The sequence below is a fragment of the Struthio camelus genome, chromosome 13, assembly GCF_040807025.1.
Source record: "Struthio camelus isolate bStrCam1 chromosome 13, bStrCam1.hap1, whole genome shotgun sequence".
Classification (NCBI taxonomy): domain Eukaryota; kingdom Metazoa; phylum Chordata; class Aves; order Struthioniformes; family Struthionidae; genus Struthio; species Struthio camelus.
Genome location: NC_090954.1, coordinates 839,510 through 1,127,867, shown reverse-complemented (window position 1 = coordinate 1,127,867; position 288,358 = coordinate 839,510). Strand labels below are relative to the sequence as shown.

General features: G+C 41.4%; 6 protein-coding genes across 16 annotated transcripts; 2 read left to right on the top strand and 4 right to left on the bottom strand.

The window, feature by feature from the left end:
- Positions 1-99,541: 99,541 nt before the first annotated feature.
- PRELID2 (PRELI domain containing 2) lies at positions 99,542-114,666 on the bottom strand. Its single transcript, XM_068960102.1, is given in 6 exon segments — positions 99,542-100,145; positions 100,599-100,661; positions 105,885-105,990; positions 112,216-112,376; positions 114,209-114,282; positions 114,579-114,666. Coding segments are annotated over 5 exon segments (483 nt in total). The 3' UTR covers positions 99,542-100,145; positions 100,599-100,607.
- Positions 114,667-124,378: 9,712 nt separating this feature from the next.
- On the bottom strand, positions 124,379-172,301 carry GRXCR2 (glutaredoxin and cysteine rich domain containing 2). 3 transcript variants are annotated; one of them, XM_068959694.1, is made up of 8 exons: positions 168,155-172,301; positions 167,431-167,503; positions 157,036-157,189; positions 138,873-138,961; positions 132,644-132,735; positions 131,228-131,723; positions 127,898-128,113; positions 124,379-126,044 (listed from the first exon to the last, which is right to left on the bottom strand). In XM_068959694.1, exons 6-8 carry the CDS (start codon positions 131,570-131,572, stop codon positions 125,865-125,867), a joined length of 741 nt encoding a protein of 246 aa, XP_068815795.1. In that variant the 5' UTR covers positions 131,573-131,723; positions 132,644-132,735; positions 138,873-138,961; positions 157,036-157,189; positions 167,431-167,503; positions 168,155-172,301; the 3' UTR covers positions 124,379-125,864. The 3 variants fall into 3 exon arrangements, with proteins under 3 accessions (XP_068815795.1, XP_068815796.1, XP_068815794.1); XM_068959695.1 differs by lacking the exon at positions 157,036-157,189 and having other exon boundaries at positions 132,644-132,730; XM_068959693.1 differs by lacking the exons at positions 132,644-132,735; positions 157,036-157,189; positions 167,431-167,503; positions 168,155-172,301 and having other exon boundaries at positions 138,873-139,146.
- Positions 146,212-211,210, top strand: SH3RF2 (SH3 domain containing ring finger 2). 5 transcript variants are annotated; one of them, XM_009678667.2, is made up of 10 exons: positions 146,212-148,521; positions 149,173-149,670; positions 172,233-172,502; positions 175,360-175,455; positions 177,349-177,675; positions 191,601-191,695; positions 193,345-193,515; positions 196,428-196,657; positions 201,283-201,650; positions 202,698-211,210. In XM_009678667.2, exons 2-10 carry the CDS (start codon positions 149,245-149,247, stop codon positions 202,998-203,000), a joined length of 2,286 nt encoding a protein of 761 aa, XP_009676962.2. In that variant the 5' UTR covers positions 146,212-148,521; positions 149,173-149,244; the 3' UTR covers positions 203,001-211,210. The 5 variants fall into 5 exon arrangements, with proteins under 5 accessions (XP_009676962.2, XP_009676977.2, XP_009676969.2 ...); XM_009678682.2 differs by having other exon boundaries at positions 146,212-148,562; XM_009678674.2 differs by having other exon boundaries at positions 146,212-148,895.
- A 354-nt stretch (positions 211,211-211,564) lies between these two features.
- On the bottom strand, positions 211,565-220,620 carry PLAC8L1 (PLAC8 like 1). The gene is made up of 4 exons (XM_009678646.2): positions 220,386-220,620; positions 217,411-217,541; positions 213,461-213,597; positions 211,565-212,557 (listed from the first exon to the last, which is right to left on the bottom strand). Exons 1-4 carry the CDS (start codon positions 220,412-220,414, stop codon positions 212,390-212,392), a joined length of 465 nt encoding a protein of 154 aa, XP_009676941.2. The 5' UTR covers positions 220,415-220,620; the 3' UTR covers positions 211,565-212,389.
- A 3,691-nt stretch (positions 220,621-224,311) lies between these two features.
- LARS1 (leucyl-tRNA synthetase 1) lies at positions 224,312-258,516 on the bottom strand. 3 transcript variants are annotated; one of them, XM_068959846.1, is made up of 32 exons: positions 258,410-258,516; positions 256,738-256,856; positions 253,422-253,509; positions 252,669-252,749; positions 252,045-252,185; positions 250,794-250,955; positions 249,879-249,991; positions 249,410-249,473; positions 248,802-248,869; positions 248,215-248,440; positions 246,970-247,057; positions 246,791-246,867; positions 246,084-246,137; positions 244,977-245,117; positions 244,251-244,328; positions 243,160-243,245; positions 243,003-243,068; positions 242,825-242,907; positions 241,991-242,129; positions 239,525-239,734; positions 238,081-238,138; positions 237,509-237,572; positions 236,682-236,865; positions 236,326-236,416; positions 235,275-235,415; positions 234,541-234,681; positions 234,310-234,420; positions 232,800-232,910; positions 230,857-230,961; positions 228,953-229,048; positions 227,467-227,599; positions 224,312-224,605 (listed from the first exon to the last, which is right to left on the bottom strand). In XM_068959846.1, the coding sequence occupies exons 1-32, from the start codon at positions 258,413-258,415 to the stop codon at positions 224,400-224,402; spliced, it is 3,531 nt and encodes a 1,176-aa protein (XP_068815947.1). In that variant the 5' UTR covers positions 258,416-258,516; the 3' UTR covers positions 224,312-224,399. The 3 variants fall into 3 exon arrangements, with proteins under 3 accessions (XP_068815947.1, XP_068815948.1, XP_068815949.1); XM_068959847.1 differs by lacking the exon at positions 258,410-258,516 and adding an exon at positions 257,943-258,235; XM_068959848.1 differs by lacking the exon at positions 258,410-258,516 and adding an exon at positions 254,251-254,363 and having other exon boundaries at positions 253,422-253,504.
- Positions 258,517-259,376: 860 nt separating this feature from the next.
- Positions 259,377-284,621, top strand: RBM27 (RNA binding motif protein 27). 3 transcript variants are annotated; one of them, XM_068959642.1, is made up of 21 exons: positions 259,377-259,576; positions 262,626-262,744; positions 263,595-263,719; positions 265,349-265,440; positions 266,034-266,227; positions 266,988-267,248; positions 267,829-268,062; positions 269,677-269,811; positions 271,878-272,027; positions 273,908-274,055; positions 274,328-274,481; positions 275,561-275,824; positions 275,967-276,095; positions 276,976-277,098; positions 277,723-277,797; positions 277,904-278,068; positions 278,585-278,689; positions 278,810-279,001; positions 280,048-280,134; positions 280,592-280,702; positions 281,333-284,621. In XM_068959642.1, the coding sequence occupies exons 1-21, from the start codon at positions 259,518-259,520 to the stop codon at positions 281,417-281,419; spliced, it is 3,009 nt and encodes a 1,002-aa protein (XP_068815743.1). In that variant the 5' UTR covers positions 259,377-259,517; the 3' UTR covers positions 281,420-284,621. The 3 variants fall into 3 exon arrangements, with proteins under 3 accessions (XP_068815743.1, XP_068815741.1, XP_068815742.1); XM_068959640.1 differs by having other exon boundaries at positions 259,384-259,576; positions 266,991-267,248; XM_068959641.1 differs by lacking the exon at positions 271,878-272,027 and having other exon boundaries at positions 259,384-259,576.
- Positions 284,622-288,358: the final 3,737 nt, after the last annotated feature.

The following is a 288,358-nucleotide window of genomic DNA, read 5'->3' as shown; positions in this document are numbered from 1 at the left end:
ATGTGACTTTACTCTTCGTGGTGCCTACGCTGGGATATGTATGACCATATTCAGTTGTATTGAATATTGAATGCAGATATTTTGTTGGAAACATAGCTGAGAAATATAGAAATGTTAGAATGTAGATATTCTGTAGAAAATGTGCGGAACTTCCCAGATGTGCTCTGCAATGTGCTCGAGAAAGAGACACAATGGGAGAGTGAGTCTCACTCACTCTCATGGGGACCAATTCAGGGAGCAGAAATTTATAGGTCCGGAGAGCTTGGGACTCTGTAAGTTCCCCTAGACCCGAGAATCTTGCTGGCACACTTGCCTGTCAAAACACAAATTAATATTACAGATAACAACCCTCAAAAAAAGCATTTCTGAAGTGAATCTTTTAAAGACAGAAGATCAGCTATGAAGAACAAAATGCCCGCAAGGTTGGCAATGTGTCAGACAGTTCTTATTTGACATTACCTTAACTATATAGCTGCAATCGAGTGCATGTAGTTTGAATACTAATATGAGGCAATCATTACACAGAGGCACAAAAATTTGCTTCCTCAAAACCCAAGTGAAGCTTGGAGCACATCAACCAGAAATGTCAAAGTCATGAATAAAATGAAGGGAAAAAAAGAAGGTTATCTTGAGGTAATTGTAGGTTTTTAATGAAAGGAGTCATATTAGACTCAAAGGCATGTCACATCACACAGATATGTAAATAATACTGACAGATTAATGCTGAATCCACAAAAGAAATCAGACTCGTTCATTCAGAAGCTTTTAACATGCAGATGTGGATAAACATTTGGTATATCATCCTTGTACCAAACTAAAGTGCAGATGTTACAGTGAGACTCAGGGTTTACCTTGCAAGGACACCACTGACCTTTATGGCATTGTAATCTTTCAGTAAATAACTCACAGTTACCCTGAGTAAAAAGACTGAATTGGTGGTCAGCAAGAGTTTTACCACTAAGCACAAATGGTAGCAGGATAAACCTCACAAATTCAGCCTTGATCAGTGGGCAAGGAAAGATGTGCACTAATGTTTGCACAGAGGAAGCACAAAAAAATCTTAATCACAGAATTGTCGAGGTTGGAAGGGACCTCTGGAGATCATCTAGTCCAACTCCCCTGCTCCAGCAGGGTCCTCTAGAGCATATTGCCCAGGGTCGCATCCAGATGGGTTTTGAATATCTCCAGGGAAGGAGACTCCACTACCTCTCTGGGCAACCTGGTCCAATGCTCTGTCACCCTCACAGTGAAGAATTTTTTTCTCAGGTTCAGATGGAACTGCCTGTGGTTCACTTTCTGCCTGTTGCCTCTTATCCTGTTGCTGGGCACTACGGAGAAGAGACTGGCCCCATCCTCTCGACAACCCCCTCCCTCCCCCCCCCACCCAGATACTTGGACACATTGATGAGATCCCCTCTTAGTCTTCTCTTCTCCAGGCTGAACAGGCCCAGCTCTCGCAGCCTTTCTTCAGAGGAGAGGTGCTCCAGTCCCCTCATCATTTTTGTAGCCCTCTGCTGGACTCTCTCCAGCAGTGCCATGTCTCTCTTGTACTGGGGAGACCAGCACTGGTCACAGTACTCCAGGTGAGGCCTCAGCAGGGCTGAGGAGAGGGGCAGGATCACCTCCCTCCACCTGCTGGCAACACTCTGCCTAATGCACCCCAGGAGACCATTGGCCTTCCTGACCACAAGGGCACACTGCTGGCTCATGCTTCACTTGTTGTCCACCAGCACTCCCAGGTCCTTCTCGGCAGAGCTACTTTCCAGCAGGTCAACCCCCAGCCTGTCCTGGTGCATGGGATTATTCCTGCCTAGGTGCAGGACCCTGCACTTGCCTATGTTAAACTTCCGGAGGTTCCTCTCCGCTCAACTCTCCAGCCTGCCCAGGACCCTCTGAATGGCAGCCAGGACCCTCTTCTGGTGTATCACCCGCTCCTCCCCATTTAGTATCATCAGCAAACTTGCGGAGGGTGCACTCTGTCCCTTCTTCCAGGTCATCGATGAATATATTGAACAAAACTGGACCTAGGACTGACCCCTGGGGGACACCGCTAGCTACAGGATCCTTGCCTGGAATTTATTTAGGGTGCTTAATACAAACAAATAATAGAGGTATTTGTTTCCTTCATCGATGCCTGGATTTCTCCATTAAGACAAATCTTAGCTCTCAAGTCTCTCGTGCCTGGAAACGTAAACATATTCATCTGTAGGAACTGCCCTTCTAACCTGGTGCATAAAGAAATCTCTGGAGCAGATGGACAGACATAATAACGACATCTGACAGCCAACAACAAAATTAATAAGGTGTCAGTCCCACAGAAAAAACACGCACTATGAGATATGCATTTTAAACTTAAGAAAAAAAAAACAAACGCACTCAAAACTCTATTATTTGAGCTGCTACATTTGTTTTGCGTCTCTTTCCTCTCTTCCCATTTTCCTGCTACTCTGCCCTTCCAGTTTCTAATGAGATTTTAATCCATCTGTCCAAATTTGAGAAACAAATGCTAAATGTACAACCTCAGGGCTGCAACAAAATCAGAATTTTTTAATCAGATGCATCTCTTATTTGGCATATAAAAATAAAACATTTACCTTTCCATTCTTAACTGCACATACTTGTTTCCTACTAACTAATTCCCTGCATAAATTCAGCAATAACTCAAGAACTCTGCCCTCAAGCTGTGGTGGTGCCTTCCCATCTACTCCAAGAACATGCATCAAAATTTTATAAAACTGTAAAATATGCTACCTCTGGCTCCAGTCTAGTTTTATTTTCCCTCTTTGAACACGCATGTAGTTTGACTCCATCTTATCCTAACACTCAACAATCAATAATGGGAAAGACCAGGAGAGCTTACTAGCCAGGCTTGGCAGGGGCGAGGGGAAAAGGGAGAAGGGGAAAAGGAAAGATGCTGCTGCTTTTATGTGTAAAGCACTTTTCACAAACAGCACTGCTGCTGGAGGAACTTCCTTTTCGCAGTCTTTACCACTATGCAGCTCTATTCTTTTCCCTTTCTGAGAGAAAAAGAAAAAACAACCCTCTGAACAAAAACTTCCCCTTCTCGCCATACTGTCATTTCCCATTCCCTGCCTTCAGTGCCAGAATTCACCACCCTTTCTTTCACTCATTAAACAGCTTCTCCTCCTGAGTTCAAATCCCATTTTACAGCACTCATTTTGCTCAAGGACTTCTAGTAATAATCCACCACATACACATTATTACAAAACTGAAACCTGCACTGCTGGAGGTTTGCACTCTATCACAGTTGGCAGTGTCAACTTCTGCCTAAAATCAATGGGAATTTGGTTGGATGAATTCTCTCACTTGAGTAAGTAAGCGTTTGCACGCTGAAGGCTTTAAGCAGGAGGCTTTCCCCACCGAGGGCATGAGTACAAACCCTCCCCTCCGCAGCCTGGCTTTGAAAACAGCAAGGTAGGGGAGATCACCCGAGGGGGCGAGGACTCCCAGCATTGCCCCCGAAGATGGCTCAGCCATGCCCTAGCTGTCTTCCTTTTACACCGCGCAGGGCAAGGGACGATCAGTAAAAGGAACTGAACGCTACCTTCCAGACTGGCGAGCAGGACTGGGGCTTTGGGCAGCCAGTTACAGAGCCGCAGAGTACAGGCCTGTAGATGTTCTTTATTCACAGTCTTGCTGCCCATAAGCATGATAATCAATTATTGAATAATAATTAACTTGGCACTAGAAAGGGATTTCAAGAAGGAAAGGGACTGGCTGCAACCAGCTGCCTGCCAGGTGTGAGAGAGAAGTTTCGCAGGCGACAGCGCCTGCATCCAGCAGGCCTCCCCACGCACTACCGCGATCACAACTCTGCTCGCCCACCCAAAGCCAGCGCCTGCTGCTGAACAGGCAGCTGGGAAAGCAGCGCTCGGCGGGGTGTGCAAATCCAGCGCGCGGCTCGTTCGAGTCAGGCCTCTGCGTCACGCAGACCTACAGAAGACCTCGCCACATGGGCTCCTCACAGCGAGCTCTCAAACTTAACGCTTTCTTGGGCTCCCATTCTGCAACATGCAGCACGTGGGCAGCCTGCTCCCTCCTAGAGAGCCCAGACCCAGCTTAATTTGTACACGGAAAGGTGTCCAAAAGTAAATTAATTTTTGACTTTGTTGTCCCCTCTGAGAGTTAGGCAAGGGAAACAGAGGAAGGCAGACGGCAAGGAGACAGGCTAACAGGCCAGAACACGGGTGGCAGATCCAAGTGCTCCGCGGGTTTGTGTTTTCTAGAATTACTTTCACTGACTTTAATTAAGCTCTCCCCAGACTCACCAGCTTGGAGGGATTACAGGAAAAGAGAGCATGCCAAAGACCTCGCTTACCAATAGCTTTCTCTATAAGCTTTTACAATTCTGTAATTGAATTCACATACAAATGCAACACAATTGTGCTATATGAAAAGCCACACTGACCTACTTTCAAACCAATTTATATGTACCCCATGGATATTTTAAGCCACTTTATAAACAGGATGTCTTTTTTGTCTATGTTAAAAAAATGTGATAATTATTGGCAGAATCCTGCGAAAGAGCTCTGTAATTGAGAAATTTTGTACAAAGTTTACTTACACGAAATTATTATCTTGCATTTCTACGTAATTTTAATCATTTGCTATTACTATGTAGGTAGTGTTTTTGTTTTTTGTTTTTAATTTTAGTAGCAGCAACAAAGGCTAACCGTCAGGCTCTGCGGAGCCTCCGCGAGGCCAGAGCAGCCCGGCTGTTTACTCTCGGCGCTCCCGGCACTAGCTCCTCGCTGTGACGATAAATGGCTCAGCCTGCGCCCCGGCTCTGCCCGGCACAGTGGGGCGCGTGCGGCCGAGGGGAACTGCACAAGAAGGTAAGGCAGAAAGGCTCTGCAGAGCTATCTCCCCGTGCCAAGCAGTTGACTACATCCTCCTAAAAATAGCTGCGTAAATAGTCTCCAACTCAAAGTCACCAGAGTTGGAAGGGCTTTTCTAGTCATTTTTAGTGGTTTATTTTCACAGCGCTAAGGGCTGGAGCTTTGGAGCTGCATGTGAATCTTAGCTTCTCTTTTTTTTTTCTTTTTTAATGAAGTATGCAGCCTTGTTAGCCGAAAAAACAGACAACCCTCTTCTTCCCCTGCTAAATGCATTCTTTTCAAAACATGCGTGAAGTGTACGTATGAGTCTCCTAATTTTGAAAGTCTTGACATGTAGTATTTGAATAATTTAATTTGGTAATGGTATTTTTCTCTGTGGCCATGGACAAAGGTATTAGCATACTCTGAAGGAAGGCTGCAGCTACTCCGAATGGGCCGCAGCCTGCCTGTGTAACTAGGAAAGAGTTAATAAGCACAGCTAGTAAGAAAATGTTCAAGTGGTTTTACAGAAAACAATGCCAGTATGATGAAACTTCAACTCCTTACAAAATTGTAGTTTTTGATTAAATTACCTACTAAGAAATTCTACCCAGCACACCCCAGAAACCAAACTGAAGAAAATATACATTTTGGGAGAAAAAAGGATCAAATGTTCACTTTGAACCTGTGTTTTCCTCTTTCCACTTTTATGTTCCTTTCATAATTTCACACTATTTCATGACACCAGGAGAAATCACGTAAACCGAGCCCGCTCTGCTTGGCAGCCCCGGCAGGTGCCGGCACAGCATGGCAGCCCTGGGACCCGCTGCCCCAGGAAAGCTTGGGGCACTCAAGAGAGAGCAGGTGATGCTCATCACCGTTTCCTGCTACAGGTTTCATTACAGCGACAAACAAGGAGGCATCACAACAACCAACCAAAACAAAAGGAGCTCTTAATCTCCCTGCCCACATCCCCATTTGTGACCGTTCGCATCCCATAGAGGAGCACGCTGCTAGGGACAGGGCAGAGCTGCGGGCCACGATCAACCAAGTCACCTCCCAGCTGGGGGGACAATCACCCCATGTCGCTCTGCACCGTCTCTGCTAAACACTCCTCAGGCTGCTCTGCCTGCTCGCTGCTCCTTGGGCTTGATGAAATATCCAGCTCCCACTTAAAGCAGTTTCAGCAAATTCTGGCCCTTTTAAAGCCATTTTCAAGCTGCCAAATGTAACTTCTTTCCATTTCTCCTCCTGGCTGGGGCATCCACAGCGCGCCAGGGGAGGCCACGTGGCCATGTCAGGCTCCTGCTTACCATCTAGCCCTTAATCAAGCAAGCCGTCTTTAAAAAGGAGAAAGAACTGAGAACTTATATTTCACATTCAGTCTCAAGACCAGGGCACTCTAGCAATGGACCCTGGTCAGCCTCTGTAAATATCCTTTTCCAATACCTCCTGCTATCTGATAATGTGCAGAGTGAGAGAGAGGAACAAAAAAATGGAAAGGGGAGTTCAAAAAAAGGAGCATTTAAAAAAGGGGGGGGGGGAGGGGACTAAAAGGAGAGGAAGGGGAAAATTCATACCATTCTTATTTAGGAACATAAATGCTCAGAGCTTGGCCAAACCCCGCGAGCACCGCAGGAGGGCGCGGAGGGCCGAGCCGGGGGCCCGGGGCGAGCCGACGGCTGCTGCAGACCCTGTAAGGTGGCCTCCTCGCCCCCGGCCCCGTCCTCCTGCGGGCACCGCAGCACGAGCCAGCAAAGCCAGACCACGGGGGCTTGCACACAGCAGTGTGACTGTTCTGCAGCGCCCCGCAGTTTGCTACCTACTTTGTAAATATAAGTTAAGAGCTTCATTCTGTGCTTAAATTTGCAAACCTGCCTACAGCACTGGAGCTCTATGACAACAGTAGATAAGGTCCATTTGGTAACAAATGAAAATCACTCACTCACCGACCCTCCCTCTTTCCTTCCCACCTAAGCTTCATTATTACATTAAAAACATTATAAATTGTTGTTTTTTTTAATTGTCTGTCTAAAACAATTCAAAGCAAATCACAATTCTCATACCAGATGAATAAATAAAATATGAGACATGAAATAATTTTAAAGAACCCAAGAAATAAGCTGTCTGTAAGTAACTCACAATGGAGGAAATGCAATATATTTAGTTCCTAGAAGGCTAAACTTGCAAAGTAATTCCTATATGCAGATACATGTTTTGGAGGCTTTTGTTAGATGTGTACATTGGTCCTTCCAAAACAACAGAATGGCTAAGCAAATAGAGAGAGAGAAAAAAAAAAAAAAAGAGTTTCCTCTGCAGGTTTTATTTTTTGCTCCACTTCACAAGCAATAACTGTAATATGATAAGGATTTGCAAAACAAACGGAAAGCTGCACATTGCTTATGTTTGGAAGCTTTTAAGCATGAAAATCCATTTCAGGGCCTATCTCCCTACTCACCAAGATAAACCCGTTCTAGGCATGCTGCATAAATCTCCTACCACAAACAGAAACAACCTCCAAATTTGTTATTTTTTGGCACCAGTTAAAGCTCAGAGTGTGGGACCTGAGCAGCCCATGTAAATGCAGTCTGCATTTACACAACTTCTCCTCAGAGTTCAAAGAGAACAAGAAGGGTTATTGCCTTATAGAGAGTATCCAGCGAAGATGTTCGCACTGACCAGCCTCTCCTAGTAGGACACAACGAAGACAGTTTTCATCCATACGCTTCTATTCTGCTCCTTTAAAGGTTAAAAATTTTTTAGCTGGGTATGGCCTGCTGAGGTAAGACTGAGACTGGGGCTGGGGCTAGGGCTGGGTTGAGCACAGCTTGCAGCTGGAACCAGGACGGGAACTAGCCAGGGCCAAACCACAAAAGGTGGGATGCATCCTGCGCCCTCCGGTGCAGCCAAGGACCAGGGCTGAGCTCACAACTCGGCACGAGAAGGGGCAGAGCGCCAGGTGATTATTGCTCAATCTGGTAATGTAATGTTGTAATTTTAGCCTCAGTTTTCAGCCAAAATGAAAAATACTTTGTCGTAAGTAGAAACGTTTTGGCAAAGATATTTAATTTTCCAAGTGGTTGGGTTTTTCACTAGGCCAGGAAAATCCCCCCCCAAAAAAAATCATAAAAACTCTTATTCCATCAGAAACCAGACTTTCAGTAATCAGTGCTGATGGGAAATTTACAAGCAACAGCAGTTTTTAGTATTTTGTTGAGTATTTTTTCTTCAGGAACATACGCTATGTCACAGATACATATGCTTTAAAAATAATTACAAATAGTATTTTTCGTTATTTTCCCAACACTCTTCACTGATGAGCAGAAGTACTACACTTCTTCATTAATATGGCAAAACATTCTTCTCTGAGCGTTTAAAACTACTCCATCTTACACGACGCTGAAAACACACGTTCTTCATTCATTGTTGTCTTGGGATGGGAGGTACCTTAAGGTTAGTGACAGACTGAGAAGTACCAGAAATAATGATGCCTGAGATCAATTGTTTGTTTCCAGGGTTCGCTAAGGGATAAGGTGATTATCCGCCTTCCCAACTGCACAAAGAAAAAGCTTCATTTCAAACAGACATTACTATGCCAGGATTTACAGAAATAATGTAGCATACTTTCTTTTGGGATAGCATCATGCTCCATAAATTACGGATAGCAAACACTATTAAATTTTGTCCTTATCAAATACCACATATCTAGCAGATACTAGACACAGACTATTCCTAGGTGCTTAGACACCCCACGCGGTGATAGGCACAGTACAAGAAAGAAAACCGAATGAGAAAATAAGTCATAGTAAATAAGAATCGCTTTTTCCCAAAGTAATAGGTGGTTCTCCTGATGAGCAGATGCAGTTTGCACAGACCTTATCAATTTCTGTAGCAGTTTTCCCTATTGGACTTTCTTTTCCCCTTTCTTCTTTCTCTGAATTTAAGCAAGTCATGATACAATCTATTATCGTCCCCAAAAAGCTGACAAAAAACTAAAATTAAATGGAACAGTGCCTACTTGCCACATCACACTATTCATGCGGTATTGAAACACATTTTATTGCAAATAAAGCGTTTTCCCCTAACAAGCACAGCAGCTATTTGAGGCTGAATTTAGATATTATGAAAGAGATTCCACTCTAGGAGATTCTGATTCTTCACTCTGTACGTGCAACACACCCAGTGACCAAAGTGCTCCAGTATCACTTACAACCGCTTTAAAGAGATGTGCCAACGCCAAGTCGACGACGCGCTGCTTCGCTGCAAGGGCGAGCGGCCGGCGGGAGCACCCTTGCTCAGGCATGGGGACGCTGCGCGCCTGCCAGCACAGCCACACGATGAACTGTCTGCCTGGCTAAGGCTTTCCATTTTCAAGCTTTTTGTCTGTTAATTATTTACCTTAATATCTTATGTGTTCCTGTCTCAGGCAAAAAGTATCTGTCATTTTGTTTTGACAGATACTGTGAGACTGGGACAGCTGCAAAATACATTTTCTCTAGGAGATGTTTGCATCACTTTCATGTGGAAAAACAGCTTCTATGAAAAAGCTGTAAAACAGAGCAGAGAGCTCGTGCGGCGGCTCCATCAGTCAGCTCGATCGCCTGAACCCTGCTGCCACGGCAGACCATCACCTAACGCTTTTGCCTTCTCAGAACAGATTCAGATGCCTTCCCTCGCTCCTTCTGAGCAGAGTCCGCTCTGGAGTGTCGGAGTCACGAAGCCCTGAACAAGCACCTGGAGGATGGAGTCACCGGAGATCGCTGACATCAACAAGCGCTGTCAGCACTCCCCACCCGGCGCTGCCCTCGGCGCCTTGGCCGAGCTGGGCACAGAAACCGGCCCCGGGCAGATGCCCATTTTGCTAACGGCGGCATTGCTGGGGAGCGCTGTCGTTGGCCGCTCTTACTGCCCGTCACCAACGTACTGCCGCCAACGGGCCGCGGTCCCGGCCACCCCCCACTCTGAGCATCTCTGCGGAGGCTCCCGTCAGCGCCCAGCACCATGGCTGGGATTGCTGCGGTGCGGACTGACGCCCATCCTCTCCCCCGCACCTAGCAGACGTCATCTACGAAACGCAGTGCTTATCACCGCTGCCAGCTGCGTTTATGTGGACGTGGGTGGAAACATGCAGCTTCTCAGCAGCGCAGCCCTTTGCGCACAATGTCCACAGACTGTTACTCGTTTCGTCCATCCTCTCCTGAGCTCAAACCGCAGCCATCACCCTTTGGCCTGTGCAGTTTCTGCCCAGGCCACCGAGGTTCACATGGAGCCTGTGCTGCCGGCTTCGTGCCACAGCGCAGCTAGGCGTGAGCTTGTGGGACGGGCTCGACGTGACTGATACAGCCCTGGCTGGCAAAGCACACGTCAGTAAGCGCTTTGGCTTAAGTGCTTTGCTGGGTGAGTGCAATGCAATCTCTGCTTCATCCAAGAGAAGAAATACGTTCTCTTTTACAGACTAAGGAACTGAGGTGCAGCCGGTATAGGGAAGGAACAGGGCCTGTGCGACTCCACTCACCGCCCGGGAGCCACATCTAGCACCTGAGCGAGCCTGGGACATTTCCATTGCGGTCCAAAGTTAGATCAAAGCTCAGTAACCAACTACTGTTCCCTGGTGTGGTGCAGTGAGGCAGCAGAGTTGCACGTTCTCTCTTCTTTCCTGTAATTTCAGTAAACTGACCCCAAGTGGTGTAAAGCTGTCCTTAAAAAAAAAAAAAAAAGCTATTTCATTTTCCTTTTGAAATTTTTGTTAAGAAATGCATTCTTTTTCCAAATTTCAATTTATAATTTCAAATAAAGTTTTCCAAATGGAACTTTTCTGCTTTGCACACAGGAAATGCCTAGGTTTAGTTCTTATGCCCAGTTAAAACCAAAGGTTGCAGCACAGTGCCACATTTCTTCCAAGGTGAATCTCTTGCGCTATAGATTTTTGCAAACGCTTCTGGTTTTGGCAGAATTTGGTCAGCTCCAGCAACGCACAAAGGATGTACCGTCAGTGCCTCCAGCGCGTAACCTTGCAGCATTGCACAGCACAGTCTAAAAGGTCAGTGACCTGCCAGTACTGGAATTTTCGAGGCTAAAGCAACATTAGCAAATATTTGTAAAATTTCTCTGTCATCGACAAGACTTTTTAGCTAAGCATACTCTGAGGGAATAATGCTGTTCCTTTCTGCCCAAGAAACCATATTCATTTAGACATTAACCTCAACATCTAACAAATTGCTTTTTCTGATACAGCTTTCTAAAAAGCTAGATAAATTTTATATTATTAAAAAGTAAAGGAGACCAGACAAAAACGTAGAGGGAAAATCCATTCAGAGTCACTAAACAAAATACTTAGCTGAAAACAAAACTAGCTGAAAATAGTCAGAGGCTGGAAGAGTATTCGGGGTAATATCAGAGACTCGCTTTGCTGCCGAGCGCCCTGCTAGCTGGCCGGCTCCAGCGGCTAGCACATCCCCGTGCTCGCGCGGGAAGGGCGCCCGTGGCCTCGCACGGCAGCGCACCCGCGTTTCCGCACACCCTCAGCCCCTGCGCGGGGGGACTCCGAGCAAGAGCAGGCACCGTCGGCTCGCCTGACCTGTGATGCGCACCTCGCTTTCCTAGGGCTGCCAAGGAGGTCGCTGTGGTTAGAGCAAGACCCAAGTCACGTGCCTCTGAATGCAAATTTATCGCTGAAATACATACTGAGTCAGAGGAAGAGGAGAATAAAGCTGTTTGCCTGACAAAAACATAGAATTTTAATTTCAGAGCAATAAAGCTCCAAAGGAGAAAGAAGTAATTTTGTTAACATAAAATTACCCCTTTCACTCATAGTCTTTACAGTTTTTTTAAAAAGCATATTGCTCTGTCTCTGCCCTGCCAATTTTCAGCGCTCTCTCTGTATTTTTAATAGGTCTAAACTAATTAAATTAATTTCCCAGAATAATAACCTCCCAGGGACGTACAGCTAGATAATCCTTAACTCCTCATGAAGTTAGTTTCCTGTGGGGTAGCGGAGCAATTACAACCCATTAGTCATCCATCCTATGAGGAGAAGACGGGGTTTCACATCGATTGTTTTTCCAAGAGCACTGTAAGGGAAAGCAGGAGTGTGTGGGTGCACACACTAATAAAAACTTTAAGGGGAGATAGCATCAAATGAGACACCCGGTGTGCACGGATGTACATAGCTCTTCAATCTCAAATTTGCAAGGGGCAAATCCCCTTTCCCGAGACAGGGACGCTGAAGGTGCTGACTTTGGTGGAGCTGGTGCGGTGCTGCTAAAGGAGCCAGGCTGGGGGGTCACTGCCATCCGTCCTGCATCGGTGCTCGGCCAGAGATGGGTCCCCGCAGCCTGCTGGGCCAGGGGCACCCCAGCCCTCATCCCTGAAAGCCACTAGCACAGCTCCTGCAGGTCACAAATGCAGTGAGAGCTGCTGAAACCGGGTGGGCAATTCTATCACCACGATACCAAATGAGTATTCCAGCTTATACATCTAATCAGAGCATGGCACAAGGGAAGAGACTTTTGAGTTTCCTTGGGAAACTCATCAAACCCTCAGAGAGACTGGTCAAAGCAACAGCTGATCATTGCCCATAACAAAATGCTGCTGTAGACTCCTGCTACCAGCCTTGTTCTGCAAGTCACACAGCAGCTAACACCCTGCAAGTCTCTGTATTAATACAAGTAAAACAGTTAACGTTACGCAGTCACAACATAAGTATATTATATATGCACACGTGGCATATACATACACTTTTTTCAGCCTTCTTTTCAGGTGGAGCAGGGTGGAGCAACTTAAATAAAAACAAATTAGGCAGAAACGTACCTTTTCTGGATATACAACACACTGACAACAACAGCAGAAGCTAAATGGTTTTCACCTGAGTGAAAGAAAGACATTGACTGTATTTGCTGAAACAGAAGTTCAAAAATATTGATCCAGACACCTGGAAAACTTAGCATGCCCCCGTGAAACTTCAAACCGTAACAGAGATACAACCTAGGCCCTCCAGACAATGGTACTAGTGCTCTTAATATAGTATAACCCTCTTTCAAATTTTGGTCCTTACACTAAGTGGTGAATCTAAAACCTGTGCAAACTCGTTCTTGAGAGTATGAGCAATAACAAGCCCTCTGCTCTATCTCCAGCTCAGTTAGACAGAGGAAACATCAAGGTCTGTTTAACCAGATGCAAGTCAGGTTTCCCATGACAAAAATACATTCAGAGAAACACTTGCTCTGGGACTGTAGCACATGCTGCCAGTAACTTAGTGACATTCAGAGAGCATAGAACAGAAAACAAAGTGTATTTGAAATAAAACAGTCATTTGGCTCATCTTTGCTAATTTTATTTCCTGCTCTGATGTCCAGCTATCTTCAAAATTTACATCTGCAGACTTGATTGGAGTCTTTCATGTTCTATATGTTGCATATATTACAGGGCAATCAATTTGACACTTCTAATGCCAACAAATGGCTAGAAAATTGGCCCCTTGTGAATAATAGCCTAGCAGCATTTACATGTAATTATTTTGCCCAGGAATTTAATTTGCTAGACATAAAAGTTATGCTGAATGAAAGAGCACTGGATAACGATCTTTAAGCTCAGGAAACAGACAGCTATTACTATAGGCACTGAAAAACGTGCCACTCTTTTCAAGCCATAAAGCAAATTCCCTGTGGCTAAGAGCATTTCTGCAACAAATTTAGATAATGATTTATGATGAATGGCACTACTTACGTTGCAAAAGCTCTAAGCATGCAAATTCATCAGTTGCCACATCGCCATTTTTACAGTTACGTTCAGTTACCCAAGTATTCGTGTTAACCTGTGTGCACCAAGACACGTTGAGGAGGTGCCGTCCCGAATGCCGCTCCGCAATGCTGCAGCGTGGACCTTGAAGGGCAAAGCAGATGGCCCAGGCACAGGAGGAACAACAGGAGGACAAGGCTTAAGATGCCATGGTGGAGGGGGCCAGCAGGGTGTTTCCAAGTGACGGATCCACACTAGAACCATAAACAACCACAGCAGTGACAACAAAATGAAGATTTTGGTCTGCTATTAGTGCAAGTAGATGTAAGCTATAATGCTTTTTACCACATTAAGGCAATCTCTTTAGCTATTATTGGTGAGGGGGACAGGAAAGTGCATTGCTTTCAACAATACACATTTTCCAAAGCTCCTGCTTTTAAAAAGTATCTTTCAATTTACTGGAGCACAGGAGTACAGAGCAGTGGCTTTTTTTTTCTTTCCTTTTTTTTTTTTTTCTTTTATTAAAGTGTAGTAAGTTTCCAGTGTGAGCCATTTTTTTCCAAGCAACTATCTAGGTTTTTCTGGCAACTGCATTGGACCCTACCTTAAATATAACTACTATTAGGAAAGAAGAAATAAAACAAAACGCAGTGAGATAAAACAAAACAAGACAAAACAAAACACAAGGAATCTAGCACAGGGAACAGGCATACAACGCTAATACTGTAGCTGGGAAGAATACAGAATATGTTTCACCAAATGTGAAATCTAGTACCGGGCTCAGCCCAAAATCAATTTTTTTTTTTTTTTAAAGTCCTTCAAATATGAAAATTCTGGAAATTTTTAAAATTTTCAGTCATTGGACTACATTGATATTATAGTCCAATGTATCCTATCATTTCCAAACAAAACAAGCCGATCTGCCAGACCTCCCTCAGCAATACTAACTAATACTGATCCTGCCACAGCCACGACCCAGAGAAGGATTCTGCAGGTGCCTCCATGTCAGTTGGTCCAAAGCATGTGACAACACTGAGCTGAGCCGCACAGGAAGTTACCGCATCCTTAGTCCCTCTTCAGGCCATGCCTTAATCTTGTCCCATAACTCATCACTCATAGTTTTAAAACACACGAAAAAGCACCATTTTCCTCAGCATATATGCATATTTAGAGGCACATTCTGGCACATCAAGCAGACTGTACTGCAAGTAAACTGCTAAATGAAGACTTTTAAGAACCGATAACAGAACTACAGTAAATCCTTAAATCACAGGAAATCAGCCAACAGAGTTATACATAACTCTTTAAAAAAAAAAAAAAAAAAAGCCTATTTCAGGCCATAGGAACATATAATAATCTGAAATAGATAATTTGCAGTAAGACAAAGAAAGACTTGTCAGTTTTGTGAGTCATGCCTACAGCAGCATTCAAATGTGGTTTTATTTTTTATATTTATTTGCACTAGGTAGTTTTAAGAAGAGGAAACTCTAAAAGCATTGTAGGAATAGCTGATACACATACAGGTACACGCATGCAAACCTGTGGCAGGGCAGAGGCAGACACATAACTGAAGGAAGATGCAACAAAAATTGCAAGTCAAATTGCACTTTCCTCAGGTGCCAGCTTACAGCCAGGACCGCTTTACCCAGGGCAGCTACCGCAGGGCGCGTGCTAAGAGCAAGCAGCAGCTCCATGCACCGCTCCCCCCGTCCGTGCCAGGGCAGCCCGTTAGAGACAGGTGAATGACTTTGGTACGAACCCTTTAAGCCAAATCTGAGTGACAATTTCCAAAGTTTTAAGGCTAAACAGCATATTTAAATGTCTTACCTGTACTTAAGGCTGGGATTGACACAAAATTTCTGGATCACGAGTAGTGCATTAGTGCCCAGTGACCAAGCAGAACTTGTTAAACTCCAGGCCATCATTTCCAGACTGATATCTACCTCTACTTAATAACTGAGCAACATAGTCTCCTCTCAGTACCTGATCTGCCCAAAGCAATTATCTTTGCATGACAATAAGCACTGGCTGCAGTTAAAGTAGACAGCACAAGAGAAATTTAATGTAGTTTCCATCTTGATTTATTCCAGACGAAGTTCTTACATAACTTTGAAATTTTATGGGGTTAATCTAGGCAGAAATTTCTTGTTCCTTATCCTTTATACTCCTTTTTTTTAAATTTAAAGTTAAACGTTGATCATGTCCCTGCTGAAATAGATTCAGCAACTATTCTAGTCATCAGGGAAAAGTAATCAATGGAGCATAATGTGAGTTGCCAGATAATCATATTTCAGTTCTGAACCAGTTCTAAAGAAGCAAAATACCTGGAGGAGCCAACGCAGTGGTGAGCACTGTGCTGTCTACTTTTCTGGTTGAACGCATGTTCGTTATCACAGAGGCAAGGAAAAGCCTGGAGCAGCTGGGGACTGGCATGGAAAGTTATTTTCACTAAGCAGTATCAACCAAGGAGATAGCCATATCTGAAATGCTTTTCATCTACCAGGAAACCTAGAATTTGGAGTAACTGTGTTACCTCATTAGTTTTTCCTGTTTTTGGAACAGATCACGGGGTTTTGCTTGGTCACTCTGGACTTTCATAAGCTATGTGGATTTTTATTTATCTACTTCACCGCTTCAATACTTCCCTTAATTGTCTGCATAAGGGGGTTTACTATTCCCCTCAATGTTTATATAACATTCAGTCAGTCAATGTGTCACATTTTGATACTAGTAATGAATTTGAATCTGATTCTAATGTTTCATCCTATATACGTAGTTTCTGCCTGGTCTGATACTTTTTTGAGGAAAATCAAATCTAGAAAATTTTACTGTTAATGAAGGGAAATCATGAACGACTGGTTAGTGCTGGGCTGGGTGATAACCATATTAGCTACTTATATGTGATATGAACAACCGAGAAATAGGATAAGATAAAGGTCATCCTTGAAAACTCCATGAAAGCTAGGCACTGGACATCCATCTTATTAGCTGGTGACCAAGAGAAGACAAACTCATAGAGCTAATAGGAGGGTAACTTGGGGGAGGGAGGGTGAGATATGAACTTCATGGTGAGAAGAAGGGCAAGTGAGGAATTGCAAAACATTGAATTTTGATGGGTAGCTAGACCAAGAATGCTACGGATAAGAGCAGGAGCTGGCTGTGCTTGCTCTAGTTCAGAAATCATGTAAAACTAATCAGCTGACAATGGTATTCATATTATTTCATATAAAATAAAAGTCTGTTGAAAGTCAGAGTATGAGCTTGGACACTCTATTGATGTGTCTAAGTGGCTTCCTCTAATTTGAGTTTACTCAGATATTACTAGCTAAATACCTGGGTAGAGGAAGCTCAGACTGGTCTGCACCTGCTCACAAGCCATGTCCACAGTGATACTGAGCTCAGAGACCAATTTTGGTTTATGAGGCAAAACTTTATACAAGAACTTATAAAAGAACTCAGGCTCAGGGTGAAGCAGTAAAAGCTACGTTTCTTGGGATGTTGTTCAAAATAATATTTTCATATATCATATATATTTTCAAAATCATATTCTTTCATTTTGGAGCTTTCATTTCAACTGTATTTTCTTTTCAAAATCAGAGCAATTTCCATGGAAGCCTCATTGCTCTGGCCTTCAGCCCCCTGCACAGTGCCTGTCCCCCAGCACTCCTCCTCCGCCATGACTCCGACAAGACTGTCGGAGAGAGACTTTATGACAGAGTTAAGACAGCCTTCAGCAAGGTGATTTTAATAGGTAAAAAAATCATCCTTGGATCTCCTTAATTTATTCTTTATCCATCCTTTTACCTCTCCAGCTCCTTGCTTTAGTAATATGAATGGCAAAACTCAACACCACAGGGTCAGGATTTCACCCTTAATTGCTTAAAATAGGAGGTTGATACCGTTAGGGTTTCTAGAGAGTCAGTGGAAAAGAATAAACTAATATAGAGAGTGACAAGGAGCAAATGGCTAATTTAGATATTCTAAATCACCTTAAGTTGCAGTACCTTGACAGGCTGGCCAAGATAATTAGCACCCTAACTTTGTCACATCGTTTAACTTTAACTAGCCACCTACTTTAACCTTATCGGCTCCCTACCATGAACTCCATCCCTGCAAGGTGTGGAAACTGCCTTGATTATCCAGTCTTTTCTTCCAGGAAAGATTTCTTTCTTTTGACAGGAAAAAGTCAGTGAAGATCAGAGAGTCTGCATGAAAAATAGTGAAGAACATGTATACATTTCTAGTAGCTATCAGATCCTGAAATGAGAACTGTTTTAATAAATTATCTTTTCAGGTTTTGAACAGGGACACTTTTCTATCCAGAACAAATTTTAGTTAGAAGAGGTTGTTCTAGTTAAACTGAGCTTAGCAAAGTACTTCTTCTAAAGCCCTACAAAACACAGTAGAAAGATACAAATAATGACAAATATGGGATTATGCACAGTGTGGAAAAAGAGGACACTAGCAGGTATTCATTTAGTAAGAATGTATCAAGTTCTGTGAGATCTTAAAACTCCCAACTTGATCAAAAGGACTGAAACATGAAGAACCCTGTTACAAGGTATCAGAAAAGACAGCTTAATGCCCTTCTTGATCTTGATGTCCTTATCTTGGAAATCTTGCCAAGTACATTGCATAGCCAAAGCCAACAACTTCAGAAGAGTTGTGAATCCCCATCAGTTCTTAGTCAGCAAAAGCCAGATAGAAAAGTCCCTCAAACCATCAGAGGAAGTGAAAGACAAACTCTTTATAGGTATTTTAAGTATTTCTCTACAGTAGGCTACCTAATTCATCATTCGCTCTTTATCTCTGCAGATACATGACGGGTTCATTATCTCCTTAACTAAGGAAGAGCCTCTCTAGATAGTTTTTTTCCATACTGTAGATTGTGAATTCCATATTACATTGCTTATTTGCAACTGATCCAAATAAGTAACAAGGCCCAGTTTCAAGTGACTAGCTGTATGAAGGACAACTCCTACTGTAATTGCTCGTGTGTCAGAACATGAAGTTCTGTTCCTACGAACACACACACACACCCCCCCACACACCCTTAAAATAGCTGATGTTCATTCTTAGAGCACCTCACTGCTGATGGGTTTCTGGAAATTTCAGATATGAAAGAAAAACAGCTTTAAAAATTCATTTTAAAACAGAATGAACAACTGCAGAAATTCCCCCCCTCCCAAATTCATATTTTTGATAGCATAAGCATATTTTACGATTTGTAGCCCTCCTCATTATTCAAAATAATAAAGAATATATAAGCTAATCTGTATGCCCTTGAGAAATCAATGCTATGGACATCGATCATGTTACAGAAGATATTAAACTTTGAGTTGTTTGATAGAACAATATCCTGTATGTTGGCAGATTTGTGGAAATATTTGGCTAGTAAAGAGGGGACTTTCAGGCAATCAAGGCCTCTGAACAAATCATTCTAAACCATTTACTTGTTTTTTCAAGCAAAATTTTTTGTATAAGAGGGAATGTATACATATTTTGACTCTCACCATGCTTACTTCCAGATGTGGAATACTGGACAAATGTGTGACTGTCCTATTTTATTCTCAGAAGGAATTTGAGTAGAATTTTCAAAGCATTCAGAAGCAGCCTACTTCTTGAAGTAAAAACAGACATCCTACTGAAATCAACAGAATGTTTAGTTGAATGTTTAGCATTGCATAGTTCTGCAAATTCAGCGCCACTTTTCTGCAAGTGATAGAGACTATGAAAAAAATCCTTTAACATGGTCAGAAACACTTTCTAATGAACATATTCTAATATGTTCTATTCCCTACCTCAACTCCTTGTTAATTTTTCTTCAGATATATTAAACTATAAAAGTCTCTTAAAAATAACTGCCCATTAGCTACACACAGAACAGCTTCAGAGAGCAGTCCTGCTCTCTGAGCTCTCTTGATAGGAGAGCTACAAGGGATTTTACAACTCCAGTAATCTCTTGTGGAAAACCTCCTACTCGCTGCAAGCTGTAAAGAGACAAACAAAAAAAAGAATATTAAATCCCTTGTAGCTCTCCTATCAAGATGCACATGTTTTAAGCTTAACCAGATAAAACTATGCTATTCTTAATATGTTTTCAGAGCTTTGCTTAAATAATATAGGAAAATGTAGGGATATCATACACCAAGGGAGGATAGAAAACAGTCTTGTTCAAGTATTTTGGTTATTAACATAATCAAAGAACAAAAATATTTCAATCAGAATGGAAACACTTCATACTTCAATAGTGATGAAAAATCATGAAAATTAAAAAAATTCACTTTTAAGAGTAACTAAATCTGGGCAGACGATCAGTGAAGAAATGCATGAGCAATTACACAAAAGACAGTTTTGCTCAAGGCCTCGGCTCTGCCCGCGACTCGAAAGGCAGCGCTTCGGCCACGCGACACCCCTGCGGCCGGCGTTCGGCAGCTGGCTCAGGATGCCACCAGCGGTGAGCGCTGCTGTCGGCGGCAGCGCCGGTTCCTTCCCACCTGCCAGGCTAACCCAGCAGCCATAAAACACAACAGAAACAATAAAGAGGTATTTTAATTGCTATCCAACCATCTTTTTATTTCCAATATATTATCCTGTGAATTTTATACAGCATATTACAAGAGATTATTGAGGCAATTAGGTCTTATGCAAATTATTCAGTGAACCATTTATTCAATTAATTTTAACTTCTTTTCCTTCTTTAATTACCCATGAATAGAATTTGATTGCTGTGGATGCACATCACTAATTTTTTCAGTGAATATTTCACCTGAGATTACTTCTCAGGTGAGTTGCTCACAACCAGTTCTTTTTAACTATAAGTTACCTGTGGCACGTGGCCCCTCGCAATATCACCTAGGAGTATTTCTCCCCTGGACTGGCGGAGTGGAGCTTTTACAAGTAAAAGGAGGAAAACAGTGATGTCCCAACAGTGTGACAGCTGTGCTTTAAAGTATTTGGAATAGAATATAATTCACATAAAAAAAAACATAGTGAAGTACATGTGTCAGTAAAACAATTTTATGTTCTTTATTTAATCAAATAATTACGAATACATGTTAAACCATATTCATTGATCTCTACTTCTGCCTGCTTTGCCCTCTAATCATACATTATATAGACTCAAAGTGAATTTTTCCAAAAAAAGTTTCCTGCTTGCTTCAAATATTCCTCTTGAGGACATACACATAATTGTGAATACATTGATTGCGGTCTGTTATCATCACTAGACAAATGCCTGTGACTTTTGCTAATGTATGTAAATCAAACTGTTATTTGCAAGTTGAAGGTCACTCAAACTAAACTACAAAGTGCCATGCGGAGTCAGTGTTCTTGGCTCCCACTTGTTTAATTCTCTCATTTTGCAGCAGCAGAGCTATGCACGATGCTCACTTGTATGCACACAGACACACAGGCATTAACCTGGTGACGCATTTTTTTAAATACAATACTGAAGTACGCAAGCTACACAGCATGGAAAATGCTCCCTTTCCTTTTACAACGTACAGGACTCCACAGCAATTATAACTACAGAGCTGCTCTTTTCAAGGAGAATACTCTGCTACCTCAACTAAAAAATGCTTTTTTATCCGTAGGTTGGAGTGACTTGTTATCTTTTTATAGCATGTGCAGCCAGGTTTTATAGGTGTAATGCCAGCCAACAGGTTGGTTCCTGGAGTCTCAAAAGTTAAAGCCCTGTACAAACGCTTCTGTCATGTTTTGTTACATCATCTCCTTTAAGGGAGGTGTCACAGCTGCTCTAAGAGTTTGCCACTACAGAGTATATATCTTATAGCAGATGAAAGCTAATTAGAAAATAGATTGATACTGAGAGAACAGAAGGCTCATTATCCAGAGAAAGAAATAAAAAGTTGGTGAGTTAAACATGTTTTGTCCTCCCACTGCTTCTGCTTCAGCATCTGCTTTTAAAGTTGTCCTATATCTGAGCTGTGGAGATCATCAGAGGCTCAGAACTAGGATAACAAGTGCAGTATGTTTGCTCCAGATGACTGCAAAATAAATAATTTGTCATTCTGAGCTTGAGGCAACGAGAGAGCCAGAAGCTGCCGCTTGCTGCAGGGGAGCTGGCAGTTTGCGCTCCCTTCTCCAGCCCCCGCGTCGGGGGGCCTGTCCCACGCAGAAGGCCTCTCGGGGGACCGCAACGCAACCAACACGGTCTCACCCTCTGCATGGGAAAGGTGTATACGCTGTGGCGGTAAATATCTGCACATTCACAAACAGGATAACGATTATGTGAAAAGATAAGTCAAAGATACTTCTCGTGAGCTGACCGAAGCTCGAGCTACTTTTATGCCAAAGACTATAAAGCATGAAATTTTCTATGCCAGGATGACTTTTTTTTTTTTCTTTTTTCATTTTTGTTTAAGTAACAGTGTGGTTATTTCCAAAATGAGTTTAGGTTTTTTAAAAAAAAAAAAAAAACCACAGTAAAAAAGTGTCCATGTTAAAAAGAGTTTCTTTCCTTGAGAAGCTCTAGCAGCCATGCTTTGGAGCAGAGAATTGAAATACTAGCTTCCATGAAACTAGTTATGGGCTTTTAGGTATTAGTTAATGGGCTAAATCAGTCTCCACGAAAAATTACTGCCATTTGAATTTATCACAAGCCTTTGGCAACATAAGCATGCTTAGCAGAGGCAGAGATACATTTATTAATTCTTGTAATTGTTGCCTAAGGCAACCTTAATTCTGCCTTACCTCAGGCATTTGATTTTGCAATGTAACTAATGTAATAATTCTTCATGGAACATGCATGCAGCTATGCCCAGTGATGACCAGAGACATTGTAGTCTCCAGGTAGATTTTGTATTGCCACAAGACATTCGTTAGTGGCCTGTTAGGGTCTTTATAGACCCAGTTTCTTAATGCTTTCCTCTGGGTCCCATCGCCCACGGCGGCACAGGGCGGGCTGGCGGCCCCCTCTGCAGTAGGTTGCAGGGGGAGCTGGGAACACCCACTCGGCACCGCCTGCGGCTGCTTGAAGGCATAAATCAGGATTCCCAGCTTCCTATTTCCTAATCTCACGGTGCCAGGAAAATAATATGGTCTCGAGAGATAGCGGGATGTCGCAGGGCGACGCTCGCTGCCTTCTGCGTGCAGCCAGTCGCTGCTTCTTCAGGAAATGGATGTTATCATCTCATTAATGCAGGGCCAGAGAAATTCGCTCAGACCGCTGTCTCTGTATTTATAGCCTGAGGGTACCTGTTTGCCACAGAAGTTATTTACCACTGAAATTCTGTGGTGATGGGGTGGGTGACATTAAAAAAGAAAATTAAAAAAAATTAAAAAAACGAAGTGCCCCTTGAAGATGACGACTATAACTGGCAGCCAGCTAAAGCTTCTGGGGAGGGGAGAGAGTCCTAACACTTGGCAATAAAAGGAATTTTTAGAAGTTCATGGATATTTTCAGGGAAAAAAATGAATATTGATACTAAGTATTGAGATAAACAGCTATGCTGCATTTAAAGGGATGCTCTATTTATTCTACAGATTTTTAATTATAAAATCAATGAAGAGTTAATGATTTTAAGCATTACTTTAGCTCACTGGGAGTTCCAAAATAACTTTTTTTAGTCTGTGGCATAAATTCATAAGTTGCTCAGTTTGACCAATTTGTCAAGACAATTTCCATTAGTAAACATGAATATTTAATGAAGGGGAAAACTGGCATAAGCAACTTCACTTAAGTGACTAATGACTTACTGGAAAACAAGTAAGATACATTAATATGCCACTTCATTAACTATCTGCAGAGCATAACAAACGAAATGTCTAAGTAAAACACTCCTTTACTCTGCCTATCTTTATTTACCTGTATTACCTTTATTTACCTATCTTTATTTACCTGTGTATCTACCAGTGCCATGGCATACAGAGATCAGTAGCTCAACTCTAAAATTAACACTCTAATATTTTTCTACTTTAAACTAATTACTGCTTCTTATTTACTCATGGCCTTCATAGGAAAATTTAAAAGCACTGTCACCTCTCTCTTTCATTGCTAAATTAGCCAGATTTTGTGTGTTTAAAGATAATTATAACGGCCTTTGACTATAAAGCACTTCTCATTCCTCTCCTTCCATATATGTTAAAGTACTGCAAAGCCTGGAGATGGGAACTTAAAACTGCAGGAAATGCTGGATGCAGAGGGAGCAGATTAAGGCATGAGACTCGCCAGGCCCCCCCAGCACGCCTCGCCTGCATGGACAACAGGGCACCTGCTCAGAGCCGGACCGGGGGGCCACGCTCACCAGACGGCGCGGATTCACGCAGCTTGCAAAACCAGCCGTCCTTCCCGACGGTTTGAAACTGCAATAGCTACTCACAGCAGCTAGCAAGTATCTTTCTGCTTTCCAACAGTTCTTTGCAGACATTCCAGTATGAAAGTAACATCAGAATCAGCCTTACTAAACACACCACAGGGCATTTAGAGAAAAGTACTAGCAGAAACAGAAATGCGGGCACTGAACCAGGATTGTCTAATGATATAGCTCTGTATAAGAGGAGATCAGCAGCAAATTATATCATACTTTCTGCATGTGTTGCCTGCCCTTGCCATACAGGAGAATTAGGCAGGCAGTAGGCTGCAGTCTCTGACCGCCTGGTTGTCGACCATGAATTAAACTGACACGACATCAAAGATGCTTCGACTTTCCCACTTACTTTTTCTCGTGTTGTTGGATGGACTATGCTGCTATGCCTCAGCCTTTTAATATTACAGAAAATCTAGCTTTCCTTCAGTCCACAAGGTTTCTCTCTGCCCAGGCTTCCAAATGATAAGAGGTTTGTTCTTTACACAAAGTGAGCTGATACAAAAACTTTTGACTCTGCAAGATCTGATGAGATTTTGTCTCTCTTCAGAAAGGGGTTTGATTTTAGGTTCCCCCCCAATCTCAGACAGCAATTCCAGCAGTGCATGCCACAAGAGAGATAATCCTATCCATCTGCATGGCATGTGTAAAAAGTCAAAACTTTGATTAACCATTATCCATTCTAGAAGAAAGTCAAATTTTCTCCAACAGGAGCTCTCTCCCCAGCTGACCTCCCTTTGCCACAAACTGCTTTTGACAGGCGCTCACAATTACTAAAGTGAAAAGCTGTTTCCTCTAGTCACTATCTCTGTAAAATATATTGACTCTTTTAATTGCATGCTTAGGATTTTTCCAAAGGCTTTACTCGTGCATATAGGCAATAATTCAAGCTCAGAGGCAAGGGATCGTGCGACAGAGCAAAAGCAGCACGCAGTGAAATGGAAAACAAACTGCCAGGGAGCACAGCAGGAGCAGGAAGGGCTCCGGCAGCAACCCTGCACTAGTTCCCCAGGGGAAGATCCCTCTTGTGGGTCCCAGCTGAAGTTCACAAGAGAGGGATCTGTTTTCCACGTTGTCACTGAAACTTCCGAATTGCATTTCGAAGGCCGCCAGCTAACACGGTCACATATGACTGGTGTTTCCATAAGGGCGCAAGCCAGCAGGGCTGACTGGACTAAGGACCTGGGAATCTAAATGCTTGCCTCGTGTTGCCAACTTCACCTCTTGGCAGGGTGATTCACAGTGCAGGTGTGGAGGAGCGGTACTAACCACTCAGCATCTCCCCTTCCCTTTCTGTAAGCACAGGTTTCCTCCCTGGTGGTGCAGGTTTGCACTGAGACACTGCTGAAGTTCCTTGGCAGTCAGCAGACACAGAGGGATCAGCACAGCTTTGTGTTGATGTGCACCAAGTTAATGCAATACTTAAAACAGTATACCATCCACAGTGCCAGGGACATTAAATACGGGCATGATGGCTCACAAACTTAAGAAATTCTCGGGTCTCGCATGGGCTTTCACAGCACTCAGTGATGCAGGCAGCAGATAAACACTAGCTAGCACTGTAGTAGATACTGTTAACAGACACTAAACCCACAGTCACTGCAACGCACCAGAACCAAAGGCTTTTGTTTAGCTGCAAATGTAGAAGACCATCAAAATATCCTGGCTGATGAAAACTGCAACTAGTTTTTGTCTCAGGCACAAAGAGCAGGGAAACCATCAATGCTGCTTTATCTCTTTTTCTGCTGTGCGCTAGAAAGCACCAGTGAAGTTGCTCTAGGGGAAAGCAAAAACCAACTTACTAGTATAATAGAAATAGTATAATACTATTCTCTGTAGTTCTCTGGCATTACAGCACCTCAGCTCCAGAGACTCAGAGCATTGTCAACTGACTAACAGTCATACCATACTTCTTGGCACTATCCCCGACAAGAAACCTGCTCTTATTAGGGTCAGAAAGAATCCACTGCTCGTCTGTCCACGTCCTGGGAAAACCCTGTAAGGATAGGCAGTAACAGCATCATCCCTCAGGACGTCCGGCACCTTTCATCAGCTAAGGCTGCACAGCAACTCCCTGCTGCTGTTTGCTCACAATGATCCAAACATGCATCTCGGGGACAAAATCTTCTGAATTTGGTCTCGGCTCAAATAGTTCTTTTTCATGTTTGTTTAAAGCATAAACAAAATCCTGTCAGATAGTCTGCAGTTCAGCAGAATAGCACTTTTCCTCACAGTCAGAAAAGAACTGGAATCTCTCTTCTCTTCCAAGGCTATGGCAAAAATCATTGGATCCTCCCATTTGAAGCTCAGCGCTGGCACAATCTCTGCTAGGTGCCTAGTTTTGATACAGAGACTTAGCTTGTTGTTTAAAGGCATGAGTTCACCTTTAAAAAGTTTGTTCAGAACCAAATTTATCTTTCATTAACCTTTGGGGGGGGGTGGAGGGGGGATATGAGGTCTTCCCCCCACACACACACACACCTCACCTTCGTTAACATGAGGTTAATCAGAAATTACTAGAATTAACAAAGCAGAGAGAATACATTAGAAAGAATATCAAACCACTAGATTCCTTCAATTCTCACCTTCTAAATACAGAAACAGAAAAACAAGCCCACTCTCCTCTTCTTTTGTACTGCAGTGAAACGATGAGACAGAGCAGACAGAACACAAACACTCATCCAATGTCTTGATTTTGCCACGCACGTGCAGAAGTACTCTCCAGGAGCACCTCCAAGCCTACCTGCTGGAAAGTCAGAAATAAATTCCGTGACTTTTACAGCCCCATCTGGCAAATCAGTGTGTCCTTGGCTTCATGAGAGGTGGTGAACCTAGAAAAAGCTAACCTGTGCCTACATTCCCCACCAATATTTGGAAACATCTGAGGATAACTGTTTTACTAGAAGACTGAATGCAGGAAAGGCATCAATCAATCCATTCTACATCGGAAGGAAGAGATAACTGCTATTAACTAGCACTCCCTGAAGATGAAACCTTTTTAATTTAAAAAATTGCCCAACTGAACTAGAAATCATAACAGATAATCTCTCTGTTGAGGATTTTTTGTGTAGTAATACAATGACATCAAAAGCATGCTAGCCTACCCAATTTTATGTGAATTTGACATGGATTTACTCATGGCACAGTTTGTCTGAAGTCTGCAACAAGACACCTTTATGCTCTCTCACCTCAAAGCATCCTTCTTCCATATTTCAAGGTGGATTAGAGAAAAAAAAAGAAAAAAAAAAGCAAGCAAAATAAACCAAGAAAGAAAAAATGAACAACTAAAAAACTATTAAAAACTATTCCTCTGAAAAGCACAAAGTAAAAGGTGGGTTATTTTCCTTACACTGCCTACGGTCTCCCGGGTTTATGAATGCCTCATGTCTCCAGTTAACTACTAATTGGCCTGAAAATATATTTATTTATCCAAGCATAAGTCAGTATTAGTCATACTGAAGTCGACAGCACAGAAAACAGAGGCAACTCTACATTCCGTATGCTTATTCCTTAGGCCTTTTCCTGATCCCAGCACACACTATTTACAGGCAGTGATGCTCCCAAGACAGCATCACAGCTGCCTGCCCCACTTTTACCAAGATGGTTCCTCACCTGAATCTCCCAACTATTATGTTTTCAGACCTTGTATTAATAAAGTTAGTTAACATTAACACTGTATTAATGTTTGTAATTTTTTTTTTGCCAAATCCGTTTTCCCTCCTTGAACATTCAGGATCTGATAGGTGCTGGCCCCATTCTCTTCAATCATCTGATCTCTCTGCAGATCTCAGCAAATTTCTTTTCTTCTACTTCATGACTTTTTTATTTCTTCTGCTCTACAGCTGGTTTCTATCCTTAAAAACCTCCCACACTGCACAGGTCCTGACAAATTTTCTGAGATGTTATCCAAAGATGCTTCCCCTCTTTCTGAGCTTATCCCCTCACACATTAATTTAGGAATCAAAGTCAAATCTCATCCCCTCCCACTCAGGGATCCAAGCTACTCCCTCTGGAATACGGTCCCTGCCATACTGCACCGAGACAGGCGCCCCTTTGGAGCAGCTCACGTTACAAACCACATAGCCTATTTTGAACACCAAATCACGACAACAATTAAGTATTCTGTCTAGAAACACGGCTGCACTCGAATATCAACATTTCTGTACAGCAAAGTAGATGGGAAAATCTTTTTCTTGCTACGTTGTAGGTACTGTTACTTTCAATTAACACACTCCTCCTTAGTAGCAGTATCCACGCAGATCAGTCTAGCCCCTGATCCAGTACTATCAGTCATTTATGAAACCTGGTGATAATACTTAATTATGAGTCATCAGGAAAAAGAAAATTTGTAAAGCATTTTAAGTCTCAGTATAGGTACAGCAACACTATCTTTGGAATAAAACATTAGATGGGATTGGCATCTTGGATGCCAAGAGCCAGGAACAAACTAAAGAGTAAAGTACAAGGAACATTATGAAACATCAGAGCTATAAACTTTGATGGGCTTTCTGAAGAACTTTTGAAAGACAGCAGAACTGGTTCGAGCTTTCTTAGCCTTTAAAGAGGACTGTGAGGCAAAAGTTTTCATACAGAGTTGTGCTCCAGGGATCTTCAACAGGTGTTTAGTGAACACATTGTTAAAAACATCTTGCTAAAACCTTTTTATTTCCAAATACTCAGGTCTGACGATCTTTTCTGGAAATGCTTCTGTCCCATTAATTGTCTACGCACCAGCAGAAAAACAATAGGGCCTCGGTTCTCCTAACAGGAAAAGCAAACTCCCCAACACCAGACTACCTGATCCTGCCTGAGGCCCTTTTAAAATACCGGAAAAATAGGCACACACAAAAACGTTCCCTAATTATATGGGGAAGATGAAAGTGAAGAACAACTTTTCCCATGTTGTTTTACTAAGACTCGTAGCCATATTACCTAGCGATCCTGTGCCCTGTGTAATATTTTCTTCCTCAGCACTCAGCATAGAAAGGATTTTTATCTATGTACTTTACACTAATGGGATCAACTTAAACCTTTCACCCTCCTGAAGGCACTACAGCTAGTAGTAAGGAGAAAGCATATACAGCCGTCCATGTATTTACAGAATAAAAACAAAACTATTTCCTCCCACTGTCAAACCAACTCTTGACAATTTCTCCTATTTAAATTAATTTAAGGAAAAGGAGATTTTTTTTTTCCACCCACAATTGAACAGAAACAGAGCTAAGCAGATGAGCTCAAGTGGCCTGCAGACAAAGACAGCTCAGAGAGGGCGAAATGCCCTTGAAGGCCCGCACAGACCTCACTTTTGGGCTCCATTTTTGCCAACCGAGAACAAAGCTAACACCTCCCTGCGTGGCTTCGTTCACTGTGGCAGCAGCCTCGTGACACCCCCACCCAGGCGCCAGCCTCTCTGGACAGTTTGGTGGCAGCCAGGGAGTATAGAAAGATGTGGAAGCAGAACAGCTTCCCTGTAGCATACAGTCACCTGGTCTGAGTCTCCACAGGTCACCAAAATCATTAATCTTCTGAGAGAAATGTGGGTCAGGTTAGGATTGCATCTGCGTGAGTGAGCAGGAGTGGCAGCCACCCTCCCGGGGTTAAGAAGGGCTCACTGTCATACCCAGGTCTCCTTCAGAGAGTAATTTCATTCCTCATCATAAACTTGCAGCTAGAAGTCAAAAAGGGAAAAAGAAAAAATCCCAAATCCCACATTTTCAGGCTGGAAACGGGCTGGCTCTGCTCAACAATCAGCATGGGCAAGGGCACGCAAAGCCACCAGTGAATGATTAAACAGTGTACATAGGAAGAAATCTTGGCCTCTAAGTCAATGCTGTTCACTTCAGTGCAGCCAGAAAAATCACTCATAAAGGGTAGACTTCCCTGAATTTCACTAAGTTATTTTTTTCTACTAACTGAGACATCAGTATAAAAAAAATATGTTGGGCAAGCCACCAAAAAATGGCAGTCATTCTTATGTAGCGCTTGATGTTTTTCAACAGCTAGAAGATGGACTCCTGTCTGGAAGTGTCCCTCTGCCTGCTGGCAGAGAGGGTCCTGTCCTAAGCTTGAACACTGCTTAGCCTTTTCTTAATTAACTTAATAAGTTGTCTCTACCACTCACAGTCAGAAAGTGCTGGAGACAGAGTACAAAGGAGGTGAAACGCAAGTGCCTTTTGCCATAGGGTAGACTACCTGTGGCACTATTTACAATTGCAAGCATGTCCTAGTGGAGGCTTCACTTTCAGGTGACTTTGGGAGAGCTATAAGGGACGCAAACAGAAAAGTAAAGACAGTACAAACTGATGATCTGCTTATCTATGTGAGTGTCTTTTCAATCTTCAATTTTAATTCGTAGTTTTCTCAAGCTCTGCAGAGCAAAGAAAATAATCTTCCATGGAAGAAACATGCAGTGATATATTGTAGGATAAGTAGAGGATTTTGTTCTGAGAGCGCTCACACCACCCCTGTATTTCAATATAAGCTAGGGATTTGGCTTGCACACCTCCTGCCCATCTCTAATCATCCTCCTAAAAATATGTGCCACGTAATGTACAGCTTTGTACCTCTTTAACAGTATAGCTCCTCTGAAATGCAGGGAAGCCAACGGAAAGAGCTGAGAGAGAACATAATCACACTGCTGCTGTTCACATCTGCTGTCTGTCCATAGGCAAACTTTCAGCTTCAGTAAAACTCCTTGTAGGGAGACGGAGCTGCTCAGCAGAGGGAGATTTTGCTGGCGCAGGGCCCTACCCAACTCTGGGAGCAGGGGGTGCTCTGCAGCTCCCCGCCTAGCCTGCCCCAGGGGCATAGGGTTTGTGCATCAGCAGATATGCAAGGTCCATGCAAGCATCACACAGGCAGGAAGAAGAAATTAATTGACTTAAGGGCTCGAGTAGCTGTTTCCCGTCAAATGAAGTTAACATGCTTATTAGAAATTGTACAGCTGTTTTTACCAAACAGTCAGAAGTTTGCAACGTGTAGTTTCTGTTTTCATAAGGGTGTTGGAAACTAAGGACTATCTACAAATATTTCTTCTGTTTTTACAGCATGCATCATGTTTCTCAGGTACACGCAACATGAACCTCAAAGTGGCATCTTTCATTTTTAGATCTTACATTGCTGCAATGGAGCGGACCCCTGGCTAGCGGCACACTGCGGGTTCTGCCCAGCCCTCGTCACAGCTGGAACATGCTAAGTGAGCACTGCAGAAATTGTAAACACTGGGTACTCGCTTGTAAATCCACTGTGTACTAGCTAACACTGTACTTGAAAACCCCTACCATTCAAAAATAACATGTTGGTACAAACCCAGACTCCCTATTTTTTAGTCTTTGATCACCAGAGGTTTAAATGGTATCTTGTGGAAATATTAGTTAACCAAACTTCAAATAAATTCAACTCTTTTGTTATTGATCTTTGTTACCAGGAACTAGGGACCTATTTTTGATCTTCAGATCTTCAGCCTAGAGAGAAATCAACTAATCTCATGTTCAAAGGGAAGGGAGGGCAAAAATCATTTTAATTTCCCTGCTTTTGGGCAGAAATTTTAGTGAAGTGTAGAAGAATAGCCAAGGGGAGGCTAGCCAGTCCTTTAAAACACTGCTCTGAATGCAAAATTAGAGAGGACAGAGCAAAGCTGAGCGCCTCTGCCTCTGCTTCTCAGCCGATAAGCAAATGCATGAAAGAAACCCCCGCGTAAGGCTGCTGTTGGAATTGCATCCCTCAAGTTTCAGCGAAGACAGCGCAGAATAAAACCACAATACCCAATCCTAGCAGCATAACGAAGCTGAGCAAGCAGGGAATCAGGAGCACTTGTAACGTGTGGCGTGGCTCGCACCCGTGAACGTGCGGTTAAACAACAACTTGCAGACGTCCAGTTTGGCGACGGTCCCAAAGAGTGAGCGGTTTATTCCAGAACTTTGTGCTCCCACCTCTTACACCTTCCTCATCAATGCTCATTTTTTACCCCTCTGTCACGCCCCACCACCTCCCAGAAGAACCCCCAAGGAAAGCTGGCCCGATCCCCACAGCACCTGAGTCCTCCCCAGCATCCCAGGCGTCAGCTTCCAGCTTTCGAGTACAGCCACCCCGCAACAGCGATTTCGGCACACAACTCAGCCCCAGCTTTCTGCCCTCTTTCCCCCAAAGAGCTGGCAGCCTGCAAATGAGGCCATTCTCACACCTGCACTGTAACCTTGGCAATGCCACTCGCTCCTGCAGCTCCACCGTGTACAAACACAAACCTCTGCTCCCAGAAGGTGACCAGATGAAAGGCCTGAGAATTCCTAAAGCCTGAACAGAATTTCCCTTGAAGCCGTGACCCTACAGACCCAGGCACTAGTTATAACAGCACCTTTTCACTTTCACATAGTTTCACCGAAGGGCTGCAAAGCACTTTTATCAACCTAATGAATTCTAACTTTGCTCCTCTGAGATAATTGAGAAACATGCCTATTTTACTAGTGCAAGAAATAAGAAGCTGAGAAATATAATGGCTCACCCAAGACCGCTCTGTGGTGTACCTGAGGACCTTGTGCAGAACCACTGGCTCTCCAACCATGCTGCCCATTGTACTGCTCTGGTTATGCAGATATGTTCCACAGTTAATCCACAAGTGTTTAAACCTTGGGTCAGCCTGGAAGAACGTGCTACTTCTCAGAACCATTATCAAGGTCTAGATTAATAAACCCAATTGCAGTGTATTTTTTCAAAATCAGTTTATGCACCTTTCATAGCAAAATGGCTATGAGAGAGAAGGATGACAGGGAAGAAAAGCAGAAAAAAATGCATTCTCAGAACAACGCTCAGAGGGCAAGACTGTGTCCCAGTTCTGATTTCATAGCAGAGTATCTTTCCTATTATACATCACACGGTCTTCATAGCCTGGGGTCACTGATTTCTTAATAAACAAGCTCTTCTGGTAAAAGAGGCAGAGCGAGACTTGGGCAAAACACTTCAATCATGAACAGCGTATATACATGTAGAGCCACAACAAACCCGAATAAAACCAGGGGTCCGGACAGCAGCATGCTTATGGATAGATGGGTGGAGCAAAGATAACAACAAAACATCTAGTCTAAGACATGAAAACTCTATTTATAGTTTCTGAGAGTACAGAGAGAGGGAAAGGGGGAGAGAGAGCATGCACAATCACTGAACTCACTGTTGAAATTAGCCACTTCTGCAGATGAGCAATGCAGCCAACTGAAGCTGCTGCTTTCCATTTTTTCATTAAAAAAGTGCTCCTTCTCTTGGGAGAGTGGAGCAAGGAGAGAGATTTGGGGCTGGAGTACTGATAAATACTCCTGGATTTCTGCAAGGTATGGACAGCCTCACTCAGTGTTTTTATAAGAGGCACGCACGGATGGACATCAGTGAATCAGTGTGCCTACAGCACAGTTAGCAGTCACCTTGTGCCTGCCTCCTACAGTAGTCATTCGTGCAGCTGCAATATTATAAACGTGTTTCCTGAACCTGCTTACCATGAATGCCCTGGAGACAACTGAATTAGCAGAAATGTAGGCTGCTGTTGTCATACTGTAAGTAGTTCAGGAAGGAGTTGCCTGACTGCATTTCCCCAGTGAACTCTTCACATCTACCTAAGCCGATTGATTTTCAGTCAGTTATCTGTGGGATGAGTTCGGATTCTGCAGCCTCAGGTATATGGAAAGAGCGTACAAGTTAATTCACTAACTAAAGAGTGATCCATTCGCAGTCTGAAACACAATGCATGAAAATGAAGACTAAGTGGATCTTATTCTGCTTATTAAAATTGTTTTTAAAGAGGTACGCTCTATCTGCAGACTCAGATATATGAGTGATTGCTGGGCATCAAGCACAACAGTCACAGTGAAACTAAGAAAGCTGGAAACAAAATAAAAGGAAACAAGGACGCAGATGGAAAATGACTGAAGTGCCTAGGGAGCAGAAGGAAGAAAGAAAAAAAATTCAAGTAGAAAAGATTGATGATTTTTAGAATTATTTACCCAACTCTACCCAAAGGTGGGTTAAATACAGAATGTAAACTAGAAGATGCAAGTCAGAATAGGCAAGCCTGTTCAAGACAATGCTTACTGTTTCACATCACATCGTGTAAACACCTCAGCTCTGCACCTTGTGATACTTCCAGTTTTATTTCCTTGGGTTAGTAAGATATCATCTGCTCTACAAAAACATGCAGTTAGAAGTTTAGTACAAAATTCAATATAAATGAGCACAGGGCAGTTACTGTTCTCAAGTGATTTAAGGAGTTGCAATGTTTACAGATACAACTATCTCTAACAAGAAAGAGCTGCTGGGTAGTAGTAGGGAAGAATTATCTATTTTGAGAGAAAGGATTACAGACAGTGACTCAGTCACTGCCACAGTATTCCTCGAAGGTGGGCTTGGATTTGATCACCCACCATCTCCCCAGTATATTTGATTTTCATTTTCTCTAGTCTCCATCAAAAGCGAGTAATGAACCATATGCATTAATTCCATGAGTATATTTATCTTGGGTAAGGCTACTAACACACATTTTCAGTGTAATCAAGGCTTTTCGCTGCCATTTTCAGTGGTCACCTTTCCAAATTGGAAAGGTGCATTTTGCCCCTTCAATCAAGCACAGAGGATGGAAACTCATACTCTAAAAGAGCACCAGCGTCTCCAGCGTGGGGAGTGCAGTCAATCTGGGAAGAGGAGTTTTGAAACTACCTCCTGAATAAATTACAAATCAATAAACTCACACGTTGGGCGTAAATCTGATGCAAACACATGGAGAACCTAAGAAAGGGATCAAATACTAAATTTCACAGGCTTTACTAACATAGGATTCTTTCCTCAGTAGACAACCTGAGGATGCAAAAACTTCAGTTCCCTGCCCACATAGGTTAGGTAAACATCTGCAGCTCATACAACACGCTTTGTGAATCTGATGGAAATGGGGCAAGTGTAGGTTTATCGTTTCTAGCAGCTCTGTCTATATAAACCTATCACTACACTGCCTTTGGAATCTCAAATATTCACATTTGTTTTGATCATGTCTGGTTTGGGTTAAAGCAGATTTCAAAAAAACCATTCTGCCTCTGGAGGGTGCATCCCTTGGGAGGTGCAGTTCTTACGGACCACACACTCAGAGCCCAGCGGCCATCCATGTTTGTTAGGAACACAAACCTTCACGTGAACAGTCTCTGTGAGAGAAGGGCTGATGAGCTGGGGACAGCGAGGTGGACCCAGCCCTGCAGACCCAGCAGGATCCACAACAGGGACCTGCAAACAGGTCATGCTAACACTGCAGAGGCTTTTCAATTTTCAAATGAAATGCTAATTCTCTCAAGCAGCATCTTAATTTAAAAGATGCTGTGTCATTTCTTTTAATTGAGGGTGTGTCCCCCAGCACCCTCTCTTGCCACAGTCACCACCTTTGTGCACTGTCCAAAGCATGTAGTTTCCCAGAGGTCCCCGGTCTCAACATCAAATTTTGATTCTGACAGACATGGAGGAATAATTCTAGCTGTAGCATATCGCCTTTAGATTATATGTGATGAGGGCAACCTGACTTGGAAAAATGAACCTGTCCAACCAAGCTGCTCGTATCTGCATTTATAAAAGGGTTAACTGAAACATCCAGAATAGTATGCATCCATATTTCAGCTTTACGCTAAAGCCTTTTCTTTTATTTAATAATCAGTTATTAGCTAAGAAAACTTGTGGCTGTCTCAGGGTTTTTACACTGCTACCATCATGCTTTCTTCCAAGCATAGTCCCCACAAAATCAACAGAAAATAGCTGAGTCCTTAAAACTTTCCATAGTTTCTCCTGCAGTTCTCTGAGATCTAGACTATTTGGAGTAGTTATTTTAGATATAATTTTATTATTAAGCAACGATAAATTTTTTTTAAAAAAACCCTATTCTTGGTTAGAGAGTAAATTGCTGCTCTTTTTTGTATCTTTCATTCTGAATTTCATTTTTTCACTACATTCTTTTTCTGGAGCTATCACTTACAGAAATGATATAAGCAGGGTGCTTGGGCAATGGCTTTGCAGTACAGGGATTTTATTTGGAAGGGTATAAAACCCTAAGAATTAATAAAACATTCAAGCCTGCCCAAGGCAAAGCATGTGCAGGATAAGAGGGTCACCTCCTGAATGGATTATAAATACATACTGTGCATCAAGTTTCTCCAAAGTCCCTTCTCCCACTCCACCTCCTTTTTAACACAAAATAAACTAAAATACAAAAATAGCTTTGAGCACAGTTGGAATTTTAATCTAGTAATGGAAGAGCTGCAGACTGCTGCTCTGCTTACGATTTAGCCAGCTGCACTACAGATTAGAAAACGCTCACTACTTCTGGGCTGGCAGGCGCCTTATCACCGTGTCTTTGTCTGCTTCACTGAGATGCGCCTTTCCCACGGACTGCTAGAGCAGGTGTGAAGCAAGTTTATAACAGCAGCTGTGAGGAGCAGGGGGAGAAGTGAATGAGTCTTGTGGGATGGAAAGCAGGACTATAATAATAATATCACCAGAAAACAGATGCTGGAAATTCTGAAGTTATTTCGTCACAGCAACAACCAGATCCAAATCCAAACCAGTATGGCAAGGACCTGTATTTGCACTGAAGGGCAGGCATGAGAAAATACTGGAATTTATTGCACAAATATACACACATATTTACTACTATTTGGTAGGCACAAGTAAAGCTTTCACTCCCGTTAATCTGCATAATAAACATCTTCACTAATTATGCAGTGTCCTTACGCTAATCATCTGCCCAAGGCCATCATATTTTATGTGGATTCCTGTTAGATCTCGTAAACTAAAATATATTGGATCCAATACTTGGATGAAAAGCCTTCTTAGAATACACCCTGGTGCTAAAAAAAAAAATGTAATTGGCTGCAATTCTTCTTTCTAAATGGGTAGAATAACAACTAATTGCCAGATGACTCCATCCCTTTGGTACTGTCCATTCATTGTCTTTAAAGATCCTATGATAAAGCCATCGTTTTTTTCTCATTTTTCTCCATTAGGATGCCTATCACTGCTATCTACCCAAATTCCAGTCCCCCGTGCACTTTGTCCTGCCTACCCACACTCCTGCCCGAGGACACCTTCTAACAGTGCTGACAATTTCTCATCTAGAAACGACCACATTTCAGGATTCTTTGTTCTTCTGTGCTTTTTATGTACGTCGAGAGAGAATTACTGCAGAAGATAGAAAAGATGAAGATAAAAATGCCTCAATAGCGACTCAAAGTTATTGTGCATAGGCACTAATAAGACTGCTACCAAAGAAGGCTTCACATACAACATCTCTTCCCTCCTTTGCTCCATTTTCCGCAGTGCTGCTCAGCCCTGTGCCGCTGTCTGGAGCGGCACACCCCAGGATGTCGCTCGTGCAGCACTGCTGGTCATTTGCTCTGCCCTAGGTCCGGTCACGCACGCAGAGCGCTGGCCGCTGCTCTCTTCTCACAGCGAGGCAGTGGGACTGCAGCTCCCATTCCCACAGTGCCCCAGTTTATGGTGCTGTCCGTCTGGCAGAGCATCTCTGTGCTTGCAGCTGGATGGGACCAGGAGTGAGGGAAAACAGTTGCACAGGACAGAGGTGGTGCCAATAGCTTTACAGCATCCTGCTTCCAAAGTTGAGTGGGAACACGGGGATTGCCATGCAGAAGCCCACCAGCAGGCCACTAAACTACACGTTCTGCCAAGGTTTACTCACAAAAGATGCAAGAGGCACTCGCATAAAAATCACCTCCTCATAGGGAATGGTGGTTCTTAACCCCCTCTGCAGAGGGAAGATATGTGGCTTGAACTGAGATATTTTTATCCCTTACAGCACCTTTGACAGTGATAATTAACAAGAACATTCAGAGTAAGGATTCAGCTATTCAGAAATCAAATCCTTTTCTGTATTCGCTGAATAAGGTCAAGTCTAGCTACGTGAAGATATGCGTTATATCTTCAGGCAGAGCATGGTCAACATAAGCAACTACTTTAAGCCTAAAGTTCATCCTGGCTAACTCTCTTCTTCAGAGAGGCCCTGAGCACCAGCTGGTCCACAGCAATTGCCTGTCTGCCGGTCCGTACTCCACAGCACGTGCAAAATGCCATACCTCTCTTTCAAGGAGAGATAAATAACTTGAAATTACCTTTCATGCTGCAGAGGGGAAAAGTCTGCGTATGGTTCATTACCGGAGAGCAGCTGACACAATATATTGTACCATACAGCTCCTGTACAGCGTCCTGTGCTGCGTGCAGGGACTGAGCCCAGGCTAGTGTGCTGGTTGAAACCAGGGAGGGGCAAGTAGCTAGGAGGTACAGGAGGAGTCATACAACCAACAGGCACACTTGTGGCCATAGCTTTTTTTTTTTTTTTTTGGTAAAGCATGGGACATAACTATAAATCTTTAGACAACGCATAATTTATAGCCAGCCTGGTGCACAGCGTAACAAGGGAAGTCATTAAAATAGATGAATGGTGTAGATCAGATTTTTGCATAATTTTTTACATTCAGACTCTAACTCAGCTTCAAGTATACCATCAAGTCTGGACCAGTTTCTGTCCTTCCATACAATCCTTACTGTAAGGTGATGTGGCCACTGCTCGTTATGTAAATTGTAGCCTCGTTGCTGTCTTCTGCCTGCCCCGTCTTGGCTATCCTCCTCTTGTCATCCTCTTCCACCTGTAAGCAATCTAGAGCAGAGACCGGCGTTGTAAGCGTCTGTACTGCGTGGTGCAGTCATATTCGATGCTACCAGACACTACCACAAGCCAAGAATAATAAATGGTACAAAAAATCAATGGATACTGAACTCAATTAACACTTCAAAATGTCTGAATGTCCTGTGCAACTCTAATTCCAAGGTACAGCAAACTCCAGTTTCTCTGACAAAGCTACAGGAACAGGGCACACTGTAGGAAACAAACCCATTAGCACAAGAGAGTATTTCACCAGAGCAGTACCATTAATGAAATAATGAGGGGAGGGGGAGGGAATGGCAACAGCCAAGTCACTTCCACACAAAGAGCTGCACCAGATCGCCAGCAAAACTTTCACACCTGATACACCAAGTAGCTAACATACAGACAGGTTCTTAAAATCCAGACGCCCTTCCCCTGTCACTCTTCTCAGCTGCCCTGGAGCAATCATTTATTTCAAGACTATTAACTTTCTTTTCATGGCAGCAGCCCCATACAATTCTGAATCTCTGTGCAAGTGTTTCTTTATTAGTGAAATTAAACATCAGAGACACAGGCTGTCAGGATAAATTGATACAGTAAGCTCTTCTTTAGCCAGAGCCTGATAATCACGTGCAAAACTTAAAACAAGATTTGTAAGGCTTTATTAAAAAGCTCAGCTACTTTTCAATTCCCAGGCTCTGATCCAATGAAGTTGAAACTAGTATTCTATTAAAATTAATTGAAAGTGCTGAACCGTTTCATGATGAATTCATTTCATACTTAAAATATACATCAAAATAACAGGACTGGAATGACCTCTGGCCATATATATGTCTGTGTATACATATAAATTACCAAATTTACCATGGAAATATATGAAATAAAATGATTCTGTCATCAACATCTAGAGCAATGGCTTTAGCAACCTAATACACCTCAAAATTTAATATGAAATTTTCAGAGTATAGAGGCAGAATTTGGTTTTGTAATGCTGACCATCTGCAAAAATTAAGCTGGCATGCAAAAGTTAGCTACAGCAGTAACACCATAAAGCCATTACCTTTCTGTTGTCACCAGGTCACAGAAGGGGGGGAAGTGGGCACTAACATCGAGGCAATAATTAACCTTCCTAGTTCATTGCAAATTTCCTTGTGCCTGATCCAAAGCATTCAGCTAAAGACCAATATTACATAAGCACTTCACTGCATATCATTACTGCTCTTCTCTGGACCCAAGAGACTTCATATGTTTGGGCAATTAATATTATAAAGATTTTATAAATGTGGAACTTAAACATATAGTTCAACTATACAGAAAGCAACAAATACGAATTGTAGGCACTTTAGAGGTTTGTGCTGGCATTTCATATATAGAAAGAAAAAGGAGCCCAGAGTCTTTCAGCGCTTTGCTCAAACACTCTCCTTGAGGGTTCCCACACATATCAATTGACATATTCAGGATTGCTTCCCATTGGAAGCAGGTTCATTAGGGACATAATTCCCCAGAAACACTCATTAGAGTGAGGAAGGTTCAGAGATCAGGCTATAGATGTTACTGTTGCTCACTCACTGAAACTCCGAAGATGATCTGCATTCTTCACAAGTACTGGGAGAAGTTCAGAAACTGACCTCTGAGTATTATTACTGCTCTGCTATAAAAAAAGACTCAACCTTTAACAAAATACAAAGTCAAAGGCAGACTAGAAGGGAATGCTGCAAGAGGAGAGGAGGAGCAGATCCCAAGAAGAGAGGGAGGAGGACAGCATGGCTGAGGTGCCGTGGATAACCAAGGAGAAAGATCATGTGTCTGGGGAATTATTAAACAACTATACCTAATTAAGTGTGGAAACGGGCCTCATGCTGCTTCAGGGTTCGCCTGCAACAGGAGGCCTTCTGGTTTTGCCTATCAGAGCAAATTCTTCCCCCAAATCCAGTACTGTCATAAAAATCGTCGCAACTCCAAAACCCAGCTTACAGGAGACATTACACAGCCTCAGCCTAGACATGGTTTGAGGCACAAGTCCTTGAGGGCTGCCTGCACATGGTATTCAATTTGGATATGCCACGTCTGTGAGACAGAGCATCCTACACTGCCCTATTTCATTGCTGCCGCCCAACAGGTCTACGCACACCTTTGGCAGTAGGTGCAAACACCTCTGAGGCTCCTACGCGGAGCCAGGGAGGGAATGCACTGGCAAGCCCCATCCTTCCTCCTCCCGCCACGTCTACTGGACATGGCACGCTGAGATATACCACCTGCGATAACACCCCCGGAGCAAGGTCCCTGGGACATGCAGGGCAGCTGAGGTGGCAGCCAGCCAACTGGCCAGATCTGTCTTCTCCAGGTCCCCCAGAAGCATTTCCCTCACATGTTAATGACCTGTCATTAACAGTAAGCTCCCTGATGCTTAATGCCTGGCCCAGCTGTCTGCACAGACCACAACTTTATCAGCACACACGCAGACCTGCACATTACTTAGTCAAGTTAGGTCTACCCAGAGAGACCTTTCCGGCTCCCAGGCTTATTATGGTATCAGTGTTATGCACTCCATCTAAAAAGCCTAACTTCACCATCTGCAAGTTCCTTCACTCTCCTTGGCAATTTATTTGCCAAGTTTTCAATGAAATACATCAGAAATTCTGCAGAGATTTTTCTTCCTTCTTGCTCACAAATACAGAAATCAACCCCGCTTCTTGGAAGGTTCTAGTCTGGATCCAGTCCAGCCTAATAATCAAAGTTAATTGAAAGGCTTCACTTCATTTCAGATACCCTTCCAAGAACCCCTTATTGGTGCTAAGCTCAGAAATTCCTATCCTCCTGTGCCTCGTGGCCAGAAGTTAGGGGCACTCAATGGCAAGCCAGACCCTCAGCTGGTTCTTATCTGTTCAGACCACTGTAGTCAGGGGATCTGTGCTATATACACCAGCAAAGGATGCATGAGGCTACTGTAAAAGAGTTTATCCCTCATTTCTGCAAGAAACTAGAGTGACTCTGTAACAGCTTGATTAAACTGCAGTGGCGTTAATGATATGCATGCCAAGGCTAAAGGTAAAAGAGAGACTGCTAAGACTGTGACAAAAGAAATAACATTGATTTCTTTCAACAAAGGGCCATGGTGCTTCTCAAACATATGGTACGGAGGTGTATAAATAACACCAAGATATTCTCTGTGGATGGCTGTTGTATGAAGTCTTTTACTTACGCACACACTGAAAAGGAAGTAAATACTTGTAGCAAGGACAATACAGCCAGTGCTACCCTCTGGGGAGGCCACAGGCATCTCCTTCCAGTGCAGGAGCAAGACTGGAAGTGCTGTGTTCTGCCAGGGGAGAGGGAGCTTCTCCTTTCCCCAGATATGAAAAATGTCTTAACCAGAACAATCTAGCATTTAAAGGTTACATACTGTTAACACTTCCCAAATCTGAACTGTTAAAATACAAGTTGAAAAGTAAAAGGCAGTGTCTCAAGATGGTTAAACAGCCATAAAATAGAGAATGCAGTTGAGAACAAAGATCCATAAAGCTATACAAAAGTTTCTTTTCTCTAGTGTAAAATCTAACAGGAAAATATCCCATCATTATAAAACCTCTCAAAGATTAGAACATAACGTAACTTAGGTAGAACTAAAATTCACTTTCTTCCCTACACAGCCTGGCAAGCTTATTCACAAAAGCTTACACTGCCCCTCTGTAAGGGGCCAACAAAATAGAGGTTAAGTGGCGTGTGCCAATGTTAATGATTTCTGCAGAACCTCAGTTTCCACCCAGACAATAGAAACACCAAACAAAATGCAGACATGGCTTGTAGCAATGGCTCCACATCAATATTTGCTAACTGTAGCAAATAATATTTATTTTTGCAGGGAGCAAACGTGTTCATGACATTAAAAGCCTGGATACTTGTGTGTCATGATTCATTCTTCCTCCATTGCACCTGCAATATTTGGACTTTTATCAAAAACTATGCTTTTCTAGGAGTTTGGAAGAGAGACACTTTCTCTTTTCCCCTTGGAAAGCCATATTATTCCCTCCCCCCTCTCAAAAAGAAAAGATTAATCAAAGTAGCATTGATTTTCCATTCTCTATGTTAGCTTCTATTTGATCTGAAAGTTTAATAAACTCTTTTTGGCATACAAAGAAATATTGTGAGTTAAATTCAGATGACAGTTTACAAGCAGCATCTTTCTTAATTATAATCGAAATGCTTGCATAGGGAAATATTAGCGTCAGCACGTAATTTCAGTATTAGAGAAAAGTCCATGGGAATAAGAGTAGAATAGGCTATCTTGACTGCAAGTTTGCCAGTCCACTCATCCGTCAGTGCTTCCTGCACCGATGTGGAAATGCCATCATTACATGGAGCCCAAGGAAAAGAAAAGTGTTTTGCATTTAACAAGCTGCCTTCTAAGACTAGGCATTTCCTGTCATCTGAGATTTCACATTTTTCACTTTCTCTGCCAAGGCCCAATAATAACACTAATGAGAGAACAATACATCAAGTCTTGTGTGTCTTCATTACAGTTTCCTTCAGCTTCCTCCTTCCACTCTCTCTCTGTGTTATCACTGGAAGCCCTTACAGTTAATCAGTGCAGTTAATCATTAAGCATTTGTTCCAACATACAAAAAGAATTCAAAATTTATACTTTGTTATAATACACAAGTACTACTAAGTTAAGGTTTTGACCTGAACACATTTAAAATAAAAAGAAATCCTATCAGAAAAGTAATAAACACAATATATACCTAAATGTGTTCTGTAATTAAACACCACCTTAAAAATTTGAGAATTGCAATTCCATATACATTTTTGATTCATTTGCAGTGAAAACAAATATTTTTTAATTTGCAGCCTCTTTTGTAGCGCTCTAACTGTGTTTTGGAAAGCAAGCACAAAAGATACAGGAAGGCAGTGTAGCCAAAGTTGGATTTTGAACGTGAATGTACTTTTGGGAGCAATTTTCCCACATAGCATTGAGAGGCTTACTTTGCTATTAATTTGGGGATGTATCTTATTATGTTTTTATACACATATGTCATTGACCAACAAACTACAGTATTTAAGGTTCTCATCTGAAGTTACCGCTATACTGACATCTGGTATGCCGAATCCAAAATCCTTTGCATATACCACAGAGAACTGTTCTGGAGCTCCCCTATGATGCAAGCAAAAATGCTATCAGGACACCATACATGTTTAAATTACATGCAATTATGTGGCCCACAGAACCCCTATAAATAGAATCCGATTCATGCAGCAAGTCATGAAAATCATCTCCAAATGCTTGAACCGTGATGAAAACTACATAAGGAGGTTAGTGTTTTGATCAGACTCTTCTCTGTGTTAAGGTTAACGCATGCACGTAAATCAGTTTCTGGAATTGGAGGTTTATTCTCCTAGGTGGGGTTTGCATGCGATGATTAGCCTCCGTTTTAGTAGTCTTCTTTTGCTTTACAAATGTCCTGCTTCCCTTATTTATGAGCCCCTTCACTTTTCCACATTATAAACGGACTCAAACCTTTCTTACTTGCCACCCTGCACTATCCTCTCATCTTCATGAAAGTTTTTGAAGCTTTGTAGAGGATATGTAAGATGAATATTGTGATCTCACCTTTTTATACTTACTGAATATTTAAAGGTTTTTAGCTCCCTTAAAAATAAATCTTTTCCATTTGGAAGGACAGAGGGCTACTGTTTCCATAACAACCACTTCTCAGAAAATTTTCCTTTGGTAAATATAGTAGAATTAACTCATGGTTTTAATGTTTAATCACATTATGTTAGACATGTACAAAAATGGCAAACTTTAGTTCACTTTGCTTCTCAATCATATGTCTCATTGACCAAAATATAGCTGCTTTGAAACAAACAGAAGATGGTAAAAGAACAACACCTGCAAATTCATTCATTATAGTGTTTCGAAAGCTGATGAGCAGCAATGGGAAAGAAATAAGATTGAAAATTGCTGATGTATCTTTGATCACTGCAATTTTTACAAGGACGCAAAAAGTCACGTTGGATAAAATCTTGGGAGTACTAAAGCAATGATCTAGGAAATAATGCAAACAGGGATTCTCCAGTTGGTCTTAGGTGCAGAGAAACTAGAATAGAAGGCTACCAGCCAAAGCTCAGGGTCCGATTTCCTCCAGTTTGAGCATGAGAGAGAGCAGACAGTTTTACTGGCCTTGCGCTCCACGCTGCAGTGCACCTAGGCTAGCAACCCACGCCACCCACGTTCCCTTTTTAGGAGGCTTATAAAACATTTGTGCCCATTTCACCACAGGTAAATGAAATACTCTCACCTCTTCAGTCATTCTTTCAACAAAGTGTTTTACTCAATACTCGCAGCACCTAAACTGAAATTCGCACAATGCTGCAGAGCCGTGGAGTTTGGGAAGACATCACCTAACTTCTGAACCATGGAGCTCACATGCATTCAAAGCACTGACTTTGCAATGGCCTGAAAAAATAAGGATATGAGGGAAAGATGAATGCTATTGCCTCTACTGTTCACGGTTTCCACCATACAGTTGTTGCCCAGTATTCCACATTTGTTATAACAAAACAGGTTTTGATAAGGTTATTTTAAAAGCAATACAGTTCATTTCTAATGTTTCTTTGTCTTTATTCATTCACTCCTCTGCATAGTCCAATAAACAATTTGTTGCCAGAAATGCCTACGTAGAAGGAAAACATTTACTACAAATTACCTGTAGAAACACATGCCAAATTCCTCATACATACCAAAATCCAACTGAGATTTATATTTTTCCACTCCAGAAATGGAAGATCATGTAACTTAGTAATCAGATCAAAACTGCTCAGATTTCACATTAGTTTCCTACATATGAATGAACTATGAAATTGGGATTCTCAGTCTGAAAGTTTTCAGACAAATCCAAGTAAATCGTTTTACCAAGTACAGTTAAAAACACAAAATCGATTTTAAGATGCTTTTTGTACTTGCTTTAAACATATTAGACTTTTGTGCATTTCTGTCCATCTTTAATAAGAAGAGCTCAGCACAAACTGTAGTACATGAATTAGGTAGAACATATTTATTATATGCAAATACATTTATGTGGGTATTTTAAAAAATTCACTGCCATGCTATTTTGACTGCTGTTTTTCTATTGCAAAAAAGCTCTTGGCTTCAGACTCAGAAAAAATGAAAAAAGCATATCTCTCTTTACCAAGTAGAAACAGCATTGTATTATGATCTGAGAAGAAAGAATATTACAATTCATCTTTTTTTTTTTTTTAACCTCTGAAGATAGTAAATATGAAGATCTGATTTGCAAGCTCAAATATAAAGTAGCTTTTCAGAAGCTCTTGGCAAGGAAAACATTTTATAAAGGCATTTCCTCTCCAAGATGGCTCACGGCACTCCTTACAGAACCTAAGATACAATTCACGTTGTACCAGAACATCACTGAACATTATCCTGGGTCACTCAACTTGAGTTGGGCCTGGATATTTTAATCTATACATACAGAGAAGTCTTTACTGCTGCATTATCATATAAAAGGGAGCAGAGAAAAAAAGAAATCAAGAGGTAGGTACCAAAACACTCAATGAAAGAAAAGCAGTAAGGTAATTAGGCTCTCTAATGTTAAAAGCTATAGAAATATTGCTGTGGCAAACACTGATAAACCATATAATAAGATTAAAGGATATACCCAACATGTTGAAAGCAGCCAAAATGCAGAATAAAAACCATTATAAAAGGAGTTTACTTCATGCTGCTTCTAGAGTGCATCACTGAAGACTAACCAACACTCTTCCTGTTAAATACTATTAAACTTTGGTAAAACAGAACCTGTTCTTACTCTTATAGAGTGATTGCTTTATGAAACATAACTCATGCAACTGAAGACAGGTATTCTCATAGAGTTTTCCACCCAAAGGGATCCTGCCAGAAAGCTTACTTTGTTATCAACATGTCTGCATGCTCCTCTGAAGCCACTCTACCTCTGGAAGACACCAAAGTGCGCAGTGGGGATTTTGTTGGCAGGGAAGCAGGACCCTGAGGAGCACAGGACCTTGTGCATCTCCTTTGAGGTAACACAGCAGCTATCAATTTTTCAGCATTTAAATTAGCTTATACACCTCTGTATAGCATCACCACATGTTGTTTAGACATATCATTATTGTTATTTCATCCGGGACCAAGAAGCTGAAATTAAATTATATCCATTTGGAAACACCTATGCATTTGGCTCCCCTTGAACACGTGGACAAGTTCTCCTGAGGCCATCAGGTTTCAGGAGCTTTCTGTTTTCCCTGAAAAGTTGAGTCTCCCGTTTGACATCCTGTTTGCCTTCCAGAGCTATGCCCATCCATCCCTTCTTCCCAAATAGACGATTCTCAGCACTGACACAGGAAAATAGCCTACATTCAAGCTCGCACAGCTTAGACTGTTTCAATAAACATCAGCCTTACTCTCACAACTGAATCTGAATCCTTGGGACTTCAGACAACTCCCGAAATTGCTGTTGACTTATGTTTTTCTTCCCTCACCTCCTTCAAAGGTACTCCCAAATTATAACTTATCACATCACACATTTTATTCCAGACTTGACTTTTTCATAACATTGTGTGATCACCTCATACCTGTGCCCTGAACTAATGAATCCTTTATCCTTCACACCTAAATTTACCAAAGATCACTTCAAAATCTTGTTCGTTTAGTTAAATTGTAGTTTTATTTATTTAATGTAGGGTTTTTTTTTTTAAGTTTTATATTCTCTCATTGCCATTTCCTAATTCATACCCCAACGACATAAAATCTCCTGATACCAAAAGGAGTGTTGTGTTTAATTTACATCAGACACTCACAGAAACTTCTGCCATTCAAAGTTCACTCGTGATAATGACAATGGACACATAGCCCTGCCGAGGAGAAGGGACGAGCTCTGCCTCCTCTCCCTGATCCCTGCTCAAGGTCCCTTTGGAGCGTTACAATTTATGTTACTTTCCTGCATATAACCCTTTTTTCTTGAATCATTCTGACAACTGCACTTCTGTCTAGGCCACACATCGAAAGTCAACAATCTCAGAAGATGCAAGAGAAACGAATGCTGTCAAAATGCTGCCAGCTGCTGAGCATCTATGGTGGTCCTGGTGGCATCCCAGCTTACCTGACCAGTCTGCAGGTAGGTGGAAAAAATCTATTCTGAGAATTATGTGAAGATAAAAACCTATTCTTTTCACTGCAGTGGCACCTACAGCTTCACCTTCTAAACGTTAAGTGCACTTTCCGTATCAAAGGCAAGAGGTCGATTTCGGCTGCATTTGGCGCACTAAGGGCTTTTTTCTCCTAACAAGCAGTGCAAAGAGGATTCAGAGGATAGCTTAATCAAGGAAATACCAATACAATAGGCTCCCTTAGTGAATGCTTCCTGTGCGTAGTGATACCTCATGGCATCTGCAATGTAATAAGCAGTAGAAAGAGGTGTTCAAGCTAAGAGAAAGGTAGACTGCTGAATTTAGATTTACCATAAAATAAAACAAACCTCAGCACAGTAGACTAGCAGGAAAAAAAAGCCACATCAGAAATTACATGTTATTTCATGCCTCTGAATGCTGACATACTCATCAGCCAGCACTAGTTTTTCAGTCTATGTTTAAATATCGATGCATACAATATTTTTCTGACACTTAAGTACCTTAAAACACTTCTTGGTAATTATGAACAAGAAAAATACCATACAAGGAAAGCATCTAGCTTTTCAAGAGGATTCAAGTTAGCGTGAACACGGTCTGAGCAGCCGTTCAAAGCCTTGGGTTCCAGCACCAGGGTGAAATAAATACCTGCTCCAGTGGAGAGGCCAGCACCAGTCCAGCAACACATAGCAACATCCCGCTCCAAACCTCTAGCCACTCCAGGGTGCAGTCATTTCAGCAGCGTAAGCATGCAAGACCTTTCCTTTTCCCCTTCAAATGTGGCAATCACGTTTGAATTTCTTGCTAACTGAGAGGAGCGTAAATTGAGAGGCCTATGCAAAAGGCAATGGAACATGTTCTACCCTTGGTCCCATCTCACTACATCTCATTGAATAGTTCCTCCAAGTTTCCCTCCTCAAAAAATAATTTATACATAAGGCCCTTGAAAGACCCAAAACTTGGGCTCTATAGCCACTCTCCCTAACACCTGCATCGCAGCACAAAAGACAGCTAAGATTTTACCTACATATGAGATTATAGTTGAATTACATGAGATGCATTCACGTTATGACTTGTTTTAGTCTAAGGTTTTAGCAGCAAAAAGCTAAGGAAATGGCAACAATCTAATTAATGTCAGAAACAACCACAAAACCATTCCTCTAATTCAGTCAGTGCTCTAGGGAAGCTAATATCAAATATGCCCCTAAAAAAATTAGGCAGGGACACCTAGGTCAAAGGAAGGAAACTTGATCTGTTCTGGGAAAAAACACAAAACACTTAAGGACTAAGCATCAGAGCCATTAAGGAGTTACAATAAAAGCATTTTTGAAAAGCCATCAGTGTAACAATTCCCTGGAACAGGTCAGGTGGCACCAGAACTTCTCATAAGGTGACATTTGGGGAAAAAGGAAAGAGTTGATGATGGGAGTGTGAATTTCTACAAAATCAACAAAGCCGTATCTCTTGGAAAGTGCTACCATCCCACGAGAAACTAAATTTCTCCCAATTTTCATAACAGCAGATGCAAATTAAGAACATTAAAACGTGTGTGAAGAGTTTGATTTATCAAGGGTCTGGAAAGTAGTGGATAACAGTGACTCAGAAACATAGTAAAGCAGCTGTCGCAACCTTGGCTCAAACCATCTACGAGCTTTCTAATGCCATTATTAAGTAGCTTAGCAACGTGATGTCACAGGGATCAAAAATGCATCATGTAATTGATGATTGTACACCAATAATACATCAAAGCAGCAGGGATAAGGAACGTTTCACAGCAGGGTTCACCCCTAGACTTCACAAACATTTAGGGATCCACATCAACGATGAGCACACTATAACACTCTAGGAATATTCTTAAAACTATTTAATCAAAAGGAAGAAGTACAACTTTATACAAATACAAATGCACTAATAGCAAGGACAACAACACGTCCATCGACCTGACAGCTTCATTAACTGTTATGTTGCATATCTAACCTCTACTGAGACAGTTTTGCATGAGAAGGTCTTAAATTTTACTAATTTCATTGTATGCTTGCTATTCCAGGCTAAATTTATTATCTCTTCAACTACAAATCCAGCTGAATGAGATGGCTTGCAGATTTTTTGTTTTATTTTGAGAGAAAAACCAGCTGCAGTGTTCTGTATTTGCATTTTGCGTTTTCTGTTGCACACAAATTGCTTCCTAGGAATGCTATCATTTCCAGCAATACCCATGGACAAAGTCATATCAAGATAACACGCTGGGGTTGTGAATGCCTACGAAGCACTACTTCAATTGAAATGCATGTTGTGTTTGACTGAACAGAGATGAGACATCTTTAGTTTAGAAAATCATTCAATACTATTGTGCATGACCACTGGCTAACAAATGTAATGACCAGCTGGCTATGATATCTTCCAGTTATACACACGTAAACAGGTATGTGCTTAAATTAAACTCAAAAATGATTATTGCATAATAGAGAAGGTATGTAAAAAATGCAGATGATATCATGCTGCATTAAGCAGTTAGTTATACTTCTGGCAACAATTTCTTGCACAGGAGCCTTGGAATGCTTGACATGAAACAGAATGATCCAGTAAGAGAAGAGATTCTGCCTTACGAATCCTCTTTTTTCCCCTCTCCTTTTTCCGCTCTCCCCTTATTTGTTCTCCTTCATGGGACGACAAGTATATACGCACAGCTAACCTTCTTATTAGTTAAATATTTCCTTGGGGAAGTCTAAAATCCTTCAGTCATGACCGGTATGTATACTTTCTAATGCAGTTGATGGGTTTTGCCTTAAGAGATGCTGAGGGCTAAAATGAGCTCAAGGAGTATATTACTTAGAAATCCTCCTTTGCTTCACAAGCACAGGCTTAAAAGATGTTTTAGAGAGCTCAGCAGCCTTAACCCTCTCATTGCTAAGAAGGGGTAGGTTCACTGTGAGGTTCTCATTGGCATAATGGTGTACTGTACAACACAAATACTGTATATTAGTATTTTTAAGGGTTTCTAAATTTGTGCTCTGAGTTAATTTGGTTTGCTAAGCCACAAACATAGCACTAAGCAAAAGCTGGTTGATAACCTATGTTTCAAATACGTTAGGGATACAATTTCCAGGTCTACTTATTTCAAACAAATGAAGAAAATATGAGGCAGTGAGGCTTGAAGGCTTTCCACATCTTGAATTGCGATGGGAATACAGCCATTCTTTTGAAAAGCGGCTTGATGCTGCTCAAAAACTTCAAAATATAGTTTATTTAGAAACTAGCCTGTTACACATATCTGCTGTATTTTCCTTTCATTGCTTTTCATTATAATGATTACTTTGCCTGAAAACAGAAGACTAGCCTCAGCCTTGGGATTCTGCATGAAGAAATAGGTGTAATATGTATTAACACATTTTTAAATATCTGTGTGAACCAAGTGAAGATGAAGCATGGTGATTAAAGATTCAGAAGCTGGTATGGTTTAGCTCTAAACTGGTGAGTTGCTACATGAGAAGTGAAAGTAGGTCTGAAGTTGATTTCCTGGGAAATTCATTCATTCATAGTATTTCATAGGGCATTCCATCCATTTTTGTGCCTGTGTGAACACATGGGAATCTCTCTAGTTAGAGGCTGTGGAAAGCAAAGTGATACCACATGCAAAGGCACCTTTTCAGTAAGGAAGCTTCAGGTAAGGGAAAAAAAAAAGTATCAATGATTTATCAAATGTAGACAGGGTCAAGACCTTACTGTATTTGCCCTCAATATAAAACAGGGAGTTATTTTCTAAGGTTGATAAATGCACTGATGCCATCACTTGGTCTTTAGTTGTACATACTCAAATTTAATGGTTCTGTTTACCTAAGGATTTTACACCTGAGTCACATATAAAACAATAAAAGCTAGTTATATCTAGAAAGGAACAGGAAGGTAACAGATACTTAAGGTGATCTCCAAGTTTGTCCTATAACATTGGGAATAGAAGGTAGATGAATTGGTGACAGGTCTGTATACCATGGGAACAAAGGTTTTTTCCAGTCTGACTACCTAAGAAACCTTGAGCTCTTATGTATGTTACAGAATATATAATTGGGGGGGGGGGGGAAGGGAGGGGGAAGGGAGGGGAATGGATATATAACGTAATTAGGGTCAATTATGCAAGAAGCTATTTTAGTTTTGCGATCTCTTATGTAGATCAATTCAAGGTCCAAGATATGGTGGGAACATAATGTTACCAAAGACAGTGTCTAATATCATCAAAAGAACACCCTCTCAACCCTTTTAAGAAGGGATCAGAATTGGTTTCCTTCACAATTAATTGCACTGGGCTGTGATCTTATTTCTAACCCATTTGGGAGGAAAAATGTTGAGAAGAATGAAGGTATCTTTGACCTTCATCATCTTAGAAGGATGGAGATAGTGCAGCTGTCCGTTTCCTGTTCCATCCTAATTTCCATGGCATTGCACTGCTCATTTGGGAAACATGAAAAATAGGGCTGAGTCAATTCCTCTGAGTTATTCCTGAAGAGTTAGACTCTTGGTAAGATAGAAGGTGATTGAAATTCTATGGCTCCACTCTAAGTTACTGAAAAGAGAAAATTGTCAGCTGCACAGTACTGAATACAGTACAGGATCTTGGCAGAACACATTAGAGCCCATTATTTTGTTTCAATTATTTATTGTGCATTTTTAACCCTTAGAGTTCACACCAGAGATGCTGCTCCACAGTTAGAATTCACATCAGTGCACACATGGAAAACCACCACTGCACCACAGCATCTCTCTCCTGACAGTCGTTCTACCTGTTCAATAGCACTAACTTCAAGATGAAGTGAAATACAGTGATGTTCTTCAAAAATCAAGACTGTAGCAGAGAAACTATGCAAGTTTGGGGAATTCAGTCCCTTACAGACATTATGGCACTTGCTACGTTACCGTTGAAACCCCTCATGGAAACAGATTATGACATGATTTCAGATTATTTCACATCTTACACTCAGTTCATAGCTATCAGGTAAAGTATGGAAGGGATGGGGTGGGGCAGGAGGATTCAGATTACATGAATCCTGGTTTCAGACTACAACCTACATTTGGAAAAAAGCTTTCAAAAAACCCACAAATTCTGGAGGATAGTAACAGGAGAGAGAATATCATTCCAGGATGAGATCAAAGGGCTAGGACCTGGGATGGGTCTGCTGTTCAGCTCATTTTCTGGGCAATGGGTGACAGATGATGTTATTACACCCAAACGATCCCTCACCCAAGTAGACTCGGGCTACTGGTTTCACACTTCTACTCGACAGCACTGTGCAGGTCAACCTATCTACTATCTCAGCTCGTAGAACAGTTTGAGCCTAACATGATAGGGATCTAATCATTTGGGTATTTACTAAGGTCATTAAACGTAACAGCAAAAATCTTCCCAGATTCAGCAGAAAGAGCATGAACATGTGTGCACACATGCGTAAGCAGGTACCTCAGTGAGAAGGCTCTAGCACCCAGTAGGTTTCATTACATTATTGTGCAACTGCATCATATGTGGTGCAATGTCTTAAGCAATTGTTCACTTTTTGGAATCAAAATAACCTACTGATTATTTCCAGAATTCTGAGTCAGATTAGGCTGGCTTAATCTTTATACAGAAAGACTACAAAATTCTGATGGTTATTGTCATTCAGCTCTACTCACTATCCCTTTTGTTATCCTTGAAGCTTCATTTTCCCCCCTGCATCTCATGGTCCTTTAATAATTACTCCCAACGTTTTAAAATCTTAAAGGATTTTGTTTTCCTATGAACAGTTTCTGTTCTTATAGCCAGGATTTCAAACCTAAACATGTAGTTTTGTGTGCTGTTGAAAACACCCCACTGTATGTTAACTTCATTTTAATGTATTTTCAGGCTTTGCCTTGTTCCTGAGGATGAATCAGGAAATCTGAAGTGCTACAATAGAAAGCAAGTGAAATTATTTTAAATTAACACTTGCTCCATGGATCTGTGTTCCTCCAACTAGTTTCAATTAAAAAATTAGTAGATATGTAGTAAGGGAGAAAAAAACACTAGCTTTTTATAGCACTAGTTTTTCAGGCCAGAAGAGTCTATGGTAAGGCATCAACCTAGGATCTGGGAAGCCTGTAGTCAAGTCTAGCTCTGCTACACTCTTCTGCAAGCCTGCGTAACTCACTTTGCCTCTCCATGCCTCAGCTTTCCCCTGCAAGACGGAGATGATGGATACCACTCTGCAGGCATGCTGTGGAACTTTCTGCTAAAGCCAAAACGAGGAGCCACAGAAATAGTAAATAAAATAAAAAAGGCCAGCGTCTGTTTAGATTAATAGTGGCTTATGAGAAATGCAAAGAAGTCAATCAGCAGCAGTTTGACCACTATATTAAATTTCATCTGATATGCCATATCTACCACTCTTCTTCCTCTTCCTCCAAGACTGGCAGTATCCTCAAAATATTAATCTATACTAGGGGAAGTATTTACAGCTATCCAGCCAGCTATAACAGAACAAAACTATCTATCAGAAAGTAGAGGTGGCAGCAATATATTTTGTCAAGTTTCCAACATATGTGAAGTCCACAGGAATTTGAAACATGTGGTGTTTGTTCTCTTTAAATGAACGTGAACGTGGAGACCTGATCCTGCCTCTGATCTTGACTCTCACACAGTCATTTCACGATTAGGGCCCTGCTGCTCATCAGCTCTAGTGATCGTGACCTCACTTAATAAGGGAAGATATTTTGCAAGCTACCCACACACCCACATAGAGAAATCAAGACTCTTCTACTGGAAAGAATTCAAGTTTCATCTATCATACTCTTCTTGTAGGGCTGATGAGTGGGAGAGCACCTAATCGTCGTCTTCCCTCAAGCTAGTCAGTCAATCAGCTTCCCGTGAGCTGGCCAAATACCTGTACAGCTGGAAAAATGAAGTGTTGTTGTCAGATATATGAAACCTCATATAAATTTTAAATAGCCATTGCCAATTATGACAAATATATAAACCTCTCCCCCACTGTCTGTGAAAGCCTTGATCTGCAGCAGTCCGAGCTTTGCTTTTTCCAGCCCAGCTTGCCTGAGCCAGCTTTCTCCTCTCTCATTTTCTGAGCCTTTATCAGAACTGCCTGCACTGTGCTTCATCCCCTAAGGCTGGAAGGCTGTCTGGTGCCACGGCAGCTGGATCCCTCCTAGAAACCACTGAGCAATTTGGCGTCCTCTGGCTTTGACTTCACCTTTGGGAAAATCCTGCATGGGAGGGAACAAGTTGGGACAGAGCTGCTAAAATCCAGGAACAGGAAACTGGCATTGCTTTTGGAACACCCCAGGGATCCAAAGCTACCCATGCCACAGGAAGTTTCAAACACTACAGGAATTAGCAGGTCAGCAGGAAAACAGGGATAGATTTCATCTATCTAGAAGTTCAAACTTTCAGCTAGAACTCATGGAAGATGACTGGGTGTTGATAAATTCAGACCCAGCCTAATTTGTAATTAAATGTAGATAAGGCCAATAATTCATAAAACAGGTTTTGTGAAAGATCCCTAATATTCTTCAGGAAAGTGAATGCCATGTCCATGAAAGGAATGGTCAGATAAACAATGAAAGATGCACTTCCATTAAAAAAAAAAAACAAAAAAACCAAACACTAACCAATTTTGATTTGGAAAGTACAATACATAAAGACAGCTTAACCAAACAAAAGGATTTTAACTTTTTAGTTATCTATGCATCTTTCAAAACTATGCTCTGTTCCCAAGATTCCCTTTAGGCCTCCTTTTGCCATGATAGCAGCTGCTTTTCTTGGATCCAGACTTATTCTGGATCAGGAATAAAGGGGAAAAAAAAAATCCTTCAAGTAAAACCATCCTTTCCGTAAGTAATAATAGATATTTATACTGCATCAGAGGAAAAACTAGGAATTTTCAATCACTCACGTGAAGCTGCCGGTTCTGTATAAAAGTGGTAAATAATAGGTTTAATCATGAAGGCAAGTACCTGACAAGCTCCCACATGTGTGGAATAGGAATAAATCTAGCATCTTGTTTGGAGAATAGAAATTATCCTGCTTTTCCAATCAGCCAGCTTCCTGACATGCTAGTTTGGCAACTACCTCCACTATCAGATTCCTTTTGGAGGAGAGTGATCAATAAATTACAACCTGGAAATAAGATAAACTTTCTAATATATTTTCCATAGGGAAAAATCTGAAGTAATCCTGCCAAAGTACATAAGACAAACAACTACTACAACCCATTGTAGCAACTGGATTTTTGAGGTTTTCACATTATATTGTTAACACATTCTGTCTGCAGCTCTCCTATTCCCCATACAGGCACTTACTGTTTATTCAAGTAAAGCCTCAGTCTGACCTTGAAGACTGCAGGCAAAAGTGAACAGTTATGTAACTAGTGACAGCTAAAATTAAACAAATATTACAGAGCTAGAACGAAGACATGCATCACAAAAAAAAAAAAAAGGAAAGGTCTTCAGCCGAACAGGAATTTGAAACTGCCTCCGTCCTCAGGTAGGGTCTATTGTTGACTCTACTTATTAGCAATTATAAATATCAATATTATTAACAGCATTGGAATTAGAACACAATTTACTCTCATATTGGGCTACCCACATTTCATTCAGATAAACACAAGTTAATATTAAAACACCAAGAATCAAGCTTAGACAGATGGGATAACTAAAACTGCTAGATCGTGATGACTATATTTGTTTAAATCTGATTTTGCAAGGGCTGAACTACGACATGATTTATCATCCATAACCATAAAAAGATAACACTGTGAAAATAAACGTATTAGAGATTCTTTCTGAGGGAGGTGGAGGTGTTGCATTTTGTAAGTCAGCAGTTTTCTCAAAGAATATAAGATCCTGTTTACTACCATTGTGCTTTTACAGCACTCGCCTCACTAGTCTGACTCATAAATAATTATGAAGCCTTGGGAATACCAACTTTATTGCAGCCAGCTGGTTTTATTTATGAGCAATACAGGCAGCCAGTCTCTGTGTGCACGCTGACACCAGCTTATCTCTAGGAGGAGGCACCAGGGTCACTGGGAAAGCAAAGGTGCAAGGCGTTACACCACCCAGGAGGAAGCAGTTACCAACTCACCTGGCACATGCTTTGCCACTGCCACCAGAAATCCACATGGCATTTTGCAATGAAACCGTTTAGTACTTACACTTGCGCACACACACACACAGAGTGATAGAGGGAGGGCGGAAACTCTCTCCAAGGGAGGCGAGCTGCGCTACCCAGCTGACATCAAACAACATCTCTCCTAGTCACGTCCCATGCAATGAATCACAGCACAGATGACTGGGGGGAGGAGGGGAAGGCAACAGCAAAACAAAAAACCAAACAACAACAAAAAACACCATGCACCACAGCTGTTGATTAGGAGTAGCGGCCCCCATTCAAAGCTATGTGCTGACATTCCTGCAAACAGGGAAAGCATGCTGAAGTTGCTGTAAGAAAGGTTACTAAATGAAGCAGAGTGTGTTAATAATGGAAATCGATTCTAGCATCTGGAAACACTTTGGGTTTTTTGTTTTTTTTTTTTTTTTTTTAATATTTGAAGTTTCTGCTCTACAAGTGCGAGCAGGCCTCAGTTGCATAGCCCAGTCCATCCATGTCAAGGTGCTTTCAGACCAGGGCTATGGTCCAGCGCACATACCTGAAACACACCTATATTAACTCCAGAAAAAGACAACCCTCCCAGGGGCTTAAGCAACACATACATTATATCCTGGAATTCATCTCCTGAAAAAATACAAGGCAATGGAAAAAGGCACCTTGAATAATCGCTTTTTTCCCCAGATATGAAGCAGTCTGCGGGCTGAGGTCTAGAAGCAACTGGCCGGCACGATTGCCAGGTGGTAGCACCCAAGCAGGGCTGGGGGCCAGGACAATTCCCAGCCTCCCAGGTGGCACCACTTCAACCCTGCAGCAGCCCCTGCTCCAGGGCTAAGGCAGCTGCCCTGGGGCCTCTCACCTCTGCCCTGTCGAAATGCTTCATGCTTCAGTCCTTTTTTACAACTCTTAGCTATGGTAGCAACTGTTTCAAGACTTACAGTCACATGAATAAAAGATGCATACAATCTTTAATCAGTCATTTATCCTTTTCCAAGCTTGCAATTCTCCAAATGTGATGTCTCTGAACCAGCCCTTCCACCCAGATGAGAAATTCAGACAGACACTTTACACATTTAATAGTAAGATGCCAAAACCCGAACATTACAGCCAAAGTGGTGTGCCTTTTTGTTACAGGGTCTCGAATTTGTCTGGGTTTTACCTTCCTGCTCGTAACCATCATTTGACATCTACTGGGCTTTTGCTATGTCTCTGAAGCGTGATTATACATGACAAAGCGGATTAGGATGTTTAACTTGGTTAATTCAGCATGGGTAGAGAAAGACAGTGAATGGCCAGCAATAAGGACCTAATTGCACAAAAAAGAAAAATTATACCCTAGGGAAGCTTTACAGACCAGTAGGGGAAACAGTCACACAGCTGAATGGGCTTGCTTTTTTCTTTTTTCAGCCTGGAAAAAAGATGCATATATCACACTAATGTTTTCCACCTGCACACCTGTCTTCGTTGAAGTATGGACAGTCCCAAGAAAGGGCTTCCATTTTAATAGCTATATCAAGTTTTCCTTCTTATAGATAAAGATAGATCATTGTACTTTGAGGAACAAACTGAGGAGCCTATTGCTGCAACAGAAAGGCCAGAATCATTTGTTTACTCCATCACTGCAAAACATGCAAAACAGCGTAGATGCAGTGCATTATGCTACAAAGTCCTGGCAGCACACAAAGCGGGTAAAGTATGTTTTACAACTCTTTTCTATTACCCAAACAGCAACTAGACCAACTAGACCACATTCAGCACAGGGCAAAATATGTAGGGTTTAAGGAGTTTTTTTTTGTTTGCTTGTTTTTGAGCCGATACCATCATTCCAGTCCCTGGGTGAGTATATACCTTTCTCACATCTACTGGCTGATAAAGGTTGCTGACTTTACAGAAATGTTGTTCCTAGGATCCTTCCAAAAGGATCATGCCCTAAGAGGCTGTAGTGCTTTAGGAATAATTTTGTCTTCACTTTCAAATGACCAGTTTGGGGTCTCTAACCATCTCCACAAAACATCACTATTAATTAATGAACTTAAGAGCTTTCAGTCTTCTGATAAACACAAGGAGTTTGTCCTGACTAAAGTGTTTGACTAGCTTCAAAACCTTAGTCTTCAATGGCTTCCACTTTGCAAGTCCATTATTGTTGCAGGGAAGAAACCTCAGCTCTCTTCAGCTTATGTATATTCAGCCTAATAGTCTATTTCCAATGTGTGCTTACCATTTTATCATTATTGCAAGATACTGAATTGAATCTAACCTGGTATCATCTTGAAGAGTAACAGATGGAGTAGTCACAGCCAAGGGCTAGAATTCCTTTTACTGCCCACTTCATATTACATAAACACTTGCGTGGCTGGGCTAATTTCCAGAAGTGCCTTCAAAAACTGCAACTTGCGTGATGCCTGGTTTGATCATCTACGTCGCTATAGTAGAGCTCACCCTTGACGTTACAAACAGTGAATATTTTAATCCCAGGTAAGTCAACTAACATTTAGCTACTAGTAAAGAGCTAATAGCTATTTTCAAGTCTGCTCTGTGGTTTTCACTCCTCAGTTGACCTGACAATCAATATATTCACCAGGCTGCCTGTATCTTTCATTAGCTGCACTGGATAATAAAGATGCCCCTTCTTCAAAAAAAGATCGGAAGATGGCTTTGCAAAAACTAATGGAATTTCATATTACAGCAGTATCATGAGCAACAGATCATATTTCCAACATCTAGCTTGCTTTTGAAGTATCTATTTCTCTGAAATATTCTTATATTTTGTTAAAATGCTGGCCTGGGAGTGCACGGACTGTTTATTTTCTTTTCTCACATTGAGAATATCCTGGGTACTGCAAACAAACCTGGGGCTTATTTATCCTGCTGTCCTGTACTGCATAGTACTCCTTTGTGACAAATTCTAGACAACGTGGATTTCACCACACACATTTCTTATTTGTGGCTTATCTATGTGGTTAGGTCTACATTGCCACTCTGCAAAGAATGAAAGATGCAAGGAACTATATAGCAGAGAACAGCAACCTTATTCCAGAGTCTGTATATCCCGAGATCTTTGCTACAGAAATTTTTTTCTCTGGAAGTCACCATGCTGCCAATCACTATACAGCCACACCATGATTTTTCTGCATAAAAAAGTTGCAATGTCCTCATTGAAGCTTTTGGCAGTCCTCTTTCTTACAGCCTTACTCATATCCGAGCTGCTTTGTGAACAAAGCCAGACGGGAATCCGTTTTCCTCTCATATCAACTGAGAGCTGGAACCTGCATTCCACCCACCCCAGCCGATTCTCATTAATGCCATGTTATTCACACTGAGGTTCCAGACTTTCTCTTATCCTCACCTGTTCGCTCTTAACAAAAAGACTAAACTAGCCTATATGATCTTGCCAGAAAAAAGCCTGCTCTGAAGGGCCATCAGATTTAAGAGCAGAAAATGTGTTCTTAAATTGAAAGATTGATCGTAACTTTAGTCAATTGCTTTGTTTGCAGGTAGAGTGTCATCCTGATATTTCCAAATGACTGGGGTGGGGGGGGGGAGGGGAGAGAAGACATTCACAAACTCATATTCATTCAAAATGAAAGAACAGAAATTGTAGCTCTTCAAACTATACAGGGTATTTCTTGCAATATTCTGAAGAGTGGCATATGGATAGATGAAATAGACTTTAACAAAAGTTGTTTTAAACCTCTGGTTTGTGAATGATGGCATAAATATTCATGAGGAGTTCAATGAACTGTATAGCGTACCCTGAACATCAGCAGAACTAATTGTGTCAGTAATTAAGGGTGTGTTTTATTGCACCTACATCTGAGAAACTTCACTCGTACTGATCACGCTGTATAGGATGCTGCTGCCTGCATAAGATGCAGCAGCCACATGGCAACAAGAACCATCAGAGATTTTTATATTCATCATCACTGGCACACATTGAACTGGGTAGGCCCAACACTACTGAAATTAGTAATACTGTAAAAGATATTCCTGGAGTTTCCATGCAGTTGTATTCATTTGAAAGTCATCTAAATGGAATACTGCATTTCAGAGCATAAATCAGTCCTGAAATACTTCAAATACATCACTGAGTATCTGGGTTCTCTGCCCGGCAAGAAAGGCTGTCCATGAAGAAGCATTAGCTTACACCTACTCAGTCATGTAAACTTACTTCAAGCCACACAACTGGATGATAGGTAAACATTATTCCAGGAGCTGGTCCAAAGTTTAATGACATTATTGTTCAAATTTACAAAGGAGAGAAAGGCTTCCCAGAAAAATGCAAGTGGGAACTTGTGACCCACGAGCTACCCAGAAATCAAAGGTATTTTATAAGCATGACTACTTGAAAAATAATTTTTAGAAAGAATCAGTTAAGTCCTTAGTATTTTTTCATTCAAGAACAAAAATTCAAAATTATCCCAGGATCGTGACACCTGCAGAACAATGCCAAGCAGAGCAAAAAAAAAAAAAAAAAAGACTGCCATACTTCACATGTGCAGTTCTGATTTCAGATGTGATTGATTGCTCAGCTTCAGCTGCTGCAAACAATCTGGCAGCTTTGCAGAAAGATTATGGAAGTCAGTTCAGAAATATCTCAGGTCACTCAGCCAAAACTGAACAACCTTTCCAAAATGGAGGGGCAGGTTACAGTGGCCACTAGTAGCAGGGCCCTGTGATGTATTAAAACAGGAGCTCAGTCCACAATAGAATAATCAACTAATAGCCACAAAATATAATCAGCTTTATACATAAGAAGAAAATACAGATGTAATAGAAGCAATTCCAAGAAATAAAGATCAGCAGTACTTTTTTAGGGCCTTGCTAAAGCTAAGATAATCTTTTGCTGCTTTTTTAAATATTGTGAATAGTTTTGTGCCATAACTGCACTGGTCCACTTTTAACAATAGAAGATAGAAAGGCTCTTATTCAAAAGTTGGTATTTACTTAATGAATGCAGTCCCCAAGGCTTCCAGTTGTTTGTGCCCAGGAGAAGGCTACGAGGAAACCCTTATCTGCACAAGATTCTAAAGACATAAAGGAACGCACATTTAAACAATAAATCACAACAGAAGGGACCAAGATTGGCTTCCAAGGAGGAAATGAGCCTAATTTCTACTGGGAAAACGTTAACATTCAGGCTGCTTAATTGAAATGAAGAGATACCCTCCTGATCTTCTCCATCTAAACTACTGACATTCTGCCTCAAAAACATGTATTCTTGGGGGCTGCTGACATATTCTTAGAGGCACATCAACTTGTGCAATGTGAATGACACTCAGAGAGAATGAGCTTTTCTGTAAATGACATACCAAAGACTTCAGCGGAGCAACACTTTAAACCCTGTGTAGGTTACCATCACCTCTCGCCAACTCCCCTGCTGCCGCCATTAGTGCAGTCACACGCTTTCCTGCAGCAGCCCCATCCAGCACCACTCCAAGCGCTGGGCAAATCGTGGCAGACAGGGTGGTAGCGGGAACACACCATGCCAGGGCCCACAACCTGCCTGCTGCCATGCACAGAGCCTGCCCCAGAGCACAGCCCCTGTTCAGCTCACGCAGGCTCAGGGCTGGATATCCTCACTGTGGCCAGTGGCCCCAACTCTTCCTCATGCCCTGAGGCAAGTTCCTTGTCACCAGTCACAATTTCCGATTACTGATTTCTCAGTACCTGGGTCCTGCCCACAGCATGCAACACCTGGCAGACGTGGCACAAGCGTGCAGCATACCTCCTGCTGTTTGGAAGAGTGAGTAGGAGAGCAATCCTTTTTGGTACCTATCCCACATGGCTGAGCTTCTATTTCTTTCTCACAGTACACACGTGATTTAGGCACGTTTGCTTTTAGTTTTAGGTTAATGCAAATTCACAGGAAGATTCATCTAAAATGACCTAACAGCTACTTAGAGTGCTAAACACTCCGTTCCGCTCTGGCAGAACAATTAGTATATTTTCATTGGGTTCTTTCATCCTAAACGTTGGGGGCGTAATTTTTACTTGGTATTGAATTAACCTCTTCCCTACCTCTTCCTTTGCCAATACACCCTTTGCTCAGCAAGCAGCATCCGTACAGAGGCATTTCCTTTTCATCCTGTACAATCTCAAAAACACAAGCACGAGTTTGAGGGAACAGTGGCAGTGTGACTGCAGCTGGAGGGGTTCACACCCAGGGTGCACGTGGACAGTTTGCATTGCAAACAACGCTCACCAGCACACAGAAATCCTCTGGATGACAGCGGAAGAGACAATGCACAAGAACGGGGATGCAGTGAAACCCAAGTCCTTTTTGGAAATGGCAGAAATTCTGCACAAGATTGAGGAGTTTTTTTCCATCTGAATAGACCATTCTGAAAGCCTGGTCTTGACTTCAGAGTTGTGTGGGGTTTCTTGTCCTCCCCTCTACCCCCCCCACCCCAAAATGGAGGTCTTGTCCCCCCTCTCCCCATTGACTTTTAAAGGGGCACAGTCTCCCAGGTGCTTACATCACCTGTGAGAACTGACTTCAGTAACCAAGATTTGGGGCTTTAAGAAAGTTACACTGTTTTTAGTGTCCTGCAACAGAGGGTCTGAATGACTGCAGCTGCAATGGTGTTCAGTCAACAACAAAAAACACTGAGGCTGGTGGCCCAGTACTGAACGCCAAAGTTAGAAAATACTGGGCTATGTCTTGAATCGAGGTTCAAGGTAAACTTGTTCTTTGCTATTCACTCTATTGCTACACTGCACTATAATTGAACAACTGATATCTAAGTTTGAATAATGTAATGTATGTTTTATTCTTGAGGAAAAAATTCTGATGCACTTAAGTTAAAATTTGGTGCATTTCCACAGTATACACTAAAATGTCTTTAACGGTCAGTTAGTTCATAGAAATCTTTGAATTGTTACCGTTTTAATTATCATGTCATTCATGATTTACACGTAATCAGAATTCAGAGGCAGCTCAGTGGGTCCTTAATAAAAATCCTGAATCCTCCCACTTCACATTAAGAGCGCTATTCAAAAATTATACACTCGTGCCACATAAATTCAAACCTTCTATTGTTAAAAATCACTACTCCCCTGTGAAGCAGCAGACAGCATAAGAGAATCAGAAATTGCTGAAGAGTTGAAAATTTAGATTCCAGGCACTTGCAAATAATTAATATAGAGCCCACAACTTGTTCCTTAGTCCAAGCCCTCATCCTAAGTATTTACTGACATTGTCAAAGGAGCTTTTTCTCCTATTTCTTGTAAAAATCATAAATTCAAATTCCAAAGTTTATTTCTATCATTTTATCATGACAGGCAGCATTACACAGATAGCCAAGATTACCTAGTGGGGAACATACCAGGCAGTGTTAGCTTAGGCCCTGCTCCTGCCACTGACTGGACACTGTTGCTTTGGCTGTTCGCTGCACCCTTAGCTGCTACACTGGCATGCCAGATACTGGATTCATAGGCAATAATTTGCGAGACAAGGATTTTCTACGAGATTGTTATTTTGGCAGCACAAAACGAAACTGTAACAGTACCTTTTTGTTCATCTGCAAATCCTGTAGCAGGAAATACACATCCAATGCTCTTGGCAAATTCATTCTGAATTTGACAGAATGCAGCTATGTAATTTCTGAAGCCTATAACACATCACCACTCTGACAGGAGCTTGGAACTACCTCAACTGACTATCAGCAATGATCTTAATAGTGCACCACTAAAGGTGCCTGACAGCTTAGGAAGGAGGTTTTCTCTAATCCTATAGCCCATCCAAACATGCCCCAATGGTGTAACAGGTAAATTCACTTGTGTGAGGTCAGGTGACCTCACTTAATGTGGCCCCATTCTTTGGGAGACTTTTCTGTCAGTGTGTCTCTATCATGGTTAACATATTGCATTGAGGTCTAAAAAGCCTAACAAAAAGAAATCCCCTGGGGGAGATAGATGCCTGTAGATACAAGCCATCCAGAGAAGAGCAGATCATCCCACAGAAACAGCTTCTAACCTCAAGATTATAGAGACATTCTGGTCCAAGAGATCATACATGTCCTGTAGATCATATATGAAGTAGCTGGAGAACATGGATCATACTGGACATTGGAAGGGGAATGATGAAATGCCAAAGACTAAGAGGTGATGAGTTGTCTATCACATAGAAAAAAATTCAGGTCCTGGTTTCTTGATTTTACTGAAAAAGGAAAGAATACCCACGAGGATCTGGCAGGTTTCTGTATTACAATTCAATTGGAATTGTTTCCTTCTCTGCCCCCTGTCCTGTCATTTGCAAGACAGGAACAAGAATAAAGTGGAGCATAGTAAGGTGAGAGCACAGACGGCATCAGGTCTCCACTGTCAAGCCCCACGCTCCAAGTAGTGAGCTGTGGTGGTTCTCTTGCCTTTTCACCAGCAAATACTTTGCTTGCGAACACTTAGTTAAGCTAAAACCATTATCATATGTTGTTACTTTTAAAGTACTTACATGAACCTGGAAGTACACTACTGATATATCAGACTTTCTATGGGCTTTGAGGCATGATAAAAGTCTCACCCTGCAAAAAGTTGTTTATCAATCTACGCTCTAGAGAAGCTTCATAAAAATCACACACCGCATGTGTCCAAAAGTAGCAGCTTGACCATCTGCAGATCTTCAGAGATAAAAAGACAATTTGAAAACAAAGTTGCAACATCTCTTGCCATATGGATCGCAGTCAAATCTCTTTCTCTCCCACCCCCGACATGGTAGCCCTACACCTCAGCAGGAGATGCCACACAATCAGAAAAGACACACATTGTATGCAAGCAACTGCTATTATGTATGCTGTTCAGTATCCTGCCTATCATGAACATACATGAGATCGGCAGCTTAACACTTCTCAAGCTCTAAAGTGATGAAGTTTACATTAAGCTGTTCAATTCAATCAGAAAACATCTGATTGTGTGTTGTTTGTGGTGGTGTTTGCTTGTGCTCTCTTCCCTCTCTGCTCCTTATTGCCTCTTTCAGAGCAACTATGTCCTACAGCACAGGCAAGAGATTAGAAACATGACTAAAGCCTGTGCATGCCGTAATCAGCACATCATAATGCCCAAATCAAGCTACAACAGTTTTCATGCTACCATATAAAATAACCAGTCTACGCCCTAGTTGCAAAAGGTCAAACATAAAACACAGGGGGGAAAACAAACAAACAACTAAAAACACAAGCCCAGATCTATATGTTTCTGTGCAAATGCTAGGAATTTAAAGAAAAAAATACAATGAATTCATGCTGTTAACAGCCGGGTTATTTTTGGGTTGCTGCTTTTGTGTAAAGATCTAGTAGGACCTAAAGAGACTCAAACAGTGATGACAAGAATGAGCAAAGCAGCAGCAGAGCTCCAGTAAGAGTTCCAATGAAGCAGGATTCCTGGGCCTACAAGAGACCACAGAAGGACTGATATGATGCAGCTACATCAAATCATGATCACAGAGACAGTAGATGAGGAATTCATTGGTCATCATTTCTTGTAATGCAAGAATAAGGGGGCATCAAATGAAGTGACAAGTAGGAAGTTAAAATAACAGAAGGTGATACTTTCAATATAATGCAGATATAAATTGCAAAAAAGTGATGACAAATTTATAGAAACGATGTACATCAAGGGCTAATAAGCACAACAACTCAGAAAAAATCCCAGCCTAGCACAGGAAGGCTGTTGCTCTGGACTCGCTTTGTTCCAGCGTGGTTTGGAAAGCGGTCCAGTGGGAGGGTGCCAGCCAGACGACAGCTCTGACACCATCGCCATTCCTTTCAGGACACAGGTGAAAGCATCAATGGTTGATAAGGAAATACAGAAAGGTAACCCTTATCTTTTACACTACTACTACTACTCGGTCCAATTCCACACGAAAAGAGATGAGAAAATCTTTGTCAGCAGTTTTACAGGTATAGCAGTGACAGATACGCCACAAATATTAGGATCAGAGCAGAAAACAAGATTTTTAAAGATCAGTGTTTGCCTATACCATGACAGGAAACACAGATGGAGTTTTATTAGTTTCTAGAACGTTAGAAGACTGACTGGACACAGAATCAAACCAGGAGCCAGCTGTTCTGGGGCCACCAATTAAAAAAAAAAAAGATTTTCAGAAAAGGGGACAGAAAGAGAAAAGAAATTGATCAGATCACAAAGCAGATGGCCAAAAAAGAAAAATCAGAGGATATTTGTATAGATATATTCTAATTAGTACTTTGTATTCACTTAATGGGCATAAGAAGTTGCCGACTGATGTTGTTTCGTCTCCCTAGGAAACAAATATTTTCTTCTATGTTTAAACAGAGCCGATACTGATACGGCTATTCGTATTTAACAGCATCATCAACTTCCATATGCCAATGCATGAAAAGACATTTCCTGCTTCTGCATCAGCCTTGCTAATTGAAAACATTTACAGAAAGTTTACACCAAACCTGTTTTCTACTGGAAATGTTACTGTATTAAACCTCTTTTAAATAACTGATTGACAACGTTTCATTAAACACTGTAAAAAACTGTCAAAACAGAGCTTTTTAGTATTAATTTTCCATTCCCAAGTTTATGTTATTACTTTTTAATAACAAAGATCCAGCATGTAAAGAAAATTTTTATTGATCTTGGAATTTCAGAATTAAAATGCTGAAATCAAGTCAAATGTTGAAAATTCAGATTTCTGACCTTATTTGAGACCCTTTTTTGGAAGGGCATGTGCGACAGTAGTAAATACAACCAGAACTTGTAATTACAACACCTTCTTCCTCCCACTGTTTGGTATCACCTCTCTTTCCACTGCTCTCCTTGCCTGCACCCTGGCCCACGTGGGAGGTCCTTGCACCATGTAGAGTCCACCTACTTTTAGACTTCCTATACATCATTATACAGCAGCTGAGACTTAAAGCCAGAGATTATTCTCATTTTTAAAAACAAGCTTGACCCTGTCAGATGTCCACTAGATTTTGAGCTGCCATAAAAACAAAAATGCAAAAAATAGTGAACCGTACTGACAACAGCTAATACCAACAGATATCACACGGTATCTCCCACTTTTTAACTGAAGAAAAGCCAGTTATAAAGAATACCTCAGTCCCAATCCTGCTCCCCAAGTCACGCAAGTAGACAATTCTGGTCACAGAGAACCCCATGGATTTAATTCAGGCTTATTCTGTAATGAAGACAAATGGCTTGTCTTCAGTTACAGCTTTGCATTAAAAAAAAATTCAACATGTTACTTTAAGACTGACTTCAAGATGTGCCCTTTACTTAACCAGTGTAATCAAAAGACATCTTTTTTAAGAGATTACTTTCACAAATTAAAAGATCATTTGAAATATAAACCTTCCTTTCCACATCACAAGAACAAGGTAAAAAGAAATCACATTCTGTTCCCTGCCAGTAATTGCACAAGGGCTCAATATTAACTTGGTCAATGAAATTCAATCAGCTGATCATCACAGGTAACACAAAACATAGCAGGTAGTTCTTTCTGGGGACATTTTCTTCTAAGTGAAGCAAAGGAACATTTATTTAATGTACATTCTTTGCTCACAAACTTCAAGCTCACTCTGAAACTGCATACTTAATGGAATTTTGAACGATCACCCACTACTGTTGAAACTAACCCCCAGATTACAGACTTGCTTTGACAAAGCCTGTTCTTACAGGGTAAACTATGATCACCAGTCACTGACTAGGGATTTTATGGAAGGAATTCACGATTTTCTGGGCCCTCAGTTACACTGATTTAAAAAAAAAAAAAAAAAAAAAGAAAGAAACTTACAATAAAGGAAAAAAAAAGTAATAATTTCAGAGTAATTGGTTCTTCCTAAAAACCAAAATAAGTTTAAAGCAACAAAAAGTGTAAAAGAATCATAAGATGAGACAGCAAGAAAAGATACTTTACACTTACTCTACAGGTCCTGCATAGAATTTGTTCTTGGTTCTGGACAGAGTAAGAAAGTTAGCGAATTTCAGTCTAATCTGCCAGAAGATGTCAACCCTGCATGGTTTCACTTACTAGTCAGAACAACATCCTTCCAAGCGAGGAAGGATCATTTGGCACCGATTCCACTAAAAATAAGAGACGGCAAATACAGGAGCAATGCCATGGTACAAAAGGTGGTTCTCTAAAAAAAAGGGTGCAGGATGGCCACACTGGAGGAAATCCTCCAGATGTGCCTTCAACTGCAGCTACTGTCAGAAGTTAATGGCAATGGTGAGCACCCAGCAAAGATAGGATAGAATACCAGTGTCACCACAGCACCCCTTGCACACCCTTGTTACCACGGTTTGCTTTTATTATTGTTGACTCTAATACATTACAAGCAGCTAACATTGAAACCAAAGGGAACAGCAGAGATAGCTACTTGCTTAGCACTTGCTTAGCACTTGCTTGTGACCCTGAACTCCATTTACCCTGTATTTGTCTCTGCCTGTCTCCAAGAGAAAAGGGAAAAGGATCTGTTCTTGGCAGCAGCATCCACTTTAAACAGAGTTTCACGACCTTCTCAATATGACTTACACTTCAGATAACATCTTACAATGCTGGGTACCACTGGAATAGGCAGTCCCCGCTGCAGCTGAGGAACACAAAGGGTCTGATTTTCACTGGGGTCCCAATTTAGCTGTCACCTTTTCACATACACAGTCAATCAGCTGCACTGCTTTGCAAACGAGAGGCTCAGCAGCAATCCCAGTGCAGTGCCCAGTGTCTCTGCATCAGCAGTGCATCCTGCATCCCCTCAGGGTGCTCTGAGCTGAGCTAGAGGCCAGAGCATGAAAAATCAGAGCCTTCAACATGAAGCTCTTAGGCCATGCAGCAATAGGATTAGAGATTAAAATACGATTCAGAAGCTACCAACCACTCCTATCACAGTCAACTAAAAAATACACAATTAAAACTTCTGTTCTTTCCAGTGCAGCCAACAGCTGAGATTTCTATCATAGGTTTTGCAACACAGGTACTTTTCATAAGGTGCAATTTGAGGGTTCTTAGGGTTAAGTGAGAATCACAGACACTAGGTTTATCTTCCTTGCAGAGTAAAGCTTGAAAGAGGAGCTAGACAAAACCCATAAGCTCAAAAACTACAATACAAGTCAGAGACTCCCATAACACTAGTCTCTGCACACAGAGCTGGGCTAAGGAGGCTAGAGTCATGGCTTTTGAACACATGGTATTAGCAGTGCATCTCCTCTGATACAAAAGAGGAGTTGATCCGGGCATCTCAGTGGCTAGGGAACCCAGGAACACCAGTAGAGTCAGTTAGAGCCAGGCAGCATCAGGTGAAAAGTAAATTGAGGGAAGAAAACAAAACAAATATTAAACAAACAAAGCCAAATGCCATACAACAGACAAAGCAGTAACTTCTGGCCTTAATCATGTTAGATAGAAGCAAAATGCGTATCTGTGTGCTTTTTTGGGGATTTTGTGGCAAGTACTGATCAGAAAATATAGCAGCACATCGCTGATCAAGAATCTTGCCTTTTTTTTTTTAAATGAAGAAATCACTTGCTAAGACAACAGCTACGTTTTCTTTCTTCTCACTAGCAGTACAAAATACCAGTCGTTTCTAATGTATTTACATGAGTGTCACATAAAAATGAAACAATTCTGCATAAGGTTTGTTTTTTGGGGCGTGGGGCAACATTAGTTCAGCCTGGTTTTCTTTCAGGATGCCATTCACCATCAGCTTAACAGCTTGGAGACTCACTCTCAAAGATAACTATGGCTGTACATTTCATATTTACAGTCAGTTTTGCCAGTTGTGTGTTAAATATTCTGCTGGGAGGCAGCAAAGGGTCAAGTTGGATTTGATCTTTTTCAAATCTTTCTTTGTTCTACTTTAGTTTATCTACAGTTCCAGTAAAACTGAAATCCCAAATAACAGAGCAAAAGTGATTTTTCAGTGACATCTAAAAAAAGGCATTTCAAATCATCCCCAGCAAATCCTGCAGCCTTCTCCAGCTAACAAAGGTGCTGGACAACATACAGTTGGGAAGCTATCCACCACTAAAATCAGAAAACCTCGCTGCTCCTGCTCCTAATTTCTCAAGTAAAAAAAATCATGCACAAGTGCACTCCATTGTCATCAAATCAGAACTTAGCCTCATCTCCCAGGAACTAATGTCATTGGGTTTTGGTCTCATTTCATTAAGTGAGAAGTGCTTCTTCCTGTCAATATGATAGGAAGAAGAAGTTCTCAAACATCATTTGTCTGGAAAAAAAAAAAAAAGGCTAAATAGCAATACAGTTATAGTGTTCTGAATGCAGCAGTTAAGTAATCATTCCTCACAGCAAGCTGAGAAGTGGATAAATAATTATCTGTTTTACAGCTGGAAGAAACAGATACTGAGGCTAAGGGACACGCTCAACACCAAAGAGTAGAACAATTGGTAAAACTGAGCTTAGCACTGGCTCAGATTTATTTGCAACTCTTATTTCTGCTCAATTCTTGAGACTATGCTCCATGTCAATGCTAAGCCCTCACCTCAGGCATACTAGCCTAGTTCATGAACTATGACTGTTAAATATTTGATTCAGCTTCAGGGGAAAGACTGTGGCTTCAAGTAACATTTTTTTTCCTTTTAAATCTCTCCTGTAACTTGATTTGCTTCCGCATTGCCTTAGACTGATCCCCATAGAGCTTATCTGGTGCAGCATCTAACAGTGGAGGCGACTCATGCCATCAGCATTGAACTGCTATCAGTTATAAATACTTGCTCTATTAAAAGGTCTGGATCTTCTACCATTAAAATCACTGAAAAAACTACAGTCTTACTGTCAGCAGTATCAGACTACTCTGGCTAATTTCACTTGAATCTAAAGTTCACACAAAAAAAAAAGCTATGTGCAATTTTGAGTGGTGAAGGTCCTTTTTGATCCAGAAGGTGTTGCTTTACTCTTAATAGAATAGAGGATTTGACCCAGGCACAGTCCTTTTAGCACCTATTTTGAAGGAAACTTGTCAATATCTTACAGATTGACTGTAAACCACCTATCCATACTACTTTTGAGTTAACAACAATTTCCTCTGCCATAAAAAAAAAAGCAGCAAATTTGGATCAGCATCTGATATTTTATATATTAAAAATATCAATCTCATGATATTATAATCATCATTTGTATCTTTCAAGATGGAATATTAGTTTGGTATCCTATTGCATTACTCCCATGTAGTAGATTTACATTCTTCCTATACTTTGAATAAGTCACTATTCTCTACTAATTGTTCAAAATTTGCCTTTTGTTCACAACTCCTCCTTGCAGACAGACAGATGAGATGATCCCTCTACTTCAATGATCAATGTAAACGAAGCAGAATTTTGTTATCAAGCAAGAACACTCTTTTTTCCCCCCCATTTGTTGAGTTTTTAACTTTTTGATCTTCCAGGATATCAGAATACTAGTACTATGTTGACATAATATGAACTATGTGACCAGACAGGTGTCTTTTTCCATTGTCAGAACGCATCTACAACATATTAAGTATTACTGCTTTAATTAACATGTTATTTTGCTTATGCTTTTTATAGCAGGGAGTTAATGAACCTTGAATTATGAACAAAACGCAGATGAGAAACTAGAGTTACAACATTCTTATTTAAGCTACAGTAGATACCTGCCTAGCATTTCTCTGGCCCAGACTTCCTTTATAAACATACACCATACATTACCCAGCCTCTTTGTCTCCCAAAAATCTAGCAGGTGGGACTTACAGTTTTACTCTTTTTCTTTCCTGTTGTCTTAGCTTTGATGGGAATACAGCCCCAGATTTCACAGTATTTTCCAAAATGACAACCAGGTGCAGACAGAACTACACAGCTGTAGCTTTAGTTCAGCATTAAGAGCTGAGTAGATCCCAATGTGCTCTGTATAATCAATATCTGATGAGATCTATGTCCTTTCTCCAAGAGACCACACAATTGCAATTCTTTTTATGAAAGAAAATAGAAACGGTTTTAGGGGGAGAAGAAAAGAATTCATTGTTATAGGCCACAAGGTGAAATTCTCATACAGGGTATTAATTCCAAATAAAAGTATAGGTTAGAAAAAAAATACTCTGATATGAATCTTCACAGATGATTTGCATGGAATTGTGACAGTCTTCACTGCAGATGGTCGTACTGAGGGTCCCTCTAACAGACTCAAGCTGTGGCAAGACAAGTACCTGAGATTCCCAAGGGCTTAAGTACCACTGAGGCTTGGGCTTCTCTTCAAAAAAAAAACTCGTTATGGGTCTTATTGCAGGGAAAGGGAAATGAATCTTGATAATGAGAGAGAAAATGGCTAACACTACACACACAAGCAAAAGGTACAATGCGTTGCTTCTGCCATCTGGAGGCATTTCATAAAAACATCAAGTGATTTCATCTACTAGAGAGCTGTCAGATTCAGCCAAACTCAAGTTGGAGTTCCAGAAGTATTGCTTTTCCCTTCCTGCCCTCAACTTGTGAAAACAGTGCAATGTGAGGCATAGACAGCCTGTTAGCACTGAGCTCTGACAGCTTGTTATAGTCAAAATTTTTTCCATTATATTCCTGTCAAGTTCTTCTCTGTTCTAGACTCTTTCCCCCAACCCCCTAAAGGGATAACAGTAAAGAGACACCTTAAAACTCTTGTTCTAGAGGCTTTCTATGCTTGGCATTAGAGTTAGCATTGGGGGATACTTCAGTATTAATACAAAGCACAGTTGATTTTCAGAAATCAAAACAGAGGGTTATTCGTTGCTACACCCATAAGCTGAATTTCCATGAATTTACATGATATTTTTTTTCAGCTTTAGCACTGATGCATGCCTACAACTTTATTGCTGTTTTAATTTGGTACAATTATCAGCACAATCTCTATGGCAACTAAATGTAAGCCTATAAATCCATAAACCTATTAATCCTATAAAACTATAGGTAAATCCCCAAATTATTTTCCTACCCTTTCAGTTTGGAAGGTTTCAGACAAAGTTTGCAGGGATGAGGTATACATGCAGGCTCATGAAACAGGGAGACATATTGTGGCAAGTCTTCAACAACTGTAATATCTCTGCAAGGAACGGCTTTAAATCTGGTTTGGACTCCAAATTTGAGTGTTAGAACAAAAAGGAGGCAGCGACTATACTCCAAAGTAGAGAAGCATTTCTCCCCAGTGCATGGGAGTATGCATGTTTTCAGTACACGTCAAACTCCAGGTAGGCATTCAGTCACTTCGTTAACTGAAGCACTGCCCTCCTGGCTGAAAATCACACCTGTAAGCACAAGAAATATGAACATTACTAAAGAATTTGCAGGAAGAGAGAGTATTTTACCACCGTAACTGATGATATTACTCACTTCCCTGCACATACATCTTGAAATAAAGATTGTAATTCTTGTACCCACGCCACACACTATGTTATCTGGACCCACAATCTCAAAACAGCAAAGCAATAGAAGTTGCATCCACTGAAGCTAAAGGTAGGTAGAGCTGCTGAACTTCATGTAAATACATTGATTTTTTCCTTCCTCCAGATGGTGCAATTCAGAAAAATTGTTTTTAAATTATGCCTTGCAGAAAAGCTAAGAACTGCAGCTAATAACAGGCATATTTCAGGTGAGCACTGACCTCCTTTCCTCCCCATCAAGCTAAAGCATCCAAAGTACTGCAAGCACTTTGTATAAATTACCTGCAGCCTATGAACTTAAACAGGAGGCACTCTAATTGGAATTACATAACTGCAACCTTTTACCTATTGCTCATTTATGTTTCCAGCAGTATTCAGAGATGGCTACGGAAAACAACTCAGATTTATTTGGCTTTAAAAGGTTAAAAAAAATAAAAAAATTGTACTGAACAGTGCAATTACTGAGTGCACCTACAAAATATTAAGTTCACTGCCAAACCCAACATATATCTACTTTAAAGTGGCCCACAGATTTCAACAAGCAACGTGAAAACAACAATAGCTAGATGCCAAAAGCTAGTTCCCAATGACTGCCTTTCAGGGGCAGATGTCACTGAAGCACAGTAAAGCCTGTGAGCGCTGTGCCTGCAGCATCATCTCCATCTGGAGGGTTGACAGCACCAACACGGTAATCTAGAGGGGAACATGCCAAACAGAGCTATTTAATAAGTCATTAGTTAAGAGCTGGGACTCCTATTACCAGTAGTTAGTTTAAATCTGACAGATGAAAAACCTGGTAAGGCTCCACAGAGCTAAAACAGTTTTGATCTGTGAAGGAATAGGAGATGGTCTCCTTTGGAATTTTAAATTGAAAAAAACTGCATCAACATTTTCTTGTTGTGAAACACTGAAGCATCTGTTCTGTCCTTTCCCACCAAAATTAATGGAAAGACTCCAAGTACTCCAGCAGAAGTTGGAATATAACTTTCCATAGCAAAACAAAGACAACAGTGATGTTGCAGACTTTTTTCCCTAGCAATCCATTCCCTCCCTGGATTAACGTCAGGTCAGCCAGTGTAACCGTTATCACTGTTTCCCTACAAAAAGCCACTTGCAGGATACTTTACTCTCTGAGGGCTTTGAAGTGGACCATAAATTTTGGGTTCAGTCTTGCTTCTGATTTTTATGCACCAGGTAGAAACATTAAATTTCGGCTAACTGAAATTTTTCCATTAAAGTGCATCACTTCTATGCAAAATGTTGCCATTCTGCTAGAAAATAAGAACTCAAATCCTCTTTTTTTGTCTCTATAACTGCAGGTCTCCCAGAAGACACAGAAAAATGCCATGGGTGATAAGGAAAACCTCAGTATCCCAACAAGTCCAAGAATTTTACATGCACACAGTGACAACAGGGCACAGGGAGAGAAAAAAGAAGCTAAAAAAAATAAAACAACAACAACCACCACCCTTGTCTTTCATCAGCGGAGTCAACAGATTTCAAGAGCTGCCATCCAAGATCACGGAGAAGCCAAGGTGACCTGGACATAGCTGACACAAGCAGCCAGGCAGGGCACTGCCCCGCTGGTGCTGTAGAGATGAGAGATTTCAGTCCCTTCTGCCCCAGAAAGCTGTCACCCTTGGACAAATCACCATGCAGGGGTGACCTCAGTCAGACAGACAGCACTTACAGTGACAAGGAGTAAAGCACCCACTGGTTATCAGCGACCTAGTCTGCAAATTGCTTTGGGATCTTGCTTGAGGAAAAGCAAATATTTTGGTTATTATACAGGGAAAAAACTTTTAAAAAAATTTTTTTTCCCCACTATCTCATACAGCTCTTTATGTTGCTTGGAAGCATGATGAAACTAACCAATTTCCACTCAAAATCAGCACTTTCAAAATAAAGGTAAAGGCTTCTCTCAGTAAAACATCCAACATCCACATCCAGCATAGTAATGTTCCAGATGAATACTATCCTGCACAATTTATCATTATTCTTGCTTAGAAAATATTGCCAGCACTGCTAAATATACCTCAGACAATGACCATATTTCCTCCTCCTCTATAAATATTGTAAGGGTAACCCTTGGATGGAAGGAATCACATTATTGTGGCATTTAAATTTCTTTCCTGATGGAAACTTAAAAAAAAAAAAAAAACAGAACATGTCATCAATTAACCTTGTTGTTTTATTGTTAAATAGGAATAAATTGGATAGAGAAGGGGAATAGTCAAAGCAGGAAGCTCCAAGTTTGCATTATACCATTCATCCATTGAATGCTTTTGCCTGTAATTTTGTCCTGTGATAAGTAGCTTATATCTGGATTAATAACACTTAGAAGCAGAAAATAGTTTTTCTCTCCCATAAAAACAGTTGTAATTATAAGTTGTATCACATACAGAGTGCAAGGGGACTCCAGATCCTGTACTTGCTCTCATCTCCACACACCACTGTCAAAACCTCTATTCTCTTGGCAGTTACGGAATTTGCAAAGGACATGAGAAATCCCCGTTTCACTCGGAGTAGCCACATTCAGGCCAGAGACCAAAACATGGACCATCTGCACTCCAGCAAGTTCCCTCCTATCCAGGCTGCCACTTCTTTTCAGGGGGACTCTCTCTGGTCGCAACCATCGTAACTGAGACTGTTCCAGTTACAACAGGTCTGCGAGTTTTTCTGAAAAGTTTTGGTTATGACAAACCAGGAACATGCATGTTGTCTTTTTTCTAAAAACTCTCTACTAGACCTATTAATGATAAAGCAATATACTTTGTAGATGCAATTTTTTTTGTATGGAAATTTATTTCTTCTTTCAGTGAGGCACAGAGACAACTTTACAGAGAAAATAATGAATTTCCTGTATATTCCTGGCTACTTTTCAGATAAGTTCATACTCAGATTTTTGTACAAATATAAGTCTGTCCTTGTATGTCCATCTCCTCTCAGAAAACCGGACCACATATTTAAGCTTTGCCTCATATCCAGAAACTTAATAAGTCTAGTCTCTACCAGAAGAGAAGGAGGAACGACTTCTAAAATTACAGGACCTGTAATAAAAACATCCTTCCAGCAAGCATCTCCACAGCACCAGACTTAGGAGCCAGCATAGGGCTGAACTCACTTGAAAGCAAAACTTCAGCTGCAAATTCACCACCTGTTTTGTTTCTTGTAAAGAAAGACAGAAGCTAATGGGCCAACCTCAAAACAATTAAGTCTTAACTTTTTGGCTATTTTCCCAGGACTTAAAAAAAAAAGAAAAGAAAAGGAAAAAAAGAGCTGTAAAGTAGGTCACTGTACAATATGGAATTTCCCACTTATTTGCACCTATTAGCAGAAAGCATAACACTGTTTGGAGAAGGATTTACACCGAGTTAAAAAACGGGCTCAGGCTTGTCACAGGTGTCCAGAAATTCCCTTAGAGCTGCTCCTGGCTCTCCATGGGCTCGAGAAGCAGCTTTCCCAGGTCCTGGAGCACCTGAACATAACCAACGCATTATTATTACGTGTTACATTTTTGGGAGGTCTTCTTGCTAGACCCCACCCAAAGAAAACCCCTCCATAATATTCCCAAGCATAACCAGTGCATTCCATCTAACACAAGCTGACACTTTTATAATTATTTGAATAATGAGCTGGTAACATGCTGTCCCAGTTCTTAGGCCAGGCAGCAAAACTGAGGAACAGCCACAGAGCGTGCACACGCGTGACAGAGAGGGCTTCTTCTCCAGCCTCAAGGAAGCGTTCAGAGACCCGCGTTTCATTGTGTCTGGTATATTTGAGATACGGCCCCAAACCTCAAGCTGAATCTAAAATCTGATCAACCAAATCATAAGGTCGTTAATGCAGCTTCCTAGAGAACAAGCTAGGTAATTAATTTACCTTGGTTTGTTGGCTGTGAATGGGCCACACAGGATATCATTGCCTGGTTTGTTATTTCAGGATTGTTATTCGCAGACGATCTAAGAGCCGTGAACGGTTCAAGTAAGGCACTCCAAATACCCTAAATTAAATCTTAGTTTTAGGGGGCAAGTTTGCATTAACTACACTGGTGGTTTTGTACAGGGCTTCTGTGGTCAGATACGCATCTTTTGCGGGGTGATATTTCAGGTACAGATATTTACACTTGAAGTCAAAATTCACTTTCTAACAATATTCTCCAATATTTATTTAGAATGAACTGCTTTTGCAAGAACCCTGGCAGTAAACTCAGGAAAAATGAACACAAGGTGCAAACCCGCCTCCTCATCCCTTTCCTCAGACTTCCACCAGGTACATTCACCATCAAACTTGACTTCCTCTCTACAGTTACTTCCATACCCCAGCACATTTTCCAACTTCTTTTTGTCTGACAGCAGCAAAGATCACATAAGTCTCACAAAATTAAATTCCAGTATCTTTACAGAGCTATCCTGAGAAACCATCAACTTCTATTGTTGCACAATGGGGTTCTAAGTACCGTAATTATTAAATGGTGTCAAGACAGTGAAGGCTTATTTATCATGCTTCTTTTAAATGTAAACTTTAAGGCTGTAGACAGTCACTGAGATTTGATACATGCAGACTTTTTTAAAGTAAAAATATTTGCTTTTATGTAGTAGCATATTTTAAGAATAAGAGAAATGAGATAGGGTTGACTGAAAAAACATCGATTTCTCATTTTAAAAATTAGGCTGTATGACCTCATTTTCTGTAAACTTGAACTTCGTTAGGTAGAACAAGTAGAACATTTATCTGTCAAAACTTTATGTGAACGCCACTTCAAGTGTAAACATAACCAGGAAGCCTCTACACTGATCTCACAAACTTAAGAAAAAAATAGCAGACAAGATAAGCTAACATGGATCCAAAAGGTACCAAATACAGTCCAGCAAGAAACAGTCAGTAGAAGGAACACTGAAGTGAAACAGTAACATCACAAGAGACAGCTGACACCTTAGCCAAGAAACGGGAATAAAACTGTAATACCCTATACATATCATGAAGGATGAAGTTATGTATCATTATGTCTATTCTCATGAATTTGAATGTATATTACAATGGGAAATACAGCTACCTCCAACAAAGTAGTTTTTGGGGATTGGAGTTCATAAGCATATCATAAAAAGCCATTCAAATAAAACGTACTTAAGGAACTCGAGTGCTACATCTCCACGTTATATTTGCACTCTTCATCTAGGTCCAATGCAAAAAGTCTAGCTGTCTGGTTCTCCCATTTCATACTTCTGACATAAAAGTGACATAAAATTGGATACAATCCAAGAGAACAACTCTCTTTTCTGTAGAAATATTGTTCCAATCCACCAACAACCAACACTGCAAGAAATATTACAAGAAAGGAAGCTGGCTCTGGCAAGGGAATTGACAAGATGGTTTGTAATAGGTATTTCTCATCTCTGAGGTCTATGATTTCAAAACTAACCTTTATACCATATTTAACATACACACATTTTTAATCCTCCTTTTGGATTTATAAGCAAAGAAAACCTACTGAAAATCCAAATGGGGTATTATATTTCTGAAACATTACATTCTTCATTATTTCTACTTTACTTCCCTGTACCCCACATACCTAAAATAATATTAGGTTCATATTGGAAGTAATATCCCAAAAAGAAAATGATTTATTCATCCAAAAGAAGAAAAATAAAAGGAGCTAGGACATTCAGTCCTGTTTTGGTAGCTTGCTTTCTAGAACAAACGTCCCAAGGGGAGACATGGGAGCCCTATCCTCAGCACGGCAGAGTTAGATGAGGTGCCCTTCCCCTGCAGGCAGGCCTCCCATCGGCATGTACAGCCAGCACTCTGCACCTAGGCAACAGGCAGCCCCGATGAGGGGAAAACCTGCTACTTCCGATGCATGCAGAGATAGAAACCGGGTGCAGGGGCCTTGGTCCATGCAGGCCCACAGACATGAGGCCCTCTGGCTTCCCCAAGGTGCAACACTCCACTCCCTTCTGTGCACCACCCTCCTCTGTACTCAGCCCCCTCAGCATAAGCCATACACCAGCTCTTCAAGCAACTCAAAAATATTTATCAAAAAATCTGCTCTACAGACTCCAGAAGGTGTTAAGCCCTCATGTGGATGAAAAATAAAGCTATAATGACATGTGATATGTCAGGCATCCACACCAGCTCCCAGGGATTCAGATCACAAATGCACCTGTGAGAGAGGTAACAGAAATTTCACTAAATCTGAGGGTATTTTGGAATGAAGTTGGGCACCTCCAAGAAATAAATCCTTTTACATGGTGTCTTGAGGATTACTTTTTTCCTTTTCCAAAACTTGTTCTCTTTCTGGAGCTATAATGAGTCACAGCTGTAGCGTTCCTCCCATTCCCAAATAAACTAAGGAGGGAGAAATTTGTTAACAAGTTGTGAGTGGGTTCTTTTGGGGGGAGGGGGGTGTTTGTTTTTTGTTTGGTTGGGTTTTTTTTTTATAGCCCCTTTTCCAGTAAGATTTTTTTCCTAAGGAATTCTCTGCTCTGAATAAAAGCTCAGTATGACACTTCCAGTACTCAGAGCAGCAGCTCCTGTAAGTTAACATTCTCTCCACTTATCTACATAGGAAGGATAAGTCTTGTTATTTATTTATAGCATGTACTGCCCACAATATTGAAAGAATTTAAAACCGTATAAAAGACAACTTGATCCTTACCACAAAGAGTTGACCCTCTATAAACTGAAAAGGATACCACACGCAAGCAAAATTATTGAATTGAGGAACAACTATCCATTTGTTTAGTTTAGGTATTGGCAGCTTTTTCTTTGTTATTGGGGCATATCAGTTTGGAAGGGCAAAGACAATGCAGGAAATAAATATAAGCAACCAAATGACAACTCTTGCATCTAATTCTGCATCTGGCCTTCACTTACCCAGGTGAGTGCCCTAATCATGAATCACTGTCTGCCTTGCCCTGGTCCTTCAGATAAGATTTATTGTCCTTTGTCTGAACATAGAGGCAAAGGATGACAAAATCAGCCCTATTGAAGAAGCCACTTGTTGTATTCAGGGTTCAATTCACTGAGGTCAATGCTTTATCTCATGTATGCTTCATCTAAATAGGGCATATCACAAAATATCCCATAACCCTATGATGCTGCTGTTTTCAGGCACTGCACTGAACTAACCCGCATCAGTGCTCTAACCAGCTGCATATTAAATAACGCATATAAGCAAATGCCAGTGGTGTCCTATCAACTATGTATTTGTGTGAAAGGTGCCATTATTCTAAAGAACAAAACAGTGCTGGTGTGACGCCTTGATCTGATACCCTGACAGGGCCCAAGAAATTGTCTGCAGACACACTGGTGGGAACCATCTCCTGATGGCTGAGATTAAGCTAGAGGGCCAAGTACCATACTGGGGGATTTAAGTGGAATATAGGCACTTACGTTATTTTGTGGTTCTACCCCTAAATAATCCCCCACTAATCATCCTCTAATCTCTTCTCAAAGAGAACTCTTAATATCTAGATTTATGACCCTGCTTTTTTATTTTATAGGAAAACGCTAGCAGTTTTTTTTTTTTTTTAATAAAACAGCAAAGACATACGCTAGATTAGGTCAAAGATCAAAGAAAAATAAATAAATAACTGGATAAAATCCGCAATTTTTTTTTGCTGCTGTGCTTTTGAATACCATTGTGGTACTCTCTCCCCTGTCAATCAAACTCAGCTGCTGTAGTAGAAAGAACTTATCTGTATTTAAACACACTTTTCAGCCTTGTAGAAGAGTTTTAGTCAAGCTGGGTTATTATTAATTACTACTTTCATTTACTTTAAAGTTCCTCATTCAAAGGGCAACTTGTGCATTTCTGCACTTCCCGCAGAGAAAAGCGATTGTAGCCTCATTGTTGATAGATAAAGGGGAACTTATGGGGCTTTCAGAATAAAATGTATTATGTTTACTTGTTTATGAGATTTATTCTAGTATTTTGTTTATTTACACTGCACTGACTCAGAACCTTCATAGCCATTACACAACAGCTTTCATCTGACCAGTTCTAAATATTTAAAATATTCTTTCAGAAACGTTAAGAAGACAAAAGCCAAATAGAGGAAAGGAAAATAAACTTTCATAATGAACCTCATACAGAAAGTTGATTTATATAATTTTAAATAGGATCTGATTTTCCCTCATCTTCAGAATAACATTTGTCTTTATAATATGTATTAATTAGTACATATCAGGCATATGCATATACTTTTGTTAAAATCAGTCATGACAGGATTCATAACAACTATGAATTGTGCACATAAATAAAGAACTTTAAAGTGGAAGTTAATTGGACTCCAGCTTTTAAAGAGCTGGTAGTTGTCCTCATAGATTTGTGGGACATACTTTTCTCAGGACTATCATAATCTACATTTACAACGGTCAGAGATGTAACACTATTATTTTTTCTGTTCCTTTCTCCTTCTTCTGGATGGAGGAAGAGAACAACACTTCAAGCACAAGATTCACCCCAGCAGAAAAATGCATGTGTATTGCTGTGTGTTGCACAGGGCAACAAGAGCAACAGGATGAAAAGAGCATGAGTAAGATTGTAAGAAGCACTCAGAGCCTCTACACAGACAGGTAACTCAATTTCCATAACACATCAAGGGTCTGGTAAACACAAAGAACAGTATGTTTAACAAGAATAGTTCGTCACAAAAATTTGGGCATCTCCTTCAATAAGGAAACTCTTTAGACAGAGACTTAATCTTACCTGAAAAGTGGGTCAGAAACTGCAGGGAACACCTAGGAGGCCCAGGGAGAGCTCTGCTCCGGAGCACTCCTCCATCAACACTGAGAGGCCAGGGCAGCCGAGGCACTGGCAGAGCCACCTGCTGCCTATCAGCAGGCAGGTGGCAATTAGCAGCAGTCCTGGTGCCACCCACACCCACCTGCTGCTCCTGCCCAGGGCCCAGCAGCACCAGCTGTGCTCAGGAAAGCCCAGGTTACAGCCTAGAGGCAGTTTAAATACATCACTGCTAAGAGAGAGGACTAAATATAGTCTTAGGGCAGCCAAGGCAATGGTGCTCCCACGTGTTTTTATCTTAGATATCAGCATTGCTATAGCCCTTACTCAATTCACTTATGCAGCAAGTACTTTACTGGCAAGTTCAAGGACCAGATTTCTCTAAGGAAACCACTTGGTCACTCATCTTTCAGCATGAAAGAAGCCACCAGCCAAATAAAAGTCAGCAGGGCTTCATCACAAAAGGTAAATGCAAAGGTCCTGTGAGCATCCCTGTCGCTGAGCAGTGGGTCTGCCCCAGGAAGGCTGTATCACGTCCCTCAGACCAGTGTTGAACTTAGGGTAACCAGAACCGAAGATAAGAATGGGCACAATTTCCTTTCTTCTTCCCTGCTATTCATGCACTGGACAGTATCACTGCCTAGTAGCTTAGTAACTTATCCCTTCTCCTTCTTACCAGTGCTTGTGGACAATTATTTTGGTGGCTAACTTCTAAACTCATCTCTATTTGTGATAAACAACTGCCTTGAACCAGTTGCAGAAACTACAATCACACAAATACATACAAATGTTTTTTAAGTGAGATTCATTACAGTTTGATCAATTTTCTGTGCATAAATATTTGCAGAAGTTCTTTAACTTCTTTCTCTCTCCAAGTTGTATCTTTCTGATCAAGTGCCCAGAAAGCCAGATTTTTATTTCTATTAACTCTGAAGAAAACGTTGCAAGCTTTAAAAAAAAAAAGCCTGTAACAATGTGAAAAATATTAGCACAGCATGCATTTCAAATAGAAATGAACATGTACCTGTCATTACATGTACACTGTACCCTATCATGCTAAGAATGAAAAGTTTCATATGAGATACCATATTAAATTTCCATTTGGCCCCAAAGACATAAGCAGTTGGGTCACGAGGATGTTTGCATCGACTTGGACTCACAGCAAACCTAAGATTTCAAAGCTGTGACACACAGCCTGTTCCATAACTCTTGGTTACATCAGTCTGTGAATTATGTCGGGAAAAGGCAGGATTTCTGGAAGAATGACAATTTGAAGGCAAAAACTGGAAAACGCGTGTGCCTTTTCCCCCAGCTTTTCTAACACTGTTCTTGCCTAAGAATGAAGCAGAGCTGTTATTAGAAAGCTTCACCAGCATGACTCTAATATGCATTACACTTGTTCAGTTTGTTTGAGGCTGGAACAAGGTTGCACATTGAAGAGTCCACTGACTGCTTATTCTAAATCTCAAAAACATTTTCTGTTAGCAAACAGCAGGAACCAAAGGAAAAAAATTAACATTTAGTCCAATGATCAAAAATAGCTTTTCCATCTCCTTGTAAACGCTTCCCCCTCCCCAGCCCATAACATACAAAGATAGCCGGAAGTTGATTGCATGCTATAGAATAACGTAATTGTAACGTTTCTTTAAACCATGAGAAAGAGCTTAATATTACCTATCCACAAAGGAATTCTGCTTCTGACAATAGCCAAAATACTCCTGGAAGGGGGCAGGGCACAGATGCTGCAGCCAAACACCCATGCACAATGTACCCGGGACCAGCAGGAGTCCTGCTGATGGTAGTGACATCCCAATTCGGATAGCTAGCAATTACTAAATAGAAGGAAATGGGAGGCATTAGACTGCCTAGAGCCTTTTATATGTGTCACTGTAGTTGACATAAAAATATTTGAAATGTATGCTCAAATTCACCATGAACCACACGGAACACCAATTTGCAACTGCCAGTCAGAGGATTTTACTGTTCCAAAAATAAGAGGTAGCCTTTACACACAATAGATCCTGAGATCCCAGAGAAAAAATATTTGTGCTAAAAGAGAAAAAGGAAAGGACAATATTTTGGGTTGTCTTCACTGATTTTCAGAAGTTATCCCAAGGCATCCAACATAGAAAAGTGTCTAGTAACATCTGTGATATTTCAGATTCTTAGCTTCTTTTCTTCGTCCTTCCCTGCTAGCAATTGCTGGGGATAGCGTACAGAGCCCAAATAATAAGCCTAACGTTACATAAAAATATAAATCAGGAAGAGTGTTTGTTCAGCTTTTAACAAGAAATAACAATATTAAAAAAAAAACCTTTTCTATAAAAGTACATTTTGTTCAATGTCCTGTTTTTGTAAGACTACACCATAATAGAACTGAATCATCTCATGGCATTATACCATGATTCCATCTAATTTTCCTAATATCTACACCCCCCATCTGTTCCATCATTGCAGGACAAATTGTCACCCTGAGAGGGAAGGACAAAAAAGAAATGCAATAGCTACAGATTATTATAATGTAAACTTAAAATTCATCTTGTTATTTACATGAAGCAACAAGCAATAGCATGGAATAGCCAGAGGAACGATGCAATTTTACAAATGGTTAAGTTTATGGAGAAATTAGGACCAGTTCTTTAAACCATGAAAGTATTACTAATGATGAACAGCAAGGACAGCAATTTTCTAGATCGGCTAGTGGGCGGGGCGCCACAAGAAGTCTAGGAGAGCGTTGCCAGAAGCTCCTTGAACAGCAAGAGCAGAAGGACAGCCCAGTGGCATGTTCGCAGAAACAGTTATCTATTCTTTCAAGGAAATGTGCCACGCTACCATGGACCATTATCAGCAGACAAGGGCTGAGGCAAATGGAAGAAACTGAGTACCAGAGTACCATGTAAAGGAGGGTCAAAGAAAAGCAGATGGGCCGGCAGAGACAGCTCGGTGCCACATCTCTGCGGGTGCGGGCTTCCCCAGCTGCCCCCTCCTCACCCCCAGCAAAGCCAGCCACCGTCCCACCCACCCTCACAGCTGGACAGGCAAGCGGCTGCTCCTTGCTTTTCATGGTAACTATGTGTAGGTGATGGGGTCAAGGCCCTTTTTTATGCAGGGAGGGTATTTCTTCCACGAAGTCTTAGGTGAAATTTAAGAATATTAAAGCAGGTTAATACCTGTAGTGAAATATTTCTCTCTTGCTGCTTTATGAGGTGTCAAGGAAAAGCGCTTCTCTCTTTGAGTGGTTTCCTACAGCTGTTACAAGGCTTACATACACGAAAACATGCCTTTAACAACCACTCAGCGTATGCCATTTTTTGTAGGAAAAACAACTAGACTGTTGATTACAGTAATACAATGTGCAGAAAATGGGACTACTGGTCCCCCCCATTCCAGCTATTTCTGTTGTTCTTTGATATCTCAGCTTTGTCTCATTGCCTCCCTTTGTTTCAGCAGAGTAGAAGCATTGTTTTTCATCTCTCACCACTGCTGAAGACTTTCAGGGGGTCCGCTCTGTACATTAGAAGCATGGGGAAGCATTCCCACAGTGAATAGCAGGGTTCCCTGCAAACTGTCAAATTCAGTCTTATCCCTGGAAAAAAAGGTAGTAGGATTTGTCCAAGATGCATTTTTGCTCCTTGTTGGTAAATTGTTGGTAATGTTACTTACAGTCAACTTCCTGGTTGGGTACAGAGAACAGCTTTAGGAAATTACCTGCACAAATATAGCCCCAGAATAATAAGTATTCCTGTCTTGATTTTGATTTCTGCTTGTTCTCCCTAACAGCTTTTTTTGGTATAACCATATCCAGTCATGCAGAATAATAACTAGCTGGAAAGATGAGGTATAAACATTGGTCACAAATAACCACAAGGGCTATCAGGGGAACATAAGGTATGCATGTTCGATTGCCGCTGGGATATTTACCCGTACGTTCTGGTGTCCACACTTCAGAGAGGGCTGAGAAACTGGGGACGGTTCAGAGGAGGGCTGTCAGTATGAAGAAAGAATTGGAAAACATGGCTTGCACTCAAGGACATCAATTTCTTCAGCTATCAGAACAGGCTAAAAAATGACTTGATCATCATCTGTAAGTACCTTCAAACCAAAATTTGACCATGGTGAGCCCTTCAGTCAGTTGGACAAAGGTCTAGCAAGAGCCAGAGATTCAAAAGTTAAGTTAAACCTTTTACAACAGCAAGGGTAGCTCACTGTTGGAGCATCTATGGGAGTGTGGTTGATTCTTCAGCACCAGACACTTCAAATCAACTGTTTTTTTAAATAAAATATACTTTCTAATGCAACCCTGAACTTGAGGCAGGAATCGATTAACAGATGTACTTGGCCTGTTATGCAGAAAGTCAGTCAGATGTTCACAACAAGTCTCTCTTGCTGCAGTCAAAGCATCTGCAAACCTCAAAGCTAGACACAGACGAAATTTTTGGTTTTTTTTTTTTTTTTTTAAATGTAGTCCTGTTGGTCATCTCTTCTTAGCATTTATACTGCTCTGGCTACTCTAGCTTAAAATACACTGATTTTTTTTCTTGCTTCTTACTAATAAAATCAATATTGCCTAGGTCTCCAAGTCACTCACCTCTAGTCAATCTATGCCATCTTTAAACAACTTAGCAATTTAACACAAAATGCTGCCCAAGATATACAGCAAAAATCCCATGCACTAGATTAGGCTGCTGATGCTGCTGTCAGTCGGCCTCCATGCTCTGGACCAAAGGATGAATTGTGTGACAATGCTGTGCCTGGGGTACTCAAGTGAAAGATCAATTCACTTTCCTAATGTCCTAAAGTGATATTTAATCCTGCGCTCCTGGGAACCATTTTGTTTTTCATCTTGTAACGGAGCACAACTAGCACCATCTTTCCAGCTGTCCAGGCTCCCTGGAAATGAATCAGCCAAGTCAGGAAATGCAGGTTAAGTGTTCCTGCCTCTGAAGCAGGGGACTAGATTTGTCCTTTCTATTCTCTTTAATTTTTGAAGCAAACAATTCATCCCCACTGCTATGCTAGTCACCTTGTGCTGCCTATTAATCTACCAATAACCTCAGGGAGGGCTGCAAACCCAGCAGCAGGATTTTTCTGCAGCTTGTGGCATTAGTCAGTTCCACGTGTGACACGCTAACACAGATGGGCAAAGATCACCCGCTGCCTTGGAAGGTTAAAAGCTTTTCCATTAGCAACTTTGTTGCATGCATTTTGTAAAAAGATAAGGCATTATAAGAAAATGAAGCCTAGTCATTCACCTCTGCAAATAATTCAGGGATGATAATGAGAATATATCAATCAAGACAGAGCAATTGTATTGCAAGGTCTTTCCAAGCAGTATCAATGGGAAAAGCATATAAAATCCTGGCACTTTAATGACTTCTCTGCATTGCAAAAGAGCAAGTCTGTCAAAGAGAGTCCAGTCTCTTTCTCTTGGCTGCAGAAATAGGATGTTTAAAACAAATCAGAATCAAAACAAAAGGAAGTGAAAAATAGGTTGGAAGGAATTCTGCAATGTAGGACGAGAAAAAGAAATCAGAGAATAGATCACTGAAAGAGACAGAAAGCGTGCTCAGGTGCTGATTCCATATTTCACAGGAACATTGTCTTTTAATAATCACAAAAATAATTACCTATGTCCGGTCCGAGAGAAAGAGACTCAGACAGAAACTGTCAAAATTGTCCAATATAAAAGTTGAGAAAGCTTTTGCAAGGATGGGAGCCTGTTCCTTCTGAAAGTACCAGGGAAGATTCTTCACATCAAGAGAGCAAAAATGTGTGAAACACTGGTGTGAATGTGTTTCTCTCCCACCTGGAGCAGCAACAGAGTGTTAGGCCCAGCTGTGGTGCTCCTTGAAAGGATGAAACTGAAAGGTACCATCCATTTGCTTAAGAAAGCTGGAGGTGTAAATGGAGTGGCACTTTTCAGCCCCTGGGTGCCAGGAGGTCTTAGAGCTGGGTCGTAAAATCATCCCTATCAACAGTACAAGATCAAGAGCTTCATTGCTAACGGGAGAGGGTGCCACCACAGAGCAAATAAGACCGCACAGTTTCTGTATTCAGAAGACCATGGAAATTACTCACACAGCTGGTGAGCTTACACTTAATGGTACCAGGATTTTTTTCTATATACGTGTCACTCAATCAGACTGCAAAAACAAATGCAATCCTTTGGGAAGCAAAATACCAAGGAGTGAACAACCATCCCTTTGCTAGGTTTGCTCCTAAAAAAATTCAGATTAAGCAACAGTACAGAGAGCTTTCAGCTCCCTCAGCCTTTTCCTTCTACTTTTTCCATAAGCAAGACTTCCTGTAAGTCTTGGTTTTAGTTACATGCCATGTTTTAATGACATTCAGAAGATACATAATTGACCTTGACAGTTTTCATACAAACACAATGTAAACTTGATTTTGAGGCCAGAGCAGGCTCTTTGACTACATTTCCTCTAGAAGGAAAGCTCAACATAAATACACACATGGCAAAGTTAATTAGGAGTTTGGTTCATAACACACACAACTGCAAAACTAAATGTCTGCAGCTTTGTGCACGCTCTTGAGCGTCTGTTTTTCTGTAAATGCTAAGCAAGGACTTGTCACATAACGGAGAAGGAGGAGACTCTCTCCAGCACATTTAATACTGCCTCTGGAGCCCGCACCAATAAGCAAGCCCAGCAGCACTTCCAGACGCGTCTAGCACTGACCTCCAACCAATGTCAAGTGATAGGTTTTTGTTCTTAAAATTCACTATTAGCTTTTATGTACATAAACACTTTTTCAAACCTGGCTTTGTTTAGCACCAAACTATGGCCAGAGGTATATCATCTGTGAAGGCAAATTTTCAGTGTGCAAGTCCTCATGCATGTCATGGGCATGACACCTTCAGTGTATATGCACCATCATGTGAGAAAGCTGCCTGGTATGGTCACGTATTCAAGTCAGCAGAAAGAAGCAGTGTGAGCGACGCTAATTCTCTGGGCAAAAGCTGGCAACTGTGTGCATGGAAAAGTGGTCAGTACCTTTAAGGAATAAAACATTTGATTCTCGCACAAAGCAAAGAGCCATTTCCTGACATTTGGAACACTTTATATTTCACATGCCTGGCATCTGGCAGTTAAAAAAAAAAAAGTGGAAATTTACTGTCTCTTTCCCACAAAGACACTATTAGTGACCTAAGATTACAGTGATGTCCCTTCAACTGTCAGAAAAATTTAAAACACTTTCTGTTTACAAGGCAACAGAAAATGTGACAATTTTTTCAATGCGATACTCTAAAATACATCCTGCCTCTTGATAGCAATGTTCCTTTTCAGAGGCCTCTCCTAAATTTACCATGGGAGCAAATTAAATTATTTTCTCTTTGAACACATCCAATCACGGGTATGCTTTATTTCCTTCTCAAACATAATGAAACTTTTTCTAGAAGGAAAATACTTTCCATCGTATATTCAGCACTTTTAAAAAATGATTTCTAAAAAATACAAAAGATCAGTTCCCCAAGTCCTTTTTTTTCTGGACACTTTGTTTCTTCAGCTAAGACAAAATAAAACATAATAGCATTGGATGGATTCAGAGAGTTCATTATTGAATTGGTCTCTTGTCTGCTCATTGCTTTTGCTTCTCTGGATCTGCTGTTTTAGGCTCCTAGCCAAAACAAACTTTCTAGTCTGCCACTAACGTGAGCAGTTCATTCACTGAAAAAAGCAAAGCTTCCGGTAAATTCAGTAAAAGGATTTTGACTAGCTAAAGAACCATGAGGCAAGACACTGAGAAATATCGAATGACCATAAAAGTTTTAAAAAATTGAAAATGCGACTTCATTACCTGCTTAACTGTCTGTCACAAAATAGGTCGAGCAGAGAGGAGCAATGGGGACATGCAGCCAGGCACTGACGGCTTGCTTTCCCTACATCACAAGAGATATTTGAACCCAAACTTACCAGGTCATAAAGTGTGCTGTAATAGTGGTCCTCAATATTGCACTTTCCTGTTGGATACATTCTACTTTGTACAAAAATATTTACTTCCATGTCACAGATGAAAATATCCGTTACTATTGAGCCTAAGGGAGATTTCTAAAACACCTCAGTAGAAGATATACTCTCCATTTGGAAAGGAGTCTCTACATTTTCTTCTTTCAGATCAAGTTTTAAGAAATCAGCTACTTTGTCATCTTATGTGTATGTTTTATTGATATTTTACAGTGACAATCTGAAAACAGAACGATATGTAGTAAAACAGCAAGCATATTACAAGCATCAGATTGTAAGCACTAATTTCTGAGACTTACTGGAAGTTTATGCCATTTTACACCAGTGTGACTGAAATCAGCCTGTTGCACAGGTGCTGAATCCTGTATTTGATGAGCACACTCATGGTACGCTCTCCTTATTGCATTTCCTTCTTCGGCTGTTGACTTCTAGCACTTTTTGCCTCTTGTACTAAACAGGATTCACTAAAACAGCTTTAAGTACCTGTCATGTTCAAAACAGTTTCATGGTTTAAGGTGCTGTTGAAACACAGAGCATGAGAGTACATGATCTTCAACTCTAATGGAGAATTTGCCTAAGAAAAGAAAGATTTCAGGATTTGGCTGTGTGCAATTGTGGCTCTCTCATGATGCAAATTAATCACTATGCTGTATGAACTGCTGAGCACAATAGGCACTTTAATCATTAAACATGGCAAGCATTTACTGAACTCACAATATTAGAATCTTGCCCATCTTTTGTCTTTAAAAAAGGTGCTTTGTGTAACACAGGAAAAATGCAATCAGTATTAAATAAGAAACTCCAGTCTGCTGATACCTAATTAGCAGACAGTAGAATTAAAGAACCACTAAAGGTGATTAATCGCCCTATGATATTATAAATGCTAAGGCCAAAATATTCACTATTTTAGGATGAGCATGCAAAAATCGTGAACTCTGTTAAAATCAGAAGAATAACTTTTGCGGCAGCTGCACGTCTGGTTAGTTTACAGGGCTATCCCAACAGCAACGTGGACGGCATGCTCTGCAGGCAAGGCAGTCTTGGTAGGAGAGGGCACATGAGCGGTGCGGATCCACGCAGGCCAGTCTCCCCCTGAGATGGGACTGTCAGCACTGCTGAACAGGAGAAACTAGTGGGTGGGCGCAAAGGATTTGCTTCAGTTTTAATTTGGTGTTAAATATTTTTGGCTTAGTGAGGCTGAAAGTTTTAGTCTCAACTCCATTCCCTGAAGGGCACGAGCTCTTCCAGCTGTAAAGGTAACTAGAAATCCAGTTTTCCCCAAGGCCCCATTATAACTCCAAATAAGGTAACTGATTAATATTAAAATACTTAAGTGTTCTAAATCTTGCCACTCTTACTGACATGTTTGTATCATTAGTAAGGCAAATCTGAAACAAAATTCACAAAACAAGAAATAACAAGAAACAGTAGAAAATAATACACGCCTAAAAACTGGGAACATAGCTTTAAAACCCTGGTTTCAGATTGCTGCAAAACTATCAGGAATTTAATTAATTTGTATACTTCAGAGCTGTCAGCCTGTCAGGATGAAAACGAGCGTTGGGTCTGGGGAGGGCAAACTTCCAGATTTGTTTTACTGTAAACAGCAAAACTGCTATTATACCAGCTAACCGGGAATGGTAAACACTGAGTGAATAATAACAGCAATAATAGCGCTCAGCCCTTGGACAGCGCTTTTTATTATCCCTGTGTCAAACAAAGCTGCCACCAGACTGATGTCTTAATTCTCCCTGATGTTCCTTCCCTCCTGTTTTCTCTTATTCCCTTTTTACACCCCACTCCTTTTCTAAGCTGCATGATACCATGTGCCAACCTTGTTTCTTGCAGAGGAATTTTCTATAACTCTCATTTCTCACCCCAGACAGTGGGAGGGCAGAGCATCTGGCCAAGCCCCTCATCACCCCCATGACAGGGGATGTTTCAAGGCCACTTACAGGGCCGAGCACCACGGGAAGGGGCCACCCGGGGTGCAGCGAAGGCAGGCTCTGCCCCACGGAGTTTGGGGCAGCCATGCAATCTCCAAAATATAGCAATTTCTTTTTTTACACCAACCTGATTTTTTCCTATTTTGATTTTTAATTCAGGGTTTCTCTACAGACAGGTCTCACAACATTAATACTCTGCAGCTTGCTGCGTTATGTTATTTTAATTAATTATTTGATATCTAGCAAAAAGCTGTGGGGTTTTTGTTCAGCGTTTTCTTCCCCCCAGGGAAAACCAACTATCTCCAACCCAAAAGAAAGCCTTCGCTGGTCTGGGCGCTGCTGGCTCTGCTGGGTAACCAGGGTCACAGGGTCCTCCAGCAGGAGCAAACATCGGGAGCACACAAACCGGGTTTCATTTTCAAAAACAAACCAAAGCTACCCATTACATTCCGACACTGGTTTTGTTGCAATTAAACATTTACAGCAGAAACCTGTTCCCAGTGAAATTATTTTCCTCAGAGCCAACTGTTCGGTTTCCTCCTGTAATAAAACGCGTGCCATTCCTCTGGATGAGCAGAGCTGCGCATATGTCACAGAAAGAAAGGGGACGAAAACTTACACGGGCTTTACAGCGTTTGTGCTGATTCCTCCAAGTCTCAGCCGGGAGCCAGCGCGTGATATTTAAGACACCTGTGCGCGTTTACAGTAAACAGACTGGAAAACGCGAACCACGCGGCCCAGGGGAGGCGGGAACCGCAGCCGCCTTCAGCCGGCCTCGCAGGCACCCGCGCCGCTGCGGGCGGGAAACGGGAGGCGGCGGCGTGAGGGGACCCCGTGAGGAGGGGGCGCGAGGGGGGGAGCCCGCGAGGGGACCCCGTGAGGAGGGGGCGCGGGAGGGGGATCTCGTGAGGGAGGAGGCAGCCCGCGAGGGGACCCCGTGAGGAGGGGGCGCGAGGGGGGGACCCCGCGAGGGGACCCCGTGAGGAGGGGGCGCGGGAGGGGGCGCTCGTGAGGGGACCCCGTGAGGAGGGGGCGCGAGGGGGGGAGCCCGCGAGGGGACCCCGTGAGGAGGGGGCGCGGGAGGGGGATCTCGTGAGGGAGGAGGCAGCCCGCGAGGGGACCCCGTGAGGAGGGGGCGCGAGGGGGGGACCCCGCGAGGGGACCCCGTGAGGAGGGGGCGCGGGAGGGGGCGCTCGTGAGGGGACCCCGTGAGGAGGGGGCGCGAGGGGGCCGCGGCAGGAGGCAGCGCGGGAGGGGACCCCGTGAGGAGGGGGCGCGGCAGGAGGGGGCGCGAGGGGGGGATCTCGTGAGGGAGGAGGCAGCCCGCGAGGGGACCCCGTGAGGAGGGGGCGCGAGGGGGGGAGCTCGTGAGGGAGGAGGCAGCCCGCGAGGGGACCCCGTGAGGAGGGGGCGCGAGGGGAGGAGCTCGTGAGGGAGGAGGCAGCCCGCGAGGGGACCCCGTGAGGAGGGGGCGCGAGGGGGGGAGCTCGTGAGGGAGGAGGCAGCCCGCGAGGGGACCCCGTGAGGAGGGGGCGCGAGGGGAGGAGCTCGTGAGGGAGGAGGCAGCCCGCGAGGGGACCCCGTGAGGAGGGGGCGCGAGGGGGGGAGCTCGTGAGGGAGGAAGCAGCCCGCGAGGGGACCCCGTGAGGAGGGGGCGCGAGGGGGGGAGCTCGTGAGGGAGGAAGCAGCCCGCGAGGGGACCCCGTGAGGAGGGGGCGCGGCAGGGGCGCGGCAAGAGGCAGCCCGCGAGGGGACCCCGTGAGGAGGGGGCGCGGGAGGCGGCAGCCCGCGGGGGGAGCGCGCGAGGCGGGGGAGCCCTTGAGGGAGGAGGCAGCGCGCGAGGGGAGCGGCGGGCCCGTCCGGAGGCCCCGCGGCCGGCACAGCTGCCCGCCGGCTCCCCGCCGGGGCAGGGCGGGTACGAGGCGCCAGGCAGCGCCCGCGACTTTGAGCCCCGGCGCAGCTTTTCCTCGCAGTTTTTCTGCCGCGCGTCCGGTCTCTCCCTTCCCACCCTGCTGGCCCGAGCTCCGGCCCCGCCGCAGTCCGGCCGCCCGAGCAAGGGCCCGCGGCCCCCTTCGTGTCGCTTCTCCCACGCGATTTGGGAGGATTTCCCAGGATTTGTGAACCTACAGGCTATGTTCAGGAGCCTGAAATAAAAGTGATGGTTTGTTGAAAGTTACAGCCCTGAGTCACATGAGAGGGGCGGGAAAGTTTACCTCAGTCAGACAGATCACAGGTGGAAAAAATTGAAAACTGTCAATAAACATAGCACATCATGATAAACATTTGTTATGGGCATGAAGTGGATTCATCCTGAAATTTTTCTGAAAGAGCTGTATAAAAGTTGAGGCGCCACAGTAGGATGAAAACCAGCAAGATGACAAACGTTTTGAGGTAAACAAGATGGATACACTGACTCTTTTTATAAATATTTTGTAAACAAAGAAATGAATTCCAGCTGACATCTGGCATACAACATTCATCTTTCAGAGGTAAGAGTCAGATATTAGACAAAGACGACTTTTTAATGGAAATGGTGATAGGTTAGCCTTAATGCAACACCACAACACAATAATTGAGTGAAATACTGATTCTCTCAATTTTTAAATTTAACTTTGTTACTTCAACATTTTCAGACCACATTTATGTAGCAGTTACCTGCATATATTTTTAGCGTACACAGAATCAACCAACTGCACATATGTAGTTATTCAGTTCCATAAAACAATTTAGAGGGGGGAAAAAAAGGATTGCCTTTCCTTTTATCATCCTGTTATTTAGAAAATAGCCTAACAGAAATGCTCTGAGATAGCAATTTCTGAGGGCCCAATGTTGTCAAAAGTCCCACTGTTCAGATCCCAGAAAAAAATATTGCAAATCAAATCATTATTTAAACCATTATGGTTACAGCTGGCCAAAATTCTGGACATTTGAAAAATTACATGAAAAGTATAAAAAGTCAGCTGTTTTCCTTTTTCAGCAGTTTCAATTTTAGTATTCTCTTTATACCCAGAGACTAAAATTGTACTTCTGAAGTTAGCAATCAGCATAACAAGACACATTGTCTTAAAGACAGACTGAAAGGGGACAATATCCAGTCAGTTAGTTCTCTATAGTTATCTGGAATTATCTATCTTTATCTTGGTATGGCAATATAAGTCACGAGAAACATACAGATACACATATAACACACACAAAAAAGCAAGCTGAAGAAAATAGATGGATGAAATTAATCGCCCAACAGGATTAAAACGTATTTTAACTAATAATACAACGTTTTCAGCTCTCACTTCCAAATGCTCTGGTAGCCGTTGCCCCCATTACGCTGTCGATTCAGTGTAACATAGGAATTGCCATCCCTTGCTCCTGAAGCATGAGCTGTTAGAATACAGAAAATGGATTTTTTTTTGATCATTCACTACAAGCAATAATAGGCTGAATGTGACCTTTTATTTCATCCCATTCCCATCTCTATAGTAAGCAACTTCCCTGAGGAAGTTGTCCATCACGTCCTCCGTTTCCTGTCAAAGTCACTTTGCGGAGTCCTATGGGACTCTGTCAGTCATGCTGACAAGAACTACTTCGATGTCCCAGTGGCCGATGATTTTGCTCAGAGAAAATGCAGAAATACCTTTCAGTAGCAGGATGACTTCAGCTTCAACAAGGCAACCAGCACTTGCAAAGATCTTTAGTACAGGAACTACTACCCTCGTACCAAAATTCGGTGATATGGGAAGAAATAAAAATGTTAGTCCTAAAATTGCACATAGCAATTCAAATAAGAGTAATTTGATAATTTCCTCAGGCACACAAAGCAGTAACTCAAGAAGAATACATATGCTAATGAGTGTATTTAGCCTTGGTCATTACAATCCATAAATATTTACTGTTCGGCATTCAGAGTCCAGATTCATGAGAATCAGTTAAAAAACAAAAGAAAAAAGATGACGGAAAATACCGTGCCCCACTGTGCCAATATAAAATACAGTCATTTTCTAAGGACTCTGTCATGCTTCCTCATCACGATGTATTTTCCCATAGGTAAATCTGTGCAGTACCAGCCATGTAAGCAAAGGTATGTGGATTTACACTACAGGAGAATTGGTCCCTGGCTGCAGTTAGTAAACTGGGTTGTTTATTAGTACACCCTCATTTAACGTTAGAATAGGATAGTTCAGACCATTAACTAATGACATAAGCAGGTCCATAGCATTCAGGTATAGCAAAACAAAGAGTCCACAATGTTTACATCACATTTGAGAAAATAAAATACAACCCATCTTGAAAAATAAGAATCTCATCATTTTGCTGTCTGACAATCAACTAATTGGTTCAAGCGTCCAGAAAAAGAAAAACATGTTTAGACACAGGCCATTCTAATTCTTTTATTTTATAAAAGATACAAAATGAGTATGGTGTGCTACTGCAGAATGGGGATGCCATTTAGTAAATGTACTCCACCCTCGCACTTTGTATTTTAGCTTGTGATCACGGAACCTTTGGACAATTCCATGATGGCACATTAGTACAATATTCAGTTTTTGTGGTCTGGGAAGACGACAGGCAGAGCTATCCAACAATTAACATACATACAAAACATAAGGCAGCAACATCTCCTCCCATGCCCTGATAGACTGGCAATAAGTCTCCAGGTCAATATAAATGGCTTTGCTGCCAGATTCATGGCTCTATTTCATTTACTAAGGTAACAGTGGATGTGCCTAGCAAACATATAAAGGTGATTACTACCTTTTGTAAGCAGTTAGCCAGCTGAAACACGCGAACAAACGCATTAGAAAAAAGGACTCCTACTGCTCACGTTAATTAACTAATTAACTAATTTTCATCTCAGAGCAAAGCTCAAACTCAACATAATTAAGAAATGATTAATTGTATTTGCAAATAGTTTGTCCCTCAACTTACCAGGCTCCTGGACTTAAAGCTTCAGCTCAATGTTTTATTTATGGTTTATTTCAATTTCAGGTAGTAAACCTATATGCTGCATTCCAGCACTTCCCCACCCATCCTAAGAAGTTAACACAGCTGAACTGTTTTGAAAAGCCAGTCACTCATTTCAGGCCCAACAAGAGACAGAACGATTGAGACTCAGTAATCTTGGCCTATGCAATAACAATCATCTGCTTCTTGTACAGTGAACAATGAGGTATATTCAAGTAGCCTGTCTCCTCAGTCAGACAGAAACATTGTAAACATGGGACATCTTATGAGTGTTAAGATTCATCTGATTCCTGCTTAGATATTGTTTCTCTATCTGGTCCACTTTAAACTTTAATACAGTTTTCTTCTACCAGAGCTACACAGTTGTCCTATCTGAGCTTCCAAATAACTACTGCTGCATTTTTCACAATGCTGCTTGCATCAGACCAATTTTAAAAACTGGATCATCTCAGGGGAAAAGCAGTGCCAGAAGGGGGAAGTCTGAACTCAACTCTCAGATAAGCTCAGTAGCAATAAGCTACTAAAGGAGCTAATCTAGCCTCACAAATTTCTTATCACATGGACTTTTTCTCTCCACTTCCTAGCATGAATCATCCTTTAAGTTTTTTTTTTTTTTTTTGCTACTGTGTTTAAATTATTCATTCATGAATTTGTCTCCTGCAAGATTATGCAAGGATAGAACTAAAATATTATCCAGTTAAGATCAGAAGTCTCTCTGAAGAATAGAAATAGTATGAAAACCTGTAGTACATTATTCCAAAATTCAGAAAGCACACAGAACAATTACAATTTACAGAGTTAAGCATAGCAAACCACCAGTATTACAGTCAAATTCATTAGCACTTTTTTTTTTTAGTACAAGTGCTTGTCCTTTTATATATCATTTTCCAGCTGAAATGAGTGGGATGAATCTTTACACTTGGGCATGACATTATATTTCTGTCATGTAAAATACTGGCTGTGCAACTTGTAAGTCAAGCTTCACTTTTTAGATGCATGTTTTAGTCTTAACCTTTTTAAGCAACTTAATTTTTTTTTTCTTCAGGTAAAAAGTTTCTTGCCATTTCTCCAGCCCATAGGGTTGGAAAGGACTTCATTGACTAGTTCAATTAGCCAGTAAGAATAGCATTTCCTTCATTCTACAGAAACTTTATTTCACCTTTTGTCCAATTCCACTAGCAACGGTGATTCAAGTCTCTTCCCTAAATCAAACAACATTCTCATTAAAACTGAACATAATGTCATCTTTGCTTTTAAAGCCCTTGCACTACGGCATTAAATACAGAAGTCCACTGGCATTTGACAGGAGAGTACAGATTTGTTGAAACTTTTCCTCTCAAAATCTTCCATAGTGAAAACAATTATGCTTATACGCATTTTATAAGTACTTACTTGCACCTTTTAACACTATTATTTCAGTGGCTCTGTTTGTAGAGTGTGATAGTATTCAGCCTCAATAAGGGTATCAAAACTGTTTTGTGGTTATCTGAATTTTAAAATAAATAGTTTAAAATAAAACTATCCTGTTACAGTGTGTAGCAAAAGGAGAAAAAGTGTATGAGATTCTGTTTGTTGAGAACTTTATCAATTCCCCTACAGCTTTCCTTTTCTGTTCAGAAGCGAAAGAAAAGAAACAACTGAATAATTCAGTTGTTTCAACTGAATTGAAAATAAGCACTTAAATATATGCACTTTAAAACTTGTATTGAGGAATGTCTTTACAACCAAAAATAATCATGCTGGCATGAGTATAATAACCAGACATTTCTAACACAGCAATCAGGACTGAAATAATTAACTTTGTTGACCCTAACTGAGAATAGTAAAGCTACTCAGCTACTGAAGTTGACCTTCATTTTTGTAGGACAAAATCTCTATGCCGCAAAATTAAGCTGTGAAATAAACAAAACCCAGGTATGCTTGCATCTCCCTTGATTAGATGCAAAGCAACTGGTTGACTTGAGAAGGGTCTCTTCGTAGCAACAAGGACTATTTTTGGTTTGTGGCTCTATTTTCCCTTACTGAATTCTTAGTCTCTAGAGATTACATCACCAATTCAAAGGAAGACGCTATTTCCAAGGTTACATCTGTTTCTCCATGATTTACACATTCTCTTAAGTAGTATGATTCCTTAATCTTATGTAAAAGATTTGCAGTCTATAGCCACCTTTTCTTCTAACTGTGCATATTAAATCCTCTTTCCTCAGTAAGATGGTACCAGTGAAGTTTGGATAATATCAGTTGAAATTCTGATGGCAATAAAGATATACTGTGCCAGTGAAACGCCAGATAGATACATTTTCGCCTGTAAAAGCAGAGAAAACAGGTTTTAGAAGGGCGTTTATTAGGAGGTAAATCAATAGCTATTTGGTCTTGCTCTGAAGCTACTTTAAGAGTTGACCGAATCTTCCTTCCATAGATAACCCTTGGAGATACTATTTTTCAGTAAGAAATCTTTAGATAGAACTAACATCTTATTTTACTAAGTGACTATCATGCTCATGATATATTAATAGAGGACAGGATAAAAGACATCACTCAAGAAGTCTTAATCAACATACTATTTAGAAACTCTGGAGTAGTGTTAAGCCTAATGGTACAGTAGTTTTTTTTTTTTTTTGAAAATTGCATAAAGGTTGCATGCTTTTTGTAACACAAGAAAAAAGTTTATTTGTAAAACCACAAAGTGTATAACGTGCAATAGATATTACAAACTCAGAACAATTCTTCCTTATCTATAGTTGGATGTTGTACTCACAATCGTTCATTAGAATGACTGCCCACACTGCTCCTGAAGAACTGTCTCCATTATTTTAATGCCCTGAAAAAGGCACAAATAAATGCAGTTTTATACACAACTTCAGTATTTCATACATTAGAAAGAACATCCACACAACATACCAGTAAAGTCTCTTAAAAAAATAAGCATTTTATGATCCAGTCCTAACTCATTATAGTTCTCCCTACTGCCTGGAAGCCACGGAGAGTGCTTTTATGGCACAGATATTTCAGAAGGGAACCTGGAGAGACTGCTACAGTTTGCAGGCAGAGCTCTGTTCCATGTTATGACAGAGCACCCGATTTGGTCACAGGTTTTGTTCTAGTTCTACCACCAGTTTGTTTGGACCAAGCCACCTCTCCTTGCACCTGGATAGAGAGATACCATCACTTGAATTCTTTATAAGCAATTTGGTTTCTGAGGATGAAAGCTCTGCATAAAAGCCAGTTACAATTATTTCTAATGAAGTAAAGGAACGCTGAACAAAGTCAAAAATATCCTAAGAAATACCAGGAGTGTATTTCTTCTCCAGAAGAGAAGAACTACAAAATAATAAGCTGCTATTAAAGCAAAATAAAGGATGAATCTAGATTCCCCCCCACACACACTGCAGATTAGTCCCAGTTTCTAGAAGATGAACTAGTTATCAGCTAGCAACAGCTGTTCAAGTGCAAACTACCAAACTATTTACAACAGAGCAGCCATTTAAAAAATTGGGGGAAGCTTGGTTCGTGCCAACAGTTCTTCTCATACCAGGGCTAGAAACTGCTCCAGAGCAAGTCATATGCAAGTCTGACAGCAGAAATGGGGTTTAATCTTCAGATCAAACAGAGTCTTGGGACTATAAGCAATATGCTGTTTATTCAAACTTTTATCATTAATAATCAAATGCTCTCTTGACTCAAATCAAGTCACCCCCTTGGACAGTTAACATGTCATAGTTGATTACGCATAACTTTTCATCAAGTTCTTCACAAATGGAAGAGAACAGACGAACTTTAGTATCTGCCCTGTCTGATAATCAGTATAGGTTGCTGTAGCTTGGGATTTGTTCTAGTACAAGCTGAGCTGTGGAACAAAGAGGAAAAGCAAAACGCTCTGAAGATACTTGCACTTGGCTTCTGGAATAATGGGAGTAAATACTCACACTAGAGTATTTGTCTTTTCATTACATCCTGACAGTCAGTACTACTATCTGTATTTTCTGAGCAGAGAACTGGAACAACGGAGAAAGAATGGTGATAACTTCTCTAGAAGGAAAAGCCCCAAAAATACTAAAAACTGCTTAACAGTTCGGTTGGTAAATGCAAAGTGAGTAACTCGAGGTCAAGCCCCAGGCAATGTACACAGCCTGTAATTTCTCTAAAAAGATTAGCAGGCCAAGAAAAAGGCTGTCATCCTGTATATAATCAGACTTACCACAGTGTGCAAAAGCTACAAACTTTGTCTCCACTTAATCTCATTGTGAGTTATTTAATTCACATTAGTTAGCTCAATTTAGAGCATCTCTCTCTTGCATCACTTGCCCAAGTTCTTTCTAAAGCAAGGAGCTCCCTTTTCACCAGCATCCTAGAGATATTCATAAACTCTGAACAAAGCCTTTATTTAACAAAATGATCAGCCAAAAATTTTTTCTCCTGAAGCAACATAAAGCTGCATTTCATTCTTGACAGTTTCTAAGTATTATTTTTTCTCTCTTGAAATGAATTCAAGTTGAAGGTTCGCTGCAAAGTGAGAGAGAAAGTTTAGTATTTAGTGAAAAGCAGAAAACATTGTCACTGTAGACAACAAAATCTAATCTATCCATTCCCTGTCCCCTGGTTTTTGGCTCTGTCTGGGTACTGAAACTGTAATCATTTGCCAAATCATACTGTTAATCTTTGGTCTGATCTTGTGGACATTCAACTGACAGAAGCTTGGAGTTTAGCTATAACTTGTGTGGGCTAAGACTTATCCTAGTATGTTCTCTGTTTAACGGGATAAAAGAAAAAGGATTTCTCAGTTTGAGTCACCATGAGGGGGAAAAAAAACCCCAAACGTTAACTTTAACAAATAGTTCAGGAGAACTTCTTTTCGCAACTGTACATAAAAATTGGATGAGGTATTTTATATCTCTAAGAAATAGTTCATCTTTCATGGCTACTCTTTGGAGAAAGCAGTAAGCCAACTACCTTGGTCTATCAGTCTGAATCAAACATGGCACTGTTAACAGAATAAAGCACTAATCGACCTAAGTGAAGACTCAGAGGTTTGCCCAGGGAATTTAAAAATGTTATTTACTGAATCAGTTATATTTGCAGTGTGACAACTGTTTTTCTTTTTTCCTCCTCATAGCACTGCAGACTTTTAGGCAAAATGGTGTTGAAGAAGAAAAGGGAAATGAGGAGGGGAAGCTACTAAATAAAAATACAGAAGGGCAAGTGCAAGTCATTACTCGGCATCTTTTCAGTGAGAAACAACTAAATCAAAGACTAATCAATGTATTTCTTTCAACTAAAGTTCAAACACTTAAATCTCAGCGCCAGGAGATCAGGCTTACAAGAGCTAAATTTACACTAGTGCAATGATACACTTGAAATGCAGAACAAACATTGCCTACCCATTAAACTCTCCACCTTTACAGATATAACGTAAAAGACTCTCTGATTGACAAGCCATAGAATAGTTTTATTTTTCAAAGGTGGAGGTATTCTGCTACTGTAAGAAGCTATCTTGCTGAAAGTGTCTATATATTTCTGTACATATCTGTGTAGTACCCGACAGTACTCAAATGTGCAGGAGCCATACGGATTCCTAGTTCAGGAGTGTGTGTTCACTGGTAATTCCGTCTCTACTGAGTGCCAGCTTGTCCCCTCACATTACTACCTCCTACTTTTTACTTGTATCTTTATCTCACCTGAGCCTCTCTGAACACATGGATGGAGAAGTGCTCTCCTGACAGGATTCAGGAGATAAAGTAGGAATAATGGTTAAGCTTTGAAAGTCTTAACAGCCTTACTTTTTCCAACCGCTAATCATACCAGGCACAAGTAAAACATGCCTTTTTGATAAATGGTTAAGAAGAATGCAAATCAGGTTCTGGACAATGATTAAGCATTAACGAATCATTGTGAATGAATGAAGTATAATGAGTTCTATGATTCCTTCTCCAAAACAGGAAAAAAAAAGCCATTCATCAAAAGGATAAAGTGACTGTCCTTAGTGAGAGATTGAAGATGATCTTGAGATTTCTGCCACGTGCCATTCAGTTAGCCCTATGCAATGGACAATTCTGTATGAATAAATCTTCCATTTAGCCCTAACTTTGGGAACGCAGTAAACCAACCGTAATGGAAGCTTGTAGAACATTTATGAAGCATTGTCATTCATCCAACATACATTATTTTAAATCTTTCAAATATCATCTTTATATTACTGTTTAAACATATTTGGGTAAAACGTGCCTCTCAAAACTACTCTATGGCTAAGCCACAAAAGAAACCCCAATCCAGAGGCTTAAAAGAAATCAAACGCATAGATTCCTGCTAGCTGAGGAAGACTGTTTTTCACACAGGGCAAAAAACAAACAAACAAACAAAACCCACAAACAGGTAAGTCTGCATATATGTATGTCAGATCTGTTTTGTTTGGACATTTCTTCACAGATCAGCAGACATAGCCAAAATTATTAAAAGATTTCTAATGAGGCATTGTACAGACACTGTGAACTAGTTTGTTTTATCTGCTATCTCTGCACTGTCATAAGCCTACAAGATGCATAGGGTTTCATTGCTCCGTAATGACTGCTTGCAGTAGCATAGCTGTCTACTCTTTTTTTTTTTTTTTTAAAGCAGCAACAAATGGATCTTATAGTTTATCAAGAATAAATCCTCATGATGTGGTTTGAAATACATGGCCATCTGCAACTCATGGGGCACAGATTCCAAAATCAGATTCTACAGCAGGAATGAGAGATTGTGACTGTCAACTGCCCCTTGGAAGTGGAGAGTCTCAGAATGATGTTCCAGAAAGGATTTAGAGTGCTGCCCAAACTCTACACTTGAATACCCACTGACTTCAATGGGAGAAAAGATAGGACACTACTAAGGATACACACAAAACAAAACAAACAAAAAACCCAAAACCCAATTATCTTTAAAAATATTGAGCACTTGGACACCATGAATAATTAAAAAATGGCATAAGACATGATTTGAACCACGGACTTTTAAGTTCATCTGAAAACTAAAGTTCTCCATTAGATACTAAAAATGATAAGCAATGGTAAATGCAGGCTCATTATAGTATTGCATTAGGTAAGATTCATGATCCCAGCTGTGAAAATGCCATCTTTTCAGGGACATACACTTTCATTCATCTGATAAACAAGATACACACTGAAAACAAAAACCCCCAAAGCCCTCATTTATCTTATCATCAAAACTCTTATCATCTACTTAAGTATTGCTTACAGTGATTTCTCTTGTCCTTTTCAGCAGAGGTAAATTTTAAAAAGCCCGCAAGGAACAACCTGAACCCCCAAACCTCTCCAAGGCACAAACTTCCAGAAAAGAAGAGCTCCACATAACTTCATGTCCTGATGAATGCTTCAGGAGGCATTGTTGTTAAACCTAGTTTATCAATGTGACATGACTTACAGAACCTAAAGGCCTTTGAACACTAATTCGTTTGGGATACACTACTAGATAACTGGATAGCTTTCATCCTCTTTCATAATTCTTATTGAAAGACAGAATTATTGAAGTATACAGAACTATTACGGGGAGATTGACTGCAGCTATTGTAAATGTATCAAGCAGCCAAAAAAATCTAACATTGGAGAAAAATGTGTGGCATGATATAAATTCACGTTGACTACTTTTGACTATTTCAGTGTAAAGGTGGTACAGAAATGCAAATTATTGTTACACTATTAGCTGGTAAAATGGGACATTAGGAAGAAAAACCATTTCAATGCCATGGGGAAATCAGCAATAAGAATGAATTACAGAAATTGATGCAGTCATATCTACTGTGTTTTAAAAACATATTTGCAATAAAACTATTACCATAATAAACCATAATTACTGTAAAAACTAAATCAATTTTTGTTCTGTTTATTCTCTGTCAACAAAAGAAAAGATCTTTTTTTTTTTCCCAACAGTTAAAAGATTTAACGAATCAAGATCTAAGGCACCAATTTAATTTTAAGTCCAGATGATCTGGCAATTTAAAAAGATTTAGAATATAATCCTAGGAAGAAATCCAAGGAAAAAGTAAACCTACCTTCTTCACACCTTATTTTAGAAATGATTGAGCAAAAGCCTCCAATACACAATTGAACAAACCTGCCCCTGTAACTGATACTCTGCCTTTTTGTGTGAAGTCTGTCCTACAGAAGAGGAAAATAGCACCATTTTATTTCTCTGTCTACTTATTAAACATTTAAATGTAAACTCTACTTTATAAAGTTATTATTTTGATATCCGAGTAGGCTGTTAATCTGTGACATTCATATACTTTGTATGACAGTCTCAAAACCAAATTAAGGATTCATGCTCCAGCAAAAAATATTACAGGATAAGTACAACTTTAGAAGAACACATTTAATATGGAAAAAACACCATTATCAACAGCTCACTCTCCAAATGGAAAGATGTATTAAATGGAGTTCCACAGGGATTTACCATCAGTCCAGCGCTAGTCAGTATCTTCTTAAAAGTCTGGATAGTGGAATAAGGTGCACGCTGCAGCTTTCATTTGCAGACGAACGCAAAGGGAAGGGATGAGGATCGTGCTGAAGACGTGCTAAGAACCCAACATGATCTTAGCAAATTCAGTCTGAAGGGACAAGATTCAGTAACCGCCAGTGCCGTTTGTTCCAGTTAGCCAAGAGCAAAGACTGTTTGGGAGGGTAAACTGTCAACCACTACAGAATTCTACATAAAGGGAGCTGGGATTTGTTGAGGCTTCCAAGCTCAAAAGCTATTCAGTACTGTCATGCTGTTGAGAAAAAGACAAATGTACTAAGATGTAGAACTAGCAGTGCAACAGAAGGATGTGCAACAATCCTCCTCCTGTAATCAGCACTGCTGAAGGTTCAGTTGGACACTGCTTCAAGGAAGATGTGAGCTCCCTGGAAAAGCCTGAAGAGCTCTGCAACAAAAACAGAAGTCTAGAAAACATCACATGTGAGGCAAGATTGAATCAGCAAGGTAGTTTAGCCTAAAGATGATAGAAGGAACACAACTACAATCTTCAAATGCTAAAACATTACTGCAGAAACAGTAAGCTAAATTTGTATAGTTTATATAAGAGTCCTCAGGAAATCCTTTCACTCAAGTTAGATAGGGACAGTGATAACAGCGAGAAGAGATCTGATGTGAATGACTTCCCACTGTTAGCACTGAAGCATATATGTCATCCTTCCACCACCAGTACCCACAGCAGGCCATGACTATTTATCTCTAGCAATGCAATTCTGTAAGAAGAAAAACGTGTGGCATTCAAGTGAAAGATATGGAAAACAAGAGAAGTCCCCTCCCCAACCACAAAATGGATGTCAGCAGTAAATATCCACCATTAAACTTAGCTACTCTGGTTGGGATTTATTTTGCTGTTTCACCATTCTAAGAGACAAAAAAGGGAGGCTCAAGGAAAATATTGATCTCTGATTGATTTTCGTAGCACACAGCTGGCAAGGCTGCATCATTACAACACAGTCACAGGGAGAAGTCTATTAATGAGATCCAACTACTAAATTATTGACTAGTTAAGTACGGCAAATTTTGCCTAATTGTTTTCGTGACAGGAGTTTAATTAAAGTGTCTTCGGTATAAAAGTCTAGCAACATTCTTCTTCAGATAGTGTCAAGGAGAGTTTCCAAAGCCTGCATGGCTTTCAAAACTAAATTAAAAGTCACATTAAGTGCAAGGCCCTTCAATAGAGAGAGCTTTTGTACAGGAGACTTTTTTTTTCCCCCCATTTCCTTATCTCTGGTTTAAGACATTTTTGACCACTACTCATGCACTGTATGCTTTTCTTAGGGAGACATTTTCTAAGCGTGTCCCCACTACACAAAGGAAGAAAGACTACTTCAGATCTCTCAGGCTTGTATGTATAAAGGAAAGTGCTCAGCAGTAAAGGAAATCTGGAGACAGCTATGGAGTACAAAAATGAAACAGCAAAGACAATTCTACTGCAGGGAAACTAGTCAAATCAAAACAAAGAGGGATGACAAATGGCACTGGAGACAAAACTCAAGCCATATGGGATTTTCCATTGCTGAAAGATAGGTATAACTTGCCTAGATACATGGAAATATGCCAGTATGTAACTTCTATGTAAGTGCAGCAAACAACAGCAGGAGTTTTGCTACTGACTCTTCCCTATGATTTGGCAGCATGTGCAGAAAATTCTTCCCAATGTCTTTTCCTTTACAGTCAGTGCAGAAATTGCCCAGCTCAGCTGAGCTATTCAGTATATTGTATGGAAAGCAAGATCACCCTTACAGTATGTAAAGCAATTTCATAGGCTAAGTGTATGCAAATTAGTCTAGAACTTCTCATCAATCCAAGCATGTGCACATGCAACTACAGGAAAAGGCTGATGAGATTCAGACTGGTCTGATACATCAGTAGTGAAAATTCAGACCCCAACAGCTCTTTCAGCTCCTCCTTCCAGTGTGAATAGCCCATGTGGAGTGCTACAGGTATTCCAGGTTAGTCCAAGTGCAATACTACAACAGCAGCCCCAGTACCAGCACGAGCTGATCGCTCTCTGCAGACAAATACTGTTCAGGTCGGGACTCTGCACAGCTTGTGGTATCGTACTGGCTAGGGCCCAGGTAGGGTAAGGCCCAGCATGGAGGCCACCAAGCCCGAAGATCTGCTCGCTAGCAGAATGCACATAGCCTGCTCTTAAGGCAATTTTTCATTCCACCATTCAGCTTTATCATGTTTTGTTTCAGGAACATCAGGATAGCCACGCTTGAACAAACAAACCAACCAACCCTTTTGTCCTGTCAGAAATGGCATACACCAGATGCATCAAAATAAAAGGGAGAAAAACGTACTTAACTAATTATCTAAAACTGTAACATAGGAGAAAGGTCTTCCTCAACCTAGCTGCTCACCAGCTTATTAAAGCTTGACAATCCATACAATTTTTGTTATGTTTGCACTGCAAATGTATACAGCTACACAACATTTACAAAGAGAAAGAGCAGGGTGACAGCATTTGTGTTTTAGTCCCTTTTAATTTTAACAGGTTATGGAAGTGCAGCTTTCAATACCCTGTTTACCTTTACAGCGGCTAGTGAGCTAAAGAAAAAAATCATGGCTTTGATGGTAAATGAAGACTGACAGTCTTAAAGAAAAAAAAAAAAGAAAAACCTCAAGAAAAAAGCTAGTTCATACTATATTTCACTACAAAAATGGAGTTGCAGAGATTTTTTTTTTAGCATGAAGAATACAAAAGCAAAGCCTGACCTTTGTGTTGAACCGAGTACTTTGAATTACATCCAGTAATTAACTTTATAACATATCATCCATCTGAAGTCAGGGTAATTCATATTAGCAATACAGTTCACATTTTAATAGTGAAGGTAATTAGCCACTGAAACAACTTTACTAAGGTAAAGGTTATTAAATAACTGGCTTTTTTTTTCTTTTTTCTTTTTTTAATCAGCATGATTTGATGTTTGTCTAAAACAGGAATTAATTCAAGGAAACCCCATAAAAACTGTCATGAAAGAGGTCAGCCAAGACAATAACATAGGTACTTTCTGGCCTCGTAACATACAGATATACTTCATCATGCCTTTTCAATGACTTATAATTTATGTCTGGTAATACTTGTTTGCTACTAGATACTTTCCAGTCACTTATAGCCTCTGTTTGGAAGCACCCACAATAATTCACTTTGAAAGAATATGTAGCACTTGGCATCACTGCATTCATACTTATTTGAGACAAAATAACTGTCTAATTTTGAGTGGAAGCACTACGCTGTGGTTAAACGCACTGGTTGGAACATCAGTTCAATTCCCTCAGTTCCATTAAAGACATCAGGAAGGTCTCAGACATCCTCCCTTCCATGAGCTGCAGTTCTCTATCTGAAAAAAAAAAAACGAAAAACGACATAACTCCCAACCTCAAATTCGGTAAAATAATTCATACACTATGCATGAGGTTCTACTTAACGTAAGCCACTGGTCCCAGCAGGGACTGGATTCCTCGTACAGTCCAGCATATTGGTCTGAATTCCTACAGCATATTTCCTACAGCATATTGGTCTAAATTCACAGCAGCTGTGCTCAAGTCAGCAGTTTTAGATAGTTGTAACTTCATCTGACATGCACAGAAATATTCTGGATCCCCATCAGCACCATCAGTATCAAAATGTGGCATCCAACCACTAGCACCTAGGGAGCTATGTATGAAGAGAAACAGTCTTGCAGCCATCCAAAACAGTAATTCTCTCTCTAACCCCTCTGGCAAAAGATCTGTTTGAAGAGTCACTGAATTAATCCAAATGCTGTGGGCTGTAACGCACTTCAGGGAACGCCCAGTAAGGTTGTCTATAGCCCAGTTTGAATCATCCAAGCCTCACAAACTTCTCTGAGCTACCAACTCTCTTCTCTGTTCAAAGGATGCTCGTGCCTGTCTATGTCCGCTGCTGAACTGGTTATGTACGCTGAAAGTGCCAGGGGGACGCAAAGGCAGTCAACCTGCTGGAAGAGCTGATCAAGTTGCAAGCCAGCAAAACGTCACTCTGCTTTCATTCACCAGTATCCTTAATGCTATGTTAAAGCTAATTAAGCAAACAAATATTCCACTACAACATGCGCACGGTGTCTGGCTGACAGGCAGAGTTTTGACTTTCTCTTCACACTGTTGGTACCCTGAAAAGTTTCATGAAGTTGCTATTGAAATCTACCCAGCAGTGCTTAGTAAGGGAAAAACAAAAACACCGTTTACAGGAGGTTTCTGTCTTTTCTCAAGTTATTCTGTCTCATAATGTTGCTCTCTCTTTAGGGGCATAACGTGTAATTTTGCCACTAATCAGGATCACTTGATCTCCTCATTGTATGTTTTCTTATTTCTCTCCAGTGCAATCGTACATCATTCACGTTAAAGTCCTTTGCATAATTCCTGCATCTATTCACATGTAAATGTCACTACATGTGTACTACATAAAGCTGAAACTTTCTTGCAAGACCTACTTATGTCAGCTAGCATTTGTTAAATAAGATCATAACATTCCTGAAGAGGTGACAGCAGTATTCATAGGTAAACCCATGTTTGGTTGAATCTAACTCTCTGGGGTAGCAAAGCTGAGGTCCATGGGATACTACAGGTATACAGTACAGCTGCTAACCTTCACTCCAGAGGCACTGTTATCCCCGGCAGGCAAGGGAAAGCTAGTTTAAGCAAGCCTGCTGAGGCTGCAATTGCATAACTATCGGCAGTCCAGATACACCTTTAATTTAAACCGCTTCTCCACCTTCCCGATTGCTACAGTATGCTTTAAGGCAAGAGTGAGAAGTAGTCACTACAGAGGTTAGACAGCTCTCCTGCTCAAGTCTCAAGAAGAACCATGCTGAGGACAGTCTCTTTTCTAAACTGAAACTGAAGAGCCTTGAAAATAGAGCTTGAGAGACTGACTAGTTGTAGTTAGGGTTTCTACACCGAAAGAACCAACATCTACACTTGCAGTAAAATTCTGACGTGAGGGAAATTTTTTTTTATCTTCCCCAGAGGAAGACTTAGGTGAAGCGCTAAGCTTCCACTCTCAGAAGCCTCAGTAAGGCCTCAACGTGAGTTTAGAGGATCCCAGCAAACTTCTGAAACAAAATGGTTTAAAAAGCAGGAAAAACATGTCCTCCGACAGCTAAATCCCAGCATGGGGCTTTCAAGAATGCCTAAACCACAAGGAACTGAATTTTGTCTAAATTTTTTTTTTTCTTAAAACATCCTTAGAGCTTTCAGAAGTAACAGGGACTTTACCAAACAACCCTGACATGCTTCCCAGGGAACATGACAAGGCAAAAGTAATGACTAATTACAATGGACATCAGAGCAAAGTAAGAATTAATAGGAATCTACATTCATCTCTGCATGAGCATGAATGTCTATGTTCCCAGGAAAAGTGCTAAGATAGCTTATATCTTTGGGGTGACAGTGGGCCAAACACCAGAAAAAGAAAATCGTTTGGGAGCATATATGGTCCATACCAATGACTGGCAAGCAGGAGTTAGCCAGCAATTTTATGCTACTGGACAGGCATCTGTTGGCAGACACAAGGAAAAAAATGATAGCTCTGGCTATGTCTACTGTGCAGGAACAGGAGGCTAGCGTTCTATGACCGCAGAGCAGCACAGAGAGAAAATTAATTTTGGGCAATAATTTGTGCTCTAGCCAGAGAACCTAAGCTACAGGGCATCTATAGTTGCTGGTTTAAATGCTGTCAAGATATACCCAAGAAATCATCATTCAGACCCCTCTCTTTCCAAGCATTCAAATGCAACAGAACACATTTTTTCAGGGCTATGAGGCAGCAGGAGCCAACCTGAGTAGGCGTATATACACTTCTATATTCACAGACCAGCACTCACCAATTTGGATTTTCCAAGCTCTGCCTGAAGACAGAGTCCTCACTTACAGACACATACTGTGTCCACGTAACACAATGAGTTTTCATAAACATATTTCTTTTCTGCATATCAAGCCAAGATTCCTCTTCTAAGTAGATGTCAGGCACTTTTAAGACAGTGACCTGGCAAGTAGAAGAATTATAGCTTTGAAAGAAACTATTTTGAGAGTAGAAGCACTTCTCAATATTTTGAATATATTACTAGCCTCAGATGATAAAACCAAGGATCAAGGAAGAGAGCATGTCGCCTATGTTTAGCCCCTGAAGAGAACGGTAAATTTCAACAGCAGCTACTAAATCCCATGCAAATGGTCGGAGATTTACAGAAATTGCTCAGTCCCCAGCCAGACTTCCAAGATTACTAAATGCTAAGTTATGTGAATCCCTTCATGTTTCCTGTCGTGCTGTTGATGGCCTATTTAAAACAAGGAAGGATAACAGAACCCATTTACAAAGTTACATGCAAAACACAGCCAAAAACCACCACCAGAAACAAAGGTGCAACAAAAGCTTTCACCTTCGCACCATCCTGTTACGAGGCTTTCACCCAATCTAAAGGTTACAAAACACTCAAGGTGCTATGGACCTTACAGTGACCTGTCCCCAGCTGCCTGCAGTCACAAGGCTACATAATCTGCCTTTATTCATAACAAATCCAACACACTTGGTAAAACGGATTACAAAGCCATAGCCAAAACACTGACTGTAACTCCCTTCTTAAGTTCCTGCGCTGAAAGAAATCTCCCTCAGCCAGGCCTTCTACTTTTAGAGCCCACTTGTCAAACTAAGTGACTTTTATCTAGCGTATGTGGGCTAATGAAGGGATGAAAATCTCACCATTAGTTTATTTTACACTCTGCATATATAGGACAATGATATGTTCTCTTTGGTGGATGAGGCTCGAAAAAGAAAAACAAATGTTTAGAAGCATAAACATACAGTATCTTGAGTACAAGGAAAAAAGGTACATATTGTTTTTTAAGCATACAAGCTGTAAAATAATACAGTTATTGAACCATGCATGAATATAAATATACTTTTCTGTACATAGACTTATGCAAGATGTTCGACAAGAAAGGCATAATAAATTAAGGCCAATTCTCATCGCACAACAAATGTCTTTACAACGTAAAGGAAGGACTGCCACAGAAAGAGATACAGCAGATAAACAATAACGGGTTGCACATCACAGTGTCTTACATTTTCTACAGCCTTTAAGGATTCCTTCCTTATCTTTTCTATAAGGATACTATGCTGTATTTAGGTTGCAATGTGCTTTGGGCACATTAATAATTATTTTTATTCTCTTTGAATTCATTTGCAGAATGTTTTTGTAAAAGATTACAACCCAACGTGTTCAGAAGTCATGGATCAGACATCCAAAATAAGTGAGATCAGCTCAGAAATAATTGCCCAGTATATATTATTAGCCTTCTTTTTTCTGAGACTTTATAGGCGTTTTCTTCCACTGAGAGCCAGGAGATTGGGCTTTTATAAAAATACCATCAACCGTACAAAAATCGTGAGAGATGACAACAACAAGATTACTATATTGGAGTGGGGGGAAATGCCTGAATTTTCACTGCAGCCTGTTCTCAGCAGGCACGGGGCTGGACCCCAGCACCACACGCCACGCTGATGGCAATGGACCGCGGCACCTCGGGACGCCTCGGAGGGCAGGAGGGCTCACGCCTCCAGCCCTGCCCCGTGCTCCCGCTTGGGCACAGCTCTAGGAAGCAGCATTTGGCTGCAGACAGTGCTAGGGCAGCCGTCCTCGGCTCTTCCAGGGAAAGGCAACAGGCTGGCTGGACTCCACAGCGCGATCTGGCCCATGGGCTGCCAGCTGGCAAGCCCTGCTTGAAATGGCAATTAGATACACCTTTCACGTACCATTTCCCCAACACCCATGTGTTGGTTTGACAGTGGCATAACATACTACTTTTCTAGGTAGTTACCTTTCTTAAGATTTCAGGAATTACATTCTGACATGTTGCAATTCTCCTCCAGTAAACAATCCCTGTAGACAAATCTGATGATAAAAAGAAATCAGAAGGGAAGACTATTACTATTTCTCAAAATAAAATATTTGGAGGACTTAGCAAAGAGACCAAACGTGCAAGCAGAAACGCTGGCAAATGAACACTACATTATGATTTTTCTTAAAGTATAACCCAGTATTTCTGCTCCTTTGCCAGAGAGAAGGCTATAAACAAGATGCTACAGGCATTTTGCACTGTGCCTCAGGAGGAGGGTATCTGCATCCATCACTACTATCCAGCCCCCCTTATCCACCCCAGAACAGATGGTGTGATACAAATATTTTACTGGCATTTACACTAGTACTTATGAGTAGCAAAGTACTGCATGCAGAGCCAATCTCAGCCCTCACAGAAGCGAGCATGTCGAAGCCCATGCTGAGTCTGGCATGTGCTACCGAGGCACCCTGCTCTCTCTGCTACTGGCTGCACAAAGACTAGGGCGAGGGAAAAAGCAGAGGCTCCTGAGCTACCAGACTGACATACAGGCTCAGATTTTGTTTTATTTCCATCTACACCCCAGTTTATATTCTCAAGCACATTCTCTGGGCAAACATACTGCATAGGAGATTTACAGAAGAGTCCTGTCTCATTACACATTTATTTTTGTATTGAATTGGACACAGTGACAAGGACAAAACTATCTATTAGGAAGTAAATTATAGTTATTTAGTATCGCCAGAAATGGCTGTCTTTTAGAATCACTTTGCATTTTAATATTTAATGACTCAGATCAGGAGCAGAAACCTCAGAACGCTCTCAAATGAGAAGCCAACTGGCAGGCAGCCCACGTTGAAGACTTCCCAGAGATAAGAGTACCTTCCCAAACAGTTGTATTTGGTAGGATCTGTGAAATGAAAACTTTATGGGGTTCCGTTTTCAGAACTCTCACAACACATCACATCAGTAGTAATATGAAGTATCTCCATGCAATGTAGAGGAGAGAAAGCATTCTCCAGGAAGAGTGGTTTACTGCATTTGAAAAAAATTGCAGTGGCAGTCCTAATGTTCTGTTCTCTTAAAACTCAAGGCAAGCTCAATAACAACTTGCTTAGAAAGAGAGCATAACCCTGGAATTAAGAGCCACCATCACACCTAAGCTGCAAGACAGAATACAACTCTAAATGTACGACAAAGAGCATTGACAAGCATTTGGTCCAGCAGCTCTTATCTCATCCCAAATGAGAATCTGACTTCAGTTCCAGTGTTTGGAAATAGCATGGCTATTTCCACACAAAGTTTTGTGGTATCTGCTTCCCATATGGCAGCATAACTGTTTAATACATATTCTCCATAGGTATGTTGCTTTAAGTGCCTAACTGCAAATATTTCTTAATTGCAAACTCGGCAACTGGAAAACAAAAATCCATGCAGTAGCACTATCCTGATGTGACTGATGCGCTCTCACTTGAGCAGATATTTTTTCCTGTCAGTATCATGAGTGACTGGCAAGTGGTGAAATGCAATTTTCAGTATTTCAGGCATTCTAATTGAGAAAGCAACAGACTGAGGATCTGTGTTCACTTTCTGACTGTTAGCATCCCACCAGGCAGCTGGGCAAGTCACTGAGTCCTGCAACTATTTCCTCATCTGTAAAGTGGAAACAGTAATATATCCCTCCTTCAGCAGGGATCATGAAACTGCAGTAGTGAAACGTCTGTGGAGTGCCTGATGCTTGATCCATAGCTCACTACAGTTAATTCCAGAGGCCTTAAGCCTGATCCTTAGAGCACCGCAGAAAGGAATTGTCACAGAAGTGCGAAGAAAATGTACAACAAAAGAAAATACTACAGAGAAACTAGGCAAGTCATATCTAAGAAGCTCAGAATAAGCTGAAAATTCAAATACTTAACACAATTAAATCCTTTTTGGGAGAAGGTTTAACATTTTCTTGGTCCTGCCTGTACAACATCCGGCATGCAGGAACCCCATCCATGTGCCATTCAGTGCCCACCTTCCATTGAAGCACAAGCACTAAATGTCATCAATAATCTTAATCATCTTTTTAAGAACAGTGAGCCAGCTTACCTGTTTTCTCTTACGCTGTTTCTCCATGGGACTAGGATACTGGGATAAAAATGTGAAGTGTAAACGTTACCACTTGTCTACGTGGGTAAAAGAAAATTGCTAACAGTCACTGATAAAGCCAAAAGCATAGCTTTTCATAGCTTCTCTCAACAGGTAAGAGCTGCTTTATATTAGCAATCTTCATATTAGCTAAAAGGAAGAATTTAAAATGTTTTATTGAATATTCAACTCTAGTTTATAGCATTAACATTAGTTCAGCTATTGAAAAAAAATCAAAAACAAACAAAACCCACAATAGTGCTAGAGAAAAACTGCTTGAAGGGGAGATTTTAGCTCCTCTGCAACATATAGACACCTTCCAATAGAAATAAAGTGAGATATAAACTCTTGACCTGTATCATATTTTTCAACTCAGAGCTAACCACAGCTTGCAGCAGTTTGACAGCTCCAAATTCAGTCGTGCTGCACTTTGCAAAGGCGAATGGCATCCCAAGTTTCTGCAGCAAGCTACTTGGAAGTGCTGCTAAGCATGTTTACCATACAACCTGTTTCCTGAGGCAAAAAGCAGGAAAGATACTGTACAGCGTCACCTGAATGCGGAATATTTCATGTAACATTTCACTCTCCTGCAACAGTTTCTAGAAGAATTTGACAATAAGATGTTATTTACAATCACAGCACACAAGTCCATTTTGGCAAGTGAGCCTCCTGTCCTGCTCCGGAGGAGGCTGCCTTGCGGCAAGAACGAGGGACTTTCTGCTGCCTGTCCCTACTACAGGTAACCTCCTTTTACTTAAGCTGTACAGACTAGTTTCTTTCAAGGCTGAAAGAAAGAGAGCACAGAAGGGAGATCTGAGCTCCCCAGTCCCCCACCACACATGAACTATGCAGAAATGGTATAGGTTGCCTGTAGGACAATAACCTGTCCTGTGAGAAATACACGTACAAGAGCAGGACTGCTAAGGATATATAGGCTGTTTTGGAACTCACAGAGCTCCTCAGGCTAGAGACGAGATAGAGAAGGCTACAAGACTATATTGCACATTACAAAAAGCAAGCAAGATCACAAGAATTCTGTTCACAAGAATTATGAAATCTAAAATTTAAAGCACAAGATAATTTACCAGACTTGAAAAATACTCAAGTTACTGCAACCTCTGTGCTAATACAAGTGCTGGATTGAAGAAATACTGACCACCAGAAAGAGATTAACATTATGCAAAAATATGAAGCATGAGCAAAGATGGGAAAATTGCATTTTAAGACTAAATAGGTTTAGGTAGTGCAATTATTATGTGCAATAATAGGTGCTCTAAAATTCTAATTTAAAAGAAAACTTGAGTTCTGAGCTAAAAAGACCTATAATTCCAGAATAACCTGTTCTATAATCCAGCTCTACTATTTGTCTTCCTGCAGAATAAAAGTTGATTAGAAAAAACCGCAAGGTTTTCAAGTCCTATTCTAGGCAGAAATTGGAGGCTTCTCTACAACACGCTGCTTTGAAATGGTAGTAGTGGTATAATTACATTATCAATGTAACTTACACTCTGTAAGGCCCAATCGTGTGAAACAAAGAGCCATTTACATAAATCTTTCACTAAATAGCAGGCTCTATTACCCAAGTATTTAAACAGAAATAGACTCAATTTCCTACACAGCAGAGTAAAAGAAATAAGAGTCTACAAGCAGACAGAATGGCTAAGAGAGTCCAACAGTCACAAAAATAGGCTTTCCAGCCGACCGCAGCCTCCCTGCAAGGTTTTCATTCCCTGAGGACGTTAAAGCTAACAGCAGCACAGAACAAAGAGATCTCTGCCTGGGTATTATTTCAGCCCTGCAGTAACTCAATGCTCAAAAAAATTCCTCCCCAGCACTACAGGCACAGAAGTCCCATCCCTGTTCTGAAAGACTGCCATTAGCCTCAGGGCTTCTGCCCTGCCCTTGTAGCATCCCTGCCCCAGAGAGCAAACGCAAACTGCCCGGCAGTCACCTCTTCCGCTCGGCACTGCCCCAGCAAGGTCCGTGCATTGCAATTACTTTCAGAAGTTAAACGTGACGCAGACTCCAGCAGCCTCTTTCCTAGCTCCTTCTTTTGCGTCCGCCCACGCGACAGAGCGAGGACTTCCAAAACTCCGAAAAGCCTGGAGATGCAAGTGCAAATGCCTTTGAAGGCTCATGGCTTGACCAAACGTGTGCACTAACTTCTGACATACTCTTGGGCAGCACAACCACACTAGCAAGAACCTGACAGAGGACAAAGTCGGTCATTGACCTAATGAAGCTATAAATTTTTATATACATCTTAGGAGGGGTATTCCTGAAGTATCAAACAAACGAGAATTAGCCTGACATGTTTGTTAAGCATGACAAGTTTCTAACCATTTCCTACAATCAGAAGTGTCCAACAAACCCAATCACGGACACCCCTACTTCCTGCAGTTTTAACCCGTGATTGCATCCGAAGGTCAAGGCTTCCCTCACGCACCATTCAGGGGCAAACACAATCGCTGGCCACACACTGAAGAACGCACCTGAACCAGGAGACAAAAGACATGGGGCTGTGCAAACAGGAGATGGGCTGCAGACCTGGGAGCTGTTAAGATAAAGCTAAATCCCCTCAGTCCCCTCTACCTGACTGGCCCTGAAAGGGCACCTGCTGTTATTCTGTGGCATATCGATCGCTACGAATGAACTGCTTGAAAATAAGAGCAGCAACTGCCGCTGATCGGGGCGCTAAATAGCTGCTTACTTTCTTGGTTTTACGCTAGTGGGACGAGCACACCAACAAATGTCACGCTCAGAGCTTCCAGGGCGGAAACGATACCCTCAAAGCACGCAAGCCAATTCCAGCATCTCCAGCATCACCTGGAAAGCAGGGAATGCCATCTTGTGGCCAAGGCTAGGAGCGCGCTGCCCCTCCCTCCGCGCTGCCAGCGGGGCCCCAGCGAGGCACAGAGGACACCTGGAGCACCGGGGGCTGCGACCGCGCGGCCCCCCAGCCGGAACCGAGCCCGAGGGCAGACACGGGCAGCATCGCCGCTGGCATCGCAGCCACAGCTCAAAACGCAACACCAGCGCAGGCCAAGACACGTGCCTTTCTTAAACAGTCCCACTAAGAGGATACAAACACAACAATCTCCGTATTTTGGAGATGAGTGAGAAGAGGTGACCTCTTCCCTCCACTTCTTTTGTACTGGTGCAACTACCATCTCTCTTTCTGCCTAAGGATAATCTTCACTCCTCGTTTTTGTAAATACTTCTCAGACTGCAGCTGAAGTGTTATCTAGATCCCAAAGTGTATCTGGGGAAAGTATAACCCAAAATGCTAATTTTTCCTCAAAAAATAAATAATTACCCAGATAAAGTGTGAGCACTTCTTTTAATTAAATAGTTCAAATGAGATCCTGTAATAAATTTCTTTCCAGAGTGATTCGTTTATTTTAAAACCATTTGCCCCTCCATCATTCCTGAAAGAGCTCTGACAAATTACTAACAGTAGAAACCACGAAACTGATTTTGCCTTTAAGCTATCAATATCTTTGAAATGACTTTTCCCTACCCTGACCGATGGTCGCGTTTCATGAAGATGTCAGCGTCCGTTTAACAAATGCAGAGCTACCGACATGGTATTAGTGAACGGCAGTTCAGAACCACGAGACTCTGATATCCCAAAAGTCATTCAGCATTTGCGGTGCACTGGGATACCCAAGACCTTGCAATGGTCATTACCTCCTCTGAAACGGAGGCACTCCATTCCCTACATGCAAAAACCTCGCAATTAAAACTATAAAGAGTAATTCTCGTGCCCTTACTCCGTCTTCCTGCAAACATATTGTTTTCTACAAATAACAACAAAATGAAGTGCTTCCATTAGTCATTATTCTGAATCCAGGGAATTAAGGCCCTACCTACCTTTCTTAACTGGAATGCACAAGATTATTTATCAAAAGAAGCAGTTTCTAACCATAGTGATATTTCTTTTAAGTTATTTGAGGGCAATAACAAGGCTCTAAAAGTGGTGCCATGTTTAGCAGCGGAGAGAAATCACTGCAGGTTACACATAATGATTTGTACAAGAATGAAATATTTCAAAGCAATGAAGGGCTGATTATACATGCAAAATCAAACGGAGCCCACATAAATCAAAATGACAGCTTTAGAGTCTTGCAAAAAAAATAATATTTAGATCCATAAATATTCTGATTCTTTTTTCTTTTTAATTCAAAGGAAATGAAACAGTGACACTACAAAATCAGCTAAACCTTTCCAAATTCCTCCACTTGATTATTGGGCTGGAAGGATGGTAGTTGTGAATAAATGTAAATTTTAAAAAAGAGAGTCTAGCAGATCCACTGCAGAGATTACTTTCCATGATTTAAAAAAATATAAAAATAAAAAAAAACAATACATACATAATGCTTTCACATACAGATACATTTATTTTAAACACAAATCAATTTGTCAAACTTGAACTAAATGTTTGACTTACAGGTCATTGGCTGGCTTTAAAATGAGATCTGCACAAACCTGAAGGCCGCTGCAGCAGAAATAACTGTCTAATGCAGCACTTAGGTGCTCCCGTGCATGGGGCAAGACCCGACTTGGCTCAGCACTGTACACAGGCACAACAAATCAGCCTTTCCCGCCATCTGACACAGCATTTCCATCTGGGTGACCGAGCACAGGAACCCCTGTGCAGCGAAAGGGTGACAGCCCAGCACTGTATAAAAGAAGTTAATGCTGCAACTTCCAGTGGGATTTTTCTCACTTATTTTGAGGATGTCTGCAGCATATACTCAATGGAAAGAAACGGGCCCTTCTAGGCCACCATTCGCCTGCCCTACTGAATACATCTGTTAGGATGAACCATGCTCTGCTGGTGTCTGTATTAATTGTGGAGGGAGCTAGATAGACAGACATCTACATAAGATCATGACTTCAATCCTGGGATTGGCTCTAACCATTTTCGACTGATAAAGCCAATTGCACCCACTACTGTTGCTCTATTCATTACGTCCCCCAAACTAAACTGCCTACGTAAATGATAAACTTTAATAAATACTGTAGTAATAACTATAGTCTATACTCAAGGAACTCTGCTTTTTTCGGGAGAGTCCTGCAATGCTTCTTGCTCTAGGATTTGGATCACATTTCTTTGGAGCCACATGGTAAAGGTAGGATATTTTCTAGCACGCTTTTGAACTGACATATAACAGTACCATATCCATCAGCATCTTCTGTAGAAGGCTGTCCACCTGATTAGCAACAATTTGCTACTGATTCCACTCAATGAAAGCAGAGGACTTATTTCTGCAAGAGCAGCACATTTTTACAGAAGCAGGATGAAATTCTGCAGCACAGTGCAGTAATTTTTTAAACCTAACATATGAAGTGCGTAAGAGGGATGAGAAGGTTAAAAAAAATACTGAGTCTTTGTATAGATTGAAAGTAGTTTCTGTGATCAAATGTGAGAGCTCATAAGCAGAGGTCAATACATGAAACAACAATACATGGCATTTCTGTGACCCAGCGGATGACTTGGCACAAACACACCTTGAAAAACCCCAAACGTTTTGGTTTTGGTCTTGGTCTCCTCTGAAAGCAAGTTTAGTTACACCTTCCCACCCTGTTTTGCAACATAACAACCTTCAATGGTTCAACTTGCAAAATCATGACAGAAAGAACAAGAGCACGAACACTAAAGTCAATTTTAACTATGGGACTTTTGAATAGCAGTGCCAACTATTTCTTCAATCATATGAAATTTTTGGTTAGAAGCAGGTAATGCACTTTGCTGGCACATATAAAAGAGGATTATTTTAACCTTTCTGCTCTGCGCTTCCAGCTATCATAACTAGGGTCACTATTCACCTCCAATTGCCCTTCTTAATTCATACAGAAGTACGCTACAGAATACAATTTCTAGTTGTATTTTTCCTCTTGTGCAAATCTTTTGCAATAAAAGGCACCAGCTGCTTCTCCTCTGACCTCTAATGGCCAAATGCTTAAGCAAATCAACAAAAGGCGGCCCCTGCCTTCTCTTTTCCACATTTGTTCAGAGCTTTCAAATTAATATTTCAAAGCACATCCATTAGTTAGCCATAGCGTGGCAGTCTACAGTGTGGGGTTAGTAAATACGACTGCCTGAGGTTGCCAAATACACGGATCACAACTTCTGCAACAGGGAAAAGCAAAAAACGGGGGATTTTTTTGTTGGTTAAAAAAAAAAAAGAAAAAAAGAAACACACACATACACCAAATGCATTTTTGCAGGGTCCTCTTCTGGGCCAAGAAAAAAACAGCTGCAGAAAATTAACAGAAGCAGAAGAGACACAGAAAAACTGCACGCTAAGCATTTTTGTCTGTATTAGCTGCTCAAAGCTCTGGCACTCCAGCTTGTGAGAAAAAGATGGAGATTTTTTTTCCCCCTTGTAAAAGAATTTAACATGCAAAACATCTCTGATTCCCAGTGCAGGCCACGGCATTACCACCGCGATTAAATTCCATTTTGAACTGAGCCACCACGCATCAGGAAAAAATATATAGTTACCAAAGAAAAAAAAAAAACACCTTGCCACACCTTTTCGGGAACTCATTCATCATATCGATCATTTTCTCACGGAAAGGACATTCAAGACGAGAAGCTAACCCCGCAGAGATCATTTGCGAAAGGCCTGTGACTTCAGCAAGCCCATCGTCGCCTTCACAGGCTTCAAGCAAGCAGGGGAAACGCGCGTTACTTCTCGGCTGAGGCGCAACACGTTGTCCTCGGCTCCTGCCCCAAGCCACGAACTGACGCAGCCCGTAAGGATCCGGTGATTTCTCACACGGGTTTCCTGAGGCACGCTCTGCCCCGGGCCCCCCGCGGCAAGGGGGCCAGCGGGGGCACAGGAGACCCGACAGAGCCGGGCGGGGGCCGCAGGCCCAGTTCACCCCAGTTAGCGTCGGCTGACCGCTCCTCGCCGCCTTCCGGGCCACGGCAGGCGGCTTCGCCTCTCTTCAGCCCCCGGCGCCGGCTCTGCGACAGCAAGACCCCTGCCAGCGGCTGCCGAGGCCGCCCCAGCCCCCTGCCCAAGGCGGGAGCCGCCGGCGCGCCCGAGCCCGCTGCCCAAGGCTGGGCGCAGCCCAGGCCAACACCTGGCTGCGCTGCGCTGCGCGACCCGACCCGACCCGACCCGTCCCGACCCGACGCGACGCGACCCGTCCTGTCCCGACCCGACCCGACCCGTCCCGACCCGATCCGTCCCGACCCGACCCGACCCGACCCGTCCTGTCCCGACCCGTCCCGATCCGTCCCGACCCGACCCGACCCGACCCGTCCCGACCCGACGCGACGCGACGCGACGCGACCCGTCCCGTCCTGACCCGTCCCGACCCGACCCGTCCCGACCCGACGCGACCCGACCCGACCCGTCCCGTCCCGTCCTATCCCGACCCGTCCCGTCCCGTCCCGACCCGCCGCACAACACCCGCAGCCCAGCCCCTCCGCGACCCCTCGGTCCCTCTCCCTCGTCCCCGCCCCGCCCCTCGGTCTCGCCCCCGGGTCTCGCCCCGCCCCCTCGGTCTCGCCCCGCCTCCTCTGTCCCGCCCCCGGGTCTCGCCCCGCCCCTCGGTCTCGCCCCGCCTCCTCTGTCCCGCCCCCGGGTCTCGCCCCGCCCCTCGGTCTCGCCCCGCCTCCTCTGTCCCGCCCCCGGGTCTCGCCCCGCCCCTCGGTCTCGCCCCGCCCCTCGGCCCCGCCCCCCCGGCGCGGCTGCCTCCCACGCGCGCTCGGCCGCGGGTGGCGGCGTCGCCGCGTTACCAGAATACCTGAATCCGTCTGAAAGGGGGAAAGCGCCGATCCGCCGCGCAGACGTCAGCGGACCGCCGGGCACCGCGGCGGCCGGGCCTTTAACCAAACAAGGCAGAACGCGCCCCAGAACCAGCTGCAGCCGGCGCGGCCGGACTCGCTGACGCGGGCAGCGGGCGCCGGAGAAACGCGGTAACTGGCAGAATGAACAGGGGCTTTTAACTTGTATTTGCGTCTGGTTTTATTGTAAACATTCAACTTTCAGGCGATAATTCTGCCCCGTTGCCTTTTGTTTCTCTTTAGCTGGCAAACCGTCAAACGAGGGCAGCCACGCGGGCGGCAGCCCCGGCCGCCAGGTCTCGCCGGCCCGCGGGACCGCCGCCGCTCGCCCTGCTGCACCCTGCTCTGGCGGAGCAAGGAAACCCGGTACCTGCCCGAGCCTCATGCGCTTTGGGGGAAAATAAATCTTCCGTGCCCACCGAAGGATTCCCGAAGGAAACACGTGGAAGCCTGAGGGCTAAAACGGCATTATTTCTCATCCTTTCAGTATCTCTGAGAAACCTTATAACCTACAGTAGCAAAATAGAAACTTGGCCATAAATCCGGGCTTGCAAGCTCAGCACGAAGAACATGTGAGCAGCCTCTTAACTCATCCGAGTCTCAGAGGCGATGCGCAAGTTAAGGCTGCATTAACATTACTCGTGAATATAACATGTAATAAGTCAAGGCTTTGGGGGGAAAAAAAAAAAGTTTCCCCGCTTGCCTCCACCTCTGGAAGGCCCTGTGCGCTGCACCACCAGCAGCAGCCTGCTAAGGACTCAGCATCGTTCCTTTATCAAAGCTAACTGCAGTTTACATTTTGCAAATTACAACGCGGGATCAATATCAAGCGAGAGAAGTCCCGCGCGCCGCCCGGCCGAGCCTGAAAAGGGCTGAGCGTTGTAGCGGGGAATTTCCGCTCAGCGCTTCCTCATAATAAAGCTAAAGCTTTTGTCAACTTCTATTTATAATAATTAACTATTGTAAAAAATTATTTTTATAGCTCCTAATTTTGGAAACGTCTTCGGTTTCCTTCCCTAAATCAGACCCCCAAAGAGGCATTGTGTCTGTTACAGCAGATGTAGAAATCAGCAAAATCTTCAGGAAATGCTTGTGCCACTGCAGGGCAAGTACAGAGTTATTTTTAGTACACGGTGTAATTTTGAAGCGTTCAGCAAGTTAAACCCCAGAGGTGGCATTGCTCTAGCACTATGCTGTTGTCACACAAACATACTTCACACCCTGACAAGTCCCTGACGTGCCCAAACTACACCTACCTCTGCTATCGGTTGTTATTTCGTTACGGGAGCGCCTGGCGGCTCAGGACCTCGGGCACCAAGCGTCTCACTGCAGCGCAGTCCCGGCCCCAGGAAATTTAGACCGAGCTCCAGCGACATCGACACAAGTGCTCAGCTTTTGCATACAGATAGCTTCCTTCAGCTTCAGGGGAAGTGTTCCCCGGTGCAGTGCTGAATACGGCACGTGTTTGTGAAACAGGGGGTCTGCGCTAGTTAGACAGTTAAAGCGATGTGTGCAACGGCCGGAAAGAGCAGTTAGCAGCAGAGGTGCAACGCTCACATCTATGCTCGGGGACGACAGTGCGTCCTTCCCATCTCCTAAAAGCTTGCCGTTATAACAAGGCTGCTTGAAGACTAAATAATTCAGTTTTCAGCGAAATATTGATGCGGTACTTGTAGCTTGCTGAAGGGATGGTAGATCTGATTATGCAGCACAGATCTGGCAGGGCTGCAGGCCGCTTTCATTGCAAGCAGGACATCGGAGAGCCCTGTAGGACTCTCTAAATCTGTTCGCCAGCATTGAAAACTTGCTTCCATGGCACAGCGAGCAAGGAGCAGAGCCTGATCCTTTACACTGGGAACAACTGCGTTCAGCCTCTCCTTTCTGAAACAAAAAGATTATGCAAAAATCCATTACTTGATATCAGACATCAAAGTCAGTAATGCACTTGAAAGAGGGAAATTCCGTCCTCCAGTCTTTAAAGTAATTGTTGCTCCTGACGTACTCCTCTGCCAAGAATATTTTGCGCTCTACAGCCAAATCTTCAAGGAAAAGGCTCCCATGTATCTGGGGACAGCTTGTGGATACCTCTGCAAGATGAGATGAGCTAACGTGACTGGGATTGTAACACAAGACATTAAGATTCAGCCTTTCTTCTCCTGCATGGGTTTGTGTAGCTCCACTCACGCTCCTGTCCTTTCTTAAGACATCCGTCCTCTCAGCTCTCTATCTTCATTAGAGCCATGCTTCATTTGTTCGTGCACCTCTCCTCTCCCTCACCGACCCCCTATCTTGCACGCACGCAACTCCTTTCAAGCTACCCTTTGTGCCTGCAACTCCCTCCAAGGGTGCCCAGCACCCTATTTCAAATCCCATCTTAAAATTCACGGCTTCCATGGAGCCCAGAAGTGATTAAATATCCTCCATCAGGTATGTCACTGCACAGGTTCATTCTTTTGATGTCAAATTCAGTGGTTTGCATCATTCCTGTACAGTGGTTCTACTTTACATAGCATTATAGAACTAGGCTGAAACTAAGTTATGTAGAGTTGGTGCCCAAAATGCTTCATATTGATGCCTACTTATTAATTTGATAGTCTAAAGTAATTGATTTACCTCAGAGGTAACCACATTCCTGTGCTTTGGGTGTCCTTAAATGGGTGTTTATAGTACCAGTCTATATAAAGTCCACAATTATTCTTTAAAAAAATCACGATCTTGGGACCCTCAGATTTTGCATTTTATTCCTAAACATCAAGTGGAACAGATGTACTTTGCTGAGCTCTTATAAGGTTAACAAGTTACTCTAAAACATTGCCTTATAGGAGCTGTTGCCCTTCTCCAAAGTGTGCTCTTCCAGCGGGGGCAAGTGGATGAAGGCAATGAATCACCTTATGGACATCCTTCTCTACATATATACCCCCAAAAGCTAGCAGTACTTTTTGATGGCTCAGGTGCCTGCCAGTAGGTAGGATGAATCTGGGCTTTTATGATGAAAACCTGTTTCTGAAAATCAAGTTTATATCAAAAGTTACACAAAACAAAGGCCAAAATCACTGCTCTCTTTTCCAGGGTTGTTTCAGTTTTCATGGTGTCTTTACACAAGTGAGCCATAAGCAAGATTTGTGTTTGCAGAACATCTAAGATAACCTGCAGTAAGCACAGGAGGGCACTTTCAGATCTGCAAAACAGCAACGCTCCATAGTTGCCCTGTACAGCAACATTATGTTCTGTGGGATCAAATTATGGTCAGACTAATTGGTATTCTGACCAAGACAGACTAACCCATGAGAAAACAAGTGGAAGAAGTAATCTTATTCAGGTGATCTTAAAGTTTTAGCCCCAGGCCCTCTCAACCGCACAGCAGCTGTGCTTAGCCTGGTCAGGTTGGAGAGACCTCAGACCTGCTCTCTAATTCCACTGGGAGACAGGACTGAAGGATGGACCTATGCCAAAATACATTAACAGTGTAAAAACCGCTAAGGGGAAAAAAGAACTAGGAGACACGAGTATGCCGGAAATGGAACAGTGTCCCCAGTGTGCAGACAGCACACTGCAATGTTGATTAATTATCTCCCAAGTTGAAAGAGGAGCAAAACTGATGCTTTATTCCAACTTCAGTGTAAGTGTCAAATACAGACATAGATGGGGCTTGGATGGGAAAGCTCAGCAACCTGACCAGGCCTCTAAGACCCAAGAGCCTTGGGGAGAAACCACTGGGTTCCATTTTCTCTTACCTGCACATACTGGTTGCAGGCAACCTTTTTTTCCACATCTTTTCTGTGTCCATCACTAAACTTTTCTTTCCTTTCCCGGTATTTGAAGGCCCAGTCATTTATTCCCTCAGTCTGGATGATTCTTCTCATGAGCTCTTTCTGGTCCATTGGTGCCCGGATGATTTTCAGGTTATTAGTGTAGATGATGATCTTGCCAAAATCTAGAATTGGGGAAGTCTATAGAAGGACCTTATGAGTATCTTGCCTTTATAAAAACACTCTACAAACTCTGCTGATCCCTGGACTTCACAAGGGATATGTGCTCTGCTTGGTCACCTGCTGGGCTGGCTCTGCAGCACAAGCCAACAGGCCACGGGAGGTCAGAGCACGAGTGGAACGCTGGTGGGAAGGTGGCCACACTGGTCCATGAGGTCAGACTCAGACTTTGGATCTAATGTTTTAAGTCTTGCTTTAATATTATGCTCTGGATGGGGAAAACTTTCGGGATGTAAATTCTCACTTCAGCCCCCTATGGAAGAAAAAAAATCCTCAATTCCAAGAACAGGGGAGTTTCCAGTGCACTGGAAATTGACCTACGTTTCTCTGAAGATTAACCAGTTTGTGTAACATTTTTTTCCAGGGTTTTATCCAGAAATAGGGACTCCAAACGATGGTGACCTTCTGCAGCATTTGATTGGGTTTTTCACATTAAAAAGAGTATGAGAAAACAGTTTGGGTTATTCATCTAAATGAAGGTGAGCATTTAGAGGGTCATGCAGGAATAACTCAGGTCCTCACCAGTATGCTCTCTCCTAAGAAATGAGCGTTCTAAAACTGAGGTCTGTTCATGAGCTCCCTTGCACACTAGCTCCATTGTTTGCTTATACAACTGTTGCCCTGTCCACTTCTATCTTCATCACATTTTCTTATCAAAAGGCAGATGATAGAAAGCAGGATAAGTATGATCTCATCATTAGAGAGCAAGGCTGGCCAAGGTCCTCCAGGCCCACTGAGCACCCGCAGCTTCAACTGATGTTATAATTCGTGCTACTGAATGAGCTGGCATCCACGTAGCTGTTCTGCAAACAAGGCCTTTCCATTACTTTGGGTTAGTCAAAATTTTTTTTCCCTGTCCAAAAGCAGGAAAACCTCTTTTCTTTGCAATTTAATGCTTGCAAAGTGGTCAGAGAGAGATATATATACACATATGTGTGTATATATGTACACATACACATACATATACATATATAAATTCTGTTCCTAACAGTGAGAAGCCAGTCTAAAACAGCCAAGGAGACACCCGAATTTGCATTATTTTCTAATGATTTTAAAATTAATCTTGGTCTGGTCAAACACCTTTCTGAAAGCAACATTTTGCTCTCCTGTCCTTTCCCTTTATTTCTGAACTAAGTATCATGTGGCAGCTACCATAGCCTATTGCTTTACACACTGTTCATATTTCACTCTGTGCAAGTATCTGTGTCAAAAAGCAACGCAAAAGGAGGTGCTCTATTCTAAGAAAATACCACATCAGACTTGCATCAGCTGATATAAATTGGCTGACGGCTCCCCTGGCAGTTTGGCATCTGCTTCTCTGTATCAGTAGAAGCAGGGGAAAGAAAGCAGGTGAGCACAAATCCTTCCCATTTGCAGAAGACTTTTTTTTTTTTTAAGCCTCATATTTGTTACACAGACATGGCGCTTCCAAATACCAAATGGATGTTGATACAAAACAGAACTGGTATTGGATGGGGTGGTTACTCAAAGTAGTTATGGTTAGGGAAATGAGGGACTAGAGGTGAGCATTACCCAAGAATGCAGAACAAATTAATGGCATAGACAAGAGCACCTGAGTGTTCTGTTGTTGGGCAAATATTCATTGTGGCTTGGTATTTTCAATTAAACCAGATGTCCATTGCATCAACTAAATATACTTCAGCTATCAGCAATCTGGGATTCCTACATGCAACTCTGATTAGCACCAAGAACTAATAGACTTTTAAGGTGGAAGTAAAGTGTTCAACCAAAGCCATAAGAAGTATTTTATATTTTTTCAAGAGCTTCTTCAGACTCTTTGGTTGTGGAAGTGCCAAAGTGACTGTTCAAGAGGCATTCCCCATTTATTCAAAGATGAGAACATATAACAATATAACTGTATTTGTACTGCAGCTGTTGATGTACTTGAATAAACTCAAATTTCTCTCTAGGGATATTCTTAATTCTTAACCTTTCTGCTACCAACCGGTGCAAAGAAACCAGTCACTGTAGGCCTGGGAGGATGTGTGTTAGTGTTTGCTGGACAATGGACTGACTTGTTCTTTGGAAAAAAAAAAAACAAACTGCTCATTGCTACTAATCTGACCTGGATTTGAATGAGCTGACTACTGGAGAAAGGCTTTATATATAGATCAATTCAACAAGCTAACTAGCTTGCATGGTCTTCCTTTTTACTTTTTTTCCTGAGCAGACTCACCTTGAATTCTACAAATCTGCTGATTGCATCAATATAATGCATGCCATTTAGAGTCTGTGAACTTATAAGTGTAATGTGGCTATGTTATTAATAGCGCTCATACATCATCATTATATAAGTTATTGTTTAGTTCATACATGTAGATTGGATAAAATCAAATAGCTGTAGGATGCACTTCTAACTTGGCAAGGTAAGAATCTGAACATAATCCCTGTATATTAATCAATTGAACATATATTACACATACACATGCATTTTTGTCGTAGCTAAAGAGGCACTACTATAGCAGTGGCATTAATTATTTGGTAGTAAAATGTCCAGTGAAACTAAGCTGGGAATTTCAAAGTAGCTGAAGGGTAACTCTGACTTTCTGCAGGATGTAAACGTCTCACTCTGAGGTTCACTGGTATGCTGCCCGTGGCACTAACCTTTTCACCAGCTCAAGTCACGCAACTTTCACATTAAAGACAGTTAACTAAAATAATATCCACCTTACGTTTGGCTGTTAGAAATCCTAATACATCTATATGTATAAATATTGATATACATGGAATTGCTATATATTATTCTATAAAATGCAGACATACAGAGCTGACCCAGCAGGGAGAGAAAGTGAAGCACAGATAACAGATGCTGTTCATTTGCTGACCACCCTTTTGCAAAACATGCAGATCCTGCAACTTGCAGAATAAGCAAAACAGAATTTGTGGCAAAAAGGCTGAATATTTACAGACACATTTTTAAAAGACTGGATTGGCAGAACTGAGCTGCATCTGAATGAAGTCCCAGTCTGAGATTCCAGTTGCCATATTATTGTAAATGGTCTATCGTCTAGTCTGAAGCTGGTTTCCAAAGAGTTTAGGCTGGATGTTACTTACCCTACAATGACTTTCACTTGACTGGTAGTCATTGAAGAGAGGAGAGTTACTTGTGAGATTGTATTTCTGATCCTCTTTGAATATACTGATCCTTTGAGCAGTCAGCTTGGCTGGTGAGGAAAACCTGTGTTCTGGTGTTTCCCCAGCCCCACAGAAACGGTCCTCTGGCTCAAAACTGTGGCGAATAAAACGCCGAGAGCACTCTTTCGCTGGAGGTTCAAGTTCCTGGCCATCTTCATAGACTTGTTTTAGCACTCGACCACTGTAGGCTGAGGATATTTTGAACCTCACTTTGCGGGGTCTTCCCTCATGCCTTTGATTGAGTTTCTTCTGATGCTCATCCATTGCTATGATTTCAAGTTGCAGCTCCTGGAAATCAACTCAGCAAGGAGAGCTTTGGGTCCAAAAGAAAACTCTCTACAGTTTCCCCCAACCATGCAATGTATAATTCAAGATTTCTAGCGGTCCCTCTCATCTTACGGCAAAGGTGACACCACTGTATTAAATATTGATAGATATTCACAAAGAGAAAACACTTATAGTGATGAAATATAAGGCAAATTTTACTGAACTTTACTGAATGGTGGACAGGTTGGCTTACAAAATGAGAAAAGGAGTTAACTTGGGGAGGATAGGATTAAATTTGGAAATTCTGCCCATCCTATGAAGCCATGGAAATGCTTCTGCTATATACTGTGATAAGAACTATCCCAAATACACCATCCCAGCAGCTTTTCAGTTTTCTGACAAGCTGAAAAGTTAAAAAGACAAGTTCAGAGAAAAAGCAATCCAACTTCACAAACAGCAAATGTGAATAATTCCTCTCCTATTCTTACTCTGAAGCCCTGAGAGTACAAAGCTCCATTTCATTTTAATCCAAATGTGTTTCTCTACAGGTTGGTGGAGATCTAATTAAGATTTTCTGTCTCCTCAGCTTTCAATCCTTATTTGTAATTCCTGCTGGCTTTCAGGGCCCTTTGACCATTCTGGTTTTGCTTTTCTATTTTTAAAAGGCAGTCACCTATTGAGACACACAGGAGGCCCAATCCGCTGCTTTTTTACAGCCCCTTACACATATACAAGGAAGGTGGAAAATACAGCTGCTCTGATTCGGCCATTTTATTTTTTTTACAGGAGGCAAGGTGCAAAGCAGAAGGGGTAAGGCCCCAAGAACCCAGATTTTCCTTGGAAAAGAACAGTCTTCAGGGCTGCGCACATCTCCATTTTGTGTGACAGCTCCTCAAGATACTGGTTCCTGATAGACAACCTAGTTTAGTGTCTAACTGAACCTCTTCTAATTCCTTGACACTCATGCTGCCCTCAGTCCATACTGCAGTTAACCATGACCCAAGTTTCTTACTTTCCTATGGTAAAGCGCTGCTTTAAGATCTCTGCCAATTACCCAGAAACTGATACCTTGCTGGCAGGTACTTTCTTGCTCTGTTAGAGTAGATGTTCGCTCTTCCCGTTCCCAGCTGTACGTATACTTTGGGCTTTTATTCTCTGCTCTCAAATGGAAAGAAATAATATATTTATGAGAAGCATACTTAGCACAAAATGCATCAGCAGAGTAACTGTCGTCTGTCTTTTAAAGATATTGTAATACCTATTTATATCAAGTACACACAGCAATAGTTACAATCTGTCTTCTTCTGGGCTCCCGTATTTCAGTAAACTCCTTCCGCAATTAAATGTGGTTTCCTTGTGCGGGGCTTAAGCTAAGCTTTCTGCCTACATCCTGCTCAGACTATCTTAGTATAATTTAAAAATAGAGCTTTTAAAGCTAAATATTCTCAATAGTTTCATTTATTATGCTTATTAAAATGATTCATTCACAACGTACTAGGAAGAGGGCTCAGAGGCGTGCATATTAATGAAATATGAAGCATCCACTTGGTGCTGGAAGAAAACCTTGTTCAGTATAGGCCTTCCAACCAACATAACAGTCTTTATGCGTTGAAAATGATTTCTACTGTGACAGATGCTGCTCTTGCAGGTTCCTTGGGCCGCTGGAAGCCTCATCATAGCTACATTTAAGAGACGCATGTTCTGCCCACAGAACATCGCGCACACATGGATGGGTAAACATACACAGCCCCGGGTGGGCTCTCTTCATTTCCAAAACACTTTATAACGTCCATCTTCATGTCAGCCTCCCATCCAATCTCAACTAGGAAAATCTCACATTATATGAGAACAACTTTAATTTGTATTAATAAATCTCAGTTCTTCCAGTATTCACCCAAAAAGTTTGATCCGCCCCTTTCCCTCCTATGCACTGTCCGAGTCAGTCCTCAGCATTGCTGCTTTTTCCAAGGTGCACTAGTGATCCTAATTTGACACAAATCATACTTTATTAGATCCCTTTAATCAAAAGAAAACAAACTCCAGTTAAGGTAATCAAACAGGAAACAAAGTTCAAAGCAGCAATGAGAGGACCGGGCGCGAGCACCACTGCAACAACCTGCATGTGCAAGACGAGCAAAGTGACTTCCAGTACTCGCAGAGGCTGCCAGAGCGCAACAAACCCACCATGGCCCTATATAACGTTCCTGTTGGAATGACCCCATCTGCTGCAGTCGTATCAGCCGGGTTTTCTGTTTATGCAGACAGCTTGTGGCAGATTACACAACCTCTGCATTTAGGGTGAAATTCAGGCTTCCACAGAAGTGGAAACAAGATCCTTCAGCCTCGCGTTCCCCATTTAAACCTAAGGCTGGCGCACAGCGGCTGCTCTTCAGGTTGGCTGCAAAGGAATTCCTCACTCCGCCACGCACTTATTTTCCTGTACAGAGAAGTCTTGTAAAGAAAAGATTTTTAAACAGCCTTCTTGTGTTTCTTAGCTGTTTCAAACAACTCAGGCCAACCGCTCTGAACTGAATGCTCCAACCGGGGGACCTTCCGGGCAGCCCTTTCCCCAGCCCCAGGGGCGTTCGCCGCCGGCAGGCGGCCCAAACCCGAGCGCTGGGGGGCCGGGGGCGGCGGGCTGCCTGCTGGAAGCCCCGCTCTGCCCGCGCGCCCCAGCGCCGCTTGCTTTCCCACAGCTACCGCAAGCCTTACTTAAAATACAACAGTTTTGCGTACAACAGTGAAATCCTTAAGTTTCATAATCGAGATCATCACAGCACAATGTTTCACGGTAGACTTTCCACTGTGTTTTAAAGATATCTGTCTTTCGAACGTGAAGGCTTTTCTTCCCCCTTCTGTCCGTGCCAGGAAATACCGAACGGCGCTAGCGGCGCTGCAGAGCAGAGCGAGAGACAGCCCTTGCCCTAAGGAACGCAACACGCCGTTTTAGAGCTATTGCAGTAAAGCAGGGTACGCGCGAACTAGGACAGAGAACAACCATAGCGAACAGGACTTATTCTTCGACAACGTGTTTCCACCTGCAGGTTTTGTTGAGAATTGTTTTGTTGCTCCTTCTTGGGAAAGTACAGGAGAAGTCATAGGCAGTAAAGAGGGACACGGGGAAGCGTTACTGTTTCAGCTGCAGGACTTCCCGAAAGCTTCAGTCCTGGCCCATGGCTCACGTTAAGCGCTCGCAGCATCTTCAGGCAAGCTCTATGGGTGACTACCGGGAAAAGACAAAAAGGGGCCCGAGCCAGCGCCAGAGGCCCCAGAGAAGGGCTGGATGGTTGGGGATAAGGAGCCACGTCAGATCCGAAGGGAGCAGAGAAGCAAGGCAGAGCTTGAAAGCGAGGTCGCAAGTATTAAACTTGTTTCAGTGTGGGAGCAGCAAGTGGAAAGGTTCAGGCCAGCAGTCACAGATCTGATGGATTTAAAGGGGTTGGAGGGGGCTGTGCGTGTGCTGAAGAGGCCAGGAAATAAAAGCAAGAGAGAAAAGACAGTGCATGAAGACATAAACGGAGCTATTTGCTGCTAAACTAAGAAAAAGGTTAAATTTTTGAAGTGTGCTGGGGAAAGAAAAACCTCACTAGCATTTGGACACCTCTTGGATGTATGAAGAGAAAGAAGGGAAGGAATCACCGACTAGTTGTGAGACTCGATGGTGGGAAGATAGTGGCATTAGCACCATAAAGGCGGTGGTGAATACGAGGAAATACCAAACACGCCACGTTAACCGCAACTGACTGCTGGCAAAAGGAGGCTTTCCTCCTTTTCTGCAGCTCTTCTGCGTTTCTCTGCAGCAGGGGGCAACCTGTCCCCAGCTACAGCGAGGAGGGGGCCGGGCAGGGCTGGCACCAGCTCTCCGCCGGGACCCCCAGCCCGGCCCGACTCCCGCGCCCTTCCTGCGGCGGGCTGCGATGCCGAATGCCCCCGCCATAAATCAGGAACATCCTTAAGTTTTGGCCCTTGCTGCTTTTTCTGAAAGGCTCTTACAGACTCTTGTTCCTCGGATGACTAGAAATCTTCTAATTCCCAGCCTGAATTTATTCGCAGCCAACTGCTGCTCGCTTGCTCCTGCGCCAGTACTGCCCTTTAGCTTAAATACCTCCTCGCCGCTGACAGTTTTACCTCCTGACGCTCTTACAGAGAGCAGTCGCAACCTTCGCCTTGCTGAGTTAAGCAAATCCAGCTCTTTAATTTCTTCCCGCAGAGCGGACGCTACGTTCCCGTCAGCCTCCAGCCCTTCCCAGATCCTGCTCCACTTTCAATTTGTTCCTCTACGGCGGTGCGCTGGAACCGCACCGGCGTCCTGTGCCGCTAGCCTGCCCCTGCGGGGATTTCATCCCCCCGGCCGACGGTTGCGATCCCGCTACGCCCCCCTGTAAGGGCAGCACTGGAATTTTCCTTCGTTTCGTTTCTTTTTCACCTTAAGGAGAGCTCACGACGACAGCCTCCTTCCCCTCCGCCCCGGGCAGGGTGCGGGGTCCCCGCCTCAGTTTCCCAAGCCGGGTGCACTGGCTCAGGCTTTGGGTCAAGTTGCTCAGAAAGCAGAAAAACAAACCGCATAAGAAGGGGCAGAGCCAGAACCCCAGCACACAGACAGGAGTTTTGTCCAAGCCAAAGCTGTTCTTCACCGCTTTGGAAGTTATTCACCTGTTGGCTTTTCAGCCTCATCTTCCAGCCCCCTTCTGCCACTCTCCGTTTTCCACTACGCTGCAGAATCACCTCCCAAGCCTGACTCAACTATCATGAGATGCCAGATACCTTCCCACAGCCTGGGGACAGGTCCGGCCAGCCTCGCGCCCCGGGGCTGCCAGCAGTCCTCGTCCCTGCGCCCCAGCCCTCGCCGCTGCCACCGCGCCGGGGACGCCCCCTTGGCCCCCGACCGCTGCGCCCGTCCCGCCTGCCTGCGCTCGGGCTTCCGCCGCTCGCCGTAAAAGGTGGATTTTGAACACGTCGTCGCAGAGAGGAGCGTAACCCGCGAGCACCAAGGACCCGCCACCGCCCGCGCAGAGCAGCTCGTCTTCGCGCGCCTTTATTAACCCGACTCCTGAAACTAACCTAGAGAGCTCCCTTTACCCCGGAAAAATGATATCCTCATATTTCTGATCTCCTGGAATGAGAGGGTGAGAGGAGAAATTGAGAGAAAAATCACGTCCCGCGCAAGCAGGGGGCAGCTCGCGCAGACCGAGGGGGTCACTGGCAGCGCTCCCCAGCCCAGGAGGGCCGGCCACCGGCCACCGGGCTGGCACCTCGTGGGTCTGGAGCAGGAGGCTTGTTCTTCAAACAGGAGGAGACATTTTACCCACCGTTCCCCACAGCGAATTTATTCACAATCGCTGGCAGAAAACAGATGCAACAGACACGAACCGAGGGGTGGGACCAGCGTAAGCAGCAGGGTAATTAATTACCCAGCAACAGGGCTTCAGAATCATGGAAAACATGACAGAATTTGCTCAGCCTTGGGCATGGACGTCAGCGCCGGTGGTCAGACCCGGCGGCAGGAGGCCCCTCTCCCCGTCGCTAGGCGGGTAAAGGCGAGCGACCGCGGCCGCCCCGCGCAGCCTCCGCGCCCCGCAAAGCGGACGGCACGCCGGGGCGGGGGTCAGCTGCAGACCACGGCTACCAGTACAAGAGACCGGCAAATCCACTGCCGCCGGACGTGCTGCCAGGCAGACGACGGCCGCTTTCGCTCTCTGCCAGAAAGAGAGAAGAAAGGGAAAGTCCCTGAAGCCGCAGGCAGGTCGCTTCACTCCTGCTGCAGAGCACAGGGACAAGCACGGGTCTTGCAAATCAAAGGCAGCGGACGCAGGTGATCACCTCCCAGGTGTCCCCACCCAGCGCACACCTCCAGCTTCCGCCGCCAAAGAGCCCCTGCTGCTTCGGTGACGATCTGTGGGGTGCAGCCCGACGCTCCCACGTTCCTCTCAGGGGCTTTTCTTAGTTTTGGGAAGTAGAATAGCTCTGCTCAGTAACTAGTCTGAATAATCAAACATGCCCATCACAAGCTGACGGGCATGGACCTCAACAGGCAAACAAGTGCTGTTCACTCACAACCAGCCCCCCAATCAATTTATTTAAGCGTCTCTGATCCTTAACATCCAAACTTCATGTTTATGCTTGTTACAACAAGGGCTGAAGTCTATTCTCAATACACTCGTTAGGCCTAATGCAAGAATGAATACACAGATACTGCGGTAAACAGTAGTAGCTCTGTGCAACTAGGAGCTAAAGAAAGCCTAATTTCATATGGATTTAGCTCATGGTTAGATTCTCAGATGCTTGTTAAGGTGCAAAGGTCCTCTCTGGTTTGGAGCACTTTTAACATCTCTCTTCTGTGGTCGTTCTTGTGGGCCTAATTAGATCTGAAATAATGTTTGAAGTCCTCTTGCATCATCTCCCTTCACTGAGGCACTAGCCGAGTCTCGAGACCTTCTTTTGTGCCCAGCCTCCTATTTTCACAAAAGTCATAGGATACTTAAAGCGCTGGATGGTTCTACGCCTCGCTAAACTGGATTCACAAGTTATGAGGGTGCATAGTCAGATATAGACCTATACATGTATTTCTATACACACATGCATAAACACGGTGATTTCATAAGGCTCCACTTTCCTGAGAAACCGGGCTAAGGGTGTCTGAGCTTTGCTGGCTCCTTTCTTCCGCTGCACACAAGGTAGGACCTGCAGAGCATTCCTGCAGACTGAAGTCAGTGGGAGGGGAGGACACACGGCTCCTCCAGGAGTGGCTTGTAGGTTCCCTGATGAAAGCCAGCGTACTCAGCACCCACCTTAGCCTTAGAGACTGTTACAAGGGCAGTTAAGAGAAGAGACTTAAGTATAGCATAAAACTTTGAAGTGACAGAGAAACAAAAGCCAGGAAAAAGTTATTTAAAGAGGGAAATTCCCAGAGGTTGAATTTTACCTAAGGAAGTTAACCTCCCTGGGCTCCCTCCTGAGGCTGCTCTAGAGAGGAACGCAGGACAGAACATCATGAAACTTCATTTAGAAAAATACACGTGCACTAGATGGACAACCGAGAATGGTAACAACAGCCAAGGAATGAAAGAAAACATTGCCTCACCATTAGCATTTCCAGAAACATATGACAGTTGCAGTGTACAAACAGGAGCCATGGAAGGGAAAAGGGCACTTCTTGGCTCCTCATGTTAGAGGCATGCCTATAAGTAACACTAGTCTGCAAGGCGATTGAACTACAGTTTGCAGACACCTGTAGTCATAGCAAGTGGTCCGCAATGTTGTACAACACTCTGCCACAAGGACTCAGCTCCCACTATACCTTTCCATCATGCTCTTCTGCTGGGCTCATGAGCAAACTTGCATCCTCTTCTCCAGACTTGCCCCCACGAGTAGCACTGCACACAGCAACTATTAGAAAAACAAACTCAGATTATCAGTCCCCAAATCACTAAGTAATCAAAAGAAAACAAAGCAAATAACTGAACCAACTGCTTCTTAATCTGGTAAAAAAAGAGATATATTTGCAACAGATTTCTTTCCTGTGCAGTCTGCTAAGGACTTTCACTGCCACACTTCCCTTCTGTATCACAACTTTCCACTTCACAGCTAGAGCTGAACTTTCTGATCAGCAATGTTTATAACCTCATTTGCTTCACTAAGTAAGCTATGGGGCATGCTATGGGCCGTGACAGTCGCTATGTTTCTATTGGCTAGACGCACCTGGGAACAGTAAAAGGTGATGTATCGTTGCAAACAATGTTATTTGCATCTGCGTTTAATTAGGTAACTGAAGCCTGACGTTTTCTGAGGTCAGACCTGTGTGAAGAGCAGCTGAGAAGTGCTCAAAGCAACTTTCAAAGGCCTATTAGGCTGCTTCTCAGGTCTATTGCTATTTGAAAACCTTTATTTCTTCTAGTCTTAAAAAAGGAAAATTACATCGCTGCAGATTCAGCCCTTGTTGGGCAAATCCCAGTGAATAGGATTTAGTGAATTAAGATTTAGTGCTTGGTGTTTTGTGATTCTTCACTGTACTTTACAGGAAAAAAAAAAAGATGAATGTTCCAGAAAAGAGAGAGAGACAAAGCCATAGCAGAAGGAATAAGGAAAAGAGGCTGGCAAGCAGAAACCTCCTCACCCCGGCTAGCAGGCAGCACCTAGCTTTGGTTTCAGTGCGGCTAGCACACTGTCTGCTGAAGGGGCCACAGGTTTAGAGACATGATCACACGAAAGGTTTAGCAAAGCTGGAGGCCAGAGCAGCAGTAAGTTGGCAGTTCAGCGCTGGAAGGAAAGGAGGTGATGAACTGAGCTGGAGATGTTTGGCCTGGGTTAGATTCAGGCTCTGTGCACAGAGTACAGCTCATTGCCTGGGTTGAAAGGTGACTGCAGGCCAGAGCCGCCATCTTAAGTAAATGGTGCTTAAGATCCAAACTGCAATTTTTTGAACAGAGGCTATCCTGTGTCCTTCAATCTCCAGGAAGAAACTCCAACCACCAGAACCACCAGACCATGAAGCAGCCTGCTGAAAAGGCTCTTTTCTCCTTCTCTTGTGGCTCTATCTCTCATGCAGAAGGCATTCGGGTTTCCTGTCCGAGGTGGGGTGGCAGTGTGACCCATAGCCTGGCTGTGGCATAGTTCAGAGGGGGTGAGCTGCAGGTTGATGGTTTGCGCCTGCATCCTGCTCTCAGCGTTTCTGATGGCTGAACATCATAACGTGCCCTCCTGCAGGTCTTGTGGACTGCCTTGCTCTAACCTTCCTGTATGCTGCGTGAAGGACCTAGATGCCTAATCACAATGTCCTAGAGTGCACCCTTGAGACCAGATGTTGAAGCTCAGACCTTGCAGCTGCTAACTTGTAGAAGCCAAAGCCTATTTTAGGTCTGGCCCAAAATCTCACGAGCCTGATGTCAACTTTAATCACCTCCATTCCCTTCTTTGGCTGCAGCTGCAGCCTTTGGTATGGAGGAACACACCATGCAGCCACGGGAGGAAGAGGGGCTTGCTATAATTTATAGGCCCCCACATTAAGCTGCTCAAAGGAAAGCTCCTAGTGCCAAGATGTCCACCTTCCTGCTTGTGTTTTCAGGTGCTCTAGCCTGAATGTCCCTGCCTTGAAATCACGTGCGTTCCCTGGCTTTGAACCCCCTGGCCACAGCAGGAGCCCATGGTAGACAGCCCGGTGCCGGCAGCATTTCCTCGGTGGTCACACAGTGCCCTTGCACAGACAGACAGATGACAACACAAATGAAGTCACGCTCGGCACCTGAACAGAACCGCTCTCGCAGAACGCGACAGAAGAAAACACAGCTCGTTATCGTCGCACCTTGCTCCTTAATTTTAGGAGCGGAAAGGTGAACACTGCTGAAAGCAGGGGTCCTTCCCTTATGCAAAGAAAGGAGCCAAGAAGGCAGAAACCCAACAGCTCCAGCAGCCAGGGGCAGCCCAGCCCAGGCCCCTGAGACCTGACCCAGGCCCCCTCGCTGCTGCCCAGCCCAGCTCTTCCACATGCTATTCTTAATGCCACTTCAACAAATGCATAACATTCTGTCTTGGGGGGGCGGGGAAAAAAATTGTATCTGAATTTCATTTTAAAATACTTTTCTATTTCTGGATAGGCACCACACTGCTCCAGTTACTTCAGAATTGGCTGAAGTCTTTATGTTATCCGAGTTCCCGACAGTAAGACTGTAAAAGGCTATTATGTGTAAAATACAAAATTTGAGTGACTGTAAGATTAATGAAGAGCTATCTAAAGCACACACTATTCTTACATAGGTGCAGAAGTCTTCACAATGTTTGGCTTTTATCCAGCAGTTGATACATACCTCACTAAAGAGGCTGCTATTATACATAAATACATACCGTACAGCTCTTAGGTTAGATCAAGGTATGATCCTCAACTTCTCTTAGCAAATACGATGGGTGGTGCTGAATGGTTGTGTTTAACTCCGTCACAATTAACCAAGCCACATCAGTGCTGCGCAGTAGCATGGCTACCTGAGATGCCATGGGATGCCATGATGTGGAAGGGGGTGGAAGCACTGCACAGCCTCTCCAGGACCAAGCTTTGCCAGAGCGTGCAGAAACCCACTGCTGTGCAGGGCCTGCCAATGCCCTGCACGCTCGCAGGCAGGCTCTGATGAATTTTGTGATGGTGCTTGGCATCGCTACGGTCGCCAAGTGAATGACCCTTTGCCAGAGGTGCCTCTCCACCAGGTGCACCTGGCAAACACGCAACGGAAGGGACAGGAGCCCATCCGCTAGCTGCCAAGTCCACTGGTGGGGATTAGTTCTCCCTGGCGACAAAGATGTGGTTGTGCAAGGGTGCAGGATGGTGAATCATGGACCCTGCAGAGTGGAGAGGTGTTCCCCTGCCTTGGTGGCCAGAGCCTGGCTCAGCTGGGCGTGCAGACTGCAGTGGATGCAACCGCAGCAGCTCTCTGCAAGACAGTCGCCCTCTCTGTCAAAGAGATCCCACCACAGGCCCAGGCCGTGGCAGCTCTGCTGTGCTGGAAGATGCTTTGGAGGATTAGGGACACCATTAGTTTTGTCAGTGACAAGGTTGGCTGCAGAACCAGAGTTCACCCTCTGTGAACAGGGACAACATCTACCAGACAGGGATGTTCACAGCAGCACCACAAATAATAGAGTTAAAACCAAAAATGTCTGCGACGTTGTGCTTACTCTTTGCCTGTCTCTCATTGCTGTAAAGCAAGGCCATCAGAGCCAAGGAGGCAGCTGGTCCCCCATTTGACTGCCAGTATTACAACAGGCAGTAGATGGCTGAATATTGGTTTGCGAGTTGGAGAATTTCAGGGAGACTTTTGCTCTGGTCATTCCAGGTGCCTGTGCTATGCACATCCCCGCAGATTCACATTGGCCTGATTATGTTTTACAGCAAGTGTAATGTATTTACTAAATGTGAAGGCTTTTCTAAATTAGTATTAGACCGTATGTACAATATCCATCACTGCAGCTATGTATAGTTGGTTGCCTTGGCCACATTTCAGCCCCAAATGACGCATTGCTCTAGTGGAAGGTGAGCAGCCCCGAAAGCGAACCTGAATGCTGCGGTTTGGGGCTGCGAGGCAGCTGCACACACGGACACCTCGCTCCCCGCGCTCTCAACCTGCTGGAATTTTGGAGGCACAGGTAGGATCTGCCGTTTGCTTCCCTTCAGCGGCAACAACAATAGCTCGAGTGTGTGTTGTGTTTGTGGGTGGGTAGGAGGACAAGCTGCTAGTTTTAAATCTATAATTTGTAGCAGCTTGTAAGTGGCACCCCCTCTCCCTGCCCTCCAGCATCTAAAAAAAGCATAAAAGGTCCCTTATTTCCCTGGAGGAGGAGGAGTGTGGCATCCATTTGCGATATTCTGTTTAACAGAAGGCTTTTTATAAACTCCCCATTGAAGTGCTGTCATGCATTTGCCCTCTGCCAGCTCTATCTTTTAACATACAAACTTTTAACATGTGGCAGTCATGTGCTTTTAATCACAGCTCAGTGCAGAGCCCCACAGTGTCACGGTGGAGCTCACAGTGAGGTGTGGGGTGCGACATTTGTTCCCTAACAACCCAGGGTTGGCTGCCCTGACTTTTTGGGTTGGATGATGGGCCAAAGGACAAAAATGAGGAACATTCCTTCAGGAGGGAACTCCAAAACTCAAGAGGTAAGAGGAAACAGAGGGAGAAGCTCCTTTCGTTTGCTCAAACCACTTGGCCTGTATTGTCATGTCAAGTGGAGCACTCAAAGGAATCCAGAAATGACAGCGTTTCCACCATTCCTGCTCCAAAGGGAACTTCTCAAATGTTCATCATTAGCCTGGTATAGGTTTTTCTGTCCTGCTGGAGAGCAATATTGTAGAGTTTGACTTAAGTGCAGACAACATGGAGCATCCTGAGGGGGTGCAATAGTCACACTAGTGTGACTCCCAGAAGAGTAAAGATAGAGATGCTCTAATGTCTGTAGAGTTCCAGCCAGAATGCTGGAAGACGGCAGAGCACAGCGGCAGTGTTCCTTCTGGTGGTCAAGAGGAAAATCTGTTTTGTTGTGAGAGAATGGACAGCTTAAATTACCACTTTGGCTGTACGACCCAATTGTTTGCAACAGCAGGATTTTCACTAACTGTTTTCCCATGGTCAATTGTCCCTCAACATAGAAAGTGTATTATATATATGAAATGAGTGAAGCTTCCTATTTCTTATAACAATCTCTTATCTTTTATTAACTCTGTCCAGGTAGCTATAGGAAGAGCAAGCAAATTAGTTTTAGTATTATAAAAACGCCTCACAATATGTAAGGTCGTGAGCATAGCAAAGCTGTAAACAGAGGTTATTTGATGTAAATGCTCTTCCAGAGTTTGCTGCTGGTTGCTTTTATGACCTTGAAAAGTCACTCTACCTCTGTTCCCCCCCCCCCTTTAAAAGGGAGTAATTCTATCCACCTTTATGAAGTTCTTTGTGATCTTTAGCTATTAAGTACATAGGCTTGTTTATACGTTAGTGTATCATAACCACAAGAACTGGAAAGAGTCAACAATGTCAAAATACATCAAATTCAAAACTGATACAAGGAAATCAAACAGCGTAATTATGCTTTGGCGCTCCCAGCCACAAGCTGTTACCTAAAGCCAAAAGATAAACTGCATGCACCCAGGTACATGCAGAAATCTCAGATTTTCTCTGATAGAAACTAAGCAAAGAAAGGTTTAAAGCAATGTGGTGGGATGGAGTAAGGGGCTCACATGACAATTGCCTTGACAGCCTTGAGAAAACAGACCTAATGCTTCTTGCAGTGACATATCTCACTAAGTTTCAAAAGTCAGCAGCAAGCAACTCAGCTGTAAACCTTCCTTCTTTTCTGAAATGACACAGTTCACTTCAAATTTTGCACTGTTTGCTGATAACAGCAAGCCTTTTTCCTTGGAGGAGCGAGTGGACAAGTTCCTACAAAGCTGGGCACGTTCAGCCTGTCCGCAATAGTTGACGCTTGTCTGGGCGGACAGAAACTCTCACTAGACAATGCAGCTCCTGAGGAGACAATGGGGACAAAGTATATTTGCTGTTTGGTTTGGAATTTATTTGAGCTGTTTTCTGAAAGAGTGAGCTGAGGCGATGGGTGAAAGGCCAAAGGACCCTGCTTCTCTGCAGATAAATGAATATACATCCGCTTCTTGCTGGAGTAAGGACAGGCATACCAAGCAGAATGACTATTTCTGCTTTAAATGTTGTTTCCCCAATTTCCAGCTTCATGATAAACCACTTTGATTAAAACACTTTAGGAATATGTATTTCATGGGCTTCATTCCTTCAGTACAAGGCAACCATTTGTAAGTTGAAGCCTCACGTAGACATGCAGAATGAGGCTGGAAGCAGGCCACGTGTGGCCATGCCTAGGTAGGGAGTTTCGCCCACAACAGCACGCCGTGCTTGCAGGAGGAGCAGCAGCATTCAGCATCCTACCAGGCTAAGCACACTGCTGGACCCAGCCTTCGAGTTAATTACAACATAAGCATCAGAGACATTTTTAAATGAAAGGGAAGGACTAGCAGCTTCTAGCTCTGTCTTTATTTGTTAATTCCCAATTATGAGACCCATTGCAAAGGGAGAGGCGGTGGCAGATAACACAGTCCAATGGGATGGTCTGAGCATTAAGTGGGGAACCAGGAAAGCCTCACATGCTAATCCCAAATTGGACGTTGATTTGCTATGTGGCCTCATCTCCTGAATTTCCCCATGTATAAAATGGGGCTGTTACTTAGCCTGAGGGGTGCTCCACAGATGAATTAGCATTTGGAAAATGCTTTGAGGATTTAAAGTGTTATATAAATGCTAAGTGTTAGCATCGTCCTTTTTTTTATATTGCACTAGAACCCAGAGACTCCAATCAAGATCAGAGCCTCACTGTACAAGGCAATTTAGAAAAAGGGTAGGTAGAAAAAGTCCCTGTTCCCCGCTTCAGAGAATTCACAATCTATATATATAGCAGATATAAGGTGGGCTAGAATTACTATCAAATTCAGGGGGAAAAGGTTGTCCAAACTTTTAGCATATAGTGACATTCTCAGGCAATGAAAACCACTGCATGCTTCCAACCACAAAACATTTCGCTGAAGAGAATTAAGAAGTCTGCACAGGCCCTCAGCACCCCGAACGCTTCTGAGTCATGCAGTCCGGTCTTTGAGAAGCTGCGCTCTCAGAGTGCCTCGACCCCGAGGCAGCGAGCGCACTCAGCACCTGCTGACCTGCACCCCGGTTCAGCGGCGCTCAGAAGGGACCGTGTGAAGCGTTTGAGCGAAAGGAGCTTGATTTGGCTTAGTAATTTGCTGTGGACTACAGAACTATATGCTTTAAAATATAGATAATTCTTTCATGTGCGCATTCAATCCTGTCCATTGTTCTTACAGTACGACTAAACCAGATTAGGAGTTACTTAAGGTTTACGAAAAATTTTAAAAGTACTTACAAAATAAATTTGATCATATATTAGCATTAATTGATATACATAAAAACAACTCATCGAATTAATTTCCTATTATTTCTCAATTATGAGATCTTTCATAATTTTATTTCACTTCTAAGCAGACAAAAATACAACATGTAAGTATTAATCACAGAATGGAAATAGGGAAGAGAATGCGAAAAAGAAAAAACCCTCAAAAACTTTGGTGTCAGTATACTTTATGCCAAACACTGTATTTAAAAATGCCACTACATTAGATGATGTTATTTTCAACATTGTTCATTAAAAAGTTTGCACTCAGTTGGCCAAGCACAAATCAACATATGACAGACTACAAAGAAATACCAAAGTAAATAGAAACCTGAGATGAAACAGAACGGAGTAATTGTTTTTTGCATTATCCTGAAGACATCTGTCAACGTTTTAATTTAGCCAAATAGCCACCATTTAAAAAAAAGAAAATACAACTTCTTTGTTTCAACAAAACCACATTGTGCAGGGAAAAAAGTTTTCAAAAAAACATATTAACCAGCTCCACTAAGTACGTCTGAAAACAGTCCTTCCAAAAAAAAAAAAGGCGGCAAGTACGTCCTTTGTGCAGAAAACCAGATGATTGCATTATCCATAAAAGGAACAAACAGAAATACTTCATTTAGATTTAGAATCTTTTCCTCTCACTTGGAATATTTGTAGTACTTGTATGTTGTAAACATGCAATTGAGCTATGGTAGAGGTTGCGAGGAAAAACTATCTTGGCTCTTCCCTACATCTACTTATCGCTCTTGTTAGGCAATACATCAGTATGTATGAGCAAAGACAGACATCTAGATAGGAATGCAGCTGATAAAGTGAGAGACATTATACCAGCAATGCACATTACAAGATACTGCGAGATTCCTCTATGACCTTCCCATTCCATTTCCAGACAATCTGTTTCATTGTGTCTCCAAATTAGGAAGCCCTTATTGTTCTGCAAGGCCTTATTGAGCAGAAGCAGCGACGTGTTCATTTCAAAGGCATATGCTATTATTGTATAGGGTAGTGAGCAGCCACCATTCTCTCAGAAAAGAGGTGGCAGGGACAGCAACGAGCCTCTCAGATGAACGGTGAATACCTTATATGCTAAAACCGCACAGATTTAAATATGCACATGGATCCCAGCCTGCACGGAGAGGACTCACGGTAAAATAACAGCAATAGCAGAAGTCCACGGACTCACTGTCATTTCAGACTCGAAATACTGTTGGAAAAGTAAAGATGGATGTGAATAGCTGCCATGGAAAATAAATCTCATAAAAATCCACACGCACCCTGCAATACCTGGGCCGTGAAAACCCATGGCAGGCTGAAATGGGAGTAGTTCTGTCCCTTTTGAGGTGAGCAAGCATGTGCGAATACTGTTTGTCGTGGTGAGACCTGGCTGTATTTGGCACAGAATTGTAACCATCACACCTCAGCACAAAACAGGCTAGCTAAAAAGTGGGTACCGGCCTGGAAGCTCCTGGGACCAGCTGCTCCATCCCCCCGCGATGATGCTGATACTCTCACACCGTGTTAGCCTCAGCCTTGCTAACAAACGCAAGATTTTTTTCTTCCTCTTGTCTTACGTAGCTGTTGTTGCTTAGTCAAGCATTGACAAGAACGAAGCTTTCAAAGCGGCCTCTCCCTTTACCAAGAAATAGGCTCGGTCGCGTGCAGAAAGGTGAGCTACTACAGTCCAGCCTCACGCGTGCTACGCAGATCCCGGTAACCCCACCAGGTCAGAACAACAGATCAGGACCGGGAACTCTGAGCAGCAGTTCCTGGGAGCCAGTCAAACAGCGAAAGGGTGAACAGGGCTGTGCAAGTAAGTTGATCTTGCTCAGTGAGTAATATATGTAGTTGAAGTTTTCAGTAGAGCTGCAACCTGGGTAGAGAGGGAGCTGTTATCTCCCGAGCTGCGCACAGCTCATCTGTCGCAGCAAGGTCACAAGCGCACGGTTAGTGGTACTTGCAAGAACTGGCAGCGTGTTCTGGCTTCTTTTCACACTGACATTTTCAGAGGCAAGCTTAATAAATGAATGCTCCGTTATGCTGCTCCTAAGACCTGCTCATTGGCGGCGGGGGGGGGGGGGGGTTGGGGGTGTCTCAGTGCATATCACCTGGGATTTCTAGGCAAAGTACCCTAGAACATCTTTGTGTTTAATGTGGGCAAATGTGCCACGCTGTTTTCAGAAGGGAGGCGTCAGTGAGGTCAACATTTGTTTTAACACTGGAATGGAAAATATTTCTGGTAAACAGGCTCTCATTAGATTGCACAAGCACACAGACGAAAACGCAGAAACACTGAGTCTTGTCTGTGTGCTAAGGAAGTATACTGTTTTCACAAGTCATGACTTGAATCCAGAAGTTGTATATGTTTCAATTTAAACCAGCTTGCAGTTCTTAAAGGAGCTAAACAGGTTGAGTGACTTCACATTGTGGGAGGAATAATCTTCCTGGGTTGCTTTAGAGACTTAAGGCAGCCCAACCAGGTGAGGATGTCACTGCAGATCTCCTAATGCCTCTCTCCCAGGTAAAAAAGGATAGTATTTGTGTTTAAATGACTTTTTATAGAACTGCTGTCAAAACTGGTAGATAGAAAGCTTAATTAGGACTGATCTTAAAAATGAGACAATGTGTAGGTGTATGAGGGACTGTGTGCAACAAACGGCTGCTTTAAACTAGAGCTGAGAGTAAACAGGTTCAATCTGATGTTTATCAGAGCATCTTATCTCCTGAGCTGCTAAAATTTTTACTGTACTGTCAATTATGTTCTACACAACAGAGAGAATTAAAGAAAACTTTGCTTACAGCATGAGTAAGAAGGAACATACCTGTCCTGTTTCAGTCATCTCTGCTTTGGAAGGTAGGCATGAATCAGGTTACCTCATCAGAGCTACAGTTATTTATCTGCCCCAGCGAACAGAACCTGGGTCTCTTCTGCATCTGGCATGAGTCTGAACACAGTTCTTCTTGCTAGTACTGAATCATAAATGACTCACTTCAAACTTGGATGTGAGCGCAAAGTATACATTTGCAAATTGGCTCGTGAGGCACTGCTTTGCAATGTAGGTGGGATATATTACATACTGTAGCAGTCAAGTTCTACTCTTTTTTTTCCTCCTCCCTTTTCCTTCATGCAGGATGGTTCTCTGAGCCTAGGATTTTGGTGTCATTTTCGAGGTGCAGAAAGAAGTCTCAGCCTGCTCTGGTGAATGTATCATGTGGATGTCTCTGGCTCTGCTTGTGACGAGAATTCTTCGCTAAAGATGGATGATTTAGCTTTACTTGACCTGTTGGAGTGTCCTGTGTGCTTTGAAAAGCTAGACGCCACAGCTAAGGTGCTACCATGCCAGCATACTTTCTGCAAGCCATGTCTGCAGAGGATCCTGAAATCCCAGAAGGAACTCAGGTGCCCGGAGTGCAGGACTCTAGTCCTCTGCAGTATCGAACAGTTACCGTCCAACTTGCTCCTAATTCGTTTACTGGATGGTGTCAGATGTGGACAGAACGTTACGAGGTTTGGTTCGATCCAAAGATCTGGGGTCCTGTCCTCCCCTGCCTCCATCAGGAGAGTCCCGAGAGGTTTACAACTTAATCAATATAGGCTGGCACCAAATCCCAGGATCCACATGGAAGGGGTAAGGAGAGTCCACGTTTTTTACCATTTCCATAAACACAGAAAATTATATTATTGTATGCCAAGAACTATGAAACTTTGATTTTATTAATTTTGCAGAGATGTTTTAAGTAAGAGAGCTCGTTCGTTTGTTTGCCAATCTGGCTGTTATTTCCCTGTGATAATTTGACTATTTCGAGTTTGTCACAACATAATTGCACTGACTTTCAAGCTTATTCAAAAACAACTTTCCTTTTCCTTACAAAACCTTCACAGCAGCTGTGGAGTTTTCAGGTGCTTCCTGACGATCAGGGGAGGCATTTTAGATGCTGCAACTTTCAGGCAATATACTGATTTTTGGTTGACAGGAATTAAGTCAGTAAGTGCAAAGCTGTAAATGTTAGAGGTGGAGAAGGGTATTTCACTTCTCTGAGCCTCAGTTTCCCCATCCTTTAAAAAGGAGGGAGAGGACATAATGACACTTAAATCCTTGGCAAAACACTTTGAGATTAACTAATGAAAAATTTGAGACTTGAGTTCCTAGTCATTTTATCTAGGGACTGATGTACTAGGTTAATTTTAAAATTCTAAGTTGTTTCTGTCATTTTCTGTAAGAGTACTAAAGCTTTTCTTAACTAATTAAGTCATGTTATTAGACCTTTTAAAGCAGCTTGACTCAGTGAATTTGGGGTGAGATTGACTCATGGTTTCATTTTACTTGTATTATATTCCTGGAATTCCACTTCTTCCATCTGAAGTATTCTTTGTGTAAAGTCTCTACAAAGCTTTTTTTTCATAATAGTCAAACGTGTAACTCAAATGATTGTTAACTCTCAGAGCTTTTTTCAGAACTGCAGAGATATAAACCTACAGACAAATATTTGCCAGCATAATATAAATGTACATATGTGCATGTGTTGTTGTACAGAAGTACCCACAGTAAAGCGTACTGTACCTTGAGTACAATCCGGTGTATGTATCCTGAGGAATCTTTGTGGGGTTGATAAGTCATCTTGGATGTATCACACACAAAAAAAATCTATCTTTGGAGCTCAGGTCTCAGGTTTTCCCATTAGAAAATGTGGCAGTGTGGCTCTGAAATATATGAACTAGCGTCCCTTCTAGTGTGGGCAGCAACGGCAAGCGCAGGGAATTTTTTTTTTTCTGTCCATGCCTCAGTTCCAGTCCAGTCTTGGTGGCGCTCAGTAAGAACAATGGTGTTATTTTTATTCCTGTTGCAGCCCTTACCAAGATCCTCTGCTCCTCTCATTTTCATATACTGATTTTTTTTTAGGGCAGGGCAGAAGCACAGTAAGGCTCTAGGCAACACAGGTAGGCTTGTGCCCTTCGTGCTGCGCATGACTGCCTCTGCAGTAAGAGAAGCTCAGAGATCCCAGGATCTCTTTTGTTGGGCAAAAGGGGAAGATATCTGCTGACCTGCAGCTCCTGCTGAGGAGACCTGCCTGACTCGGTAGCTTATGAGTACATAGGGTTATGTCTCCCTGTGCGTTAAGGGAGTGCACAGGCCAGATAAGAAGTATGAGAAAGCCGGCCTGGAAGATGTCATCCAGCTCTCTTGCATGCATCTGTGCGGCCAGAAATTATGTTTTAACTTAGATGAAACTTTGCTCAATCCCCAAAGGCACTGAGCAATGTTCTTTAGGTAGTATTCGGGGAGTAGGGGAAGATGGGAGACACAGCACAATAAGGGAACAACCTCCTGTTCACATTATCATTTCAAGTGAGAAATGACGGTGGGGGGCAGCAGGGTGGGTTACAGGTTAGCTAGCACCACAGACTGGAGATATCCATCCACAGAGTAGCAGCAGATGAGTAGTGGCTGCACAAATTTCCCTCGACAACAGCCCATACACGTTTCTCATCCAGAAAATGCCATGTGGCCCTTCAGCCTCCATTACCAGCTGACCTGTGCCCCCTTCATTAAGGTCTCCAGCTCCTGTGATAAGCAGTGCCATGGCCAATTAGGCATCTTTCTGATATAAAAGAGCTCTCCACTAGGAGCTAGAATAGTTGCTAATGCGGTTCATACAAGGTAGGGATCATCACACAGCAACATTCAGTCACTATTGCTATGGACCGCATTCAAGGGTTGTAATTTTCCCAGGTGGCTCCCCCAAGCCCAAGATAAAAAGCACAAATGCGCTCATCTTTTTTCCTTCTCCCTCACACATTTCACATTTCTCTTATTAGTTCTCAGGACGGGTAGAAACTTGTTATTGATATTATATATTGGTGAAATTTATCCCCAAAACATTTTAAGATCAAACTCTTGAGAATCAGCAGAAATAGTGAGGACAGAGCTCTCAACAGCAGGACTGTGATTCTCCAGAGCAGCTCTGTCTAGCTTTAGTGAGTAACACTGAGATAGTCCTTTAACTTCCTATGCCTGTGTGACAAAAGGATATAGAAGTTCATTACACTGAAATGCTCTTAGACTTAATTAGTTAATTAATTATAAAACACTCTGAAATCCTCAGCTGCAAGGTGAAGAATGCTACAGGTTAGTCACATTTTGGTTTTGCTGGTTTTAAATACATACAGAATGGACCACACATTATTTTAGCTGCTCCACTGGGATATTAAGGCAGATGTACCCTTCATTGAACTGATACCTGGTAATACGCAGCTCTTGATCTGGGAGTAGCAAGGAGTCATCTTGGAAACGCTTGCGGTATAAAGATTCAAGGAAGTAATAAGCGATGGCTTGTCTTTCCTCACAACGTGGAGTCCTTGAATTTAAGTGTTTTTAATCACTGAAGTAATCTGGATAAGCAGAGGCCTCCAAACAATTTGGACTTAAGAGTAGATACTTTTGTTGCAAACAAAAGAACAAAATGGTACTAGATTTTCAGCAAATAAGTAGGGAGGGTGGTTTCGTGGTCACTGCACTTACAAGCGCTGGGGGCATCTGAAGAGCACCCTCCACCTCTCCGTCAGACTGGCTGCGAGAAGCAGCTGAAACACCACAAACAGCGCTCGGGCTGGCTCCAGAAAAACTGTGGCTGGCTGACCTCCCACGGGAGGGTCTCTTAAGAAGTTAACGTTGGCAGATATTCATAACATATCTTAAGATTTTACAGGACATTAAAGGATCCTTTACTAAAACCCACTGATATCTTTCCATGCGCTTAAGACCTTCAAAGTCCAAAACCCTACTGTTATTATCATTTAACAAGCACAAAGACATCTTCCAAAACAGCAGTCTGGTCTTACAGGTATTTTTAGATATCTTTTGTAGCAAAGTAAGTTTAAGATTCTGACATGATAGCTCTTTCTTCTCACTTCCTCTTCAAGGCTTTGATAGCGTTCGTGAAATGACCCGATTACCAAAAAATTCCAAAACGGGGAAAAAAAGTGTTCAATGATAAGTAGTAAAATCTGCTGGCCAGATGCAGAGAGGACTCTTGAGTTTCTTAATTTCAGCCTAATTGTTTGCACTCAAATGATGCGTTTTAGTGATTCAAGTAATTGCCTTTCCTCTGTTAGAGATGTCTGAAAAACAGCTATTAGTTCCTGTGCAAAAGAATAACCCATTGCTAGAGGAAACGTGGGACTACTTTTCATTTCTGAAACTTCCCATTTGATGCAAAATAACGCATGCGGTACCAACAGCCATTTTGCAAACATTATGTAGAACTCCTAAGCAGTATTATTAACGTTCAACCTTCCCCACCCAGTCTCTATCCTCGCATAGCTGTATGCACCGGGAGACAAACCCACGCACCCACAAGCCCACTCTGTCGTTTCGTCTGCTCCCCAACACCTCCCCGGTCCTATTCCAATCTTTTATCTTTCCCCGCTGTGCAGACAGCACATTCCTGCAGCGCAGTAAACAGCTCTCTCCCCGTTCTCAGCAAGCAAGCCGCTGGATCTGAGAGCAGCGTTCGGCATGTGGCAAAACTGAAGGAATTAACCTCATCACTGCTTTTGCAGTGGGGTGCATATTATCTTGAAGGGGATTTTATTTTTTTTCCCCAGCTCCAAGTGCACATAGTCTTTGAGACAGTAGCTTTTGGGGGGGCACAGAATTCATTATTTAGTCTAAAGCACTGCGCTCTGTGGACTTGACCCAAAGCACTCTGAAACTGACGGAAAGGCCCCAACTGGAATGAATGGCCTTTAGAGACAATCCTTCATTTCATGCTACAAATATCTACTTTTTTTCCAAGAAAAAAACTGTCAGAACAACTGCCAGTCCTGCTCCACCACAGTTAACACCACCACAGTTGCTTCCTTGCGTGCACTTAAATGCAGTACCCGTCTACAACTGCATTAGAGGGTGATGTGATCTCCAGCGAAAGACTGCCCCTATTTGCATAGAATACTAATTATCATTAATACTATATACTACAACATACTACAAAGCAAATGAAATTTTAGAATATGCACCACGCTGCACTGTAGCCAGATATATCATCAGAGGTAGGATACAAGACATGTTTTGTTTTCAGCGAAGAAGTTAGTCTATAAATAAATTTCCTGTACTCCATGGAACAGAGAAAATCACAAGTCTGACCGAAGTCTTGCCTCTCAGCAGAGATGCTTTCTTGCCAGCTTGCTGCTCTTCATCCTCATGAGCTTGGGAGCATCCATGAAGCCAAAAAATAAAACAAATCTCACTGTCATCAAGCAAGCCAAGAGTTCATATGATTCCAAGTGTAGCGTGCAAGCAGGAGCCAGTGCTAAATTAATATTATCAGTAATATAAGCTATAGGCTGCAGTCAGGAATTTCACAGAGACAGTCCTAAAAAACTTAGGGAATATTTTAATTACAGCCCATCCTAAATTATTTCTTACCTGGTAGCATTTCAATTACCTCTGAATGTACTTCCTACTTACTAATATAGGATGGGTGCATTCTGGTTGTGTATATATGGACAGAGCAGTGTATAGCCAGGATATAGCTGTACATGTACAAAACAGTATCTGAAGGACACGGAGGAAGTGCAGCCACTTAAAAAGAATTGCACAAAGACAAATTAGCGCTGCCCATTAAACTATTCCAGAGAAGTCTCCCCAGGTTTTAAGATCTTTAAAGTCTATGCAGAGAGGACAAGACGTTGGATTTTTCAAGATCTCCACGTAACACACTGTCTGGAATTCAAGAATAAAAGGGTTTGCTAGGAGGTGAATGCGTAAATAATTTACATGAAATCCTTTGATCTCTTAAGAATCTCCCCTAGCATGTGCAAGATGTGGTTACTTTTTACTTTAAAGTATCCTTCTTATCTGGCTTCAGCCCTAGTATAAACTACACATGATTTTGCCATTGGTGAGAAGAACAGAAACATGCTGTGTGCTAAAGTGTACATAAAACTCCCATACCTCCCTGATGAGCAGCAGCCCGAAACTGTATCCTACACACAGTTATTATCTGTCCAGGCCACTAAACAGCTATTCGGATGAGGACCTTTGTAATGGAACAAATACAGGGGCAAAGTGAGCCAGAGGAGAAAAACTCAGAGTATGAAAGTTTGCCCTCGGAAAACACAAAACATACCAATTAAACTGTGACTTATGCTATTTTCTCTTTGCATGAACTGAGTGCTGGAACATCCCCCTCCAGCATTTTATGGGAGATAGACAGATACCTCCTCTATTGGGATAAAAATACGCTACACTCCAACGTCGCCACCTTCACATAGACATCTATAAATAGTGACTGTGCCTTGATATTTTCTTCTCCTCCAGAAACATCTCCAACTCCTCTCTCAATTTGACAAACAGGATTTAGACTGCTGGATCTTTCTGAAATCTTTTTCAAAGAGACCTTCATGTTTGCACCTAGCAGGAGCAAACACGTTTTCTGACCCACTCGCTGTGCAACATCCCTGGCAAAGAAACAGTTCTGGTGCAGTCGCAGTGATGACTGAATGACACGAGTCACATCAGGCTTGGGCTGGACAAGTGCTGAGCATACATTGCAAACAAGGGGTCTGCTACAAATACACATTCACTCTGGCTTAGGAGGTGGCACAGGCTCCTTTTCCTCCGAAAGGGGGAAAGCAAGCTCCTTTTGCCTAGCAGCTGCTACAGGCAATGGCTTATGCACCAGGCTGTTGCACTACTGAGCACATACCATGTCCAGCTGATCCAGCAGCTGTGGACAGAATGGGTTTCTTTTGCTAAAAATTTTGTGTGGCCTTGCAACCCTCTGGGAAAAAAGGATTTACCCCAATTCTCCTCCACAACTACATCCTATCAGGATTTGCCGCATTCTAAAAAACAAGCTAAGCGTGCTTTGACCAATTGTTTCCCCACTGCCAGCTTGCACCTTCTACAGATTTATCACTGTATGCATTTTTCCTCTTTCACATATTGTATCTTATTAGCACATATTGTATCTTATTATCAATATTAGCATATTGTATCTACTGTAAGGAGACAGTCGGTCCCTTCAACAGTGAGTCTCTGACAATATGCACCCCAAAAGTGCAGCAGATTCAGCAACACAGAAACAAGAAGCTTTATCATAGCTATAAACATTGCTGCAGCCATTGAAAACCAGTTGGTGTTGCACCCAACATGGTATCAAGCCCGTTGTTCGTTTTTATTCAAGAGGGGAGTAAGGCAAAACTTCAGCCTCACAGTTAGGGAATGAGGATTATTTCAGGTTCCTTGTGAAAAAGCTTGAAAATAAAACTGAGTTTTGATTAGGAAGAAGGATGGAACACCCAATTTCACTTAAAGCTTGAGGAGCCCCTTTGATATCCAAGTCAGCAGGGATGAAGTGATAGGTGATTTTTGCACAGAGCGTTGCAATGGGTGTGTAATAGTCTTACAACGTTTAAAATCTGTGCTACGGTTACCAGCAAACCCTCCTCTGTGTTCTCAAGGGGTGAACAAGACTCCTAACTAGTGAACCTGTCAAATAGCAGCAGGCATAACAATTCCTTGGTTGACCTCATTATTGGTAGTTTGGAAATCCTGCAGTGGTATTTATCTTTCTTTGTCACAGATCAGCTCACAGTTGGTTCCCTACGAATTGCACAAAAGTTGACTACTATTATTAATGACTATTTCCCAGCCGTTTACTGCTGTCCAGAAGCTTCCTTACGAACTCTTGCTGTTTAGCATTAGAGTAATTCTGACATGGCTCTACATGACAGGAGCAGCAAGATTCCTCTCCAAGTGAATCAGGAATACAAATGGAAAAGGGCTGGTCTAAGGTGATACTGCGTGGCAAGAAAACGCAAAACGACCTCCACTGTTAAATATCAGGAGCCAGTTTCCCTGGTTTTACAAAATTAGGTACTGAAGTGCAAACACATAAAAGTGTTTTAATTTGTTACCAAGGCAATGAGTCAGACTCAGATGGCAAGTCAAGAATAGAATAACAGGATTTCTGCCGTGTAGTATGCTCACCTTTTAAACATTGCGGTCAGTGAGGAGGCTGAAAGTCTGAGACTCTTCTTCCTCTCTCTGCTGAACTTTCCCCGCCGGTAGCTAGCCCCCACTAGCCATCATCTTGAGGACCATGAAGCTCCAGTCACTTGGACTGATTTTGTAATTTTCATTTCTGAAGGGAGGGAGCAGGAAAAAGGCATATTCATGCTATTTTTCTAGTAGTCAAACTCCATTTAGCATCAGGACTCCGCTGTGCAAGACACTGTACAAACGAATAAAGAAACATGCTTTTTTTTTTAAAAAAAAAAAAAAAAAGCACTTTTCCTCAGGAGCTTGTAAAGTGGATATTTGAGCTTACCGCTTCCCTTGATTTGGGGAACCTCCATTTTGTTTTGATGCCAGAATGGGGGACGCAATTTAGGGTTCTGTTTTAAAAAGAGATAAATATTTATCCTTTAGAAATCAGATCAACTTAAGAGGCTTTATTTTGGGTCCCAGACAACTGACGTATCCAGAATTTCTTATTAGCTTTGCAGAGAAGAAAAAACAAGACTGTTGGGAAAAAACATGTTTGCTTGGATCTTGTGTAACGCAGTTCTAGAATCTGTCTCATTTAGGAAACAGAAATACAGAAAAGAGAAGAGCGGCTTTTTTTTCTTACTCCAGGTCTGGATAAGAGTAAATACGCACAAGACCTTGTAGACAATGAGCTCTCTAGTCTGGAAGTAGTGTTGACACAAGGCCCAGTAGATCATCAGTTTCATTATGATTATTAATTCACCATCAAAAAGCCTGCTAAGTGCAGGCTACAGGGTAATGGAAAGACGTACCCTCATTAAGCACTTGCCTGAAACAATATGAAACCAAAATCTCAGGTTGTAGGGAAAACAGAAGATTCAAGGTTCTGTCAGTTTTTAGCAGTGGTAAGAATGTGGAACAAAGACACCAGCATTTTGCAGGCTTGCTAACTTCATGCTAAGCAGGTGGAGCAGTGGTTCAGGCCACAGTGCTCCACTCCCTCCACCAGGACAGCTAGGACTTGGAAAGTGTCCGTCACCTCTAGCTCTTGTGTCCCTTCAAGCAAGTGAACGCTGTTATTCCTGACATTTGGTAGCACCAGGTGATAGGAGAAGTTAATGCATTTCCCTTTTTCTAGCAAAAGGAGAGTAGTGAAATAGCAGGAACAGAGAATGAGGCTCATGTCTAGAAAGGGAAGTAGAATACAGATTTCCCATTTGTATTTTAAATAGCCATTACTAAGAACTGCAATTCTGAAGCACAAAGCATCATGACTGGGCATGCTGGGGGCTGACACATTTTGTTTTCAATGCAGCTTAAAACCATGACACACAATTTAACCACCATCCCAGATTGCTGACTGCAGCAGAGACTAAAAAATCTGATAGCAATAACCATGAATGGCAGAGGTGTAAAACGTTTAATGCAGACACTGCAGCTCAGACACACCTGCTGTAGATCCCACCGACAGCAAACTTTATTGCGCCCCTCATGAGCTGGTTCCTCACGACAGACAATCTTTTCCCCGATAACCTCTTCTCCCTTTCCTCCTCAAGAAAAGATGACTTCTTAGGCCTGTCCCTGATCAGCCTTTGCCTAATAATGCTGTCCGCATGAAGGAATATGCATTTGTGAAATTAAGCCAAGTCCAGGTGTAATTCTTGCATTGCATGCGTCTTGGCACTAATTCTGCCGACCCAAAAATCTCTCCCTGTGGTTTCACACAAAGTAATGCCTAATATGGCATTGCCCTCATCTGGAGCTATTGTGAAGCATTACTGAGAAAGAGCTGATGCGTTCCACCTCGGGGATGGGTGCACTTCAGTAATGAGTCATGCGGTTTCTGGATGTAGAATTCTCTGAGCTTCTTTGTGATAAAAGCTGCTCTGTATTTTCTTTAATTATTTTTCCCATTTTCCATTTCACTTCTGGAGCACAGAACCAGAACGACAATAGGCAAAGTTCGGAAGTGACGTAAGTTTTGATGTGGTTGCATATCAAAAGCATATTAGTTCAAAGATTATATAAGTGCTCCCATTTACCACTGATGTCACACCATAAGCAACCATGGAGGTGCACAAATGTAGCAACAGAGAAACTAGCCCTATAATCCTCAGTGACAGGCTCTAATACAAGTTTTTTCATAATCTTTTAGTTGCTTTTCATCTCCTTACTCTGTAAATTACACCCACTTACACCTGTAACTTAAGACAATGTTTTCCATATTCAGTTAAATCCATATAACTTACAACTCCAAGTTCCCCATGGGTGAGCACCTGCTCACACAAGGGTTCAGTGTGGCTCATTAGCTTTAGCCCCAAGCAGCTTTAGCCTTATGTCTCAGAGGACTGAAAAGGAAATAAGGCAGATTTGGTGAGCTCTATTATGGCACATGAACAGGAGGACTGGCTTTGTTCTCCGTGGTGCACAAACAGTTTGTTTGTGCTTGGAAGATGCTAGCAATCCTCCTTAGGGGAGAAATAATGCAGAAACCACCCAACTGTCTGAATCCTCAGAATATAATTATACGAAAAGATGGAAATGACAAGTTCACTTTTGATGGTTTTGTTCTATGTGACAAGGCTGAAGTTATCTGCTCTGTTGAAAAGCAGAAAAACAGAATTGTAATGGCAATTAATTTACATTCAAATAGCTCTTTTCATCCAACCGGATCCTAAAGAGCCCTAAAACCTGTGCTAACTGATCACACAAAGGAAACGGATGTAGGACTCATTTGTCCCATCTAAAATGCAGTCAATCTTTAGCATAATGTTGAGGGATGCTTGCAAAAAGTTAATAACCAAAACGGAGGGTAGTTTCTACAGATTACCTTTCTTTGCAAAAAAGCCAGTATTTCTTTTGGAGTTAACATGTAAATAATAACCAGCTCTCCATATACAGTAATTAAATCACTATTCATCATGAATACGGCCTGGATATTGTTCTCAGATCTGCTATGGACTTCCTGTTTGCCTTTGGGCATGTCATTTAAACTCTCCCTGCCAATATTCCCCAAACATAAAGCAGGGATAATATTTCCTGCACCCCACCCCTCATCTGTGCTGTGTTTTTTAGATTACTGACTCTTCAGGGCAAGAGCTGCTTGTTACGAAGTTTGTACAGCGCCTGGCACAGTAGTAACCTCAGCGGTGGCCTCCAGGTAATTCCATAATCTAAATGACAGCAGTGACAGCTGGCTGTCTAGCTCCTGTCATTGAGATCTGTTAGGCTACATGGCTGGGTCAGAGCACAAGCTTTCCATTTCCTGCATGTGTCATACACTCTGGATATTTCCATTTGTGCAGTGAAACAGCCTGTCACATGCACTGCCACGGTCCCCGCAGAGAAAATCACATATACATACGCACACACGATAGATATACAGGCTTAAACAGCCACTCTTGTAGCTCTGGATTGTTAACATAAATAAAGGCTTTGAGAGAAGAGGCCAGTTGTTCTTGTGACAGGGATTCCTAAGCCATCAAAGGAACTACAAACAGATCACTAACAGCTGGCAAACACTTGCTTTTAGTATCGCTGCTAAATATCATGCAGACCAAATATTAGTTACATGCAAACTAATCTTAAGCAAAATTCTTTTGCTCCGTTGCACCTCTTTTCAGGTCAGAGCACAGGCTCCTCTTCACTACAGGGAGTGCTCTGTTCCCTGATGCTCTTGGTCACCCAGGCAAAAGTAGGGAGCAAACGTGCTCTAACGCTTCTACAATGAGCCTTATACATCTCTATTGCTCAGCTGTGGTATCTTAAGCAATGAAACGTGCTTCCTCCTATTACATATCACCTCTTTGGGCCTTTCAGGAATTCTTTAAATATAAGGAGAACTGTTAAGTAGGAAGAGCTTCCTCCATCCCTTGGTATTGTTATTACTTCTTTAATCCTCAGTGGCTTGGTGGGGGGGCGGAACTCTACACCTCAGTAGAGTTTAATATTTAAACTGTACTTGGACTCATGCTTACCAGGTGGTAGTATGGTGAAGCCATATGCCAGCATGGTGAAATTAGAGGCACGCAGGATCCAATTTCACATGTTTCCCTTAAAAATGAGTCTTAACAGCTCCCAGCTCCCAGCATTCCTAAGCTGCAGTGTTCAGCACAGCTGGATTTTGGTTGCCTCTAACTGATGCCAGAAAAGCTCCAAATGGCTCCAAGGAATTAGAGGCTCCAAAATAAAAAACAATCAAAAAACACTTGCAACTGAACCCAAAGTGTCTAGTGGGAGTGTCTTCCATCAAACTGGAAGACATCCAGCACTGGATTACTTTTCTTCCTGGCAATGATTAGCACCATCCTAGAAATAAATTGTTCTTCTCAAGAAGGCTCTTATGTGTTATAGAAATCATGTATCTACAGAAATATCACTGCCTCTGCACAGCATGGATATTTAACTCTTTTGCACAAATAATACAGCGCTGGAACAGACTGCAGAGTTGCAGGCATAGCATGGGACTGTGTCACCTTCCATTTTGGCTCAGGACCATCCACTAAAGAATGACCATGTCTCCATTCTGCAGCATCTCTGCTTCTCAATGTCCTGCCAAAATTTTAGGTGACACATCTGGGGCTGGCCTTGCTTTTCACAGCTCATTACAATGTTCCAGTTCTATTTCTGGTCGACTGTTTTCTTTCCAGCCTGACGATGACTGCAGCCTGATTCCTAAACACTCAGCGCAGAACAGTTCTGTGAGCGCTACTAAGATTTCAGCCCTTTAGAAGCCAGCAGTCTATGGACATTTAGCACCTGCATCTATTTTGGTATACATAAGACCCTTGGGAATAATTGCCCTCCTGTGAGGTTACACTCATGAAACCAAGATCAGAATCAGCCCCTTGTTATTTAGTGCAAAGACATTTTGTCAGTCTGGGAGGAGACCACAAGCTTGGGATGGCTTTCTGTATTCTAGGGAATAGATGCAGGGAAGAGCAACTCCAAGTCATTCCCTTTGTAATGTTACTAAAATCAGAGCTGGGAAAACCACATGGGTGCAAGTCTAAACTTGTTTGAGACAATTCCTAATCAAATCTGCCAAAAGCCTCTTAACCCTCACAAATCTGTCTCCACCAGACCGTGGTGAACTAGATAAGGTTGCCTGGGTGGCCAGTTAAAATGCTGCTGTCCAGCTGAGGTCCATTCACTTCTGCTGAAGCAAGAAAGCATCCAAACTACAAAAAAAACAGTGTTCCTAAGGCTCATTCTTACTGAAATGTATTTTCTTCCCCTTTGGAAAATAGCGAATTAGGATAAACAAAGTATTTGTACAGTTTTCCCCGGTAGAGGCTACCACTTACCAAAACACAGACACGTGGCCTGATTTTTAGCTCACCAAGGCTCTTTTAACACTGCTAGACTAGAATGAAAGTTTACAGCAGAGAAAGAAATGACCTTAGAGCAATAGTCTGTGTGTATACAATACCTTCACAAGGGCAGCGCTAGTTTTTTTGACACACTCCAGCTCTCTGCTAGCATTGACCTAGGCCCATAGAAATAGCCCTGAGAAGGGAGCGCACCTGAAAATTAACAACAGGCTATTCAGAGAAATAATTTGTCATTCATTCCTTATGCCCAACTGTGTAGTTGTCGACATTATTGAGTCAGACTATTTGGGAAACAGGAGGACTCCACTCTGATATCCTTAGCATAGTCTCACTGAAGTCTCACTTATCTGCGGTGAGTCTTGCTTGGAAAAGGGATGAAAGAGCAAACGGCTCCAAATTGCAGAGAAGTTTACGGCCTCATTCTCATGCTCATCTCCGTGTACCACAGGCAGCAGTCTGATCCGTTCATGAAAATGGACGGCACCACCAGCCAGGTCATGCTGCTCGTCACAGTGGTTTTAAATTGAATCGCCTGGGACAAGGTTTATGAACGCTCACAGCATTAGTCAGAAATCGCTTCACTTCAAAGTTCCTCTTGACTATATTTTTCTTCCTTTCTCGGCAAGTTTTGACGTGCCTCTCTGGTCATCCCCCTGCCCCCCATCTTTTTTTTATTTTTTTTTCTTCACACCAGCGCTGTGAGTGTGTGATCTTATAATAATCCACTGTCACTAGTAAGGAAGCTATAACTAGTTCATTTAAGATAATTAGAGTGTGCATTTCCCCCAGCTATGAAGAGATGCTTTGACTTGTTTCCTTACATACGCACATACACATTTTTAATTTGCTTCTTTGTTTTGTATGGAAAAGCGCTCAGATGTGTTGGAAGATTGTCCTAGCACAGTTGATGCCAAATGCTGAGAATAATAAAAAAAATATTTTTCCTATATCAGCCTCAAATGCGCTAGCTTCGGGGAAAACACGTCGAGGTGCATCTGCTGTGATCACCTCTGGTGGTACAGTGGCTAAGGAGAGAAAAACATCTTGCATAGAGATTGTGCACTATATTGCAGTGATGTGATAAGGAGTTTCTTAAGCCTTTAAGTTTACCAGTTGCATTTTCTCACCTTAAATCTCGTAACTGTTCCGTAAGCAGACTCACAAGGCACTCCCTAGCCCTGATGACTGGCCTCACTCACTGCAAGGAGTGGGCAAGTTTGTTATCTAGCCAGAGAGCTTGAGATACCTCCTCAAGGGCTCTGTAATGCACAATTCATATTTCACTCAGGCATAACAGAAGAAAAAAAATGGAGGAAAAAAATAGTAGGAAAAAAATGAAGCAGGGTAAGAAGCAAGCAGCTGAAAAAGTTATGACCAACCACAAAACATGGAGGCAGAGAAAAAGGCTTTTGGACAGGAGGGAGAGAGGTAATTCTCTCTTCAGTAATCAAAGGCACACATTTCCAATAGCAAGAAAAATTGCATTTCCTCAGCTCTGAAGTGCACATGAGTTTGAGTTTAAAAACTCTAACCGGACAAGTCCCAAAGATCTTGTAATACTTGCAAAACATGGCATTGATCTATTCCTACTTGACACTATGAAAAATATGTCTGGACACTTCAATGTACTAAATTATTCCCTTTTCCCACTGAACTTCCCACTAATTTTAGAAGCTTTCACATAACAGAATGTGAAAGATTTGCCTCTTTTGCTTTAACTTAGTACTACTAGAGGTGCAGTATTGCATGCCATCATGGGAAAAAAACCTTTTCTTTTCACCAGTGCCTATTATTTTTTCATACTTCCTGCCTCTCCACTACTGGACAGCAATTTGGGATTCTAAATATATGCAAAAGTTGACAGGAGTTGAATGATTCTACAAATAAATTAAATAACTAGAAATCAGAAATTTATTCTACACAAGTTTTCAACAATTTTTAATTAAGTTTTTCATGGAGCTTTTTGTTGTCTTTTTCCAACAGAATTTAACAATAGACACTGAACCCAATGTTTCGGCAATATTGGGCTGAACATCTTGTTGCCACTGCCAACTCATGAGAATAAAATACTACCCTGGATTAACAAAAAGCAACTGGCAAATTAAAATTTTTGATGGAAAAATCCATCCAAACTTAATTACAAGGACACCATGTCTGACTCAGGAACTATCTGCACTTTTCAAGCCCAGGAACAGGATTGGCAATGCATACAGCCCCACACTACCTCCAGGCACACCTGTTCTTTATCGCTGAGGTTAATTAGCACCCTGGTTTCTGCCATTACAATTAACCTACTTTAAATGAGGCTAAAGAGATTTCTTGCAGAGGATCTAGTACAAATCTAAGAGTGGACAGAAACCAGTCAAAGCCTGAGAAAGGAATCAGATTTTAGATACGCTAGGAGCTGCCAGCACTGCTGTATTTTAACACCATAAGGAATGATAAGAAATGACAGAGAAGATGTCTCTATAGAGAGTTTCTGCTTGCTTCTCCCAGCTTCAACAGGGGTTGTTTACCGCAGGTTTATTTAGTTACTCTTCTTTGTCTTCTGAAAATGATAAAAAATGGTGACCCTGATGTACATCTTTCTGAACACTTCAGTTTGAAGATATACTATGTGAAAGTCCTCTGAAGGAGGAAATCACCCTCCTGTACAGTGAAAATTTCATTGGTACCTCTGTGTGGGTAGGTAAAGGCTTGTTTTATGTCCTAAATAAAGTTGAGAAATCAATGGGGGTTTTTTGGCTCAGTGTCTGAGCAGACAACAAAATTTAAAAAGGCAAAGTAAAACCTTGGGGAAAAAAATGACTTGGACCTTAAAAACATCAGTTTGAATTGAAAGAGGTTTCTGATGAAGTGAAGATCTTGAAAAACTTAATTTCAAGTTAATTGCAGTTAGTACCAAAATAAGTGCTTTGTTTTGCTGTGGCTCTTTTAATCCTTCTCCTCTTTTTCAAATGACATTGATTTTTAAATATTACTGTTAATGGAATATTAAAATATTAGAAAAAATATTTTGGCAGTTCCAAAGAATATATCATTTTGAAAATGTCAGTTATCAAGTGCTGAAACAGTCCAGCATGATTAAAATTTTTTTAAAATAAAATTAGAAGTATGCATCAAATCAAATGTGACTCTTCATGACAATATCAGTCCTTTTGAAAGTTTTAATTCTGAGGTGTTTTTAACTGGGCGTTTGTGGAAAACAAAGACTATTCTCCTGGTTCTAGTCCCTTCTAGTGGAAGGGAAAAATTTGGCTGATTCTGTTCTCAGTGATAACAAAAGAATGTACTGCTGTGTTCCACCCAGATTTGAGCTACCTCCATTTCTAATCCTAAATCCTAGTGAATTATAAAGCTTTAGAGGTGAATAGAGTCATATACTTCAAAGGTCCATCAGCATTATTATAATTCCTTGACGAGGTGGCAGTGAAGGAATAAATTATGTTACTTTGTGAGTGCTCAGAATTAGCAACAACTTCCAGAAGAAAAAAGTTCTTTACTACTTGATAAATGAAGGGAAATGAACCTCATCTGTAGTCTCCTGCTGTATAGTTAAGCATTAACCTAAGTGTTTCCCATGAATAATGTGGAAAAATCCAAATGCACAAAGGCAGACTGAATATTTTTTGGATGCTGAAGAAGCACATAAGCATTAATATTAACTATTACCCATTTACCTCCATAAAAGGTTTGCAACAAATTTCAGTGAGTGAATACATGTGCTCTACTATGTGAAGTCACATGCAAGATCAGGTCTGTCTCTCACATGCCCAAATTGAATTTGCCAACTGACTGAGGAACTGCAGAGCTAGAGGAGAAAGTAGAAGTTAGAATAGAAGGAAAAGTGCAGAGGACAAAATATGGAGTGCAGGGCTGCTGAGTGACAGAATTCGACAGAGGCTCTGCCAGGCACAGGAGAAAACCTGTATGAAGGAAAGGCAAGAAGTGAGTGGGAAGAGAGGAAGGAAGCTTTAAGAACTGAAGAATGGCTTGAGATAGGGGGGCGCGAGAGGCGGTGTAGGAAGAAATGGCAGAGATATATGTACAACTGAGACTGTAAAGACCTCTCACAGTGAATAGATTCAGCCTAATCTGGAAAGAGGGAGTAAACTGCAGAGAGGATTTCAGGGGGATAGGATGGGAAGAAGCTTCATATGTCACATTTTGAATAGTTTACAGGACGAGGAAGTGCAAAGAGATAAATCTGTAGAGAATTAATCACTGCAAGTTCCAAAAAAAATAACAATGGAAAGGAGAAAACAAGATTTATAGAGAAATTTGAAAAGGAAGAAGCATAAAAGTAAGAGGAAAAGGTTAAAGGAGAGGTGAAGAAATGAAGATTATGACCATGGTTAGAGGCGGGGGAAGTTATTAAGTCTATCGTCCTTAATCTTATCCTCGAAACTGCAGGGAAGCATCCGTTGTTGCCACATTCTTCAGTTGAGGGCAGAGCACTGGAAAGCCTGCGCAAAGGAGCTGGCAAGGCTAGAGTTTTCTCACCCCATGAGAAAGAGCAGATAGTACAAGAAATGCCTTCTGGAGGCAGGCCACAAGCACATCAGCAATTTGATTAGCCAAACAGTTCCTTCCCACACGCATGGCCTCAGGAAGCTTTGAATTCGCTAACGCTAGGCACCAGTGCCACCTGCCAGGGAACTACATTGTGGACTAGACTTGTTTCTCCCACCAAGTCCTGGTACCAAACCACAGCAAGTGCCATTTCCCTTTATTTCTGTGCAATCTGGGAAGGCCAGGCTTGCTTGTCCTCTGTGAAGCAGGTTGTTCACAAGGGCAGTCTCAGCCAGAAGCTGTGGCCAGGTCCTCCCAGCTCACCGCACCGCATGAGCATGCAGCTTGCACTCCAGATCTGGCATCAAGAGTCTCTCCCACCTCCCACAAAGCGAGATGGGGTCGTCATCAGTTGACTCAGAGTCAGAAGACCCTGATGAATTATTTTCCAGACAAATAAGCAGTTACTAACGAGGCCACATATCTTGGTCAAACTTTGCCTGCTGGTCACACCACTTCAAATATTACAGCAACTCTGAACAGGACCTACCTGAAATAGTTTAGCAGCCCACTCATGTCCCATCAGAAGGTGCATCTCTTGTTCTTACGCAGCTGAGCATTGCCTAGAGGAACAGAGATAGTCTGAGTATTTTGCTATATCTTTGAAGGTACACCTTCATACAACAAAAGTTCCTCTTGTTTAGATATAACTCACTCTTAAAACAGATCAGCACAGGAGCCAGTCCCAGGTTACACACATAAAGCTAAATATTGTGTGTTACCCAAATATCATGCATTACCCATAAAGCTGAATTTCAAATAACTTAGCATGTTTAAAAAATTGCTGCAAGCCAGAGGGACCAAGACTAAAATTCAGTATGAAGTCTCAGGGTAGCACTAGCACCATTTTACAAGTTTATGTAATGATTTTTTTTTTTCCTATGGCAGTCACAAACGTGACAGACTTTGTAGGGATAAAAGGACACAGACCCAAACCCAACAGGCTTAGGAACCTGTCGCACCACACAATGGCCCACTGTGGGGCACCCGCCTGGAACATGGGGATGCTTTGTGTCTCAAGCAAGCACAGAAACCCAGTGGTTTCTGCAGGGCAACTCACAGAAAAAGAACGCACAATCATTTTCTCTCATTCCTCTTCAATAGAGGGTAGGTTACCAGCAAATGGTGGCCTCCGATAGTTTAAACAGTAGATATGTTCACTCTTAGCAAAGGTGTCTTTGGGGTTAAAAACCCCTGACTGTACACATACTCACCAAACCTCCTTTCAGGGACACATGCATTTCTCCTTGAAGCTGCCTGAGGAACAGGAAGGCCTCTTGTTTGTGCTATGGGATGCAGCTTAGACATTGCTGGCATCTTACTTCAGCCATGCCACCGGAGACCGAGGGGAGGGGAAGGTGCTTGGGCAGGAGAGTCCTTGGGCCCGGGCTCACACAAGGCTGAGAACGAGGCGCAGGACTCGACTTGGCACAGGGCAGGGTCACAAGAGCCCACGCCAGCTCTGCGCGGGCATCACTCGGCACGGGGACGAGGGTCACAGCAGCATGTTGCCTCAGAAACATCATTCCAGGTGTCCGAGACTTCCCGTGTCTTCCAGGAGCTCTCGAGGGTAATCACTAACAGTGCAGAGGTTACCCGACTAGTTCTTTAAGCGTGGTGGGGCGAATTTCATCAAGCCCTAATGTCATGAATGCATCTACCCTATCTACATAGTCTTCAGCTATTTATTCTGGCTTGCTCTCTCATCTCATTAAAATTAATGCACAAAGCATCCCTTTTTTTTTTTTTTTAAAAACCAAAGGAATGAAAGAATATTGCAGACTCCTTGGCATCCCATTGCTTGCTCACCTTTCCCAAGGCAGTAACATATGCATTTCACTTCAGAGTTTCTCTTATTTGTAATATATTTCCATAACTTGTTCTCGATGCCTTTTATGTTCGGTTTTATTTTGCACCGTAACCATTCTCTCATTATCCCTGTACGCTTGTGCTCTTCCTTTTCAAGCCATTTTCAGAGGGTTTTTTTTGTTTTTTTCTTTCCCCCCTCCCTTCCCACGAAGCCTTTTATCTCCTGGTCACTCCTACGCAGCAACGAAGGTCTCTTCCTATGCTCCGTCTCTAACACCAGAGCCTGCCACTGAGTCTTCTTCCAAAATCCTCTATCCTGCGATTACTTTCCCAAAGGCAGGCGGCCTCGGGACCAGCAGCTCCCGGGCTGCAGGGCCGAGGGGTCGGCCTTTCCAGCGGGCGCCGTGCTCCGCCGCCGACGCCTGGTTCCCGTGATTTTCCTTTTCGCCGGAGATGCTCTTTCGCTGTCATTAAGCCAAGCGCACGCGCGGGTTTACCGCTGGCACAAGCTAACAGACAGCATGACTGACTTAGAGCTAAACATTACATTAATCGCTTCCCCTTTCAGATGCTTTGAAGCAAACACAGCACTTGAAGTTGGTCTCCTCTTGGTCGCGTTTTCCGACCGGGTACCAGCGCTGGAAGATCGTTTCCCCGGACCCTTTCCGCGCTTCCAGGATCCGAGCGCGGCCTGTCTCTCTCCCGCCCGGCGGAGGGCGGCCGGGGCCGGGGGTGCACAGCGCCCCGCCGCCCCCAGGGCACCCGGCCCGAGCCCACCCAGAAAGCCGCCGAGGAGGCCGAAGGGGCCCGGCGCTGGCACGGGAAGCGGCGACACACGTACCCGTAGGTTAGCGGGCGTCTGCCTGTCACCCGCTGCCCCGCCGAGGGGGCGGCCGCTGGCGGGGCCTCGTCTCCGGGGGGCGGCAGGCGACGCCTCCGGGCGCAGCCAGACGGGGGGCTTCTTCCCCTCCGAAACGCCCCAAGCGCCGGGCAAGGGCAGAGGCAGGCGGCCCCCCGGCGCGGCCCTCGCTCCCCGCGAACGCACGAGGGTTTCAGGTTTGCGGGATTTCAAGCTGCAGCTCACCCAAGTAAGGCGCCTTACGAATCGAGGCTTCGTTTTCCGTGCGCGAAAACCAGCCTCGTCCCAGCCGGGGGGCCCCCCGCAGACTAGTCCAAGGTCATCGAGCAAAACCGGGGCTAGAGCCGGAAATTAAAACCTGTTTCGGCGTCCTCAAGGCCGCAAGGGGCCGAGCCGGCCGGAGGGGCCGAGCCGCGCTCCGCGCCTTGGCCCGCGCCATGGCTTTCCCCTGCAGTCCCAGGCCGGGCGTTACAAAGCCTGGAGGACGGAGGAGGACGACGCAGATCCGCAGAGACCGACGCAAAAGGCAGCTTAAAAAGCCTCAGACCACTGACTGTCACCGACGCCAGCGCTTCTGCTTAACGCTGACCCGGACGGAGGAGGCCCCAGGGCCAGGGACGAGTCTGCCTTCCTGTTCCCGGCCTCCTACCTGCTAGGAGGCTAAAAACAGAGATCGGGGGTTTCTACCTTAAAATTTAGGGCTTTATTGCCATAAACTCCGGGTGAGGACAGGCAGCCACAGGGCTTCGGCAGAGCCACGAGCCTCCCGCGCTGGAAGGGTGCCGACCTGTGACCGCCTCCGTTAGATGTGGCCAGCAGTGACAGCATTTTTTTTGATCTCATCTACCGGCACGGGAGGGGCAGGCAGGACCTTGTTCTACTTTCTCCATCCCCGCTTCAGACACTTCCCCTCTTGGTCCAAGGAATCCTTTGAAGGAGACGCTGCTGTATTTTGGAAAACAGACAGAAGTCAGTAAACGGATCTGTTCGCTATTTCCCATCAGCAACGGTGAAGGTCCCAGGGCCAGAAACAACATAACAGTTAATCAAAAGGCCTTAAAGAAAATGAACCCACAATGCAAGATATTATTGAAGCCAAGAATCTAGTATGATTCAAGAACAAGCAATATCTGCAGCTATACTAGCTCACATAATAGTTCAGAATATATATTTACTGTCTTTCTTCTTGCCAAAAGCAATCACTGTTTGCCTCAAGGGACAAAGAGATTTCTCCCCTAGGCATACCGTTGCAGAACTGCCTAGCATTTTGTGTTGGCCACGGCTGCAAATTGGAGATGAGGCTAAACGGACCAGTTTGACACATGATAGAAATTCTTATAGTATATACAAACAAGAGTCTGCTAAAATAGCATCATTAAATGATCAATGCTTTATAAGCAAACACGAGGCTATTTGTTCTCATGACCTTTATTTCTAACTTCTCTGAGAACTGCAAAGACAGAAGTGGTCTGCTGGCAGCCATTGCTCTGAAGGAAAACACACTTCCTCACAGGCTTCAAGCACACAAAGTGAAGTTCATTTCCATCTAAAGAGCCAGCAGAAGGACAGAACATAACTCTCATCCCTGCTGAACATCTTTTCTGTGTTTTGCATTTCACCTAAAATTATGCTGTTGCAAATGACAATAACAAACCAACTGCTTATTCATTTCAGGATGGAGTTTTGTGGAACACACTCTTGTCCAATAAATCTGCTCACTCACTCAAGGTATCTCCATCAGTCTTTCAAGCACATAAAAATAAAAGCCCTTCAGTTTTGCTGGCTTCCTGTGGGCATAGCCCCACAAAATGCATATCTAGAACAGTGCCTCTTGGGTTCACAGCAATGAGTCCAGGGACAGCTCTAGTTTGTATTCAGCCATCTAAATGAGCTCTTGTACTGTGTATTACGTGGAGTTTTCTAGTATTAAAGGTCAGTAAAGTGGTTATTTTAAGTGAACTTTGTAGTCTCACTTTAACGAGAGTCAAGATGGTAAATTTCTCTCCTCTCCTCTGAATGCGGTCTCTCTCTTCTTTCCACTCATATTGTACTACAACAACAACTTTACGAAAGTCTCTCTTCCTGTAATCCAGAGTAAAGATAAAAATAAAATCACAGTCAGAGTGTTAAAGCAGGGAGATTACCCTGGGAAAGTAGTAACCTGCACTCGCCTTGTTCTTCTAGCTTTTTCTGAACCATGCATTGCTGGTCACTTCAGGTGACAGCAATCAGGGTAGCTGGACCACTGGTGTCACCGCCAGTCATTCTAAAGCTGAAGCATCTGAGTCCATTAAAATATGTATTTGATTATAGGAGAACTTATAGGAGACAATAAGATCCCATGAGAAGCCTAGTTTAAGGAATTAGTTGTTTCTTAATGTTCTTAGACAAGCTAAGCCTGCTTTTCATCTTGATACAAATTTGGAATAAGTGTTTAGGAGCTTATCTTCAATAAAAAAAAAAAGACATCAAGAAAAGATGTGGGTAGTTAATCACAATAAATGCTTGCTTAAGCCTTAGACCTCTAACTTTTCCCCAGTAACTACCAATACTTTTGGGACATTCTACCTACGTCAAACATCACTGTCACAGTTGAACTCTAAGGGTTGCTTCTCGTCCCACAGGTTCCACGAGCCCAGGCCCTGTACACCTATCGTGGGCACAGTCCCGGGGAACTGAGATTCAATAAAGGAGACATCATCATGTTGCTCCGACAGCTAGATGAAAACTGGTATTTGGGTGAGATCAATGGTATCAGCGGTGTTTTCCCAGCCAGCTCCGTACAAGTCATCAAACATCTGCCGCTGCCACCACCCCTCTGTAGAGCACTTTACAACTTTGACCTAAGAAGCAGGGACAAAAATGAAAACAAAGACTGCCTGACATTTCATAAGGTAACACCACCCTTTCAGCAGCCAGAGGCTGGGTAGTATGGGTTGGGCTGTTTTTCCACTTCAGATTGTGTTATATCCTACAACTTTACAGCTTCATAGTAGCCTCCTTCTAAAAATCCTAAAGCTCTGTACAAAAATCAGTGAGGTTACCAAGCCCCACTGGAGTATCAGACACTGATGTTAGTGGCTGAAAAATCTCACATGCTACTTCCCTGAGGACACACACTGATACTTACAAAACGAGGGGCATCTTGAGAGGGATGCAAGCACAATTCTCAAGCAGCACTTTCAGTCCCCTGTTTTAGCTTCTCTACAAGGCTCCTCTAATCAGTCAGGAACAGCTGATAGTTGCAGTCTACCTTCAGTACCAAAACACTCCAGTGGTATCTTTAAAAGATGCTTAATGACATATTAAAGAAAACTGCTGCTGAGTCCAGGGATATATTGTTTACATACCTTGAACATATTCAGCAAATCTACTAGAAGCATACATTCACAGAGCAATACCTGAGCTTTTGCTGTACCTCCTTTCATTCCCCAAAGGTTACGGAGCTTGCATTTATTATCTGTTATGAGTACACAATTTTCTGAGTAACTGCACCTCCCAGCAAAGTCCACTCTCATTAGAGTGTCAAAACAAGGTGAGGTATCACAGAGCAAAACAGGGAAAGCAGTGCCTACAGGCATCAGTCTCCTAACAGAAAAGTCACCTCTTCTTCTTTCCAGCTGGCAGCACAGGTCCGATGATGTACTAGGTCTTGTTGATGGAAAGAGGCATGAGAAGGAGGCTGTGGTCCAGGCCAGGTGTCTCCAAGGAGTCAGAGCTAAATGTGGGGTGGTCAAGGGACAAGAAAAATCAAATAGCCAAGAGCCAGCTGTGGTTTCTGACTAAGAAGGGGAAGAACCAAAAGAGAAAAATCAGTTCTCAGAGCAACATTGCACATCACCAGCAACAGTATAAAATGTGGGTTTTCTCCTTGCTAGTGCAGACACAAAGAACCTGCAGAGCCAGCAACCCTTCCATTATCATTACAATTTACTTATTAACAGGAGGCACCTTGGCCAGTTTTCTGCCGTCTGGATTTGTTTTTTCTTTTTCACTATATTTGTCTTTGTTTCACTGCTTACTCATTCTGTTTATTTGCTTTAGGAGGCTGTGCTCATCTTCACTCCCACAGCAAAGTTCACACATGGAGAGTTAGCACACATCTAAAACAAACAGATGCTTCTTCAAAGAGGCGAGAACATCCTCCTATCCCCATGCTTTGCAACACCAGTCAGTTGCTGTATGAAGTGTCTGAAAGATCTGGAGCAGTTACTTTGGTAACTTCCTCCTGCGATAACCTCGAGGAAATGCCAGGGCCGATACTGCATCTTCCTCCAGCTGAGCATAGCACTCCTGGATAACTGGCCAGCTTCAGGGAGTAACTGGGAAATCCCTCCTCTCTGCAAGCCATCTTAAAGAAACAGTCTGTGCTTCCTGGAGCCCTAGCAGACAGGAGAACCTTAACACAGGCATGCTGGAGCCTTGGATGGGTGATGCAAGAGTTGCGTTTGTCCAAGGTGAAACTCAGCCTGACTTTAGACCAGAGTTCTGCTGGAGGCAGCTTGATCTAGTTTTTCAAAAATAAGAGCTGGCTTCTGAATTGGCTGTTAAAAAAAACACCTCTAAAAAGCTTCCGTTCTTGCTGCCTGTTCTCACAGGAGTCCTGCAAGTTGCACCTGGCTGAGCAGGTAACTTCTCTTCCTCATCACCTCTCTCATCTAGACAAGATATCTCTCTATCCGTCTGTTTAGCATCCTGCCATTTACCCCATTCTCCGCATACTCTTTCCCTGCCTCTGGGATGAGCTGACAGAAAGTTGGCAACAAACCTGCCTGGAAATTTATGCAGTGATTCAAGTGCACTATCAAGTAGCAATCTTTTATTATTCAAGGAAGTAGTTAGCGGATAGCCTTGATTTGCCTGTTTGAACCTTAAGAGCCATTTACCTCACTGCAAGATTAATACAAAACTTCCACCAATTCAAATGGAAACTTTGTGCACATACTCTGTGTGAGAGTAAACATTTTGGCCAGCAGAAACCAGCCTCTTGTGCCACTTAGAGCCTTGGAGTCAATAAAATTTCAGCCCCAAACTTTGTGTATTAGCTCAAAAGAGAGAAAAACAAATTTGTTCCTGTAAAATTCTCTTTACTCCCTCCCTCCAATACACACATCTCTGGCAGATATCCTTAAAAGATGAAATTAAAATATATTAAAAATTAACAGGATTTAATTTTTGCTGGGTTGCTCAGAAATGTAGGTCTTTCCAAAGAGATTTAGCTATCAGTCAATACGAACTAGCTCTTTTTCCTCTGGAGTATTTCAAATATTTCCACTTCAATAACATCAGGATATTTCAACTCCCGAGTTTCTTGGCAGCATGACACCACTTACCTAGACACTTACACAGTTTTTTTCCTTGGTACATAGCAAAAATGCCATTTTTATTATGAATTCTGTGCATGGTGATTGTAGAAGAACCTCCGCATGATGAAAGCCTTCAAACAAGTCAAAAGCTCGTGTGCTTTTCGTGCATTTTGCATTAGAATCATGTCCATGGCCCTGATTCAGCCAGGCTTGTACCTTTAAATTAAAAACATGTTTAACCATTGTGCTAAATAAGGACAGACAAGCCTGTGTTTCAGAAAAATACATACCAAAAGCTTTGCTGAACAGAGGACTTTATAGGGGACACACCACTGAGGCTATTTAACAAGGCTGCTTTGTGAAATTACAGGGTGAACCCATCTTCACACCTACTATCCACCTCTCCCACAAGAGACATTGGTAACAATATACTCCTGCCTTTCAGGGTGATATCATCACAGTCATCAGCAGAGTTGATGAAAACTGGGCAGAGGGCAAGTTAGGCGACAAAGTAGGGATCTTCCCCATCTTGTTTGTGGAGGTAGGTACAGTCTGTTCTCAGCCACGTATTCAACCCCTCACAACATGGAGCAGACAGCCCCATGTCTGTACCCCCTATGGTTAAAGCCATTCTCCATGGGGCCCATTACAACTCACTAGCTGCCTCTCAGTTTTAAAAAGCAAGAACAAACAGCTTTCCCTCTCCCTCACTGAAGTGAGACCTTCAGAATACAGAAAGAATTGGCGTACAAAAATACCCAGAAAATTTCAGGTAGACTATCAAAATCATAATCAGTTCTGCTATAATTATGTACCATAACTATGTCTCATTGAGGATACATAGCATAAGTCCAACCAACTGACTCTGGGTCACAAGGGCCTCAAGTTACAAGCACCCTCTGTCCAAGCCAAACCAGAGCATCAGAGGTGGCGCCCATGGCCGTGTCAGTCTCCGGAGCCCTTTAAGCCGCCCGCTCCCTGACAACTTTTTTTGTTGTCGTTAACACTGGGCTAGTCATTAACTGTATTCCAACAGTTAAGCTTGAGGTGCAGAATGTAAATGGCACCAACAAGAATTCCTAGAAATAAAATTAATTGTAATCATCGTAATTATTGCAAGCACTTCTTCATGGCTATTTCATAAAAGGACACTAGTAAAACATCTTATTTGAAGTTCTAACACATTTTGTAAAATGTCTTTTCATTTAATGAAATCATTTTAATTCAGTAATTACTTATTTAAATCTGACGTTAACAAAAATAAGTTAACTAGGGCCATATAAAGCCACTAAGGAATTAGAAATAAAATATGAAGAAGGCAAAAGTAGGACTAGTTTGGTATATACACAACTTTTCTTGGCTTTCACACTTAAATTTGCACCCTGTTTTATCCAGGTCCCTGGTGCTGAGTGAAGGCAGAAAAATGGTTCTGGTTTAGGCTCAGGTTTAATTACGTACAGAAATGACAACATTACCACTTTATATGTGTACACATGCGCACGCTAAGGTTTTTAAAACTTGATTTAAGAAGTGAGGAGGAGGGAAACATGAAAACAATCCGTGCTTTAAAATGATAATGCTTAAGACAACTACCTGTTCTGTGTTAGGCTAATTCTTGTTCACCCCAGGAGCCAGGCATATTGCTTCACATGAGTGGGCGAGAATCTTAAAGTTTTGCAATTCGTTAATGTCAGCAGTAAATCATGATTAATTCCTTTGGCAGTCATCATGGTTAAAAACAAAAAACCATTGTCACCACATGCCCTTTGCTGCTAATACAGTAGTGATCAGCAGTTTCCAAGACATACTGTTTACATGTTGCCTCTACGCAAACACAGGGCCTGACTCTTCTCTGATTAAAATCGATGTTAAAAAAAGCTGTTTTCTTCAATGGAAACAGGATCAAGCTATGAATGGTTTGGCCTAGGGAGACATAATTGGATGGCCACTATGAGGGAGGGCTTCTCTAAACTAACGCCTAAAGGATGGCTGTAGAGGTTTGAAATCCTGTTGTGAAATGCACCCAAGCTCGCCAGCACAAAATGGAAGACTGTGCAAGTCAAAGGTTGTGACAAAAAAAGAAGCTTTCTGTACAGCACTGGGGAGGAGCAAGTGGGGCAGGGATGGGGAGAAGACATTCAAGTCTCAGTAACGTTGTCTAAGCAACACATTTTTCAAACCAATTTTAATTTGGCTGTCAGCTTTGTATCAGTAATTTTGCATTTAGGATTTGACACAGCAAGCGTAAGAGTAACATAAAAAAGAGCCACATATTTTTAAAGATCACCTATAATATCATCTCAAATCTGAACACAGCTGTGCTTCTAGGCAGGAAAACATAGGGGGGAAAAAAAGAGCAAAAAAACTGGGCTGAATCTGTGAAAAGTGCAACTTCTGAAATAGCATCATTAAATTTTTCTTCTTTCTATTCCAGCCAAACACTACTGCAAGACAACTCCTACAGACAAGCAAAAGCCACCAGTCCCCTCAGTTTAAATATGCATCACCTTTAAGAACAGCATCTCCCAAATCAAAAGACACAGATTCACCAACTTTCCACAAGGTATCAGACTCGAGAAGGAAGAGCCTGAGACAATTTTCAATCACGACTGCCTTAAACACTCTCAACAGGATGGTCCATTCACCCTCTGACCGGCAGACCTTGGAGATCAGCTCTCCTGTGCTCATCAGCTCGAGTAATCCTACCGTGGCAACCCAGAGCAGTGAGAAAGTGGAATTTCCTTATGGCACACCTCTCCAGGTAAGACAGCAGCAGTATGAACACTACAGGAATAGCACCATGCCAAAATGCAAATTCTAGGTAGAAATGCTTCCTGTGCAGATAGAAATTCAAAGAGTTAAAGCACAAACAAACACTAAAACAGCTCTTTTAGGAAGGATTGTCTTGCATTTATGGATTTGTATTTGTGGTGATATAAACATTATGCTAAAGCTTAATTGAACTTGGATCCTTCATTAATTTAAAACTTGCATAGTGTTTAGAAGAAAGAAAGATGACAAGGTACTCCTGGTAACAGCATCGATAACGCAATATGTCACCTATGAAGTCCAGCAGCCTAGGCTTTTTTCCCTCCTTTGAATTGGAAAGGCCTGTCTTTAGCGTTCAGAGACCCAATGGAACCCATAAAAAGAAAGAATAAGTCACCAAAGTGACTGAACTTGGATAAAACACATTCCCATTCTGATTTCTTTCCTATGATAGTAAGCTGCAGGGATAGAAAATGAGAAAACGGACAGTTTAACTTACAAAATAAAATATTTTCCATTTTAGAAAGATTAATACAGAACATGAATTCTCAAGGGAGTTCACTGGGCCTTGGCTCATTTACAGACACATGCCCGTGTACATGCCTGAATTCACACTACAAACAAACATTTATTTTGCCATGTTACAACGCTGATCCAAGACAGACTGCTCTCAGTGTCTGCAAAATTAAAGCTAAAAGCAATCATGGGCCACATTCAGCTATGTTACTTCAGTGATGAGAGCCTTTCTTAGCTTGTCTCACAGAATTAAGTTGCAAGTACTAGTATGTGTTGGCATAAACACTTTCGGTGTTCCAGTTTCTACACTGCCAAATTGCTAGGTAATAAGCTGACTGCAGTCAAGGGGAGCTTTGCCACCTACTTCAACAAGAGAAATATCTCACTATTACGACTTTGTCAGGTTACAGCAGCATGGTAGGACGTGCAGAATCAGGCTCTCAGTTATGAGGCAATAAAAACCCAGCCACATTAATGAAAAAGTTGCACTGCATTGAGTGGTCTGTACTGTCAGTGATTGTTTTAATGGCCTTTTTCATCTGACCCTGTGCTTAAAGAGAAGTAGAAATCTGCTCTTCTTCTATTTGTATTTCAATTTTGCTGGCAAGTCAAGTGCACAAGGAGCTCCCCAACCTCAAAAGCTGTTGATTAAAAACCAAAATCTCTATGCATGCTATCACGTTTTGATACCCCTACTCGCAACCTGAGTTTTGCCTGGAAATTTTGTACAGGTGGAACTCGAGGACTTTGAATACTTGCATAGGATTCCTGCACATTCAGCAGCCAAATCACACTGCCTCCTGCGACCAGCCTCCTGCAAGTTGCCCACTATACATGCACCAACCAGCTCTGCAGGGCATGTACCATAGAGCTTATGTGTTTGGAATACGTAAAATCTCCTGGGCATGTACTGCACAGCTGCTCTGTGCCTGTGCACTAAATCCAACATGCTAGGGGCTTGCTGCACAACTGGTATGCAGGACATATGCAGACATTTCAGCATGGCAAATCCTGGCCAGAAGCATGGAGCTCCATTACTATATTCTAATTCATTATGTTTTCTCCAAAGGCAAACCATCTACAGAATAGGCTTCCTCACAAAAAGCAAAGATGTGCTATCCAGCAGTGCTGTAACACCTGCTGAAATAATTATCTAGCCTCCTGCTTCTTCTAACCACGGTCCCTTCTTAAAGGCATTCAGGCTCTTTGCCCTATGCTATATTAGTCTGCTGCCTGCACCTATCCACTTCTAGATGAATGGTTTCTACCATGAGAGCGCAATTACCATGGAGTCCTTGCCTGTCTACGAGCTAAACCTAAGACTATGCTGAGAGAGGCTGAACTGGACTATATTCTCTCCTTATTTTAGGAGACAAAAAGAGTATCATTCCTTCTTCACACTCTGATCAGAGATCTCAATACAGAATCTTTACAGATCATTTGAAATAGGAGGAAAAAAAGCTTTTGTTTAGATTTATATGACATCTTTCATATTCAAGGTTGCTCTAAACGCTTTATAAAGAAATAAGCCAGGCCCTAGTAGGTCAGTGTCTAGGCAATGAAACCCAGCAGGCATTTTGTACTTAGCAATAGCCTGCAAAGAGCCTCGGATGTTAGATCCTGTTTTATGTGAGACGAAATGAAGCCTTACAACAGAACTATAACTCAACTGAAATTGTATCATGTCTCATGAATTCAATATCATTTTGCCAAAAATGTCTCAGTGTGAACTATTGTCAACAGCAGAGTGAAAATGTTAACTTGTTGCTTAGAATGGTTCTGAATTTCCTTTTTACTATATGATATTTTTTTTCTCCTGGAGATTTACAGGAGAATATATTTGTTCTTGTGGCCACACAGCTTGCATTTTTTCCCTTTTTTATACCTGGATTTGGCTTGCTGTATTTGCCTGACCTGCAAATTTGAGATCCTTACGCAAGTCTAGACAAAAAACTGCCAGGTTAGATAGAAAACAATATTAGAAAACAACATTAATATTTCTAATATTAGTCAGATTGAAAGCTGCAGTGGGGAATTTGTTAATAAGGGAACTTTCACAATTAGAACAAAAACTCCAACAACTTCTGGTTAAGAATAAAGAATAACGAATAAAGAGTAACTGCAAAATAATGGGAGACACAAGGGTCGATGTTAATTCCAAAGGTTAATTCCAAAGGTTACTTTATCCAGAGCTTGTCAACTTCTTGTGGAAGTTTTGCCCTGATGGTAATAGACTTTTGAAAAAATAGTAGTGCATATCCAAAAGCACGGTTGTATCATGACAATTAATTATATATACACAACATCACCTGGAAGGAAAAAGATCTATTTCTTGAACTTAAACTACTCCAGAGAAGACAGAAAAATCCTGGAAGTAATGAATAATTGTGCACCTAATGCCAGCCCTGAAAATTCAGCCTTGGAGTCTCTGCATCAAACTGGGGTCTTTCGTTACTAGCAATGATATAAACGAAAGAGTTGCACAGATTGAACTGCCCTCTCTATTACTTCTGTGCATTTTTGTGCCCTCTAGTAAGTTTTCAGAGGTTGAGTAGCCTGGATCTTTGTAGGTGGTCACAAATATGGTGCACCTAGTGGAGATGAATCTCTAGCTCAAGCAGTTTCAACTCCTGGTTGTAACCCTCAGCACAGTTCATCCAGGTGTCAAGTCTGTACTCATAACTCTGCTGAGTAATGAATATGGATCCTTGTTCATGATCTGTCTGAGAGCCACCTGCAAACAGCACAGCGTCTCAAAAGGGTTTTCCAAAATCTGGCAGGCAAGACTTAATAATTTTTGAGAGTAAAGTAGGTAAGACTTTCAATGCTTGTTTAATGGAAGTTGTCCCATAAGACAATGTATAGGGTTGGATAGTTTTAGCTCAGGAAGGGCTTAGCTATATGCAGTAGCCTTTGAAAGGGGGGGAAAAATCCATGTATAGAAGGGCTGGAAAATACTCGCCTTGCCAGGTGCTTTCGCAGGGAATGCTGATGCCAAACTTTTTTGCCACACAGAAGGAGGTATAGCGCTGGAAGGGAGCAAGTATTTGCATAAGAATGAGGAGCACTGGGTGAAGTCATAGAGGCTCTGCTCACCCGGTTAACGGGTGAATCACTGGCATGAGGAATGCACACCGCAGCATCCGCCCACCCTGGGAGCGAGGGAAAGTCCATGTTCTCCTATCTGGGGCTTCCATGTGAAACCCAACAAAGTCTGAGAGCAGCCACAGCCTCTGGGCTCCACACCCAAACACCAGAGCTTTTCTCCCTCAGAGAGAAACTGTCCTTGTCAGCAGCATCCCTGAGCCCTGTTGCTCACACCTCTCCTTGCCGGGTAGGTGCTTGCTCCGTTGGAACACACCGTCCTAAGTATGCTTGACTGTGAATTTTGTCCTTTCAGGCAATGACCTGGTTTCATACCCTTTGTGAGATAAGGATTTAAGGCCTTATGAGACTAATCGAAAGGAAAGGAGTAATGCTGCAATCAGATTTGAAAGAAGCAGGCTTAGGATCACAGCACGGAGAGTCTTAGCCTCAGTGGTCGTTTGGGGACGGGGCAGAAAAGAACCTTAGCAATCCAAAACTGAAAAACAAGTGACCCTATTACTATTTCAGTTTTTCAATCCATCTCCTCTGCAAGAACATTCTTCTAGACAGATATTGAAGATGGATTTAGATCTAGTAATTAAAAAAAAAAAACAGGCATTTTGAATGGAGGTGTCCATCCCTTAATTTGGGGGGTTTAGGATTCCTCCTCCCCCCTGAAAGTGGGAATTTTCCAGTAGTCTCTAGTTATATGACACTCGCCCTAAGCTATAAGGCTACATGTGTTCCAGGGAGACAAAGAAGAGAGTTAGCATCCTGAAAAGCCCTGTGCTGACATCCCCAGGGAGGCTAGCACATGGCAGAGGGAAGCAAAGTTTATATTAGGAAAAAGAAATGAAGGTAAAAAAGGCTGTGCCAGGTATTTCTACAGTTTTCCAAACATTATATACCTGACTGCCTGGCATTTCCGCTGATGAGGAACAGGTCAGACTCATTCCAGGCCATAAAAGGGAATAAACTGGGAGAGGCTGGCATTCCTATGGGCCCTCCTACCACCTCTGTAAGTGCTGGCACATTAAAATACTCTTCCTTCCTTTTAGCATTGCCAAGCCAAGTACCATAGTGGAGCTAAAACCAGTTTGCAGGGCTTGTGGCTCACCCTGTCTGTGCATGTGTTATGTTGTGCAACTGAGCAGGCAGCAGGGGAGAAGGAGAATGCTCTATTGCTAATCTGAACCTTTCCTCTGTGCTTCCAAGAGGATATACAAGAAGCTACAGGAATCTCTCATCAAACTACTGAGCTCACTTCCCAGTCACAACTAAGCTTATTGCTGTGGGCCTGGCACTACTTGGGTCAGGAAACATTTGACTAGAAGCCACTTCACTACTTATTAAAGTGAGCCAGTAAACCTGACATCCACCATCAAGTACATTTGTGTTTTCCTATACTATAAAATTATCTGGAACATGAAAGACTTTCAATAGCACCAAGAGCATTTAATGCCTTTGCAATGGAAAGGGGAAAATATCCCTAATCCACAAATCGTCTCATGAACGCTTTCTTGCTAAGGAGTTCCCCTGGTTAAGCAGGGAGAAGAAAGAGCTCTAGAAGAAGCCAGCCTAGAAAACACGTTAGGGACAAGCTGGATAGGAAGATGGAGAAAGAAAGGATGTTAAGAAGAGACAGAAGATACAACTTTATACTTTTAAGGGCTTGCAAGGTACTTGTAGGAAATGCAGCAAAACTGAATGCTAAAATCATCTTTATACTTATGCCTAACTAGAAAATATTCAGTGAAATATTTTCTCCCTGCTGAAAATGCAAAAACAGTTTTGACACAGGCTCTGAAGGGATTGCTTCTTATGTGCCGAGTGGGAATGGAGAGATCTCAAAAAAATCAACCTCTCCATCCAGAAACTGACATTTCAACACAGTTCCATCAGGAACGCTACCAAATGTTTTAATTTTGCTCCAGTGCAGGAAAAGAAACCCTAAATTTCAAAGCTTTAAAATAATTTTGATAATCAAAAAGAATGATAATTTCCAATCAGTTTCATTTATACGAGAGGCAGGTCCGATCCCCACCAGGACTAAAAGAACAAGAAATGCAAAGACGGTTTGAAGCTTACCTGCCGTTCCAGGTCCAGCAACAGAGGCTGTAGTTGCTGGGGTCTCAATTAACTAAATTCACTGCAGAGAAACAGAGCTGGTGAGTCACTTTTTCCCCCCAGGTCCATGCTAAGCAAACACCCCAGCACTGTATTAAAGACATGACCACTAGAAATTAGGTTTGAAATGAATAAGAGATGAAAGCTCTGAGTATCTGCATCATTAAAGATTCTGTGATCTTTACTGGAGAGCACAACTGCTAGCCAAATTGCAGCCCAGTAACTTTCTGCTGGCCTAAGATTTCCCAAGGACTCTGCACTGAAGGAGTTCTGTTGCTGGGAACTTTGCTTTCACAGAATCACAGAATCGTTTAGGTTGGAAGGGACCTCTGGAGATCATCTAGTCCAACCTCCCTGCTCAAGCAGGGTCACCTAGAGCATATTGCCCAGGATCACATCCGGACGGGTTTTGAATATCTCCAGCGAAGGAGACTCCACTACCTCTCTGGGCAACCTGTTCCAATGCTCTGTCACCCTCACAGTGAAGAAGTTTTTTCTCAGGTTCAGATGGAACTTCCCGTGGTTCAGTTTGTGCCCATTGCCTCTTGTCCTGTGGCTGGGCACCACGGAGAAGAGGCTGGCCTCATCCTCTTGACACTCCCCCTTCAGATACTTGTACACGTTGATGAGATCGCCTCTCAGTCTTCTCTTCTCCAGGCTGAACAGGCCCAGCTCTTGCAGTCTTTCTTCATAGGAGAGGTGCTCCAGCCCTCTAATCATTCTCTTTGTAGCCCTCCGCTGGACTCTCTCCAGGAGTGCCATGTCTCTCTTGTACTGGGGAGCCCAGAACTGGACACAGTACTCCAGGTGAGGCCTCAGCAGGGCTGAGGAGAGGGGCAGGATCGCCTCCCTCCACCTGCTGGCAACACTCTGCCTAATGCACCCTAGGATCCCATTGGCCTTCTTGGCCACAAGGGCACACTGCTGGCTCATGGTCAACTTGTTGTCCACCAGCACTCCCAGGTCCTTCTCTGCAGAGCTACTTTCCAACAGGTCAACCCCCAGCCTGTCCTGGTGCATGGGATTATTCCTGCCTAGGTGCAGGACCTTGCACTTGCCTTTGTTGAACTTCATGAGGTTCCTCTCCGCCCACCTCTCCAGCCTGTCCAGGTCCCTCTGAATGGCAGCACAGTCTTCTGGTGTGCCAGCCTCTCCCCCCAGTTTAGTATCCTCAGCAAACTTGCGGAGGGTGCCCTCTGTCCCTTCCTCCAGGTCATTGATGAATATATTGAACAAGACTGGACCCAGGACTGACCCCTGGGGGACACCACTAGCCACAGGCCTCCAACTTGACTCTGCGCCATTCACCACAACCCTCTGAGCTTGGCCATCCAGCCAGTTCTCAAGCCACCTCACCGTCCACTCGTCTAGCCCACACTTCCTGAGCTTACCTAGGAGGATGTGATGGGAGACAGTGTCAAAAGCCTTGCTGAAGTCCAGGGAGACAACATCCACTGCTCTCCCCTCATCTACCCAGCCAGTCATTCCGTCATAGAAGGCTATCAGATTGGTCAAGCATGATTTCCCTTTGGTGAATCCATGCTGACTACTCCTGATCACCTTCTTGTCCTCCAGATGCTTAGAGAAATGACCTCCAGGAGGAGCTGTTCCATCACCTTTCCAGGGATGGAGGTGAGGCTGACAGGCCTGTAGTTTCCTGGCTCCTCCTTCTTGCCCTTTTTGAAGACTGGCTGTCTTCCAGTCCTCAGACACCTCTCCTGATCTCCAGGACCTTTCAAAGATGATGGAGAGTGGCCTAGCGATAATATCCGCCAGCTCCCTCAGCACTCGTGGGTGCATCCCATCGGGGCCCATGGATTTATGGATGTCAAGTTTGGACAAAAGATCTCTAACCCGATCCTCCTCAACCAAGGGAGAGTCTTCCTTTCTCCAGCCTTCCTCTCTTGTCTCCAAGGTCTGGAATTCCTGAGGACTGGCCTTAGCAGAAAAGACTGAAGCAAAGAAGGCATTCAATAACTCTGCCTTCTCTGTATCCTTCGTCACCAGGGCATCCGCCCCATTCAGCAGCGGGCCCACGTTTTCCCTAGTCTTCCTTTTGCTATTGATGTATTTGAAGAAGGCCTTCTTGTTGTCCTTGACATCCCTTGCCAGATTTAATTCCAACTGGGCCTTAGCCTTCCTTGTCGCATCCCTGCACGCTCTGACAACGTCCCTGTATTCCTCCCAAGTGGCCTGTCCCCTTTTCCACATTCTGTACACTTCCTTCTTCTGCTGAAGTTTTGCCAGGAGTTCCTTGCTCATCCATGCAGGTCTCCTGCCCGCTTTGCTCGACTTCTTCCTCAGAGGGATGCACTGCTCTTGAGCCTGGAGGAGGTGATGCTTGAATATTAACCAGCTTTCTTGGACCCCTCTTCCTTCTAGGGCCCTACCCCATGAGATTCCCGAGATTTCACCTCCTGAAAACAGCTGCACTCCTCCAATGGTACAATATGGCTAATGCCCTTCAGCTTACATAGGGCTCAATTTCAAATGTGGATGAACTGATTGCTCAGATTAGCTTTACCCCAGGATACATGTTTATGCTTTAGAAAGGATAAATCAGCAGAATAGAGTATCATGAAAATACCAAATTGAACAGTGCCATCCTTTCCTTCAAACTCTTGGGTCTAGTCTGTGAAGACAGGCCAATACACTGCTTACTCTATTCCCCCATGACAACCTGCCACCAGAACCTCTTTGACCCAGATTAGCTGTGTTGTAAGCATAAGGACAACAAAAAGAAAAGATAAGTTCATAGGCAGGAACTGGAAGAAACGTAAGAAACGCACATGGATGGCACAGGCCAGCACGTTCAGTAAGATAGACCTTCCTGTGCAGGGCTCAACAGCACCACTTGTTTTCACAGTTCTTTCAGAAAAAAATTTTGGCTGTGAAAGGTGGTAGATTGATAACCCAAGAGGACACAGCTCCCAATTCCCAGAGCTGGTACAGTGCCAGGTGTGGCAATGCTGCTTTTTCCATCTCATGCGATAGACCTCAGCCTTCCCATCTGTGAAACAGAGATAACAAAACCTCCCTGCTTCTGAGGGTTTACAGAGACTTCACTAATCTCTTAGTGTTTGCAAAGCACTTGGAGATCCTCCAAAGCAAGGCATTACAGAAGTGCAGGATATTGCTATTACATGCTTCAACCCCCTGCCTGGAGGGACCATCTCTGGAGGAAAGAGGTTTCATTGTCCTTGTTTCATTTAATCCTCTGTCTCACTACTGAAAGGGTGAATAAGAAGGCAGCTAAGGCTGGTGAAAAAAGTCCAGATTAAATTGTTTTGCTTTTGCCATTTGACAGAATTTGACTTTCAAGTGGAAGGGAAGGGTCTACCGTCCCTAGAAAATTTTCAATTTTCATTGAAAGACCTTGCACCCCAATTGCTAAATCAGTTTGCAGCCAAAAAGCAAACCATTCCCATTAAAACATGCTGTCATGCAGCTCCCAGCAGGATATAGCCCTGTGCCTTCATTTTTTGGTGTGGCAGGAATTCCCTAGGCAGATAACCTTCCCATGACATAAGTCTCCTCAGGGAAGAGGCCAATACACATTCCAGGAGATGTAGCCCAAACAGAGAGGAAAAAAGAGAGAGAAGATACTTAGACCTATATCTTCCATCGAGCACTTCAGTAGCATTTCTTAATCAAAGTATTTTGTATAATTGGATAATATACTTCAGCCTTTTAATCTTTGCATGTTTTTGGAAAAGGATTAACATTTTCCATCTCTAATAGCTCTAGTACCAGGTTTTCCAATCATTCAAACAGCTATGAAATGGTAACTGATTTTGCACTGGAAATCGAATGAAAAAATCTCCATGTCTCATTTTCTGCATCTGGGAAGTACTCATCCTCCCTCCAGCGTGTGGAGTACACTGGAGATGAAGCTGCAGAGTTTACCTGTTCCAGAGAGGTCATCCTATTTGCCTAAGTTTAAGACCTTGAAATAAACGGCTGAACTAATGAAATGACTAATCACAGCCCTCTCATTAGCCATTAGCAGTTTCCTCTATACTTTTACTCACACCCTCTAACCCCCTTTCCTAGAAAGGTTCAGAGGTACCTGAGAGCCTTTAACCTGCCCTCCTTTGCTGGCCTAGATAAATTAGCCATGATGCTCAACAAACGTTTTCTCTCAAGGCAAGCAAGCAACAGCCGTTATCTGCTAGTAGCTAGTAGAGTGCAGGCTGATTTTGCAGGATGAACTGGCACCAAGACTGTTACCAATAAGGAAAATAAGTGACACAACCTCTTAAGTTGATGGACCTTGTCCAAAGCTCATCTTTTCTCCACAAATTAAAATGAGTCCACTTTGTGCTCAGGTTTCTTCTCCTCTGCCTGGTTTACAAGCAGCCTGTGGCAGATGGGGGTCCTGAGGTGAAATTCCAATCTGGTCCACTAAAAAGGAACTGGGCCTGAGTTCCCTGCCTACAGTGTGTTCACACCGTCTGGTAACTTGTGCAAGCCCCACTCCCAATAAGCTCGTCTCCAGAAGAACTCGGGGTGGGAAGAGACCAAACAGTAATGATCGCCCCTACGGTTCTCATCAAACACAGCTAGGTCACTGCCAGTTTTCCCTCACTTCCCACACACCACACTGAGTTCTCTTAAATGGTCAGATTTAATTCCTTCATTGATACCAAGAGCAATAAAAAACAAAATGTGGTTTCAGTTACAACCACGCACCAGTGTGGCTTTAGCTAAGACAATTGCAAAGGATTAACTCAGAAATGAATATAGTCCCAAGTTTCGTTTCTTTGTAGATACTCAGTATTTGTGCCTCGCTCCTTTCTGGGGAGAACTTTGCCCATGAAGAACACTGGAAATTAAACGTTCAAAATTAAAAACCAAGTACATCAATAACCTGAAAATGTCAGGACGTACAAATGGGTCAGAAAGCAGGAAAAACTCTGGCACAGCAGAAAGAAGCTTAGTTTGTGAACAGCCGAAAATAATCAAATGATGAATCAGGTGCTCTTGTTTGCTTTCTCAAAGACAAATAGAACCAATGACACATGTGAACAGCAACACCCTGACCAGCTGCAACCAAGGAAAGTTAAAGCAATTCCTAACACATACAAATCTCAGTCTCATCTGGTCTCAGAAGCTAACAGGAAGGAAAGGTTATAGCAGTGTGGATTCACTACACTTTATTCACCTTAACCAAAAGCACTCTAAAGTAAAGAAGCTCACTGTGGTAATAAGACCAGTTTCCAGATCTCTGTTGAATAAACCTAGAGTGACTGTAACAAAGCACGCACTGACTTTTGAGGAATTCCAATGCGTGCTCTCCTCCGATAGGCTGAACAGAAGCTTTTCAATCAATAAATCTTGACATTCACTTCAAAAGAAATCAGTATCTACCTGTCTTCAGCATCTAAAAACCACTCAAAGTATACAACATAACAGGGTTTCAGTGTTGTTAACTGAGAAAGTTTTAAAACCAGAATATCAAGGGACCCAAGGCAGAGAAGAGAATGCCAGGTCTTTATTGCCTTATGGTGGCAGGAGGGTGCAAAGTTCAGTCACTAAAGATAATGGATGTGTGGGAATTCTCTGCCTTTCCCCATGCTAATTATCGAATGGTTCATGCTGGGAGAGATGTGGGCTGCTGAGCATTGCAATAGTTTAATGGCCTCACCAGCACGTGCTGGCTCAGCCCCACTGCATTCTGCAGTATCCATCTCTCACAGGACTTGTTAGATTGCCTAGGTAAAAAGACGAAAACAGTGAACAACTTCAGGTAGTTTTCAATGGCAGGGACCAGAATGAGCATACAGCTGCCCATGTCTGATGCTAAAAGCCAATTCTTTCCACTGAATGGCCTTTACACGTTGAACAGAAGCCTCACCTCTTCACAGCGCCCTTGTGGGGGCACAGCCTCTGCAAAAATCAGTGCCATGGGAGAGGGAAGAGCTGCCTGTCATGAACACTAGGTCTACCCAAAGCAAAAGGCCTCCCTTCTCATGCTGAGAGTGCAAGCCACAGAGCCAGAGCCCGGTGAACACCAAGGACAATTAAAACAAAACTCAGAACAAGAACAAGAAAAAACCCACCAGGCAAGCTCTGAAGTCACAGGTAAACAATAAGAAAGTCGGAGGGGAATACCAGGCAGAGAAAGTTAGACAGCACACACCTCTCCTCAAAAAACAGAACAAGCTGATAATGCCACACAGAATTTTTGATGAGAGGTTTGAAGTAACAGGGGAAGAAACAGCCCCAGTACACTAACGTGCTGGTATCTTACCAGGACTACAGAGAGGTTAAAAGACTTATCTTTTGACTTGCGGCCTATTTGCAACAGAGGCGAGAGCTTTTACCTACCTCAGCAGCAGATGTGGCAAGGACTTGTTCAATACACAGCTGCCAAAAATTACTTTGACAGCAGAAATGATGCTGAGGTTCCTCCTTTAAATACAAAAGACTCCTATGAGAGGAGGACAAAGTGGGCATTAGGTTGATTGGTACCTCTCCTTAGATGCAAAATGATGGTAGGGAAACAGCTACCTCAAGTCATACGCAAATGAAAGCCTCCTCTTCCCATGCTCTTGTTCCACAAGTTGTACAGCAGACAGTTATTTTCTTCTACCTCACAAGGTTTGCATTATATATATGCAAAGATTTATGGAGCTCTTCAGAAGAAGGACACCACAGACATGGTAAATAGCTTTAATAATAGTTATTAAAAGATCACTGGGGCAAGGACTGTATTATTTATGTTTTATACAATGCCCATACACCCAGCTGGAGCTAAATAAATAGCAAGTGAAATGACAACGATTATACAAGTCTCTCTCACCTGGCAGATGGACAGTCTTCTACTGGTTAGCAAGTCCGGATTTAAAATTTGTTTTTTGCCAAACTCCTTTTCCTTCCTCAAGCAGGCATTAGACATAGTAAATGAATCAAAGGTGCTCACCTTGTTCAGAGCTTATCAAAAAGGACTGATAAAATACAGAACACCAGGGGAGAGATGAATGAGTGTCTCCCCATTCAAGTGGATCTCATATTTATAAGACTAACCACGATTACAGATTTAGGGCTCAAACTTAACATTTGAAAGTCATGGCTGCTAATTTAAGTTTATCCTGTTTAATCACTGTTCTGAAAACCGCCTCAAACACAAGATTAGCTGCCTTATAAGCCTGCAGGCTGGCATCTTTCCAGCAATAGCAGAATTCCCACCCTGAAAATGTGTCCTGCTATAGCCATTCTGAGTGCAGAATTCATGCACAAACAGAAGCAAATCAAAGATGAAACTGCACTAAGAGCAGTGCACTACAAACCTAGGCAAAGCCCATTTACTTCTCTATTATAAGGACATAGGAGTGTCTGCTCGACACCTGTGTTACTTTACTGGCTTCAGTGGAACTAGTCTTCATTTTTAGTAGTGTAAGTACAGGGTGCAAGTACATCACCCACTGATGAATGATCTCAGGATGACATGGAACTCTGAGTTCCTTATTTATTTACAGAACAGGAGGAGCACAGTCAGCCCTACTAAACTCTATGCAGGAAATTGTCTCAGTGTTTAAGTAGGAGGACTCATGGTGGTCCTTCCCCTACCGCATTTTGCATTTTAAACTTTTTCATCAAATGCTCCCAATTCTTCTTTCCCCTGAAATGTCTTTGCAAATGAATCAAAGGCACTTTTACTGACCTTGTGTCAATAATAGTCCTGCTTCAAGCAAGGGATTGAACCAGATGACCCCCCAAAAGTTCCTTCCACCAGCACTTCTGTGACTTAGAGATGGATGGTGCATCTTAAGTTTCCCTTTGTTTTTATGCCTGCATCTTCACTGCTGTGACTGCACCTGACTGAGAATGACAATCAGCATTAATTGTCATGTAGTCAGGCGTTTGAAATGTAGACATTTATCTCCTACAAAACGAACTGAGATACTCATCTCATGCCATGCTCTCTATTGGAAAGATGTCAAGGGAAGCAAGTAATTGCCACTGAACAGAGTTACATTTGAAGCAGTTGCCCTCTCTAGATCTGTCATTACAAGGTATTTATCAGAGCCACAGACCAACAGAAGTCCTCTTGTTAAGAAGCTTGACCTCACTTTTTTGAGGTGTTCCTGAGGCCTGTCAAACACTATTAGTTGCTGTTCCAATGGATAACATAAGACTACGTTCAGATTAATTTTTTTTTAATTTGTTTCTTTCTTTCTGTAGGTCAGTGCATCTTACTATCCTGCACCAGGATCACTGGGGCATTCAGCAGCCATTGTCACTCTTCCCCATCTGCAGCATCACGTATCAGCTAATATGTACGTAAGGAAACTGAAACTTGTTGGTGGTGTCATGCAATTCTCAGTGCCTTACTCCTTAAATATCTCTAGGTGCTTATTTTAATTAAGACAGTAAAGCTGACTAACGTTTTGAATGATCCAATCTGATAAAACTTTCCCAAATAAGTAGAGTTAAGATTTGTAAATATATCTGGTGATTTGTGTTCCTCTAGATAAGATTCATCAGCTCGGCACTACAAGAAAGCTACCCAGTAATAACAAAATAGCAACAAGCTGCCTACATGGTCATTAGCACCTCCACGGTATCAAGCCAGACTTTTGGAAACATTAGTATACATGAGCAATATCTATAAATCTCCATTGCCCTCACAATATTTCCTATATGCATGCATTAGCATAGGTTATCCAAGACTTTCATGCATACTTATGAGTTTTCTTGTATTTAAGATTAAGACCTTAAAACAGTGAAATAATTTTCAGAATGAGGACTGTATGTTAGTGTTTACAGAATCAGCTCCCTGTTTTGTACAGCTCCTTTTTTCAGCCCTACAATATCAAACCAATCTGTGCATGTCCTACTTTTGAAGATGAATCCTGTGTGCAAAGATAAACTAGTGCAGAATTAGAACACCCCTGTACTGAAGTTTGCCTGGTCTGTGCAAGAAATAAAAGGAAAAATCATTTCCATAAAGGAAGACATTTCGAGTCAAACTTTCAAGTGATTGCTCTGAACAATAGGAAGTGAGAACAAACCTCCGTTCAAAATTATGGGATAGTCCTTGTCAGTCTGTTTTTTTGTTTTCTTCCCTTCTTTAATAATACCTGGTTTAAAGGAAGTGATATTTACTGTAGGTTCTGTAACTCATCGCCATTTAGAGCGGATCATATCCCTCATGAGAGAAAATGACAATACAATTTAAACGCATTCCACTGGAGAAAAATGAAAATTCTTTAAAGCCATCAGGACCCTACGTAAGAATAAAACCCAAGAACAAATAGAGGAGAATTTGAGAAATATGCCTTTTGTTTTGCTGTAGATTCACATATGGTTCACCGTGGAGAACAAATAATCTCACTGCCTAGACAAAATCCCAGAATAGTGACAGAGGTGTCTAGAAGGAATCTCAAGTGATCTTTCTAGTCCAATTTCCTCACTGGTCCAAAGCTGAACCATCTACATTCCCAGTCATTCCCTATTTATCTACTTACTCTTAAAGGTCCCCAGTGAGAGTGGCTAAAGTCCAGGTGTACTACATAAGGTACTACATAAGGTCAAGAACAACAACCCTCTCCTCCCTAATCCTTGCTTGTCACCCTTGGCTGGCTTGGCTGGCACTCCTGGGACAGCAACCATTGACAAGATCTGCTTTGTTCTGCATTTCTGTTGGCTTTTCTTTTATTCATATTCCCTTTGGCCTCAAGTTATAGGCAGTTTGTTCCCTGCAAGTTCTCTTCACAATAACAGCAGCACCCAAATGTTTGATGCAAGCACTGGTTGAAGAGGCTTCAGGCAAACAGCTCTCACTCACCCAAAGCCAGCAGCATTAGTTCTTCAGCACGATTAAAACCAGGAACTTCAGGATATACTTCAACAATTTTGCATAAAGGCAGTTACTTCCCTATATCCTGTGATCGCTTCCCTTCATCTCCTCCTCTCTTCTCCCCAGGTGTGTGGCTCTCCATTCCTATATGGCTCATGGACCAGATGAACTGGAGCTGCAGAAAGGAGAAGGGGTCCGTGTCTTTGGGAAATACCACGATGGCTGGCTGCGGGGAATGTCACTCGTCACAGGAAGAGTGGGGATCTTCCCTAGCAATTACGTTGCTCCCCTTTTCAGGTCTGATTTTTCTTACATGAAACGAAAGCACTTGCAGAAGGGACTGGGTTACACATGGGATGCTGGGTCTTCTCATCCCTGTGGTGAGATCACCCACAAGGGGTTCTTGACTATTAATAATGGCTATTTATCCCTCATCTGGGTGGGATGACATCTTGCAGCTCTCACTCCTTTTTATTTCCTTATGTACTGACTTGACTACACGTACTACATGGGAATTGCCTCTCCTTCCAGAAAACCTGGTATGTCCCAAAGAGAAGTCAGGCAGCTGAAGGAAGTCAGCACTGCTCCTCTCAGAAGTGGCACATGGTCCAGGTTATACAAATAGATTAAAAGTGCAGCATCAATCTTCATCTGCTTGTTTTAAGACTGGGATTTCAGAGACATCAGAAGCTTCTTCCCGGACTGCTTAATTCAGCCCAGGAGTTCAAGTAGAAACCTGTAGGTGACACAATGCAACACACTTTGTTTAGTTAGTCAGGGAGCCAGAACAAACAGTAGGGCTTGTGTGTGCTCAGATTCGCCTTTATTCATTTTGGATGACTCCAGTCTTTTTTTCTGCCAGAAGGGATCCTACAAGCTGCAGGCTCTTTTAGACTCAAAACACTATCTTTACAGCAGGCATTTAAACATTGGAAACTGTTGCTCTAACTAAATAAATATGCAATAGCAAGATAGAATGGTAACTGAAAATATACACTTTAGGAGAGTCAAAAAATGTTTTGGCCCTTAGTTCCCTTGAGAGATGCTCAGGATAGGCAGGAAAATTAAAAGAACAGATTAGAAATGTAGTGTTCTGTTTCTACAAATGGAAAGTAAGTACAAATCAAAAAGCCTCTTTCAGGATTATCATTTCATTATTTGAAGCAGAGTTTCCACTGCTGAAAACTCACTGTGATTGCTAGAGCTCCTCAGGCCTCATCCAGGGGAGGCAGTGGCGAGCACTGCAGTGGCAGGCAGCTGCGGTAAAGGCAGCCAGGGAGCTTGCTCAGAGGAACAGCTAAGACCCATGGGGATAATTTCCAAACACACCCACTTGTCTTTCAGAAGAGATCACATCAAAGCAACACAGCTCCCTCCTTGTACAGCTGGTAGGCTTGTCACTCAGCATGCTCAGGTTGCGAGCACCAAGGTGGGAGAGAAACTGTTTGGGCTGATTCAAGGAACAGAGGGATGAAATTACAGCTGTGAAAACGCAGCCTGCATATCAGTTTGCCTTTTGATGGTTCACTGACACAAGCGCTTCCCAAGGGGAATTACTGCCACCCCCATGCCATTTAACACTGGATTTGGAGGAGGATCAGTCTGTTGCACCATCCTGAGCTACAGATTGCCCTACCCTCAGCTAGCCCTACATCTAAGCATGGGACTAGTCTCGCACCAGCACTGGGAAAAGCTCCCAAGCTTAAAGCGCAGTTTACCCCCTTTCCCTCCTTGGGTTTAAAAACAGGTCAGTTTTGGTTCCCTCTCCCCCTCACTTCTCTTTCCCTGCTTATATTTTTCCCGCTAAATCGCTCAGTTCAGACCTCTAGGTCCCACTGCTGTTTTAATCCTAGCATTGCCTTCCACACACCCTCCCTGTATTCAAGAGGGTGGTGATTAGTCTTTGTCTCTCCGGCTCATTTCTTCACAATATAGCCTCTGATAACACCAAGGCCCCACCTCACCAATAAACAGAGCAAACAAATAACCAAAAGCACAGCTCAGTCACCCTAAATAGCCTCATAAAGGGCTTCAACCATAAGCACTGATTTTGGAGCTGCTATTCTATCCTCCTTAGGAAATTTCTTCATAATAAATTGATGCCAGTTATTTGATGAGTCACTACTCTGATATTAAACTATAAATCATTCTTCTACCCCCAAGAAAGGTAAAGAGAAGAGCCAGAGGAATGCCTTTCTCTTCCTTTGCAGAGCTAGCAAAGGGACTTCACCATGGCCCTCTCTTCCAAGGAATTTGGAGTTATTTGGCCAGCACACTGATGGGGAAGATTGATGGCCTTTTTGGCAATTTAATGGATTTAGGTGAAAACGTATGCATGACCCCTCTAGGGAATAAATGGGAGGATAAGGGTAATCCAAAATAGCTGCTAAGCAATAGAGAGATGCCCAAACAGCAGCTGGGAAGCTAGAGCCAGAGAACAAGGAGCACAAATAATTGCCTCAGCCTTGTCCTTGCAGACCTCTTCTCCCTCTGGGCTTTTGGATGAGAGATGCTTCTTAAGGCCTCAGCTAAAGGTACCATCCAGCACTTTCCCTAACCTTGCCCATCCCATGCAGGAAAGGGGGTAGGATACACAAGTTTGCTTTTGCCTCCAAACAAAACCAGTGTGGTGTTGTTGCATGGAAGTGTTACAGTCACCCAGAGGTGAAGTCAAAGAGGAACCATTCAGAATGTTAATGGCACTTCAAGCTCTAATAGCACCTAAGATGCTCTAAAGCATCTGTGGAAGCAGTAGCTCCTCTTCTCTACTTTTGTCTAATGACTGTAGCTTAAAAGCACTAGCATCTACATTCAGAGAATGACATTTAATATAGAGGAAGCAGGACAAATCGCAGCTTTCCATAATGTAGGGAGCATGCTTGGGCAAGTTACAGATGGAGGGCTGGCATCTGAAAGCCCTTTTTTGAAATGCCATGGTGTTGCTGTAAAGAATTCTAACTATATTTGAGAAGACTTTCTTAGCAATTGGGTGCAGAGATATGAAAGCCATTGTTATAATGGCATCGGAAACCTTCACTGGCTATAGAATTCCAAACACCTGACTTGAAGTGCAAAAGCATTTAAGACTCAGTGAACTCTCTTCATCTTGGACAAACCTTAATTTTCCTTAAAAAATTCCAAGAGTAGAGGACTTGCAGACTGCATGAACATCAGCTTATTTTCTTTTCCTTTTCAATCTCCACAAACAGGAAATCTAATCTCCCTGACTCGAAGATGCCTTCCCTGTATGCCTCATGGACATTATCGACTTCCTCGCTCTCTTCTCAGGGAAGCATCTCAGAAAATGGCCAAAGACAAAGCAGGCCTTTGAAATCAGCCTTGCTGCCCATGCCCATGACCTCGCCAGGGAGGAACACAGCTATGCTGACTACCTCAGGACAAACATCATTGCGGCGCGGACGCGGCAGCACCAGAAAGAGTAAGTGCTTAGGAAGGGTCCCTAGGAGAGAGAAGCCAGACCTGTCCATCCCAAACTGGCTGCCTGCAATTAGAACCCTCAGCCAGAAATATTACATTGCCAGGAGTATTTACAGCTTTCATGAGCGCTTCCTGCCTAGGCTTGGTTTCTGCATTCAGGATAAACACTATCAGAGAAATGAACAAAGACTAATGATTTCCCCAAGGGCGCTTACAGGATCTCATCTCACCCAGGGAGTGAGCTGGATGGAGAGGCAGGCATCTGTTACTAACATGGCCAGTTTTCCATATACAAAATGACTGGGCTGTCAATTCAACTGTCGCTCTTCATCCTTGGGAAGCAGGCTTTTGGAAAGGGCTTTTTCCAAGGAGTCATTAAAAGCACAAGGGCCGCAATGTAAAGGACAGAGAGCATTAGTTGTACCACTTGGCAGGAGCACTGCATGTGAAGCGAAATGCAAATTACTACATTAAGTGTAACAGAATGTGCCGCTGCCTCTGTGGGTTAAGCTTCCAGGCTTACAGGGGAAGACTTTAATTGTCCTGGGGGTCCCACGGGGCTGTTGCTGGCCAGAGGTCACAGCCGTGAAACGCCAGGAGAGGTTAAAGCTGCTGTGAAGGCAGAAAACACAGCGATCGGGGAAGATCCCAGAGAGATTACCCACACAGGCTGACTCTGTTACATCAGAGAGTGACATAATTTGTTTTAAGACACTGTTGCTTCTAGAAATAACTAATCACAGCTGTCTGAGGGGAGCAGCTGGTGACCATGTCCTGAACAGTCACGGGAACATGGCTCAAAACAACTGCAAGAGAGCTCTCTGTCCTACAGACCACAACATGCTCATATTCTATGCTAATGTAAGAAAGGAAAAGGCAAAACCCCAAAATCCAAGAGAGTAACACTTAATTTTTAAGCATAAAAGCAGGACACACAAACTTGTTAAAAAGAAATTAGAATAGCATTTTTAAACGATCGATTCCTTGCAGAAAACATAGAAATTGTTTAAACAGGTATTAGAAATCTGGGATAAATTTTATATATAAAAATATATATATACACACACACATTCATATGTAAAAAATACATATATATATACACACACATATATATACACACACATATCTTTTAAAACTAAAAGGATGCACCAAAAATGGTTGAACAGTAATGGAGGCTATTAGAAGGAAAAGGATCCTTATGTGGGTCCAACAAAGAAAATAAGAAAGTACAAACTTTAACATGTTAAACATGAGCTGTATTAAGGCAATATTATAAGTCTCTAAAAAGGACTTCTGCAGTGATCTTTGATAAAAACCACAATAAAGGAGAACTAGTAGACAGATACCTAAATGTTATATACCTTGGAAGGTATAGCATTTGCTTGGAGGAAAATCACTGTACTTTCAGTACGAGGAAGTTCCATATCACAAGTCCATTTCAGTTCCTTGAGTGCATAAATAGATAACTTGGTTATTATAGTGAACTCAAATTATCTAAAACTTCCCTTAAACAGTTTTGCAGAAGTTAAGCTTGTATGGAATACAAGGGAAAGCCTGTTGATAGACTGATGACTGGTTAGAAGATGCAAAACAATGGGTAAGAACAACGGTTACATTTCCAAAGGACAAGGTTACCGGTATGGATGCAAAGAATACATACTAGAACTCATACTGCTCAATTTACTCACAAATGATCTAAAATCAGGCATGAGGAACTAAGAGGCAAAGTTTGCTGCTTGTTTCAGGATTGTCCAACACAAATCTACAGCTGGCTGCAAAGAGCTGCATGATAATTTCACAGCACCAAGCAACAGGGAGATAAAACAGTAGCCAAAATGTCAATACACAAATACGGGGAGAAATAAGCCCTAATTATACATAGACAACATTAGACTCAAGATTTGCTTTTGTCACTCTAAAGAGAGGCTTTGGAATTGTCATGACAATTCATTGGGACTCCAATTCCATGCTCAGAAGCAATTAAGAAAGGTAATTTAAAATATTAGGAAAGGAACTGAGAAAAAAACAGGAAAAACTTAGCTATGCCTCTGTAGGAGTCCTGGTAAATTTGCATCTTGAATACTTCACACATTTCTGGTAACTCAGAAAGAATATAGTAAAATTAGAAAAAGCACACAGAAGGATGATCAAGAGAATGGAATAATTTCTATTTTAGGAGCAAAATTTTCCATCTTGGAAATGTCTGAGATGCATAAAATCATGAATAGCATGAAGGCGAGACAGGATACTTCACAAAAAAAATGAAGCAGGAGGCACACAGTAGAATTATGGAGTCAAAAGCCTTGATAGCAGAGAGCTAAAGGAAAAGAATACTCCATACATAGCCTATTTTTTGTCCTCCTCATCCCCAAAGAGCCAACACGCGCTTCTCTTGGAGGCAGTCCTTCAGCTCAGCTGAAATCCCATCCTTGTGTCCCCAGGCTCTGAGCTGCAACTGCAGCAGAGGTGAATTTACCTCCAGAACGCAGGGCTTCCGTTCTTCAGAGTGCCTTGGCCTGTTATTCTGTATCCCTGAAAGAATTACAGGTAAAACGTGGTGAATACAAGTGTTGTGGCACTGGATATTACTTCTTACTGCTTATCTTCAGAAGCCGTTTTCTGAAGGAAAGTACTTTGCATAGCTTTCATCATTCAGACCTCGTGTTCTAATCAGCTGCTTTCTGAAGCAGAAATAGCTGCAATTCACCAGAGCTATCAACATACTGAGGTGCTTAAGTTAATACAAGGCATGTTTATTGCACTACTTTAGCTCTCAGCACTGAAATAGCCAAGCACAACAGAAATACTAATAAACTCATTTGCATATACTCAGGGCTGTAGGAGATATCCCTCCCAAAGATGGGGAGCAAAAACAGAAAGCCTTAATGAATCTCTATTGTGAGGCTGGCCCAGGGGTCCTGACACCAGTTTTTCCTCAGCTGTGGTTACTTCGGTAATTCCAAATTCTTGACTTGACACAAGAAGACTCTTTGTAAAGGTTTATGCAGAGCTCAGTCGGTTACATTCTTTCCAGTGAGGTTTGCAAGGCTTATTTTCAGATCATACATGCTGCTTTGGAATAATTTTCCAAGAATATTTAAGCAGCTAAGTGGCATACTCTTTAATACTTGCAGTAAGAGCTGCTGCTGGAGATATGCAGTGCCATTGGTGGGGGGGGTGAGGCTCATTTCCAAAGGCCATTGTCAGTGTTTTTAGACTCAAAATTGGATTTACCTTAAAAGTTGTTTCACTTTAAAAGATTCATTTCCCTGTGTGGATCTATTTAAAAAACAACAGCAACAACAACAACAAAAATCAATCTTGTGAACAGCAAGAAACTACACAAGAAAAGTGTGCACCTTCCAGCCTTGTTGCTTGTAAAGTATGTATCAGATGGAACAGTCAAATTAGAAACAACAAACAGTACCAAACTGAGAAGACTGCTGGGAAGGATCAGGTGCAAGGGCTCAGTTATTACGCATCTGGCAAGAAAACATTAGAGAAGGGCAGAAAGCACCTATGAACACCATGAGGACTGAGAACACGCCATACCTTATTGGAGGCCTTTAGCACCTCACAAAATCAGGTATTCCCAAATTAGGGATCTGCTTGGGCACAGAATTACTAGGAGAAGTGATTTCTGTCCCCCCATCAACATCAGCACATGCTAGTGGCACAAATACTCATGCATCGTCTACCACAGCTACCCACCTCTGCAGCCTCCCTCGCCCTTTTTACTGGGTTACATCTGATCCTACCCACATATTGCGGTGCCTTCCATGCAGCAGCCACTCCTATACCAGTGCATCCTTGCCTTCTCCCATCAGGGACAAGGCTCAGCCAGTGGAGTGTCAATGCCATGACTCATTGACTCAAGAGTCAGGTAGGAAAATCCAATATTGCCATGCTGTGACAGCGCAACCTAGTGTTCAGCATTAACGCATTTCAGTGTTTGCAGTTCTGCAGTGTATTTGCAGTCCAGAAGTCAAGGCAAACTCAAACTAAATCTGTCCTACATAAGACAGGAGAATTATGAATTTCTTAGGCCTCAGTCATTTTGGGGGACTACTCCACCTACAGAAAAAGGTCCTCAGAGTACAGCAGCAAGGCAGGCAAACAGCTGTAAGAAAAAAGAATAGGCAGTAAATTGAAGACATCCAAACAGTTTACCATCAGGCACTTGCAGCTGAGAGATGTTCATTCCATCTCCATCTCCCCTTGGCTAAAATATGATAACACAACTAACCTGGTACAACAAATTAGCAGGAAGCAGATTGAGCCACAGTGGTAGCTGTTGTGCCAATACAGAGGGGTGGAAAATTTAAGCTTATCAGCCTCGTCAATTTTCAGCAGAGCAACAGTCTGTTAGGAGAGGGCTACGGAGACAGAACACGTTACTGCACGCCTATTCCTTGTGCCTCAGCAATGGGCTGTCGGCAAGACCTCGGGAACTCCGGCCCAAGAACAGACAGTGAATCTGATAGCATCCACTGCAAACAGGTGCTAACACATAAATATAAACTGCTGTTCGTTTCTGCATCGTTGCTTCAATTATATCCTCTTCCTTTTGGGATCTACTGAATTTCTGTTAACTTTTATCTTCTTCAAACTGATCTTATTCCCCAGATGGATCTCTGCAGAGGCCTGGACAGCCAGGAACCCCTATTCATGTTGCCGGTTCTCTCAGGCGTCTTCCTGCCACTGCATTGCGACCTCAGCAATTTCAGCTTTATCAGCACATCAGCCCTCAGCCGCACAACATCCCTTCAGGTGCTGCCATGACTGATGTAGGAACAAGGCCAAACTTGTCCCATGATGCTTCACCAGCACCTGTGGTCAGAGGAGGGGAAAGCAAAACTCCTTCTGTATGTAGTTCAGTGATCCTGGATGCCAAAGATCCTCCAGCAAAAAGTGAGACTGCTCCAAAGCCACCTGCATCAGCGCCACCATCCATCCTAGTGAAACCAGACACTTCCCGGAACAGCACTGAAAAGGTATGGCCAGACGTTACCCGCTACCTTCAGAATATCCTCCCAGTCCTTTTGGGACTGACATTCAGTGTCAGCTCAGTACTGACCAAGGGCCAAGTTTCCAGAGGGCTTTGCTCAGTTTTCACTAGGCTTTCTTCTGATAATGGGATAGCTGGATTGGTACCTGCATTAAGAAATCAGATTTGTGTATTGCTCAGTCTGCTGTTCGAATTAAACCCTTTGGAGAGGCGAGATGCTGCACAATTCCTTTCAGTATAATCTGATGTTCAGTCATGACTGCACCTTGAGACTTTTTCCGAATTTTTAAATCAAGTAAGAATCCCACTGAGATCCTTAAGAGATTCGGTAGCAAATGTCTCAGAAATGGGTGCTAGAGCTTATACTAGACTGGTCCCTACAGAGATTCAGTGCGCCCCCCCAGCTCCTTTCACTTCCATACTTCAAATAGCTTTGGATGAGCTGTTTGGAACAGAGATTTCCTTTCCTACTAGCAACAAGGGTGAAATTTCCAGAATGATTTTATACCATCTGTGAAACTGCCCTAGTGACAACTTTCCCTTCCTGTAGCACCCAAAGAGCAAATAACTCCATGAGTATCTCAAAGTAAAAACAAGCTTGGAGCTTCTACCAAGAACATTAGCTAGAGACAAACCCTTGTACATGCTCTCTGTAAAGGGCACAGCAGGAGAGAGGCCACACTTTCTCCTCCGTTTCACAGTAACAAGTGTTCTCCCCCTTCATTTCCTTGCACTAATTTCAGTGATAGCTGTTCAGACTGGCTTTCATAGGTCTTTGTAATACCCTGCTGTAATTAGTGATTATGCTACTATGCAAAGCTGTGTAATTTCCTGATGTTTTCTTCCATGTACCATAAGTTGCACATCACATCAGGCAGATGGACACACTGCTTCTTCACAGACATCTGTCCCTGGGAACAAACCAGCCTTTTCCTGTAGAAGCACAACATCCTGGTTCTGTAGAGCAGATTAAGCAAAAATTAAGGGTCATTCTGTTTTCCCAGTGTCATTCCGGGTCCTGTTCTCATTCCAGCAAGTGAAAACAGTGAGGTTCCAGAACTACAGCCCTCCACCATCCAAGAGGCACAGCCTGCAGCCATCCCCGAGCCTGCCACGTGGCAAAATGGAGCAGGGAGCTGCAGCGGATGCTCTCTTGTCAGAAGCAAACCTGATGGGCACTGAACTGACGGTACTGTACTCACCCAGGATCAGCTCCAGTCCTGTGCACCAGCGAAGGGTATCGCACCCAAAGGCATCATCGCTGGACCTTTCTGGCCAGGCAGGACAGCTGACCTTCCCTATCAAAAAGAACTACAGCAGCATTTCTGCAAACTGACAGGCTAATTCCCTCTACCTGCTTTTCCTTCACAAATGTGCTTCTCTCCTCTGTTCTGTGAGGGGTGAGCATCCTTTGGACTCCACACCAGCCTGCCACCTCCACCCCTTTCCCTCTCCCAAGGCTAGAGTCAGATACTCCCCGTTTCCCTGTGCCTCTATGTGCCACACTGCCAGGCACCCTCGGGATCCACAAGTTTGAGGTTTTCGGAGAACTTGGGGAGCTCCTGAGGAAGCAGGATGGGACAACATCTATCATTGTATAGGAGAGTCCTATTTCTGAGGTATACTTCAAACTACACCTTCACAACCAGTCAATGCATCAAATACCCATGCCATGCTGAGCGATTCTAGAGGAACCCCCATTGCTACACAGGTTACTGCAAACACCACAGAGAAACATGAAGTTGTGTTTGTGGCATCCACAAAATGGATGTTATTTGGTGTCATATAAGGCTGCTTGTAAGATAATTGGAGAAGGAGTGGGAGAGGGAAGAAAGGGTGCAGGTATCAGAAGTAGTTAAACTTGCTTTGATCTCCTGGCTACTACGGGAAAGCTCACTGAGATCAAAACACTGCTACATTACCTTCCTACTTCTGCAGGGTAAAGAAATTATAAATCATAGATCAGTCAGTTCCTGGCTGAATGCTCAAGCTCCCTTTTGAGGGGTTTTCACTTCAGATTTTTTTTGTTAGGGTTTTTTTGGTTGCTTGCTTGCTTGCTTTTCTGTTTGGTTTTAGTCCATGAGTTTTAACTTAGAATATAGTTTAAAAGGTGATTTGGAGAGGAAAGGGACAATAGAAAGGGATTAAAACATTATGACAGTCATTCAGATTTTACAGACAGATGTATTGGATCTTGCGTCTCATGGTTGGCCGGTTTCCTCTAATTACCTGACAGCTACTTCCTAGCAGTCCATCAGTTCAGTCCAGTGCTTCTTTTTTCACCACCCAGCCATTTAGATATTGCTTTTATAAATATCCTAAATGGAATTTATGGGTCTATGTCTACATTAAGATGCATGAAACATTGTCTAAACAATAGCAGAAATCAGCGTTTGCCATACCATAGACCATCCTTCTGACACAGCAGCCCCAACTCTAGTTTTTAGCTGACCTCTATTTCAGATGTTCTCCTATGAAACCACCAAAAAATAAGAAGAATTGGAGAGCTGTACCCAGCCCGCCAACTGTGACTGCTATTCAGCAAACTGGTGCACAACAGGTTTTGTTTTTTGCACTTTCTTTTTATTGGTGGTTTAGAGACCACCAATTCCCATCCTAGCCACAAAAAACAAACATTAGATCTCCTAACAACGGTTGTTGTGCTTCTTCCAGAACTGCTATAAAATAACATCCTTGGTTAATTGCATCCAAAACCCATGAAATTAATTCCATTGGTCAACAGAAACTCTCTGAGGCACTGGCACAGTCTCTGAGAAGGAAGTTTTCTTTTGGAATTAAGAAAATGGAACGGATAAAAACATTTATTAGCCTACAGCACTAATTCTTTTACCTTTTCAGACTATTCTTCTTTTTGTGAAGCTGGCTTCTGCCTGACCCCACAAAAAAGGGGATTTTTCAATAGCACAGAAACAAGTGGTAAACAAGTAAGTTCTTCACGTTGAGCTGTCTTGCACTATTTAAGCTACTGAAGAAAGATTCTGTGAAATTAAAAATGTGCACTTTGCCCAGCTATAAAAAATGGTGCAAGTTGCAAATAAAAAGATAAACATGGCTCTCGATGCCACTCCAATGACAATCAAACATTTCAGAGAAAATATGCCTGTTCTTTGCTAAAGATTCCTCTCATTTCCTTAAAACTAAACCAGAAAGCCTCATAAACTGGCTCTATAGCCAGGATCAACTTCACTTCTCCCAAATGCATTCAGATTTCCAGGATCAGCTCATTTTGTAATTTACAGTGTTAGTTTAGAGGCAAAGGAAGGGGTGCCTGCTCATGCCTGGCTCCAGATGATCATTTACTGCATACTAATGAAAGGATAGATTGCTTGGTGTGACCTAATCTGTAATCTGCTGAAGTAGTAACTAATGGATTTCAATAGCTGACCTCCCAGGAGACTCACTGAAGACAGTGGCATGGGACATTGAAGCTACACATGAGAATTAATTCCGCAGACAGAAGCGCTGGTAAAGAAGAGGGCACAATAGAAAGCACGAAGCAGAGCTGAATATAGAAAAGGGATAGCGTATGTAGAGAAGCAAGGGGAACTTTTGTATTTTACTGCCTCAACAAAAAAAAAAAAACCTCATCTCATAATAATATGACAGTCAAAGTCTAATGTGACTACCTTGATTATACTATTTCTTGAGCCAAAGTTGAAGCTGCTGTGAACCATATCTGGCCACAAGCCTGACAGCAAACACCATAAGCATTGCACTGAGCTCTGACTAGCCACCTGCTTTTGCTGACTGAGGCTCTGGAGGGAAGGTGGCAAACACCTTTTTGGATGCTGTCCTCCCTTTGGGCCATAGCTATCCAAAACACCGAGTGATTCCCTGCAGGAATCACTTCAGGGCATCTGTGCAGAGCCTCCCCTTAAGCCCTACTCAGAGGCCACGTCCTCCAGAGCTGAAGACCGCCTCAGCTCCTCGAGTGCGAACCAGAGCTGGGGGTAGGGTGGAATATGGCTTTATTGAGAGTGGTGAAGAGGGTGGGGAACCAGTGTTTTTTGCTCCCAGGGGCACAGCCTGTTTCTGAACCTGGACGGACAGATTGACTTCCTGCATACAGACTCTGGCTGATACTATTTCCTGAACTTTTACACTTTAAAAAGAGCAGGCAGGTCTGAGCCGATCTGTTCCAACAAGAGCTCAGTATCCCTCAAGAGCCAGGAATGAGATGACGAACAGGGAAGAATGCAGCAGCTTTGATAAAAGATCTTCACTTGTTATTAGCAATTAACCCTGCCCTGGGTAGACCCTGGTGCCTGTTTCATCAGGACCTCAAAGAGAGTACCCCTTGAGACCAGAGGAGAACACATCAATAACTGCTGAAGCTCAGGAGGGAGTTCAGGGCAATCTGCATGCAAAGAGGTATTTAAAGATGAGGAACAAAAAGGAGACAACATACTGTAATTCACTGGGGGCTTCAGACAGAAAAACATATTGAAGTAAAGTCACCTTGTAAATTTAATCCACAAGTGGGGCAAATTTTCCCACACAAGGCAGGCATGTTAGACAAGGCAATGATGAAGAATTTGAAGTTCAGCCTGGGGATGCAAAATGAAGCACTTGGAAACCAATCTATAGAACTGACTGCAGCTCTATTTCTCATGCCTCAGTCCTGCCACCCAAGCCCACATATGAGGAAACAGGTACAGCAACATGTTCTGTAGCCTCGTTTGTCAGATGCACTAAGCCTCAATGGATACCAAGAGCATCAGCAAAATCTAAAGCATGCCTTAAGATTCAATAAGCTGTAAAGTCTTTCCGCACGTCTGGGCTCACAATCGCCAGATCCAGCTCATAATGTTGTCAGTTCTGAATACTGCTCTTCATGGAATGAAACAATCTCCTTTTCCTCTTACACGAGGATAAACAGCAATAAGGTTTTGTAGCCCCCATACACACAGAGGAACTTGTAAAACTGTTCAGACTATTACATAGTACTGAAGACTTAACACAAAGACGCCAGAAAGCGCCACAGGTCTCATCTGGACTTGGCCCTTAACCCACTGTATTATGATGAGTGACAGCATCAGGTTGATCAGGAAAGAAAAAAGCTCTTACATATGTGCACACACACACATTCAGTCATGAGCAATGACAGGAAAATACTGACAGTGAAATTGGTACTTTGGTAAAATAGCGAGAAGCTATTTTGGGACAGATCTCTCAGTTTCTTTCATAGAATATTTCAGTGCTTTGATGCTATGGTGATAAATGCCCTAAATATATCCAAAATACATAGGGAGACAGAGCTCAAAACAGGACATATTTTAAAGCAACAGATCTAATGAGCATCTTGTTCCCATTGTCCAGCCCCTCCTAGCTGTAAATACACCTACTTGTTTAATATTGCAGTCCACTGTGCAAAATGGTTGAAGTATTACTAAGCTTCTCTCCTTGCTCCTAGGATATAGCATCTTTACTGTTGTTACTTCACCAAGAGACATGTCAAGGAAAAGGGACTAGAATTCACATCTTTTATCCAAAAATCCAAGCTAAAGATGACTCTCTCGTAGGAGCTAACCTGGGGTTTGGTTATGAGCTCTGAGCGAGGAATGCCAGACAAGTGGTTCTCATCCATGAAGTGAAGCCAATCATGTCAGGGAAAACATCAACTGGATCTACAGTGGAACAATTTTCTAAGTGCACCAGAACAAAAGTGACCCTATTCCAGAACAATTACTCTAATCACCTTTATTGGAACATCCATGCACAGAGTTCTTCTACCATAAACAAACATAGCATTTTCTTGGTTCAGCTCTTCTGCTCTGCACTTTGCATGAGCAACAGCTGACCTGAATCCCTTTTCACCTCTGGCTGTTCTCATCCAATTCTCTCTTCCCCTTTCTATCCCCCTCCTCCCCCCCCCCCTTTTTTTTTTTATGGGTAGCGATGAAAAGGGAGACATCACATGCTGAAAGGAGGCTGGTAGCTTTACATGAAGGTGGGCGAGCTCTTCAAGGGTTTCTGTTCTCTTTCTATAAATTTTTAACTACTCTCCTCTCTTCTCATCCCCCAGACTCTCTTCAGCCCAATTTCCCCAGAGAAGAGAGGTTAGACATCAGTATTGTGACCCTATTCTGTCATTCCTGAGTTAGCTAGAAAAGCTCACCAGGGGCAAGACAATCCACGCCCTCCCCAGGAATGTGTCATCTCTGTAGTTCTGTTCAGGTCTTGATGGTCTAGAGGGAGCACTCTGGCCCTGCTTGCTAAATTGCTAAGTCCACAGTCTTCTGTTTTAGCCACAAATTATCACATGAAGTACAGAGTGCAAAGAAGATAACATTAGGAGAGGCAAAATACAACTGCAGATGTACTGCGGTGTAATGTATTTGTATAATGAAAATATATTGTTCTCTGCCTACCAAGCTGAATGTAAAAGAGAAGGCTGATCACAGAGGCTCTGACCATCCATAGAGTGTCTTGTCTGCCTGCACAGCACAGGAAAGGAGCCCAGGAAAAGCAAATAAAAGTAGTGCACTGGGACAGAGAGACCATTAATGAACCTCTCTCAGTTCTTGAATAGGTCTTCTTTTCCATCTGCTCGTTTTTTATGATTAGTTAATGAATTGGAGCCCAAAGCAGATCATTCATCAGCTCTTCCTTAATTGCCTGCCTAGCCTTGCAGGAACCTGGAAATTCTTCAGTAAGTAACCTACCCCCATGAGCTTGAACTGCAGCCATGTTTCCTGATGAACTGCGAATAAACAAGGCAGAAATAAGAAAACATATTTAATGAATTATTTCCACATATTTCATGCAAAGGATGCATCTGTACCCTAGCCAAAAGCAACTGGTCTCAGATACAGAGGGAGAATCAGAGCAGCCTCACAATCCATTCAAGAAGTGGACAGCTGGGGCCCAAAATGACCTCTTCCACCCTTTTCCGTGGGAGAGGCAATATTCAATACATTCAAATATTCAGTATATACAACTAATCATAATGTTCTGTCTCAGAAGAGAATTCTGCAAGGCTACTTCAGACAGAACCTGTCTGTTCTCCTGGGAGCTCAAGAACCAGGACCTGGCGGCTTAGGGTCAATTAAAGTGTCCATCAGGATCACTATCTGCTCTGTGATGAAGAAGGTCCAATTCTCCCTTGGTCAGATGGCATGAGTCATATAAGAGGATGCAGGCAAAATATTTAGGGTCACGTCTTGTTGGGTACTGAGAAATGCTAGCGAGGTGCTACCAGAAACTTACTTCATTGACTTCAGCAGGAGGACACTGAGGCTTCGCACGCTAGGATTACATTGACATCACACAAGCACTGCCACCTCAAAACGCTCAAAAACATGGTGAGCTCCACAGGTAGCTTGATAACAATGAAATAAACCCTACTGGCTTGTGATTTTTGTCTTCCACTTGCTGAGCTTTTGAGAATTATAATAATTTCAAGAGGTTCCTCCTCCCCCTTTTTCCTCTTTTTTTTTCTTTAATGGAAGTTAAAAGAGGTTTTTGTTTTGTTTTTTATACAATCACATGATGCCAAGAACTTGAGACTCGGGGAAGAACCTTGCCTGACAATATGTGGGACACCGGATACTTACCTTTTACTCTCTCACAACCACCCTATTCTCCCTTTGGTATCTTGTAACTGAACACAGAAACTAACATTTAGGAAGACAACACCTAAAAGAAACTATGTGGCTTGAGAATTAGACGGAGCAGTGCTCATGTCTTACGATAGGCAGGGTTTTGTTCCAAACACAACAGGATTTTAGAGGAAGTCTAGTGGTTTCCAGTGCTGTTCAGAACAAATCAGAAAGAGCCTTTCTTGGTATCTTGAGAAGCAGGTGGAAGCTTACATATCATTTCTCTTTGCTTACTTTGTTCTGCCATTAGCAGATAGATAGCCTTGGACAGACCACTCTGTTATGCATCATGACTAAATGATATGCAATGCATGTTTTCTCTCCTGCTTCAAGTACTTTGCCCTGAATCAGAAAGGCCATTTTTAAAACTAACATTAGGAAAAACAATTAGGCTGTGTTGCATTTAGACTTCTAATCCATGATATAGTCCTAGTTACCGGGTGTTTTAATGAGCACTTATTTCTAAATGTTTTATTTCCTGGCTTGATCCTCTTTAATTTTTCACATGTCACAAAGCAAAACAAAAACAGTTAAAACGCCAAGTATCTCATCTAAATGCACAAAACCCAACAAATTAGCTTAAGAGATAAAAATCTGAGAGAATAAATAGTCTTTTGTAGAGCCATCACTCATTGCTTTCCTTCCCTCTGGCCCTTTCAGTATGGAACAAGCAAGGTTTGCCATACGGAAGTCACCACAAACTGCAGATGCCACCAAATTGTTCTCTAAACTACAACACAGTCCCAAATTCTGGAAGGATGTCTTCATATCTCCCTTTCCCTTCTTCTGCACCTAGTTCTGGGAATGAGAAATTCAATGTTTTGCCCCGCTGGGAGCAAAACTTTGACCCCCAAATTTTTAAGCTGGAAATACTAGAGCAGCCCAGAAATCAGTGAGCTCATATGTACATTTATAAAGATTTTTAGAATGTTTATCCACTGCCCAATAGAGTTATTGCAATTAATTTGTGCAACTACATATTTTAAAAGTAATAATAGCTGCAGACTTTTTAAGTTTTTCAGTTTTTTTGCCTTAAGTCTCAATATCTCACCTGTTTTAAAAGTAACATTTCAAAATACTCAGAAAAATCAGCAGTTAGAAACCAAAGTGAAGAGGTAAAGACTTACCAAAAAGCTTCAGTGGAAGCTTGCATAAATTATCACTTTCTGTAATTGTACCTGTTTCAAATGGAAAGTTGTAAAGAGATCAGAAACCATTATTTGAAACCTAGAAACCTAGAAACCTTCCCTCTGGCCCCTTCAGTATGAACAAGCAAGGTTTGCCATACGGAAGTCACCACAAACTGCAGATGCCACCAAATTGTTCTCTAAACTACAACACAGTCCCAAATTCTGGAAGGATGTCTTCATATCTCCCTTTCCCTTCTTCTGCACCTAGTTCTGGGAATGAGAAATTCAATGTTTTGCCCCGCTGGGAGCAAGAAACCTAGAAACGGTCACACTGGTGAAGACTATACATTTAATAAAAGCAGATAAAAGTTTTATTTATATCAAAGTTCCAACTTAAATACAGTTTAAAGACATTAGGAATCACTAGATACGTAACTTACCTTGATCACCTGCACGACAGACCACTAAATTTTGTCATCTTCTTTTTGCATTACACCCAGGAAACATTAATATGAAATGTTACAAACATCATTATGAAGGGAGAAAACAAAAATGACTTATGTGCATATGTTTAGAAACAGTAGAATATATAATCTCCCCTTATTTAGTGATGGGTAGGAAGAATAAACAGAATATATACATTTGGTTTATTGTTCAAAGATACCTGTACAAATTCAGTTATGCTTAATATTTTTTCCATGATGTGAAGCTCATTTTCTTTAAAAAGGTGGGTTTTTTTTTTTCCAATTTAACATGCTATTAGGGAGAAAAAGTCAATAAACAAAAAAATTTCATTTTCTGTTTTGTATTAGTCAGCAAGATATTTATTTTGTATTACCATAATTGAACAGCAAAGGTTTAACATTTTAAGTTTTCAGAGGATTACTTGTCTAAGTATATAGCACTAATGTTTAGGTTTGTAGTCTGTAGATCAATTCAGTTAACTGGAGCTGAGTGAGTTACTGCACCTTATACACTGGAAGTGTAAATGACAGAACTGAGTTGCAGAATAAGTGCACTATAAGATTAGCTTACTAGTGTGGTGGGGGGCAACAGGTGGAAAATATAGATCTTGACAAAGTCTTCAGTGCCAGATATATGTATTATTCCATCCTGTAAAAACTATTGTGCTGACATTAAAATTGTTTTTGCATGAAACAGGAATTTATTTTCACTTTCATGTTTCACACTTCTGTTTTGCCAGTTGCCAGCCTGGAACAAACCATGTGGAAAAGAAAAGTTATTTGGTAGTGAAGACAGGGAACAAGGAGCTCAGCTCTCAGTTTCACTAGCCAAATTCCTCCTGATCTGGGATGGTGACTTGAGTTCAGAATTCCTGCCAGTCTGATTTAGAGCTACTATATTCAATTGTTAACATTCTTCATCTCCAATAGTAACCTACGATCAAACAGAACAATAACACTTAGCACCAAGTTTTAGAGGGGGGAGCGTTTAAGTGCTTTGAAACCTCTAGATAAAGAGAGAGCAAGTCAGATTATTCCTATCTTAAATGGGGCGCAAGCGAGACACAGAGACGCATGGGCAATCACAACGCAGGGAAGGGAAGGGCTTCCTGTCCTGCTTCCAGTCTCACTTCTCACCATTACACTGTGCTACTACCCCTTTATTTTATCTTACTGCTATAAAATCTCCTGAGTGGCAGAATGGTTTGGTCACTGTTGTTCTCCTCAATTAAAGCGTTCTGCACTAAATTTTCAGATCACAGGTCCAGGCAAAGAATGCAATCTAGGTTCATACTTTCAAGCCATTGCTGCATCAATAAACTGTTTTAATATGACTACACTGCAGAAAGCAGGTCACTGGGCATTATATCAGGGTGTATCATACAGAATGTGACAAGAAGCAGTAAAGAGACTGCTATAAAGTACTCATGCATTTTATTTTTAAAAGCAAGGCATTTTGCATTGTGGGTGGCGAGGGAGAAGGAATGGATGGATAGAAAGAATCATGACTCAGGCTCCCTTGCTGGGAATTTTTTTAACTAGGACATCTTCAGCTAAAGGTGTAGCATTTACTTCACAGATCTGGGTCATAGCTCTCCTCTTCAGTTCTCGGGCCACTTGACAGACAGCAAAAGGCCAGCAGCAATAAACTGCTATCCAATCTTCACAAGTGGTCCCCTGGAAGAAGAATTAATACAGTTTTATACAAGTGGAATGACCATGAATCAGCTTTTCCACTTCATCATGCATGCCATACCACGATCACTCCACAAGAAGAATGAGTTCACGGGCCAGATCCCGACGTAATCCAGTGAATTACCCTGGACTGACTCAGGTACAAGTGATACCTAATTTCAGCCCATGACCTAAGAGCATTTGCCTACTACTCTTTTAAAGTAGGGAAGACTTAGATCTTGCAGGGTGCTGGACACCCACAAATTTCACTGGAGAGAAAAAGCTTTTAGGATACTCAATGCTTCACAAGCCCTTAACTGAGTTTTTCAGTGTGATTTGAAAGTATTCTTTGTTCCTTGCCATCCTGATTACACAGTAATGTATATTTTACAGCATCAGCTCTGGGCTATGTAATTTTACAACAACTGCAGATGCACATACAATCCTGTTCTTACAGAGTACTTTAAAAACATGAGTAGTTGTTTGGAGTTGGCATTCTATTATAAAATAAATGCTGTTTTTGCCTCAGTGCTAGAAAAAGGGCAATTCTTGAAATTTAATGCATTAGTCCTGCTTTAAAAATGTATCAAGGTAACAGAACAGATTTTCAGATCAAAAAGAAATCTGGCTCTAGGATCCTGCAAAAGCCTGTGTGAACAGTGTGTGGGGGGTAGTGGGTGGAATCCATCTTCTCCAGGATTGAGTCCTAACTGAACTTTTCACATTTGCGTCATTTCAACACCATCATTATTCAGTGCCACGCTCCAGAACATTAACGCATCTGGCTCTGGCTACAGATGCGCAGCTACAACAGTGGGGTCTCTGGGGAACGCGGGTACCTCTTATCATTACATACGCTGAATGAAATCAATTTACAAAGAAAGAGTGCTCCACAGGCAGACTTACTCGTATTTTGTACCTCTCTCTGGCACCAACTCTTAATGCTAAGGTGGACCCTGGAAGCAGTGGGAAACACAAGCACTCCCCGTAGCGCCTGGTCAGGCTGCATTCCAGACACGCGCTGCACAAGGTACCGCAGACACCTGCCAGCAAGCACAGTCACAGGAGCGATCGAGTACTGCCATCTCACCTTTACCAGCAGGGTGAACAATTGGATAATCTGCACAGTTTATGGCCCAAAATTCAGAGGGGTACCAGATAAGAAAAATTCCAGCTACAGTTATCAGAATGCCAGTAGATCTATAGCAAAGAGGATTGTTTTTCCACTAGCTTTTGTCATCCTACCAGCACCCTGGGTTTTGTCTCCTCTTCCCTCTCCCCTTGTTATTCAGGTAGCAAGACACTTCCGAAAGATTTAAGATGGTGACTACTGTGACTTGCACAATAGGTCAGTTCTAATTACTAAGGTTTTTGAACTTTTCTGCCTTCAAATAAACGGATAAACACAGTTCTTGCTAGAAGTCTCATATGTGGGAATGGGACTTTAAATCCTGAATTCACAGTAGTCAAACCATATGTGGTATAAGTCAATACTCTTTCAAAAGTAGTTTGGATAACACTTTTCCAAAATAGTGACAGCCACATATACATACATTATATATTTTTACATTTATAAAGCTTCCCTGCCCCCACAAAACCTTGCTTGAATTCCAACAAGTTTCTCATATTTATGGCAAACGCTACATCCAACACTGGATTTAATCCCACCACACATTGGGTTCCGGGTATTATCTCCACTGCTAGCTGAAATGGTGCTATTAACTGGATGAATGGAAAATTTGCTCTAGCTGTATCTCCAACAGTAGTGAAGACACACTTCAAAAATCTATGAAGCATTGTTCTAGGAAAAACAAAGAAGAAAAGGGCAACATGCATCAACCTCAGAGTATCTAATAAGACAATGCTGACTCTTATTTGGATATGTTAGTTCTTTCTCTCACTATTTTTGCCTAAGGTACATTCACAAACGTTTTGCTATCAGTCTCTTGCAATTCATTTAAATTGCCTTTGTTTGCAGTTCAGGAGTAAATACATCTAGGAAAACATCTTTAGCAGAACTGAAGCTCTAGAACCTTTACTATGAAATCACATTGTTTAAATCTGTTTTGTGATAATACTGACAGTACTTTTAACGGAATACTATTATAATAATATAATGCTTCCTGTTCTGTTAACCTCATCCGCAAGTCTCTCTTTATGAAATTCCTGCAGTATTTCAGTGATTTTTTTTTAAATGCCAAAGGCTGGAAAATAATAGGGTCTCAACCCTCCCACCTAATCTGTGATGAGGATACCGATTAGAGTTGTACTTGCAATTTCAGCTGACACAGCAAGAGAAATTAAAACACGCTGAAGAACGACACTTTTCATGTTGTGCAGAGTAGTGGTTCGGAGGTCAGAGATGTGCTCTCACTTTTAAGTAACCAGTCCTTAATGCAATACATTTCTATGGCCCAATCAACCCAGCTGAAAACTGGAACCAAAAAAAATCCATTCACTTGAAAAACTAGGCAGAAACCTGCCTTTGCTTTCTCTTCTAGAGAACCCTGGAGTAGTTAAAGGTGCAAAATTGACACTGCTACCACCCAGCGTGGCACGGTTTGACTTCACATGTGCATCCAACACTCAGCTGGATTCCTGTCCGATAAAAAAAAGGGGACTAGTAGCCCACTACTCCAGCCTAAGCTGTTTAACTGCCCCCGTCCTGTTTCAGGATCAGTCAGGTGGGCAATTGCAAACACTTACTTCCACATATTTAGCCAAACATTATAAATCTTTCTCCATCAAATAAGTACCCCGGCTTTTAAAGTGGTGTCAGAATAAACACCAGAGAACTATATTCAGAAAGCAATATTGAAGCGCTCTGCCCTTTGAATCCAATTCATATCCTTCATGCAAATTAAGGATTATGTTTTTCTCCTCCTAATGTATGATGAAAGGCAGATAAAAGAAATCTGGAGGAAAGTAGTGTGAGTCCCTCCACCCAAAATAAAGAGCAGGGGGGAAGGACACAAAAGTGCAATTTGCTATTAAAGAGATAAAACATCAAAAGGAAAAAAACCCCTGCTATTAGTCACATATCTTCTGTTTAATGGATCAGAAATTACCCTAACAGTTACTTTTTAAAGATCAGAGAAACAATAATGGATTCCCCTTTATACCACAGACATGAGAAGTAGGTTCACTTCCTTTTAATTTTCAGCCAGGGTTTACATGCAAAAGATTAAGTGTCTTTTTGCACGCTGTTTTCAATAACAGACCAACTCTCCTTGGTCAGAGATAGCAGGAAGACACAGCCTGCACAAGAAGGACAATGTAGAAACCCCCCAACACGGAAAAGCACTGCGAATGACTACAAGAGAGCAAAGGTGCTGAGGGACAATGATCCCCAATGGTTTCTATGGAAGATATGAACGCTATCCAACCTTCCTTAGATCGCCCAATGCAACAGCTGATTACTAGGACACTATGGACAGATGAAGTAACAAGAATTCACTTCACAGCCACTGCTTAGCAGTAGGAAAGGAATTTGTCTGTTGTATGTCACACTTAACATTGCTTACAACTAAATACACGAAGGAGAAAAAATTTAAACATCTTCCACCGGTTACCTTAGCCAGCCTGCCATATTTTTGAGACTTGGAGAAATCAATCCCACAAAAAAATAGTAAATTGGAAACAAGGGTTTTTAAATCTTCCTTTAATTTAACCAGAACTAGACAGGTGTTAGAACTATAACCCTTTTTCCTTCCTCTATCAGTTGACCCCCATAGCAACAGGAGAAAATGTAGACACTCCCTCCCTGGAGGTCATGACACAAACAAGGAGAGTCCACAAGCAGGGGAAGTGCTATTTTCCCCAAATGATCAACGGAGGGCCCAGGAAGCAGCCACAAGATGAGCTTAGGTTTAGCCAAGGGGCCACTGACCAGGTCAAGTCTGCCCAAGGCACAGGTTCCTGCGGCCTGCCTTCAGCAGCAGCTCTTGCATGACCGTGCAGAGATGCCTGACCCAAATGGAAACCAACCCCACAAGAAAAGCTCAGTTTTTAGCTCGCTCAGACCTTGAGGCGGGTGGGGTAGAGAAAACTAAGGCATAAATACACAATTCTGAGGTGTTGTTTTGCCTAGAGTCGCAACACCTAAATACCACGTCTGGCTCAGAGCAGAATCCGCAGTCCTGAGTAGGGTATATCCTTATACCGTGCAGAGAGAGGAGACAGACATTTCCCACCAGGGATCAAGACCACCAATCAGAGACTGCTTGAAGTACCCAAAGCTGAAGAGAGGGAGGTGTTTGAAATTCCATTCTCAGAGGCTTGGACATTTAACTCATGAATTCAAGGAAACGTTCCTCTCAATTCCCATGAAATTGTCCTTTTCTACAGCTTCGTGTTTCCAAAGAAAAAAGGTAGTCTTTGCTCTGTTTTCACAGACATCAGCATCCAAATCAGCCTATACAAGTTGCCCTGTTTTCATGAAAGGAGAGAGAGCAAAATTTAACTCTACTGGACAGGACGTTTTACAGGAACCAAAGAAATGGAGCTTCCAGGCAGCACTCTAGAGTTAGGAGACAAGCGCTGTTCCTGACCCATCCAATGACTCACTGAGTTCCAGTCAATAAACCACATAATCCATTTAAGATTTCAGTTTCTTCTCCCCATGCAAATCAGACTCATAAAATCTATCCCAACCTTTAAAGATTCAAGATAAGTACTTCTGTAAGCATTATGAAGTGAATAGAGACTCATATGTACTGAGAGCACATCTTAGGCATATTCATTGCGTTACTCAAGTCACAAGAGAGCATCTGATCTTCAGTTCCTAAAGTGTTAACCAACCTACATTTGAGCAACAGAGGCATTCAAGGAACAACAAAAGAACACCAAACTCTTACAAATTTTCTTGTCGCTGCAGACATCAAAGAGGCCAGTGCTCCAATCTCCACCAGTCCACATAACTGTTGTGATAGCAGACATACCAATCTTGCTGGCTGGCTGGGTTGTCACGGGCTCTCCAGGCTTCTTGCTACACGTTGGGAAGAAAAATAAATACATAAAAGAGCTTGACTTTTTTATGAGCAAGGTCACCCCAAATCTGAAGCGTCTGTGTGTGGTAGGGAGGAGGGAGGAAACAGTATTCATGATTTTAGCGCTACCATTTTATATTTATATCAGTTGCCTCTTAAAGATTCATTTGCCCTCATGTCTTTTTTTTGCTCCTCTTTAAGCTGATCTCCACTGCCCTTCAAGTGAAGTGAAGTGATTTGCCCTTCTTCAATGAAGAAAGCAACGAACAGGTACCAAGTACTTCAAAAGCAAATTACAATATCCATAAAGAGTTCAGCATCTTGCATCTATATCAAGTTACCTCTTGAAAGTTAAAGGCTAGAAATCTCTTCACAGCACAGATCTCCTACACTTGCGATAATGCAACAAATCAGTCAGGATGTTACTGGAAGGGACTTTCAAGGGTTGTGCTACTGATACTGATTTTTTTCCAGAGTGGGATTATTTTGCTTGCATCCTGGCATAACTCTCTCTTTTAGACAGCGTGAAACTTTACTTCCAAGGCATAGTAGGACAGCAGACAACTAATTTAATAGGCCACGTTTGTGCTGATGCCTCAAGACATGAATTACACAAGAGGCAACACAAGGAGGACGGGTGGAAAGGGGAAGTTAGGATGCCTTTAGTCCTCCTTTTACATTAACCAGATCATGCCAACAACCCAGCTGTACAATAGGATGGATGTTTACCACTACCCCACAAATAGTTCAAGAACTGATGAATATTAATAGTGACCCTTTGAAAATACAAAGGACTGTACATCAGCTGTATCAGCTATATGATTTTTATACCAGATTATTTATAATGTCAACTAAGGAACAGGCAACTAACTTTACTCCTTGCTTTACACGAGAAAGAAAAGAAGTCCCATCTTCAGGTGTTATCAAGGAAAGAATTAACGGCGACTGGATCTCAGACAAAGAGAGACTCATCCTGTAAACAGAGCAGGGGCTTTCAACCAGGAGTGGAAAAAAGAAACGCCTCTCTCTACTCAGAGAGATTCAAATGAACAGAACAGGGACGACATCACAGCACTCCAAGTCCCGATGTCATAGTGGTTCCCAACAGCTGGTGAGCCACAGTATTTGAAATAGTCCTGCAGCAATTTAACAACAGTAACATGAGAAATCAGTTAATTCGTTGGAGTAGAAAGGAGCTATTGCCTACTCCAGTTCACTGCCAGCAAAAGGCTTGAAAACTAAAGCATTCTATTGAATCAACTTGGAAGGACAAAGATAAATCAAGTAGACAAGAAATTAAGTGCAGTTTTAACACTTCTGTAAGGCAGCCAAGAACACATTCTTCTTTTAAAGCTTTCCTTGCTAAAAAATACCAAGTTCAAATCCTCTCAGTTAGTCAAATAAGTAGGCCCAGCACTTTGCTAACACCATGGGAAACCTAAGGGGTGTTTTTTTGTTTTAAGTGAGACAGAAATTGGTCAAGTACCAGTATAACAGGAACACTGCTCACACAGAAGGGACAAGTTTCATGTCTTTTATTGACGGTCTCCCACATTGTTCTTGATGATGTGAACTCAATTTTTGGCAGGATAAGTGCAGAAGACAACTTGACCTGACACTGCAGGTTCTCTTGCATGTCATGAGACAGGCAGACAAGCACCAAAGATGTACTCACTTCACTTTGGAGAAATTTGCAAAGGAAAAAAAAAAAAAAACTACTTTCCATTTTGAGTTTATTTTTAGATTGCTGAAATTGAAGGGCAATTTCAGATTTTATCTAGTGTGTTTTGCCATTAAGCGATGCAGGTGAGGTCACTTGCTGCTCCACTGAACCTTTTAACTTTTCTTCATCAAATGTTATTCATATCTCATAACTTTTCTGAACAGAAAATTATGTGTTTCTGGACAGAGGAAAATTGAAGCACATACAAGTTAAAAGAAATATTCTATGGCATTCCAGAATACGGGAAGAGCCAGGAAATGAAAGCAAGAGGCCTGTTCTTTACTCTATAACTGCAAAAGTACGTATTTCAAAAACTTGCTCAATTGAAAACAAAAAATCTGAAGAGAATAAATAAAACTCCCAGTTTCCTTTGCAGACTTCTCTAGCCAAAATCATAATAGGAAGACTATTAAGTAAGGTCAGAATTTTGTTAGAAACGTGGAGAATCTAATACTAAAAAAACTCTTCATCCTGTCACTAGCTTTTATTGGACAGAAAATGCACATGAACCAGCACAGCAGCGACATCTCCTGGAAGTCAACAAAAAATTGTAGAAGAAAATTTCAGTTTATTAGCTCTGTCTTGCTCATTTAAAAAAAAAAGTCAATTTGTCTGAACCACTAGAACATAATTTTTCCATTATAGGGGGAAAAAACAAACTGCACACACACCCCACACTTACAAATCAGCTTTAAAAACAAACAAACAAACAAAAAAGATTCTCCTTGCTCTTTAGACAACTGCTAACGAAACAACACAACCACAGATCACAAAACAATAAAGTAGTAACATTTGTTGTTCTAAGACTGAAATAAATTTTATCTGCTCAGATTATCTCGTTGCTAGTTCCTCAATACATTAGATGTTTATCAATATCCTGCTTCTTGGAACTAATAAAGATGCCTTCACACACGGAAATTAAGGAAGCTGCTACTCTTCTGCTTTTTGCGGAGCAGCGGTGATCAGAATACACGTTTGGGAAGAGCATCCATCCAAAATTTCCTCTTGGCTACCGATGGCAATATAAGGAGTTTAATTGTACAATGTACAGGTTCTGCCATCGTTTATCCAATATGCTAGCCTTCTGTTTTGGATATTACAGAGAAAATCTGGCATCTACCTTGACATATCTGGAAATGCCTTTTTCATGCCACCTCTAACAGAAACGTCTGTTCTCAGCCACGGAACCAAATTTGCTTAAAGGAAGTCAAACAAGCAGCAGCATTCAAGAACCTGATAACGCGCTATAAACCAGATTTGCTGCAGAGACTACAGATCAGCAGTTTGGGGGAGAGTGCTCGATACGGATATTCATATTTTGACTTGCTCCTACACGTTTCTCCCACAGCAGGAGATTTTTCCGGAGCCACCAAAGTGATAAATAGGTACATAAGGGCACTATGGAGATATCTGTAATGCCAGAGAGAAATCATAAAAGTATTTCCTTTCTTTAGCTATACAGACAGAGCTTGTTTATTCAACAGTACTCATCCAAATGACATTCAACACATAGCTATGAAATTGGAAGGGCATAACCTCAAGTAAAGCGACAGCAATGTATCGTGGTATGAGCTACAGACAGGTCGAAGTGCATCTTGCTAATTAGGAATAAGCACCTCGAATTTGGTCAGAAAGTTAGGTGCGTGGGCATGAGGACTATCTGCAGAAAACAGAGAAAAAGGAGCAGATTAGTGGGAGTTTTAAGTGGGACATGATTCTAGGCAATGCAAATAATGCAGAAGCATGCTACGTGACTTTATGCAGAGAGAACACAAGGGAAAGCAGGTTACTTCTTTTCTGCGCAGAAATCAATAGACTGCTACTAAATAGCCAAACCTATTTGTGTGTACTGCACCGTTAGCCTCACTAGCTTTATATGCTGCCAGAAGTGTTTACAGGCTGTGTCAGGGATTAGCACAAATTGCCTTCCCACTGTAGGCTGAGGTGCAGAAGCAAAAGAACTGATGATAATGTCTGCAACGTTTAAGTGCCTCTCTAACGCGGCACTATATAAACTCCCGTCCAGAAGCCTCTAAGCTCACGTTCCTCCACCCTTGTTATTCCCAGCCTACCTTGGAAGCTTTGGTCCCCCTTTCCTCTCCATCTCTGCTAACCTCTCCATCAATACGTCTACTTCACCCTATTCACTAAGAGCACTGAGAAAGTAGACAGACGAGGCAAATCAACATTTCATAGTTTAGTTTAAAAAAAAAAAAAAAAAGCAAAAAACCCAAAATCCCACACACCTTGTAACAGTTTTGGACACTATCAAAAAACAGCAGTTTAAGAAAATGAGGTAAGGTTATAAAACCTTAAATTATGAAGTCATCAACAGAGCCTTTACTCATACCTGAAGCCAGGAGCTACTTACACATTACATGCTTCCACTTCAGTAAGCTTTCTCTTGTTTTTGTGAGCACATCAGCTCCTTGCCACTTGGAATCTTTATCAGAACTCTAAGGGTCTACACCCTTGCTAACTGAAGATACTGCAGTGTACTATCAAAGATTTTATATACTTACCCATAGTAAAAAGCTTGATATCAAAGTCTCATAGCCTGTGAGGACATTTAAACTTTCTGCCCTGGTGGCTGCAATTCTTCTTCCAGTGAACATAGAGTTCAGATCAGGTTCCCATTCCTGCAGTGGCAGGCATTCAGCAGGCACTGCAATAGCAGAGTTAAAAATACCTCATTTTCTTACTACCAAGCTGTTGTCAGAGGCAGCCTGGCTGTCTAGAGAGAAATGGATCAAAGTACTAGAAGAATCAGAGGATCACTGTCTTTCACTTCCAAGCCTTTACTGTGTGCTGGAAAGCAAATAATTTATAGAGCAAGAACTTCTCAGAGATAATTAAGTGTGAATGAACCACATACTAAACAGAAAAATGAAGGTAGATCTTCTGTTCACTTTGGAAGTCCCCAGCTTTTTGTCATAGGAGTTCTGCTCTGAAGTCTGCATCAGAGCAGCACTAACACAGACACTTCATCACGCTCAGAAAGCAAGCTCTGAACACCTAATGAAATAGCCATGTATGAGAGGCAGCATGGGATTTACCTGTTTGGCTTTATTTTTCCAGTTAGGATGGGAATTCACTCACACAAAACAAAAACAGACCTTTAACAAAGAACCTTGGACATCACTAAACAGTTTCATGAAATGGGGAAGGTGAAGAGGGATGCCTCTGCCTGGTAGATCTATCCCCCCCCCCGCTTTGGCTCGTAAAATGATGAGGACTTACATATGTCATTAATGGTGTCTGAGATCATTAGTGTCTCCTAGATGGAAATAATCAGTGAACAATCTCTATTTTCTCCTAGCGTCAAACAGTTTTAGCTTCTTCTGTATGTCTGAACTCAACTCAGGAGCACATACGAGTACCGAAAGAAAAATCAGCCAGGTAAGATATGTAAAGCCTAGCAACCTGTCTCCAGCAGTGGTCACGAGCAGGTATCTATTAAAAGTAGTATAAGTAACAGCCACATAGAGTGACTACTCCTATATGATTCCAGGTTCTGACCTTCATATTCTAGTGACTCCCTGGTCTGGAGCTTGCTTTCCTACCTAAAGCTCTGTAAAGGTGTGGCAGAGCTATCAGTTCTCATTCACCGTGCTTGGAACACTTGCCTGGTCCATCTCATGCTCCTGTGTCATGGCACCACCGTTTCTTCCCAAGTCCAAGCTGCAGCTGGTGAAAGGAACTGCAGTCTGCCTATCAGCTAGCTCAAGGCAGACGAGGCGATGCTGCAGCCAGCGGTCTTTGCTCAGAAAAGCTGCAATAAGAACACTCTGGCTGCCTATCAGGAAATTAAATGCACTTGGGGACAAGCCCATCTGAACCAGCAAGCAGACACCTCTGCCAATCACAAATATAGCTCTTACCTGTTGATATTCCAAACACTTAAAAGGTCTGTCAAGGTTATGGTTAATAGCTCTTCTCCTGAGATTCTGCAGCAGAAGCAGTATATAAACAAACTTTTCACCTACTAATCCCTAGAAGCCATGCCTATGATGTGCTGCCCTAGACTATGGCCTCATCTTTTTAGAGAGCAGCACGAGTATTTGCTTAGTGGGACTACAGAGGATCAACAGAAAGGAACGGCTGTCCTTGTATATCCACCCAAACAAAAACTGCCTTTTGAAAGGGGATGATAAAGGGAGAGGCAGAAAATGACACACCCAACAGTATTTGGTCATGTCAGTATGGCAGTCTTATGCTACTCCCTTTCTTCCCACCAACACAACATATTATTAGAGGAAGTACAAATGATACACTGTACGCAGCAGGAGTTGTGAAACTGGCCGAGTGCAATTGTGCAGAATAAAGTACGCTGTTTGTCACCAGTCACCTTTACAAGTTTCCACAGAAAAAAGCTCTGAAGTTGTCTGTGCTGACTCATGACTAAAAAAAGAAGGTGGGGGGGGGCAACCTGTGAGAGACCAGAAATTACCAGAAAAATCACAATTTAAAATCTGTGAGAAGAACATTTAACCTTTCCACTTAATGATTTGCAAACACTTTTATGGAGAAAGCAAGAAGGAAAAAGTCTGTTTGTCATAACATTTTGCTAAAGGCATTTCATATGCTGGAGAAGCACCCGAAACTTTCATATTTAACTTTTGCTTAAGAGTTCTTCAGCATGGAATTACTTCTGAACTGCTAGTCACCATAAAATGCCCTAGTTGTGTTCAACGTCACTTCAGTCATCAAAAAGACAAATATAGAAGTGTTCAAGCAACTTTTCTCCTCTCCATCTATGATACAGGATCTACAAACATCTTCTATATATGGATCCCAGCACATACGGACAGGAGAGGAATTCCAAATGTAGTACACTAGATTGCTTCTGAAAACACAGGCCACAGTTGAAGAAGAGAATTTGTCATGTTAACATTTGGGAAAATTGTTTTTTCAAAAAGAGCCAAATGGCAGGAGGAAAATAATTTTATTATATCCATGTCTAAAAGAGTAAGGGGTGAACTTGCATGCAAAATTAGGTTGTTTGGGGTTCTTTTTTAAAAAAGAAAAAGAAAAAGAAAAAAGAGCAAATATTCATCTTGGTTTATTACAGATGCTTTCAAAGTCACTCTACGAACTTTCTCAATGTCAATGATCAAACCAGGCATGTGCCAACTTAATGAACTAGATAAACAATTGTGTCGCCAACATCCTTTGTCAGACCATTCTCAGTAATGTGAACATGTTTCTCGGTCAGGTCAATATGGAAAATTGCTTGCTCTAAAATAGGAGTTTTCTCCACTTCTTCTTTACCAAGGACTGGAACACGGCGTGGTCCAAGTACAGGATCATCAAACCTCATCAGCTTCACTTTAGAGAGATCTACAATAAAAAACCAAAACACTTTCCTAATTAGGTTACAGGTTCTACACACAGACTATAAAATCAACTGAAATAATCAAAACAATGCTTAAGAAAAAGCACTTGATACTTCTGAAACACTTCCAAGGAAATAAATTCTCCAAGAAACAACATCCACAGTAAGATTTACACCCACTAAAAAGATGTCATTCAGTGGTTACATAGCGAGTTACTAGCAGAAATGGAGATAAAACAAATATGAATACCAAGTCCTAACGCCATATCCCAAACACGAAATTTGCCTTACCTATTTTTGTGACAGCTATGAGTAACTGAACAGTTTGTGTCTCATTTTCTGAGAAATGAATTTCAGAAACTGAAATAAGGAAGGTGGTGAGAGCTGTTTAAATACTCTTCCCTTTTAAAATTCACACGGATAAAAGATTGCTAAACAGACAAAAAAGTTACTAGGGAGCCTGGAATCTTTCAGCCAAATCTTCCTCCAAGTGTAACCTTTTATTACCCGTGCACCAACAGAACAGTGACACCTTCTGGAAATAACAAAAGAGTTAGAAAGAATCACTGTTTAATCTCTCAAGTACCTGTTTCCAATCATTTCAAAATATCCAGTTAGCAGAACGATAGTAAATTTGTATAGACATCTACAATGCACTTCCCCTGCTCGTGTTTTGCTATGCACATTATCATATATTCCTCCCTCTAAGGCTTTGAGGTACTATTTCAGCGTGCACCATCATCAATATGCAGTTGTCTTTGTTCCAGAGATAAACATTAGAATAAACACAAGCTGTTAAAAGATGCAGGAAAAAAATGAAACTTGGCTGTCACAAGCTTTTGGGTCAAGTCCAGTTTTCCTTTTATACTCAGCTGCCAATCTACAGTGGTTCAGATTGATTTTTAATTCCTGGATTCTCCAACAAAAGCACAGCTGCTGTTCCTTTAAGAAAGCTATTTTCTTTCATTATACTTGCTGAAACTTAAAGTTTGTTTTAATAATATCTTTGACATGGAACTATAGGCAAACACAGAATTTCATGCTAAACTACCTTCCAAGCAGAGAGAGAAATGAGAAATACTAAAATTAGCAATGAGTAGACAAAAAAAACCCAAAAAACTCATTTCAGCACAAAAATTGAAAAAACCTCCCCCTTAAATACTACCATTTACAAAGTCGTCCTTCAGAATGTCAAGATATCACATAAACATTTAATTAAATCAATCACAGCAGCACTAAGAGGCAGCTTTTATTCCAACTGCAACAAAGCAAAAAACAAGAAACTGAGGCTAAAATTTCCCAATGCCATGCAGAGAGACAGTGACAAAGATGGTGGTAGACAGCAGCATCTCTCCCCTTCCGTTCTGTCAACGCACACCATGTCTTGAGTACTTACGTGGTAGAATAAAATCCCTACATAAGGTTACTGGATAGAAAATTATTTAGAAAGCAAAGCAGCTGCCCATAATTACTTCTTGTCAACACCTAATGCAATCCCAGGATTCTCACAAAAAAAAAAAAAAAAAAAAAAACAGAAAAAACCCACACTGCCACATCCACCAAACCCTATGGAGCTTGCCGTGATGGAATTCAAGTTCCCAAACCACAGTAAACCATACATTTCAGAGTGCTATACGTGCCCTAAGCAGATCTGCCGGTCGCAAAAGCAGCGCCTCCAAGTTCTGTCTGGAGACCTTTATCTGAGCCAGTGTTAGTGTCACTCCTGAGGCTTCACCTTTTGATAAGTGAGCAGTGATGACTTGCTGTCAGAGAGAGCGGCAAATTTTGGCTTCCCAACTGCTCTTGCTTGCATCTCCACTACTGGAAACTAGGTAGCATCAGGGGATGGAATAGATAGTTTCACAACAGCCTAAAAGCAAAATCTGGTTCACAGGCGATAAAATGCATTTGTCTTAATGCTTTCACAATGGAGTTCACTATTGCCAGCTATTTGAGTGCTTTCACAGTAATTCTTCTAGTACTTATCGCCTCCTTCTCCTATCACTGTAGGGTTCAAAATTTAAGGGCCGAAAATAAAGCATTAGTGCATTAAGAAAATAAAGAGGACAGAGGGAAGTCATAGCTCATGAGATTGAAAAGGCATACTGGCCATTTCGCACAGAAGTTACTGGTTCCATTTTAGCACACATCAATGACAACTGAAAGGCTACTGAACAATCCCAATTTTGAATGAACAGGTAATTTCTGTCCAGGTTCACAGTGGAAAATTGTTAGGCTAGGAACCAGTGTAGCAGCTGGGGTTGACAGGTAGGTAACTTCTTTAAAAAAAAAAAAAAAAAAAAAAAAAAAAAAGAAGCTCAGATAAATCTAAGACGTTATGAAAAGAATTTCTGCCATAAAAGTTATATCCATGGACTGGTTATTATTAGAGGCAAAACATGCAAGGAAGATTAAACTAGAGGAAATTTTAAAACGTCAGCTTCATTCCTTTTCTAGGAATGAATTCACCTTAGGCTAAAAGGAAAAATCAATTTGGTAATTTCTTTCAGCCCTGGGGTGCCAAAACAAAAGAGGCAGAAGTTATATATAACCAGTTATGGGACCACACTCCTCTTGGGAATTCAAATCACAAGGGAAAATACCACCTATATTAATCTGCAGCAGAAACTAGGTTTCAGTGTACTAGTGGCAGAAAAAAAGATTAATGATGAGGGAAAACCCCTAGGAAAGCCTGCTTATTTCCATGTTATCTTTATTCTTATTCACCCAAAACCAAAAACCTTTTGTTCCTTTCTTAGTATCTATAACAGCAGGACACGCTTCAGCAGCTTTCTGTTTCTACTTCACCCCTGGAAACATTAATCTAATCATTGTGTGATGGCTGTGTTCTCCACTAGCCTTTTACCTTTGATTCCTCTGTCCATCTTCATTAAGCGCCTGATCACTGTGTCCCTACTATCTCCTTGTCTGATTTCTATTTTTGTAGAGAAGTGGCCATTTGATGGTTGAGGGTTCACCATAAACACAGATACACTGGGCTGTAAGAAAGTTAATAAAAACATTGAAGGGGAATCTGTGTCTGTGGTCCAAGTTTCAGAGAAAACATGCAACTAAGAAGCAAATAAACATTCCCTACCTGCAAACATTCTGGATGGATAACCTTTCATTTAGGAACATTGACTATCAGTGAGAGAAGGCAAGTACTCCCACAAGTCTTAGAATATTAGCTACAGTATACATATAAAATTTTTTGGAACATATTTAGAGAAATAGAAGTTTTGTTTAGAAGTGTTGAAAAAGAACTAGAGTCAGAAATATTAACACATGATATATATGTATATTAATACAAGATAATACACTGTTATAGAATATCACTCAACCTTGCCTACAACTCCCTCTTTCAAGACTCCATGACACAGCTGTAGCAATACTTCAAAAAAGGCTTTATATTTATGTAACTGAATGCAATTTATTAGTCCACTATAAAATAATAGATAAACATTTAAAAAAATTAAGATTCGCTTTAGGATTCAGCAAAGAAGCAACGAAAGTTTCACAAGGAAGTTTATAATACCTTAAAATTGGTAGGATAAGCAACACCAAAACTTCAGTATAACAGAGTGAAGTGAGATTTAATCATACTCACATAAGACCAGAGCCCAGAATTCTTAATTCCCAGTTTTTGGCCTATGTTTTAACTAGATGAGAATCTATCCTTTTCTGAAGGGTAGTAGTTCATACTCTTACATCTCTTTTTTTAGCCATACACCTGTTTATGCTCAAATCACTCATTTCTTAATGGTCTTCCAGTCAACACAATTTAAAGATTCAATCTTTGAAAGTCTTAAAACTATCATATACTGTCACATTTACAGCTCAATATAGAGAAAAAAGAATCATAACTGTTTCAGAAGACATTTTTAAGGGGTACTGAGTCAAAACGATGAAAAAAAATCCAGTTATTACAAAACTGATCGAGCAGGCAGTAGCAGTATAAAGAACGCTCAGTGCCGTGTCACCCAAGGGATCACAACTGAGAGGTGATTTAATCTCCATACACCTTTATTCCTTGGACTGTTTTAGCAAAGGCATGGATCAAGGGGTCAGTAAGAAAGATGAGTGTTCATGATACAGAATAACATCTCCTGGGAACTGCACTGAGACCAAATTCCTCACAGTTTTCTGGAAAGCAAAATATTGATGCCTTACTCCTTCGTAATTTGAGCTTAATTTGAGTCAGTAAGTTTGTTTCCAATGCTGACCTATTCAGCCCTCCTATAAAACGTTCATGCCTGAGGAAAGTTTTCAATTCATAAGTCTAATCATTTTTTTAAAAATGTGAATACCTCTTTCTAATTTGATATTTCCAATATCTGAATATCTGTGTTTACCTCAGTTCTGAAAGTTGAAAATGGTTTTCCAGGACAGCAGTCGTCTTTTATTTTATCTTCTGCTTCAGAAGCAAACTTCACCTCAATATGATCTAGCTGTAGGAAGAGAGGAGGAGAAAGAAGAACATACAGAAGTTAAATCATTTTGGAGGAAATAATAGAAGTTACCTGGCCTCCCAAACAATTGTTTTCATAGTAAAGTGGAAATAATGTGCACTGACATGAGGCAACATTAGCAAATCTAAATCACAAAAATATCATTTGGAAGAGACCTCTGAAGGTCACCTACTCCCTGCCTGAAGTGGGACTACAGCCAATACTTGATCAAGTCAGCTGTGGCTTTGTCTAGCTGAATTCTGAAAACCTCCAAGGACAGACACCCCACAGCCTCTCTGGGTAATCTGTTCCACTATTATCCTAGCAAAAAAGTTCTCCTAATGCCCAATTTGAGCCTCACAAGCTGCAGCTTGTAGTTACTGCTCCTTGTTTTACCATCTGCCCACTACCAAGAAGAGCGTTGGCTTTATTATCTTTGTAACTTCCCTTCCAGTAGTAGTAGATTGCTATTAGATCCTCTCCGAGCCAGTCTAAACAAACCTATGTCCCTTAACCTCTTAGTATAGGTCATGCACTCTAGGCCCCTAACAAAGTTGGTACCCTTCTACTTGCCAAGCTGCAATTTCTCAATATGCTTTTTAAATTTGGGGAGGGGTGTGGAGTGGGTGGGTATGAGGGCAGCACAACACCAACATGTATTCCAGATGAGGGCCCATTAGAGCCAAGTAGAGGGATAACTTCCCCTGATTGCTGATCACCTCCTACAAAGGTAACTCCTCCTCATGTAGGGCAATATGAAGCTCGGCTCATTTGCAGTGAGAGCATACTCACATTAAACTTGGCAACCACAGTAACCCCAAAGTCCTTTGCAGCAGGACTGATAGTCAGTCAGTTAGTTCCCAGCTTATACAGAGGCATGGGGTAATTCTGCCCCGGTTCAGAACTCGGCAATTCTTCTCAAAACTTAGGAATTCGGCTAGCATCTCAAGATTCTCCTTCATGGAAGTTTGACCATTTAAAAGTCAACCAATCTCTTCCCCAATTTAGTGGGTTTTTCAAATTTGGGGATACTTTTAAAAGTTGTTGCTTGCCCTTGAATTTGCTCAGATACGGAAACAAATCAAACGAACCCATTTTATACCCTGTAACATGAAGTATACACTCGCAGTTTCGATTTCCAAGATTTCTAATTCCTGAATCAGGGTATTTCTTACAAACTGGCCCTAGCAGTCCCCTCATTAAAGTACTGTCTTTTGAGCTAAAGTTTGGTTATCATATGAAGCCAGCATAACTGCTTCTAGATTGGCATCTATTTTACTATGTACTATAGTTTTAAAAGCTCTGCCCAGAATCCACTCCTTTAAGACGACAAAACAATCTCCTACAGCGAACATACGTGCCATTTGAAGATTCAGCGAATACAAGCCTAAAAATTCTGATCATTCTTTCTAACAATACTTTGAAACACTTCCTTCTCTATTCTTCTATTGAAAGAGCCAAGATGCTGGTTGGCTCAGACAAAAAATGGCTCTTCAAGGGTCACAGGAGTTCACTATGATAGATACAATCAATCTTGCAATAATAGCCTCCTGCTTTGTGGAGCCATGTCAATACCCTATCCACCTCCCACTGTCTATCTCGTATCTATACGTAACAGATTTACATGCCTATATTTGACAAATTTAAACAAGCTCAAAATTCAAAAAGTTGATTAAAAAATAATATTCATTGAGGAACCAACCCCCCAGAAACTAATGGGAACAGGCTTTTCCTGATGTTTAGGAAATGGTGGTCTTTCAGCTATCCCGATGAAAACTAAGTAATGAATCCACCAAATGCATGCTAACCTCCAGGGAATTTGTCAAATAAACTATATTCTCCATGAGCACCGCCCGTTCATCAAATTCCAGCTCCAGATCAAGAACACGTGAACCATTCTTCTCCAGATTCTCCTGTTAGAGGACAAAATAAGTTGGATTAAACCTCTGAGGGCTGCAAGTAAAATGATGCCTAAAAATGACAAACTCTTTGCATTAGTCATGCAAACAACAGACTTAGGTATGAGAGCTCTCTGCTGGCACAACAGGCTAGCATAGGAGTCATTCTCTGTGACATGTTTTTCTACAGGGAGTTAGTGACACTGATGGGAGGGAGGAGTAAGAGCAATTAGAACATGTAGACAGCCTAATGTTCTTTTTAAGCGCAAGAATACATTTTTAATATAGTATTGAAAAAAATGTTAGAGATCATAAATAACTGAATGTCAATTTAATGTGCAGGTTGAGAATTCTCAAAATAAGCCAGTATTTCAGTGCTATTTCCCCACATGAAATTCAGTCTTATGACCTAGCTTAAAATAAAGGATGAGCATGCAAGAACTGGACATGTTTACAACAGTTGCAAAACAAGTTCTCTATACGGAAATAACATTTATTTTGTATGTTAAAATAAAAGTAACTTCATCCAGAAACCCAACTGCCACAGTCGCAACAGAAAGTACTGAAAGCAATATAAAAGCCAACAAACAAATGGAGCAACTGTTGTGCAAGCCTCAGCAACTCATCCCATTCCTGTAATGCAACAGAGGCTCAGAGTACAGTCATTAGCTATTACTGCCAGACTGAGGGAAGCAAACGGAGGTAAGTTTCATACTTAACACATTTGTATGACTGTAAGTTTGTCTGGTTTTTTGCAACTGTGTAAGTTGATCTAATGAATTATTGCCTGTTTTTACAAACTTCACTTATCTTAATAAAGCAAATGTTGATCTAGGAGAAAAGCAACCAGCTTTAAAGCTGCTTTGTGCTCTCTCTTACTCTGAAGACTTTTAAGGTTCCATGAAAAGCAATAATCAGAATGGTCCGAGATGAAGGGTGAAAGAGCACTTGAATTAATAAAATCCAACAAAGCTACCAAATAAAAGACATTAATTGCATACACTTAAAAATAATCTAAAAAAAGCCACTTTCTACTGTTTAAGAGAAAATATACATATTTAAACCCACTAAGATTTTTTCATTACCAGTCCCTCACAACTTGTACAAATAATGAGTAAAGTCCACAATGTTTTTTTCATTTTAAGATTTTGTTCATTCTTTGGCTTTTGAACCTTTTAAGTTCCTCTACTCAAATGTTATCTGCAAAAGCAAGTGTAAAAAGTTTTATACAAAAAAAAAAGCAAGTCAAGATTTTTGTAGGCTTGCATGACTCAGGGAAAGTAATAATTACCAGCATATTAGCGGTAAAAAATTAACAACTACATATCAAATTCACAATACCATTCATGGCTCAGAACTTACCCTTTTTCTTAAATACAGCGTGCTCTAGTATATCTAGTTGTGTTCTTAACACTAAGAGTTTTGATGTCTCCAGAGCAACATCTTGTTCTCATTTCAAAAAGAAAAGCCAGAAAGACGCAGCCGAAGCATTTCAAACGTAGAGGGATCTACTCGTACTTGAAGTACAGATTACATAACCAAATAATACACAAGCTACCAAGCCTCATTATTTCACCATTACCAAGACCATTATTTCACTTGGCAGACATTTTTATAATACCTTTCCTCTAGAAATCTCAAATAAATTTATAAACGAAAACATGAAAATACAAGACCAATGGCAAAGTGGAAGGACAGAGACTGAAGTCAGATGTTAGTAGCAGATACAGGATGAAATAAAGGAACCAACAAGACCCATGCACCAAATTACAGGCATCACTGCCTTGGTCTGACGTCCTTCATTCATTTATGAAAGCTTTTTTGTATACAAAGACTGTTCCCCTGACACCTACCTTAATCATGGCAACAAAAGGCATAACCTTCTTCATATATTTCTTCAGTTCTGGCAAGGTGCTCAGCTCGCTGGCAATTACTTTATTATCTGGCAGCTGACCTCCACTGACCTGAAACATTGACAAACATCCATTATAAAGTACAGGTGTCATTCAAACAGGATTTGCCCTTTGCTACCATATACCTTTCATCCTTTCCCAAAACGCCAGCAAGCAGGGTAATCACAGAACAGTTTGGGTTGAAAGGGACCTCTGAAAGTCATCTAGTACAACTATAATCACTGATTCCACAAAGACTCATTTTCCCATCCCTTTGAATTATCGCTAAGGACAAATTTTAAAAGCTTGAGCGAAAAAAGAATATCGCATCTTCTGCCACTCAGGCAACTCAGAGTATTATTCTGCATTTTCTTTACTCTTGCCTGTCACTTCTCCAAGCATCCTGGCTATTCTTGTGTCGTTTAGATTTTACATGCTATCCCCAGAACAAGAAAGTGACTTCTGAATATAAATCTCCATCTTAGAAAGACTTTCGTACTTCAGGGAGTAGGCTCAACACCTTTCTCTTTTTGGAATATTTATCCCTTGTGCCTACTATTGAAGAACAGCAATCTTCGTATATGTAAAATAAAGTAAATTTGCTACCAAAATGCATTTTAAGCTCACACTTAAGCCTCTACTCAAGCAGATGTGAAAGCACTAGTTTCCTAAATTATTTAGGTTTTACACTCAGTATTCAGATATCTGCCCAACAACTCCCATTTAATGCGTCAACAGACTGAATAGCAGATTTTGACATCAACGCGGAGAAAGCCTATAAAATGCCCAAAATTTAATACTCTAAAGATAAGTTTCACATGAAGAATATTGGTTTAACTCAATATTGTAAATTCAAAAAGTCACCACTCTGCAATCTATCAGCTATGGCACTGACTTGTTCAGGTTGAGAAGGATAATGGCTCATTGCCAAGAGGCAATATTGTATCAGTTTCCCTATGTCAGAAGTACAGGCTTTGCTGCTTTTAGAAAAGCTTCTGTCTTCTACTTACAATAGAAGATGTATTGCAATTCAGCATACTTCTTGCAAAGTCACTGAATAGTATACATCCTCTCAAGCACCAAAACAATGCTCCTAAGCCCACTTGCAGAGTAAGGCAGCATTAATCTGCAGTCACCAGTATTTTCCCAGAAATACTCCCGGGAAGAGAAATATTTTAAAAGCTATCCACGTACAAAAGATAAAAACAATAACATGGGCCACTTTTTGCTCAAAAAGTGTCAAAAAGCAGTAAGATCATTCTGTCGACCCAATGACACTCCTCAGGACATTTTTGTTAAGCACTAAAATCTACTGGACAGTTTTAAGAGCATAATAAAACATATTAAAGCTACCTTGCTTTACATTCAGATAGCTCAGTAACAAGTTACCCCTTACGGGCTTTCTAAACATAAAAAATTATCCCATGGAAAAGCAGGTAAGTGGCCCAAAGGAAAATGAGAGGATGACCACCTGATAGTGCTTTCGCAGAACTGATAAGGTGGTGTGTTGCCAGGGAGGGTAGTTCTTTGCCACATAGATGGTACAGTGAGAAGGCTTCTGGGAAGGCTCCTTAGTACTTTTCTGAAGAAAGAAAAAAAAAAAAAACAAAGTATTTAGCACCACGAAGGAGTCTTGAACCTGCACAGAATTATCAAATATGCACAGTTTTCAAAAAAAAAAAAAAAAACTAGTTGACTTCACCTTTCCTTTAAATGGTGCCATGTAGTTCTTGAGATTGAGTCGCAGGTTATGAGCTGCTTCCATGAGGTACTGAGAAGACCGAATTAACACCTCATCCACAGGACCTATAATTGGCCATGAGGCTCTCATGATGGAATCAGGCTTTGAAGAAAGGAAGAATTTACATGTAGTAAGATTAAAAGACATTAGTATCTAGGGGTTTCTCAACCCATTATGACTTGACTGAAAACTGGAGTTTAAACAGCATGAACCTCAACAAGCACCTATCCATAACCCAGTTGTAAGGGCCAAATATACTGCCAACAGGTATGCGTTTGTGAGTGCGCATTAAAGATTACACACACAAACATATCTGCCATAGAGCTAAATAACCTCATTTGCCAGTACAAAATTTATTTCTCCAATTAGGCTACCAACACAAGTTAAAAAAAGTTCCATCTGTAAGTGTATGACTGTTGCATTATTTGGGTTAGTTTTAAGTCACCTCCTAGTAAGAGAATAAACAGTGATCCCTATTAAACACATCATTACCATAACCTTGAAGACATAGGTTAAACTCAGTATGCTCACTGTTCTATGCACAATAAGCTCATATGCCCTGTGAGTGTATGAACACGCATTATTTTTTCCTACTTACACATGAAAAAACATTCACGAGTCTGATATCAATCTCACTAAAAATCACTAAAAGCTTAGATCTGAACCAAATGACAAAGCCAAAACAGTACTAGTACCTTCCCCAGCAGCAACCAGATGTGCTCACATAAGTGGGGACAGATAGGAGCCAGTAGCAGAGTCTGAACTTCAATAAACTGGAACACCAAGTCCCTGTGCATTCCTTCTATAGCCAGCTCACGATACTTGTCTTTTGCTGCCTGAAACACAGCCAATGTAGCCATCATTAAAACACTCCAACTGCCATGGGGAAACATTTAAAGAGAAGGAAAAAAAAAAGGGGGGGGGAGGGGGAGAGGGAGAGAGGGAGAAAGAGAGAACATGTCAAATTCTTTGCTCTAATATGCCTTTAAAGTGTAAGCAACTTAGAACTCAAAATGGATTATTAAAAAGAACTATGTTTTCCTGAAACACCTAAGGGAATGAACCTGTCAGTTGGCCATTTTATTTTTACGTTATTATGGTACTTTTCAAAAAGTGCCTATTGCCACAGACATAAAAGACAAAAATAACCACAACTGCATTTCAGCTACTATAATCCTGAATAGCCTGCATAAAGATACTAATAAGTAGTAAGAAAAAGGCAATGAACATAAACTTGCATTATACATATAATCCAGCCTTCCCAATCATATTCCTGAAAATCAAGTCAGTCACACAAGGAGTGTCTGTCACTCATTAAGTGAAGTGGCATGGTTCTGCAGACACTCTGGAGTATATCTTCATGGAGTATTCTTTATGGAGTATATCAAAAAATACTCTGCTTCCAAACAATTCTGTTGATGTATTATCTGGATTTCTTATGCAGAGTTCCTGATTAAAAAGAAGTTAAAGAAAGGATTTTTTTTTTAATAGCTATTTGCTCATACTAGACATCAAGACTCTATTTCCAACACAGCAGTTGTTTTTCTCCAGACCTTTGAAAAATGCTGTAAGTAGACCTTTATAACTCCATATTTAGCTCATCTAAGTACTCTTGTTTCTTGGTACAATTCTGATTCCAATTCTGCTCTATAATTAAGGATCAGAGACATCAGGATTAAAAGAAAGCCACACAAAGTAACAAACGCCAAGTACAAGTTTCTTATTACCTGAAAAGAGATCTCCTACCTGAAATTCAAAGAAGCCAGTTTTGAGAGCTTCTTTAAACATCATCTTCTCATAATTTTGGTCCGTCTTCATTATACCTGCACTGATTTCACTAAGGAGGAAAGGGAAATAAGAATATCAATATTGCATAGTCCACCTCACTTAATTGCAACATTATGTAAAGCAACATTATCAATGTCCCCAGTGTAGCACAAACACAGACTAGTCTGAAAGCGGATCAAAAGTGTGTTTCATTTGCTTTAGGGAATTCATGAAGTTATTGCGAAAAACAAAAAAACACAGTACACAGATTGCACTTGCAAAGAAAAAAAAAAAAAGGGAACAAACTATATTGTTAGCTTTGTGGGGTATAGTACCTGGCAAAGACTCTGTCATTGAAGGTGTTGGCAGGACCACTTCTTAAACTGTCTCTATTTGCAATCATCTCCTTTACCCACTCCACCCATGTGTAGAGACGCAGAATACCAGCATCTGCCATGGCCTCCACAAAGTTGGCATCTTCAACAGTATCTCCAGCATCAGCCAACGCTAAACGCATGCCTGGAAGAGACTGGATCAGTTAATACGCCCGGCATGCCATCAGTTGATAGATAATAGACGCAGAAGACAAGGGATTCAAACTCTGTAACTTTTCACTGCAAGTTAATAAAATGCGAAGTCTATTTACAAGCTTTGCCTGGCCAACAAGAGAGAAGAAAGAGACACCAAGAACCAGGAGATGAGCATGACCACCATCCCCTCAAGCCTCCCCCCCAAAGAAAACCACATCCCCAAAAAATAAAGGATGCAAAAGGTAACACTTGCATCCCCCCCACCCCACCAACACACACACACACACACACACACACACACACACACTGTGTGCCTCAGAAGCAACAAAGCTCTATGGCACTATTTGTCTTATAAGGTTTTGATCTCCAAAGGAGATGCCTGAAGAACAAGACAGACACTCTAGGGGAGTCCTCAACATCAGGGAGGGTTTCTGGTTTAAATGGGTGTTGCGTTAACATAAACCCAGTTTTCTAAATAAAGTTCATTAGCTTTTCAAACAGAAACAGCTGATAAGTAGCAGATCTGTTGTAGTAAAATATTCTAATAAACCCACTGCTCCTTTAAGAGCAAAGCATGAATTTTAGTTATTTTGGTATCATTAAAAAATAGATGTAGTTCAGAATATACGTACCATCTGCAGAAAACTTGTCAACAGCTTGAGCTAAGGTAAGAAAGTTGCCTGTAGATTTAGACATCTGAAAGAAACAGAGCCTTGGGATTTTCTCATACATCCATTTTGCTGTTACAAAGACACAAGCAAGACAGACGCAGCAAGGGTTTGGGCAAACCCTTGAGAAAGCATTCTCTTGCAGGAAGCACAGCAAAAGTAACAAATCGATAAATCTGAACTAGGTCTCACAGCAGAAACACTCACTAAACTTTGCAAGTGCTCATCCAACTCCTGAACTTTGAATTTGTCTTGTGACTTCGACAAGTTACCCTAAAAGTTAGGGGAGAAACCCACCAAAATCTTCGCTAAACTGATAAAGCTATACAAGAGCTAACAGAAGAAAAATGCTAAGACAGAAATGGAGGAAAGGCAACTATTCAGCTCTGGCGAATGCTAAAATAGAGGGCACCAACGAAGAAACTAGAATTTTCACTATTTCTTCCTAACTTCCTATAAGGTTTTTTCCAATCTGGCTGGTGAGCAGCTATCTTGACAACCACAAAAGCCATCTCATACATGAAAACTCACTATACCTTTTCAGAATTGAGAAGGAGATGTCCATTTGCTCTCACAGCTACTGGCCACTTTTCTCTGAAGACAAAATATAAAGCGTTTGATAATAAGTAATTAAATTTCCTCTAAAAAAATTAATTTTGCCAGTTTGGGATGGGCGCCTTTTTAGGCGGAACCTTCAAAAAAGCATCTAGAGGAACGTCTGTAAAATTAATGTTGTCTTTGAAGATTAACTACAGTATAAGGGCTGAGTCTTACCATTCCTGAAATGCAAAGTGTGGAGCGCTACACCAACAATTATGCTTCATTTACCCTATCTCCATCTCTGTTCAGCTACAAAAAGCCATGATTAGCATGGCCCAACAGCATTTGATAGTGTTAGGTCTCACATATAAAGCAGATGTCAAATCTCCCGTGACCAACTTCACTATATATAGGAAAAGGTATTTTCTCACATAAAGCTCTACACAACTCTCACAAATAAAGGTTCAAGGAGATTCAAACACAGTATCATCTTCGCGCACAGGAAGAGCGTCTTTCTAAGAGCACCATGTGGTTGCCAAAGATTTTCAATCTGTACTACACAGTCTACTGGAATGTCTATACACTGTTTCTAAGTGATCCACGAAAAGTAACTAAGCAACCTTACTGATAATAAATTCACATAAAACCCCTGTGCAGGAATATGGTTCACCACTGGAAAAAAAAAAAAAAAAAATCCACGGGTGGTGATATTTACAGAGTAAAGATATCACTTCTACAAAACAGGGCAATGAGAGCTAAAGTTAAAATTAATTTTTTTGTTTTATATATTTGCTTTTTAACTTGGCTATCTAAATATCAGCATTTCATGCCTCTACAGATAAACAAATGAAAACAGCAACATATAATGCATGTTTTAACTTAGCTATGTTTGGCTTCAGTTCTAAATGTTGTTGCTTAGTATTATCCACTTTTGAAGAGCAAAACACTAAAAGAAACTGCAATGCAGTTTCAACACTGTTTTGCACGTACCCTGTAACAAAACGTCAAGCAAATGTTTATTTAGTTAGGAAGTCATAAATCCTTAGGTTGCTCTACAGCTATGATTGAAACTGCCAAATGAGTTGTGCTAACAGTTTAGAATTCCAGTGTTTAGCACAGGGTTCCCGCAAACTTGCTAGAAATCAGGTATCATACAGTAAAATTTCAGTTCTACTTTTAAGAAAACCAGAATTTTTATGTAAGCACCTCACATCTTATAATACTTAAATGATTCTAGAAAAACCAGAATAAGGGTAAAAAGCCTTTAATTTCAGTAACCCCTAGTATAGACAACTTTAACAGAGCTGCAATATGAAAGAATACATTTTAAATCTAATTCTGCATGTTGGACAGTGAAAAAATCCATTGGCAAGGTATCAGAATTACAAAGTCTCCAACCTTATCTGCTGCACACCTGCTCTGCATTACTTCCAAACTTACCTTTCTGGCCACATAGCCACATGGCTATAGAGGTAGTATGACAGGTGATTTGGAACAAGATCTTTGCCAGAAACTCTGAGATCCACAGGATACCAAAATTCAAACTCTTCTTTTAGCTTGTCCAGTTTTTCTTTTGGAATCTCTGTCTTAGGGAATGGAGCTGTCTTGAAGAAGATGTAATCCCAAACTTCTTTGCTCATTTGATGTGCCCTGCATAGAATTACCTACATCTCAATAAGAGGGACTAAGATACTACTCTTCCACTCCACAGCATTTGAATTAACAAAATACATAAGCTATGGCTCAGCATTCTCACAACATATTCCACTGATAAGTAAAATACACACGGATAGAAGGTACAGGTACTTTGACCAAGATCAAAGGAGTGAGTCAAACATCAGAAAAAAAATCAGAACTCAGAAATACTAGCTCAGGCCATGCCCTGCTTAAAACGCCCTTTGATATCTCCCAATAAAGCATGGGAACTCCTGCGAAGAGAAAGTAATTACTAATTAAAGCATAACCTTGAACGTCCCGGAAACCTGACTCTTTCTTTTCCAAGTGCCCCTCTCTGAGCACCCCTTGCGACCTTAATTGAGTGCTGAATACAAATTACCAGTACTTCAGTTTCTTTACCTTCCCTTGCACTGGGTCATAAGCCATTCCTTTTGGTTTCCATGAAAGCAGAGGAAAGAGCAGGAGTGCAAGAGAAATTGCTGTACAATTCAAGGTCACCTCCCACACTGAAAAATTTATGTTCTCTCCTCACCTTACCAATACAGATCTGGGATACTGAATCCATTCAAAATTAACATTTACCATCAAAGACATTCTACTAGCGACTAGAGATAGGATCTACAATTTGAAAGACAACACTGGTGAGGTGCTTCCCTTGAGATGGGATGTGAAGCCACTGTTCTGTAACCATTGGCCTGCATTAAAAGAAAAAAAGAAGAAAAAACCCACACCCTTCTCATTTCTACAGAAATATTTATTCTCAGCTTCTTAAAAGAATTTCACTGGAGTCCACGAGATACTGCCTGCACACAATTTCAAACAGATTTAAATTAATGAACTGCTAAAGTTTACCATTTTTTAAACATCTACTAAGGTGCTTTGCCCTGTACCACACAAAAAGGAAAATCCAGATCCAAAGCGCTTTCAGTACAAGTTAGACAACTAATTCAAATGACACAGAAGATACCATCAATCTCTAGATTTACATGCACTAATTTAATGTTTTAGCTCCAGTAGTTATTGCTCTATGCTATAAATTACTATTGCATGCTGTGACTTAGCTACTGTGTCTGGTGCCAAAAGATATTTTATCTGAATGGCAAGTGAAATGATCCACCAAAAATTCCTTGTTTACCTTACCCTATAGATGAAGTCTTAGTAAAAAGTGCTTGCTAACACTAAAAGAAAGATGTTATCTACCCAGGCAGAAGTACACTGTAATGTATAAGTACTTAATTACATCAAATCTATAATTCAATGCATAGGTTCCTCACTTCAGTTTGTTTCCAGATACGACTAGTATGTAGGTAACCCCTCTATCATTAGAGATGTTTCTTGAGCCAAAATGAAAATCTTGCCAAGTCTTTCAGAATTAATTCTGCTTGTAAGAACCTTTACTTTGGAAAGATTTCCCGATTAGTTATGGTATCAAACAAGGCAAGTTCAAATTCCAATATGTAAACTGCTCCAGAAAGTAGCTCACGCAACACAAAATTTGGGCATAAGATTCAAGGTAAGATTGGCAGTGGGTTCCCTCCCCCCCCCCCCCCCCCCCCCCCCAATTCTAGGTGAATTCTACTACATCTTCTCTTTGTGATAGAGGCAGCTCTATCACCTAAAGTTCACAGCCACTCCAACCAAAAGTTAAAGAGCAAACTTGAGAAGTATTTTGGCACACAAGTCTCTGAAGCATCCTGGAAAAGATAGCCTAAAAGACTATGTGCTTCCGCATGCTAGTTGTGGACAAAAGGTGAGTCTACGCTTCTAAGGCAATTATCAACTTTTAATGTGGTGATAGAAACCAAGTGCTGATTTTGCCCACTTTGTACTCTGAAGTAAGCATACAAAAAAGACTTTTTACAGTTCCTCATATTTGCAAAGCAGTATCAGCAAGCACTACCGAGACACTTCAGCAGCCACTGATATCAATCACTCAAAAATAGCTGGCAAGGACCATCTCAAGGTAAGGGAAACGAGTACTGAAAAAAGGCAATTTACTTCCACATACAGTTCTGCTCCCAAGGATCTTCCCTCTCTCTCTCTCTGCCCCCCATACTCCTTTCCCTTTATTTCTCTCCTACAATATTGCTATAACTTAGCTAACATTAGGTAAGTTTTGACAATAACACTTTTTCAACACAAAAGCAAAGAATCAGCCTGCTTGATAAGTCTTTGTAAAGAACAGTGAACAGAACTAAAGCAGCAAACTTAGGGATTAACTCTCCTTACCTAATGCCTAGGGGAGATTCTCCTTGGCCTCTCAGGTTACCTCCCTGTAACAGATGAGCAACAGTGTAATAAGCCATGTAGATAGTCGAGTCAGAGAGCGATTCTATCAGCCACTGCTCATCCCAAGGCAAACGGGTACCTAGAGAAGATGGAAGCCAGTTATCAGATACAGTCAGTAGCCTTACTTGCCGGACCAACAACCACAATATTCAAGTATATGAAAGCAGTTTATGACTTTTAGTGGGACCCATAGGCATACAAGTACTCCTGCTTACACTTTAAAAGTTTTTTTTTTTGAATGGACTTACATATTTTAAAGCCTTATTCAAGAGAATACATTTGTTATTTCTTTAGTCTGCTTCTTAACCCAACTATCAGCAAATTTCAGCTCCCGATTATTGTTTTCTATGAATTATAATGCAATTACAACAGCTGTCCCATGTCAAACTGCCTGCTTTGGCATCTTATACAAGCTACTCAATATGAAGGCTGGTCAGTATTTAAGAAGGAGAACACCCAAGAATCAGTATTAGTTCCTTCTGCCAGGATCCCTTCCAGATCAGTGGCCCTTGACAATGAGCTAAAGAGATGCTGCATAAAACCATTGCAGTAGCACAGAAATAAAACCACCCCGGTCATGTGAGTTTACAGGATAAAGCATGTCTTCTCCAGGAGGTTGGGTCAAGATCTAAGTTGGATAACTCTATTCTACAATCTTGTTTTTGATTTTAGATTTCTAAGACCAATTTGTGTAGCATCTAATAGGTCTTCCAAATGAAATAAGGAGTATCATGCTCATGAAGCACTGAGTGAGAAAAGGAGTGTTTTGTCTACCTAGGCCGTATGTCCTGGAGCACGCATGCTCTTGCAGCCAATTGAAAGTAGCTTCAAAATTTCTCCTAGTCTCTTCACAAAACCTGCAAGAAATAAACTTCTTAGTTTCTCTTCTCTGCTCTCTCAGAACACCATCAGCAAACACTACCCCGCTTTACATCCGCTTTCTGTAACTTACGTCTCTAGATGTTTCAAGCACTCTGATGCCTGCTTCTTCCAGCTCACTTCACCATAATCCAAATACCTATAATCAGGAAAAGTTATTAGAATACAGAAATCTACAAGCAGGATGTAACTTTACAGTAACTTTACAACTACAGCTTTCCTTCACTCACCACTGGTCACAAAGGGCCACAACACACTCATCTGCAGACCTTGACATAACTTGTTTCTCAGGTTCCATATAAATCATGGCTTCATCCTAAGACAGACACAGTTAAACACATGAAAGAGCAATAGAGAAGCTAAGAGACAAGTATTTAAGCATAGTCCTGAAAATCCTTCCATCCTACTGAAAATCATCTTCACTCTGATCTGTCTTACATTTATTGTGTTGCCTTTGCCACCAAACAGAATCTGCCTGAATATCTGCTTCAGTAAAATGAGGGCAATAATACCTCCGACAGGTACGTAGTCAAGTAATTCACATAATTTTGTCAAGCATGGAGACAGTCTTAAAAAGGAGGGCAGAAGCACAAAATATTAGTTATGCCCCTACAGAATAAAACCATTCTTAGGCTGAAAGAAGTCATTCACAATAAAATCTAAAACATGTTATACAACTGTCACAGCTAAAAAAAAACATGGGTGGGGAGAGACAAAGAAGAATAGAAAGGTTAGCTTTAACTCTACCTCCACAGATCAGGTATTCTGTACAGGATGAAACTGAAGTGTTATACTACAATCTGAACACAATAAAGCTGCAATAACCAGAAAGCATTGACTAAGTAACTGAAGCCTCTTCTGTTTCTCAGGCTCATCAGAAAAATCTTACTATATAGAGATGGCAAGATCACTGTTCATTTACTTCTCTTCCTTCTCTGCATGATGAACCCCAGAACTGGGATGTCTACATGTCAGACATTCTTTATTGGTAGGCTTGAAGCAGACTGGCAATTTAGAACTTATGCTTTCAGGATATTCACAACAATTTCAAGAATGAAAATCAGTGCATCACAATGTTCTCTTCTAGATAAGCTGGTGGTATGAAGCACAGAATAAGAAGTCTCTCTCTACTTCGGGTACTCATTCCACTTGATTCAAGAACACAAGGTCTTATTTTAACAGCATTTTGTACTCTGTAGCTATCCTAAGGACCATAAAGAGGACTGCAGAACAAAAATGGTCTGGTTTCTTTAGCGACTAAGCTATTGTGAAAAGAGAAAACGAATAATTTAGAAGAATCGGCATGCATACAACCACATACATTATCCACCATCATCTTCTGAATAAGTTTCTTGACATCTTGAACTTTCTGTCCTTTGAACCCATCCACCAACATTACCTGTAAAACAGAGGCCACAGGAGAGTTTATTTTTAAGAATAATTAAAGAGCTATTGCACCTATTTCTTTTTAGATCTAACATAATCATTACTGCAATCTCTGACACGCAAAGATTTTTTAAATAGTCTTGACTCAAAATGAGTTTGTATACTTTTCAGCGCGCGCACACACACACAAACCGGGAATCCCAAATAGTCAGAAATGCGAAATAAAATTTGATCAAGTTTAATGCAGCTTAAGAGAAATCAGCTAAGCAATATGTGATAGTAAGCCATTACCCAAGCAGAGATCAGATAAAAACATCATTTTGCTATCATTTCCTATTCAATTCCCAAATCAATACTTGAAACAAAACTGGTTTTCCTCTGAATATAATCACTTTCTAGGAAGCCAGATTATGAGCCTCAATTTGCATTTAAACACTTCTCCAACATTTCTACTACAGTTCTACATAATTCCTCCACCAATTGCAGGACCTCACTGCAGGAGAAGTTTTTACAAGAAATTGACCAGGAAAACAAAACAAACAAGAAGTCCTTCCTCCTTGCAGTTTTTTGGGGGGGTTTTTTTGTTTTTTTTCCCCTCTTTATCCCTCCTAATCAAACTCAACATGAAAATATACTCAGCAAAACCTCTTTTGTTACTTACTCCCTCATAAAATCCCTTCAGGTATACTCTCTCCTTGGCCTCAGCAAGTTTCTCTCTGTCATTTTGACTCTGGATTTTGAGCTCATCACAGACAAATGGAGCACAGAGGTTGCCATAGCCTGGGATTTCAATGATGGGCACCTGAGAATTAACAGAACAGTGTCAGCAATCCATTTCAAATTATCCGAATGCAATAAAATCTAGACTTCACTGGAAACAACGCACTGAACAAAACAGAGCTAGGTATATTCTTTTGGTCTGTGATCCTCAAGCTGACATGCAAGTTTGAACCAGAGAAGAACAGGGGAAGCCATGCCAGTAATTACTAGTTACCTGAAAATACTAGTGTCGCACAATAAGTTTCCTAAACTATTTGGCATACAATATTAAACAAAGAATTCTAGTGAGAGCAACAGCAGGTGTTCAGGCAAAGTCAGAACTTTTACTGCTCTGAACTATGCTGTGTGCAACTTCACGTTATCTATTACTAATCAAAGTTAAGTAGGACTCTACAGAGAAACAGTGCAATTCCACCCATCGCATCAAGAGTTCCTGGTAGCCCCCACTGTGACTCTGAGAAGTGATAACTCAAGAATTATTTCCTGACATGAAACTGATACCAAAAGCACTGAAGCTAGTGTGCTGAAGGAAGGGTAATACAGAGTATTAGGGTGACTTTACCTGCAACCTATCTTTTCTAGCTAAAAAACTGATTCAGTCATGAGCTCGCATCAACAGTAAGGGGCTTTAGCTCTGTACAGAATAGGTAAACTCAGCCTTTAAGGCCAGATTATTACTGGAAGTTTTAACCAACCAAAAGGTTATCAGTATAACAATCCACTACAGTGCTCAAAAAATAGTAATTTCCACAAAAATCAAACACATCTCACAAGTATAGCATAGAACAACAAATTTTGATGGCATCCCCTAACAAACCAAGTTTTACAACTATAATGAAAAATGACAATATTTGGTTGCTCTATAAACATTCCAGCTCTTCCAGCTGAAAAGACTTTAAAGACAGAAGTCCTGGAAGAAGCAGGTACATTTCTTATCAGTGGATACAAAGCCATGTGTACTGAGACGCACGCATTTGGGTGGACTTACCGGTTCAAATGGCAGGACCATTTCATCTTTGATGCCATACTTCACCCTCAAAGCCTTTGAAAGTTAGAAAAAACATGCCACAATATTAAACGTAGAAGAGTTTTCTTTTATTTTTTTCATCCATTCAGAGGGACTTTCTTGTATATAATATTTTACCATAAAGTAGATAAACTGCTTCCCTGTCTGCTCACCATTCCTGAGTTTAATTTCTGTCTGATTTCCAGGCGATTCTTTGTCATAATTTCTACATTTTTAAGAGGGGAAAATACACCATCATTTTACCCTGAAAATGGGTAAGACAGCAACATTCAAAGCCAGTTGCTCAGACACTGATGTACTTTCGAAGTTGTAATGGCAACAGCTACTCTAAGTCTCATTTGAAATGAATACAGAGGTCCTGATCTTATCCACGGAAGTCATTTCCACAACAGCTATTCATTTCTACCACACTGGTAGTCTTCTCTACGTCAAACTGCAGCAGAAGCGACCTGATTCTTGTCCAAAACCTTTTTTGAAGCCTGAGAAGAAAAAACTATTCCAGCTCCATTGATTTTAACCTCATTTATTTTTAACCAGTTTAATTTCAAGTTAGAGACTGCATAGCTTCAATTAAAGAGAGCTTCATTCTACTCACTGGATATCCACTCTTGTCTCTCCGTGCTCTCGAGAGCAAACAGGAACAGAAATAATTCAGGTAAGAGACTGACCTGTTTTTTTTTCAAATCTCTCAGGGCTGCGATGTCATCAGGCGAATCGGAAGGAACACTTGTTACCACTCCAGTTCCTTGCCAAAGAAAAGAAAACAGAACAGATAAAAAGATTAGTCAACATGTATTGAATGCACAGCGTGCAAACAGGCTTAGGCAAGATGCTGCTGTAACATTACCTTTATCTTCCTTAATTGTGAGCATGGGAAGAGCAAATATAACTTTGTAGGAAGTTAAGGGTGCAGAAAGTGCAGCGCCAAGAATCTCCTATACAAGGCAAAGGAATATTATCATTAGAATAAGTTGTAGAGTTTCAGCCTGGCTGAGTACACTGATAGCTGACATTCTTAAGTTTGTTGGCATTCTTTACATATTACCAAACCAAAAAAAAAAATTGTTTGACAAGGAGGAAGCACCTAGGAAAGAGATCTGCATATATTTTGAGATGTTTTGAGACAGCATATTAACCACTCTAATTGCTGTTAGAAAAATCAAATTCCAGATAAAGAGACAAAAAAAAGAAATTCGGAGAAAAACAAAACTACTGAAAAAGCAGGAAGTGTAGAATTGGAAAAAGACAATAAGCAGGGAAAGAGTTTACCTTCAAATATATGAAGCACATCAGCATTAAGACAGGAATGAGTTAATTAGCCAGTTTCAAAAGCTAGACCAAACAAAATGCAGGAAAAGTATATTGTCAAGACCATTTATGCACCTACAGAAGGTAGTCTAGACGTTGCAGTCGTGTTCTCCCTAATTTGTGCGGATTCCTGTCACCTCTACTAATGAAGAAACAAAGTTTCTTCATTTTCTACTTTATGCAAAGCAGAACCAATAAAGATAGTGACAAGTTTTAGTGCACTGAGATTGAATGATGTAAGCAGTACAAAGGTACTCCACATTAGAACGAACAAGTAACACTACTTACATTGTTACTTAGAGCACAGGAAGTTAAGAAAACTAAATACCAAAAACAGTAACATTCAACCATTAAGCAAAGAAATGCTGCGTTCCCATAGAGACATGCTGGGAATTTCATCATCAACAAAAAGCAGTTTTTCATGTAACACTTCCTAGCTATTACTTTTTCTCCTCCCTTTCCATTCCCTGTAGAGAAAAGAAGTCACCATTCCCAGCATGCAAAATAATGTTACTTAAACCATTCATTTGTCAAATAAAACTAAGGCAACAGTAATGCGTTTGAGTACGCTTCATGAACCCATTTAATCTCCCAGAAGTAATAGCAGCTTAGCTGCCAAGGAAGCGGTCTTTTTCGCTTGCTTTATTTGGTCACTTAATACTCCCAAATTTTTTTCCTAGTACCTGTATTTTCTTTTCTTTTAAGCAGAATTCTACCATCACCTTTGTAAATATTAGCTTCAGAGGAACAGATAAAGTTGGCCAGCAAGCTGCAAGATGCTTACTTCTCCCATCAGCTCCTTGACAACAGGTACAACTCCATTATCTTTTGTAAAGCCCTGGTAGGACATGTTCCTGGCAGCTCTTTGAGTACAGATAAAAATATCTCCATTCACAGTTTCAAAGCCAATGTACTTCATATCTGGTCGAACCCAGCAGTTAGTCTGTCCAAACATGGTCTCTGGCCTGAGCGTAGCAGCCACCAAGAAGATATTTTTTCCTCTCAGGCCACTGAGGGGGGGAAAAAAGTATTCTTTAAGTCACCAAAATAAAAACTCTCAAGGTAATACAGAACATGTTTTTTAAGCTAACGTGAACTATAAGTAACATTTGCTAAATGATGAAAGTGATCATTACATTCTTTGGGTTTTTTTTTTTTTCTCTTTTCCATTTTCGTATTTTGTAACTCTAAAACGGAGTTCCATACAGATTAGTGAATACACCAGCTGGAAATAGAGACCAAGTCCTCAAAGTGACAGAAATAATAGAATGAAATTTACATTCGGCACTAGGTAAAATAAACTGTCTACTTTAACGGTCACTGCTGGCCTTAAAAATAAAACCTATCTGCTATTATGAATTCAACACCTACCTTAATTTTGCAGGATAAGGATCTAGCACCTTCATTTTTATTAGAGTATATTCTTGTGGTCCAACACCCTAGAATTCACATACACAAGGAAGTGTTCAATATAGGAAGTTCACTGAGGCAGTAAAGAAAATAAATTCAGTTCTGCAGTAACCTAAACCAAATGCAATTTTAAGTGCAAATGCTTTCTTTAAAGTAAATCATATTTCCATTGATACTAACAGCTGTTTAGTAGAACACAAACTTGAGATATAGCTTCTACTTTATCCCTCTGTCCAAAAATTTACTCACGACAGCCACTACCTCAGCACCACAGAAGTTAGTAAGAGCTCATTTGCTTTGTTTAAACAGATAAAGAATCGTACGATGTAGCGAAGCTGACGGCACAAACCGCCAAATAACCATACGAAGCAGCTGCAAAGTAAAACACTATCCATAGTTCCAGACAAGTATCCTCAATACAGACATTCAATTTTCACATGTACTGACAGTTGAGAACAGGTAAGTCACTACGTACAAAATACATTTTGCTCCAGGATACAACTTGTTTTTTCATTCACTATTTAAGAATCATAAGAAATGCATAAAAATCACCATTAAAAATATATTACCTCTCCTGTTTGCCTGTCATGATCCATGCAAGGCTGCCCATCTTTTGGAGAATAAATTGTATATCTAGGAAAAGGTACATTTTCATTTAATAGCAAATACAGGATTCTATAGGCCAGGAGAAAAATATTATCTTTATCAAAGGGAGACCTCCAAAAGATATTTTCAATTTGTGCCTAAATCAGTTTCCACTGATGTCCGTAACAAGATTTAAGAAAAGCTTTCAGTGTTGGCCCAGCTTTGCTTTGAGTTGATATCCATTGTAAAACTCTAAAAAACAAGAACACAATCTTACAAACTTTGCTAACAGAATCAACCCACTGTGTTACTATGTTTAGTAGGACATCTGAAATGAAAGGATTTTAGTTATGAGCAAGTTCTAGAGATACGCCATAGGGATCCATCTTTCATAAAGCTGAGCTTATCCATACCCACAATAGACTCTTTGTGAGAGGACAGCAGCAGACTTACCGCTTCCCAAACTTAATCTTATTTCTTTCTCTTAAAGTAAGGAATTGCCATCGGACAAAGGAATCATAAAATGGGTTAACATCTGTGGTAATGAAAGAACGTCTCCAATCCACCTGAAAACATGTAGAAATCACATTTTACCGGTTAGAAAATGCAATAAAAAATTCAAATAACCTCACACGAGCAAAAGTTTTTAATTTAAAACTTAGAAAGAAAAAAAGCTTTTTAAAAAGAAAAAAACCAAAAGCGTAACGCAAATTTTTCTTTTAAAAAGAAATAAACCAAAAGCATAATGCAAATACCTATCACAATAAGGGCTCATGCTTTAAAAACAAGCAAAAAAAACCCTCAAAATCTATGCAGTCTGTGTGCGTGGTCCTTCAGAGCTGAGATTTTAAGAATTCAAGGCCCTGTCTGCTGAATGTGAATTTTAGAAATTTCATACTAGTTTTAACCAAACACTCAGAAGTTAAATGTCAGCATGGCCTTAGTTCACGATCTGTATGCATTTTTAGAAGTTTGTCAGTAGGATAAGTATATTCAACATCTGTACTCCTCCTAAAACTATCCATATTAATTGCAGAACATTATATCTAATATGCAAACAAGAGGAACAAGGCAGAATTCATTTATATGAATCTGGTTTTGAGTTGTGACCGCTCCCTAAGATATAATCTCTACACAAAAGAAAATACTTCATGATCAAATAAGACTATTAAAAGGTTAAATGAATAATACCATAAATACTGGAAAGATTTCTAAAATAACGTGATTACTGTGCAGACAATCTCTTCTCTCAGAGAAAAAGAAAATACTAAAATGAGAAATAACACATCTTTTAAAGTTTCTTTTATTTATATATATTAACAGCAAGTATGCTCACTTGCATAATAGAACACCAGATTTTACAGTTACCTTCAATCCCATGCTTTTCAGGTCCCGGACAGCAAGGGGAGGGAAATAATCTAACCAATGCTCAGCTTCAGAAAAACTGACTACTTCTTCGTCACAAAGACCCAAAGACTTCATGATTCCCCACTGGTATTTAGAAGAGCCCGTCTTGGCAGCAGCCTTACTCTAAAAAAGACAGTCATGATTAGAAAATAAAGAATTGCATGCTGCTGTATTCATATAACCTTATATGCTCCAGAGAATTGTCCTCTATTAGAGTGGTTTCTATTTCTAGGGTGGTTTCTATTTCCAGGAATAGAAATTAATAAAAACATTCTAGTGGCCTTTTTCTAACAGTGAAGGCAGTTTCAGTTTCTAATTTACACTTTTGCTTATCTGATATTCAATGCTGCATACTCCAAAACATCATCTTTTCAATGCCTACATCCCTAAAGCCATCAAAATATATCTGCAGAAAAGGCGTGCCATAGCTGTAACTGGCAAAAAAGACTAGTTAGTTGAGGTCCTAGTCAAATAAATGGGTATTTTGCCATGAAAAGACAGAGCAGTCCTGTATTATTATATCCTTGTAATCAATCAGTAGCCTTTTCTACTGGTACTTAGCTCATTTTTTCCAGCTATCGTCCTTCAAATATCTTGCACGTTTCTACCAGTCATTTACCACCTGAAAGAGCAGTCAAGATCACTTTTTCTCTTGATGCCGAATAGACAGAATCCTAAATCTAATGCTTATGAACTTGACAATAACTTTTACATAAACAATATGCGTAAGAATATACTTCTAAAATTTTCCCAGATTTGTTTCTTTTCTTTGCTTTGTGATACTCCCAGAATCATAAATCCTATTTAAAAATCCGGTAAGCCAAAAGAGTTTTAATGATTACACTTAGCATATCTAGCCATATTTCAAAGAGATAATCAGAACAGTAGGTTCTCTAATCATTCCTGCTGAGAAAGCACGATTATTTCCTACAGTTGTGAATGCTTTGTACAGCAAAATGTTTGGAGTACTATTCCAGATGAGCTGATTTTTCCCTCAGGAAACTACTTGACTATACACCAGCTCACCATTAAGTTTTCATGCACTAGAATGGTAACTCCCCCCCCCCCCCCCCCCCCCCCACCAAATCAAAATCTTTGTATCACTGGTTTCTCTCTGGGAAGTGTGTGAGAGGGAAACAGACCCATAATCCATACTTTTAAACTTCAATAGCACAGCTAAAAATCCAGAAAGACTTTGTTTAAAAAGTTTACCTTTTTGCCCTTTGCTTTGTCTTTGATGATAATCTCTTCCTCTTTTTTGGTAGAATTTTCCTCCTCCTCTTCCTCCTCATCAGGAAATTCAGGTGGGCAGCCATATAATTCCATTTCTCTTTTTAGCTTATCTGCACAAGCCTACATAAAAAGTTTTTGATAGTCTATCAGCACTCCTCAGTAAATATGACTGAAGCAATTGCCAAGGACTGGTTTGCTTTAGAATGATCAAATATGAATTTTTATATTAATTATGTAGGTATTGCTAATGCTTTGCATTCCTCTACAGCATTCTAAAATTTTTCTGGAGGTTGCATTAAATTTTAGGAAATCCTATAACATCAGTGCTTGCCATGGAAGGAAGAGGGTTGTAGTGAGAATTGTCTTGCAAAGGAAAGAAAACTCTCTGTGAACTTAATTTTAAAGCATTTTATTTTCTAAATGGTCATACGGTACAGTCCAACAACTCACATCTTTACTACAAATTCAGATTCTAAATCATATGATCTTGATGAATTTTTGAATAAACTAACATGATGTTCTGGATAGAGAGTAAGCAATGCTTTATGTAGCCCTAAATATAGAAAACATTATAAAAAACCTCAGTAACTCAAACCATCTTACCTTTATAGGCATCCCGGTGCAGTGTAGACCAAATGGGAACAAACAGTTCTTTCCTTTCAGCCTCTGATACCCAACTGCAAACTTTGTAAAGTGGAAAAACAGACAAACATGAAACAAGAATGGCAAGAGGTTAAGTCCTCAACCTTCTCAAAAACATACATATATAAAAAAATTCATTTTTCAGATGAAGTTACTAAAAACAGAAAAATGCAATGAACAGCATCTAAGAAGCTAGTTAAAGGAATAAAGTGGACCTATATTTTATTACCTGCTCTGCCACTGCCTCACAGCATAAGAGCAAGCTTTTCTGATTTTCAGAGGGCTGTTTCTGACTAGAGAAAAACGCGTGCAAAGAGAACTTTCTGCAGTCTTGGCCATTAGTATATAAGACCTGTTAACACACAGGTAATGGAACACAGTGTTCACAAACAAAAGAGACTGTAGAGTTCCCTGTGAAGTTTTTGCCATTTAACAGCTAAACAGTAAGAGGCAGCAGCTGCTAAAGTCTTGGCCAATTTGAAAGAAAGCAAAGTGGGAAACACCTCTAGTCTAATCTCCCAGAACATGATGGGCGGCATTTCTTTCCACTCTCCAATATTTCTACAGAAAATAGAGAAAAAGAAAACTGGAATAAACGCCACTGAGTCTATAAAGTAATTAACAAGGCATTCCGTCAGCTCAAAACTTAACTACAAAATTAGCATTTGATCTAGAACAGCAGTTATAAAGGCATTAGCAAAGGGAAAATTTTACCTCACATTTGGATAAAGAAAACGTGTGTCCCAGGTGAAGGCGGCCATTCATGTAGGGATATGGAAAGGTGACAAAGTACTTTCCTTTGCTGAGAAGAAATTTAAAGGAGGATTAAAACATCTAATGTAATTAGAATATGTTTAATTAAATCAGTTAACAGATATGTTCAGCTATTATCAGCTCACAGTGTCATTAAAATAACATTTTCCCTGCAAATAACATGAGCTTTTGGTTCTAAGCAGCTAACATACCAAGAGGTTTTATTGATTTAAAGAAAAAAAGTAGAAAAAAAACAAAGGACTGGCATCATAAAAGAAACTTTGAAATACATGCAATATCTTCCAAAGAAGATAAGTTCTAGTCCCGATTCTGTAAATTTACTTAATTAGGCCTTTGCAGAAATAACTTATTTAATCTCCCACTGCCTGAATTCAGCTGTTCTAGTGACACACTGAAAATAATTGCTCATTACATAGGGATATATTGTTGCATAGCAGTTTGAACGCATACTGAACTAAGATAATTCCAAGATCTTTAAGACATCTGAAAGTTCTACCTCCACCTTTGCACTCTACCTCTATTCCATGCCTTGTCACTGCTCTTCAGACACTACCACTGAAGTTCAAACATGTATAATAAAGGCACAATTATCTGGTTGCTTACAAAATATTACAGTTTAAGAAGTTGCCACCTGTTACACCACATTTTCGTTATCTTGTGTTACCTTGACTTTTCCATGTAACAGATTAACCAACCTCACATTGTCAGGGTCACTGCTTTTTCGCTCAGAGACCTCCCTAAATGACTAATGCTGTTTCATAAGGAAAACCTTGCCTTCACTGTAAGGAGCATCAATCCTACTGATTTGTGAAAGGAATCCGGTTCCCAAGCATGCTAAGCATTTCCAGAGCTTCTATCCTAAGCAGATTTCTCAAGGTTACTCTGAGGTAGAAATAAAACCAAGAGTTAAAGACAGTCTTTCTTAATCCTCCAGTACATTTATTTTAGCAATGAAACACGCTTCCTCCTAGCAGTGCTCTGTTTGTGTTCAGATAATCACGACTGCAACTCATTCCGTTTGTTAGAACATTTATAGCCCCGACTGAGCTGTGACCAAGGTAACTGAGAGTTTTCCTCTCAGTTAACTCAGGTACTGCACCTACCACAACAGAATTTAAGCTCGACAACTAAGGAGATTGAATATGAAATTAAAATTTGGTAGTCACTCAGATAAAAGAGCAGACTATACCGTCATACGAAAAGAGAACAGAGTCCAAGCCAGTGCTAGATGTACCTGGTATTTTAGAAGGATCAGTTTCACAAAGCTGAAAACAATTATGAAGCCAACCAGCTGGGAGAAAATTTAAACAAAAAATGAAGAAGCCACCTCTGCAATAAACAGATCGCTGCTTAAGAATATTTTACTAGAAGGCCAAAAAGCTGTGGTCAGAACAGAGTGTTACACTGACTAAAAACAGCAGAGATTAAAAGAAGTAGAAGGCATCACCAAAAAAAAAAATCATTAAATAACAAATGAGAAAAGGTAAAATTCACAGCAGTTCCAACGAATTAGAAGTAGCAAATAATACCACTAGGGAATGGAAAAAGACACAGATAAAATTCAGTATAGATTCACACTCAAAGATCAGATGATGTCAACAAAGGAACGTTTTACTTTCATTTAACAAAATAAATTAACAAAAGGAATCCTACTGATAGCATTATTACATGGAAACAATAGAAAATAAGAGTGTTTGAGACACAGGCCTCAAGCATCTCTAGAAACAGGATGGAATTGTGACAGCAGAAGAAATTTCAAGCAAGGAAGCAGAAATACAACAAAGTGCAATAATTAGGAGCTGAAATTAGATATTCAGGTAAAAAAACAGAAACATTATTAGCCATTAAAAAAAAAAAATGGAGCTCTGTGGTGGAATTCTATTCCCTTTAAATAAGGATTTGAACTTTTTCTAAGGAATTTGCTCTAGTTCAAACAGGGATTATATCAAAGAATTCCTAAAGCATGCCTTTCGGAAAAAGTCTACAAAATAACAGAGCTTTAAGAGCTCAAGCCCAAAGTAACAAGAAGTACTGTAAGTAAAGCCTTCTCCTGGTATGGGATTAAATGCTACCACGAATATTAAGGACCGACTGCAGAAGTGTTCACGGTAGCATCATCTCTCTTGTAGGGCAGCTTTTACTAGTTTCAGCTATTTTTTAAAGAGAAGTAAAAGTTTAAGAAAAAGATCAAAGTAAATACACAGTATTTTAACTAGAAGTATAAGAAGATTAGTTTAGCAAAGTAGCTTTTTCTCTATTTATAATGGGGTCACATTAACATATTGAACACTGAAATTTCCCATTACATTGCTTATTATTGTAAAATTGTGTAAGCAAAGCTGACCTATTATTTTTAGTCAGAAATTTTAAGCATTAATTACAGTCCTGAATTTCAACCTGTAACATAACGAACACTTAAGTTAGACTGCAGTTCCTTTAAGTAAAAAGATTTCTACAACTTGAGCAAAAAACATACTGACATAATGAATGTTTTTGTTATACCTCCTAATTTAGCATTCAAATTGTCTGATCCTTTTGGGTCAATAAATATTACTCAGCCCTAGGACCAACTTCATTGGCACTACAGATCAGGACAAAAACTCCAAACTGAAACTCTTCGACTAGCAGGACAGTCAAGCTTTTGTAATATATTTCATGTACTTAAAAGAAATTACAGCCCTCATCCGAGGAGCTGTAAATATCACACATCAGGTCTTGGTCCACTTCTGTGCAAAGTAAAACAGGTTAGCCTACATCATGACTCAAGAGGTTTGTTAAACAATTTTCTTTTCTCAGTGAAGTAAGCACACACCTTCATTCGTTTACTGTACCTCAGGTAAACTGTACTGTTCTAGCTGAGGGACAAGTTTCTTAAGCACTTACTAGTGTAAGGGCTCAGATTTCACCATGAGATAGCCTCTCCATGCCAGAAAGTAGAAGTCATAAAAGAGAATTTATTTTTAAAGTCTCAGAAAATATTAATGTTCCTAAGGAATAAGAGGAAAGCTTTTTTTTTCACCCAACTGGAACTTGGCCAACACATGCACACCACTACCAGGTATGGAAATGCCAACGTTTTATGCTGTCAGGTATGGAAATACCAACATAATGCCCATGTAAGTAGCTTCAGATCACCTGAGAACACTATTCATTCGAAAGAGGACACTTTTTTCCTGGGTTTTGATGGAAAAAAAAAATTCCCTTCAAAAGAGATTTTAAATAGTTGAAGATAAAACCTGTAAAAAAGCAACGATACCTCTTCTGGTTCAGCCCATCCGAAGCATTAATCTCAAAGACTCGCTCATCATCCCACTTTTGCTGAATCTCTTTTTCAATTTTCTTCAAGAAAGCTACTTTTGCTGTCCCTTTACGTTCCTGTTCAACATAGGAAGAACAACAAAAGGCTGGCTGAATGAGTTAATAAAACTAAAAATGTAATAATGCATTGTATGACAGACGTCGCCCAAATTGGTTTTACTATCGAACACCAGCACTCTAGAGCATATTTGCAAACATTTCTTTGGACCCCATAACATTGTAGCATCATCTCATGGCAGTGAGGTTAACATGATCAACCATTGGTTTGTGTACACTTGTATCCGTAAAATTAAGCGACCTGAAATAAGATCAGAAATCTATAAGGAAAAGACTAATAACCTTTTTCCAAGGCAAAGAACCCTATTCTAGCCAACATAACATGCAAGATGTCCTGCTAAAAACTAATATTCTTACCCATACCTAACAAACTCAAAGACGTCCGATTTGGGGAGATAAGAACGCGTTTAAACCATACGTGAAAAAAAACCCATGGAATATTTTTTGTTCAATTTTGTGTCATGTTCTTTGATTTTCCTATCTATTAGGTGGAAACAGTACATCCTAGGCCAACAAAAACATCTGGCATACAACTCTTCTTTAATTATAGCTCAGAAAGTGAAAAGAGAGTTGCTTAGAATTTAAAGCTCTTTAAATATTTTACCTATCAGTGTTTAAACACCACCATTAAACATTAACTATTCCTTCTTCCTATTCTCTTATTGTATAACATGCTTCAAGGTATGTATTGTATAACACATATATTATGGGTACCATAGTCATAAACCTTGATATATGCACAGAGTATTTTTTGCAAGATCAAAGCACTACGATATCTGGGGCAGAAGCTGCTCCTAACTTACTTGTATAAGCAAACAAGGACCTGAATAAAAACAGAAAGGTACTACTGAAAAACACAAATTATCTTTAAAGGGAAAAAAACATAAAGATATCACTATAACTTAATGAAAAGTTCTCATCAATGCAAGTTTCCTCACTGGTGTCTTAAGCTATGCTACTAAATAAGATACTTTAGTACAACAGTACCATTTCGATAATTACTAAACTGCCTATAAAAAAGGCAAAACTAGCTGCAGGAAGTAATATGGGATTTATACAGCAGTATAAATTACTAGAAAATGTTACCTATCAATACTGCTAACCGAAATTAATAGGATAAATTAAAGACGCTCGCTGGTTAAAAGATACTGCCAGCCTCCGACAGCTCTCCTAAGACCCCACACGTTTCAAAAGCACGCCACGAAACGAAGAAGAAAACCCCGCCAGCACAGCGAAACCATTGCTCGACTGGGAAGCGCAAAGCTGCCCGCGAGGAAGCGAGAGCAGCGGGGAGCTGGGAAGCGGCGACGGGAGGAAGCGGCGGGGCCCTCGGCGGCGGGCAGGGCCCGGGCGGGCGGGCAGGGCCCGGGCGGCCCCCTCAGCGGCCGCCTCCCAGCGCGACGCCCGCCCGCTGCGGGGCGGCGAGACCGGGCCGGCCCGGCTGCCCGGGGCGCCCCCTCGGCAGGGCCGCAGGCGGCTCCGCGGCCCCCGCAGGGCGGCACCGGCCGCGCACCGAGCCCCGGCACGGCCACGGGGAGCCGCGCCCCACTCACCGCCATGCTGCCGCGCCGGCCCCGCGCGGCGCCCGACGGGAGCGGTAGTTCCGGGCCCCGCCCCGCGCGGCGCCCGACGGGAGCGGTAGTTCCGGGCCCCGCCCCGCGCGGCGCCCGACGGGAGCGGTAGTTCCCGGCCCGGCCCGGCCCGGCCGAGGCGCGGCCCTTCGGGCCCCACAAGCCCCAGGGCGGCCGCGGGGCCGGTGCGGCCCCAGGCGGAGGTGTCGGTGTCGGTGACGGCCGTGCGGCCCCTGGGACTCGGCGCCGCCGTTGCTCCCTCGGCCGGGGAAGCGCCGCCGCCGCCGCGGGCTCGCTTGGGTGGATGCTGACGGCAGCCGCGAGCGCCGCGGCCGGGCCGGGCCGGGCTGGGCTGAGCCAGGCCCGGTTTTGCCGGCGGTGTTTCCTCGCTCGTGCGCTCCCAGCTCGCGGGGGCGCGGGCACGCGTGGCTCTGAGCCCGGCTAAGGCCGCCCGCGCGTGGCCGGTCCCCGCGGGACACGGCGGTTGGGGCCGGGGCGCAGCGTCGGCCCCAGCTGTCTGTAGGGGCCCCGGCATGAAAGAGCTTTGAGCAGAGGCGCCCCCGCGAGCCGGGCTCGCCCGCCCCGCGGGGAGGTACACGTCATCACAGAGCAGCAGGCCCACTGCAGATGAGCTTTTCCCCGGTGGAAACGCTAAAGCGGAGGCTCCGGTCCGCCAGGCCGCACCCGCCCCGCCGCCAGGGGCGCCGCCGGCGGCCCGGGGCGGCGCCGCGGGGGCGCGGCCCCTTTAAGGGCCCCCCCCAACATGGCGCGCCGCCGTTCATGTGCTCGCTCGACCTAACCTGCTGCTGCTCCGCTGACCTTCGGGACGAGCGCCTCCGCGGCCGCGATTGGCTCGCCGCGCGGCAGCGCCGCCCTCCCATTGGTGAGCGGCGGGCGCCGTCCCGCCCCCCCCCGGCGGCGCCCAGCAAGCTGCGTTGCGGGCGGGTGGCGAGTTCCTGTAGTAGGCCTCGGCGGGGGGAGGGGGCCGGGGGCGAGTAACCGCCGCAGGGGCGCGGGCCGGGGGCGATGGTGGCCGGGCTGTAGGGCGCGGGCGGGCCGGAGCGGAGCGGAGCGGAGCACCGCGGCCACCATGATCATAGAGAACGTGGACGCCCTCAAGTCCTGGCTGGCCAAGTTACTGGAGCCGATGTGAGTGGGGGCGGGGGCGGCCCGGCCCGGCCTGGTGGGGGGGCGGCCCGGGCCCCTCTGTGAGGAGCGGGGACGCGGCGGGGGCCCCGCGGCCGGCAGCGGGCAGCCTTCCCCCCCCCCCCCGCCCCGTCAGCCCGCGGCCCTGCGCCCAGGCGCTGCCCGGCGATGCTGGAGCCGGCGGGCGCCGGGCCCAGGCGCGGAGCCCGGGCGGTGACTCGGCCGGTCGCCGGTGCCCTCGCCCCGCAGCGTCCCGGTGCAGCGGGGGCCCGCGCTCCCGGGCCCGGGGCACCTGCCGCCTCGGTCTCGGCGGGCGGCGCCTTCCCCGTCGCCGCGGGCAGCGCGGCCTCTGCTTGAAGGTGTCGTTTCTCGCTAGCTCTCGGCGCGACTCGGGTCTCCAGCTGCGCAGCGCGGGTTTGCAGCGCAGCCCTTAAAAACGGGCGGCGAGGGAGTTGATAAGAGTAGCTGGAACAGCTGAGTGCAAAGCCAAGAACGTTTGCCGGAGGAGGTGTCGGAATTCCCACTAAGCTGTTGGGGAGGGCTTTGGGAGGGTTGTTTCCTGATCTGGAGATTTTCTTTTTTCGTGATCAGTGCCGGGGGGAACAAACCATAGCTTATCCTGCGTGCTGACTTAACCTTCGTAGCATAGGTATGACTAGATACTTCGTGAACTTCGTCTGTAACAAGGGTCTTCTAAAGGAAGCAAATTTTTAACCAACTAGCAAGCTTTATAATTAATTATGCTGTGTGCCGTGTGCAATTGTAGAACATGTGTTTGCAGTGTGTGGTTAACTGCTTATGTTTCTACAAATGTTTGTTTAACTTATACTTCAAATATTATTTAGAATAGAACCACGCAATTACTGAGCATTAAGTAGCATGCTTCTAAAAATGTTTCATAATTTAAAATGTGTCATATTCATCACATTATGTTATTGTTTACATTGTTTACATTATTATATTATATTGTTCTTTTCACCGCATTACAAAATATCAAAGTAACAGCATCTAAAACTTGGCTTGATTTCTTATTACCAATGCATGGAGTAAGAAACCTGAAATACCATTTGAATATCTCATGCAATTTTCAGAGATACGTACCTTTTCAGAAGAAAGAGTTAAGCTAAAACTCTGAATTACACAAAGTCCCTGTCTTAAAATAGTCAAAACAAAACAACAACAAAAACCCACCGGAGGTGGGAGGGTGGATGGGGGGAGGTATGTTTTTGTTTGTTTTTAGCAACACAACGGGTCCCATGGTAGTCTTTCTTATCTGTTATGTTTTTGTGTTTTTCTTGTAGTGTGTGTTTGTTTGTTTTAAGACTAGGTCTCTGATCTTCAGTCAAATCCCTCTGAAAGTTTGCGTAGATTGGAGTGTAACTTTTGCTCCTTCACCTTCACTGCTCCTTCTAATTTGCCTTCTATCTTTCTCTCTAGCATCTGTTTGGTATCTGAGCTGAAGTACACAGTGTTGAGTTGGAGATTAGGGTTCATGACAGAGTCATAAAATTTTCTGGTGGATGCTGACTGTTTGGCATTAAGGAGGGAAAATATAAAACAGTCAAGTTGGAGAAGTGTGTACATCGTATGCATCTTCCTGTGATGTGATATAAATGCCTAGGAAAAATTAATATGAGGTGAAAGGAACGGAAAGAGTTAAACTAAAACCTCAATTTGAAATAAAGGACATGAGCCATTGCTTTATAACATATTTATTATAGTCTTCAGTTGCATGTGGGTACTAGCATAGACCATAGTAAGTACAGCTTATTTCTTTTCTGTGAAAGGACTGTAAAATCTTTAAATTTGTGATTTCTTTATAGTTAATTGCTATGTTTGACATGGTTTTCATCAGATGTTGGAAACAACTAAGCAAAATAATTTGGAGTAGAGCTACTTGATTTGCAGCTCATTGGAGATTTTTATTTTCTTTAACTAGTTGTCACGTGTATGACTTTTTTTTCTTTTTCACTTGAGATTATTTGGAGATCTATCCATTTTCATGCTATTTCTTTGTATTTCTACATTTAACATGCTTAATAATACAACATTCCCTCTTTAAATATTAGTATTCACAATTCTTTTAATCATCCGATTTTAGGGGGAGTCTTAACTACCATCTGGTAGCTCGTGTTTGTATCTTTTTCAATGAGTAGCAAAACAAAAAGCTATTGTTTAATAATGCTTTAACACTGTTAATCTAGTTCATAATTTGTGTGTTTTTCCAGTGGCTGAGTAATAGAATCTAAAGCAATATTTAATTTAAAGATTAGTAGTGGAGAATTGTTGAACAGAGTTGACTATCTTTGGTCTTCATGGAGTTAGGTAAGGGCTTAGATAGCAAGTAAAATGAATCTGTATTAATAATTACATCCCTTTAGGCCCTTTACCGGAGTTAAAAGGGTTTTTGTCAAATCTATAGACTTAGAAATCATTCTAGGGGAAGAAAAAACCCTAATATGTTAGGCGTAGTAGGTTAAGCTGTACAGAAAATATCTCTGTACATATTTAAAATATGCTTTGGGGATATATCTTTCCAAACTACATTTCATGGTAGTCCTGTTTTAATTAGCATATATAGTGTGATGTTTCCACTTTAAAAATAATTGTGTAGGGACTTTCCTGGTAGTTGCTCTGCTGTACTTGTAGAATCGTACTTGGTGGTGGTTGCTATGCTTAGAGTAAGTCAAGGAACAGTGGCATCTGCTCAAGTGCCCTAGAATAGGATTTTCTGTAAAAAGAAGAAAGGTAGTTCTTCATAAGTAAACCTGGGGAAGGAACAAAAGAAAGAGAGCGTTGTCAGGGGTGCGTGTGTGATGGGGGGTGTCCGAAGACGATTAGAATGTCTTGCTGTAGTTGAAAAAAATTGTTCCTGGCTCAGTCCCCGCCAGTGCAGCTGTATATGGTACTGGATGTCAGAAAAGCATCCAACACGTGTTGCCAGGTTTTCTTGAGCGGCTCTTCTGTTACAGTGATTCTCCAACAATGCTTTTGGCATACTTCAGCAGAATCAAGTTTTGTGATTGTGAGGAATGATTCTTTCTCTCAATAGATGTGATGCAGACCCCTCAGCCTTAGCCAACTATGTTGTGGCATTAGTCAAGAAAGACAAACCAGAGAAAGAGCTGAAAGCTTTCTGTGCTGATCAGCTGGATGTCTTTCTGCAAAAAGGTACTGTGCTATCCACTTCTTTATCATTTCAGTGTATTTCATGGGGCGGGGGGGAGGGGGATACACCACTGTTTCCTTCAAGATACTTCCTTTCCCCATAAATTTAGTATTTCTTACTGAATGTAAAGGAATGTGGATCTTTAAGACTTTTTTTAATCACAAGATGAAGGGATGAAGTTGTGTAGCTTTTTTTTTCCCCTCTCCCCTTCTCCAGTTGTAGAAAAGTCCTTTCAGAAAAGCCTCTCAAATGAAAACTCACACTTAAATTCATTTTTAAATGTCAGTCATGCTGCTAGAAGTTTCTGTGGCAGATGTTTGATAACTTTTGAAAACCCAACCTTTGTTGGCCTTCCAGGCATCTAGTGAGCTTCTCATTGCAATTCAATTCAAGTTATAGGTGTTAAGCTCTTGACATTCCAACCCTCAGCGGGCAAATTATTGTGTGTTCATTTGGGATCTAACGTGAAATTGACGAATAGTATTCTGTGAATGATACATTGTCCCATTAAAGTTGCTTTGTTTCTGCTAATTTTAGCTATTGGATAGCTATGAACTTGACCTTAAGTTTTGATCGCACTTGCTTCTTAAAAGATTTCAAATTTACAAATGTGTGATTGAAGGAAAAGTCTCTGTTTCTGTGAAATTTTTTTGTCTATGTAAACAACCTAAAATTCCACAAATGTAATTCCAGCTCCTTAAATGGACCTAATGTTCATTGGTTTAAGATGCTGCTGCTGTAACCAGTCCTTCCAGATGGCTTTCTTCAGGGACTTCTCTGGTGACCAATCAACTCCTAGTGATGAACTTAAATCAAGATGTAATGATGTTTTCTTGTGTTCTGTATCCCCAGAAACGTCAGGTTTTGTAGATAAACTCTTTGAAAGTCTGTACACAAAGAGTTACCTTCCTTCTCTTGAACCACCAAAAGCAGAAGCAAAGCCTGCAGGTCAGGAGAAAGAAGAAGTCAAGGAGGAGGTAACATTCATTTTTTTTCTGTCTACCTGCTTTCCCAAATTGGCCATCCTGTAACATTTGTGAGGCAAGATGTAAAAGCAAAACCCATTTTGTTGTGACGAGTGATCTTTATTGTTCTCTGTGCAGCTGAAGGAAAAGGGAAGATGACCAATCACGTGAAGAAAGTTTTAAAATCCTTTTGTAGAATTTGCCTTTGATTTAGGTTAATAGCGTTTGGAAATCCTGTTCAGATGTCCCTGGCCATGGGGGCTGGTAATGATTTGGAAGGGTTTAAGTGGTGGAGAAGAAGCAAAAGTATTCCAAAACTTTCCTTTTCCAATTCTGGATATTCTGTGAGGAATATAAATTATTTTAAATGTATTCTACAAGGCTTAAAATCAGTGAAGTATGCTGGCCTCTATATTTGGGAATAATTACTAAAAAAAATGGATGTAGTCTTCATTCGCCAGCAGTTCTTATTGACAAAATTAAAGTTGAGAAAAGCAAAGTAATGTGTCCATAATTATCTAAATATCTTTCTATATTGTGTAATTCCTACTGTCCTGTGTCTATGATGTATTTTTTCTTCTATATCCGTAATTTTCCAGGGGAAGAGGTCTCTTCTGTATGTGTTTATAGCATCCTAATGTATCAGCTTTGAGAGAGAGTTGCAGAAAAATTGCAATAGAAATAAACTTTCTTTCTCCTCATGTGCTCTGCTCACAGTTCACAAACATACTTTAGGCCAAATATGTGATTTAACTGCTATAGGAAAGATCTGGCTAAACTTAGATAAAGTCAAAGAGACTATAAGATATTCTAGTCCCTTTCCCTCATTCTGCAGATGTTTCTTATGCAGTATTAAAAGGAAACTCCTATTTGTTCTTTTTTTATAAATAAACCATAACAAATGTTGTTTAAGACAAGTACTCTGGGTATTCAGAGTTGTTCTTTTTATCTGTGAGCGTGAAATAAGACGAAGGAAAGATCTTGCTGGAGTGAGTTGTTCTGCCCATCTGTTAAGATTGGCTCATGGTCATGAAAGTGACAAATAACTGCAGATCAAAATCTGTAAGCCAATCAAAACAAAGCTGTACTATGTTGTATTGTGGAAAGCACAAGGAACATGATTCATTAGTTGATTTAAATAAAAGTTACTGTGTAATCTTTTCTTTCCTTTATGATGTCCTCTTTTTGTTTTTGAGGATGATATCCAGAACTACGATGACAATTTATTGAAATGGCTTTGGTGATGGAAGTTCATAATTTACAACTATTCAAGGCTCACTTTAGTAGTTTTCTGATCAGTTCTCAAAAGAATTATCAAAACTTATAACAAATTTTTTGGAATTATCTTCAATTGACTTAATCCTCTTGGAAGGGTGTTTTTTTGTTTTGTTTGTGGAGAGATGGCAGGAGAAAGATACCTAGCGCAGCTTTCTGGGATCAGGACGTTATAATGCCATTTGGACAACAGAGTCTAGAATAAACAATATTTTTAATATTTCTTAATAGAAATATTAAATACTAAAAATATTTTATTATCATCCCAGATGCTAATTGTGATTTAAACTAAATCTTGGTCTTATTTTCCTCATTTAAAAAAAAAAAGTGATGTTCATGCTTAACAGGTAGTTGTCTCTTAAACAGAATTTTCAAGAATCGCTTGAGGAAGAGCGAGATGGCAGGAAAAAGAAGCATTCTAGCCCACAGAGAAGCCGTGCAGATTCCAGTGAACAAAGGTTAGTAGTACTCTTGAACCAAGATCTTGGTATCTTCTCTATTTGTTGACTGTGCTCCTAGGTAGTAGTTCCATAAAAATGGCACTATTTTTCCCACTTTTCTCTGTCTACTGTGTATTTCCGTGTTTATCACATGTATGAGAACCATTGAGTATAAATTGGTCTCGGGGGGGGGGGGAGGGGAATCATGGTACTTCTCAAATGTGAATTCCTAGGGATGTCAGCAATTCCTAAAAGAAAAGCAGTGGATTTAGGTTTTTCTTTCTTTATGTGGTGGGATTTGTTTTTTTTTTTTTTTTTTTTGGGGGGGTGGCAGTGTTAACATCTGTTTTCAAAATTTGTTCTGTTCTTGTTTCCTATAATTTTTTCTCAAATTTCAGAATCTTCTTAATCCTCCCCTCTCTGGCCTCTGTGAATGAGCACTTCAGCGTTGAGATTTTGTATTTTTCTGTATAACTTGAGAATTCTTACGCAAATGTAATGTCACTCTCTAAGTTGGATGAGGAGGATGAGCAGTATCTTCACTTACTACAAACTTGTTTTAGAATTCGGTGTCTCTCCTCATAAACATGGTTTGTATGTATGTTTTCTAGAACCAGAGAAAAAAAGAGAGATGATGGAAAATGGAGGGACTATGACAGATACTATGACAGGAGTGACTCATACAGAGACAAGTCTGGATGGCGACGGGGCAGGAGTAAAAGTCGTAGTAAAAGCAGAGGGTTAAGTCGAAGTCGTAGCCGCAGTAGGGGTAGAAGCAAAGACCGTGATACAAACAGAAGTGTTGGTGAGTACCCAAGGTGTTACTGGAGGAGAACATCTGATGTCAGTGATGTGTGGTGATGAGTATAAGTTGCCTAGATTAGCAGGCTCTAGGTGTCCTTGAGTCGTTTGAGCAAATTTTGAGAATTTTGTGTTGCTGAAATTGTTAATTAAGGTGCTATTCTTCAGAGTAGAATAATTAAGGGGATTGTTTTCTTCTTTACTGGCCTCTTAATTTATTCACAGGTGTATACCAGTGGATATCTGTAGCTGATACTCTTTTGCTCTGTGTTTTGACAAAGCTATTGATTTTTCAAAGATGTGCTATTTTTTTTGCAAAATAGGGTTACTCTTTTTTTTTCTACTTTGTTACTATGTATTTTTAGAGAGGATTTCTTTGTAATTAAAGGCTGTTACCGTGTGATGTGCTGTTCTTTTAGGGCTAATTCGGAAAGCACTGGTGGAAAAAAACAGATTTTTTTGTCTTTTGCCCTTCCTCTCTCTTGTTTAAAAGAGAAAATTGTAATATAGGAAAGGACAAGGATCAGAGAAATTAATCTGCATTTGATGAAGAAAATGTTTCGATTTCTGAAGTAAAAACCCTGTTTTAGATTTAGTTCTTATGCCATTTGTAAGACTAAGCTTCAAGAACACTTTATTGCACGGAATATTTAAGCAAATGTTTCTATTGTTCTGTAGTATCTTTTTTAGGGCTCTGATATATGGAACAAAACATGAAGATTTACCTTTTTTCCTTTTTTTCCCTTTTTTTTTTTTTTTTTTAGCAGAGCATAGGGAGAGATCAAAATTCAAGAGTGAGAGAAATGATGTGGAAGGCTCGTATAATCCAGTTTCCTTGTCTCCCAGTAACTCTACTGAACAGTATTCGTCTGCACAATCTATTCCCAGTGCTGTTACTGTAATTGCTCCTGCTCACCATCTTGAAAACACAACAGAGAGCTGGTCAAATTATTATAACAATCATAGCACTCCCGGTTCATTTGGCAGAAACCCTCCTCCTAAAAGAAGATGTCGAGATTATGATGGTAAACTATCTTTTCCTTAGTCTTCAATTTCATATCTGGTTCTAAGTATGTTCTGTGGTTTACTTATTTTTCTTTAAATATTCACTAAATTTAGGCAGTAAGTCAAAATGCAGTAGCATATGGAGTATCTTGCATGTAAAAGTGCATGTATGACTTATATTTTACTTGGGAAAGAACTAATCTCGCTGGAAGCAGTTTACTTATAATCTGACAGTTCCTGGGTAAGAACATATGGAGTTTGTTCACAATTCCATATATGCCTTGGCAAATACTTCAACCACTGGCACGCCTGAAAAAGACTGCAGTACACGTGTTTAATGTAAAACAGATGATCCTTCTGCATGCTGCTTCCCCCCCACCCCCCCACCTTTGGCTTTTATTATGTATGTATGTTTGTATGCCTTTATGGAAGGTTATTCCAATTTGAATTTCAGTCTGAAACCTTGCCTGATAATGTAGCGTTGGATCAGCAGTTAGATGTTTGCTTTAGTAAGAAACTCCAGTAAAAACGAACATGATATGAATTATTGACAACTTACAATTTTTGTATAAAAATGTAATTAAATGTCTTGTTTCGCAGAGCGAGGGTTTTGCGTGCTTGGTGACCTTTGCCAGTTTGATCATGGAAATGATCCTTTAGTAGTAGATGAAGTTTCCTTGCCAAGTATGATTCCTTTTCCTCCACCACCTCCGGGCCTTCCTCCTCCTCCTGGTATGCTTCTGCCCCCTATGCCAGGTCCAGCTCGCAATATGAGGATGCCAGTTCCGCAGGCTCATCCGCAGGCACCACCTCCTGTTGTGCTTCCCGTACCGAGTAAGTTAAAATATTATTCTGCGTTATTTTATGTCACAAATGATCCAATGATGGCTCTTTCTGGAAAAGTTCTGTGTGCGTTCAAAGTAATGAGTTCCTCAAGTTTCTTTGCTAGTGCTGTGCTATTCAAAATATTACAAAAATAGTTCTGAAAAGTCAGCTCTTAAAATACAATATTCCTCATGCTCCAAATTAAATCGGATAGATACTGGGGGGGGAAGGATGGGAAAGATCTTTTGGATTATTTGACAGTCCTGTTGTTGTTGGGATTGATCCCTGTCAATGGGATTGATAGTTTTTCTTTTTTCTAACGCAAAAATGTTGAGATCTAATCTCCTGAAAGCACTAACGAATTTCCTTGTTCACGGTATGTTACCTGTGACTTTTTAGTAGCAAATACTTCATACATCTAAGACCTATTTTAGCTCGGCAATGTTCTCTGAGACTTTCTAGCCATTTTGTTGTCTCGTTACATCTTACAAAACTCTGAACTAATTCTGAATTAAATTCTTCAAAGAAAAATCTTAGAATATTGGATATGTGGTTACTCTGTTTCATTACTCTCTGTTCCAGTAGCTTAATATATGCTGCGACTGTTGCATGGAACAGCAGCTGCTATGGGCTCAGAAATAATTTTTCTATAGGATTAACTCTGAGCATCTATCTAGTAGATAAGCTTCTGATGAATATTTTTAGAAAGTAGTGGATGGATTAATTATGAAACATTAACAATGGGGAATATAGTTGTTATTTGTTTTCCTGATGAAAACAAAGGTCCTTCTGTTGAAACCACGCATGGCTGTAATTGATTCTGTGAAGGGCACCAGTGTATTATATCTGCCCTCACATGATTAATTTTATACCTGCATTTCTTTCCTTGAATTACTTTTACCACAAATTCTAATAGTAAAAGCTTAAAATGACTGAGATGGTAAATAATCCTTACTACCTCTAAAGAAGTTTTTCTAATTAACAGAAAAGCTTCCTTGAAACTTTGCATGAGCATTTTTGTGGGTAGTGAGCTGGCTTGCTATTAGGCAAACTAGTAGCGCTCTTCAATTGTAGTTATGTCTTAATAGACCGTGTGACATTACTCATTGTCCTTTTTTGACCGTATAATAACTAGGAGTGTATGTGTCATATGTGGTGCAAACGAAGCAAAAATAGCTGGACAGATTTCTTATCTGTGAAGGGTTTTTGCCCTGTAGTTCTTGTTTTAGAACTATAATCTAAATGTTGCCATGATGATCTCTTGCTCTGAGCAAGTCTTGATTTCCTACCCGAATGCCCACCCCACCCCACCCATGGCAGAGCTGAGGGAGGAGCTGCTTTAGCTAATGCAAGCTGTAACAATAATAAGCCTCTGGGGAAGAAAATATATTTTTATAGCTTAAAGCTTTGTCCTTTGCTTAATGCAAAGGTATTGTAGTCAGAGTAACTTACCTCAGTGAATATCCTCATCTATAGGAAACTTATTTTGACTGTAGAGAGATTATAAGAAATTCCAATCTTGGCCTTGCTCAAAGCAAGGCATAAAAATATTGCACTGAATTGTTTGCATGTTTGTCTGTGGAGTTATAAATCTTAGTGATCTATTCTGTGGTGTCATTGTAGGACCACCTCTAACACAGTCAAGTTTGATAAATAATCGTGACCAGCCTGGGACAAGTGCAGTGCCCAGTCTTGCACCCGTAGGAGCAAGACTACCTCCTCCTTTACCCCAGAACCTACTGTATACAGTATCAGAACGTAAGCAAATATCTTTTTTTTTTTTTTAAATCTTTTTGAGATATAAAGTTAAGTATTCTTCTGTTGATGTATGGTTAGAAATTATTTCTTTTATCTTCCTGCAGTACAAACAAATCTAAAAAGAAGTCTGATGGCTTTCCTTGTTGTCAGTGCATCATCTGCTGTTGCTGTGTAAAATGGCAGTAGTGTTCTGTCACTGTCTGAGGAAACATCATTTATAAAGAGATTCATTTTGATTTTGTATACTCAAAGCAATATGACTGGTTGGATAAGGAAGGGATCCCTTTATCTTGAAGTTATTTAGCAGAGTATTAGTAGGCAAGAGATGAATCTGCTAATCTAGTTGTTACTTAACTCTGTCTTTATTCCTTGGCTACTACTTCAGATGAGAGAGAGAGAGGGGGAAATTTATTCTTAGCTTTATGTCAAAATAGTCTCTACGTTCTTCGTATACATTAGTACTGTCTTTCTGTTTAGTTTTTTTTTTTTTTTTCCAGAATTGACTTGTTCTAGCTTTCTAACTAAAATAATCTGAATGGCTTCCAACAGAGATGTCCATCTTTCTTACACAGCTCAAATTTCCTACAAGTAATATTTTACGAGGGGGATGACAAAATACCTGAAGAATCCTAAATTGTTCAATTTAAATCCAAAAAAGCTTTATGTTTCCTTTGATAATGAAAGGAGTAATGGCATTTCCATGTTTTACATGAGCAAATAAGATTTTTTTTTTTTTTTTTTAATATTCCTGTCTGGTATTTTAGTGGGTTGTTTTGTTTCTACATAAATATTTTAGATTTTATTCCAAGGCGATCTTTAGTTTGATTCATGTCATTTTCTTTGTGACTTGCATGCTTTTCAGAACTTCAGTTGTTCAATATCTTGTTAGAATCTTTGTTCCATTGTCTCCAAACACTATCAGGCGATGTTATCTGATTCTTTCAGCTTCAGAACTTCTTTTAATGGTTGATTCTGTCTGCCTTAACTCACAGGGCATCGTTGACTTCATAATTCTGTTCTCCAAAACCACTTTGGAGGTTTTCATGTCATATTCTTATGCAGTTTCAGTAACAATTGCTGATTGCTCTCTCGAAATCATAAGCAGAATCTTGGAGGAGGAACCTTATGCAAGGCTAATGAAAGTTCTTGGCAGAAACTGAAGCTAAAATGCAAGATAAAACATCATTATTGCAGTTCTGAGGGATCTATTTTTAATTGTAGAGAGTCTTCATCGCTGCTTTGGAATAAAGAAGCTGATGTTTAGAATGCTTCAAGTCTGCAGAGTCACCCTGTATAGGTGTCCACTGATGTTCTAGGATGTATGTATTGTGTTTCTGTAAAGGCTTTTCGTAGATTTTATTCATTTTAGTTCTTGTATTGCTTTTCCTTTTTATGCTTGGAAGAATGAGTCTCATCCTTGATTTGGCCCTTGGGCTGGAGGAACAATATGAGTCAATTTTGTCATCTTGTGTTCTCACATCATTACCCCTTTTGATTAAAATAATCATTGGTACCTTACTAGAGCTAGGCAGCTAGTCTCGCTCTTAGATGAATTGAGAGAATTTAGTAGGTAAGTATTGGTCAAGTTATCTGATTTCTCAGCTTGCTTTGATGGAATTATTTAAGCACTTTCTTCCCCAAAAGTCCTTTTCTGAAAGAGACTAGACTATCGGTCAACAAAGATTGAAGATTTCTTTGCATCTTAGGCCCTAGAGAATAGATGCTCAAACTGAATCTTTTGTTGTGCCCCTTGAAACACTGTCAGGTGTAGTGAGGTTGTCATACAGACACCTCATTCATTTTTCAGGCAGTTCATCAGCAGTATTCCGTTATGGTTACCTGTGCACTTTTGACAAAGAGTAAAAACCAGATTAAAAGAGAGTATGTCCAAATGGACTTGAGCATAAAGGGTTTTAAATGGCTGCGCACATTGGCTGTACAACCTCTTTTCTCTTCATCCAGAACAACTTCCGATTTTTGGACATCATGTATTTCCCTAAAGGAAAGTTAACCCAGAGTCTTAAAATCATTTGAAAAATCCTTTCATTTCTCTCCTTTTTTTATAGATACATATGAGCCAGATGGCTATAACCCTGAAGCTCCTAGTATTACCAGTGCTGGTAGATCTCAATATCGACAGTTCTTTACAAGAGCACAAACGCAGCGTCCAAATCTAATTGGCCTAACATCTGGGGAGATGGATACAAATCCGAGAGGTAGGAAGGGTTTCTAGTCATTGCTGTTGCTATTTTTGTCCAAGACGTCAACACTTATTTCTCCCTTTTTCAGACTGAAAGCAATAGTTTTTCTCACTGATCTAATATTTCAAAGCAACTTTCAGACATCTCTACTTTTTAAAAAGAAATGGTAATATGACTGTATTGAAGTCAAAGCAGCCTTATTGATTAAAAACAACTGCTTGCCTGGGAATACTACAGGGGTTTTCTGTTTTTGTCTTTTGTTTTGGTTTGGCTTTTTCTCTTTAACCTAGCAAGGCACTTGCTGGATGCCTCAGAAAAACCAAGTGGTGCAAAAAGATGTCAGTATAGTCTGAAGACTGCTTTAATTTGCTACAGGTATATTTAGGAGCTGGGGCACAGAGGTGATGATCCACAGCACTTGCCTCAGCTGTTGTGATGGCAGTGATGAGAAAACTATCATGGCTAGCGTTTATGCTTGATAGTCTGACTTTTTGTCAGCTACTTGTTATCTTAAAATGACTATTGCAGATAGAATTCTAATTTCCCTAGCCCATGGAAATCTTAGTCTGCATTTAAGTAATTCTGGATCATTGACTGGATGAAAGTTTATGTAGTCTCTTAATGGCTACATGTGTAAAATGTCTTGTAGGGATCAAAACAAGTTAAGGCTTTTTAAAGAGACTTTTGTTCTGTTAGCGTAGATTTCTTTCTCCTTCCTGCCTCCCCCCACCATCCTTAAAGATAAAATTGTTAAAATTCAGTTACGCTCCGATACGCAGTTTCTGTTACGCTCCGATGCGTCTTACTTAGCAGATAAGAAAGACTTTTTTTTTTCCCCCCACAACATTTCCTTCCAGTGGCTCATCCTATATAGAACACAGTTAAGTATTGCTGCGGAAATTGTTGTTGCTGTTTTCATCTTAATGAGTTGTAACATCATAAAGGCAGGATTGGGGCTTTATCACTGGCCCTCAGATTCTCTCTAAGAACCCATTGCAATTATAAGGCTAGGGTGGGTGTTTGATGGCACTTCAGACAACTTGTTTCACTGTCTTTGTTTATGATGTGAAAGGTTTATTCTAAAATCATCCTCTGAAGTAAAACTGAAACTATTTCCCTGTTAATACTTAGTCTTTGTTCTCATGTAATCAGCAGAGCTCTAGCATATATAAAAGCCACAGAAAATTGATTTACAACTCAGACTTCTTTTTAGGAGCTGGATATTTGGCATACACAGGAGACTAACAGCAATAGCATCGTTTTAAACAGGTTGTAAATAAATACTTGGCAAATTGTGGTCTGATGCTTCAGCTTTATAATTGTAGACGATCGTTCAAGCTTTTGAGTGACAGATCTAATGTCTCTGAGAACATAATGTCATGCCATAGCTGTGCTTAACTAACAGCTTGCTACTGTTGAAAACTGGATGGAGGGGTGGAAAGGGGTAGTAGTGGGAGGAAGAGGGTTTTGCTTGTCTTTCATTTTCAAGGGGTAATACAGGGAAAAGTGGATTGTTTATTCAGCTCATGCCATACTGTGGAACTCTAACCTGGGATCCTAGTCTTGTTTTCTTTTTCTTTTTTCGTCTGCAGAACCTGAACTTTCTGTACCTGAAAGATGAAGTTTTAGCTTAGTTTCTTCAGGTTGATATTAAACTTTAAAAGGTCAAAATCTGGTCTGTAATGGGTGGACTAGATGTTTATTGTCCACAAATTGATTAGTTAGACTAGTAGGTGATCTCTGAAGCAGTTTCATAAACAGAACTGAGCAACTTGATAGCATCTTCCTAACTTTTATGTTTTTAACTTTATTCTATTTTGCTGTTTAAATTGAAGCTTTTTGGATGCCTCCACTGAGGTATGGTAAATAATGTGGGCTTTTTTCTTTTTCTTTAGCTGCCAATATTATCATCCAGACTGAACCTCCCATTCCCATTACAAATAACAGCAGCAATGTAACTAGAGTCGTGCTTGAACCAGACAGCAGGAAAAGATCTCCAAGTAGTATGGAATGTCCACCATTAAAGAAACCTTGGATGGGAAAGTAAGAATTAAAAAATGCAGTTGACTAATAGGAATGTATTCTATTGTTGTTCATTCTGTGAATATAGCTATTCACTAGTTCCTGTAATCTGAGCTGGCTGGGTCAGGCAGTCTCTGTGTCCAAATAATTGTAAATGTTGGGGGGGTTTATCTCTTTTTGTGTTAAGCTTCCGAGTTTATTCTTTTTATGAGAAAATAAATATATGTAATAATTGCTGACTTAGATGTACATACGTCTCTCTAAATTACTGTCTTGCTCTCATTTTTTTCTAGGCAAGCCAATAACAACCAGAATAAACCAGGATTTTTGAAAAAGAATCAATATACTAATACAAAATTAGAAGTACGAAAAATTCCACCAGAACTGAACAACATTACACAGCTCAATGAACATTTCAGTAAATTTGGAACTATTGTAAACATTCAGGTAAAAAGCAAAGTTCAGTTTTGTGTCTATATGTGGGGTTTTATTTCCCTTGAAACCTTAAATACTGTCTTACCTAACCTATCTTGCTGGAGAAATTTTTGGCATAGGCTAACTAGGAGAGTAGGTAACCAAATTAAAAGAAACCTTGCCTTGGTCCGCTCTGTATTATCATCTTCATTCTGTAAAAATATATGTTGGTTTCTGCCTTCACGATTTCTTGTTAAACTTGAAAGGATTGCAGGTTAAACAGTGCATCTAAAATATGTCCGGTCATTGAGCAGCTTGGGTGGGTTTTTTTTCTTTTTTTTTCTTTTTTTTTCTTTTTAAAGAAATCTGACAATTTCTTTCTTGTATTATGATCCTACAGTATTTCTTAATCAGGATTTTTTCAAAGATGCTACAAGAGAATCTTTATGCATCAGTTTACTACCCCTTTGTATCACAAAAGTGGTTCCAGTTTAGTGATGCACCTTGCATTATAAGAAGTAGAAAAGCACTATATAAGCAGAACATGGGTAGTTAACATAGTTAAAGTAGTATTTAATTTCCATTTATTTGTTAGAGGAATGAGTGACCTCTTAAGTCCTTAGTTAGGGGTCTGAATAAGAGAGGCATCTGTGAAACCTCCCTACTTCTTGAGCTGGCAATTTTGTCTTAGCCCAAATGATAATGCAGTGCTTTCTGCATCTTGATAGTGAAGTAACACATTTAAACATGATACCTCAATCATATTGCACTAGGATGTCCAAGGTATGTTTTTATTTCTGCGATGATTAATTTTAGAGAAAAGTAGTCTTATTCATGACAATTAGATAACGCTTCTTTGAAAACGTGGTGAACCTCTGCATTGCACGTCCTTAGCCTTTTACTGCATACAGACTTTGCTGTAATTAGTATGTAACGCTTGTCAAAACGTACTTGACTTTAGTAACATAGAACGTGTCACCTTTATGTTAAGTTGTGAATAGTACTGAATATCTAATTCTTTCTGATGGCAGATTATTTGTAGGTTGATTTGCTACAGGTTCAGATGTTTTCTTTCTTGAGAAATAATGTATTACAATCAATTTGTGTTCTAGGTTGCTTTCCAGAATGATCCTGAAGCTGCTTTAATTCAGTACTTAACTAACGATGAGGCTAGGAAGGCGATTTCCAGCACAGAGGCAGTTTTGAACAATCGGTTTATAAGGGTGCTGTGGCATAGAGAAAATGAACAGCAGCCCCCCTTGCTGCAGCAACAGCAGCAGCAGCCACCCTCACAGTCTCTTCATCATCAACTTCACCTTCAGCAGCAAGGCCTGACCACGACTCCAGCTGTAACAATGCATAGCAATATGTCAAAGGTATTGTGCTGTTGTTCCTAGTATGATGGCTGTCGTCTTTAAATCAGTGGTAGAGCATTGAAGGCTATCAGCGTCTGAGTGACTACTGCTTCAAAAATGCAGAGCGTATAATCTTTTCCTTTTAATATCAATTGATACATAGGTGATGAATAAACCACTGGCATCTGGTGCCTATGTCCTTAATAAAGTCCCAGTGAAACGCCGCCTTGGAGCAGCAGGTGGAAACCAGCCTGATTTAAGCCAATCGGGGGCTGTTGTAGAGGATTCTCAGGTATGTGTGTAAAAGCTGACCATCTTGACCATCTTCATACTTCTGCTTAAAGCTTTGACTAGTTGGCTAAAGGAGGTAACCAGTAAATAGCACTTGCAAGTTCTCTCTCCAGTTGGTTCTGTTTATTTTCACTAATGTTCTCTGTGACTAGGGTCAGTCACTTCCTGGTTTCATCAGCCGCTTATATAAAATGGGGATGATGACTTCAGAAACAAAGTATTGGGAGGGGCAGTGCTTCCTTGTAAACCAATTTAATAGCTTATATGTGGTGTCAGCTCTCTGTTGATGAATCTCACTGCTTTTCCCAGGAGTGATTTTTGGAGCTTATACTGTGCTTTAACAATAGTACTGGCAACTTATAAAATACTTCTGCGTAGAGCTCAAGCTGATATAGTTTGATTTGCACTGATATCATGGTGCAGCATGCGTTCTAACAACAAAAAAGTACTCCCTTGTGAGAAAGGAGGCATGTATTTCCAAGAGTTGCAACTGTTGCCACCTTATTTCTTTTTGAAATGCATGATCAGAAAGTGTGGTGTTAGACTGTGACTACCAAGCTGAGTATAGTGCAGAAGCAAAAGATCAGCTTCAGCAGTACTTCTAGTGGATATCAGGATACAGGGAGAGTTTTGGGTGAAGGGAAAAAAGCATCTCTTGCACAAAGCCTTTTCAGCAAATGCTTAAGCTTATTGCTTCCAGGCAATTTGACTGCCAAACTGGTGCTTTATGCGTGTATTCTAATTCATTGGCATATCTTTCTCATCACACAGATCTGGAAGTATGTGTTCATGTTTAACTGAGTTCATTACTCCAAAAGTTGTTGGTAGTATATTGCGTTCGTTTTAAACTGTTATATTTTTGCTTGTTTTTACTATTTCAGTCATTTCCTACTTCTACAAGCCACTCAAAAATGGTTTACAGTTCTTCAAACTTAAAAACATGTATGAAGCCTGGTGCAGGGTCTAAACCTCATGATGTGCAAGAAGCTCTTAAAAAAAAGCAGGTACTTTGCTATATGTTGTTTGACCGAAAGTGTAACAGTCAAAAGTATTTTATAAAGAAAGAATTGATAGGCAACTTAAACCTCAAATATTCCTGTATAACTTTCTACGCTTGGCCAACATAGCCCCATAACTATGAATAAAAACTATTTTGCAAAGATAGCATTTGGGCATTTCTCTGATTTTAATCTCTGCAGGTATGAGACAGGACAATGTAGGATAATGTTTCTTCAAAGGGTGTCTGAACTGGGCAAAAATTTAGTTGAGTATACTACAGCGGGAAGTTGGCAACTTTTCATTGTTGTTTTCCGTATGAAGTCTACTTTATCAGTTGGCAGTCTAGTTGTTGTCATTATGGCCTTCATTTTTATAGCTTGAAGAAGAAAATGTATATTATGCACACGCGCATACAATGCTAGTTTGCTTTTTACTGACCTATCATGCCTGTATTAAGGTAATAGTGACAAAAAGGTAGTCTGCCTACTGCAGTACTACCTCTCTCTGCAACTTCTGCATGGTGCAAACTGATGTTTTAAATCCTTAGTGGAGTATAAATGTGATCGAATGTGTACCTTTTAATTATGAGAAGGATGTTTGCTGTTTGAATGAATTTCCTTCTCATTCAGGAGGCAATGAAACTCCAACAAGACATGAGGAAAAAGAAGCAGGAGATGTTAGAAAAACAAATAGAATGCCAGAAGGTAGGTCTGGAGTGTGTTCCAGTAAATATATCCTGATTTTGGCAGATACCTATCTGTTCGGGGATGTTTTTGTTGGAATTTTATATTCTCTTTTTCTAATACACAGATGTTGATATCCAAGCTGGAGAAAAACAAGGCCATGAAGCCAGAAGAGAGAGCAGAAATAATGAAGACCTTAAAAGAACTAGCAGGAAAAATATCTCAATTAAAGGATGAATTAAAAACTTCATCTACATCCTCTACCCCATCAAAACTAAAGTCCAAGACAGAGGTATTTATTGTGCAATACACTAGCCTGTCTGGTTTCTGTAGCCATTTCTAATGTTATGCCATAAAAATGCAGCAACATTAGACCAAAATACTTCCAAGCAGTATTTTGAGTTTGTTGAGAGTGATACCTATGGAGAGTGATACCTATGGATAAGCAAGCTGTGGTTTGAAGGAATTCAGGTGACCTAGCTTTGCATATAGCTCATTCAAATTCCTGTCACAGTTCTGAAGAGGAGAAATATGGGTCCTTCAAATTGGACCCAGGTTTGTTCTTGTTTTGGCTTCGTGGGGTGGGGTGCCTGCATATGCTCGTTCTCATGCTCTCTCCCCCTCTTTTAATAAAAATTAAAAAAAAAAGAAGTATGAACAGCTTAATTTAGAGAAAAGTACGGTATGGTGATCTAACTATATAATTTACATAAGTTTATTGCTGAAGAAGTGGAATAAAACATTAAAAGCACACATTAATGTTCTGCTTTTCCTCCCCGTTTTCTATCTCTACACCTTTTCCTGTAAGGCACAAAAGGAACTTTTAGATGCAGAACTGGACTTTCATAAGAGACTCTCTTCTGGAGAAGACACAACTGAATTGCGGAAAAAGCTAAATCAGTTACAAGTAGAGGTGAATTTGAGTGGATTGATGCTCTTGAAATATTTATGCTATGTTTGTTTGTTTTGGGGTTTTTTTAAATCCTTTTAAACAGAGGATAGCTTTATAAATCATTTGACTACTTTTAAACAGGCTGCCCGTTTAGGCATCTTACCTGTTGGTCGAGGAAAGGCAATGCCTGTCCAAGGAAGAGGACGAGGACGGGGTCGTGGTGGGAGAGGAAGGGGCGTGTTGAATCATATGGTGGTGGATCATCGTCCCAAAGCACTAACAGTTGGAGGCTTCATTGAAGAGGAAAAAGATGAATTGTTACAGCACTTCTCTGTAAGTATGAGATCACGTTAAAGAGAAATTTGCCTGCACTATAGAATAAATAGGTAGCAGATATTATGCATATGTGCTTACTTGCAAAGAGAGCCATGTAAAGAACTTCATAAATAAATGCTTTTCCTTTCCAAAATCTTGAGGCTGCAAGGCTTTATGTTCTCTTAGTGCGAACAAATCAGGTGATCTTATCCTGAATTCATGGAACAGGCTATGGATAAGCAAACAGTTTCAAGAGCTATCAGGGGTGTCAATGTATGTCTCTTTATAGCTGCTTAACGGTAGTTGTCCAGTGCATTTTTTTTTAATGGGTAAAGCTTTAAAACATGTCTGAAGGATGAAAAATACCTATCAGCCTCTTTCTGTTTACAAATCATTGTCCCTAGTAGGTGTTCATAGCCATTTATTTCATGTCTCTTGAGCTCAAGAAGCAAAGTACAACTTTGCAAAACAAGACATTGCTTTTCAAAAAAGTTACATTTGTTTACAAACTCATGTTACAGCATTCAGATTGTCCACTAGTGTGCAGAATGTGTTAGCGTCAAGCTAGTTAGCTTTTCAAGGAGATCATCAGATTCCTTGTAGATAGACACAACATGGAATCTAACCTTGATCAAATTAGTTTGTGATGTTCCTGGATACTCTCTGCAAAGCAAGTGACTGAGCTGGCAAAACTAATTTTGTAGAATCCTTCTTGTGAGAGCTGGTTACAGAAAGGCAGTACAGCTCTAGAGAGAAACAAGTAGTTTGATAGCTTGCTTAGTTAAATTTTGACTGGAAACACAGAACTTCCCAGTTCTGCGCACAGTAAGGCAAGCTTTGCACCTTCTTGTCCAAACAAACAGGTACAAATGCTGTGTTGTTGCCAGATGATGCAGCTGAGATTTCTTTGGGTGTCTTCTCTGTCCAAAAAAAAAAAAAAAAAAAAAAAAAAAGGAAAAAGTTTCAATAGGTCTGTGGTGGTACAGTACATTGCCATTGTAGCACCTGATGGTCGTATTTCTGGAGGAAAATATAACAGCTATTCCTAATGATTTCTCTCATAGAAATTTGGAGATATTGAAGACCTTCAAGAAGAGGATTCCCCACTAAGTGTTGTTCTAACTTTTAAATCTCGCTCAGAAGCTGAGAATGTAAGTAGATTAATGAATGTTTTTGTGGTTCTAAAATAAGAATACTGTATTTACTTGTGACTGTCTTATCTTTTCAAACGTAGCAGGCTTTGAGCCAACCAGGTTGAATTAGATAGTGTGGGTATTTGTTGCTATTACATATAGTGTAACTGAAGGACGAAAATACTCTGCATTTGACTAGAGGCCTTTTTCTGATAAAGATTCAATATGATGATCAATTTGAAGCTCCGCTAATCTTTTCAGAATGCTAGTAGTTGAGAGTTATTTAATAGATTCAGGTTTGTGTGAAGTTGCGCTCAGAATGACCGTGTTGGATGATTGTGATACATGTTTGAGTATTCATACATGCGCAACTGCAGTGATTGATGTTCATTGGATCTGGCTCATTTTTCTTGATCTTAAAAATACTTTACTTAATTCTCTTTTTGAAAATACGTTCATTTAAAATACAATCTAGGCTGCTAACCAAGGATCCCGGTTCAAAGATCGAAGGCTACAAATATCATGGTACAAACCTAAGGTACCCTCTGTGTCCACAGAAATTGAGGAAGAGGAGTCTAAAGAAGAGGTATGAAAGCATGTTAATAAACGACTTGCTCTGAGCAAATTAGTAGCTAAAAGCTTTTTTGGGGGGATGCCTTTTTCTATTTACTGAAGAAATTTATTAAAGATACATTTCTACAAGTTAGAAACTTAATTTTTTTCTGACCTTTTTTAAAAATGTGGAAAATGTACCTGACTATTCAAAAATAATATCCCACTCCTGAAAACTTAGTTTTGTAAGCCACCAGAAAATAAACCTCACAATCTCTATATGCAGGCTGTGTGAAGCTTTTTATTTTGCAGTATTGATGCTGCAATGTAGGATAAGCTATGTATCCTCTGTATTATATGACCACTTTAAGACCAAGAGATGTTTTTCTACCTAGCTGATTTTAACAGAAAGCTGTTATTTCAGAGAACTTGTCTGGTTCTTAGCTGCTGCTTGCTTTGAAGTTTGGCTCTCATTCCCCCTCTTGATGTGTGAGGGTACTGTTCATTACTTAAAATTTGTTGAATGTAATTTTGTGCATTTCAGTGAGACTTACTGAAAACAAGAACCTGCTGTAAGGTACAACTGGTGCTTTCTTGCATGACAGGTTTCCTGGGATACAGAGGAGAACTACTTTGTTTAAAACCATATTCTTTCTTTATCTAGGAAACTGAAACCTCAGATTTATTTTTGCACGAAGACGATGATGACGATGACGAAGATGAGGATGAATCCCGTTCTTGGAGAAGATGAAACTTGATGTTGGAAATGTATAATTTTAGGAATATAGTTCAAGCTACATCTTTTAAACATTTATTTAAGAAAGTTAATGAGCCAAAAAAAGCTTTACTTTCTTTTCAAACCACAAGATTTAAAGTGAGCAAAGTTTGTTATAGAAACATTTCAGAGATAGAGCTGTGATACTAAGTTAGCCAAAGGCCCAGTAACTTTTTACAGAATTATTGAGCTCACTGGAGGTGGTGATTTTTCTATTTAAGAAGGATAAAAAGAGAAAGAGAAAACAAAATTAGTATTTTCTTGTCCTCTTTTTGTGTCGCCTGTATTACCTTGTTTTGGGTTTTTATAATGTGATTAATTTGTTAGTTTATAATTGAAAAGATGTTACAGGTTTTATTTAGCAATATTATAGGGTTGGGGGAAATACACACCAATTTCCATTAAATGTTATAAAAGAAAAAATTGCCTCATTCACTAATTGAAAAACAGTAGCATTTTATTTCATATGTAATCATTTATTGTAGAAAGTACTTGTGGCTAAGTTCACAAATCATTTATTTTGCAATGTTTGGAGGCCGCACAATTTCTATTCCACTGCTTTTTGTGAGAGGCGTTGGAAAAACAAATTTGGCTAGGTATTAGTGTAATATTATCTAGCTATAGTTCACTCTGTTTCTTCAAATCCTGCTTCACAGAAAACATCAACAAGGAACAGATTTGAGTAAATTATCAATCAGTATTGATTTCTCTCGTTTCAGTGCAAGGTTTAAAATTAGAGCTAAGCTGTTCACATATTATATTTTGGTATTAGTGAACACAAATGTAATGAATTTCATACTTCTCGAAAAGGATTGCCATGCACGCACACACACCCCAGCCATTAGTTCTTCCTCCTCTCCCTTTTACCAAGCTTTTCACTTTTATTTATGTTCAAGCTAAATCCATGAAGCGTTCAGAGCAAGTTGGTTTTTGGCCAACAGGCTGTCAGTGTCCTACTCAAAGACTTGCATTAAAGCAGCACTTTAACTGATGAGTCTTCAGAGTAGTGTTTGGACTTGTTTTATTTATCTTCGAGTATAATTTTGTTTAGACCCATTTAAGATGAACACCGTTACATTCTCAGTTGCCTTATCTTGGTACCACTTTAACCAACACCCACTCACCAAAAATTGTGTGTATTGTGATAGAAATGAGAATAACAAGTTTAGATACTTGAGCCATATATCTTAACTGTTACATGGCTCTTACAGTTCGTGAGTAGAGGTATTATGTAGTAAGCATTTCCTTGACTCTGTGCATTTGTACCGTACACTTTTCAGTACATTTTTATGTATGTTTCTATACAAAATAAACTGAATGTCGGTGCAAAAATGCTCTTCTCTTTTGAATAATTAGTTTATCAGGTTATTTGCCAGGTAGTTCCTGACTGAATATAAATATACATCAAGACCTTTAAATTAGAATGGCTCTGAACTTAGCTAGTAAAATGAAGCTGAGCATGCCTTTGGGTTAACAGTTCCCCTAACTTCATACACCACCACAGCAAATGGATAGTGAAAAGCCAGAACAGTATAATTTTGCATTTCCTTGTTAGTGGAAGGGAATATCTCTTTCAGTATTCTTTCTCTTCATGTTAGAATCTCACCTCTCCATATAATTATGACTTTCTTGCTAATGTTGAGGCTAAATTACCTATATGAAGAAACAAGGGAAAAACAGTCCTAGAAATATCTTGCTTTTCTCCCATCATCTCTAATGTTTTTCTTAATGTCTGTGGCTCAGTCAGTGTAAATTTTGAAAAATCTATTGCAGCAAACATTTGAGTCCTGACAGTTTAAAAAAAATAAAAAAAAGAGGGAACAAAGGATTTATATATTTTTTTGTACAGAGGTTTTTCTTAAACTGTATAATTTTGTAAATATTTTCCTTTTTGTGTACTAAAACTACCAGCGTATAGATTTCAATAAGAATTGTTGTATTTTTGTATTTGGAGACTGAAGATTACAGTGAATGAATGAAGCTGTAAGGAAAAATTGCAGTAGCCTTTGACACACTTAGACTGGGATTCCTTTTCATATGGTTTTAGCTCTAAAATGACGCTTGATTGGCACACTGTATTCAGGAACACTTTTGCCCTTGCTCAAACATGCTGGCTTTTCAAGTTGGGCAAGACAGGAGGGAAGCAAGTGAGCAAGTGCGGTAGCTTTATTTAATGAATTTTGGAGAGCTCTCTTTTTTTTTTTTGTTTTTTTGTTTGCTTTAGAGTATACATTGGCAGGCTTACCTAAATCCTCAAGTGACATCCTAAACATGATTTCTAAACGCTGAGGCGCAAAAATGAGTTGTGCCTCTGAACTTAGCTTGTGTATTGAAAGCATGCTATTATATTATTGGGAGTTTAAGTGATGGGTAGTATAGTAGTAGCTGACTTCTGGTGTGTAAGGAGTAGGAAAGCTGCTTGAATGTGACCTTCATTTTGCCAAAGCTTATGGATCTCCCTGTATTTTAGGGTGTACTAGGCTATATTAAACTTTATTTTTTAATAGGTGACATGACAGTACAGCATATTTTATTTTTTATGGTAACATTTTATTGTGAAATTAATGTGTACTTTCAGAGTTAATTAGACAAAATTCATAATCACTGATATAATTTACATGCACCAGCCAGCATATTTACAGGATATGTAAAATAAGATGTTACCAATCTAAGCTTCATTTATAAACACTGAGAGAGTATATGATAAAAGGGGAAAGTAACTATTATGAAGAGTTATCCATCATCTCCTTTTTATTGTTGAATTAAGCTAAGCAAAACAAAACAAAAACCCAAGATTTGAAAAGATAAATCTGAAAACACTTGCCTGCTTATGCTGAAAACGTGACAACTTTTTTTTTTTTTTAACAAAATCATGTGAAAAGGAATAAAGTTCCTCTTGGTGTATAGTAAACTTGTACTATAGTTTTTACAAAATTGTGAACTTGTGTAATAGTATAATAGGAGATATTGTTGAATTTCTAACTGTTTATACATTTAAATTCATATATGTAATGTTTGTTTTATTGATTACAATCTGAATTTCTAAGATGCATGTTGACTTTTTGCAATAAAGATATACTATGGAATGGTTCAAGATTTAGAAAACACAAAGAAAATTCTAACTTAAAAAAAAAATAAATTGGACTGGAGAACCATCCAAAAAAAATACAACTATCACAAAAAGAGCTTTATCACTTTTTTCCTTCCCCTTCCCCCCTGCCAGAAGTATGTGTGAAGAGGGGGATTTGTATGTTGGAATACATATGCAATTTTGTTTTACTTCATAGTTGAATGTTCATGAATAATGTTGACGCCGCTAGAAAAAAATCTTTATAGTTCAAATTATGAAAGCTAAATTGGAGGGAGGAAAAAAAAACTAGTCATGATTAAATGGTTGGAGTGGGGGGACAAATCCAGTAAGGCTCCATTATATACTGGGAGAAGTTTGAAGTTTAATATTCAGAGGAAAATGACTTTTAAACCAGGGTGGGTGCCGTGATGTCTGTTATGGATCTGCAGTTTGGCTTTGTCACGGAAAATAGTGTGTGCAAAACTAGAAATCCTATAAATGTGAATTAACCCTTTTGCGTCTTGGTCTCAACTAATTTTCTGTTCTTGGTCTATGCTTCTGTCACTACTTTCTGTTATTCCTTCTGTTCTTTTTTTATACTGCTTGCATGAATGCAAAAATTTCCCTGACCAGTTTTTGAAAAACTCTTCTTTCCCTCTCACATTCCTCTTTTTTTTTTTAACCTGCACTGTCACTGTACTATGATAAAATTCACGTCATTGTAAAATACATAGCCTGTTTTCAAAATCTTTTCTTTACCTAAACTCTTGTTTTAATAGGAATAGGAGGAGGAGAGGAAAGAACCTGCAAGTGTATTTAGTAGCTGTGTACGTTCTTCACTGTATTTGTTTGCATCATCACCTCCTTTGCGTTACTTTCTGTTCCTGCAATGTAAATATTTTTAAAACATGAATTAGCTTTTCTCTATCTTTAAGACTCTTAATGCTAAACCTGTGGCTTTTGGACACTTTCTTGTTATTGTTTATTAGAGCTTTAGAATCTTTCCTTTGTCCACTTTCCTTTGTCTAAACATGCAATAATCAGCAAATAATTCTTACTCTGCACTTTGCAAGATGCAGTAAAATCCTTTAAAGAGATTGAGTCTTGAGATTGAATAGGAAACATTTTGCATTCAGTTCAGTACAAGATTCCTTTTTTCCTACTTGACCAAAATTAATTTTAAAAGTAAAAGGAAATAAAAACAATTTGAGAAAGGAGGTTAGCACTTTTTTCCTCCGTTTTGTGTGTATGTAGGTCTGGGTTTGTTTTTTTTCCCCTAGCTTTTTCAAATATTAAAAGTTTTCTATGTTAAAGAAGTACTGTTTTGGTGGAATGGCAGCTCTTCCTACAGTGATGGAAAGGAATCTCTTTCAAAGCAAGATATGTTAAAATGTGTTAAATAATTTGTTTCACTGAACATATGCATAAAGGTAAGTTAAATTCTGCTGTAATTACTAGGTAAAGAATCTCTTTAGTAGTTACACACACAGCTGTGTGAAGTTCAGCAGTAATTGTATACATAGAGATTTCCCAAAGATGGAAACATAATTTTGTTTATTGAAATGTAGGATCCAGTTCTGTCCTGTACTATTGGTTAAGTACATACCATTTGTCTGGTTTGTTATTCATAAGATTACTGACACAAGCACGTAGCTGAAAATATAAAAGTAGATTTTTCTGGTATTGGCCAATGCTAACATCAACTGTATATCAGACCTAATATTCCTGAGTTATAGAAACATCCAATATTGAAATTTGTCCTTGAAGAGAAGATGGCAAGAACCTGAAGACTTTTTTAGGTGTATGGGTTCCAGAGTTAGAGAATTAAGCCAGGTGAATTATGCCTGTTGCTAATATAAATATTTCTCTAAAGTTTTTGTAATCGTACCTCCACTGCTTTTTTTCATTACAAATCTGTGATTGTAATGATCAAAATGTAAAAAATACTGGTAACATAAATATGGTGTAATTAATTAAAAAACTGTGCGATCTTGAAAGATAAAGCAAGCGTTTAAAGGGCACTTAAACTTCCATGGAGAGGGCTTCCCTGGACAGGATCACAGCTAGCCAGTGCTTCAGTAAAGCAATCATAATACTCTGTGATCTTTCCATCACTGTATTTGTTAGATAATTGTGTTGGTTGCTATATTTGCTTTGTGGTGTGCACGCACTGCAAGATCTGTGTTAGTGCACGCAGTTTTATGGTGGTGCATCATTTATGATGTTACCTTTTTATTCAGTTTTAGGAGCTAAGCGTAAGAATCGGTGAAAAGTTTAGGTTGGAGGAACTTAGCATTTTAAAAAGTTACCCTGTAGAGGGCAGAAGAATGCAGAGATCCCTCACTTGAGAGGGAACTCCAACTGTATCTACTCTTTGGGGCGTCAGATTTGCTTAAGCATCTTTAGAACTTTTTTGCTATTTTAAGACAGATTTAATTGAGAGTTAGAAGCATCCAAACGTAATAGTTATTTTAAAACATTTTTTCAAAGCTGTATCTTTAGGCATCTGAATGCTTTAAATATCTGATCTGTATTATCTTCACCTAAGTGAACATTTTTGCCTCACTGTGTTAAATGGTAGACTGCTGAATAAGATCTTTGGAATATTACCCTCTATCCCTTCGAAATTTCTCTTGGGTTGATTTGCTGAGTAATGTCACTCAGCTTCTTAATACCTCCTTTATTTGAACTGATTACATTTTTGTTCCATAATATTAGACAGTGTCCTGTTTATTTTTTAATAAAACTGTGGGCATTTTAAATGACATTAGGCTACTGGAGCTCATTGCTTTATGCTTTTTCCATTTATGAGGGAAAGGCCAATAATGCGTTTCCCAGAGAACTATTCTAGGTCACTTATTTTTTGAAGGGTTCAGAGAAGCAACAGGGCCCAACGGATAAGGTGTTTTCATGCTTTCCAGATTACCTATTAGGCTTGTCCACTTCCAGACACAAATGTTAATGTTTCTGAGAGTACGATACAGAGCTGTGTTTGTGATGACTTTTTTGAAGCTTATTTTATAGGGAGAAGAAGGAGGAATCAGATAGGTTGAATATGCAAACAAAATATTTGCCACCCCATAGTGTGGGAACGTTTCCTCTCCAATAATATTTTTGTCATCGAGAGGAGCCACAACTGGACGTTTCAGAGATTTTTGTGGGACGTCTTCATAGTCAGGAGAAACTTGGCTTTTTCTGAGTATGTAGAGTAGGTGTGTCTCACCAAAGCATAATAAAACCTGTATGCCTGCACAGTACTAAAGCCAGGAAAGAACAGCCTTTTCTTGCACAACCTGACTTGTGCTGGAGAGCTTGCGTTCAGCAACTCTCTCAGGTCTTCTGAAGTAGCAAAATATTCCGGTGTCAGTTCTCCTGCCTGCCCTCCTCTAAAGCATTCGGAATTGGCAGATATTTGTTGCTGCTGAGGTCTTTGGGGTTCACTGTTTTTAATTATGGCACATCTGTGTTATACTTCACTGATGTGAAGGTGAATGGTTATTGATCATCTTATTGATGAATGATTTTTAAAAGTCTGTGCTCAAATATGAGAGTCACAAAAGGTATCCACTAAATTACTGGGCATTGCTCACGTCTGAAGTAGATACACTGAGGTTTTGAGGTCTTTCCCCTATGCACTTTTCAACATTATAAAACCCAGTGCTCAGACTTCCATCAGTGGTATGTGAAGGGCCGAACGTTCAGACCACTTGGTTTCAAGTGTCCAGATGAGAACCTGTGTGCTAAAAGACAAACGAGGATTTACTAAGGATTAAAACAAGTTTTTAAGGTCTGTCTTCCCTAAGCATTAGCTGACTTCCTTATTGTCAACACATTCTGTTTTTTCC

Excerpts from the sequence above, each read along its gene's own strand:
- GRXCR2 (XM_068959694.1), bottom strand. The coding sequence starts at position 131,572 with ATGGATGAGCATCAGAAGAAACTCAATCAAAGGCATGAGGGAAGACCC. Across the intron at positions 128,114-131,227 it reads CAAGTGAAAGTCATTGTAGG|ACTTCCCCAATTCTAGATTT; the intron begins GTAAGTAACATC and ends GTCCTTCTATAG. Across the intron at positions 126,045-127,897 it reads CCTGCAACCAGTATGTGCAG|AAAGGAGAGGCTGAACGCAG; the intron begins GTAAGAGAAAAT and ends TTTTTGTTTCAG.
- SH3RF2 (XM_009678667.2), top strand. The coding sequence starts at position 149,245 with ATGTATCATGTGGATGTCTCTGGCTCTGCTTGTGACGAGAATTCTTCG. Across the intron at positions 149,671-172,232 it reads CCAGGATCCACATGGAAGGG|GTTCCACGAGCCCAGGCCCT; the intron begins GTAAGGAGAGTC and ends CTCGTCCCACAG. Across the intron at positions 191,696-193,344 it reads CATCACGTATCAGCTAATAT|GTGTGTGGCTCTCCATTCCT; the intron begins GTACGTAAGGAA and ends TCTTCTCCCCAG.
- PLAC8L1 (XM_009678646.2), bottom strand. The coding sequence starts at position 220,414 with ATGAAAAAGGCATTTCCAGATATGTCAAG. Across the intron at positions 217,542-220,385 it reads GCATTTCCAGATATGTCAAG|CAAGAAGCCTGGAGAGCCCG; the intron begins GTAGATGCCAGA and ends CCCAACGTGTAG. Across the intron at positions 212,558-213,460 it reads GAGAGAGGTACAAAATACGA|GGGACCACTTGTGAAGATTG; the intron begins GTAAGTCTGCCT and ends TTCTTCTTCCAG.
- LARS1 (XM_068959846.1), bottom strand. Across the intron at positions 232,911-234,309 it reads TTCTGCGAAAGCACTATCAG|GTCAGTGGAGGTCAGCTGCC; the intron begins GTGGTCATCCTC and ends TCAATGTTTCAG. Across the intron at positions 229,049-230,856 it reads ATTTGACAAATTCCCTGGAG|CTAGATCATATTGAGGTGAA; the intron begins GTTAGCATGCAT and ends CTCTTCCTACAG.
- RBM27 (XM_068959642.1), top strand. The coding sequence starts at position 259,518 with ATGATCATAGAGAACGTGGACGCCCTCAAGTCCTGGCTGGCCAAGTTA. Across the intron at positions 265,441-266,033 it reads GCAGATTCCAGTGAACAAAG|AACCAGAGAAAAAAAGAGAG; the intron begins GTTAGTAGTACT and ends TATGTTTTCTAG. Across the intron at positions 278,069-278,584 it reads AACTAAAGTCCAAGACAGAG|GCACAAAAGGAACTTTTAGA; the intron begins GTATTTATTGTG and ends TTTTCCTGTAAG.